Source organism: Eleginops maclovinus, chromosome 6, assembly GCF_036324505.1.
Source record: "Eleginops maclovinus isolate JMC-PN-2008 ecotype Puerto Natales chromosome 6, JC_Emac_rtc_rv5, whole genome shotgun sequence".
Taxonomy (NCBI): domain Eukaryota; kingdom Metazoa; phylum Chordata; class Actinopteri; order Perciformes; family Eleginopidae; genus Eleginops; species Eleginops maclovinus.
Window position 1 is genome coordinate 3,216,623 of NC_086354.1, and position 288,358 is coordinate 3,504,980.

Below are 288,358 nucleotides of genomic sequence, written 5' to 3' on the forward strand. Positions count from 1 at the left end.
AGAACCCTATATACACTGCCTGGCCAAAAAAAAGGTCACACACTCTAATATTCGTTGGACCGCCTTTAGCTTTGATTACGGCACGCATTCTCTGTGGCATCGTTTCCACAAGCTTCTGCAATGTCACAACATCTATTTCTGTCTTGCATTATTTATTTTTATCTTGTATTGATGACGGGAGATTCAGACCACTGCACAAAGTCTTCTCCAGCACATCCCAAAGATTCTCAATTGGGTTCAGGTCTGGACTCTGTGGGGGCCAATCCATGTGTGAAAATGATGTCTCATGCTCCCTGAACCACTCTTTCACAGTTTGAGCCCGATGGATCCTGCCATTGTCATCTTGGAACATGCCCGTGCCATCAGGGAAGAAAAAGTCCATTGATGGAATAACCTGGTCCTTCAGTATATTCAGGTAGTCAGCTGACCTCATTCTTTGAGCACGTTGCTGAACCTAGACCAGACCAACTGCAGCAACCCCAGATCATAGCACTGCCCCCACAGGCTGGTGACCTTTTTGTTGGCCGGGCAGTGTACATAGTCTATGTTAAGAACGAGAAAATGTTCTAACTTAAATTGTTTTTTGTAAATATATCACAAATGTGCGGGGTGATTTAACCCCTGATTATACCTGACATGTTGAAAATGTAAAGTAAAAAATGGTTTATTGTGAACAAAAACACATTTACCACTTTACCTTGTGCTTCTCTCCATCACAGCCGAATAGAAATTATGGGTGCTTCCTGAATGTATGGTCACGTGACAACAAATGTGCAAAGTTCCTTAGATAAAGGGGCTGGGTCAATTTACCCACTGGCTCATCTTACCCCACCCTCCCTTACGTTCTCTTTCTGTTCTTATTTTCCTTCTCTGAAAGCACTAAACTGACAACACAACATGTAATGTTCAATCAGAAAAGAAACTGTCAACACATTCTCCCTCTTTGTGTGTAGCTTCTGACTGCTCATTCATGGTTTCGGATTTTACTCTGAATGTGAGTTTTTCAGCTGTGTGTAGAAGAGTTTCCTCTAGTGGTATGAAAGGGACATTGCATATATAATTTATTTTTTAAACATGCCTTCATTCAACTATATAGTGCTTTTAAAGAAAGCCAACATCTCTACATGTGCCTTCATCAGGACCCAAATTAACCATTTATCATAAATAAATAACTTGGCTTCCTCTAGGATGATCACATCATTGATAGTCATATCATGTCTCTTTCAGACGCTTTGCCAAAAGTTGCCTTGCATATTATATTGGCGCCATCTTGTGGTTAAATCGAATTACATCGATCCTGCAAAAAAAATCAAATATAAACCAACAACAAATGTTAATATAAATAAAGGTGTAACAATGAATGTACACATACACAAATAAGGCCATGTGGCAATACTGATTTACGTTTATGTATTTAAAATGCTGTATGTTAAAGGGTCCCCTTGTTTATTGCAATGCACTTGCTAAATGTCTTGGAAGGGTAGAGTATAATGTGTTTGGCTGTGTTCCCGAAACTGAAATGTTTTGATACTGGTGAGGTCAGATCCTGTCTCCAAACAGCGTTTCTGTGTTCTCAAATGTTGTCATTGTGTCCTTCCAACATCCAATCACATGGTTTGGCTCAATGAATTCCTTAAACAAAATTCCAACTCATCAACCAGAGCTTCTACCAGAAGGGGCTGTGAAATACTCTATAGGAATAGTACCATTGGGCAGCACACACCTGGAACCCTGTAAACGTGTTAAGGTTCATATCATTATTTTATTTTTCTAGTTGTCTGTGCCTATTAACTCTTTTCTGTGCTTGTGTGTCTTTTGTGTGTTTTTGGCTCGTATTAATGTGTTTTCAATTGTGCATTTGTGCTTTTATATGTGCTGTAATTATGTTTAAAAAGGTGCTGTAACTGTGCTCATGTTTTTTAACATCATGGAGTCAAGTGCTAATGATAATTAAGATGCATAGTCCATTCTTAAATAATTTAAGATAAAGTACAAATAGACACTGAAATAAATACCACCCTACCTCACACCCTGACTAACTCATACAGGTTGTCTTGGTTCAATGAGCTCATCAGTGATAGAGAGAATGTACGTTGGCCAGGACTTTTAGAAAGAGCTTTCCAAATAGAAACTTGAATGTTTGTAATATTTCTTACTCTATAGTATGCAAACAAGCTGGTTTCCAAACAAATGTACATTGTTTTTCCATCTATAAAGTAGGTTAGAACTGAAATGTTGAAAGCCATGGTGAATGACATGAGAGACATTTATTACACAAAACAGAAGAGATGCTCAAAAATTGCAATCTCAGCTTAGTAATGTTTACCAAATGAATCTGTCATAAAAATCTGATTACAGAACTCAGAGGTAACTCCCTTATGATTTGAGATGACATTTTGATTTACTTTATCCATGTCAATAGATGACGTAACCTGGTCCTATGTTAGAGCCGGTGCTGTGCAGGACGTACTGTGCTGCTCTCTGTCTGCACAACAACTGCACTGCAGTGCCACCTTATGCAACCGTCTGTTCAATGTGTGTAGTGATGTGTGTTTGTCTGGTGAAGACTGGCATTGCACAACAGAGGTTATGCAATGGAATGAGTATTTGGCAGCAATATCCTATTACAATCATTACCTGTTGCTGACAATATATGCAATTTATTTTTTTGCCACTTTATTTAGACACTACTTTTGCAATCCAGCAGAGTACATTAAGTAAAAATAATTGACAAATAGAACATCTTTTTGCCCTTTAAGAGGTTGTGAGAATTCACGGCAACAAAAACTTGATTGTGTCAATTTGCCAAGCAGTCCTCAACATTTCATATCAGACATATTTAGAGAATCAGTGTAACTGGGGTTCTGGGAGGATTTGATTAAAAATGCAAGTACTTAAATGTATATTAAAGGCTTCAACAACATTCACTGAAGTTACCCATGAGCAAGGCACCAAATCCCTGAACCCCTCAGGACAAACAGTAGGTACAATCAAATCACTGTTGGAATGTAAACTAAGTACATTTACTCAAGTACTTTTTGAGTATTTTCACATAATGGAACTTTATACTGTTGCTCGACTACATTTAGGACATTAAAGTGATGAACTGATTAATGCATTCATAATTATAATAGGCCTACAACAATTAAAACATATGATTAAAGTGTGATGTGTATACTTGTTTTACTTTTATTAAAGTACAATTTTAAATGCATAACTTTTAATTGTAACTGAGTATTTGTACACACTTTTACTTAAGCAAAATACTTAAGTAAAAGATTACTTCTTTCACCTGACTGACTGAAGCAACTACCAGGCAGCTTCCCGGATGCATGGAGGTGGTTATATGGATGTAATATTTACACTAAATGAGCTCTCGCTATAATAAAGGCATTATTGATGCCATTTTTGTTTCCGTTTTATTCTGATTATTACGGTAGACCCCGGCCTGCAGACCACGCCCCCTCAAGTCAGTGCCCTGTCCATCAGGAGAACAGAGGTGTTGGTGTCTCCTCTCCTGCGAGTGCTCCTGTTGCTGTGACTCTCTAAAGACACATCTGTCAGGTGAGTGGGAATGCATTTCCAAACAGGTTTTTGCATTGTCTTGTTATATTGTGGATATTATCAAGCTCCCAAGAGTTGTTTCCCCAGCTAGTGGCTAGCAGGTTGAACGATAGACTGCTGGCTAAGTCACATTAGCTAGCTGACACAAGTTGAGCTAACTGTTATAACCTAAACTCTATATTTACCTCTTTTCACGTTGCGCTTCGTAATTTCACTTCCTTATATGGGAAAATAACGCTACACGCTCCGTTGTTTTGAGACGGCTGCTCATAACCATTCAACATTCAGTCCATTAATCTTCTTGTTTAACGTTACCGTGTGAAATAACTAATGTGTCTAATTTCAGCGCATGATTACCTTATATATTTATTCCCCTTTGCCATTCTCAAGTTTGAAATGAATATGAACAGCCCTGCATTACTTTCTTCATTAAAATGTCAACCTGAAGGCACCGCCCACCACAGTGCATTCTAGTTGGGGCCGACTGTATGAAGTGTCAAATGAAACAGTACTTAATTATGTTTCCTTATTAAATTAAAGAGCCTTTGGTTAATTTTACATTTGCCGAATTGTTGAGTGGTTAGTAGCAATATCATTAGGGCTTTGCAATATGTCATGTGGGGAATAAGGGTGTGTTAGCATATGGTGCAACATCAAATGGCATGTTTTTACATCGGACTTTGGAGGCCAGCCACAGACGGGACATTAGCTTTGCAGGATCCTGCATCACCAGGCAAATCATTTCTCTAGCGTTATCTTGACCTCTTTCGCGTTGTCACTGTGTGTCGGTATGAACTCTGTGTGCCAAGAAAGCTGGACAGTGTTTGGAGGTGTTTTAAAAATAGATAGTATGACATTAACGCCTGGATTCCTGACCTTGTCGTGTTTGGAGCAAGGCACTGCGCAGGCTCAGAGTTACTGGATGCATTACCATGCTCCCTCCAATAATAACACAAGTGAACCAAAGGTCTGACAGCATCATCTGGTCCTGTGTGCCAGTCTAGGCTACTGTAATGCTACTGAGCTATTGTTTAACTGCTAGCTTTTAGTGTCGACGAGTTCCAGGAAGTTCTGTGTCCAACGTGATTTTACTTAGTGTTTCATACGACGATATGCCTGTCTATGTCGATTCAGATAAGTGTCCCATTTTCTAAAAGCACATTGAATTACTAGTTTATGTTAGAGTAATCTGAAAATTCAACTGGTATCCTTGCACACTGTGTTATAAGTCCTGCAACAAAAGCAAGAGAACAGAAAATCAGCAACACTTGTTAATGCCTATATATACATTTGATAACATTTGTTATTGAAAGTGCAATTTAAGCCACTTTTAATTTTGCAGTTGTAGGTCAATGCACACCCATTTTTTACTTTTTATCTACTTTATACTTCTACTTGGACTTTTATGGTAAATTGACTGACATTATGTGGCTCCTTTCAACATTCACCCACCCACGGATCAAAAATGCTGTTACCTAATGAGATGGAATGCTTTTTATAATCAGATCTTCATGGAGTTACTGCTCATGCCAGATGTGTAACTAAAAAAGTTGCAATCTTTATCATTTTTTGTTAATTTGTGTATACTGAAATATTCATTTACAAAGGTGTTTACTTAACTTCCTGTGCTGTGTTGCAACAGTTTGCACAATGCATGTCTCAATCAATTGCCTAAACCTAACCTTTGTGAGTGATACTTGGCAAATATGCCAAAATGCAATTCATGTCAGTCATGTATTTGTTTTATTTTTTGACACAATTTCACAATATTTCCTCTTTGATTTGTTGAATGGTGAATCTGTTGATTTGTCACAGATGCTTTTGCCTCTTTGGAGCTCCTGTTTCAAAAAGCGTGCACCTATATCAAATTTCCGATTGACCTGTGATAGCTGACAAAAGCAGAAATGTAACCTGCTGCAGTGTGACACACTTTGTTACAGCCTACTGATTATTACTTCAGAGTTGAGTGCTTTTCTTTAGGCATTCCCATTTAGTCACTAGCACATTTGTCTCTCTAAAGTTCCTGGTTGTATTGTTGACAGGTTTAACTCAAAGCTCCACATAATAAAAAAGTATATAAGATGTACCTCTGCATACCTACAGCTACCATCTGAGTCAAACTAAAGAACAGCAGTCATCAAATTATTAACTTGGATGGCTGGCTAATTAAATGGAAAATATCAATCAAATAATATGTTTTTCTACTAAGAGCAAAGCATTACATTTCTGGACACTGCATGCTTGGATATAAAAGACCGGCGGTTAGCTATGACAGCATGTAACAATCTGACTTTTGCGTCGATGAAGTCAGCGCTGAAGAGGATTTTTGGAGGTAAGGACTTAATATCTCCAACAATGGGAATTAACCAGGAAATGGCACATATAACGGAGCAGAGAGGACAGCGACAGAGAGACAAGTCATGGCCCCAAAATGATCAACAAAAGTTGTCACTGCCTGGCACAAACCCGCTGGACAGGTACAGTCGCAGATGAAAGTGTGCTGTGTGTCAAAGCACATTGCACTGGGCTAAGGACTGTCCACACAGAGGTGAGCAAGTGAAACTGACTGAAGACAGTGCAACATCACTCTGTATGCAAAAGAGTCACCCACTGAAGCAGAAATCTTCAGAGTGTTTTGGCTCAGCTATAATAGACACTGCATGCACACGCACTGTGTGTGGTGAGGAGTGGCTAGATAGCTACATCACTGAACTAAACCAGAAATAGATAATGGATTTGAGGAAGACAGAAACACTCAGTCATAGACCCTTTAAGTTTGGAGATGGAAAAGTGGTCTACTCCACCAGGAAACTGAAAATACCCACAAAAATTGGACAGACTAAGTGTCATATTGAAACTGAAGTAGTACCAGCTAGCATTCCACTGCTTTTGAGCAAAGCCTCCATGAAAAGAGCAGGGACAGTGCTGAATATGGAAAATGACAAAGCGGTGATGTTTAACAAACCTGTACAACTTGACTTCACAAGCTCAGGACATTACTGTGTGAACATTTTGGACAATGAAAGGAAAAACATTCAGTGTGATGACCAGGTCTTGGCAACTGCTGAGGATGTCACTAAAAAGAACACCATGCAAAATGTCCATGGCTACAGCCCACATCAGTTAGTGTTTGGACAGAATCCTAACCTGCCCTCTGTACTAACCGATAAAAGCCCAGCTTTAGAGGGCACAACAAAAAGCAAATGGGTGGCAAAACACATCTCTGCTTTACATGCATCAAGGAAGGCATTTACAGAAGCAGAATGTTCAGAAAGGATACGGAAGGCACTATGGAAACAACTACGTCCCACAGATGAGAACTATGAAACGGGCGACAGAGTGTACTATAAGCGAGTGGATTGTCCAGAGTGGAAAGGACCAGGAGTTGTCATCAGTTAGGATGGTGCAGTGGTGTTTGTCAGACATGGAGGGACCTGCATTAGGGTGCATCATCTCAGACTGAGAAAAGTGAATACAGAAAACGAGGATCGAGATGTCCCGAAGGATGATACAGGAAATGACACAGACACTGAGCAAGGATAGGAGATTGCTGACAATAACATAAAGCACACAGAAGAAACTGAAAATGAAGCAGAGCAACACACAAATGACAATGCAGAGACACACAGTGGTACAGGGCAGGAAACTGCTGTCAGTCTAAAAACAGGACAGGTTGTGAAATACAGAAAAAGGGGCACAGGTATTTTGCACACGGCTAAAGTCTTAGGACGGGCAGGCAAAGCTACAGGTAAATACAAAAACTGGTACAATCTACTTCACATTAAGCCCACCACTGACGCAGGCACTACAGTCAACTAACATGTCAAACGTCGATAATCTTCAGATAGAAACTACTGTTACTGAGACTAATGGCACAAATGTGTGTGAGGATGTATTTGTAACAAAGATGTGTCATTTGACTCAGCAAAACAAGAGGAGATAAAGAACTGGAGTGATAGCAACGTTTATGAAGAAGTTAGGGATGAGGGACAAAAGTGCATTTCTACCAGATGGGTGTGTACACTCAAAGATACACTCGCTGGATCAGTGCCAAAAACACGGCTTGTGGCTAGAGGTTTCAGTTTCAGAGCTGCAAAAGGATTCACTCACATGTGCTTCAGAGTCACTTCGGCTACTTTTGGCAGTGATTTGTCAGAGACAGTGGGCACTTCATTCTATGGACATAAAATCGGCATTTCTACAGGGAGTGGAACTATCACGTGACGTTTACATCAAGCCTCCTCCCGAGGCTGACTGTGAAGGAACAATATGGAAGCTCAAAAAGTGTGTCTATGGTCTGGCAGATGCTTCACTATACTGGTACAACAGAGTCAAGGAAATAATGCTTAGAGCAGGAGGAAAGTATGTTGATCCAGCTGTTTTCTATTGGCTAGATCAAGACTGTACTGTAACTGGGGTACTTGCCTGCCATGTGGATGACTTTATGTGGGGTGGCACTCAAAGTTTCTCAAGAACAGTAATACCCCATCTCAGATCAGTGTTCAAAGTGGGACGTGAGGAGCATGACAACTTCTGTTATGTAGGAATAGACTTTGTGACTGTTGACAGGAAAGTGCAAGTCCAGCAGGAAAACTACATTCAGCATATGCAGCCCAAACAAATGGATCCTGCACGAGCCATGGAACAAGACTCACCTCTCTATGAGGAGGAAAAGGATCAACTCAGGTCAAACAAAAAAGGTGGAGCGAGTCCTGTGGTCCAGCACAAAAGAACAACTTGCGGACTGCCTTACTAAAAAGGGGGCATCCGCTCTCCAGTTACTCAAGGCACTTGCTGAAGGACAATGGAAATTTGCTTAAGATCAAATATATTCATTTGTGTCACATTTTTAAAAAAAGCGGACTCAATAATAGAGGCCGGTTAAAACATGCAATGTTATTGTTTTGTTGCATTGATGTTCAATTTTTTCTGTTTGTCTCTCAAGTCTCAATGTTTGAACTCAGTACTGGAAAAGGTGCATTTTTTTTTAAGAAGAGAGGGAGTTTGTTAACATGCTTATATTTACATACAGTTTTAATTATGTTCACGTAACTACATATAAATGCCTGTATAAGAGTTGACATAGTAGAAGGAAGAAGGGGCTCTTCTTGTGAAATAAACAGGAATTTAGTTGTTGGTTGTTGCGCTTGGAGCGTGGAGTGAACTATGGCTAGCGTCAATAAAGGAGTTGTTGTTTATCTACAAAAGTTGTCTTCTTGTCGAGTAACAATCAGGGTGTTTCGATTTCCACCTTTTCCTTTGAGCTGCCTGTAGGACGGTTCTGTCAGAGAGCCGGAGGGGACTGGCCGACCTGACAAATATTGAGGGGACAGAGAGAGTCCAGAGAGGAGAAAGGACAGTGGGTGGTAGAAAACGAGAATGAAAATGTGTATTTGCTACCTTATTGTTACAGCATGACATTCAGAAGACCATGGGGTAAAGTGTAGAAATATGTAGAACTCTGAGATCAGTAGGCAAGAAGGTCTGGGTGAGGTAATGGGTAAGGGGAGAGCAGCAGGGGTGGAGGTGTTGGTTGGTGTAATCCAAGTCTCAGTGATAGCAAGGAAATCCAGGGATTGCTGGGAGGCTTAGCCAGAGATGAACTCAGTCAGACAAACAGCTGACTGGCAGTTTCACAGGCCCCATGTTACAAGATGCTATGCGTGGGGGGGTTTTGGATTGATGAGAGCAGACAGGTTATGGAGATGAGTATATTTAGGAGACCTACAATATCTACCAAACACACATGAACAGGAACAAAGAGTATACACATATCTGGATGAGTGACAGAAAGAAAGCTGAAAAAGGTATTAGACAAAGTTGAATTCTCCTCCCACTAGACTCCTACCTGTCATTTTTCATTCATTTCATTTTTGATTTATTCACAAGTTTAAAGTACAATCATGGCCTAGTTGAATACTCGATTGTGATTGGTCAATTGGGGCATTTCAGAGGTTAATATGACAGTAGTACAGACCGCTGTTAAACACTACATTGGCCATTGCTAAGGAGGATCAAGAAAGAGAAAGCAACAGAGGTTAAAATACGGAGCGCCGCACGTCAGATAAATCACGAGAGAAGACATACAGGAAGTGAACACCAACAGGAACACGGTCTTGGCTCTGCAGGGTTTAAGGACTTGTTAGTGGATCAAACTTGGACCGTCACAGAAAACATCAATCAGAGCTGCCTTCAATTTAAATTAAGTCTTTGTTGTTGGAGTTCCAGCTGTTGGTGCGCCGTGGACCGAGTTTTATTTTCTTAGCTGAAGCAATACAATCATTTTAAAGTCAATAAAAGTCAAGTCGTTAGTTTGTTTAGTATGTGGCAAGGTAATAAGCAGGATAATGTGCAACTAGGCTGTCATTATTGAAAGAAAAACGAAGCCCAAAGTGAAGCAGAGGAATCCTGAACGGTACAATGCAGACATGTGAAATTGGACAACCCAATAACCTATAGGAAGCCTGAGTATAGGGGCCTAGACAATAAAGATAAAGTATTTAGATTATATATCATTAATAGATCTAGAATCGGAGACAGTTCAGAAACATTTCAACCAAAAAACATATGCTACACCACCCGAAAACCTTGGTTTGTTATTGGCTGATGGTTGCACAACCCAAAAGTACATTGTGACATCACAAAGTGGCCACAATCTGATCAGCTGATTTTCAGACAGGTTTTTGGATCTGGATAAAATGAGAAGGCATCTTTGTTCCTGAGACTTTCAGAGTCTCTTAACCCAGGGGGGACACATGTTTATGTATAAAGACATGAAAAAGAGGATTTTACATAATAGACCTTTAATCTCTGACAAATGTTTTTTTATAAAGTCTGTCTTCGTCAGCTTAAACTATCATTGAACCCTAACTTGTTTTAAAGTAATATTTCATTATAGTTACAGACACCAGAAAAATAATTTATGTATGTGAAGAAATGTGTGTAAACCCACTGAAAACAAGGGGGAAATATATCTCATCAATATGGCCGATCTGAAAAAGTGCTTCATGGAAGTTAATGTTTATAATGATGTAGTAGTTACCTTTGTTTCCTCCTTTACAGGTGGCCAGGGTTTGGAGATCTTCTGAAGATGTTGCCGCAACACCTGAAGCAGATTCGAGTCCTAATGCTCAACGAAAAGGAGAGTTTAGAGAGGACCCTGTTCAGACTGGAACAAGGTAATGCTCAAAGTCTGCTTCTCAGGCAAACCATTTACATGATGACTGTATGTTTCTCTGTACATAAACACATACTGGTGGTGGATTCTAAGGTGAGTTCAGGTTATGCACTGTAAGGTTCGAGAAATTCAATGGCCCCCAGCAAGTGTGCAGGGAGTTGGTAATGGACTTTTATCAGGAAGAAATGCAGGTAGAATATTCTTTGACAGAGTGAAAAAAAATACAGAAAAAGAGCCAAGAAAAAGAAAATATAGATGAGAAAACAGCGGGATTGGGACATATATATGTTAAAAAATGTTTGAGCTTTACAGAGGATATTGCAGGGATTTAGTGGAAGAATTTGGAAAGTGTGTTTTTTTATTTTATTTCAGTGTGTCTGTGCAGCAGGATTTTAACTTTCAGTTACTACATTATAGTTAGAGAATAAGATAACATGGCCTTCACATACTGTATGGAATCCAGGAGCACCATGCCTGGAGAGATGGCTTACTTTGTTCTATGTTGAAGAGTATATAGTTGGCCGCACTGTGAACCTGATAGGGATTTTAGGCTGGCCTTTATACTGGACTATAAATAGACAGAGCTGTGATGATCCAGACTCTGGAGGACCAGGACGTTTCTTTGTGTTTATGTCAGAGCGGCAGAGCAGTTTGAAGGAGGGATTGTCTTGCATGTTACATTACTCATGTTGAGACAAGAGAAGTCTTTTTTTTAATTCTATAGAATCCACATAAACCTTATTGGCACAGTCATAAGCACTTAAACATAGGAGTTTGTCTTTCATTAAAGAGGCCATATTGTACTTTTTGGGGCTTTCCCTTTCCCGTAGTATGCTATAGGTTTTTGTGCATGCAAATGGTCTGAATCACAGTGTTTTTGGCAAGGTATGTTTACACATTCATTTGTTTTGGTGTATGGGTGCAAACATAAATACAATAAAATGCAATAAGTTGTAAGACAAATATTTACACCAATTATACATTTACCCCCAAAAAAGAGTACAGTGAATATACAGAGCCCGCCAGCTAACCAATCAGAGCAGACTGAGCTGTGGTTCCAGACAGAGGGTGAAAAGAGCTGCTGCAGCACAGGCAGTATGAGAACAATAAAGAGCTTTTTGAACATTAAAGCATGGAGACATGTCCCAGTAGAGACTCTACATACTGATATACACCTGAGAATTCCTTCATAGGGCCCCTTTAATGTCGAGAATCTGTCCCGTACATTCTGGCTCCCCCTCTACTCTTAAATCTTGAAATTGCTAATCAGACTGTAAAGAATAAACAGCACAAAGAAGAGTCTGGGCCTGGATATCCGGGCTCCCAAAGTCCCCTGGCTTTCCCCTCTTAATCATCCTCAGACTGAGAGCCAGTGGGATCTGAGATTGGTATTTCATGAATTCCATGTGCTTAAATAAAGCAATAAATCCCAAAATGTTGTGTGTCCTCAGGGTTCGAGCTCCAGTTCCGCCTGGGTCCGAGCCTTCAGGGGAAGAGGGTGATGGTGCACACTAACTATCCTCTGGATGGACAGCTGTTTGAACGGAACCACTTCCGTGTTTTGGCGTGGAGCTACCCAACAGGAAGGGAGGATGACTCTGATAAGCTCTGCTCCCTGGACCTCAAGATTGCCGGGTCCTATCAGTACTACTTTGGATATGGGTAAGACCCGTACAGTTGTATTGTATTGATGAAAACTGTCGAATTGCAGGCTTTCTAGGCAGTTGTTGTTACAGCGTCTTTATTTTTTTCGACGCTCTGTGCTGAAAGAAGGGCTGTTGACAGTGAATGCATCATGGTGTAAAACAACATGACAATAAAATAACACCTAACATGATACTAGCAAAACATCCTCAAACTGCTCATCTTAGTTCTGCATCCACTTACTAGCTTTTTGATGACAGTGGTTTCCACATAAGGAGTACGCACGGTTGTCATGGAAAGATTTACAGCAGAAGAGCTGGTTCGGAAGCAGAAGAGCTCTAACACGGAGCTAGAGCTGGAGCTGGTTTGGTAGGTGAGGCATATAATGACCGTTGCTAAGGAGGTTTTGGACTTCCGTCCATTTGGTTTTAGAAGCTAAGCATTAAAGTTTATTCTTCACTTTGGAAAATGTAGTTGAACAAGACCATCCTTACCCTAGTTAAACTTTCTACCAAACCTCTTCAACTGGTTGGGATCGTTTTGTTAACAGATACCAGCGTTTATATACCGTAATTTCCGGACTATAAGCCGCTACTTTTTTCCCACGCTTTGAACCTCGCGGCTTATACAATGACGCGGCTAATTTATGGATTTTTCCCGCTTTCACAAGCTTCATGCTGCCAAAATGGGATTTTGAAAAAAAATAGACAAAAAACTGAGCACCGTCACATAATGTCACGTAAATCGAGCGTGCTCAAACTTCCCATCATTCTGTTTACGGTAGTCATTTTGTCACCCTCATCATGGCAAAGACACGGAGAAATGCATATGATGCAGCTTTCAAGTTGAAGGCGATCGATCTGGCAGTTGGAAATGGAAATACCGGTAGGCACCTGCAACTTATAGACATGTGCAGCTTATTTATGTACAAAATACATATTTTTTTTAAATTCAGTGGGTGCGGCTTATATTCAGGTGCGCTTAATAGTCCGGAAATTACGGTACTGTAATTTTGCTTCCAGTTAAGTCCCCCCTAACACCACCTGTTCACGTTGCTCCTGTCTGGCCGGAGATACATAAGTTCCTGCTGCTGTTACTCCAGTGTACTGAGCAGCTCCTTCCTTCCTGTGACACTCTTCAACTCATCCTACCACTAAACATGATTTAGTATTTTTCTGTTTAGCATAAAGGGAACTAAGCTTGCAGTCCGTTGTGCTTACCCTGTATGGTAGATTGACAATAAAATATCTGTGTCATTGTTTTTTGCTCTGATACTAGAAATGACGCTTGTTAGGTGGTAATGACAAGTGTTACTTCACCTCTACTTTGTCCAGTATTTTACTATAAAGTGTTTTTTAGTGACATTTCTCTTCCCACAGAGCCACAGAGCGGTGCGGAGGAGGATACATCGTGGTGGACCCGGTCCTTCGTGTTGGAGCTGACGATCACATCCTCCCTTTAGACTGCATCACCATCCAGACCTACCTGTCCAAATGTCTGGGACACTTAGACGACTGGCCGGACAGACTGAGAGTAGCCAAGGAGTCCGGTGTGTGTCTACTTTTTTCAATTTTTAGTGGGAATGCTAAACTGTGTAAGATGAACTGGCTGAATGAGGCTCCCTCTTTCAGGTGAAGGGTGCAAACAGAGTGGCATGTTTGGGAAAAGATAGTTCTAGATAGACGGATAGGATATTGATCCCAGATTGGGAAATGTATTTGGTTGCAGCAGCAAAGTCTACAGGCATTACAATCTTAAAATCTTTAAAGGTGAAAGAAAGTATAAATATAATAAAGTAAAATAAAATGAACTAAAATAACAATAAAATCAATAAAGAGCGGCAAGTCTATGTACATATTGACTGTAACTTCAACCACAAGAATACTCAGTAAAAAATGTTCCAGATAATTGAGACTGTTCCACAATACATTACAGGAGCAGGAAACTAACTTTTCATAACTATTGTTTAGAATCAGCTTCTCTTGGACAAACAATAATAAAGAACAATTTAAATAAAACTTCTTAAATGGCGCTTCTTTTTGTAACTCTTTTAGTTCTTAAATCTGATGTTTATGAGATGGTTGGTTTACAGTACCTTTTTAAAAATACACAACGTTACTATCAAATGTTTACAGTTTTCTAACCCAGACAAAGGTATAAGAAAGATAAATAAAAAAGCTTGAAGCTGTAAACATCAACATGACAATATTGAATGTCTCTTGTTTTGACAGTTTACTATTAAATATTTGGACTGAATTATTTGTACACAGCATGCAGACTTGCTTTTGGAGGGTTTAATCACTTATGTGGCGGATTGAGCTATAGTGTTTATGCAGGGAAGCCTTCATAGCACACACAGACACATGATCATTATTGTTGGGAGTTTTAATATCTGTGGGTTTCTCTCACAGGCTACAACATGATCCACTTCACGCCTCTGCAGACTCTGGGAAAGTCTCGGTCCTGTTACTCTCTGGCAGACCAGCTGAACCTGAACCCGGAGTTCAGCCCTGCCGGGCAGAGCTACAGCTGGGGGGAAGTGGGAGTGCTGGTGGAGAAGCTGAAGAATGAGTGGAACATGCTGTGTATTACAGATGTGGTCTATAATCACACTGGTGAGTGACTGTAAGCATCTATTCACGTGTATTGCCTTTATAAAGCCGCAAATAGACCACACTAGAACAGTGCTTCTGCCTAAATAGGGAAAGGCTATCGGATTTTTATCAGGACCAATCTATAAACCATCCCTTATATACAGTATATAAAGTGGTTTGTCCGTGATCTCACACATAATATATATTCCAGTTTAAACTTCTATTTGAAATGAGCACCTACACATTGGATATATTCCAGTTGTGGATCATGATATAGTTAAAGGGTTGAACAGGCTTTGAGATGCTCGGGGGCTGATGTTTAAGCAGGGTCAGTAGCCTTTAGTGTGTTAACCTTACTGTATATTGACAGTGTGTACATCAGATCAGATAAAAGGAATGTTTTCCAGTCCTGAAGCCATGTATCTGCAGTAAGGATACAGCAATATTTCACTATAAATGGGTCATTCTTGTCTTGATTTGATTTGTGAAAAAGAAAACATAAAACATATTTTTCAAAACTTCTCGAAACACCTTTCCAAAGAATACCAGGATAAAGAGATTTCTTATTTTATTTTATTAATAATAATACATACAATTTATATAGTGCTTTTCCTAATGTTCAAAGACGCTTTACATACAATCAAAACAGAAAACAACAGAAAAATATAGAAAACAACAGAAGTCCTAAATGCGGACTAAAATGGGGGGGGAGGGAATAAGTGAGTTTCGAGAGATCTTTTGAAGGATTCCAGAGTGTTGGCCTTTTGGATGTGACTGGGAATGGAGTTCCAGAGGGTGGGGGAGGCTGCAGCGAAGGCCCTGTCACCCCGGGTCCGGAGCTTTGTCCTGATGGGCTGCAGTAAGTCAGCGTCAGCAGACCTGGGGCGAAGGGTAGGGGTGTGTTGTTGGATGAGGTCCCTGAGGTAGGGGGTGGGCAAAGTTGTTGATGGCTTTGTAAGTGAGAAGTAATATTTTTAAGTCAATCCGGTGTTTGATGGGGATCCAGTGGAGGTCGTGGAGGATAGGGGTGATGTGATCAGAGCATCGGTGGAGGTGAGCAAGCGGGCAGCAGAGTTTTGGACATATTGCACTTTATTTAGGATGCTGCAGGTGAACCATATAGAGTGCTGTTGCAGTAATCGAGTCGGGATGTTATGAAGGCATGGATGAGAGTTTCAGCAGCGGTGGATGAGAGGGAGGGTCTGATGCGGGGGATGTTTTTGAGGTGGAAGAAGGCGGTTTTTGTGACCTGGTTGGTGTGAGGGAGGAAAGTGAGAGTAGGGTTGAGGATGATACCAAGGTTACGGACATGAGTTGAAGGGTTGAAAATGGAGCCGTCAATGTTCAGAGAGAAGTCCTGGGAGGAGCGGGTTAGTGAGTTAGGGCCAATAATGATTATTTCAGATTTGTCGCAGATTAGTTTCAGAAATTAGATCAGATTTTACACGTGTCAATGTATTTCAGCCACTCTCCTCTATCTGCTGACATACAGATAGCCTTTGGACACACAGGCCACAACTCAAATAACCCTATATTGTGTAAAAAATCACTGAACATTTCTATCCTTTTTAAAACCACAGCCATATCTCGGAGAAAATAACAAATGTTGATGGTGTAGGCCTATAGTAAATATTTATGTATATTATTGATATTCCTTATATCATTTGTCATTTGGGATGTATACACTATTAAATAAGACTGGATTATTCTGTATTGGTAAATAGTTTTTGTTAAAGCAGCATATTTACATGGCGTTACACACAAGTTAAATACAGTAAATAGTACAGCATACAATTTAATAAACAAACATTAAATATTCACAAACAACAATAGAAGATAGACACTTACAGGGTATCTATACAATATAAAATACCAAATACAGATCAATTTACAGTATTACGATTATTATTATTTATTTGTAGGTTTTTTACTATATACAGTGGTTCTCCCTATCATTTTCTCCACCTCACAGAAACAAAATACTTTATTTACCTATAAGGTATTAGCTGGTGTACGAGTACTTACCGCAATTTGCTGTTATAAGGGTTAACTGTGAACAAATATGTAGGATATTAAAAATGTATACCATCAAATAACAGAGCCCGACCCCCTTGACTGTGCAAATGAAATGTGCACAAATGTTCCGGCAATCCAATTTCATCAGCAAGAAGTGCAAGAAGCAAGTGATTTGTATTCTCTCTCTCTCTCTCTCTCACACACACACACACACACACACACACACACACACACACACACACACACACACACACACACACACACACACACACACACACACACACACACACACTGTGAAGCATGTGAAGTGTTTGAGCAGCATACTAAAACAGGAGCTAACGTCACTACTAAAGAGGCAAAGGGGGGTGTATAAAGCAGTGTTTGGAGCATTTAGGGAAATAAAGGGCTTCACAGTCTCTCTGCCTGCATCACTACTCCACATTGTTCGACCAAGTGTCCAAAGGTCCAAACAACAGCAAAAATAAGTTCAAGGCGTGAACTTATTTTAGACAAGTCAAAAGAAACTGAAAACATAGATTGACACCACTGTGATGTCATACCAGCTCATCCAATAAAGGTGAGGCATTTGACATGTGGTGAAAGGTGAACACACTAACACGTAGGTAACTTAAAGGACATATGTTAGCACTGTGTCCATGTTTACCCATGTACTCTTATCACCTCCTCCGTCCCCCCATCCCCAGTAAAGGTCAAACAGTAAACTGAGCCTGAGTAAAAGGTTAGAGTCTGACTGAGGCTGGATTTACTGCCTGACCAGGTTCCAGTCAATCTGTACAGCTGTACAGCTCTACTAAATCTTCCAAGACATCATCAGGGTGGAAGGGTTACTTAAAATGTAATCCCTTACAATTACTAGTTAAAAAAGTAATGAGTAACCTAATCTGAGTCTAAAAAAGATTAATTTCACATGATTACTTTCTGTTTCTTTTGGAGTACCTCAATGTAAAATGCTATCAAATACATTTAATTGTATTATGTAAGATAACAGAACAATGTAACCTTCGAAAAGAAGATACCAAGATATTTAGTATCAAAAATATATCTTCTGTTCAGAGACTTTATTTATAGGAAAACCTGCCTTTCATTAAAGAGGACCTCTTTAAGGTTTTCCCCCTCCTGTAGTGTGTTCTATAGGTTTTTGTGCATGTAAATGGTCTGCAAAGGCTAAAATCCTTGTGTTCTCTCAAGAGGAAGTGTCTCTCCTACACACTCTCCCCCCTCTGCCTAAAACGCCTTCATTGGACTCCTTTGTTTACTTCTAGCAAGCACTCCGACACAGTGTACGTGGTAAATTAAGCGGTGGGACGGACAGTGGGTTAAAGAGCTGCTGCAGCACAGGCAGTATAAGAAAAATAAAGAGCTTTTTGAACATTAAAGCATGGAGACATGTCCCAGTAGAGACACTAAATACAGATATGAACCTGAACATGAGCAGGATAGAGACCCTTAAAGCATATCCAGTCAGCAGCCTTTACACCAACACTGAAACACAGACCACATACTACAGTTTAAAAAGCAGGAATACAATCTGAGCTGACAGAGAATGCTCTGCTTTAGTTGAACACACACAGTTAAGCTCACACACACTATTTTATGAACATATAAGTTCACCTGCTGAATTAAAAACAGAACAAATGAACCAAAGAAAGTGGAACCATGAAGCAGATTCAGGCAGTAGGCGTATAGATTCACTCTGAAAGTATTAGCCTACAGAACAGAACAGCTGACAGAGGAGAGAGAACAGCTGATCCTTGACTACAAACACTAGATGCTCTTTTTAGGTTTTTACTGACACTGTCATATTGCTGGTAATCCCCAATTTTTAGAAGAGTGACAGTAATCTGATTACATCTTTCTTTTAGTTACTGTTAATGATCCCATTAAAAGTAATCCGTTACTCCCAAAGCCTGCCTATCATCTTTTTCATTGAAGTTTTTCCCAGCATGTTTTGTTTCTGGCTCATCCTCACCATTGTTGCTAACACGTTTCAAGCTCCCATCATTCCTGAGACAGACTGTTTCTCTGTTTCTCTGCAGCTTCCAACAGTGAGTGGATCAAAGAACACCCAGAGTGTGGGTACAACCTGGTGAACTCCCCCCACCTGCGCCCAGCCTGGGTCTTAGACAGAGCCATCTGGCACCTGACCACCAGGATAGCAGAGGGACGCTACGAGGCTAAAGGACTTCCTGCTGACATCACCAAGGAGAGCCATCTGAACGTGAGTACACTGTGTTCATGACAGTAGAGGTTTTACATCATTCAAGCATAAATAAGTCGTCACCACTTGCCTTGCCATGTAGATTTAACAAAAAACAAAGACTAAAAAGAACCTTTACATATTAAAGTTAAAATGTAATGCTCAAGTGTAAAAAAACATGTCCTCTGTGCTGTTTGTTGCATGATGCGCAGTGATGAGTAAAGCCTGATTGAGGGCAAAGCAAACACATCAGGCTCAAAGGGATAACACAGAGGAACTATACAAGTTGTGGTCGATTAGATGACAATCAGGTGCTATGCCTTTCTCTAAACTCTTTTCCTTAACCTCATTGAAAAATCTCATGGGGTTAAGGAAAGATGGAAAGGAGAATTCATCGGGAGTTAGGAAAAGAGACTGCACCGACACTGGGGGACGTCATTATGATGCGCCAGCAGATGAAATTGATTTTCGTCTGCTGTGGGAAAACTAGCTAGCTGTTTAAAAGGTGAACAACACAGAAACATATACAGCTCCAGAAAAAATGAAGAGACCCCTCCAAATGTTTCTTAAACCTTGTCTCTACATTTATGGCAGCCATTCCAGTGTATGTTGAATTCCAACACAGAAAAAGTGTCAGTGTTTTATAGAATACAATAAAAAAAAAACATTTAACTCAAAGAACAATCTATGAATAATAAATCAAGAGGAAATTATAATGTTGAAGTGATTTATTCCGGGGATGTATATACCTTTATTACCAATAGAAAAAGGAAATGGCGCTCACCCTCCTGTCCAATTGAATTGATCGATCCCAATTAGTATGACTTTATGAAGCTTTCTTGATAAATAGTACTTTATGAAAAATGTGCATCTTCACATCTAATACTGTTTAAATCATCATTCAAACATGTTGCATTAAAAAGAAGAATAGCTTCTTAAAGAAGCACCACCCACCGCAGTTCCATTAATTAATAATTGTACTATAATTAGCTCAATTTTAATAGTTCTGCTTCTGATTTAAGGTATTGTTGACATTTTAAAATGTATAAGCACTTTGGCAAGATTTGGTATGAGATGAGAAAACGGTTGTTTCCATGAACGGCCAAATGCTGCATCAGTTGTTGCTGCTGCAAGGTATTGTGGGACAGTGCTATCTCCTTTCCTTTGTGAAAGGATGGTCTGGTGTATCGATAGTTCAGGTTAAGTCTTTTTGCTGACCATGTTACTAGTACTGCATGTTTTCATTAGGATTCCACACTACTGATGCTGTAATGAAAGTAAAAAACACAGCTGCCATATTTCACGGTTACTGAACACATGATTGGAACAACTTGCTATTACTAATGTTGAAAGCACGAGCATGTTGCAGGTCTTTAAAGTAATTATGGCTGATCTAATCATATGTGTGTTTGCTCCTGTCTGTGTGTGTATCAGGCCATCCGCAGTGTGTTGTGGGAGGACTTGTTTCCTGAGGTCAAACTCTGGGAGTTCTTCCAGGTCAAAGTGGACCAGGCTGTGGAGCAATTCAGAACCCTGCTGCTCAACGGTCAGTGCTGTCAATCAGTGTTCATGCAGAGCTTTATGTTAGCACAGCAGCGTCAGCATGTACACAGGAGGGGTTCAGGCACATGGCTCTGTAAACACCTGTATTGACTTACATAGAAGTATATTTGATGTGCCAGATGACTGCACACAGACCTTTAATGTTAGCAGGACCGAACATACTGTAACACCATCGGGGCAAATATCTGAAATCTCTTACATACTCACATGTAAATGGACATGTAGCAAGGCTTTAGTTTAGACCAAGTTAGTATTAACTGCTAAGAATATCTACTTTTTTATTCTGATCTTAATTCATTTATTTAAATACACACTCAAATGATTAGAAATCACACAATTGTCTTTTATTTAGCTACTTGCTTTAGTAATGCTGCCATGTCATCATAGGCTGCTTAGGGATAGTGTAAGGAAGAACAGGTCTTAATTCCTGCCTGAAACGCCTCCATTGGACTCCTTTTTTTACTTCTGTATCATAATGACATCACTATGTAACAATCGCACTTCTATTGGTTAGCGCTCTAACACATTGTACGTGATAGGCTAAGGTGCGGGACATCTCTAATAATAATAATAATAATAGATTACATTTTTATAGCGGTTATTAGCAGTTTACCAAACGACAGAGCCGGCCAGCTAACCAATCAGAGCAGACTGGGCTCTGGTTTCAGACAGGGGGTGAAAAGAGGTGCTGCAGCACAGGCAGGATGAGAAACATAAAGAGCTGTTTGAACATTGAAGCATGGAGACATGTCGCTGTAAAGGAACAAAATACAAATGTGAACCTGAGAAAATGAATAGCTCTTTTTTTAAGTTTATTTAGTATTGCTGTAAAAACTACTTCAAAGAACTAGATCTATTCAAGTTTCTCATCAAACTAAATTTGCCAAGATAACATTTGAACACATCATTATATGGTTATAATTCACCATCAACCAATCTTCATTTTTACTGTATAGACCTTAAATGCATCATAATGTAACTCAATGGGACATCTAGAAACGTCAGCTGTTCGCTCAGTTATTTAGCAGGAGTGTGCTGCCAACGTTCAGTAGCTATCATCCTGTACAGTATGGGCTACATTGACTTTTAGATGTGAAAGTATGCTTGCTCTCATTCTGTTTCCGGTGTCTTTGTTCTATTCATAGCTAGCTAAACGAAAGTCTGGTGCTGAGTAGCAGCTCCCTTATCCTTACATGCAAACCATTAAATCAGCATTGTCAATTGTAGCTTTAATAAAGGCCACAGTGCTATTCTAACAGTGTTTTCATTGATATAAATTAAGATGTTGCCTCAATAATCTGTGTTTATTGATGAAGAGTAACCACTATGTACTACTTTTCTGATACCTTTCTGAATTGTTGTACTGCTTTTGTGTCAAAAGGACTCCAAAAATGAGCAGCAATGCTTACAAACTACATTTGATCTGGATGTTATCTAACCTACATGTGTGTGTCTTTAGGCACCAAGCCAGACCAGAGCAAGACTGGGGGGAAGAAGGGCCTGAAGATCATTCAGGACCTGAGTTACCGTCGTTATGGCAACACTTTGGACATGGACTCCGCTCTGGAGACCTTTGTGCCTCACAGGTCCGACTGAAAAATACAAACTTCTATTGTTATTGTTCAAAAGGGCTTTGTATGAAGATTTCTTCTTAACTGCTGAAAGAACATGATATTGTTGAACATAGAAACAAACCTGAGATTAATTCACTTCTTACAGCTTTGCTTTTGTTAAATGAAGCAGCTTCTCAATTATCCTTTGATCACATAACATTGGAGATACTATATACTGTTTACTATTAATATATTATAGGTACTTTTGTCACGTAATAAAAACAGTAACATTAATGTTGGGTTTTTGTCTCCTCTCTCTGTAGCTCCTCCCCTCAGCACATCGAGGAGTGCTGTGGTTGGCTGAAAAATAAATTGGACGCTCTGAATGAAGAGCAGCACCAGATCATGCACCAGCATCATGAACAGGTGATGGGGGGGCCTCCTGATGGCTCCTGCTGTATATTAATAATAATATAATGATAAGTATGAAGCAGTGATGGAGCATGATACAGCCAGGCGGTAGAGTCAGACATGTTTGTGCACATGGGAGCCAGCTGGAGCCCAGCCTGACTCGTGTTGGAAGGAGCTGCTGATAGAGATACTGGACGTGTCACCTGTATACTAATGACCCAAAACGTGCACTGTCAGCATGACATTCCTAAAATACATAATGTACAGAATGCTGCGGCTGCCCGTTAGAAGGTGATTATTATGCGCCCCCTTTTCTTTCCTCTAGGCGGCCAACTGCATTGTGGGAAACGTAGTGTACGAGCGTCTGGCAGACCATGGACCCAAACTCGGTCCTGTTAACACAAAAAACCCTCTGGTTACCAGGTAATGGTTAAAGAGATGAGTGTGAGGAGGGAGGAATGAATGTGATAGGTACTTTATTTAAAGGTATTATTTATTATAGATGTATAAATCAGTTCCAGCTGGGGAGAAAACACTGCCATTAGCTGAGTGTTTGGAGCTTGTGGGATACATGCATATATGTGTGTCCTACCAGTCTGAATTCATTTAAAGGATTGAGCATATAGCCACGTCCTCATCAACTCATCAAAACTCCTAACAAAACATTGATTATTTATATTTAAATGGCTGACTTTCTTGGTTTTAGACAATGGCCCCAAGTAACACTTTTCTTAGTTTAAATGTGATACATGTGGTGTGTAAATGTTGGGCCCTAATGAACCACTGAGTGACAGCAAAGCACAATAACTATATCAATTAACTAAAAATACAACTTTTAATGTGTGCCAAGGCCTTTGCATCGAGCTGACCAAATATGAAGGTGATGTGGTGAACCTGCTCTGGTTTCTCATGTTCTCGTCTATGGGCCTCAGGTATTTCACCTTCCCGTATGAGGACATGACTCTGAAGCAGGAGCTGCAGCTGCTGGACCAGCCCGACAAGACGTGTCACTTCCTGGCCCACAACGGTTGGGTGATGGCCGACGATCCGCTGCGGAACTTTGCTGAGCCAGGTTCATATGTTACACATTTATAGAATTTAAACACATGTAAACATACTGTAACTAGAGTTCCTGCTGCTGTCAATCATGATTATACATCATTTGTTAAAAGGGACAAAAGGAATTGCTGTGCCTATTGAATCTTAATGGAATCTGAGCTCATTTCAGGTATATATTGTAATGCTCTGTGTTCTTCTAGGCTCTAATGTTTACCTGCGCCGGGAGCTGGTGTGCTGGGGGGACAGTGTCAAACTGCGCTATGGCAACGGGCCCGAGGACTGCCCCTACCTGTGGGCTCACATGCAGAAATACACTGAGATCACAGCCAAGTACTTTAATGGAGTCAGACTGGACAACTGCCACTCTACACCTTTACATGTAGCCGAGGTATTCTCATACATTTTCATATTATCACCCAGGACAGAAGAGGAATTAGTAGTAGTCACTGCGTCAGAAAATTATTGATTCAATATTTTGCTTCCCTTCATACATAAATCCGGTGGGCACAATGCTTGCATTTACACAAGAAGCAATATCCCCATAATGATGGAGGTTTTAGACCATACTGCTGATGTGTTGTGTGTGTAAACATCATATCCAGCCCAAATTCTCATTCTGAATATGGTAGCTGTATTTCTCCAGTATATTGTGGCATGCTAACTCTGGTAGTGCAGAGCACACATTGTGCTTCTTGTTTTCTATAACTAGTGAGGAAGCAGAAGCTAAGTCTAGAGCAGTGAAGAGGGGTTATGAAGCTCAAACAATGAAGTACTGTTACTCAAGTACTGCAGTTTTGGTACAATGTTGAGTTACTTGTACTTAAAATGAGTATTTATTGTATGCTTCTTTAAAGCTGGCTTCCAAAGTGTAGTGGATTAGAAGTATAAAGTTCTCCACTACATGAATCTGACAGCTTTATTTACGCTACACATTATATTATTAGCTAATAAAAAATGTAAATCAACTAAGAAATAAACATTAACATATACTTACAGGTTAGTATATGCAGTTAATAAAGTAATTAAACATTAATGCATCAATAATCAAAATCCAGTCATTTCATATGCATTATTCTGAAATAGGCCATTACAATTAAATAGTATTTCTATAACTTAAGTATATTTGAATGCCCAAACTATGTATACAATGACAAACATAATCAGGCCTCTCATCTTCCATGTTCACATCCCAAACATAGTATAATGCTCAAAACCAAAATATAAGTGTGCATTTAAATGTTCTCAGTATTAAGAAAACATTACAATAACATGAAGTCCTACTCAACTCCACCAAAGTAACACTAGAACACATATTCAACTACAGTTCCAACAAAAATGTGAGAGTGTTGGTGTGTTCATTGTAGGCCAAGTACTGCCTTGCATTACATCATACAGGTATTACATTTTTCTTGGATCTCTGTTATAAACAGTGTTGGGAAGGATACTTTCAAAACGTATTCCGTTACAGAATATAGAATACATGCCCAAAAATGTAATCTGTAACGTATTCCGTTACATTACCCAATCTGAGTAACGTATTCTGAATACTTGGATTACTTCCACATTGAATTGCATTTTATATTGGATTACTTCCACATTGAATTGCATTTTATAAGTGTAGGAATGCGGCCATCAAATCCTGTTTACTAAACAGGCCTATTCTGGTGTGTTCTTCTGTTCCAACTGGCTGAATGTGTTCTGAAAAAATCTAACCGCAGTCTAAGCTAACACAAGCTCATTTTAGCTAACGTTTGCTAGCAGGTCAAACAGGACTAGTCAGAGTCTTTCAACAGCTCCGGGGCTAGTAAATCAGCACATAGGATTCTGGTACAACTATAAAACAGCAAGCTGACCAGTAAAACTACAGCAGATCACTACCCCTGGGTAATTAAAAAAAAAATACAGGTCGGAGGAGGAGTCTTTGGACGTGGACAGGGGGTTGGTTGCTGGCAAGCAGAGGTTTTACTGCACAGTTATATTTGGTTCTCTTTCTTTAATGTGAAATGCTGTTTGAATTTCCAAGATAGAAACGTATTCCTGCCCTGGCTCTGTTTTGCTGGCTCCGGCTCCAGCTCTACCTCTAGCTGCTCCTCTTCCGACTCCATTGTAGGCAACTGATCACGCAATTCAAATTGCTCATTTTCATTCGTTTTCATGTTGGGGCTTCTGGGAAATGCATCAAGTTGCCTCAATTTATTTAGAGAGTGAAAACAGAGAAGTACCGTCATGTACTCCATTGATTTCAACAGTGCAACTATTCTGAATACCATCTATTCAAACTGTACCTGTAACAGAATACAGTTACTCATAATTTGTGTTCTAAATACGTAACGCCTGTACATGTATTCCGTCACTCCCCAACACTGCTTATAAATAATAAAAGTAGTATAGTGTATTTGACCATAATAACAGTTGCACCCTCAAGCCTGTGTGTGTGTGTGTGTGTGTGTGTGTGTGTGTGTGTGTGTGTGTGTGTGTGTGTGTGTGTGTGTGTGTGTGTGTGTGTGTGTGTGTGTGTGTGTGTGTGTGTGTGTGTGTGTGTGTGTGTGTGTGTGTGTGTGTGTGTGTGTGTGTGTGTGTGTGTGTGTGTGTGAAGGTAAAGTGTAACTCTGCCTCTCTCCCTGTGTGTGTGTGGGGGGTGGGGCTGTGTGCAGGCCATGTTAGACGCAGCTCGGGGGGTCAGGCCCGACCTGTATGTGATCGCTGAGCTGTTCACAGGCAGCGAGCTCATTGACAATGTGTTTGTGAACCGGCTGGGAATAAGCAGCCTTGTGCGAGGTACCAATACTCACTGTGTTCTGTCTCTGTCTCCTCTCCTCCTTCAACCCAAACACCTCCTCTCCTCGTCTCTCACTCCTGCTCTGTGGCACTGCATGCTGTGCTCTCTCGGCCTGTCTTTACTAACCACTAACCCTTCACATATCTCGTTTCCTCGCTCTCTCTCATCCTCACATTTCTCTCCTCCTCACTTTCTATCCTCTTCACTTTCTCTCCTCCTCACTCTCTCTCCTACTCACTCTCTTTCCTCCTCTTCACATATCTCTCCTCCTCACTGTCTATCCTCCTCACTCTCTCTCCTCATCACTCTCTCCTCCTCGCTCTCTCTTCTCCTCACATATCTGTCTTCCTCACATATCTCTCTTCCTCACTCTCTCTCCTCCTCGCTCTTTCTCCTCCTCATATATCTCTCTTTCTCACTCTCTCTCCTCCTCACTCTCTCTCCTCATCCACTTTCACCTCTTCTTACAATATCCATCTTCTCCCTATCTCTCCTTCCTCTATCCTCCTCCTTTTCTCTCCTTCCTCTTGCCTCCTCCTTTTCTTTCCATGTCTTCCTTGTCTTCCTCCCAACCTCCTCCACATCCTCCTGACCCTTCCCCCTTTCTCCTCCTCATACTCTATCCATTTTCTCTCCACTATCACTCCTTTCTCCTCCTTCACCTTATTCTGTCCCACTCCTTCCTGTCTCTCCTCCTTTTCGATCCATCAACGTCCTTCTCTCTTTGCGTCCTCCCGATATCTCCCCCTCTCCCTCCTTTTCTACCCATCTCCGCCCTATTTCTCCTTCTTTATCTTGCGCCCTGTCTTTTTTCCCTCTCGTCCTCCATCTCTTCCCGTATCCTTCTCCCTATATTTGCTCCTCCTCCTCTTCTGTCCATCTCCGCCTTATCTCTTCAACCCCCCCCCCCCACCTGCTGTGTGCTGTGTGATCAGTTCCTGCTGGACGCTGCCAGAACAGTGTGTCCTAACCTGTATGTGGTGGCTGAGCTGTTCACTGGCAGTGAGGAGCTGGATAATGTCTTCGTCACCAAGCTAGGGATCTCCTCGCTCATACGAGGTATATATCCACATTCACTCACACTACATGCCCTTATATACAAAGTCTGTTAATAATATGGACAAAGATGACAGTTTGGGATGCTGGGACAGGTATTTATGCTGCTTTGTGTTAAATGCAGTACAGACAAAGTGAGACAAAGCCTGTTAAAAAGAAAGCGAATGTCAGGGCTGTTTTATCCATGTACCCCTGAAAGCACCATCATATCTCTCACTTACTCAGTTGTTTGTGTAAAAATGCAAACAAAGTGGTGCAGGACTCAGTCCTAAACCCTAGAAATGTGTTATTATTTAAGCACTTCCGGTTCCCTCGTCACAAGTCAACGTTGTTTTGAACCTGTTTTTGGACGTCTGCCAAAATGTCACAAGCTGAAGAGATGTTCATGTTTTGTTCTAAAACATAAAATGCGTCACTGGTGTATGCCTGAAGCTTCTACTCTAAGTGTCATAAAAACGGTGGTTACTGCCAACCATTAGCCACCATTAGCTTAGCAGTGGTGATTCACAGCCATGTGGCCGTGATGTCATTTGTTTACAGCCTAATGTTAGGTTTTTACTTCTGGCAATTACATTCACACTTTAAACATCTCAAAGTGGTGTAATGTATGTGTGGAGATTATTCTGCTGAACAACATGTGTCAGTGTCATAAATGTGTCAGATCGTATTTCCAGCAATATTCAGAAATCCAGTGGAAAGACCCAACTGGCTATAAGTTGAGGGAGCCCTTAGGATGCTAACTTCAGTGTTGCGCTACAACAAGATGTCATCACTGCTCCTCTCTGCACCAATAGTGTAGTGATGCCAGAAATAAAACAATTTAAAACAACATGAAAAAGGGATGCGTTTTGTCATGATTGTAAGCTTAGCGATGCTGAACATGCTAGCATCCCAAATGTGAGCTGGTGTTGACCTGCAGTGTGAACCTGTATGTTGCTGGTGGCATGGTGTCCTCTGTTGTGTTCTGTCCCTCCGTGTCTCACTGTGCTCCCTGTCCACAGAGGCCATGTCAGCTGGGGACAGCCATGAGCAGGGCCGGCTGGTCCACCGCTACGGGGGGGAACCGGTCGGGGCCTTTGTTCAGCCCAGCCTCCGTCCACTCATGCCCTCCATCGCACACGCCATGTTTCTGGATGTAACCCATGACAACGAGTGTCCCATACAGGTGGGTTTGGGTCTGATGAGAAGATTGGGTCTATTTGTGAGAAGATTTCTGTGTGTAAATGTGTGTGTGTGTGTGTGTGTGTGTGTGTGTGTGTGTGTGTGTGTGTGTGTGTGTGTGTGTGTGTGTGTGTGTGTGTGTGTGTGTGTGTGTGTGTGTGTGTGTGTGTGTGTGTGTGTCTGTGTTACAGCTGCGCTCAGCACTGGACTCCCTCCCCAGCTCAGCTATGGTGTCCATGGCCTGCTGTGCTATCGGCTCCACCAGAGGATACGATGAGTTAGTGCCACATCAGGTCAGTTGTTAGTAACCGTATTTCTAAGTATTTCTAACTAACCTCTTGTAACTTTGGTTTGAAATTCTCAATGTACAGTTAGAGTGAAATATGTCCGTCTTTCAATGATTACATCGTAAAAATCTGGATTGAAAGAGTCCCGAACTTCAATTCACACCCAAACTGAATCATGTAGAAAAAAAATGAGTTTGGGAGTCTGTATATTAGGCTACTCGTAAACACAACTATGACATTCTACTATCCATTCTTGTTGGGATTGTGTGGAAAAACTAAAATCTGCCAGATTTAGTTTGGATCGTAAAGCCCGGCTAATCAAGCTGCTAAGAAACCAACAATGAATAAAAAGCTAGCTAGAAAGAGTATTTTATTCAACTCTACAGTATTTTATTTTACATATTAATCTTATTTTATCTTTGGGAACATAGTTTTTACTCGCGCCACTGAATCACTCTTTCTTTGCAGACAACTATGGTGTAGATTTTGTGCATCAGACAATAAAACCTGATTCTTGAGATTGCTTATTGTACGTGTATAGCTGCGGATGCTCACACCATCTTTTAGCCTCACTCAAGCTTCACTCAAACCTAAATACATTTTAAACTCAGCTCTGATTCAGCTGTGGGCTGTACATAGCGCTGTATCATCACTAACATACTGGATATTACACACTCCTGCTCAACTTGCTACAGCGGAACAGAATTCATTCATTGTAAGAAGATTGTGTGTGTGTGTGTGTGTGTGTGTGTGTGTGTGTGTGTGTGTGTGTGTGTGTGTGTGTGTGTGTGTGTGTGTGTGTGTGTGTGTGTGTGTGTGTGTGTGTGTGTGTGTGTAGATCTCTGTGGTAAAGGAGGAGCGTTTTTACCCCAAGTGGAACCCCTCAGCAGCCCCCTCCTCTAGCGGTGAGGTTGGACCTCAGACAGGCATCATAGCTGGGAAACTGGCCATAAACAAGCTGCACCAGGAGCTGGCCTCACAGGGCTTCATCCAGGTAGGACCCACTCTTAGAGATCTGGGAAGAGAGGGGAGAGAAATATGGGATTTCATTTACACACATTATATACAATTTGAAGGAATTTAAATGGTAATAAAATAATTGTTAATTATATAAAATACAAACTAAAATTCTCTAGAGTCCAAGCACAAGCTATTGAACAAATAATGCTGAGTGCTCCTCCAACCAACAGCCACTGACTTCCTCTTCCAACTGCAGGAAGACATCTCTAACACATTGGGTTAGATTTAGGCGGTACTGGGTAGGTTCAGAACTGAAATCAATCTTAGGGGGTGTGGCTGTTAGACGTGACTAGTGGCACCATGAGGGGAACTAGTGTGGGACTTTCAGAACGGACCATTGACTAGGAGGATTATGGAGGTGAGACCTTTTTGAAGACTAAGGGTATTGTCTTCCACAATATCACAAACTGGATGTCCACCTTTCACCCTACGCCAAAGACCGGTTGACTGGATAGAGCAGCAGCAGAGAGGGGTCCAGAGGAGATCTGGTGGCAGAATGAACTTTCGGCCTGGCATGAAGGCAACCACACATTCTTCCAGATATGAGAGGCTGCCACACATAAGGAAAGGTTCAGTTACAAGCTTGTTAGGCATTCAGGATTTACGTAGAGCCTGGTACATCCTTAATGTGATGGAAATACAATGAGCAGAGAACTGGTTAACAACTGTCTAACTGATAATGAGACAAGTCATAAACATGTTGGTCTCTAATGAAAACATGTCTATACTCCACCAGCTGTGGCCTAAGGCTTCTTTAAATGATTCCTACTTGTTTCAAACAATAATACAGTACAATATATATATATGCTGTATCAATACAATCTTGAATAGATTTCAAGTATTAAACCAGTAACAGAGTACCACTCCAGGGCAAAAAAATAATAAAATAAAGATGGCCGACCTTAGAAAATAATAAATAATAATGATGTAAAGAGAATACAAGTGACAATTCTTACTGTATTATAGATGCATTACAGGTGCCCATCGTTTGATGAATCTATTTTTCTGTAAGCTTAATATATGTGAATCCAGCAGTTATAGGTGGGAGGTTCTGTTTCAACTATTTAATGGTGATGCACTTCAGGGCCGCTGTCAATGGAATTCTTAATAGAAACGTCTTAGACCTCTCTTCTAGGCCCTCAGTACTGCCAGTAGAGCCACCATCGGATTTAGAGCAATATTTTGGTGGAACACTTCTTTAAGAGCCTCAGATATCTATTTCCAAAATATATGTAATTTGGGGCATAACCAAAATATATGAGTACGATTCCCCACAGTCCCACAGTTCCTCCAACATAAGTTACTATGTGTTGGGCCCATTTTTGACACTATCTCTGGAGTTCGGAGTGATCTGGTAACTACTTTACATTTACATTTTCTCCATGTATATGAATTTGTCAGTAAATTTGCTTCAGTGAATATGTCCTTCCAGGTATCCTGGAAAGAGCGTCCTTTTATCAAAATATGTAACGTCTATCGTTGAATATCAGAATAAATACAGTATATACTTATATACATAGTAATGTATTATATATAATATACTAATGGATAAGAATATCCTAATAAAGACTTGCTGTGGTAGAAATCGGGTTCCAATCCGGCCTAGGACCATCTGCTGCCAGTCGTCCCCTTTACCTCCTCCTTACAACTCTGTCACTTCAATAAAGGAAGGAGTACCCCGAAAAAAAAGAGAATACTTAACACGTAATGCAGTCTGTGTTTTGATATATTAAGAGAAGGAAAAATAAAACGTTTATCATATCCATGGCTGCTGACTGCTTCTGCTTCTTAGAGGTCTCTCATCAGCGTGTCTCGTCTCCTCCTGCAGGTGTTTGTGGACCAGGTGGATGCAGATGTTGTTGCAGTGACTCGCCACTGTCCCAGCACACACCAGTCTGTGGTGGCTGTGTGCAGGACGGCCTTCTGGAACCCCAAAACACACAAATACGACACCAGCGTCCCACCCATGTGCATACCTGGTATGGAAATAACACGGATCACCTGATTACAAACACATCTGAAACATGTGGATGTTGCATCTTTATATGATTATCTATCTCCCTGTCTTTGTGTCTCTCTAGGAAAGATAGAGGAAGTGGTGCTGGAGGCGAGGACAGTGGAAAGGCATGCAGGGAGTTATAAGAAGGATGATAAATACATCAACGGCATGCCAGAGTACACTGTGGAAATAAAGGAGCATATCTCGGTAAATACTGTGATTCTGTGTATATTGATATAAATTAGATTTAATTAAAACTATAATAACATACTGTATATATGTAGTTACAGGAGAGTACAGTGGTGAAGCAAGTGACCTCTAAAGATCGATCAGAGTTTGTGCAGGAAATCTCCTTTCAGAATCTGACACCCGGCAGCGTCATCGCCTTCAGGTGAGCCTCAGCACTGAGGGAAACAAGGAGTGTGTGTTTGCATCATTTAAACATTACAAGGCACATTCATTATTATTTCATTGGTTTTTAAAACTTTAACATTAGTTCGTTAGCATTTAAATTTGTTTCTCCCTCTGTTCCTCACAGGGTCAGTTTGGACCCCAAGGCCCAGAAGCTGGTCGGAGTGCTGAGATTTTATCTGACGCAGTTCAGCCCAAAATACCGGAGAGGCAGTGTAGCTGATGAAAACCTCCCAGAGATACTGACCAAACCCCTGGCGCAGTGAGTTAAATTAGTTAAACCGCCTTAACTATGTTTATCTTTGCAGGACAGTTGAGAGTCAAACAGTGACTCAACTTCACACGTCTAAACTTTGTCTACAGATGTTATAGAGTAAAGCACACACACCAAAGTTTGCATAAAGTCTTCAGTGTCTCCAAAGGGATCATCAGATCTGATTTAATTTCCTCAAGTGATGTCACTGGATTAAAACTCTGGAGCTGTGGAGTTCAGTGGATTTATTGGAAATGTAGGCACCAAATTTTGACAAGGAGAAGAAAACAAAGAATTAGAGAAACCTCGTGTCTGCTTGTAATATCATTTTGGTTCTTATTACACTACTGTGATGCCTAATATGTATAAATGCATATTAAACAAGACACCTAGTACATTTCCATTTGAGGAAATGGGGACTTGAGTGTACATAAGAGGTGTGGAACAACAAAGATGATGACAGTCAGTGAACACTGGTGGATGTTAAGCTGTGTGTGTCCCACAGACTGATGTCCAGGCTGACTTTAGCCGACCTGAACATCCTGCTGTTCCGCTGTGACGCCGAGGAACAGGAAGACGGTGGAGGCTGTTACAGTATCCCAGGATGGGAGAGCTTCAAATATGCTGGACTACAAGGTAGTTACATACAGTCTCAGACACTATACACAGTGTACTATAATAAACTATAATATTTCCTAAAATGAATAAGGACAAAACATCTGAAATCCTTTAATCGTGTCACAGCGGGGAAATTGACATTTTTAATGTGCAAAATAAAGACAAAATAACATATTATATGAAAAGGCAAGCACATCTTTATAAAATAAAAACAACAACAAAAAAAAGAACTAAGCCTTTTGAGATGAAAATATTTGTAGCATCAGATATGCGCTGGTGAGGTCACAGTTGAAACTGGAGGAGAATCATCATCAAAGGTCCCTTGTTATGCAAAATACACTTTTTGTTGTCTTTCATACATAAATATGTGTCCCCGGTGTGTAAATACAACCCTCTTTGTTTTCCTCCTTACCCACATCTCTAAAAACGGGGGTACAAATGAGCTGATCCAGATTTGCCGTCCTTATGACGTAATGACCGAAATGTGGGCTGGCTTTACATTGAACTCATGGCAACGTCCCCCCCACGTCCCAACCTATCGTCCCCAATATATATATATATTGAATATCGTCTGTTTAGGAAGTAATATGGTCTGTGTTTAAATTAGCAAGCATTGCTAACACTCAGAGGTAACTCTGTTCTGGAGAGACTGTGTGTAATATAAAGGTCCTCTCCTTGTGGTAAACCGATAGAGAAACGTTTGAGCTCCAGACTGTTTCAGAAATAATGCTGGATGTAGTTTGGAACATAATATGGCGTTTAATCACGGCAGCGTTTAGCTGAGTTTCTCCCGGTAGAAAGCTCTCTTCAGAGGAGAGATCATGACGCTCCAAATGGGCGTGGCCAGCAACAGCTCCAAAGGGGCGTTGCCAGCAGCAGCTAGTTCATTTAAAGCTACAGTCACAGAATCAGCACTTCAGGAACAGGGCTGAGCTAGAGGGGGGTAAGGCATGCTACAATGGGGGATCTGTTTGGTATTTTGAGCAAAACACTTCACAGAGATGTTTAATATAGATATGGACCTACAATATATTGTTCAAATATAGCATAATAGGAGACCTCTAAGCCCCATCTGTCAGACATAATCTTAACAAAGACACAAAAGGCCAGGCAGACACTGACTGTTGAGTGAGTGTTGTACTTTAATCAGCGCAATAATCATTCTCGCTCTATGGATGTCTGGCTGAGCAGTGAAGCACATAGCTAGCATCTTCTGGTTGGTGTTTATGCTGAAAAACAATTTTGAACCAAAACCTAAAAGTAGCCTGAACATATAGATAAAAGGCGGTCTGCCCTATACAGTAAAAGTGTTGACAGGTTGTAATAGAAACAATAAAAAAAGTGCTGGAAGTGCAAATGACTTTCCTTTCTGCCAGAATCCTATGCCATGTGAACAGAGGGCCTCAGGTCGGTTGTTTTTGTGTTGCTTCAGGTCTGATATCAGTGCTGGCTGACATCCGGGCCAACAATGACCTGGGCCATCCTGTGTGTGGCAACCTCAGACAAGGGGACTGGCTCATAGACTTTGTCGCCAACAGACTGACACGCAGAGAGGAACCACTGCAACAGGTGAGCAGTCTGCAGGGCCACAAATCAAGAAGACACATGTAATGTGTCTCTTCTGGTGTTCAGCCCTTCAGAAAGATTTGGTTTTAATTGTTCAGGCTTTGATGTTTTGTGCTGAGATTTGAACACAGTGAAGGTGTAGGGAACAGTGTTAACACACAGTATATATTCACTATGTGAGTGAGAAAACATGTCTTTAGTTAATCAGATGAGCTGTGCCTTTTAAAACAACCTTTCCTGTATGGTAGTAGGTATGCAGGACAGGACAGTATGATTATAAACAGGATGCAAATAATCTGAGTTACCTACTTACTTACCTACATGTCTCTAGTTTAGGTCTTCTGATGTGTGTACATTGTGTGTGTCCAGATTGGTCAGTGGTTGGCAGCCATGTTTAACTACCTGAAACACATCCCACGCTACCTCATCCCCTGTTACTTTGATGCCATACTGGTGTCCACCTACACGACCGCTCTGGAGGCCTCCCAGAAACTCATGTCCAGGTATGAGACAGGAAATATGCATCGTTAGGGTCTGAAATGATGGTGGCTGACAGGTGCAAGCGCACCACAATTGGCCAAAACACTTCCATTAGGGGAAATGCGCTGAACTTTCAAAAACAATGCAAATATAAAAACACAAATGTGCCAAAACACATGCAAACAAAAAAACATTTTCACAAACCTGACGATCCATGCACAGCGTTTACTTGAAGCGCTGCAAGATGCTGATAACACAAAGGAAACGGGGACACTAAAATGTGGCGCACACAGCGGGGACCGGAGTGCTTGGTGACGTAAAGGGATTATAAAGTTGGCCAACTGTCTCTTTTGGCAGAGTTAGTCTGTTTCAACTGTAGGTGTTTTGTCAGTGTATTTAAATTGACTAGGTTAGCTACGTTAGCTAGCTAGCTTACAGCAGATCTGCAATAATATGGGTACGAATCATGTGATCACATTGTGAAATAAGCTGATAAGACTTACATTTTAGGTAAGTTTCCAACTACAATGAGGGTTTATAAACTTTATAATCCCCAAACATCACCCAGCGCTGCGGTCCCAGCTGTGTACGTCACTTTTTAGTGTCCCCATTTCGGTTGTGTTCTGAGCTTTTTGCAGCGATTGTATTTGGAGCTTTTAGTTTTAGTAAACGCTGTCCATGTTTCCTCAAGTTGGTGAAGATGTTTCTTCATTTGCATGTGTTTTGCCTTGTTTCTGTTTTATTAATTTGGATTATTTATTTTTTTTCAGCAGCACTTTTGGCACCATAGCAAATCAATTCTAAAACTATGAGTTTTAGGCACTGAGTTTTTGCTGTAAAGATTACATTTTGTACAACCACACTTCCTGTCTCGCTTCAGCTGCTTATATTCTGTGTCTTTGTTCAACCAGTTTCATCCAGAATGGCTCCAGCTTCGTGCGTTACCTGGCGCTGGGGTCCGTTCAGATGTGTGGCGTCGGACACTTGCCTGCCCTCCCTCCCCTTTCTACGAAACTTGACAACGTTCCCTACCGTGTCAGTCCAGCCACAGGCCAGAAGGAACAGTGCTGCGTCTCATTGGCTGCAGGTAGCCTAGCAACTAGTGATTTCTCTGTAGATAAAGTGACAATTATTAAGACTCAAACTGAAAATAAAAGTGATTATTGACTTTATATTTATAATTAACATGAAGTGGATGCTCATTGGCCAATTTGACTGATGTAATAATTGACATCCTTCAGGTCTTCCTCATTTCTCCTCTGGGATTTTCCGGTGCTGGGGCAGAGACACTTTCATCGCCCTCAGAGGACTGATGCTGCTCACTGGGAGAGAGATCGAGGCCCGGTGTGTGTGTGTGTGTGTGTGTGTGTGTGTGTGTGTGTGTGTGTGTGTGTGTGTGTGTGTGTGTGTGTGTGTGTGTGTGCGTGTGCGTGTGTGTGTGCGTGCGTTTCTGGGTTACAGTAACACACATGTTGGTCCTTTAAAGCTACTTCCTTGTGCCCTGTCCTTTGAAAAGGTAACTCTAAAATGAAACATTCTGTCTCCTCGTCTCCATAGCAACATCATCCTGGCATTCGCGGGCACGTTGCGTCACGGTTTGATCCCCAACCTGCTGGGCGAGGGTCGTTGCGCTCGCTTCAACTGCCGGGATGCTGTGTGGTGGTGGCTGCAGTGCATTCAGGTAGTAATGCGGTATAATATAATATACTGTACAGAGTTATGGGATGTAAAGAAGGGGGTCTAAATAAATTTCACCTTCAACAAGCAATCCCCTCTAAAGTTATTCCTAACTTTATTTAAAAACACTTTTTAAAAGTGTTTATTTACCTGCAATAAATAAATAAAAGTAATGTATTTCTATACACACACACAATCTAATGTTGTGTTTTAATAATGTACTTTATTTATAACTTTAACTTCCTTTGTGCTTGTGTTCAGGACTACACTTCCCACGTTTCTCAGGGGCATGAAATCCTTCAGTGCCCTGTCACGCGCATGTACCCTACTGATGACTGTGAACCGCTGACCCCCGGAGAGTTGGTATGTACAACTAACACACACACACACACACACACACACACACACACAACCACACACACACACACACACACACACACACACACACACACACACACACACACACACACACACACACACACACACACACACACACACACACACACACACACACACACACACACACACACACACACACACACACAGGTCAGCAGTATTCTCTGCTATGCGTCTCTGCCTGGGTAATAAGAGTTACCCAGTTTAGAGATGTTTAAAAAACACACACACACACATATTACTCAACCATTATCATTCTTATGTGCACTTCCATGTATATATAAAGGTGTTTGTGTGTGTGTGTGTGTGTGTGTAGGAGCAGCCTCTGTGTGATGTGATCCAGGAGGCTCTGCAGCGCCACCTACAGGGAATTTCCTTCAGAGAGAGAAACGCTGGACCCAAGATAGACATGCACATGAAAGACGAAGGTAGACGGGCTGTGTGTGTGTGTGTGTGTGTGTGTGTGTGTGTGTGTGTGTGTGTGTGTGTGTGTGTGTGTGTGTGTGTGTGTGCGTGTGCGTGCGCAGTAGCAGCAGAGTGTTTCCTCACATCACATTAAATACATGATTCTCTTTTCGAGGCTTCAACGTGGAGGCGAAGGTGGATCCAGACACCGGCTTTGTGACCGGCGGAAACCGCTTCAACTGCGGCACATGGATGGATAAAATGGGAGAAAGTGACAAGGCAAAAAACAAAGGCATGCCTGCTACTCCAAGGTAACACACACACACACATTCTAGCGTGACACATACACTGTGCAAGATAAGACATCAACAAAAAAACACACTGAAAGGTAGCACAGATATAAACACACACTCACAATCCAAGGTAACACATCACCCAAATACACACTCACTCTGAAATAAAACATGGACACACACTTCAAGATAATACTCACTGGCACAAGCCTACACACACTCCAAGATGTCACAAAATGGAATACACACACATACAAAACATAAATGCACACACACTCCAAGATAACTCCAAGGAACCATTTCACACTACCACACACGCAACAAGGTACCACACACACATTCCTAACACCCTTGTCCTCACATAACTTCTGTCACAAACCCCTCTCAGGGTTTTAGAGCCAGTTTGCATCAGATCTTCATCCTGGATCAGATTTAATCACATATGAAGAATTTATTTTTTCCTCAGTGTTACATCAGCATAAGTGTGTATGTTGTTCTCTATCCTCTGATGTTTGGCACTCTAAATAATCAATATAATAACAGTGGTGAGTGTGTTGGTGTGTGCAGGGATGGAGCAGCAGTGGAGATCGTTGGTCTCAGTAAGTCGGCTGTCCGCTGGGTGGTGGAGCTCCATGCCAAAGGACTGTTCCCTTATGACGGAGCCAAAGTACAGAGAGATGGTACACGCACACACTCCTTTTGACCAGAGGCATCAAACTTGTTTTAACACAAGGGCAACATAGAGCCAAATTTCATCTAAAGTGGGCCGGACCAGTAAAATCATAACCTCTAAATAACTCCAAATTGTTCCCTTTTGTTTTAGTGCAAAAAAGTATATTCTGATAGTGTTTATCATTTGCACAGGTTCATTACAGATCACCGAGTATCTACAAACGCACAAAACATTTAGTCACTGGTATATAGAAAAATATAGTATGAGGTGCTTAACGTCACTTCCAAAATTAAGCCCCGTCCACTTTCTGGTGAAAATCCTGCATTAGAGCAAAACAGAAAATAATAGTTTCTGAGTCATATATTGCACCTCAAACAACAAATAAATCCAGAGTTTCTTAACTTCTCTCCAGAGAAAAGGAGAGTAAAAGAAAGGATGTAATTCAGAAATCTCAGTTTCAGTGTCAGCCTGCTGCCTGCCACTCGTCCCCGGCAGACCGACCGGACATCCATCCATCCATCTTCTCCCGCTTTTCCGTCAGGGTCGCGGAGGTAACAGCTCCAGCAGAGAGCCCCAAACTTTCCTTTCCCTGGCCACATCAACCAGCTCTGACTGGGGGATTCCAAGGCGCTCCCAGGCCAGCGAAGAGATATAATCCCTCCACCTGGTCCTAGGTCTACCCCTCGGTCTCTTCCCAGCTGGACGTGCCTGGAACACCTCCCTAGGGAGGCGCCCAGGTGGCATCCTCACTAGGTGCCTGAACCACCTCAACTGGCTCCTTTCAACGCAAAGGTTCTACTCCGAGTCCCTCCCGGATGACTGAACTTCTCACCTTATCCCTAAGGGAGATGCCAGCCACCCTGAGGAGAAATCCAATTTCGGCCGCTTGTATCCGTGATCTCGTACTTTTGGTCATGACCCATCCTTCATGACCATAGGTGAGGGTAGGAATGAAGATGGCCCGGTAGACAGAGAGCTTTGCCTTCTGGCTCAGCTCTCTTTTCGTCACAACAGTGCGGTAAAGCGACTGCAGCACCGCTCCCGCTGCTCTGATTCTCCGGCCCATCTCACGCTCCATTGTTCCCTCACTCGAGAACAAGACCCCAAGATACTTGAACTCCTTCACTTGGGATCCAGAACCGATCCAGTGAGTGCTGAAGGTCACAGACCGATGAAGCCATTACGACCACATCATCTGCAAAAAGCAGAGGTGCAATCCTTAGCCCACCGAACTGCAGACCCCCTCCCCCACGACTACGCCTCGAAATCCTGTCCATGAATATCACAAACAGGATTGGTGACAAAGCGCAGCCCTGGCGGAGGCCAACCCTCACCGGAAATCGGCCCGACGTGCTGCCGAGGACCCGGACACAGCTCTTGCTTTGAGAGTACAGAGATTGGATGGCCCTGAGTAGAGACCCCTCACCCCATACTCCCGCAGCACCTCCCACAGTATTTCCCTGGGAACCCGGTCATACGCCTTCTCCAAATCCACAAAGCACATGTAGACCGGATGAGCGTACTCCCAGGCCCCCTCCAGGATCCTTGCGAGAGTGAAAAGCTGGTCCGTTGTTCCACGACCAGGACGCAAACCGCATTGTTCGACCGGACATCCTGTTAACTTGTATTTTCCCTCTTTGTAACCTTTTGACCCTGGGAACGCTTGTGCGCATGCGTTGTATGTTGGAGTTACTGGAGTAGACCGGTTACAGTGGAAATGGTGGCCACTGAGTTGTCCTGTTCTGAACTGGAATAAAGTCTCTAAAGTGATATAAACGTCGTGTTTATTGAGTCTAACATTGGTAGCAGAGGATGGCTGCTAGTTACAAAATTCCGCCGAAGTTTGACGAGACCAAGCCGTACGAGAGTTGGAAAAATGAAATTAACGTCTGGACGCGTGTTACAGAACTCGACAAAGAGAAACATGCACTTGCTGTCGCCTTGGGGCTTCAAGGAAGAGCCCGGGAAATCGCAATGGAAATACCTGCAGATGACTTGGACATTGATACCGGTATGGATACGTTGTTAGCTAAATTGGATAGTGTGTTTCTAAAGGAGGAAAAAGACCGTGCATATGAAGCGTATTCTCATTTTGATAGCATCACAAAAGAAAATTCTCTGTCCATATCGGACTACATAATTGACTTCGAGCAGAGATATAACCGGATGAAAAAGTACAATATGACGCTACCCGATGCTGTGTTAGCATTTAAGCTCTTGGACACGGCTTGTCTGGACGTGAAAAGCAGGCAACTTGCACTGACTGCGTGCACGGACTTGAAGTTCGTCGATATGAAATCGGCACTTAAGAGGATTTTCGGAGGCAAAGCGCCAGGCTCGTCAAGCGGAATACAAGTGAACCAGCAGGACGTGGCGTTCTTTACAGAGCAAAGACCGCAAGGACGAGGACAACGATACACGGTACAGACTGGACAACAGAGGCAGCCCTTACAAGGTACCAATCCACTGGATAAATTCGGTAGGAGATCAAGGTGTGCCATCTGTCAGAGCACGTTTCATTGGGCTAAAGATTGTCCTCATAAGAAGAGTGAACATGTCAAACTAACTGAAGAAGAAAATGTTGACGAATGTAACATCACACTGTTTACCAAAGCTTCAATGTCTGATTCAGAAATCTTCCTGGCTGAATCCCTGGGGTCAGCTATCATTGACACTGCTTGTACTCGTACTGTATGTGGGGAGAAATGGCTGGAAAGCTATGTGAAAGACCTCAGCCCAGACCAAGTGAACCAGGTGCTGCAAACAGAAATCCCCAGTAGCAGGCCATTTCGATTTGGAGATGGAAACTTAGTGTATTCCAGCAGAAAAGTAAAACTACCTGCTAAGATAGGACAGACAAAATGTCATGTTGAAGCTGAAGTGGTCAAAGCTGACATCCCACTGCTGCTGAGCAAAACATCTTTGAAGAAAGCAGGAACCATTTTGGACATGGAAAACGACCGAGCTGTGATGTTCAGACAACCTGTGCCTCTTGAATTCACTAGCTCTGGCCACTACTGTGTAGACATCAGAGACAAAGATACGGAAAAGAGTGAGCCTGAGGATGAAGTCCTTACTGTGACAGAAAACATGTCCACCAATGAGAAACACAAAGTTCTTCTGAAGCTTCACAAACAGTTTGGCCATGCCTCAGCAGATCGTCTACAAAGGCTCATTCAAAGCGCAGGAAATAAGGACAAAGACTGTGTCACTATTTTGCAACAAATAGTACATGACTGTGACATATGCAAGAGGTACAACAAGACCAAACCAAGGCCTGCTGCAGGTTTGCCCTTGGCCTCAGAGTACAATGAAACGGTAGCAGTGGACCTGCATGAGTTGGAACCAGGTGTATGGTATCTCCATATCATCGACCATTTTACACGTTTCAGTGCTGGAAACATTGTGAAAACAAAGAAATCCTGTGAAATCGTCAACTCCTTCATTCACACATGGATAAGCGTACATGGCCCCCCCCGGAGACTATACAGTGACAACGGTGGAGAATTCAATAATCAGGAAATCAGAGACATGGCAGAAAACTTCAACATTGAGACAAGAACAACAGCAGGATACAGTCCCTGGAGCAACGGCCTACTGGAAAGACACAATCAGACACTCACTGAAATCATCCAGAAAGTGAAACGGGAAAATGGATGTGACTGGCACACTGCTCTTGACTGGGCCCTCATGGCCAAGAACAGTATGCTCAGTGTTCATGGTTACAGCCCGCATCAATTAGTATTTGGACAGAATCCTAACCTCCCCTCTGTGTTAGTTGATAAGCTACCTGCCTTAGAGGGCACCACTGTAAGTGCTAGGGTAGGAGAACACATATCAGCTTTGCATGCTTCCAGGAAAGCATTCACTGAAGCCGAATGCTCAGAGAGAATTAGGAGGGCACTTCGCAAGCAGCTCAGACCTACAGATGACAAATATGTGACAGGAGACAGAGTATATTACAAACGAGCAGACTGCACTGAGTGGAAGGGACCAGGGGTGGTTATTGGTCAGGATGGGGCTGTTGTATTTGTAAGACATGGTGGGATTCTTGTTAGAGTGCATCATTCCAGGCTTTGTAAGGTGAACACAGAGGAACACGACAAGCAGATTGCTCAAGATGATGCTAACAGAAAAGCAGAAAGTGAGGTAGGCGTGTCAAACACTACAGAAGATAGCTCAGATAGTGACCATAATACTGACAATGAACAGGAGAACATCAGTGACATGGAGGTGAATACAGGAGAAGTGTTGCACCCACCCATCACACAACCTAATGTGACACAAACTGACACAGAGCACAGGGCCTGTGGTGACCCTGCCCCTTTTGCAGGTGTAAGGTTAAGAACAGGTCAGACTGTAACATTTGTGAGCAGAGATGATGGCATTCAACATACAGCCAGAGTTTTAGGCAGAGCAGGAAAAGCCACAGGACAGCATAAAAACTGGTTTAACTTACAACATCTTGAACCTGATGGCAGTGAGGGACAAAAGGAGTCAGTTGATATGTCATGTGTTGGTAGTCTTAACGTTGAGTCAGAAGACAGGGAGGCTGATGTACTCATAGCAAAAGACATTTCATTTGATGCAGCAAAACAAGAAGAGATACAAAATTGGCACAATAATCATGTGTTTGAGGAGGTTGATAATGCAGGCCAAAAATGTGTCTCCACTAGATGGGTCTGTAGTCTCAAAGACTCTCCCAAGGGTATTGTGCCTAAAGCACGACTCGTAGCCAGAGGGTTTGAAGAGCTTGATGTGCAAGAGTTACAGAAAGATTCTCCAACCTGTGCTTCAGAATCTCTTAGGCTGTTGTTATCAGTAATCTGTCAAAACCAGTGGCAAGTCCATTCTATGGACATCAAATCTGCATTCTTGCAGGGCATGGAGCTGTCTAGGGATATTTATATCCGGCCCCCTCCTGAGGCAGGCAGTGCAAATGTTATATGGAAACTGAAGAAATGTGTATATGGTCTTGCTGATGCATCTCTATATTGGTATAACAAAGTCAAAGAAACCATGCTGGGCACAGGTGGTCAAATGTCGCAGGTGGATCCAGCAGTCTTTTATTGGTTAGACGAGCAGTTTAAGGTTACTGGAGTACTTGCATGCCATGTAGATGATTTTCTTTGGGCAGGCTCGCAAGATTTTTCAACAGATGTGATTCCCCTACTGAAGTCTGCGTTCCATGTAGGGCGTGAGGAACATGAGCATTTCTCCTATGTAGGAATGGATTTTGCTACTGTTGATGGTGTAGTTCAGGTACATCAGCACAGTTACATTGAGAATTTACAACCTCTTCACATGCAACCAGCACGTGCTATACTTAGGGATGCGCCCCTTAATGACACTGAAAAAGAGCAGCTTAGGTCAAAAATAGGACAAGTCCTATGGGTTGCCAAGCAGACCAGACCAGATGTTATGTTTGACTCATGTAGTTTGGCATCTAATATAAAAAATGCTACGGTGCAGTCTATGCATGAGGTAAATAAACTTATCCGTAAGCTTAAGGCAGACAAGGTGACCCTCAAGTTCCAGCATTTAGGAAACGATGCTCTTCACTTGGTGGTTTTCAGTGATGCTTCTCTGGGTAATCTTCCTGATGGAGGTACACAGGGGGGGACATTGATTGTTCTTATGGGAGAAAGAGGAAAGTTTTCTCCTCTGTGTTGGCAGTCCAAAAGAATTCGACGTGTTGTACGAAGCACCCTTGCAGGAGAAACACTTGCTATGTCCGATGGTGTAGACAATGCTATTTTCCTTGCAACTCTTTTTTCTGAGCTCACCACTGGTAAGGCTGAACTGAATGCTCCTTCACTGGTCTGTGTAACCGACAATCGGTCCCTGTTCGATGCCCTCAAGTCAACTAAACAGGTCACAGAAAAGAGACTTAGGTTGGATATAAGTGGTATTAAGGAGCTTATACAAAGCAAGCAAATAAAAGAGATGCTCTGGTCAGACACAAAAGGCCAACTCGCTGACTGTCTCACCAAAAAGGGAGCTTCGGCTCTGGTGCTTTTGAAAGCTCTAAGTGAAGGACTGTGGAATCTGAGGTGAACACTTTATTGCACAGACAATTCAAAGCACTGAAAACTTCGTTTGCATTATTAATATGTTCATCTTTTGTCAAAATTCAATGTACCAGGATGTCACCGGGATGTCATTTTATTTTGTTTATGGTCATTGGATGACTTTGTATGTTTATTTGAAATCTTGTGACAAGTATTACTTGTACATTGTTTTATTATTATTTATTGTTTTTCATTTCACATAAAAAAAGATAGGGAGATTGTTAACTTGTATTTTCCCTCTTTGTAACCTTTTGACCCTGGGAACGCTTGTGCGCATGCGTTGTATGTTGGAGTTACTGGAGTAGACCGGTTACAGTGGAAATGGTGGCCACTGAGTTGTCCTGTTCTGAACTGGAATAAAGTCTCTAAAGTGATATAAACGTCGTGTTTATTGAGTCTAACAATCCATCCTCTATTTATTCTCCGTAAAAACAAAGCTATCTCTGACGTCTGACCAGACATTTGACACCATTTTTATATTTCTGGACTCACAGTTTGACCAACAGAAATATTGTTTTCTGGCATCACTTTAACATTTTACGGGGAAAATCTGCATTTAGGTATGAGGGCGCACGCCCACAGTAAGAGGGTGCAGCGCCCCTGTTAGCCTGTTTAGACAAAAACCTGATATAGTATTTTACTTTATGATCAACTTGTCAATATCTAGAAATTATTTTACATTTATAACCACATGTGTGTAGTAATCTTGATGACACACACCACCATACAGAATAAACTGTGAACTGTTAAAGAAGAAGGTTCCATTCCTCCTGCCTTTTTAAATGTCCAACATTTATACATAAAAAATACTTAAAAGTGTGTTGAAGTTGCAGTTCATGTCTCCTCTGAAATTTATAAACTTTGTAAAGTGTGTTTGACCCCCCTTGTATAAACCCTGTCCTTGTGTTGCAGGTAAGGAGGTGTTCATTTCGTACTCCCATTGGAACCAGCAGCTGCAGCAGGCCTTTGAGGCAGGATTCTGGGTGTCAGGTGACCCAAATGACCCCAATGAGAAGCACCCTAACCTGGTGCACAAGAAAGGCATATACAAGGACAGCTATGGGGCCTCCAGCGCCTGGTGTGACTACCAGCTGAGACCCAACTTCACTATAGCCATGGTGGTGGTGAGTAGAACACCTTGTATACGCTCACGGCGTGCTGAGCTGTGATTGGTTCCTGACAGGCTCTCTGTGTTTGAAGGCTCCAGAGCTGTTCAGCGTGGACAGGGCCTGGATGGCTCTTGAGATGGCAGAGAAGAAACTGCTGGGCCCGCTGGGAATGAAGACGCTGGACCCTGAGTAAATATATCCTCATTAGAGTCTTTGGGCAGATGTACTGTCACACCTCCTTCTTGTCTTTAAAGGAGACAGTGGGAATATTCCCTATACATTCAGTCTCATACTGATCATAGTATTTGTGTTGTCATAGTGACATGGTGTACTGCGGTGTCTATGACAACTCTCTGGACAACGACAACTACAACCTGGCTAAAGGCTTCAACTACCACCAAGGCCCAGTGAGTAAAATCTACTCCTTACAAACAGCTCAAACACCAGTACAATCTAACAGATATGTGAAACCCTGAAAAGCTATCTGAAGCTTCTTTATAGAGACCTAGACACTGAGCAGATAGTAATCTGATTACAACTTTATTTACAAGTACACAATTGGGAACCTACTATAACAGCTAACTCGGGTTTAGAGAGTGAGATTAAAACTGAAATCTCTTACATTTACTATATACCTGTGACTCATGTGATCAGTAACCTAATCTGAGTATTTCAAAATACAGGTAATGTAATCTGATTACTTTCCGTTACTTTTGGATTACCTCATTCTGAAATGCAATGCAAATAAATACATGAGAAAATAAATATCAATAAAAACTGCAACAATGACTTTAGTGAACCTGTATTGGTGTTGAAAGCAATCATATTAGGTTCACTTGAATATTATAGCTGTCAGCTAACCTAATACACTTATTAATTAAAGTCAACGTTTCAGTTTTTTCAGTTTGTATTCTGGCAACTGAACAATGTATACTTAGAAAAGAAGAAACCAGGATATTTAGTGTCAAAATGTGTCCTCTTAGATGATAGGCTAGGCCTACAGAATAGTAAAGTTTACTCATTTTAGTTGAATACATTAATTAAACGCAAACACACTATTTGGTTTAATAAATCAGGTGTCCTTTGTAAAAAAAAGAATGAAAGAACTCAGGTAGTAGGTCTCCCTACAATATATTGAGCTTTATTTAATAAATGTATTGTAACATTGTAATCCTGCTAGTAATCCCCATTTATTTTAAGTGTAATTTTTATCGTTATTAGATTTTTTTATCCTGATTACGTAATCCCATTACATGTAATCCATTACTTCCTAATTCCTGGGGAAATTTGACTACTCAAATCAATTTAAAAGCAGAAAAACATATCCTTAACAACTGCTGCCTAAAAATACAGATCATTTTCAGACGTTTAAATATTTTTAGAATTGTTTATTTCTACTCTTTTAATTTCTAACTATGTGCAAAAAGTCCCAGTTTGGGATTAATAAAGTACCTCTTATCTTATCTTATCTTATCTTATAAGCGGTGGTGGCAAAGTGGTGAGGGGCTTGGCCTGGGAACTGGAAGTTCAAGTCCCCGAAAGACCAAGTGCTACCATGGTGTCCTTGAGCAGTGGCACCGTTCCCTACACTGCTCCCCGGGCGCCGTACATATGGCAGCCCACTGCTCCTAACACTAGGATGGGTCAAATGCAGAATTCTCTCATTTCCCTACGGGGATTAATAAAAGTACATCTTTAATAAGGGCATTTTAAACAAGGAGGTATAGAACAGTTAGCTTAAACTGAACCAACAGCTGATTGAAAAACAGACAAACAGGAACAGGTTGCTTGAGTCAACTCTGTTCTAAAACCAGCTTTACATTTTCAACCTGAACCTGATAGAGCCAGCGGTGCAGCAGCATGTAATATCTTTATTTATTTTTTCAGGAGTGGCTGTGGCCTGTAGGCTACTTCCTGCGTGCTAAACTCTACTTTGCCAAGAAGCAGGGAGAAGAAAGCTACGCTAAAACAGTTACCATGGTGAAGAATGTTCTGTCACGGCATTACACCCACCTGGAGAGGTAGGAACGCTCTGCTCCCCTTTCACTTATAGAGACTTTTAAAAGGCATACTGAATGAATGGAAGGTATGCTTATGGCTAATGCTGAATACATTAAAGGTATGCTAACTGTTAGTGCTTAATGAGTGGAAGCTATGCTAACGGATAATGCTAAATGAATGGAAGGTATGCTAACTGGTAATGCTAAATGAATGGAAGGTATGCTAACTGGTAATGCTGAATGAATGGAAGGTATGCTAACTGGTAATGCTGAATGAATGGAAGGTATGCTAACTGGTAATGCTGAATGAATGGAAGGTATGCTAACTGGTAATGCTAAATGAATGGAAGGTATGCTAACTGGTAATGCTGAATGAATGGAAGGTATGCTAACTGGTAATGCTAAATGAATGGAAGGTATGCTAACTGGTAATGCTGAATGAATGGAAGGTATGCTAACGGGTAATGCTAAATGAATGGAAGGTATGCTAATGGGTAGTTGAATTAACGGTTGTGTTTTCATCTCTTAACCTCTCCCTCTCTCCTCAGGTCTCCATGGAAGGGTCTGCCTGAGCTGACTAATGAGAATGGTCAGTTCTGTCCCTTCAGCTGTGAGAGCCAGGCCTGGTCTCTGTCCACCGTGCTGGAGGTCCTCTTTGACCTCTGAAGCCCCCCCCCCCCCCCCAAACGTCAGGCAGCAGTCCTTCTTCCTGCAGCAGAATAGTTGTGCTGAAGAGGGACTGAAGGAGGAAGTCCCCTCTAACACAGAGCTTGCCTTGAGTAGAAACACAAACGCAGCAGCACTCTGTCCTCAGTGTGAGTCCACTGTTGTTAGGGTTACCAGTATGAAAGGTCATCTAGGAGCTACATCCTGTTTCAGCGTACCCCGCACTCCTATGGAGAGTGTGTAGTAGGGCCTGTGTCCACATAGCATCTTCTTCTGGGCCAAGCGTTGTCCCCACGTTTCATCAACAACCACAAAAAATGCTCCCAGCACTGATGTTTCTATGACAACGATATCTTGATAGTGTATCAGCACTGTTGTTTGACAAACTTGCTTTGCCTACTTGTTTTCAATTCACTGTTGAAGCTACTATATATTTGTTTGAAATCACTTTTTCACCATTACAGGCAGCCAGAAGGTGATGTTCTCACACTTAGTATTAGTGAGCCTCATTACTCAGCCTGACAGCCGTAGAGTGTGGAGGACGATCCATGTACAGAGACTAAGTACAACACTCACCGGCAGCAACAGTCGGAGTCGACCTGGCCAATCAAATCAGCTCTTTAGTCTTCATTATGATAGTTTCCTTCTTTTAGACATGGCCAAAACCGAGCTTCTACTCCAAACGTAGAAATATTTTGTGGCCTCATGCGACGGCATACACTCAAAGTAAATAAGACGCTGGCGCTCAGAATAAGGCTCCATGTGGACACAGGCCCTTAGTGTGTGATGGACCTCTGACATCATATCGTGTGATCAGGTTTTGTCAGTGGCTGCAGCTGATTTTGGAGATAGACTTTTACTTTGATGTTTGCACAATTACCACATTACATTTCACTCGGCTGCTTCTAACTCCCTGACTAAATCAAGTTTAGTTCAGGATCATGTTTACCACGATGACATACAAGCAGGAAATTCCTGGCTCAGCATCATTTCAAACAACAGTTTAGCACTTTAGTGTTGATATGTACTTAATATCATATCATTTTATACTCTGATGCACCTTGACCCATGGGAAGAATTCTCCTATGATAACCACAGTCAGCTCCACCTGTGAGAAGAGGCTACAGCTTTATCTCTGAAGCAGTTCCTTCAATAAAACCACTCAACCTGATGCCTTCAGTTTGGTTTCGGACTGGTGCAAATGAGCTTTAATGGCCCAAACGGAGAAATAAGCTGCAGCCTCAAACACAAAACAAATAAACATGCAGATGAAAAACCAACTTGACATCACATGCAGTATTTACAGAATGTTCACCAACTCGAGGAATCATGCGTAGCATTTACTAAAAGCGCTGCATTAACAAAACGTTTCAAGAAGCTCAAAACACAACGGAGGTGGTGCACACAGCTGGGACCGGAGGGCTTGGTGACGTGTTTTTATATTTGCATCATTCAAGTATTTTGGTATTTATTTCTGAAGCTGCAGCTCGTTTCTCGTAATGGACATGTTTTCGGCCGTTCTAAAGCGTTTGCCCCGTCAGCCAGTGTTCTTTAGAGCATCAAACAATGCTTTTTTTGCAAATGATTGTCCATCATTGCCCCATTTTGCCTCATTTTCCCTGCAAGCCTTAAGATATTATATTTAACTGTAGAAACAGTCAAACCGCTCTCTGTGCATGAACATCAGTGTCTCCCTGTGTAACACGCTGTAGCTCTCCCCTGTCTTCCTGCTGAGCCAACTCTCAAAGAGCAGAGACACATGAGGAGAGGCGGTATATGAGCTCCCCTGTGTGTGTTGACATCCTTGCATATCAGTGTCAATGTTTCTGTCTTTAAAGTGTAGCATATCTAGCCTGAACAGGCTGTTACAGTATGTTAGGTGAGTTAAAATGTACTAACGTCTCCTGAAGCTCTCATACCGTTTCTTTGTAAAACGTCTAAACCAAGGGATTATATTGTCTAAAAAAGGTTCACATCAAAGAGCTGTAAGCTGTTATTTAGAGTTGTGTTCCTGTTAACGAGCCATTAACAGTGCCATTTAGAACACACGTTAACCTGTGCCGTGGCTGATTTAATACAGAGGAATCAGAACACACATCACAATCACTTACAATCTGTACTGTACTGATGCTACTCTACTGCAATAAAGGATTCACTGGATCATTAACACCCCCTTTCCCCCCTCCCACTGAGTGTACCTGCTCTGTTACCAGTGTGTGTGTGTGTGTGTGTGTGTGTGTGTGTGTGTGTGTGTGTGTAATGTTGTAAAGCCTGTTTGCATAGTGTTACAGTAGCAATGCTGAATAAACTGTTACAGGACATGGCTCCTCTCTTTTTGTGTGTGTGTTTCAGCAGAAGGCAGACAGACTCAGCAGATTGATGAACAGCAGGGCTGATGAGTAAAACACCTGCCGAGAGAAAGAAACGTCAGTAGAGCTTTGAAGCACACACACACACACACACACACACACACCTGCCTCAGCACACCTGCAGCTGGCCCAGTGAGACTCACCCCCGCTGCAGAGTTACTCCCCCGCTCCAGAGTCACAGTGCTGCTGTTCAGCTGGACCCAGAACGTGGTGTAGTCCTGGACCAGAGTGGCACTGCCATGGGAACAACAGGAGCAGAGGTCATCAGCAGTGTTCCAGCCACATGACTTTACTGCAGCACCACTTAGCAAGGCGGCTAATGCTCGGTGCGATGACATTTAGAAACCACCACTTTTATGACACTTCAGGCATGCACTGACTGACCTATTTTGTCGTAGAACATCAATTCTAAGACTATGTTAACCATGAATCTTATTCCAAGCATCTTACCGTAATGACTTTTTAAAAAATAGTGATTTTGTCACGATGAACCAGAAGTGCTTAACTGCTAACTCATTTCTGGATATTAGGACTCATTCCTGCACTGCTCAATTAAGATCCATTTCTGCTGACAGATTTGAGGCTGCAGTACCACTAATGACCACATCTATGATAAAAGCTCGTGTGTGTGTGTGTGTGTGTGTGTGTTTCTACCTAAAGTAGATGTCTCCATAGTTACTGTTGCTAGGAGCCTCCCAGGTCAGTTGTACTTTCTTCTTCTTGACATTTGACGCCTGACTGACAGCCGAGTTCTGTACACACACACACACACACACACAAAACTTCTATTAAAACCCTCATTGTTTGATATCAAACTCAAAAAAAGTTATAGAAATCTTGTCAGTACATAAAGACAGAAGCCATCCTGAAATGACAATGAAAACTGAGCAATCATTGAACATTTAATGAATTATATGCAGCATTTTCCAGGAACAAAACATACCCCGTTGATTGACAGCGGTCTCACAGGAAGCTCAGCCCCAGAGAGGCTACTCATTAGCTGGTATTCATTGTCAGAATGAACTATTTATTTTGTTTAATTCTACATGTTTGATGGTGATATGCACAGTAATAGATGTGTAAGCCTAGTTATTTATATTGTTATCGGTTCAAATCATTTCATAAAATCATAGTAATTATTCATGTTGATCAATACATCCTTGGTAATGGCGTCATTTATTTTTTCAGTTCTGTTTCTTCATTCAGTCAGCATAGAAACATGGTCGTACCTGCAGGTTGCTGCAGGACAGTGAGGTGAACATGCTGCTGTTGATGTTGGTGAACCACCCCACAGGAACCAGCACTGCTGGAAGCACAAAGAAACATAAAACACTTCCTGATGTGTTGCACACTCACACCACAGTGCTATTGATACTCCTCAGTGAAAGTCAATTGAATCAATAGCTATACTTTAGTTCAGCTGTTTGACACAGCATGTTATTCTAAAGGACAAAGCAACATATTTGAGGTCTGAAGGGGTTTGTTCCTCCTCTCATGTTTACCATTGCTCCCCCTGCTGCGGGCCTGTAGCAGGAATCCCTCGAAGTATGTGGAGCTGTTCTTCACCTCCACCGTCACTGAGGGGGAAACGCGGAGAAGGGAAAAGGGGAAGGCAGTCAGGTTAGCAAGAGTGAACTGCTGAGAGGCTAGCTTAGGTAAGGGAGAGGAGGGTGGAGGAGAAAAGACCTGTACAAATTATTGAAAATTCAAATGAAGTGAAAACAAATGTCCCAAAATATTAATTAGGAATGTGTTCACTGAGAATAGGGGGACTGAGGACAAATGAAGTTCCTCTTAACATGACCTTTGACCTGTAAACTGTTACACAGTAAACAGAGGAAGAGTGTGTGGGGGGGGGCAGTAAAGAAATGATCACCAAGAATCCTGTAGTGTGTTCTATAGGTCTTTGCGCATGTAAATGGTCTGCAGAGGATGAAATCCCTGTGTTCCCTCCAGAGGGACAGAACAACAGAGCCGGCCAGCTAACCAATCAGAGCAGACTGGGCTCTGGTTTCAGACAGAGGGAGAAAAGAGGTGCTGCAGCACAGGCAGTATGAGAGAAATAAAGAGCTTTCTGAACATTAAAGCATGGAGACGTGTCCCAGGAGAGACACAAAATACTGATATGAACCTGAACATGAGCCTGATAGAGGACCTGTCACAGCTACGTCACGTGGTGCTGGAGGCTTCTCTAACGGCATGACCTGCTCACAACTCCGCTATCAGCATCACCGTGGAGATTGCACTTTAACCCACGTGTCAGCAGACCCATAATACATGGTTTCTATTAAAACATTTTTCTCATACAGTGTTAAACGCTTAGAGATCAGAAACTATAATGTAGTGCAATAATAAACTTCCAAAGAAACTCATAGAAAAAGATTCTAATTTCATTGTTTTTTATCAGTAAAATAACTATTCAACTTAAATGTAGTTTAAACTTAATTGACCATTTATTTATAATGCTTTTAAACTCACTTTATTTCAGTAAAAATGTGCTTATTTATTTAAAAAAATAAGTTTTATATAGATAACATAAAGTATAGTATAATTACATTTAAGAATGTACTAAAGGGGGCACTGTCTTGGGGGGGGGGGGGGGGGGGGGTTGTTGTGCATATAGAAAACATTGCTCTTCTTGATCATGATGAGTTAGCTCGATTATTATTTATCCACAGGGCCAAAGGGCCAAAGGGCCCCTGGCAGCATCACTCTGACTGTAGGAGAAAAGCAGAGAGCCAGGAGGAGATGGTGCAGAATATTCCTAAATGTTAAACATAATACACATGATGTAATATAATATATACAGTATCATATGAAATGGTAAAGTCCCCCCCTCCTCCTCCCTGCAGGGTGTACTCGGGCGTAGTACCTATGAGGAGACCTCCAGGTTTGTAGGCGGCACTGTCCACAGACACAGTGTAGGGGGGGCTGCTGGTGGCGGGGGTGAAGGGGGGGTGTTCAGGCAGCATGTTGCCACAGGCTGGCAGCACTGAGCCATCAGGGTAACACACACACTGCTGAACACACGCCACACACACCGCTGTTAAGAACCACAGCATGGCTCCCACCTGGAACACACACAGACATCTCATCTAGACTCCATCACTGCCACAGAATCCAAACACTCCTCAAGGAACAACTTCAAAAATCCATATCAAACTATATTCACAGAGGTCCTTCTCTTTCCTTCAACACTCACAAATCGCTGATGGTCATTGTATTAAATTTACACAGTTGATGGTTTTTGTTTTAAAACACATAAGGCTTGTACTAGTTTATATTTGGGTGATGGTTTGTATTATTATAAGATCTTATTGTGTGACCGCAATGGGTTGGTTTGTTTGTGTCACAGGGATATTGGCGGCACTCATAGGAAGTATAATCTCCTGTTTACCTGCGTGAGGTGTGTGTGTGTGTGTGTGTGTGTGTGTGTGTGTGTGTGTGTGTGTGTGTGTGTGTGTGTGTGTGTGTGTGTGTGTGTGTGCAGTGGCGGGCCGTGCATTTCACACCTAGGCCTTCAGTGATGTCCTACACAGTCCTACCTGAATTATTCCACCTCTTAATACCATCATTATGACGCCATGGCTCTAGAAACTATACATTTAGACAGAAACGCAGTATAACCGGGCGTTGCATCACATTAACATAGTCAAGTACAACAGAGTTATATGAATATTTCTGAAGCATTTATAATCAATACATCAGCATTTACAGTTAACTTAATTAATCAGATTATCTGACAAACCGCTCCTTGACACCTGTGTCTGTCACATAACGCAGAACAAGTGCCAGCTGTGCTACATTACCCACATCTGACGTCTCGTCCACCATAACAGCGACAAAGGGTGCTTTTTTAATCTTCATTTTGATCTCTTCTCCCATCACTTCAGCAATAGCATAAATCAGGTCGTTTTGTATTTTGCCTGACGTCCCAGTAAACATGTTGTTTGTGTACAGGTGGTAATGCAAATCTGTGTTGTTCTCAGCAAGAAAAGAAAGAAGCTCCACGTAGTTTCCTCTGTTTCTGGACTCGGCGCTTTCATCGTGTCCCATAAATGAAAGTTCCTGTTTACCGATCAGTTGCAAATACCAGGCATTCCCGGCAGTACAATTTGCAGTGCCTCTCGGAGGCTGTGAGCCAGGGGTACCGCTCGTAGTTTCCCTGCTGTGCTAGGCTCGCTAGCGTTGGAGTTGGTCGTTCCCTTTTCAAGATGTGTAGCTTTACTAGAAAAGTTCGTTTTGAAAATGGCGTTGTAATTATATCTTCGACCAAATTGATCTCTTCTCCTCCTTCAGCCATTGTGGGTTGAAAAAAATAGCTTGTAGAAATCTACACAAATTAGCTCGCTCAAGTTCTAGTTCTGTTTGCTAGCTTTGCCCATAGACTGTATGGCTCTGCCTACTGCCTAGCTCTGCCTCTCAATAGTGCATATCCAATCAGAAGATGTGCACGTGCTAACGTTAGCGTACGCCTGCTAGCTGGCCCGTTGTCGCCACCTCGAAATCTGATTGGTTAACGCCACAATTTTGTTTGCGTTCACTTTAAGCTACAGCCGCCCGCACTGTTGATTCTGAAGGCCTAAGGGCAGATTTCTTTGACCCTAGCAACACATTATGGCTGAAATATGATTGGATAAAAGCTCTAACATAAAGGCCAGCCCCCCAAATCTCGTTCTGAGGCTGGAAGCAGCGCAGCCAAGACGAACGCTATAAAATGAAGAGAATAGACTATGGGGAATAATTTAATACGTATTTGTGGAAAAAATATATCAAAATTTAATTTATATTCTGATGATGTTTAGGCCAGCAGAGAAGGCCTTGCTGGCCCTGACGGCCCACCACTGTGTGTGTGTGTGTGTGTGTGCAGGGGCGCAGGTGAGATTTTTGAAATGGGGGGGACGAAACTGAGAGAAATGATTGTCCCGATATTTAGCTACTATGTGTTTTACAATCATAAGTAACATTAAGCATAAGCTCAAATATTAACTGTTTCAAGATCAAATATAATACCATGTAAGTATGCATGATATATGTATAATATGATTTAATTACAACGATCATGTGAACAAATGATTTTTAAAAATTGAATATATTTTTAATATAAATGGGGGGGACAGATCAGTGTCCCTGTGTGTGTGCAAGAGAGGGTGACAGGGTCGTTGAATTTAACTTTGCGATTGCTTTGGTTATTATTATAATGTTTTGGTCTACGTTGTACAACCATCTAATTGGTCATTAAATGACATTATTTTTCACCGTATTTTTGATCTCAGCAATTCATATTTTGACAATTGCGACCTAAGCCTCTCAGCGACTTAATTTATTTCCGGAAGTCGCTATAGTCCTGTTTTATCGTGCTTCCATTGAGTCTGTCTGTCTCTTCAGTGTCAGGGTCTGGTAACTACAGAGCAGACACTCTCAGGCAGAGGAGAGAGGGCTCTGAGTCACAGCTAAACCTGGAGTCCCGCTGGTCCCGTTAGAGAGCTGCGGTTACCTGCCTCTATGTTGATGATGATATCACCTCTTCTGAAAGACTTGCCTGTTCAGGACGATTAATGAAGAAAGCAAAAGAACAATAGCTAAGGCAGGACGATGTGTGTAAGCTAAAACCCACACCACCCCGACATACAACAGGTGCGTTACATACCGTGAGCCACTCCCAGGTGAACATTACCGAAAATCTCAGATAAGAAATGAGAGCAGTGTTAACAAATAATGCAGAGAATAGAAATATAAACCCAAGCTAAAGAAGCGTTTTGGCTCCTACACAGATTATGACTGATTTGAGTGTTTGAAGACTTAAAGACACTTTATAAATAAAGTCCATTTAACATTTATTTGGACATCACCGTGCTACTTTGCCTTTCATTAACAGTGCGCTGACTCGTGTTCTGCAGCAGACTCTGGTACACACACCAGTGCCGCCGCTCCCATAACGCGCATTACGCGCTGTGCGTAGGGCACCAAGTGTCGAGGGGGCACCACCAAAAATAGCCTAATGAAAAATCGTCATAATAATTATAAGGCCGAAATTATTTCAGTAGACTACAGAAATATGAGGCACTTTTTAGGCATACTACTCAAAGGTACCGATGGTGCCCCCCTCTCCCCTCCCCCCCTCCCCTCCCCACTCACTCATCACAACTCATAATGTTTTTTTATTGGGGGGGGGGGGGGGGAGGGCATCATGAAGGAATTATGCTTAGGGCACCAAAATGGCTAGCAGCGGCACTGACACACACTATGCTGACATGCAGTGTTGGTTTGGTCATTTAGAGTGTTTAAAGTAATACAGAATATTGTTGGTGTGTAAGTGGTTTCAAATAATATTTAAACATCAAATAGCTCTAAACACCCTCTAAAGAGCCCTTTTCCTCTTGTCCCTATACTTCTTGGTGACCAACTTGCATTTCTAATACAACATTTAAATAGGATTTGTACTTGTACTTTTTTTTGCTATTTTTGTGTTAATACATGACTTTTGTAATTGTAATAGCAGTTTGTTAAATCATCAATTTTAAAGTTTTTAAAATGTCTGATAGCAATTGTCATACAGGTTCAGGGTTAACCTGTAGTTGGATAAAACCTGAGATAAACGTATAGGAGTCATAGTTCATAACATTCTTGCTTTTAATTCCTGTGATGTGTAAATATTAGCAAAATGTCATTGTCAAACCTATAATGGGTTCACTTCACGTGAACTTGGACAGTTTATATTAAAATTAATAAAAGTGTTGACACACGTATGCTGCTAACACGCTGTTAGCATCCTCTGAATATACATTGTACTCAGGAAATATAAATCAAACTTTCTCTAACATCTCATATCATAGTGGTACGATTTATCCCTGCAAACGTCTCAACATCTGTACTCACCTGGTCTCTGGAGCTGGAAGTCTTACCCTGCAGACACGCACACAGCTGCACACACCTCCAGTAGAGTTTTGTGATGCCGGTCACAGTGCGATGCTGGAGCTCAGATCCCTGAGAGTCTGTGGAGCTCTTCGGAGGAGGACCTGTCGAGCAGGTTTGTAATCGTTTCTCACCTCAGAGACTTCCCGCGGGATCTCTTGTAACCGTGACAAAATTCACAGGGCACGGTAAACATCACCGGGGTAAATTATGAATCTCACACACGCACACACACACACGCACACACACACACACACACACACACACACACACACACACACACACACACACACACACACACACACACACACACACACACACACACACACACACACACACACACACACACACACACACACACAGAGGATTACCGATCATGTTCCACATCAATGCTCTTCTGTTACAGACTCGTCAAATAACATCTTACATATCTTCCTTTTATCGGTAAGATGTTATGTTATGAGTCTGTAACAGAAGAGCATTGAGAGCATTGGTTTTAGCATCAAAAATTGGCTCATGACTTAGTTAAAATGTGATTTAGTTACTTATTTTTTGTTGCCCAGGTTACAGCTCAGTCTTTGTGGCCCCTACGGTGGCCGACCCATGCAGGCATTACAGTGGCCCTAACATCTTCAAAAGTAACAAAACTGAGATGTACCAAAACACAATTAAAGAAACATCTTCACCAACTTCACAACTCAGCCTTTACTGAAAGCTGCATAAATTAAACGCTGTAGATACAAAACGGTATATATATATATATATATATATACTGTATATCAATATATCAATATATATATATATTGATATATTGATATATTGATATATTGATATACAGTATATGTATATATATATATATACATATACTGTATATATATATATATATATATACAGTATATGTATATATATATATATTGATATATTGATATACAGTAGCCTATATCAGTATATTTGAAATGACTAGGTTAGCTATGTTAGCTAGCTAGCTTACAGCAGATCTGCACTAATAATGGAATCATGCGATGGCAATAAAAGCTACATTGAGGTAAGTTTCCAACAACAGTGAAAGTTGGTCAACTTTGTAATTCCCAAACATCAATAAGCGCTCTGCTCCCAGCTGTCTGCTCCCCATCTCCGTTGTTTTGAGCTTCTTGGAAGATTTTGTTTAAGCTGCGCATGTTTCGTCAAATTGGTAGAAATGTTACTTTATCTGCATGTGTTTGGTAGATTTGTGTTTCTAAATCCACATTGTTTCTGAAGCTGCATGGCGTTTCTCCTAATGTTAATGTTGGGCCGTGCTAGGGCATTTGCACGGGTTGATTTACTGTTTTTGCATGATTTATGCAGCCAGACTTAGTTTTAATTGTATTTCTTAATATTAGCTTTTGTTTGACTGACAGAATTTGTTTCACTAACTTAATTTAAATAATATGATAAAAAAACAAACACGCCTGTTAACTTCGGCCCTGGTTACAGCAGTCTTTGCTATCACAATTTGTATTCTTATAGATTTTTCTTTTGAACGGGGGTCCAGATCAGTGTTATAAGGGCACTGGCCCCTGTTGGCCTCCCCCCTAGAACCGCCTATGGCCCTCCATATTCTTTAAATGACTGCCTGAAGATTTCTTTGCTATGTTTTTTACATCACCAAGAAGAGCAGCAAGCAGGAGTCCACACAGAACACAGCTCAAGGTTTATTCTTTATGTGATACAGTGAGCCTCATGAGCGGCTCTGAGACAACATCAAGCACAGAGATCAGATCACAAAGCGCTCTGCAGCTCTCTGTTTCTTCTTCTACTCGTCTCCAGTGACGTGCTTTCATTTCATTCTGGAGAGGTCTACAGGAGGAGAGCAGGTGTTGCTGCACCGGCTGCTTTTCACAGCAACTTTCATTTTTTGCACTGCAAACTGTATCACTTTTCCCACATCCAAGAGTATTCCTACGGTGGCCGACAGATGCAAATGTGCTACAACGGCCCAAACCACTTCCATTAAAAGAAACGCGCTACAGTTCAAACAAACATGCAAAACCCCTACAATTGTGCCAAAAAATTGTTGGAACAAAGCCAATTTTTAAAAGAAGTTCAAAACACAACGGAAAAAAGGGGATACTAAAAAGTGATGCACACACCTCTGACTGGAGTGCTTGGTGATGTTCAGAGATTATAACGTTTACCAACTGTCACTGTTGTTGACTAACTAAAATGAAAGTTTTATTGGCTTATTTTAACAATGTGGTCACATGAGTCCTTCTGATATTATTGCAGATCTGCTGTAAGCTAGCTAGCAAAAATAACTAACTTACTCATTTCAAATACACTGGCAAAACACTCTGATAACAGACAGTTGGCCAACTTTATTATTCCTGAACGTCAACTTGTGCACAGTTGCATTGTTTCTAATGTTGCACCACGTTTCTCATAAGTCAAGTGTTTTGGGATGTTGTAGCGTGTTTGCACCTGCTGCACCGTAGAGCTCTGCTGCGTATGTGGAAAGAATAGTGTGAAGATTTAGGCACTGACACATGGATCAGCTGGTACAAAAAAATAACATCTAAAAGGAGCTACAGTAAAGTTAGAGTAACACCGGGGCATTAGGCTGTGCTGTTTCTCACAAAACAAGGTGTGTCCCGGTCCAGTCTGTGCCTCATGGCTCTCGGGGGGACAGAGCACCTGAAGGAGTGGCTACATTTACTACACAGCACCCCGTTGAAGTGGGATGGGGGCTACTTGCGGTGATGGAGAAAGTGTGGAGATGTTTTTAGTCCGTAAGATGTAGAGAGTGACAGCGAGACGAACAGGGGTGAAGAAGAAATGGAAGGATGTGGTTTGCTCTTTCTGTTTCAGATTAAAGTCAATGAGTGTATCAGTTTCCACATTCTCTGGACAGGAGGAACAGATTTAGTATCACACTGCCTCTGTCAGGCTGAGCAGGAACCTTTTTCAGTTACTGCACGTGTTCTGTAGTAGTGATGATACAGAAGCAGGAAACAGGATGAAGAGTAACAGGTGTGACATTGACAGGAGATACACGGGTAAATGCGTGTGGGAGGGCCTTTCCTTGCTAGCAGCAGGCTTTTGTGTAGCACCAGTGTGAGTGTAATGGGATATCTGGCCTCAGGGTCGGGGGCCCCTGCAGGACTGGCAGCAGGCCTTTCTGTAGTACCAGTGGGAGCACAGCTTCACCTTCAGGACCAGGGCACAGTTGGCTGTCGGCTTGTCTTGGCAGGAGTCTTCTACCACTGCTGCGGGGGCCGCCACTGCACAAACACACAGGAGACACAACACGTCTGGTGAAAAGGAAACAGTGTAACTCACCAGGCTGTGCAGGAAAACACTTTCCCCCTGTGACGCGTCTGGGAGTTGATTTGGAATGGAAAGCTTGTTGCATTACTAAATGTGTGTGTGTGTGTGTGTGTGTGTGTGTGTGTGTGTGTGTACCTGGAGCCTCCGTCAGACAGCTCTGGATCTCACAGCTCTGCCTGGCTTCTGGCCTGAGGGCCGAATCGCAGCTGTGGCCCCTGGTTACAAGCTCCTCCCCCTGGTAACACTTTACCTCCCGAACCTGGACGCCACTCCCACAGGTCTTACTGCACTGAGGGGCGGAGGGGACAGGACTCTGGATTTACCTCCACATTTGATTCATGATTAAACTTCACTTTAATACAGATGGACCTACTTTAATAATAATACTAAGCATGGTCTGCAAAGTTTAGGAACTGGGGGTCCAGTGCCTTGCTCAAAGACACCTCTGCAGCTGTGGACAGCTGAACACACATCTTTTTAGATTTGCTTCTTATTAGCGACAAACCCCTTTTAAATGGTCTTTGGATCATTATTATGTTTATATAGTTTTATTTATTTTATAAGTTTTATGGGATTTTATTATTAATATTTGTTTTATAGTTTTATTAGCGACATTACCTTTAAATCTTCATTTCTCTTATTATGTATTTAGTTTTTATTTATTTATTTGGTTTCTTTATTGTTTTATTTATTTTATAGGTTTTTATATTTTATTGTATTTATTCATTTTGTCTTCCTTATTTTCCTGAGAGGGATCATTATTTATTTTATAGTATTTCATTTTTATTATGGTACTTTTTTACCTCCTTGAATCCTTAAAATATGGGCATAAAGGTTTGACCTGAAGTGAATTTCTTGTTCTCTGTTTTAATTTGAGATGTATGAAGGAACAGGAATCTGGTCTGGGCCAGCTGGACAGTTACCTGGGACCAGGACGTGGTGAACCACTTGGAGCAGGGTCTCTGGAAGCAGGAGGAGCTGCTCTCCGGTCTGCTGCTCTGCTCACAGCTGCTGTCTGGAGACTCTTTGAACACACCAGCCTCCAGCCCGGCACACACCACCTGCCGCTGCCGCACCCCACGACCACATGTAGCATTACACTGACGTACACACACACACACACACACACACACACACACACACACACACACACACACACACACACACACACACAATGTTTTGCTGATTAAATACATTTCGTTTAGCTGTCACTTTTATCCAAAGTGACTTACGCTAATGTGATGAGTTTCATATGACTTTAATCTTTTGAAAACAACAACTTTTTTTTGCTGAAGCTGCAGGTGTACAGAATGTTGTACCTGTTGCCATTCCTGTTCCACCCAGTGGGGGGCGCAGTCTCTGTCTCCACAGGGATATATGGCCAGGGGGCGCAGTGATTGGTCACACTGCTCCTCTGACATCACCACCCCCTCCGACGATCGACACGTCACCGCGCGCGCCATCCTCCCCTCTCCACACACACCGGAGCACTGGCACACACACACACACACACACACACACACACACACACACACACACACACACACACACACACACACACACACACACACACACACACACACACACACACACACACACTCTTTTTTATTAAAATGCAAACATTTGGGAAGTGAACTAAATATTAAGGGGAGTGTGTGGCGTGTTAGTGTTCAGCATGTGCGTGTTGTTAAATTCACAGGCCCCCAGTCGGAGAAGGTCCATCTTCTGTCGCAGGGTGGGGCTTCACATTCCTCACTTTCTATTGGCTGAGAGGACTTGTTACACAGTCTCATCTCCATGGAGCAGCGCACCTCCCGAGTGCGAACGGCCCGTGAGCCACAGCGCGCTGAGCACTGACACACACACACACACACACACACACACACACACACACACACACACACACACACACACACACACACACACACACACACACACACACACACACACACACACACACACACACACACACACAGGTGCAAAGATCAATACTCTAAGTCCCTCAGCTGTCTGCATTATGTTACCACAGTCTAAACTCAGCGCTAAATCTCCAGCAGCTGTCTGGTAATTATAGCACCGTCTCTCTCTGTCAGAGCCGCAGGATGCTAACAGGAGATCCCACTGACTGAAGAACACAGTCAGACATGCAGAATACTGCTGCAAAAATATTTTAGTTTAGTGAAAGTTTGAAAGCAGCAAAGGGTGAGGCTGCCTCCCTCTGTGTGGAGATCCTGAAGAGCCAGCACCACGTTTGAAAGATTACAGATCCTGTGTGTGCAAACCTTTGAGCTGTATTTGGCTCTCCCAGTGATTTAAGATTAATAAATGGATGGATGCCATGATTATAATGTTGTTCTTTTAGTTGTAGTTCTTAGATTTCATTCCATGCAGCTTCAGCTTCAGGAGAAAGTTTTCAGCTGCAGCAAAGTTATCAGTCATATTTTCAGTTAGTTATTACTTTTTGTGTTATACACTTTTTTGATACTATTGTGAAAGTCTTTGAAGCTACATGTTCAATGCAGCGCACACTGGTAGTTCTTCCGTGGTTGCTGCTTGATGTTGTTTGCTGCTTTCACCACAATAATATAAGATTGTTTTGGAGCTATCAGTGGCTTTCTTTGAGAGACACAGTTGGAAGGGAGAGACAGAGGGGGAGACATGTGTCCCAGGCAGTAGCTCAGATTGTAGACTGAATCCGATCCAGCTACAGTATATGGGCTGCCTCCTCTACAAAATGAGTTAAACAATATCACATTTTGTGTCAGGCACTCTGAGCTAACAAGCTGGCAAATGATGTCCTATGTTTATCTAATATTATGTTCATTTATTATGATTTATTGAACATTTGACTTTACTTTGTTAACGTTTGTATCTTATTTTGTCTTATATTTTTATTTGTTATTCTAATTTTTCCTTGTGTGAACACCAACCTGTCCTATACTGTGTATCTTTTTTCCTGGTGCTGATTAAACACCTGAAGTTTCCTATAGGGATCAATAAAGGTTTATCTTATCTTAAGTTATATTCATTAATACACTTGATTTTATTTATATATTTTTTAATTCAATCTAAAATGGAACAACTGTCACATAAAAATATTTCACACTGGGATTTGTAAGGTCTTTCTGACATCGTAATTCCTGACGGTATCAATGGCTGGGAGTGTTACCTCTGTCCACTCGGACACCTCCCACTGGGGGCCGCAGCTCTGGCCGTGGCAGACCTTCCTATTGGCCGGTTTGTGGAGGTCATGTGACAAACACAGGGAGTCGTAGACGGACGAGTCGAGTCCAGGCGACAGCATCTTCCAGCAGCGCACCGTCCGATACTGAACGCCCTCGCCACACGTCCGGGAGCACTCACTCCACCCACTGGTCTCCCACCTGGGGGGTGTTTAACACAGTGAATAAAATCACATCAAGAGAGGTCATTCCTAATTCTACTGTCTTGATTTAGTGTAGAATGCCAGATAAACTACTGCTCTACAGTAGGTTGTATATGTTAATGTCTATGGTCAGATCCTAATCCAGATATTAACCGTCCTGTATTTGAGCTGATTGTACAATGTTCTGTGCCCCCAAAACATGTATTCTCTGCCACTGACTTTTCTGCCATCAAAACTTTAAATGACACTGACATAATTTACACAAATACTGTCAATTAAAGATTCATTTTCAACATTTTACTCAAAAACTAAAACATCAAAATAGGCTTGTTGTATGAAAATAAAGGATGCCTGTCCTCTTTCAAGCGTCAAACTGTTTCCCAGTGATCCTCCATGTCTGTGAACTGTCAGGGTGAACACTGTGAGTCATGGAGCGTTACACTTTATAAATGATGATATATTGTGGACCCATCATCGTCCTCTGTATTCAAACTTATTACAGACAAGGAGTCATTTGGGGTCATATAGGGCGACAGTGGCTGCGAGATATTGCGGATCGTCTTTCAACCAGAAGTGGGTTGTGGGTTCGATCCCAGCCCGAGCAGTCAACATGTCGATGTATCCTTGGGCAAGATACTTAACTCCGATTTGATCTCGATGGCATGACCAACGGTGTATGAATGTGTGTGAAAGGTAGTTCCCTAGAGCAGAAGTGTACTGCTCTGTATGAATGGGGTGAATGACATGTAGTATGTAAAGCGCTTTGAGGGGTCAGAAAGACTGGATAAAGCGCTATATAAGTACAGTCCATTTACCATTTGTTGCTATATTTTGAATCTAGTGGTAAGTGGTAAGTAACACATGAACACGATCTAAAGTTTTTTACTTGCTTTTGTTAGTTATGGTGTATAAATGTTGTTTCTGTTATTACAAGTGTTTCTTGTTCTCAGGTTTCTCCTGCTAAATAGAGTTGTTATCTCAATCAGACTACTTGAATAAATCAAGATTAAATAATAATAGTGCATAATGTATCCAGGTCTGTGATCTCTCCTGAGCAAACTATGTTTTTATTCCCATTTTGGAAATAAAACTTTCCCAAGGTCTTAGGACAAACAGCAAGACGGACGGACGGACGGACAGACGGACAAACAGACAGACAGACGGTACCTTGGAGGACACTCCTTCCCGGTGCAGAACTCATGTGTGGGCTCAGGTCTGGTCAGAGAGTCACAGTAACTGTCGTCCACCTCACTGCCGTCATACCGCACACACAGGGCATAGCTGGTGGTGATACCTGGGAATACACACACACAATAGTATGAACCTTTAGCAGGATCTGTGCCCGTTAACATTAGTCATCCCTCACTGCAGAGAGTAATGCATTGTGAAGTATTGCCGTGGTTACCTGCATTAAATGACATGTCTCTGGTTCTCTGAGGTGCAATATGAAACCTCCAGCACCATCCAATCACATACGTATATTTTCTTTAACTAGGGTGCACAAGCTTTCAACAGCTACATTGTCAAAACAAAGAATGAGTGTGTGTAGTTGCATGTTGTGAGTGTGTGTACCTGTTGTACAGGTGGAGCTGCAGGGAGCATAAGCAGAAACCTTCCAGCGGTACATGTCAGCCAGACTGATGTCAGGCTCCAGACCCACATCAAAGTCATTACTGCAGAGACACAGACACATCATCGTACTTCCTTTATATACGATACAACTGATCATGCTGTGAGTTCATTCAGTTATCTAACAGTGAGTGAAACTACTGGAGTACAGGGTAGTAGGGTCACACTATTTGGAAAAAATAACAAATGGCAATTATTTTGACTGATATTGCAGTATGATTAATATTGAATGGATAGATCATCATTTTTGCATCATTATTCTCATGATCATTGAAAAATATATCAAAGGGGCCCTTTAATGCTCATCTTCAGGTTCATACATCAACTGTATTTAATGTCTCTCCTGGGACATGTCTCCATGCTTTAATGTTCAGAAAGCTCTTTATGTTTCTCACACTGCCTGTGCTGCAGCACCTCTTTTCACCCTCTGTCTGAAACCAGAGCCCAGTCTGCTCTGATTGGTTAGCTGGCCGACTCTGTTGGGATTGTTCAACCACTTAGAGATGACCCGCCCCTAGCCTATCACGTAAAATTTGTTGGAGCGCTAGCCAATAGAAGCGCAAGTGTTACATATTGATGTCACTATTAAACGGAAGTAAACAAAGGAGTCTTATGGAGGCGATTCAGATATTTTAGCCACTGCAGACCATTTACATGCACTAAAACCTAAATAAAGGGAAAACCCCCCAAAAGGCCTCTTTAAAGTATCATGATCTGAATATTTAAAGAAAATCTGTACCAAACAATTATGATTTCTTTACACCATAGAATAGGATTTGTGGGCCAGTATATTTAAATAAAAATAGTATGTACACATATAAAGTCTTAAAAACATATTGTGTGTCCTGCAATTTGAATATTGCACCAGGCCATATAACAATTAATGTAAAATGTCAATTAATTGTGAAGCCCTTAAAATGCAGGCAAGCCTGTACACAGCCATTAAGATACCAGGTCTTGGACAGGACTGCTCCTAATGACTTACAAAATGATATATCATGTATTTTCTTATCTTATATTGATCTATTATTGCTATAACATGTTATATTTGCTCCTATAGCACGGATACCTATTAGCTCGTACCTCTCAGTGTTGGCAGCCTGGACGGCGGGCCCCTGCTGCAGCTGCACCAGGAGGCCAGTGTGTGTGCCACTTTCTCTCTCTGTGTGTGTGACAGAGTGTGTGTCTGTGAGCATGTCTGAATGTGTGTCTGTTTGTGCTAGTGAGAGTGGATCAGTGAGTGTGTGATCAACAGAGTGTGTGTTTGACTGAGTGAGGGAGTGTGTGTGTAAGTGTGTCTGGTTGTAGTGCAAGTCCTCCAGCAGCAGAAAGGGGGCGTCTTCTGGCAGCGCTGCAGAGGACACGCAGAAGGAGGAGATTATTGCAAAAGAAATCCAGGATATTATTCAGATACATCTTTTTTTAAATGCTTTTATTTTATTTTTCTTCTACATTTGTGTTTCTACATTTTGGAATGTTTGCTTCGTTCTTTAATGACTATTTATTATTTTTTTCATTTTTGCTTTACTTGGCTGAACTCTACATCTTTCAATAAAAAAGTGGCAAAGGTATAAATGAAAATATGCAAATATTTCCAGTAGAAATGTCCCTTTGTATCATAACATGACATTGTATTTCTAACCCTTAACAAAGTTTTTATTTTGACTGTTGGGGCTCAGTCTCTCAAAAGTAATCTTATAATATATACATACAACCCCGGAAATTAAGAGACCACTTCAGCATTTTCATTTTCTCTTGTTTTATTATTTATAGATATGTCTTTGAGTTTTTTTATTGTATTTTATAAACTATCTGTGTTGGAATTCAACAAACACTGGAATGGCTGCCATACATGTAGAGATAAAGATTTAAGAAGAAATTTGAGTGCTCTCTTCATTTTTTCCGGAGCTGTATGTATATATACAGCGGGTAAATAAGTATTGAACACGTCAGTATTTTTCTCAGTAAATATATTTCTAAAGGTGCTATTGAAATGAAATGTTCATCGGATGTCGGTAACAACCCATGCAATCCACACCTGCAAAGAAATTAAACCATAGATGTCCATAAATTAAGTTATGTGTATTAAAATGGAATGACACAGGGAAAAGTATTGAACACGCTTACTGAAATGTATTTAATACTTCGCACAAAAGCCACCGTTGGTAATGACAGCTTCAAGACGCCTCCTGTATGGAGAAAGTAGTCTCATGCTCAGGTGTGATTTTGGCCCATTCATCCACACAAACCGTCTTCAAGTCTTGAAGGACCGTGGGCCTCTTCTATGAACTCTGATCTTTACTTCTTTCCATAGATTTTCTATTGGATTCAAGTCAGGTGATTGGCTGGGCCATTCTAGCAGCTTTATTTTCTTCCTCTGAAACCGATTGAGAGTTTCCTTGGCTGTGTGTTTGGGATCATTGTCTTACTGAAATGTCCACCCTCGTTTCATCTTCATCATCCTGGTAGATGGCAGCAGATTTTTATCAAGAATGTCTCTGTACATTTTTCCATTCATCCTTCCTTCAATGATATGAAGTGTGCCAGTGCTGTATGCTGAAAAACAGCCCCACACCATGATGTTCCCCCCTCAAAACTTCCCCGTTGGTTTGGTGTTTCTGGGGTGATGTGCAGTGCCATTTGACCTCCAAACATGGTGTGTATTATGGCATCCAAAGAGTTCAATTGTGTTCAATCTGAGCAGACTATATTCTCCCAGTATTTCACAGGCTTGTCTAAATGTTGTGCAGCAAACTTTGAACGGGCTTCAACATGCTCTTTCTTTAGCAATGGAGTGTTGCGTGATATTAACTTGCACTGAGAGGCAGGATTGCTTTCTAACTACTGATGGATTTCAGCTGGTGTCTTGGCTTTCCATGCCTTTTTTGCACCTCCCTTTCTTCATGTGTTCAATACTTTTTCCCTGTGTCATTCCATTTTAATACAAATAACTTAATTTATGGACATCTATGGTTTGATTTCTTTGCGTGTGTGGATTGCATGAGTTGTTACCGACATCTGATGAAAATGTCACGTCAACAGCACCTTTAGAAATATATTTACTGAGAAAAAATAGTGACGTGTTCCATACTTATTTTACCCGCTGTATATGTATATATATATATATATCCACATTTTTTGTTAAATCTTTATCTCTACATGTATGGCAGCCATTCCAGTGTCTGTTGAATTCCAACACAGAGAAATGTTGTCAGTAGTTTACAGAATACAATAAAATCAAAATAAAATGAATTTAACTCAAAGACATGTCTATAAAAAGTAAAACCGGAGAAACTGATAACGCGGAAGTGGTCTCTTAATTTTTTTCTGAGCTTTATATAGAAAAACCTTCATCAGTGTCTCCTACCAGGGAAAGGCAGCACCAGAGTGTTGTCATCTGCAGCGGAGGGCTCGTCAATCGAGTTGGAGGAACTTCCTTAATGTACAAAAAAATCAACAGAGAGAAATATATCAAATACATACAGAACAATAATGTCAGACGGACAGACAGCCACGTGTAAAGGGATTTGTTTCTTAAAGCATGAGGGAGGATAACTATGTTTCCAAATCTGTCAGAAATCGTGCTCTCCTCTGTCATTGGCAAGGACTTATTCTTTATTAGGATCCCCATTAGCACGAGCATAAGCGTTGGCTATTCTTCCTGGGGTCCTCACACACACAACAAACATTAAACAAAACTAAAAGCAAAATAGAACAGCTCATTTCAACATATGAACAATGGTATACGAAGTGAAACAAAAATGGTCATCACATTTTAGCCATCATCACAAGGCCAAACCACAGGCACAGTTACATTGTACTCTGTAATGCTCATATAATGTTTTAGCAACCTTTTCAAATGTACTTGAGAATTTTCCTGAATTGTAGACTGACTGTAGTAGCCATATTTCCTTATCATCATTTTGGCTTTTATGTCAACCAAGAGATATCAAGAGCAAGCAGCACACAGAAGGAAACATAGTTTGTCCACCAAAGAGTTTTATTTGAATTATATAATCATTAAAAAAAACACATGGTCACAACTATATCAAAAAAGTGTTTTTTTAAAAGAAAAATAATATGAATCCAAAGCCACGTTCAATTGTGGAACTCCTTCAATCCGACCCTGACAAAGCTGGTTTTCTGATTACCATCCTGCATATTTTATTTGAATAGATAAGCATGTTATGACAATACATCAATGTTCACATTTTCACTCTAACGTGATATGTTTATATAATGTTGTTTTTTGGTTTCATTATATCTTTTATAGCAGATGTTTTACTTTTGACTTCTTATATTATAAATAAAACTAATTTATATTTTATTCTATTGTTTTTTGTTTAACCTTTAAACAAAGGTTTATACAAATATCAGACTTTTTTTCCCCCAGGGACAATTCAAGTATTCCAAATAAATAAATAAAGGGTTAAACTATTAGAACACAATGTGTGTGTGTGTGTGTGTGTGTGTGTGTGTGTGTGTGTGTGTGTGTGTGTGTGTGTGTGTGTGTGTGACTCACGGTATCCAGAGGGTGCTGGGGGTCCTGGCTCCTCCACATCATTATGCCTGAACACATGACTGGTGACATCAGCAGCTCTGTACAGCAGGATGGCAGCAGGAGGAGGGGGGCTGGGGGTCCTGATCTCCCACACTTCCTCCTCCTCTTCCTGTTCCTGCAGCTGAACATCTGATTGGTGATTGACAGATGTCCCGCTCCCTCTGCTGTGATTGGTCGCTATCACATCCCCGTTCACCCCACTATAAGTGAGGTTCACATTTCCTGTAGTGAGGATTTCTGCAGCGGTGATGTCATCAGGTGTGCGGGGGATGGTATATTCAAAGGTGATGTGGGGGAGCTTCCCATTCAGGTTGTAGTACTTTGTGACCAGAGAGAAAATCAAGAGTTAAAATCCTTCATTCCTTCATGTGTGTGCGTGCGTGTGTGTTTACCATAACATTGAGGCCCTGCAGCGTGGGTCCCTGGGCGATGATGTATTCCAGCCCATCAGAGAACACGTTGCCTGGACGACGGTATTTAATCACTGTTCCTGCCACATGGAAGTTTTGTGGGTTGTCAAACACTGTGTTTCCGTTGAAGAAGAAATGACCAGCTTCATCTGACAGGGCTGGATAGAAAGGGAAAACAATGGTAGGGCGGGGGGGACTCAATCAGTGCTTTCTAGAACTGGGTTAGAACCCACATGAAATGATGCGACTTTCAAGAATTTGCAATAAAGCTACTGGTTATTGTTTTGGAAAGACCCTTACGAGTTAGTGTTAGTGAACTCTACAGTCAATGTTTATCTAGCTAACCTCATACAAACCATTGTTAACATCGTAAAAGAACTCCATTTATTCTCAGTTTAATGACCTTAAACGTCCCCTATTATGCAAAATGCACTATTTGATGTCTTTCATACATAAATATGTGTCCCTGGTGTGTAAGGAGACTCACAAAGTGTCAGAGAATACAACCCTCTCTCTTTTTTTCCTTACCCACATCTCTAAAACGGGGGTACAAACGAGCTGATCCAGATTTGCCATCCTTATGACGTAATAAGGAAAATGTGGGCTGGCTTTACATTAAACTCCTGGCAACGTCCCACCCACGTCACAACCTATCGTCCCCAATATACAGTTGAATACCCTCTGTTTAGGAAGTAATATGGTCTGTGTTTACACTAGCAAGCATCGCTAACACTCAGAGCTAACTCTGTTCTGGGGAGACTGTGTGTAATATAAAGGTCCTCTCCTTGTGGTAAACCGAGAGAGAAACGTTTGAGCTCCATACTGCTTCAGAAATAATGCTGGATGTGGTTTGGAACATAATAAGGCGTTTAATCACAGCAGCGTTTAGCTGAGTTTCTCCCAGTAGAAAACTCTCTTCAGAGGAGAGATCGTGACGCTCCAAAGGGGCGTGGCCAGCAGCAGCTCCAAAGGGGCGGGGTCAGCAGCAGCTCTAAAGGGGCGTGGTCAGCAGCAGCTAGTTCATTTAAAGCTACAGTCACAGAATCAGCACTTCAGGAACAGGGCTGAGATAGAGGGGGGTGAGGCATGCTACAATGGAGGATCTGTTTGCTATTTTGAGCAAAACACTTCACAGACATGTTTTGTAGAGATATGGACCTACAATATATTGTTCAAATATAGCATAATAGGAGACCTCTAAAGAAGTGGGCTCTTACCGAGGATGTTCTCGGTCTTGTGTCTCTCGATGATCTGAATGTCTGAAGCTCCAGCAGGGATGTTGGTGATGAACACATAGCCTGATGAGAGAAACACCTTTACACACAGGCACCACTCTCAGGTTATGAGCTTATCGTCAGGGAACAGCGTACACTCATTGTGTACTAAACAAGAGACGGACAAATGGCTAAAACGTCTCAAACCCGTTGCTTCTGTTGGGTCACAACCAGGATACAGAAATCTACAGAACCTCCAGGGTCAGTTCAACTAGTCTCCACTCATAAGTGGTATATCACCACGCAGAAATGTTAGTTTTTATACAGTGTGTTCAGGTTTTACAGGCTTTGAATGACTACCCAATAGGAGGAAAGCTGTATTATGGGTTATCTGTGGTTAGAGCATTATAAAAAAAACATGTTCTATAAAATGTCAATTGTGTCAGAAACTGGACAAATAACACTTAAACAGTTTGCATGGATAGATACTACAACACTCCAGTGGGGAAAAATGTGTTTCTGTGATTTAAACATAGTGTTAATTACATTATTGAAAATTGTGACAAATTAATTAAGATAAGATAAAGATAAGTATTACTTTATTATCCCAAACTGGGATATCTTTGATTTTTTAAATAAACATATTTTTAATTAAATAAATACAAAATATTTAACAATAAAGAGATAAAAAGGATTTCCTTCAAAAATAACTGTGACAATGTGTGCATAGAATACTGTTGACACAACAGGGGAGTCTAAAATGTACCTTTAATATAATAACGTCTGACACCTCTCTATACCTTCATTGAGAAAATATAAAATGAAATGACTTAGATGTAATCCTAATCTCTTTTTAGGTTATATGTTCTTGTTTGTATTCACACTGTGGGACTGCCAGAAACGGTATTTCAATTTTCTGTATGTATAACACATGTGGAGACTTTGACAATAAAGTGGACTTTGACTAATCTGTGTACAGTGTTGTCATTGACTGGAGGCCCTTATCTTCAGTAAACATGACTAATGTAATGGTGTCTTCGCAGGTTTTACCAAAAAATGCTCCATATATCTGGAATAAACTCCCAGAGAAATGCAGGTACGCTGCAACTCTCATTCTTTGCTTGGATCTTTTCTGGTTGCTTCTGCCTTTTATTAAATCAAATAAGTATTAATATCTGCATATCTGTCTGCATGTGTGTTTGTGTGTGTGTTACCTAACTGTGTGAGTGCCTTCCTGTATGATCCAGAGATGCGCTGGCAGGATGTCCCGTTGCCTCCACACACTCCACACCTGTCTACTGCCCTACTGCTGTACAGCTCCCCATCACAGCCCACAGCCTGGGGGAGAAGAATGACAACACTTCAAACCAGAGGTGGGACCAAATCATTGTTTGGTAAGTCACAAGTCAGTCCTAAGTCTTAGCAGTCAAGTCCAAGTCAAGTCCCAAGTAAAGACAGAGAAGGGCAAGTCGAGTCCAAGTCCCAATCTTTTTCAAGTCCTGAACAAGTCATCATGTACTCTTCACTCGATATTGCAATTATTAGACTATCGATCATCATTTTAACATCAATCTAATCTACAGTCTAATTTTATAAATACAGTTTGAAATATGTTCAATGTTTCTGTATTGAAATCTTTTAGGATATACACATGCGCCCTAAGACCTTCAAAGTATCTCAGAGAAGAAGTGAGAGTGAATATTGGGTTTGAATTGTATTAGCACGGAAGGCACCAATGTGACCATAAAGTTAGTAAAGCGCCTTGACCAGTGAGGCATATGAGCTGAGTGGATGTCTGAAAGCAGTGCTTGAGCATGTTACAGTACGTAAACATGTTCCTTTAATTACAGTGAGAACTAACCTGTGCCACAGTAATGTGGCAATGAGAAGGTTGTTTTTCTCTCAGGTGTTGCCTCTGTGAGTGTGTGTGTGTGTGTGTGTGTGTGTGTGTGTGTGTGTGTGTGTGTGTGTGTGTGTGTGTGTGTGTGTGTGTGTGTGTGTGTGAAAATAAGAAGATGTCTGATGAACTTAAGATGAATAGCATTTGTAAAGTCAACTTTGACAACAGTGTGTTCGACATCTGTGCACAACTACAACATCTGTGCAACAGAAATCAGTACAGTTGAGAGAAAAATACGGGTACAGTCATCAGGAACATTTATTTTTCTCTGGTTGTGCCTCCAAATGTAAGGGTGTGAGAGAGAGAGAGAGAGAGAGAGAGAGAGAGAGAGAGAGAGAGAGAGAGAGAGAGAGAGAGAGAGAGACAGAGAGAGACAGAGAGAGACAGAGAGAGACAGAGAGAGACAGAGAGAGACAGAGAGAGAGACGCAGACCAGACGGACAGCTCTCGACTAGGCTTCCCTTCCGCGGCGCAATTGCATCTTTTCCGTAGATGAAATCCGGGAAAATCGTGAATATTAATGAGGGGAAAACCGGGGATTATCCAATCACGTTGGTTAACTCCCTGATCCAATCCAAAAAGGCCAAAATCCGCCACATGATTGCATCACTCGCGCTTGCCTGCCGGCTCTCGCACTTTACGGTCTTTGGGGCTTCGCAGGTTCGCATTGCAGGGAAGGATGTCCATGATCAGGAAATTTAGTGTTTGACTCGAGACATGTCAAGTCATTACAATTAAAAGAGGCAAAGTCCGAGTCAAGTCTCGAGTTAATAGTATTCAAGTCGAGTCGCAAGTCATGCCGAATTTGATCAAGTCAAGTCTGAAGTCCTTAAAATCATGACTCGAGTCTGACTCGAGTCCACATGTCTGCTTCAAACCATTGGGCTCATTATCTAGAGGATTCATGCAGCCAAGAATCGAGGGTAAAAATGGGATAAACCAGAAAAATAAAATCTGATCTTCTCCATGTTGGGTTACCTGGCATTTCCCCTCTATGCAGACTCCGTGGTATTTGGTATCGCGGCAGAATGTACCATCATGGGCCGGAACCAGCAGCTGCCGCTCCCCACTCATGGTGGTACACTGCAGGTCACATGGCTTGTTGGAGATGCTGATGTAGTCAGCTACACAGGAAATGAAACAATTAAAAATATATTTATTGGATGGAAATCACAATTCAAGATTCTTGTAATCAAGCCGACACAATTCAGAGACTAAAAGATTGAAAGGTACCCGGGTAAAGAGGGATCCACTGGTAGTATCTTCTTCCAAAGGCTTTAGAATTGAATTGGGAACACTGGTGCTGTTTGAAGCTTACACTGGGGCTGGGACAGGGCTGGAAACACACAAAAACACACAGAAAATACACCTGCAGATTAATGTCTGTTCTACAGCGAGTCTTAATGAAGAATGAATCTCTTGAGTATCGGAATCAGTGCAGCGTCGTACCTGGAGAGGACAGAGCTGATACTGTTTGGGAGATCCGACACAGTAGGAACTGTTTATGTTCTGGGTGGTGGACAGCCTGAGGCAGAGACACAATGTCATTAACATACTGCATTACATGCACAAGAGTAGAGGCAATGGACGTCCAACACTGTTATTGGCTTATCAATCTAGTGTAGCCGGAGCATGCAAGAGCAACTTCAGTTACTGCTTAGTGTTTATTCCTTTCTAATCGGAAACGGAAGCATTTAAGAAATATTTTTCGAATTGTGTCTTTGTTCTTTTGTAGGATGAATTAAAGGGTATGTTCATGTTCAGGGTTCATATTTGTATGTTTTGCCTCTATTGTAACATGTCTCCATGCTTTAATGTTCAAAAAGCTCTTTATGTTTCTCATACTGCCTGTGCTGCATCACCTCTTTTCACCCTCTGTCTGAAACCAGAGCCCAGTCTGCTCTGATTGGTTAACTGGCAGGCTCTGTTGTGATTGGTCAACTGCTTAAAGATGTGTCAGATATGTCCAACCTACTACCTCAGGTTTTTTTTTGTGTATAAGATATATCAATCCTCGCGAATATACAAGATGGCATCGCGGAAGTAAACAACAACGCGACATCGAAGCTGTGGAAAAACAAAGCTGTCTCTGCCGTCTGATGATCTTTACGACACGATTTCCTATTTTCTGAGTAATTATATTGTTTTTAACAAACAGAAATACTGATTTCGGGCATCACTTTAAAATATTATGGGGAAAATCTGCAACATTTTACGGAAATAATTGACATTGTGGTACGGTTCGCATCACCAGACACCAAATCAAATTCCTTGTTTGTTTAAACGTATCTAGCAATAACCTTGATTCTGATTCTGCTGTAACCCGGTTTAGGCAAAACCCTGCTAGCCTTTAGTTACAACGTGTTGGAGCACGAGCCAATACAAGCGCCAGTGTTACATAGTGATGTCACTATGTTCCTGAAGTAAACAAAGGAGTCCAATGGAGATGTTTCAGGCGTGTGTGGGAGAACATTTTTTAATGCATGCTTCTTGGGTAATATACCGCTGTCTGTGGCTCTTTTCTGGCTGTAACAAAAGCACATTTCCCCTCTGTGGGACGAATGAAGGTATTCTGATTCTGATTCTGAAACTCCCTCTGAGGGAACAGAGGGATGTTAGCCTTTTAAGACCATTTACATGCACACAAACCTTTATAACACACTACAGGGAAGGGAACATAAGCAGAATAGGGCCTCTTTAAATTACTTGGGTAAATGTCATTGGAGCTATTACTAATGTGGTTCCTCTTTATTGGTAGTAGTTAGTCAGAGGAAACATGACACATGATCAACATCAGCTGACTCTGAAGAACAGTAACAACCTGAATGTGTTTTTGATGGTTAGGGAGTTACGATACATTATTCACTTTATACCAGCTGAAGGGAACACATCCCAAGGGTCTCTGGACTTTCAAAATATTTCAGAATTCCCCACCTTGTAACATGTGTTTGCAAAAGCTGAACCAAGAAAAATTCTGTCTGACAGTGGTTTAGTTTATAGTGAACATGAAGGACAGATAGGAGCCCATTGCATCTGTGTGCCATTACCATGCACCCCCCACACACCTCCTCTGTCCATCTATCCAGGTCTTTCTTTCTCCAGCCCATCCTCCTACGCTGTTTAGGCAGTAAAGAAGGAGAGACTGCAGGGAGAGGTGAGCTGGAGGTCACTATGTGAGAGTGTCACATCTAATTGGTAGAAGGTGATGAGGGTAAGAGGAAGAGGAGGGAGAGAAAAAGGCGTGAAGGGGAGGAAATGACCAACAAAGAGTGTGGGAAAAAGAGGTGAAGAGGAAAGAAAAAAAGAGTAGAAAATAAGAGGGAGAAGAAAGAGGGGCAGACATGAGGGGAAGGAGAAGAACAAAGACAGGAGGAAGAAAGGGGGAGGAAGGCCAGCAGTGAGGGCAGGGTGGCGTTAATCTTGGTTGACAGACATTTCCGCAAGTCTGACAGGGAGAGGTCAAAGGTAACAAGATGGCTGCAAACACACATTCTATCAACGCTCTCCCTCACTTCCCTCTGCCATGTCTCTCTCTCTCTCTCTCTCGCTCTCTCCCCCCCATGTGTTATGCATTTCTTTACATATCTGTCCTTTGGGTCTGTACATACATTATGTGTACAAGACATGAATTAAACAGTCAATTTAGCATCAAATCCTTCTAAGATTTCCTAAACTCCCTTGCAATACAAACGAGTGGTTGTCCACTTTTGTTGTTTGGTACTCTCGCTCAAACAAACCCACTCTTGCTCTGGAGGGGGATTGGTGCAGCTTAGGGTGTGTTTATTCAAAAGTGACATTGTTGTGTTATTTGTACATTTGTATTTTCCATCTGCTTAGCTGGCGTTAGATGTGCAAAAACAGACCTCTCAGAAATCACAAAGTAATGACCCTATAAATATGTTGAGTTGGTCTCTTCCAGTTGGCTAACAACCTTTCTTATGCTAAAAACAAGCACATTTAAAAGTAGAGTCTGAAACAGGCTGATTCGGATTAATTATATCATGTAAATGGTCTGCAAAGGCTAAAATCTAAGGGAGTTTCTCTTCCACACACTCCCCCCTGCCTGAAACACCTCCATCACACTCCTTTGTTTACTTCTGTAGCACAGTGGCATCACTATGTAGAACTCATGCTTCTTTTGGCTAGCGCTCCAACACATTAGCCCTTTCTAATTTCTCAAATGTTCCCCTCCTCGACTCCTCGGTCCTCCGGTAGTGACCCGGAAATCGATTTCAGCGCGCCTTTTTGAAGGACATCTAATTTCAATATGAGGACGGCGCATCGAGGAGGCTCTCTGGAGGAGCTATAACCGAGGATACACTGATGTATCCTCCGGGGATTGTATTTCCGGCAACAGTGATGTTTAACAGAGGTGTGATGCACGCTGGACTTATCTGAACCAATGACAGCTCTGCAAACTGTTCAGTTGTGATTACAAGTTATTTCAGAGGATCAAATGCGCATCAAACTTTCTGCCTTTTACCGTTTGTCACTAATCACACCCCCCCTGGATATTAGCCTACTAATGTTTTTAATACTGTGAGAACAGCTGCTGAGGTCCGTGCAGAAAGCAGAGCAGTGTGTGTACTATATACAGTATCACTGAGTTTATATAACAAACATTAATCTCTTTTAAAAGTAGATATTTTTCATAAAACCATGTAGTGCTTCACATAATGACATACACAGTGGCTGTAGCCTGATGTATTACATGCTTTAGGAGCTGTAGGTGTGTGTCGTACAGTGTGCGTGTGTGTGCATGTGTGTGCGTATATGGGGCGGACAGACAGGACAGCTCTCAGCTGGTCTGGTTACCCCTGCTTACTTTAATAGTTGTAAATAAAACCGTTTGGCCAGTAATTTAATTTCCCCATTGTAGCGACCAGAGAGAGGAGACGGAAATATATCCAGTCTCTGATGGTGTTACGTTATTACGAGTGCTCTGATACTTGTTTGATCCTGAAATCGTATAAATATATATAAATACACATATATATTTTTTAGCATGTCAACAGGATATTCCATAGTTAAATCCATTAGTTTCATGTTATGACAAATATTTCCCTCTTAGTCAAATCATCCCGGCGGCTGTCTGCACCTGTAGCCTGTTAGTGTCTCATTATACACATTGTGAACGAATTAAAGTACAGATGTAAATTGTCATGAACACAGTTATCATCAGACAGAGAGCTCCTGTGCCTCCTGTCATCATTAATGGACGTTGCTTCAGAATGACGCTCAGAGGAGAGGATTTCTCATTTCTCTAAACGCCTGTTGCTTCCAGTCCTCTCTCCTCGGTTCCCCTCCACGACTCCTCCGCTCGCATCTCCTGTGGGCGGGACTAAGACGCAAGGCAAGGAGTCGAGGAGGGGAAACTGAGAAATGAGAAAGGGATATTGTACATGTTAGGCTAAAGGACGGGACAGCTATTAGCAGTAGACCAATCACAAAAGAGCTGGCCAGCTAACCAATCAGAGCAGACTAGGCTGGTTTCAGACAGAGGGTGAAAAGAGGTGCTGCAGCACAGGCAGTATGAGAAACATAAAGAGCTTTTTGAACATTGAAGCATGGAGACATGTCCCAGGAGAGACAAAATAATTATATGAAAAGTAAATCAAATATAAACTCAACATAAACTCAGCAAATATAAATATTGTCTACAGCTGACAATATGGGCTGATATTTTATCTAGCTTGATGTACATTATCACTTCAGTGTTTCAGTCTTTCATTTCTCTTCAGCAAAACAGATTCTGGTCTGTTTGCGACTTTTGATAGGAATGACTGAAACTTTATATTTATTTTATTTATTTATTATATTTATTTGAGCAGTTCAGCCCATCTCCACCTGTTACTTCATGCTTACTTCTTATATTTCCTCCAAGCTGTGCCTGGTTTGCACTTCCACAGGTGCTTGAATAACATTCACATGCGTTTGCCCCCTGAGACTGTGCTGGTTTCTGAGCTTGCATTTAGTTTGGCTCTCAACATTTTCATAAAATATAGTAACATAGATAGAAGTAATATTCCCTCTATACAAGTGTGTATTCAACAATATCGTTTTTTGGACATACTACCTCTGTATGAGACAGTGTCTCTCCTGACTCCTCACTCCTCCTCCACAGCTCCTGGAACAAGAGGACCAACTGGACCACTCTCCCCACCACTGAAACACCTCCTCCTGCCAGAAAAGATACACAACAGTCAGAAACTACAGTTACCCTCTGATGGTTGTATGCCTCCGCCAGCCTGTAATGTTGCAGTTCACATACAGGTCTGTCCAAACAGTCCATTTATCCTATTAAACCTCAGTGTTAAACTTCAAAATAAGTGTTATCAGCCGATGAGCACTTTGTGGAAGAAATCCCCTGCTTTCATTAGAACATTAGCATTAGATCAGCAGTCCAAATGATGCTGAAGCTAGAACGATCCTCTAATCCTATGGGAAGCTGTGTAAACAAAAGATGGCTGATTTGTCTAAAGAAAGACTTGGGTTGCAGTGGAATTGTCAGTTTAGCTTAGGAAGGTTCCTAACGGAGTGAAATGACCCGGAAGTACCTCAGTGATAAGAGCTGTTGGAATTCTCTAGATCAGACCTGGGCATTCTACGGCCCCGGGCCACAAACGGCCCTTTGGTTGACTCTGACCGGCAGTGTGAGGTTCATTGGAAATTACAAAATAAACATATTTTTTTCGATTTGTACCTCATGCATGGACTAAAGCTGCATTGCTTTTATTTTGAAGATGTTTTTTATTCAGGTACATAATGACGCAATACCAGGGGTGTAGTGGGCGTTGGACGCGGGGGTACGCCGTCCACCCACTTCTCCCGACGTGATATATAAAAAAATAATAAATATAAAATAGCTTACAACTCAAATGTCAATCCGGAGATATTGGTAATGGTGAGAACAACCTACATAGGCTACATAAGACATCCCCAGTATCTGTCCGTGACCTATATTGGCTACGACATGAACATAACATGAACATTCGATAATCGTCATCAACCTGAGACTTAAAACAAGACAAAAAAACAACAACGAGAACGTGGATGTGATGTGTAGCCTATTTTGATTTCAGTGTGGTTAGTGTAGTTATTAAAATGTCAAATCGACAGAAAAGTATTGATTTTTATTTTCGGAAAGATGTCAGCAATGAAATTCAGGAGCCAGAGACGTTGACTGAGCCACAAGCCAGCACCACCACCGAAGTTCCCACATCTTCTGCTAATGCTAGCGCGGAGGTGGTGGGGAGCTCCCATATTTCTATGGGGAGCTCCGACAGCTCACCGTTCGCGATCTGGACTGAGGAGATGTGGAAGAGAAAAAAGGAGGTCTATCCCTGGATCGATGCAAAGGACGGGAAACTGGGCTACAAACAAACAATAATCTATATGACACCTGTGTGTATTTCTGCATGTTAAGCTGAATATATGTATGGCTTTTTGGGTGTGTGTGTGTGTGTGTGTGTGTGTGTGTGTGTGTGTGTGTGTGTGTGTGTGTGTGTGTGTGTGTGTGTGTTTGGGGGGTGACGTCACAAATAGCGTACCCTCACTTAAAAAATCCCCACTACACCACTGCGCAATACGTATATCAAGTATTTATTTACTTAAGTAAAGTTAAGTAAGTCGGAGGTAAAACTGTGTGTTTAGTTTGCAGGGAGCATATCGCGCTGTTTAAGGACTACGATTTGAGTCGGCATTACGAGACGAAACACGCGGAGAAATACAAAAACTTGACTGATGCTGAAAGGGCGCGGGCATCAGAAGCTTTGCTAGCTAAGCTGCTGTGGTGTATTAAATCTGTTCAGTTAGTCACTCTCTGAGGTCATACAGAGTGCAGGGAAGATGTCGTTCAGGGGCCATATGGTGGGCAATCGGATGTCGCAAAACAACGTCCGAAATACGTTAGGGGGCCCCTATGAACGGATACATGTCACTTCAGTGAGGCATACATTGTCATTGATTACCTCCTGTGAGCACACACACTTTGGACACGCACACACATTTTATTCTATACATTGAATGCACAGTTCGGGGGGACTTCCACAATTGGCTCTGGGAACCTCGTATTGCCCGTGTTGGTGTCTGATACTATGCTGTTGTAATAAACCTTATTATATACAAGCTGGTGTCTCCGGAGACTTCATCATCTTAACAAACATCGCTACAAGATATACCTCACTGCAAAAGCAGCAAGGCTTTTTTGCCAAGCTTCACACATCCAGGGATGCAGCAACCAAGACCAGATTTGTGATATCCCACAAAATCGCTAAAAACAGTAAGCCATTCTCAGAGGGGGAGTTTGCCAAATAGTTCTTGGTGGACTCTGCAGCACTAATATGCCCTGAAAAAAAAGAAGCATTTGAGCAAGTCCCGCTGTCCAGGCGAACTGTGACGAGAAGGATCGAGGACATTGCGGGGAATCTGGAGCTTCAGCTGCAACATGAAGTGGCACGTTTTGACTTTATCTCCTTGGCTTTGGACGACAGCTGTGATGTCCGCGACACAGCCCAGTTACTCCTATTTGTCCATGGGATAACGCCGGACTTCAAGATTATGGAGGAGCTGGCAGCAATGCGGCCGATGAAAGGGACAGCGACAGGGAGCGATCTGTTCACGCAGGTAAATGCGTGCATGGACACGCTAGGACTGAAATGGGACAGACTGGCAAGTGTCACAACAGACGGCTGTCCAACTCTTACAGAGGTAAAAATGTTGGACTTTTGAAACGTATGCAAAATACAGTGACTGAAATCGATACCGATCAGAAATGGTTTTTTTGCATTGTATTATACACCAACATGTGTTGTGGAAGTCAGTGCTAAAAATGGACCATGTTATTGATGTTGTTACTAATATAGTAAACTTCATCAGGGCACGGGCATTGAATCACAGACAGTTTTGTCGCACTTTTGGAGGAGCATGAGACTGAGCATAGTGACATTGGCTACCACACAGCTGTCAGATGGCTCAGCCTGGGCAAAGTGCTAAAAAGAGTTTCGGACCTGAAGGCAGAGATTCGAGAGTGTTGTGAGAAGAAAGGCAAAGACATCCCAGAGCTCTCAGATGAGGACTGGGTGGCAGATTTTGCATTTGCTGTTGATGTGACTGCACTGATGAATGAACTGAACACCAAACTGCAAGGCAAGGACCTTTTTGTTCATGAATGCACAGCCTGGTGAAGGCTTTCATGAGAAAGATGCGGTTTCTTTCAAGCCAACTGGAGAGCAACACTCTCACTCACATGCAAACCCTGAAAGAAGTCACACCATCAGCTGATCACCACCGCAGGTACTCATCCATGTTAGGAGCATTGCATGGTGAGTTTTCAAGGCTATTTGAAGATCTCCCAACAATCGAGGATGAAATGCTCATTCGATGTACTCGTTAAAGCCCAGCAGAGACTACAGTTCTCTCACTGAACAAGAGAAAAGAACTTAAACACACCAAATGAGGTGGTTAGACTACAAGTGTATGCATGTAAAGGTACCAACTAGCAGTGAACTGGGGCACTTTCTTTGGAAGCCTTTTTCTCAAAGTCACAGTTCAGTGATGTTCAGTGACAGTTCAATAATCTCGCTGAATGTTTGGAGCACAGAGACGATGTTGTGATGTCTTTAGAATGCTAAGAACCTTTACACAATTTTCCAACAGTATATGAAACTCAAAATGTGTTTTGTAGTGAATGTGACTGAAAATGTTCACTAATATGAGTCACAGATGGAGAACAACGTTCACATTTTGTTTACCATTGTTTTGGGAATTTTGATTGAATAAATGACATGTTTTGTAAGACAACCTCACTATTTCATTGCTTAACTATAACATGTACTCTTACCAACCTGTCAAAACAATGCTATTTACTGCTTTAAAAATATATAAAAGCAGTAAATATAAAGAAATACAATTAATATTATGCAGACTTGAGTTCAGCCTTTTGGCCCGGGCCCTCCACAATATTTTTTGTTTCTCATGTGACCCCATGGAAAAAAATAATTGCCCACCCGTGCTGTAGATGATAGGAAAGGAGCTTTGAAACTTCCTTCATAACCTCCTTTAGCTTCGGAAACACTGGATCTTCCTTTACGAAAGGAAAGGAGAAAATGCTGTCCCACAATGCATTGCAGCCGCAACATTTACCACGACACAACATCTGCCGTTCACGGAAACAAACGATCGTGACGGAGAAATGTGTATCATGAAAGTTACGGTGCTCATTAAGCAGTTTAAAATGTATGCTGTTACTTAATAAAGGGCTCTGTTTTCAACGTTCAGCACTGTACTAATCAAAAGGAACGTTACTTTTTAAATGAAATGATCAAATCAAGTCCACATTTCTCAGTGTTTGTCACAAGCATAGGTTTTACTTTGCTTTTTTATTTCTGTACAATTCCAACCTGATGAAGAATATATGTCTCTCTGTTGTCCTCGTTCATAAAGCATAAGCAGCCCCATCAGAGCACGGTGCAGAGTAGATGCACTTTCAGTAGTCCGCTTTATAGAAGCTGTAGTTCCCCACAGCAGACGCACATTAACAACGTGCTTCGTCATAAATACGTGGGATAGTGTAAGTTGGATTCTCAAAGCACCACAGTCTCTTTTCATAAGTCCTTTTGAATTCTCCTTTCCACTATTCCTTAACCCCGTGACGTTTCACGCAAAGGTCAAGGAATAGTGGACAGGAATAGACGATAGGAGCTGATTTAGGAGCCGACCGTACCCCTGTTGTCGAACCACTCACTTAGTGAATGTTGACGATATTTTGAGTCAGCGGCGCAGTCTATTTGGGTAGTGTTCACCAGCATGGCCAGTCAGCAGAGGATTAAGGGGTGGTTTACTCTTTTTCCCTTAGAAAGGTTTCTAATGGAGAAAAATGAAAATACCTAAAAGGTAGCCATGATTAGTTCTGTTTGGATCATCTAGATCAGGGGTATTTCACCGAGGGCCACATACAGAAAAACATACAGAAAGGTCTGGGCCCCTCACCAGACGTGAGGTATATTGCCTCATAAGTTAAGTTATAAGTTAGCAAAATCAATCAAATTTAAGTAAATTATGCCTGATACTTGAATATGCTTTAAGAAACAAACAGCCTCCATCGCAGCTCTCTGCAGGGTTTCATTCATTGAGTTGGCAGCTCATCCCTTACAACAGAAGCCTCAGATTGCTTATAATAAGAGGACATATTAAGGGTCTATTTCAAGCTTTTTAGGCAAATAGTTTTTTTTTTATCAACTCAAATTTGTTAGAAAATGTTTTCATCTTTAATTGATTTGAAAAGAGGGATTTTTAAAGCATGAATCCTACTGTGTAATAAGCATTAACATATATATTTAAACAGTACAATATAAGAAATGCACTAGTTTGGTGGGCCATACTGCATTATGTTTTAGCATTTACTGAGGGCCGATTGAAAATGGATAACGGCTGCATTTAGCCCCCCGGGCCACAGTTTGCACACCCCTGCTCTAGATGATAGGAAAGGAGCATCCATGCTTCCTCCATAATCTCTTTATCTAAGGATACACTGGACCACCTTTTGACAAGGGAAAGGAGATAATGCTGTCCCACAATACCTTGCAGCGGCAACATTTAAGGTGTCGCACCATTCCACCATGAAAACAACCATAAAACCATACTGTAGGTTCTATATGTATTCAACTCAAACCATACTGTAGCTTCTATATGTATTCAACTCAAACCATACTGTAGCTTCTATATTTATTCAACTTAAACCATACTGTAGCTTCTATATGTATTCAACTCAAACCATACTGTAGGTTCTTTATGTATTCAACTTAAACCATACTGTAGGTTCTATATTTATTCAACTCAAACCATACTGTAGCTTCTATATGTATTCATCTTAAACCATACTGTAGCTTCTATATGTATTCAACTCAAACCATACTGTAGCTTCTATATGTATTCATCTCAAACCATACTGTAGCTTCTATATTTATTCAACTCAAACCATACTGTAGCTTCTATATGTATTCAACTCAAACCATACTGTAGCTTCTATATGTATTCATCTTAAACCATACTGTAGCTTCTATATTTATTCATCTCAAACCATACTGTAGCTTCTATATGTATTCATCTTAAACCATACTGTAGCTTCTATATGTATTCATCTCAAACCATACTGTAGCTTCTATATTTATTCATCTCAAACCATACTGTAGCTTCTATATGTATTCAACTCAAACCATACTGTAGCTTCTATATGTATTCATCTCAAACCATACTGTAGCTTCTATATTTATTCAACTCAAACCATACTGTAGCTTCTATATTTATTCAACTCAAACCATACTGTAGCTTCTATATGTATTCATCTTAAACCATACTGTAGCTTCTATATTTATTCAATTTAAACCATACTGTAGCTTCTATATTTATTCATCTCAAACCATACTGTAGCTTCTATATTTATTCATCTCAAACCATACTGTAGCTTCTATATTTATTCAATTTAAACCATACTGTAGCTTCTATATTTATTCAACTTAAACCATACTGTAGCTTCTATATTTATTCAACTCAAACCATACTGTAGGCTCTATATTTATTCTATTTAATATTTCACACTGATTGTACATATTATATTCTGCTTTATATTTTGTTTTTGTTTATATTTTCTGTACATTTTTTGGCCATGCTATTTTATTTCATTTGCTATTTTTATTTTATTTATTGTAATTACATAGATTTTTATTTTTCTCTGCAACAAAAACATTTCCCAAATTGGGATCAATAAAGTAATTGTATTCTATTCTATTCAATCGTCATCAGCATAATCCATTTCATGCCGTATCTTGCCAAAGTGCATATCTTTTTTGAATTTTTGACAATATGTTAAACCAAGGCAGAATAATCAAATGAAGTCTCAGCTGTGACTGCGTTGTGTTTGTGAGGTTTATTTTCAACGTTTAATGGTGATGTGCACAATAGTAGATGTGTAGGCCTAAAAAGACGTGTATATATTGGATTAAGTATTATTTATTTAAATCATTTTGTACAATCGTACTTTTTATTCATTAGGATTAATGTTGATTGATAGGTCAGGACAGCAGGATGAGAGCGAGCGATTTCCTTTCACTTCTTTTATTCAAAGCCTGGTAAAGAAAGGATCTACAGTATGTTTCTCTGTTGTCCATTTTTAAATTAAACAACATAATAAGAAAACACACGGCAAAGTCTCCAGGTGTGCTATTTGTAGTCCATCTAAGGACAAATATTGTTTCACCACGTCATTTCAATAACACCAGCTTGCGCATCATTCTTAAGTTTCCCAGTGTCAGTGCAGCCTAAATCTGGTTTAATTCTCCCTCATATCTTTCTTTAACCCTGTGATGTGTTTCACAGAGCTTTAGGAAAAGAGAAAGAGTCAGAGAATCTCACATCAGAAATGTGTGTGAGCAGAATGTGGTTTGAGAGAAGTTCTATCTGCTTTGAACCGGACTCAGCCCGTAGTGACATGGAGCTTCACCACGCTGCATCACATCATGGGAGAGAATCATTCCCAACTCAGGAAGGGGCTGAACTTCATCGCCAGACTGCGGATGATGAAAGATTGTAAACTCATGTGGGAAGAGGAAGCCTTGTGGAGGGAGATTCCCAAAACAAGAACACCAGCAGGACAGGAGACGCGTAGCCACAGAGGGATCCTGGGGTATGGGCTGTATGCAGTGTGTTTTAAGTTACAGGGATGTAAATATTGCTGTTACTACGTCACCTGTGCACCCCTGGGTAATCCCAGCGGTCACATTACGTAGCTTACATGGAGTGAGTGAACAGCTGGGGGGAATTAGGAACATGGATGTGTGTGTGCATCTGTGGTGATTATTGGTTGTACAGCTTCATTTTTACAAGCTTTTTATCGCATATCGTTTTGTATATTATTCAGACTAAATGGCCTCACGTTACAGTCACACACACCTTTCTGAGCAGACTTCCTAGAGTGTGTGAGTGTTGTTACCTTGTTGCCTGTCTGTTTGACATGCTGAATCCCAGAGCAGTGTGACTGTAGATGGGTGCTACGTTGCTCCACCCTCCCTTCCCTTCTGTCCTGGCAGACACACACCACACACCATATACATGATCATAGAACGTATTTACCCCACATGTATCAGACCACTAAATCTTAATTGAGTTCAACTGAACCTTTAGTGAGCTTGCGGCAGTGATTGGACCTGTTTTCCTTTTCATGTAAGCACGGGGCCAAATCTAACTTTATTGTTAAAATGTTCAGGGTTTGACAAGAACCCTTCATTTTCCACACGGTGAGACGAAGAAATTGAACGTTTCATGCGATAAACTCATCAAAAAATAGCACAGTCCTCCTTTTCCATCTACTTTACGTACAAAAATGTGACAGTGAAGACACAGACGTGGCTCATCAATATGACTGAATTTAGTAAGGTGTAGTTTGTTCAGAATCAGAACCAGAATCGGTTTTATGTGTACATGTATTTTGGTATTTTGTATGTGGTGCTTACAAAGACCTGCAGAAGAAGAATATATCATTTGATAACAGCTATTTAGATCATTATTTTTAGACACTGATAACAAATTAACAATATTTCCAAATGACAAATACTATATTCTGTGTGGAGAGCTGTGATGATTTAAAAGACGTAGTGTGTAGAACAACACATCTCTTCTACACACTACGTCTTTTAAATGTATAATATACATATATGTATATCAACATATGCAGGATTTTAAAAAGAACAAGATATTGTCGGTCATCGACATGAATTGACTATTCCTTTTAACCCTTTTCACCTTGTTAAATGTTGAATAATTAATAGTTATTAAATATTTAGCTATTTACAAAGATTGGAACAGATAATAGACAACATCAAAACCTTTCATTAAGACAACTTTCTTTTTTCTTTGAATGCAGTACGTAAACATCTGATTTATTCAACACAAATACAGTGTGAAACTTACATTTAATCTGAACATTTTGGAATTTTTTTGGTTTTTCTACATCGTTCTGTTGTCTTACATATTACCCTTAATTAAAAACATCTTATTGATATTTATTGTCTCTCAGATTTACTTCACAATGCATTTGATGTTGAGGTAACCCCAAATGAACGTAAAGTAATTACAGGTTACATTACTTTCATATTTTGATACTCAGAGGAGGTTACTGATTAAACATTTTTTCCAGGAAACTAGTTATTCTAACAAAATAAAGTAACGCTTCCAACCCTTCACAGAAGTTAAAGGTCCGCTCTTCACCCCTATCTGTAAACCCAGGGTTAAATAAAGTACCATAGTGTTTGGAAAATGAGTGCTCATGGTAAATTCTCAATTGAGCAAGTATTGATTTGGTTTGCTGTGTATCAGAAGGACGTAACACATTCCAAGTCTCAGTACACACACACACACACACACACACACAAACACACACAAAGGGTGAAAATCCGACTACTGTGTGGTCTAAACAGGGTCCTAAACAATTCCACACAGGCTCCTCTCTAACCCTCTGGCCAATTCAACACACATGTAGCATTTTGGAGATAAATACACAGTAATAGTTGCTTACTATGGAGGGAATGGCAATAAGACACATCTTAATGTTTGGTAGGATGACATCGTTGCTTATGAGTACTTCTACTTTTACTTAGGAACAATAACTGAGTACTTCTACTTTTACTTAGTAAAAATAACTGAGTACTTCTACTTTTACTTAGTAAAAATAACTGAGTACTTCTACTTTTACTTAAGAACAACAAGAACTGAGTACTTCTACTTAAGAACCAGATCTGAGTACTTTACTTAAGAACCAGATCTGAGTACTTCTACTTTACTTAAGAACCAGATCTGAGTACTTCTACTTTACTTAAGAACCAGGTCTGAGTACTTCTACTTTACTTAAGAACAAGATCTGAGTACTTCTACTTTACTTAAGAACAAGATCTGAGTACTTATGCTTTTACTTAAGAACCAGACCTGAGTACTTTACTTAAGAACCAGACCTGAGTACTTTACTTAAGAACCAGTCCTGAGTACTTTACTTAAGAACCAGACCTGAGTACTTTACTTAAGAACCAGACCTGAGTACTTTACTTAAGAACCAGATCTGAGTACTTTACTTAAGAACCAGATCTGAGTACTTTACTTAAGAACCAGACCTGAGTATTTTACTTAAGAACCAGATCTGAGTACTTTAATTAAGAACCAGATCTGAGTACTTTACTTAAGAACCAGACCTGAGTACTTCTACTTTACTTAAGAACAAGGTCTGAGTACTTCTACTTTACTTAAGAACAAGATCTGAGTACTTCTACTTTACATAAGAACCAGGTCTGAGTACTTCTACTTTACTTAAGAACAAGATCTGAGTACTTCTACTTTACTTAAGAACCAGATCTGAGTACTTTACTTAAGAACCAGATCTGAGTACTTTACTTAAGAACCAGACCTGAGTACTTTACTTAAGAGCCAGACCTGAGTACTTTACTTGAGAGAAAGATCTGAGTACTTCTACTTTACTTAAGAACAAGACCTGAGTACTTCTACTTTACTTAAGAACCAGATCTGAGTACTTTACTTAAGAGCCAGACCTGAGTACTTTACTTAAGAGCCAGACCTGAGTACTTTACTTAAGAACCAGACCTGAGTACTTTACTTAAGAACCAGATCTGAGTACTTTACTTGAGAGAAATATCTGAGTACTTCTACTTTACTTAAGAACAAGATCTGAGTACTTCTACTTTACTTAAGAACCAGACCTGAGTATTTTACTTAAGAACCAGATCTGAGTACTTTACTTAGGAACCAGATCTGAGTACTTTACTTAAGAGAAAGATCTGAGTACTTCTACTTTACTTAAGAACAAGATCTGAGTACTTCTACTTTACTTAAGAACCAGACCTGAGTACTTCTACTTTACTTAAGAACCAGATCTGAGTACTTCTACTTTACTTAAGAACCAGATCTGAGAACTTTACTTAAGAACCAGACCTGAGTACTTTACTTAAGAACCAGATCTGAGTACTTTAATTAAGAACCAGACCTGAGTACTTTACTTAAGAACCAGATCTGAGTACTTTAATTAAGAACCAGACCTGAGTACTTTACTTAAGAACCAGATCTGAGTACTTTAATTAAGAACCAGATCTGAGTACTTTAATTAAGAACCAGACCTGAGTACTTTACTTAAGAACCAGATCTGAGTACTTTAATTAAGAACCAGATCTGAGTACTTTACTTAAGAACCAGACCTGAGTACTTTACTTAAGAACCAGATCTGAGTACTTTACTTAAGAACCAGACCTGAGTACTTTACTTAAGAACCAGACCTGAGTACTTCTACTTTACTTAAGAACCAGATCTGAGTACTTCTACTTTACTTAAGAACCAGATCTGAGTACTTCTACTTTACTTAAGAACCAGATCTGAGAACTTTACTTAAGAACCAGACCTGAGTACTTTACTTAAGAACCAGACCTGAGTACTTTACTTAAGAACCAGATCTGAGTACTTTACTTGAGAGAAATATCTGAGTACTTCTACTTTACTTAAGAACAAGATCTGAGTACTTCTACTTTACTTAAGAACCAGACCTGAGTATTTTACTTAAGAACCAGATCTGAGTACTTTACTTAGGAACCAGATCTGAGTACTTTACTTAAGAGAAAGATCTGAGTACTTCTACTTTACTTAAGAACAAGATCTGAGTACTTCTACTTTACTTAAGAACCAGACCTGAGTACTTCTACTTTACTTAAGAACCAGATCTGAGTACTTCTACTTTACTTAAGAACCAGATCTGAGAACTTTACTTAAGAACCAGACCTGAGTACTTTACTTAAGAACCAGATCTGAGTACTTTAATTAAGAACCAGATCTGAGTACTTTAATTAAGAACCAGATCTGAGTACTTTAATTAAGAACCAGACCTGAGTACTTTACTTAAGAACCAGATCTGAGTACTTTAATTAAGAACCAGATCTGAGTACTTTACTTAAGAACCAGACCTGAGTACTTTACTTAAGAACCAGATCTGAGTACTTTACTTAAGAACCAGACCTGAGTACTTTACTTAAGAACCAGATCTGAGTACTTTACTTAAGAACCAGACCTGAGTACTTCTACTTTACTTAAGAACCAGATCTGAGTACTTCTACTTTACTTAAGAACCAGATCTGAGTACTTCTACTTTACTTAAGAACCAGATCTGAGTACTTCTACTTTACTTAAGAACCAGATCTGAGAACTTTACTTAAGAACCAGACCTGAGTACTTTACTTAAGAACCAGACCTGAGTACTTTAATTAAGAACCAGATCTGAGTACTTTAATTAAGAACCAGACCTGAGTACTTTACTTAAGAACCAGATCTGAGTACTTTAATTAAGAACCAGATCTGAGTACTTTAATTAAGAACCAGATCTGAGTACTTTAATTAAGAACCAGACCTGAGTACTTTACTTAAGAACCAGATCTGAGTACTTTAATTAAGAACCAGACCTGAGTACTTTACTTAAGAACCAGATCTGAGTACTTTACTTAAGAACCAGATCTGAGTACTTTACTTAAGAACCAGATCTGAGTACTTTAATTAAGAACCAGATCTGAGTACTTTAATTAAGAACCAGATCTGAGTACTTTAATTAAGAACCAGACCTGAGTACTTTACTTAAGAACCAGATCTGAGTACTTTAATTAAGAACCAGATCTGAGTACTTTACTTAAGAACCAGACCTGAGTACTTTACTTAAGAACCAGATCTGAGTACTTTACTTAAGAACCAGATCTGAGTACTTTACTTAAGAACCAGATCTGAGTACTTTACTTAAGAGAAAGATCTGAGTACTTCTACTTTACTTAAGAACCAGGTCTGAGTACTTCTACTTTACTTAAGAACAAGATCTGAGTACTTCTACTTTACTTAAGAACAAGATCTGAGTACTTTACTTAAGAACCAGATCTGAGTACTTCTACTTTACTTAAGAACCAGACCTGAGTACTTCTACTTTACTTAAGAACCAGATCTGAGTACTTTACTTAAGAACCGGATCTGAGTACTTTACTTAAGAACCAGACCTGAGTACTTTAATTAAGAACCAGATCTGAGTACTTTACTTAAGAACCAGACCTGAGTACTTTACTTAAGAACCAGATCTGAGTACTTTACTTAAGAACCGGATCTGAGTACTTTACTTAAGAACCGGATCTGAGTACTTTACTTAAGAACCAGATCTGAGTACTTTACTTAAGAACCAGATCTGAGTACTTTACTTAAGAACCAGATCTGAGTACTTTACTTAAGAACCGGATCTGAGTACTTTACTTAAGAACCAGATCTGAGTACTTTAATTAAGAACCAGACCTGAGTACTTCTACTTTACTTAAGAACCAGATCTGAGTACTTTACTTAAGAACCGGATCTGAGTACTTTACTTAAGAACCAGACCTGAGTACTTTACTTAAGAACCAGATCTGAGTACTTTACTTAAGAACCAGATCTGAGTACTTTACTTAAGAACCAGATCTGAGTACTTTACTTAAGAACCAGACCTGAGTACTTTACTTAATAACCAGACCTGAGTTCTTTACTTAAGAACCAGACCTGAGTACTTTACTTAAGAACCAGACCTGAGTACTTTACTTAAGAACCAGACCTGAGTACTTTACTTAAGAACCAGACCTGAGTACTTTACTTAAGAACCAGATCTGAGTACTTTACTTAAGAACCAGATCTGAGTACTTTACTTAAGAACCAGACCTGAGTACTTTACTTAAGAACCAGATCTGAGTACTTTACTTAAGAACCAGACCTGAGTACTTTACTTAAGAACCAGATCTGAGTACTTTACTTAAGAACCAGACCTGAGTACTTTACTTAAGAACCAGACCTGAGTACTTTACTTAAGAACCAGACCTGAGTACTTTACTTAAGAACCAGATCTGAGTACTTTACTTAAGAACCAGATCTGAGTACTTTACTTAAGAACCAGATCTGAGTACTTTACTTAAGAACCAGACCTGAGTACTTTACTTAAGAACCAGATCTGAGTACTTTACTTAAGAACCAGACCTGAGTACTTTACTTAAGAACCAGACCTGAGTACTTTACTTAAGAACCAGACCTGAGTACTTTACTTAAGAACCAGACCTGAGTACTTTACTTAAGAACCAGATCTGAGTACTTTACTTAAGAACCAGATCTGAGTACTTTACTTAAGAACCAGATCTGAGTACTTTACTTAAGAACCAGACCTGAGTACTTTACTTAAGAACCAGATCTGAGTACTTTACTTAAGAACCAGACCTGAGTACTTTACTTAAGAACCAGACCTGAGTACTTTACTTAAGAACCAGACCTGAGTACTTTACTTAAGAACCAGACCTGAGTACTTCTCCCCCTCTGCCTGTACTGAAACTGTATTCCTTATACAGTTTCAGTGCAGCTCTCTCCTGCTGGAATGAGTTACAGTGCTGAGCTACACTGTTGGACAGGCTGTCATGCATGTTAACGTTTATGATAGAAATCGACTCAGAAATGGCCATTTAAAGCATGGTTTAAGGTTGCAAAGTTCAAACTGAAAATGTTAATTCCGAGGGCTGGGTTTTTAACAGGTTGAAAATATGAGTATACATTATTATTTAGCACGTTGGCCAATAAACCTTTGACTGCACACAGCCGTTACCTGCAGAGTGAGGAGGCGGTTGAATCGAGCAAATCCTCTTCACTCGAGACATTCATACCGTTAAATAATAGTGTTACCTCACTGATGCGATGGTGCATTATGTTTGAGTGGAAGTATTTGCAAAGAAGTTGGATCATATGTCTTTTTCTTTGCCAACAATGAGATTTTAGATGTCCTGCCAGTTGTTGTAAGCTTTACTTTTCAACTGTTGCCATCCAGTGGGTGTGTAGCCAATTATGTGTTTACACCCAGACCTCTTTTAACTCACACTACAGTATGTTTTTTTGTCTTTCATTGGCATGTTTTGAAAGACCGGATGACAAACGCGGTGCTTAACAGACAAACGATAAATTAGTGCTGGGTTCCTTCATGTGCACAAGTCGAGTGTGAGAAGGAAAATCGTCTGCAAACAATTGTTGTCTCCTTGACTCTCATGCAGTCAAACTGTGGGAGCCTTTTGGTCAGGCACAGGATCAATGGTGCTTATTTAGTAAAGTGTTGTAAAGTGCTGCCAAATGGTAAGTCAGGGATGTATGTTTATTCAGAGTCTATCCTGCTGTCTATGAGTAATGATTCAACTCTTTGCTTCTTATAGGAACTGTTCATATCACTAGATACTATTCTAATAAGACATTATCAGATTACTGTTCATTGAAAAAAGAAAAAAAACTAGATTAAAAAAAAGAGACATGGATGAAAAATGTCCCATACCAATCTTACTGTTAGGTTCAGGCTGTTGGAAGTAATGGATTACATGTAACAAGATTACGTAATGAGGATACAAATGAAAAACATAAATGTATTCCTTTACAGTTACTTTAAAAAAAGACGTTTTTATAGATGACTGTTACATTTCTAGGATCAGATGTTGTCTCTCCTCTGTCAGCTGTTCTGTTCTGTAGGCTAATACTTTACTTTTACACCTACTGCCTGAATCTGCTTCATGGTTTTCTCTTTCTTTGGTTCATTTGTTCTGTTTTTAATTCAGCAGGTGAACCTATATGTTCATAAAATAGTGTGAGAATTGTTTTATCCTATCAATAAAACAACTCCTGATCCTAAATATCTTGGTTTCTTCTTTTCTACGGTCACGTTGTTCTGTTGTCTTACATAACACACTGAAGTAAAAACATCTTATTGATTTTAGTTTTTATTGAATTTCCTGAAATTTGATATTAAGGTAATCCAAAAGTAACAGAAAGTAATCAGGTTACATTACTTTTATTATTTGATAATCAGATTGATTAATGATTGTTTGTTTTTACAGGTTACTAGTAATTGAATTCATTTTTAAAGTAACCCACCTAATCATGTTTAGAAGTGAACTTAGTAACCATATGTTCGTGTTTGCTGATTAAAAGATAAGAGATAAGATAAGATTTACTGACAATAAGACACAAATGACACGTCTTACAATGAACCTGTTATTAACATGACTTACATAAGTCACCATCTTCCTGAAACATGCACAGTTGCATGCATTGTTTCTGCCACATGGATGAAGTGGTATTGTGAACAAAGCTTCTGTTTTTAGCTAAGCACCATAAACAGACAGCCCGGTTCAATTGGGGGAAGAATGGCAGACAAAACACACACCTCAGAAAGTATTCATACACAGTATCAGGTCATGTTAAAACCCCCATTTATAAGCCTTGAATAGGCAATCAAATATAAATATTTTGGAAAATTCATTGATTGCTATTTTCTGTGTCATGTCACAGCTATATTACAATGTTATTAGAACCCTATTACAGCCATATTGCACATTAAAACAGCCCTATCACACCCATATATCCGTTATCACAACCGTATTACAGCCATATTATACCCTTGTTACAATGGTATTACATCTATATTACACACATATTGTGCTGAGATTACAATGTTATTGCACCTTTTTTACACATGAATGCCTGTCAAATGACTATATCCCCAGAATACCATTTAAGGGATTATTTAAATAATTTACCTCATGTTTTACCTTTAACCAGTGGTGAAAAGTAACTAAGTACATTAACTCAAGTACTGTAATTAAATACAATTTTGAGCGACTTTATACTTCTACTCCACTACATTTAACAGCTTTAGCTACTTTAAACTAAATGTATCTCTAAAAAATAAACTAGTGGACAAACGCAAGTCATAAAAGACTCCAATTATTTAAATATTTTACAAAAAGTAAATCAGAACTTTTGTCTACAACAGTTAAATGCTACTTGATGCAACAATATTATCTAGAAATATATAAATATAATTATATATATATTTTTGAATGATTACTTTTACTTTTATACTTAAAGTACATTAGCTGATAATGCTTTTACTTAGGTAAGAAGTAAGATTTACTAAGATTTTGAATGCAGGATTTTTACTTGTAATGATATATTTTGACAATAATGTAATTGTACTTTTTCTCAAGTAAAGTATCTGAATACTTCTTCCACCTCTGCCTTTGAACATGTAATGTAAACACAGCTCACACAGTCAGTGCCGCCGCTCCCATAACGCGCATTACGCGCTGTGCGTAGGGCACCAAGTGTCGAGGGGGCACCACCAAAAATAGCCTAATGAAAAATCGTCATAATAATTATAAGGCCGAAATTATTTCAGTAGACTATAGAAATATGAGGCACTTTTTAGGCATACTACTCAAAGGTACCGATGGTGCCCCCCTCTCCCCTCCCCCCTCCCCTCCCCACTCACACAAACACAAACGAAAACACAATCTGCACAATCTGCGTCCCAAGCGCCCTGTGGGTGCCCTTGCTGTCAGTGGTCTTTTGGATTACTCGACATTTTTGGAAATGAAAAGGCAACAGGAGTCAGGAGCAGAAAAAAGAAAAAAGAGGAAACAGCGAGATGATGATGCCCGTGCATCACTTGCAGGTAAGTGTCCACGTTTAATCTTTCTTAAATACGGGAAATATGTGCAGCTAGTGTAAAGCTTAGCCTATGCATACACCTTGAACTAGCTGACGTTATTGCTAATGTTAGCAAACTCAAATAGCCTATGTGTTATAACTTAGGGGCAAGCTAAATTGAGATTTTGCTGTTAAAAATTATAACTGCATTTTGCAAGTAACTGATGCCAGTTAGCCGTTACTTTACTTTAGATATTGAATAGTAGACAGTTTATGGTTTATTTTGACGTGACGGTGGCCAATACTTTCTCAGTAACAGTTAGCAGTCATTGCACTAGGTAGGCTAACAATTCTGGCTTCAGACCATTTATCACTGTGTGGCGTGAAATTAATAGTGTTTAGCCAGGCATTTAGAAAAGTTTACATAGCATTTGAGAAAGTATATTTTATTTTGGAGTTTGCAATGCCAATGCATAATAAACCCACGGCCATCTTTAGGATTGTCATTCGGTAGAATTCAGCAAAATAGGCTACAGTCTCACATAAATAAGGTTAGGTGTTCTATGTGCAATGGGACAGAAAAGGGTTCGTGATAATGTGAAGCCTGTAGCTACTGCTACAGCTAGCTTAGCTATATCTGAGAGTGACAGAAGATACATGACTAAATTAACTGGCGTTTTGATTGCATTTATATCATGCAAAGGCATGGACGACATCTGTCGGTGAAATAGAAAAACGTTTTGTAGTAAACAAAATGCCCTCCTAACCATATTGTATTCAATTAAATGTAGAGTTTAATAGTCTTGTGTAAGGTGTATCATTTTGCTTTTATTCCTTTTATTCCTGTTGTTAAGATATACATATAAAATATCCATTATGAATGATATAAAGCAAACATTATTATTAAATTGTGTACAATATTGCAACTCATTCTATAATGTTTTTATATTAGATTAGATAAGATTGATCAAATAGTTGATATATAAGTAATAAAGGGGGAGAGCTCCTTGGTTGCATGCTTTCAGTTTTAAATCTTTATTTTCTTTTTTGGTATAAGATTCTTTATTTGAATATTTTGTCTCTTTCTATACTGATCTTTTTTCTTCGTATTTCTAAATTAATGCAGGGTCAATGCTGAAATAGCCTACGTTCAAGCGGGAGCACGAGGCCAAGAAGAGGTGCATTGGTTTCAAATGTCAAAAGTTTGTTGTTTTGCTGTGTGTTTGCTGCTGCTATTGTTTTATATGTTTGGTAATAAAAAAGTTAAACTTTTCCGCGAATGTTTTTTTATTGGGGGGGGGGGGGGGGAGGGCATCATGAAGGAATTATGCTTAGGGCACCAAAATGGCTAGCAGCGGCACTGCACACAGTCCTTCATTCCCCGCTGCTGCATGCCTACAGCATCCCAGCAGCGTTCATACTAGAAACTTTTCTAGGAGCTTCGCCGAAGGGAACAGTGACATTCCCGCATTTGGGAACAGTTAGCCTGCCTTCACATACACAATTACACTTATAGGTTTTTTTCGAAGTTTATCTTAGGCCTTATTGTTGCTGTGTTAATTATATATGAGTTGACTGGAATTACTTCACAGTGAAAACTACACAGTGCCCTTGACAATAAGCAAGACAGAATCCAAGTGACAGACTGAGAGTAACTAGCAAACTCCCCAGTCCCCCTTTTGCAAATGGACACCGCTTCAAAGGGGGGAACAAACAGCTCTTATTTACCTTAACGGGCCAGTTGCTGGTGAGCGGGAGAACCGGGAGGTGTAGCAGGAGAAAGGAACAGACCAGGAGAGCTAAGCCTCCGTTACCGAACATGGTTCATTCATGTCATGAAGCGACTACACTTCCCCTCCCCTTACCTCCTCTCCCCTCCTCACTCCTCTCCTTCTCCGCTCCTTCCTCCTCCCCCTTTGATGTAGCCACGCCCTCGGGTCGCGCTCGCGCGCGTCTTTGATACGCACGCGCCACACAACACCCCTACTTCGGCTTCACTATGACATCCATATGGTGTGTGGACGGTTTGGGAGCTGTATTATGAGTTTGTGTTCTCAATTTATTACGTTTTTCAAGTTTTGTTACAGATTAAGGACTAATATGACATGATATGCTGTATGCCAACATTGTTCAGCACAAATGAATTCACTCTTAAAGAAGAATCGGAGGATGAAACCCTCTTTATTGGTCACACATGCACACAGCAGGGAAATGTGCCCTCTGCATTTAATCCATCCTATCACTAGAGCAGTGGGCTATACATAAAGAGATATACAAAAATGTAATGTGACGTTTAGACTATTGCAAAGCTTTAATATGTGAGCTTAATTATACACAGTGGCATGTTTTCCAAAGCGTTGATTGATTATTTTATTTATTATAAAATCCACCATAATATTTAGTGACTACTGACTATGTTTGAGGATGAACGTCAACTGAAGATCTGTCTGACAGCACACTGTCTACACAGTTAAATCAGTTTTAAAAATCGATATGTTCTAAAGATGTAGCCTATTTGCAATAATTTTCTTATAATTTAATTCTTGTTAGCTTTCCTCCTACTTAACGAGAGCCCAATTTTATCAACTTGTTACCTTATAATGCAAAAAAGGAATACAATGTTTACATTTTGTTAATGGTGGGCTGGCCAATCAAAGTACATTGGCTTTTTCTACAATTCTACATGTTAATCTGTATATTAATATTGTATATTCATACATTTAATTTGTACATAATATACTGTTCTGTTTTGTTAAGTTGTTCATTTTGTACTGTTTATACATATTTTTTTAACGTTTATTTTTAATAAAATTGTATTTCACGTGCAATGCTTATCTACATGCTGTTTGAAAAAAATAATTTCCCAAACTTGGTTTAATAAAATTATCCTATCTTATGATCTTACAACTTCTTTGTATCTGTTTTTTAATAACTAATTCATTCAATGTATTTGTCATTATCATTTGAACAGCTTTGCAGAACTCATGCATTTAAAATGAAAATGGTTGAGTTTATTTATCCTTCCAAAAAGCTTACAAACAATCAATATTATACATAGTTTGACTAACAAATCACAAATGAATACTTATTAAGTAACCAACTTGCAGCAGCCATCATATTTAATATGCTCCAACAGAGTGTTAAAATATTCCAATGGTAACAAGATGACAAGCGTGAGTACTGAATAAATAAATAAATGAAGTCTCTGATATGCAAATCTGAAGGGGTGGTATGAAAGAGAAGAGAGGCAAAAGTGACTCAAAAGAAAGCTTCCATTTTTCCTATCCCTTAATTATGAACAAATAATTTCATTTAAAATAAAACAGCTTTATATTTGAGCCAAAAGATCAGGATATGTCGGCTGGGATTTTTTTCTTTTTGCCAGTGTATTTAAGGGTTGTCATGGTTGAATTATTTCAGACATTGATTTATTATTGGGTGGCTCTGATACAGTGCGCGCATGTATGGTGTGTTTTCCCAAAATACGGTTATTTTAAATGAAAGGATGAAATAGCCTGCCTGTTTTCTTCAACACCCACCCACAATTTGATTAGGGACCCTGGGGCGCGTTGGCAAAGCGCCTCAATTTCCCAGACTACATTTCTTCTTCTACAGCCGCCATATTGCTGCCTAAACGCGCAGGCTGGATCGGCTCGTATCCACAACTGAAAATTGTAAGTATAGAAACAATCATATGTTATACAATGTGGGATTATATCGTTTGTCTGTCTGAATGTATGTGTCAGAGACCGTTTGAATACGAGTTTGCAGATGTTTAAAATATGGAGAAACGTTTAAATAAGCGTATAGTGCAAGCGAGAGGCTGGTGCGGCGGCTCTTTCTCTGTTGTTGTTTTTCCCTCGGTGTCACAGCTACAAATTACATTCACAACCCCCTCGCCATATTTTAAACATTTAGTATCATAAGCTGTAATGTTACTCAAAGCGATAGTTGAACACACAAGCTGCATTTGTTTTCTCTCGGATACGTACAGGCTGTACCAGAATGCGCTTCTAATGTTAGCATTACGGAGAACAGCTAGCTTCTCTGTTAGCCACTTAGCATTAGCCGAACCCCACAAATTGTACGTGGAATCTGTGCGCGGGGTCTGTTTTTTGATCTGTAAATGATTCGGTAGTACTAAAAACATAAACTGAATCAAATGTCAATGTATAACTAAATGCTGCTTGTCTTGTGCAAGCTATCAAAGTTAGCTATTACCACTAACATACGCAGTACATGTTGTTGGAGTCAGTTTAATAGCACATTGGGTTTTGTTTATTGACATCAGTCACTGGTTTCTGTAAGGTTACCATGACGGCACAAGGTTCATGTCCCCGTGGTAATGTTTTGTTTAATTTGATATTGTATGGACCAGACCATATTGTCTGTAGGATGACCACATCTATAGCAAACTAAGAGTAGATACCACGTTTACAATCTATGTTTCTAGGCCTACCTATTTGTCTTTTCTAACGCTAAGTAGGACTATTACTCATGGACCACCAAGCTTAACACTATTGTGGGATACCCCTGGTTGACTAGAATAGAATTCCAGCTATGCAACACACAAAGGTCTCAGGTTGCATGGACAGAGGCAAAAGCAATTCTTTAAATTGTCAATGGAACTAAATATGTAAGTACGGATGTTTGGGTTATTCATGACATATGTTAGTCCTGTTGTCCTAATGGTGCGTTCACACTGGACGCGATGCGATTTTTGGGTGCGTCGCGATTACATGTAAAGACGGTGAGAGGCGCGAATTCGCTCCAGCGGCGCGCATGAAGCGGGTGACGCGGCGCGAGTCGCGATTGCAGCGATTGAAGGGGTCCGCATCAATCGCGAGTGTTCTCGCGTTAACCAATCATCGGTACGGATCTCAGCCTGGCGTCTCTGACGTTCAATCAGAAAACCAAAACATATGTGTGCTTAACGTTAGCCGTTATGACACAGAGCCCCCAGCTCCTCATATCTGTTCAGAAACGGGAGAAAAGTTATACATGTACAAACCACAGACTGTCAATGGCATGGTGAATTCAGTCGATGCTTTATTTATGTCTGCATGATTTTGTTCTGTGTGGACGGAGCAGCTACAACGTGAGCTTAGCCGCATCAATCCGATCTCCATTCAGAAAACACACATTTCAAAGGGATTTTCGTCTGCCGTCTTGTGATGAGACGTGTTAAAGCATTAATTCATGGATTTTACCAACCGGTATCAGTGTGGTTTTAGTTCGGCATTATTATTAAACGTGTAGAACAATTAAATCACGGTCAAATATGTTCATGTTGTTGTAGTTGGTGTCTACCTTAGTATTTGAATGACGCGAGTAAACAGAAATGACAGCGGCGGTGAAACTCGAGTGATAAAGCCATGCGAATATTTGCATCGCGTCCGGTGTGAACGCACCACTATTCTAGCTCTTTCATTTGGAAAATGTTTTTCTCTAGTTCTACCTTTGTTGATTGGAAAACAAAAAGGTCTACGCAAGGGGGGGGAATATGAAATATTAAGATGTATACCACTGTCAATTGTTAAGAAACCATAAAAATGCATACACATACACACTTTGATATGATAATGACCTTTTGTGTCTTATAAAGACCAGCGCTGTCAAATTCAGGTGTTTCCTAAACTTCTTGAGTGTCTTCACTTTCACTGCGTGCGGTATCCACCTGTAAAATAAGATCTGGGCATTAATCTCATCCATTGGTGCTTCTAAATTCATCCTCATATAAATGTGTTTCGTATATTTACTAATCTTGTCCCTTTATATATGTTATTGAGTTCCAGTTTCTCACAAATGGAGTTTAACTGACATGCACATTTTAAGCATACTGCACTGTGTACAACTATTAAATCAAAGCTTAATGTAAATGGAAACAACAACGTTTTGAACATGTGTTCTTTAGAAAAGTCTATTTGTTTTAATTGAAACTTGATTAATTTCCCAAGTTGTCCATTTCGCTTCGTAATTTATAGACATTTTTTTTTAAATGGATAAGATTGTGTTTTGCTAACTGCGTGCAAACCTATTCCTATAGGTGTGTGTAATGACAAAGCTGTGGGCCTGCGGATAACTAACGCACAAACATATATAATAATGGGAATGTTCTTTTGCTGATGTATTGTACAGATCTGTTTCCTAAGCGTTTTGCTCTACGAAATGCACAAGATAAAGCAAATTAGTTAGTATTATTGTCATTGCCATCTGTAATAAACATCATGAAATTACAAAAAAATAAACATTTGTGTTTCAGTGTTGCAGTGATGACACAGACGGTTCAAACCAACGGGGTTCAGCCCCTCAGTAAGACCTGGGAGCTGAGTCTGTACGAGCTGCAGAGAACTCCACAGGTAACAATTCATAGTATTTTATTTCATTCAAGTGTTTTTATCAAAAATCTCTTATTGACATGTTTTCCTCATTTATAAATTAATTTGCTTATTTTTAACACATGGAGGGCCACCCAGGTATTCCTAAAAAAACAAGCAGAGCATTGTCAACCCCTCCAGAGAGAGATGTATCTTTGTGCGTACTAACCTTCATCTGGATCTGTTTCGTACTGGCACAGGAGGCGATAACAGATGGACTGGAAATAGCAGTGTCGCCCCGGTCCTTGCACAGCGAACTCATGTGTCCTATCTGCCTGGACATGCTGAAGAACACAATGACAACCAAAGAATGTCTGCACCGCTTCTGCGCTGATTGTATCATCACAGCTTTAAGATCTGGGTACGTTTCCCCCTGCAGGAGAGCTTTCTCCTACCCCTTGTCCATCAAAGCTGTTCCAGGCCTGGTTCAGAGCCGATGCCTGATTGCAAACCATTTTTGTGCTGTGTTGCCGACCCTCAAAACGGGTTACCATTTGGAACGAACACTCTGCTGGGCTGGAACCACATTAGAAACAGTTATGCTGGTGGCTGGAGGATGATTAACCCGAGTAATAGCAGTCTTTACAAGCAGTAGTGCTGATTTGCAAAGTGACTCTAACGTGATCACACATGTATACAAAGTCACACAACACTAACCAGGCATGAGTGTTTTTTTTACCATACTTTTAATGACGAAACCTGTTTGCTATCCTTGACCGGTTTGAAGAGCAGTACAATGCTTCTGTGGCAAAAGCTGCCTTTCTTTCGTTGTTTTTTTTTTGCAGCCATCGGGTGTTGGCATGTCATACTCACCAAGTGAGATCATAGTGACAAATGCCACAATGATAACAAATACACGAATATCTTTAGCCTAACAGAACAGCTTTAGAAATCCTCACAGCCACTGGAACACAAAGAGCAACCATGAGCTATTTCTATGTTTGTAAACAATGTGAACCTTTTCTTTACATATTATATATTCAGGTCTACTCACCTCTGCAGATATTGGCCCTGAAGTTAAATCCAAATGTGTTGCATCACAATTAAGAGTTGTCATGGTTTGATAGACCATTGGTTTCTTTTGTCCTCCCTGCAGTAATAAAGAGTGTCCTACATGTCGTAAGAAGCTGGTTTCCAAGAGGTCGCTGCGTCCAGACCCCAACTTTGATGCTCTGATAAGTAAGTTACCACAGCAGGTAAAAGGAGGTTTAATTACTCTGCAAAAAACTAATTTTTTATTCATTTAATTTTTCCCATTTCAGGCAAGATTTATCCCAGCCGTGACGAGTATGAAGCCCACCAAGAGAGGGTGTTGGCTCGCATCAGCAAACACAACAACCAGCAAGCCCTGTCCCACAGCATAGAGGAGGGGCTGAAGATCCAGGCCATGACCAGGTACACACTCACCTCTACACACACACAATGACAATGCAAACATAAGAGTGTGTCCTCTCATGGTTGGACTTTTGTTTCCTTCAGACTGCAGCGTGGTAAGAGACATACAGTGGAGAATGGGAGCGGGGCCGAGGACAACGGAGACTCCTCCCACTGTAGCAATGCCTCTGTCCATAGCAACCAGGTATGTTATCATATGTAACCTTATGCTGGCTGTAATAATTATGGTATACAGTAGTTGCTAGGCTGAACTTGTGATGATTGGACTGAAGAGATGTGGTTACTGTTGAGATGCACTCACAGGGAAGCATGAAACGTTCAGGATGTGAATACTGTTATAGATTAGTGCAGGAGTGAGTTCTAAAACCTGGATTGAGTTCACGTTTTAGCACTTCCAGTTCATCGCCTCAAAGGTTTTTAGAACGTGGTTTTTCTGTGGTTAACACAAGATGAAACGATTTCTCATTTGGGTGCAGAAGTAAATACACCACTAGTGTGAAGTTTCTATGTATCATCCACTATTAAACGTCATCACGCGGAGCATTAGCTGCCTTGAGCTTAGTGGTGGTGATGCACAGCCATGCATGTATACTTCAAAAGTCATCAGAATCGGGTTTATTGCCAGGTGCATTTACGCATACAAGGAATTTGATTTGGTGTCTGCTGGTGGGTACATAAACAACTTAAGAAAATCATTTGTAAAAAATATAAAGATAATAAAGATAAGTATTTATAAAGTGGTGTTGGGATCATCCTGCTGAACAAAGTGTGTATTATAATGGTGTGTTTGCCAAACTTTATGCAATATAGCAAAATCAAATGTAAAGATCCGTCATTCATCACTGCTTTTTTATTGGGGAGGGGAATATGTTTTGTCCTCGTAGGAATGCTATGTTCTAAAATTAAAATAAAAAAAATCTTTCCCCCAGGAGGCAGGTCCCAGCATTAAGCGCACCAAGACCAGCGACGACAGCGGGCTGGACATGGACAACGCCGCAGAGAACGGGGGCGTGGACTCTGTGATTGACGGTGGAGCCAGCGAGATAGAGCTGGTGTTCAGGCCACACCCCACCCTGATGGAGAAGGACGACGCCCAGAACAGGTAGAGTCCCCCTCACTTAAGCTGCATTTATAGAGAGTCTTTGAATCCCACCAAAGAGCTTTACAGCAGTCAGCATTTAATATTAGCCAGAATACACTGTGCAGTTGTGGCGTGGCATGTTGTGTTTTGCTAAAAAGTAAAGTAAAACACCGTAAAACTGCTCTCATTAAATCAGTCCTGTTTGGTTACAATGTGCCTGCCTGCTTATTTCTGTATGTGTGAATGATCGTGTGTCCGCAGCGTGGAGTTTGTCCCTCGCTACATCAAGACGTCCGGTAACGCCACAGTGGATCACCTCTCCAAATACCTGGCTGTCCGACTCGCTCTGGAGGAGCTGAGGAGAAACGCAGAGGCCAGTCCTGTCAACGTGGAGGCAGCTTCAGAGAAACAGTACACCATCTACATACCTACCGCTGCAAACCAGTTCACTGTGAGTACACACGCGCTATATATTTATTCCAATCTCAACTATTGCACATGAATGCACCGTTATGGTTCCTATAAACCATCTCTATTTTCTTCCTGCAACACTAGAAATTACCTTCTTTTTTTTGAGACATTTTTTATTACATCCTACAAAGAAATCTGAGAAATATCTGTGGCTCTGCGACCCATGCTGGATAATATGCAGCGAGCAGTTCATTGAAACCAAACGCACCCCAGCAGGGTGATCAGGGCCCTGCTTAATACACAGTTACTCGCTAAGTCAATAATTCACAACTTGTTGATTTCAAAATGATTGTATTGCTTCCACTAATAAAAAATACTCCATGTGTAGTATAACTTAAACAAAACTTAAAATGACGGCAGCACTGATTAAGGTTTACTGTAACTGTCCAAGTCCGTGAAAAATAAAATAATTCTCCATGAACCAGTCCTTAAACACTGCCAGAGCCCATACCGTGTTCCCTTTAGTGTTTACTTCCTGTGTGCGGTCGAATAGTCAAAAAATCAGCTCCTATCGTCTATTCCTGTCCACTATTCCTTGACCTTTGCGAGAAACGTCACTGGGTAAAGGAATAGTGGATAGGAGAATTCAAAAGGACTATGGAAAAGAGACTGTGGTGCTTTGAGAATCCAACTTACACTATCCCACGTATTTATGATGAAGCACGTTATTAATGTGCGTCTGCTGTGGGGAACTACAGCTTCTATAAAGCGGACTACTGAAAGTGCATCTACTCTGCACCGTGCTCTGATGGGGCTGCTTATGCTTTATGAACGAGGACAATAGAGAGACATATATTCTTCATTACAAAGGCTGGAATTGAAATAAAAAAGGAAACTTGTGCTGTCCCCCTCACCCCCCGGTCCACATGTATTAACCCACATGAATCCCAATACGTATGATTATATTTTAAAATAAATACAAACGTGTTTATTATAAACTAGTTATGCCTTAACCTATCACTTTGAATATCACAATTCAAACATGTTCCTTTTGATTAGTACAGTGCTGAACGTTGAAAACAGAGCACTTTAGTAACATACGGCATACATTTTAAACTGCTTAATAAGGACCGTAACTTTCATGATACACATTTCTCCGTCACGATCGTTTGTTTCTGTGAACGGCAGAATGTTGTGTGACGGTAAATGTTGCCGCCGCAATGCATTGTGGGACAGCATTTTCTCCTTTCCTTTCTTAAAGGAAGATCCAGTGTTTCCTAAACTCATTATATAATAAAGGTTATAAAGGAAGTTTCAAAGCTCCTTTCCTATCATCTAGAGAATTCAAACAGCTCTTATCATGGCTGCCACTGAGGTACTTCCGGGTCATTTTGCTCCGTTAGGAACCTTCCTAAGATATACTGACTATTCCACCGTACCCCCTGTCTGTCTCCTGCTGTTCCCTTTAGTGTTGTCTGTCTGTCTGTCTGTATTCCTTCTCTCGTTTTCTTTTGTTCTTTTTCTCTTTTCAACGTAGCCGTGTAACATTTAAATGTATATCAGGGAAGTATTCTAGAGTAGTGGAGGGTTAAGGCTAAGTTTGTATACATAGGCACTGGACATGATGTATTAGATGAGCTGTGTTAGTGCAGACTGGAGGATATGACACAGGTCTGGGGGTCAGGGGGTCAGGACAGAGATGCTGGGGGCCCTCACGGATCTTTCATGTGTCAACCTCTGTCCCCAGGTTCTGAACGGGTCCTTCTCTCTGGAGCTGGTCAGCGAAAAGTACTGGAAGGTGAACAAACCCATGGAGCTGTACTTTGCTCCTACTAAAGAACACAAGTAGACTCACACACATAAAACACACACACACACACACACACTCGGCAGTAGGAAGTAAACACATGGACTCGGCTACACATGCACACACACTAACGAGGAGAGGAGTGTGTGTCTCTGAAGGAGATGAGAGGGGGCTGAAACCCCTCCAAAGGACTCTTGTAAAAAGAAAAACAATTCTGTTTTATATTCTCTGTATCTTTCTCCGTGTCTCTTTCTATCCTCTGTAGACTGCAGCAGATCAGCACAGCTGCACATCGCTTCAGTATTTCTTAGTCTCCTCCAGTATTTTGCTCCCCATGTGGTTTCAGTCCAACATAAGCTAGCTGAAAGAAACGGAGGAAAATATTTGCTCGCAGATTCCTCTGAAACCCACCGTCAGTATCTGAAATATTGTCAAAATAGGGCATACATCTAATCTGATTCATAAGGGCCTGTGCTTCTCCACTGAGCACAGACATCCAACATGAATCCCACATGTATGGAAGCAAAGAAAGGCCAAAATTAAGTAAATGTAATGCTTACTGAAAGTGTAAAATGTAATTGCTACTGAATAGAGGGTTAATATTCAATTATCGGTGAAAAGTATTTAACTATCTGCATTCATGTGGGTTGGATTCCCTCTTATAAAGTCATTTCAGGTATTAAAAAAATAAGTTGAGGATTCCTATTGGCTCCCTACTTTGATCACATGACTTCCTCAGGCTGAAGTGATTATCCCTCAGTACTTTTAGTTAATTTAGTTACTTTTAGTCAAAAGAAACCTGGTGTTCTGAATTTTCAACGTTTTCCCCACAAAGCAGACAGGTTTCAAAGTAAAATATTTTAATTTTCAACATAGTGGTTACATTTTATAAATAGGTGCTTATTAATTTCAAAAGACGGGGCCTTCCTTTGCTTCCTTAGAGAATCCTCTCTCACCTCTGTTCCCATCACACTGTAGCACAGAGCTCTGACCAGCAGGGGGCGTTACAAGCATATCCAAATTCCTCTCTGGTGAATAAAGCGCCACACATTGCCTCGGGCATTTAGTTGTTTTTCTTTGAGGGGGCTCCCCGAATATGTTTTGTGTTTTCTCAACAGTTGTTTCTCCTAAATAAAACTAGTGGCTGGTGAAGCTTTGAATGTCTGCAATGTTTTTGTCAGAGAAGACTGTTCCCGGGATCGAGGAGGAAACACTTCCTCTTTTTTAGTTTGTATAAAATAACTCCTCTCAGCTGTTGTGCTGATCTGTTGCCTGTAGAAACTGTCCTAATATCTGTGGCTTGTTCTTTTATAAATGTCTTTTGTAACATGGAGAGGAAGGACGGTGGTTGATGTGGAGGCGGGCGGGTTGGCGTTGGGTCGGGGTTTTTTTTCAGTGCCATCGACAGTCAGACCATTCACATGCTCCCTGTGCTGCTGACCAGCGGAGCGCCATCACTTCCTGTATGTAGGCACCAGCACACACAATACATCAGGGTGCGCTTGATTTAGTTGTTAATGTTATGTTTCCATGTAGCTAACTGAAGGGTCGTGTGTATCGTGGTGTGTAGGTACATGACTCATGGATAGGGATGGGTTAAGATTTCCAAGGTACTACTACTCTTACCGATACTGCTTATCGATCCAGTACTTTAACAGTATTCTTATTGGTTGTTTTTGTTATTTTGAAGGGAAAAACTAAACAAATTGGAATTAACATTGCCTTTATTTAATGTATAGTGTGGATTCTGGGCTGCTAGCACACATAACATGCCTGCAGTAAGTAACTAAGTACCTTTACTAAAGTACTGTACTTAAGTATAATTTTGAGGGACATGTTCTTGAATATTTCCATTTTATGCTACCACTTCTACTCCACTACATGTATGTAATCCCTTTAGTTACTTTACAGATCTGGATTAATGATGGTAAATATAATCAGCCCTTAAATCAGACTTTAGTTCACCTGCAGTAAATCCAGCAGCTACCCTGCAGTATACAAAGCCATTCAAACTAGCTGCACCTTTACCAGCTCTGAGAACACTTTAGTGATCAATCATTATAAAACATATCAGAGATATTATTCTGAAATGGACCAATCTGCATAATGACCGCTTTTACTGGGATCGGTACCCATCCCTACTCATGGAGGCCTGGACCTGGGATTCATACATCATTTTTCCTCCATTTTCCTGCTAATGTGCCAATCAAACCGAGCCTGATGACGACGGAGCAAGGGCCCCACATTTGAAAGGATTGCATCTGATATTCAGCTTTAGGAAACAAAGCTCTGTCAAAGGTCAACTCATCTGGTTTCTGTGTGTCTGAGTAACTGTCTGTGTGTGTTGGGCAGGGGTGGGGTTGGGGGGGTGGGGGACCTGTATACTGCATCTTTCTGTTTGGAAAATAAACCTGAATCTGTGTTGCTCAACATGGAATTCTGAGTGCCTGAGTTTTTATTGTCTCCGTTGAGAATCTGGATTTTCAGTGGGATCATAGACTGTCACATTAGTATAATGGTTCCTTTTTAACACGCCGCACACATGTGAGAAAGGCTGGCGTCAAGTAGCTTTTGAATCCTATAATGGCTCTAGTTGAATGTGGCAAAATAAGCGAAAATTATCCAATGCAAATATACAAAACAAAGTGTTTCCTGAGTTGATTCTGACTCAATTCTTGCTATATAATTTGAGGATATACTCCATTTCTAAATAGGAAATTGGGAAATAAAATGAGCATTAATTAGGTTTGGACAAACTTAAGGTCTCCATTAATAAGAATACATATTTAAATTGCTTCTCAATCTGGTGTGGTGCATCTGTAAACTGTAAAGTGCATTAATCTATTGCAATTCATTTGAATTATTCTTCAAAGATATCAATCACAGATTGTGCCTTGTAACACATGGTCCTGGTTTATTTATAATTGGCATTGTTGTATTTATTGTCCTCATCATTACTCATTTATGCAGCGTTTACCTTTCTGATAAATAAGTATTCTGTTTCTGATCGTCTGCTGTACCCTCACAGGTGACTAAATCTGTTCTAAGGAACATTTCATTTAACTAGATTTAGTTTCATCCCAAAAACTGTTGGATATAGCTACAAGATTATCTGGCAAGGATTCAATAATATTATTGATATTTCATCTGCATTCCTCAACTATGCTCACTACAGGGCAGAAAAACACAGTCAGATAAATACACTCTACCTTCCATCACTACTGAACCATGGCTTTCTAATGAGGCCATGGTTCAGGAAAGTTAAGCACTGATAGCAAATGGAAACTAAAAACTGAAGTAATAAGGAAGGAAAGCTTTCCAGACGTGTTTTTAATATAATGAATGTTGTCTTTACTTTGATCCCTTTTTTCCTTGGTGAGGAAACATACAATGTGCTGATCAGACAATGACTTTAACAGACTTTCAGGAAATCAAACGGCACAAGATTGAATAGAGGCAGCTTTATTGGCAAATAGGTATGAACTCAACAACACTTTTAAAGTTCAAATGTAACTGTATGAAAGGCAGAGTATATTGTCACTGAATGGATGCACAATAAAATGATCCATTCGTGCAACGGCTTCAAAATAGCAATGTAAAACATAATAACCACATGTATGAAAAGTACTTCATATGGACAGTGCTGATGGTAGTAGTGGTAAACAGACGTATCAGTATTTATAAGAAAGTGCAGTATTGTCTGAGTTGCAGTGAGAGCGAAGAGGGAAAGACTCTTTTAAAGAAGTGCCTCCCCATCAGCAGCTACACGCCTTCATAAGTGTAGCCCCCTGTGGAGTGTTGCAGGGGTGCAGGACAGAGGGACGTAGAGGCACAGGAGTTACTCAGCAGGCTCCTGGGGATTAGGTCAAGACCTTGAACGCTCCGCCATCGAGGGGTGACACCATGAGTCGGGCCGAGCCGGGGGAGTGGAGGGGCAGCCACATGTTCCTCCAGATGACGGTGATGAGGCGGGAAATCAGCAGCACGCAGGCCAACACCAGCAGGACCACTGAGGGACACACAAGGGGACAACAGTCAGTGATTGTCTCAGAGCTTCAGAGGGTTAAAGAGGCCGCATGCCGATACAAGTTACATTTTATGTTGCCCGCTCTATTAAAATCAGCCCGATGTAACAGCGATGCATTCTGGGATTTGGGGTTTTGGTCAATTTTTGCAAACAAATTCTTGGCAATGAGAATACAAAACTCTTATCGCCATGCTCAGACCATAAATCATTGTTGTTTGTAAAGACGACTCCAGAGGTCATCGTCTCCACTCCCCCTCCCTCCCTACGCCTCCCTGAGATAATGCATGACAGGCTGATAGTAACATGGCAGGGTCCCAGACAGATGTTTTTGTCTGATTATAAATAAAACCAAAGTATTTCAGAACATTGAAATATTATTGCCAAATTTAGATAATAAATACAGCGATGAAGCTTGGGAGATGACTAGCACAGAATGGAGCGATGTGTTTCTATGCAACCACACACTCACACACAAACACAGTCGCCAGGACCTCATCCTGGATACTAATAATAATAATTATTATATTGTTATAGCGCTTTTCCGGGACTCGATGCGCTTTACAGTATAAGGGAGGGTTGGGATGGAAGGAGTTCAAACAAATAAAGACAAACAAAGACGATCAACGGACATAGATTAATGCATGTCTATGCGTAGACGGAGGAGAACAGATGAGTTTTAAGGCGGGACTGGAGGAGCGTGTAGGAGTCGGATTCATGGAGATCTTGGGGGAGGGAATTCACGAGCCTGGGAGCTGCCATAGAAAAAGTTCTGTCTCCAAAGCTGCAGAGTTTAGATTTTGGGATGGATACGAGAGCGGCTGAGGTGGATCCGAGGGACCTTTGGGGTTGGTAGGGGGTGAGAAGGTCAGTGAGCTAGGAGGAGACCAGATTGTGGGGGGCTTTGTAGGAGAGGATCAGTATTTTCTAGTTGATGCAGTGGGAGACGGAAGCCAATGAACTGCTAGCCCTCAGAATCGTGTCTAGTCATGACCTTATTTGTAAATATCTGGCCAATAGGACCGTAAGGATATCATTACAAGGCTCCCTCTGTCTTACCTTGAATCTACCTCAAAGTGTGTTTCAGATTCGATGTGTGTTTTTGATAGAGCAGGTCACATCATGTTATCTGACACTCTTCATACAGCTGCAGAACAATACTTTGAAACAGTGTGTGAGGATTTGCACTTCTGTTCAGTTCAGTATCTTCACAGCAGCCGGGGCACAGGGTACAGAGGTCAGCTACCAATCAGAAGGTCATGTTGATGTGGCGGGAGTGTAAGGCAGTCTCTACCTCTGTGTGAATGTGTGTGAATGCTGACTTGTGTGTACAGTTGTGTGTGGCTTTTTTTCCATACAGACTGCACATTCGATTCCAAATCAAAACATGAAGAACAAAATGATCAAATTACTTTTTACTTTACAGAAAGTGAAGAAAAGGGAATATTGGGCCGTTCAAAAAAATAGCAGTGTCTGCCTTTTACTTTACTAACTCAAATATTTACTGTATGAACTGAAAAATGCAAAATATGAAGATTTAGATGTCCTGGGAATCACTGAACTAATATCTAGTGGTATAACCACTGTTTCTGAGAACTGCTTCACATCTGTGTTGCATGGAGGCACCTGTGAACAGGTATTCCAGCCCAGGACGATTGGACTACACTCCACAATTCCTCTGCATTTCTTGGTTTTGCCTCAGAAACAGTATTTTTGATGTCACCCCACAAGTTTTCTATTAGATTAAGGTCTGGGGTTTGGGCTGGCCACTCCATAACATTAATCTTGTTGGTCTGGAAGCAAGATTTTGCTCGCTTACTGGTGTGTTTGGGGTGGTTGTCTTGTTGAAACACCCATTTCAAGGGCTTTTCCTCTTTGGCATAAGGCAACATGACTTCTTCGAGTACTCAAACTGATCCATGATCCTGGTATGTGATAAATAGGCCCGACACCATAGTATGAGAAACATCCCATATCATGATTCTTGCATCACCATGCTTCACGGTCTTCACAGTGTACCGTGGCTTGGACTCAGCATTTGGGGGTCTTCTGACAAACTGTCTGTGGCCCCTAGATCCAAAAAGAACAATCTGGCTTCATCAGTCCACAAAATGTTGCGCCATTTCTCTTTAGGCCAGTCGATGTGTTCTTTGGCAAATTGTAACCTCCTCAGTACATGTCGTTTTTTCCCCAATGGGACTTTGCGAGGGCTTCTTGCCGGTAGATTGGCTTCACATAGGCCACTTCTAATAGTTACAGTACTCACAGGTAACTTTAGACACCTGGTTAAAGAAGGTGATCATTGGCTGAGTCTTCGCCACTCTGGCTATTCTTGGATCCATTGGAATGGTAGTTTTCTGTTTTCTTCCACGTCTTTTTGGTTTTGGTTGCCATTTTAAAGCTTTGAGATCATTTGAGCTGAGCAGCTGATCAGTTTCTGCACTTCGTTGTATGTTTTCCCATCTTTAATCAACTTTTTAATCAAAAGTACACTGTTCTTCTTCTTCTACCATGTCTGGAAGGACCCATTTTACTCAGATTTTCAGAGAGAAATGCACTCTACCATGTGCTGCCTTTCATCCTTAAATAATCCGTAAACCTGTTTGACCCCTGTTCTTTCACAGAATTAATGATTTCACTAATTGAACTCCACACTGCTATTATTTTGAACACGCCCCTTTCAATGTATGATTCAATTACACAGAATCAGCAGCATGCTTGTCATGACAGTTGGGTCTGTTGGTTTTCTATGACTCTACTACACCTACTAGTAAATGATTTGCCATGTAGAAATATCATTTCGACCAAAAACAGTTGTTGATCTGGTTAGTGACGTTGGACTGCTATTATTTTGAACACAACTGTAAAAGCACTGTATACATGCAGTCCATTTCCATCCACAGATGTGTTTATAAATATCCTGAGAGAGAAGGTTATTATGGGAGACTCACCCATGAACACAGAGTTTGGAGTGGGATCATCGGGGTTAAAATGTTTGAAGACGTTTCCGAGCAGAGCCACGATCACCACCGGGTAAACCGTCAGGATGTTGCGCACCCAGCGGTCCAGCAGCCAGTTCTCCATCAGGAACCTACATACACACACACACACACACACACACACACACACACACACACACACACACACACACACACACACACACACACACACACACACACACACACACACACACACACACACACACACAGAATGTGATCACACCTTCCAGAGCCACAAGCTAATACCCTGCTGGTGTTACATCTGTCTGTCCATCTCAGCCCTGCATTTATCACTGTTGAAATAACGTGGTCCAATCAGAGCCTACCATGCCACCACCTCTGCGAATAGGATGCAGAGAGACGCTGTCGCCGCGGTGCTCTTGGCCACACCCCACAGGTGGAGAACCAATGAGAAGTTGATCAGAGAGGCAATGGAAGTCCATGTGGTGTAGAGAGCCAAACCATTCTGGACCTGCAGATAGGAGCGTTTATGAGCACAGAGATGACATCGTTCTCACGGGACGTTCGTAAAACGTGGAGAGCAGCACTCACCAGGGCCCTTAGGCAGAACAGGTCTTTGCGATGGTATGTCTGTAACCACAGCCCATAGTAATCTGTGGCGAAGCAGCAGCAGAACAGAGCGGTGTAGCTGGTGATCACCATCAGGATCAAGACCACCAGAGCCACCAGCATTAACCTGGGGGGGGGGGGGGTCAATACAGGGTACCATTCAGAGCTTTGACTCCCCTAAAACTTTCATATTGACCCAAAATTCATCAATTTCAGCCAACCGAGAATACAAATATGGCCACTTTCTGGTTCAAACTTCCATATTTGATCCTGAAAATGTTTCTGTGCAAATCCAAAAGTAAGAGATATAAGTGTCAGACATACTCTCTGTCCCACAGCAGCAGCCAGATCATGTTCAGCATCAAGTTAGCCATCCAGCAGAAGTAGAAGGTGTAGGGCAGCAGGCTCTGAGCCCAGGATCTATTAAGAGGATGGGGGGGTCAGTTTCATCTGCACACAGCTCTCCTCTGCAGAATTCATATGATGATGAGGGCTTACCCTCTGAAGACATATGAAGTGGTGTATATGACCAGGAGGGCGAGCCAGGTGTAGATGACGCCCCAGATGGAGAAGGTCCAGCCAGCGGGGGTGATCTCCGTCTCATAAAGGGCGGAGACATTCCCTGTGGAGGAGTGGAAAGGACCTGGAGGACAGAGACATCATGAGAGGCTCCTGAGGGCCACAGGGATGTCATATCAACGTATCTGCAGTGCAGGCCAGTCAAAAACGTTTCTCTTTCTCCATGGGGGCATCGCGTGTAGAAAGAGGAAAGGGACAGTAACCAACTGCTGCTTCCACGCGTCATGAACTGTTGTTTAAAATGACTCAATGCTATAGGGTATAATTTTCAGTATTCTCATCTAAATGTACTTAAAGTAGCGACAGTAAAAGTCCTGCATTCTAAATGTTCCTCCAGTGAAAGTAGAAAGTATTCTCATCTAAATGTACTTAAAGTAGCGACAGTAAAAGTAGTGATTGTTTGATTGGTCCATTTCAGAATAATATCTCTGATATGTTTTATAATGATTGATCATTAAAGTGTTCTCAGAGCTGGTAAAGGTGCAGCTAGTTTGAATGGCTTTGTATACTGCAGGGTAGCTGCTGGATTTACTGCAGGTGAACTAAAGTCTGATTTAAGGGCTGATTATATTTACCATCATTAATCCAAATCTGTAAAGTCAATAAAGTTATGTAGAGGAGTAAAAGTACACCATTTATCTCTGAATTCTAGTGGAGTAAACGTACAAAGTAGCATAAAATGGAAATACTCAAGTTAAGTACAAATATCTCAAAATTGTTCTACAGTACTTACACCACTGATAATCACAGACCTTATTTCAGACCTCTAAGCAAAACAATGCTCAAAAACATGATGAAACTACACATTGCACCCTTACTGTGTAAGTACAATGTTACTGATGTAGCTTACATGTGAGTCCCATTTGACCTTCTTTTTATAGGGTTACATAGTTAGGTGACTCCCAGCCCCTCCTAAATCTTAATTGTGAGATGATTAAGAGAAAAGAGGACTAGACAAACTGGTATTGTTTTGGAGACTTTTATGAAGTCTTTTAGCAATTTAGCACTTTGGGCATTAAAGAGATATTTATGAAACCATGTGTGAAAATTAAAGGGAAAAAGTCTTTTGAATGGGCAAATAATAACTCTATAGGCTACACATGACAAAGGGTTAGTTACTGTGGCTTTGTAAGAGGAAACAAGACAAAGTGTATAATACGTATCTGAAAAGTAACTACAGGGTTACTGTTAATAGTTCAACAATGCAAAGGTTGTGGTATAAAAATACAGTTTTATAATATAATATCAAAACTAAAATGTTAAACTTCAAGCCGAGAAAAACAGCAGTAGGTTACATACCAAAACTTGAGCCACTGGTGATTTGAGAGGAAGGAATTTGATGTTTATGCCAACCTACATGGGTGTGCCCCCTCCCCCCAGATGGGCACCGGTGGGTTTTAGGACCAGGCGTGAGAAGCGCTCTTGCCTTCGTTCATTTGGACTGTTTATTTTGTAAACAGTGATTTCAAAGTGAAATGTTGTAAAATGATTTGAATGCAGCGTGTAATACCACTGACGTTACATTTAGAGGAAAGTAAGAAAACTTGCTTTTTCGTTTTGTAATTTAGGTGGAAGGACCCTTTAACGCGGCGCGAGACCATCCTTTCATCTCTGTAATCTATCCTTTCTTCTCGAAACAAATGCCAGCTCTTGAAATACACATACAGAGTAGCGTATTTTAAATATGTATACAACTACTATACTTTGCTTCTAATTAGTAGTTGGTTAAGCTAAAATAACGTCAAACTTACACAAGCACTGTCATGGAAATAGGTGCTCATGTTTTAGTGTAACGACAGCAACGACGCAACACAAAATTAACTGGGAGTCTCCCTCCCAGTGAAAAATGGTTTCGTAACCAGTTAAACCACAGTTGGTGAGGAGAAAAGTCATTATTCCAATTTAAACATGTTCAAGTAAACGTTACGGTAAACGAGTTTCCGAAGTGTTAGGGAACTTAACTTTAACTTAGCGCAATAAAAAACGTTTAAGTGTCAGAATAAGGTTATTCAACTTACCCTTTCCCGCTCCAGCCAACGCGTTGACAATTAGAACTGCAATGAACACCACCGTGCATACTGTAATGACTACAATTCGGGGCAAACTGTTGGCCCTCATGTTGAGCGAGTGCTGTTTGTGCTCTGTTTGCTGCTGGCTGCTAAGCTGCTAGCTGTCACTGACCGTCAGAGAGCAACACAAACCGTGACAAACTGATGCCTTCACGTACAGTACGTAAACGCCCACACCCTTTGTGCGCCTTGGAGCAAACAGCACACGTTTGTGAAAAACTAAAGTGCTACGTTTTCGTTAATTTATTTATATGTATGTATTTGGCAGAAATTATCCTGGCTGTGCCCTCATATGGCAGAGGGAAAGGCAAAAGAAGAACATATTTAAAAAAGAACTCGGAGTGGATTCAATTCACCGGGTTACACATTAACCTGGAGTAGCTAGATCAGATTTACGGGGCAGACATTACTTTGCACTTGTGTTTACACTTTTAGCCTATTGTTAATAGTGGGACAGGGACAGGGTCCTTAAAAACCAGCACATTTGCCTTTGAAGATAAGGTTCCGAGGTCCCGTTACTTGAAGCTGACAGATGGACACACCCTCCAACACCAGCACCCCCCCTACTTTCTCTCAAATACTGACAAACTTCTGGAGTCAATACATCAGTGTCTCCATGTCAGGAAAATGGCTTGATCCAGATATTACATTATTTATATGAGCATTGTTGATCCTATTTTCTAAAAGCTGCTCAACAAGACCCCAAACATATCTTTGTAATCACATTTCTTACAGGCTGCTGAATACCATATTACCCATATATTGGCATTAGGATAATATCTATTTTACACGTTTGGAATTATATCGATACATATTTGTTTAAGAGAAGTGTATCGTATTTAATACAATAATCAGAGAGAAAATGCTTACATCCCTGAGCTAAAAAATGCCCCTTTGTATCAGTGTTCAAAAGTAAGTTATGTCTCATCTGGTGAGTCGTTTTTCTTATACCATATGAAAAAAAGAAGTGACCTGGACAAATGTGTGGAGATTTTTCTCTCGAGACAAATGATCTTTGTTCTCAGTACTGAGTCCCTTGCAGAGGGGCGGGATAATCTGTGTTGCAACCGCACGTTGTGGTTTGTGATATTAGAGACAGATGAGGAATTCTCTTAAATGAAACTCAGCCTTCAGCATTGCATCCAGCTGCAGACAGTCTAGAGAAAGTCAATCATGTCAGTAGATATGTGGACATACACCAGTTGTCTTTTTATACCAAAATGTATTTATTAATTCTTTAACGAACAGATCATGTTAAGAAACATCAGGCTACATTACTGCTGGGCTGGCTCTAAAGCCTTGAATAGAAACTCCCTGAAAAGGGCTTTAATATTTATTCAGTGCTGGCTTGACACATGGGATTTGTTGACAATGAAAAAGCATAGAACATAACCAGATTTCACATGTTAACATATGACATGCATAAATCATGAAGTCTTTTTTCAAGTGCTTGTCTATTACAAACTGTACATCCATTTAATCCAAAAGTTAGTGGGTGTGTGTGTGCATGTGTGTGTGTGTGTGTGTGTGTGTGTGTGTGTGTGTGTGTGTGTGTGTGTGTGTGTTAGTGTTAGTGTTAGGAGGCCTGTGGTTGGCCATCCTGAGTCTCTGTACTGCTGTTCTCATAGTCTCTGTGTAAGTCCAGCAGTCCGTACAGGCACTCCAGCACGGCCAGTACTCTGCTCTGCACCGAGTCCACCTGCTCTACGGGGCAGTACTCATCCAGACTGGACCTGGAACGCACGTTCAGAAACACATTTACATTATCTTTTAACTCTGATTCTTATTGAGGTTCATCTGTAACTCCCATGAGGCTCTTATTTACCTGGACATGGTGACCAGTGTGGGTTTGGGCAAAGCCTTGAGGAACAGCTGCACGGCGGAGATGAGTCTGTCGATCTCCTCGTCAGAGCTGATGTGGTGTGGCAGTTCCCCCGAGTCACAGGTCAACCCGGCCTGATGGACCTGAGGGAACCCAAGGAGAGAGCAAAGAAATTAGAAAAACACTCATCAGTGGGAGAGGGAATAAAACAACGCTCCAGTATGAGCCTTGATGTATTTCATTGTATTTATGCCTTCTTTGCAAGTCCCTGTACGATATTTATTATCACCACTTCACTGCTGAGTGTGTTATTCCCAACACACTGACAGCTGAATGAGCAGCTGTCATTCTGAGTAAACAGTTCCATCCCAATGTAGCAACCTCTGAGGTTTTCATGTGTAAAACATTTAGAATTCCACTATCTGACATGGTGTGTGTGTATCTGGGTCTAGATTATCTCACCAACCTTCGTACTGATCTAATTCCTGTTTGGCGTGTGTTTGTTGCTGAGGAAACAAGGAAGTGTCGTGTGAGGTTATTTGGATCAGCATTTCTGTACGAAACAGGGGAAGCCCTGTCCACACGGCTGGACTTTAGTGTCTTTTCTTAGATGTAAAAATGTAAATACAAGCACATCAAAAAACATGCATGGCCACGCCAGGGTTTCCGTTAGAAAAAAAATCTGCCGGTCGATTTTTCACCTTCCGGACATTTTGATAACACCACGGTCAAATATTCCATCGTTCCTAATTAGGCTAGTGTAGAAACATTTGAAGTAGACTAGTAGCTTACAAAATGACAATTTGACACACAAAAATAATTTAACACATTTATTGGCCTTACTTTCAAATAATTACGTGAACACTTATTGCGCAAACGACCCCGTGCGTTATTTGCACGAGGTTAGTCGATCCTTTTGTAAATCCATTGCGTCGTCCGGCCTTTTCGCAATGTGAACAGAACATTGTTTCTTTACCGCTAACAACCTCACACCTCAGCCATGTGAACTTTTCACCCCAATCGGAACGAAACACCCGAGACTTTTGCCTTTTCTCTGGAGGCGGAATCGGCACATCTGGCACAGGCACAGACCGGTCATCATCAGCAGCAGCAGCAGCAGCAGCACCTCTCTTGTGAGTCGCATCTGGAGTCGTCGCATCTTTCAGAAAAAAACTTTTAAGGCTACTCTGCCTGGGACCGGCCATATTTTAACAATAGCCGACGTAGCCTATTTGTTTGTTAGCAGAAGACGCTAGCCGCATTCAATAAACAAAGTGGTTGTCATGTTTACGCTTTTCGCGGTAGAATCTTTGCTGCACGCAAACGCTCGTGGGCCAATCACACGCCATACACCTTCCGATGTATTTGTAGGCCTGTTAGGTTAAATGATTTTATTCTAATAGGCTACTGTGTTACTACATTAGACTTAGCCTAAATGGTAGTATTATTCTGAAAATCAAATTGAGTTAGATAGAGGGATTATTAGTCAATTTCAAACGGACACTTTGACCGGTGAGATTTCATTTTCTCGGACATTTATTTTTTTTCCCGGCCAATGTCCGGTAATTACCGGACAACGGAATGTCTGGGCCACGCCCCTTACGGCTACTATTTGTTTTTGTTTATATATGTGGTTTTTGTTTTCTCTGAGGTGCTGGAGCTTTTGCAATTATGATGCGTACAATTTACTGCTGCTACCTACACTCACAGTAAATAAGGGTATTCTTACCATTTCATAGTCAGGGCTCAGATTCTTGGACTTTAAACTGGAAACCAGGCGGGTTAACGAAGCCATCCTGGAAGAAAAAACAACAGGAAGATAATACCCTTTAGGTGTGCCTTATAGGGGTGGAACAATGGACAGAATAAAGTAATGTGCATGGAATTAACAGTAACACAATGAAGGATAGTTACTGTCCTGCTACACTTCATACATCGGTGCTGGTGCTCAATGATCATGATCAATAATGATCATATAGGCAGTGAAGTCACTACATAATCGTCCCATCACACACATGCTTTCAACTGGTCCGACATGTTGGGCCTGTTCTCACTGTGTGGGTGTGTACATGTGCCTGCATGACACCTGTATGACTCTGTTTATGTAGTTTTGCTAGTTCCAGAGCCCTGCTGCACGGGTTAGCACTCACAGCATGATGCTTCTGAATATCTCCCGTAAACAGTCTAAAGGCCTGAATGCTCGTCTGTTCCTCTTACATTCAAATGAGTTACGTTGAAGTTCCGTGCTGGGGCTAGAGTGGTTCACACTTGGTTCAAATTGCAAACCAATGACAACGGTCTGAGAGGAGCTGGGTTTTAACACCAGCGTGAGCCTGGTAACTGTTCCATAACGTCTATCTGCACAATGTAATCGCGTTCTAGACACCTTGCGTTCTCCTGCAACATCTTTCTGCTCTCGCCATGACCTGATGTTGCTCCCCACTAGCCTCTTGTGTATGTCTTATGGCAGTTCAACCAATTTTCAGGGCTGACAGCCGGCCTTGCTGCAGTGGAAACACTAAAAACTTGTTCTCAATTGTGCACCAGTTCCAAACCAGAAGTGAAACCAGGGAAAACACGGTAACTGTACCATTGACCCGCTACCTGTGTATGTTATACATGCTATCACTTTTTTCATTCCGCCGAGGAAACTGTAGAGCATTAACTCCACTCACAAAAAACAGCAGAGAATAAACATTGAGCACTATAAAAAACAACAACAACACTGTGCCACTTAAAAAAATTCCATTAGCTTTAATGCTAAGGGTCAGTTACCCGGGGTTCCTGGCCCAGCGCGTCACTGTGTCCTCCCCATCATCCTCCAGCAGGTCAGCAAACGCAGCCTCCAGGTCCTCCAGCTGACGGACACGCTGATCCACACACTCATCCAGCTCCTCCTGCAAACACACACATACTAAATGTTAGGTATATCTCTAAAAAGGACCAACATAAGCTTCAGATAAAACAACCTGTACTCCGGTCGTAAATGTAAGTAAAGAAGCTTTAATAACAATTAGCAACGCCAGGATGCTCTCTCCTGCATTATACCAGCAATGGGTTGGGAATTAATGTGCAAAAACATTTATAACACAACTAACAGGGGCAGATCCAAGGGGGGGGCCAACTGGGGCCCGTGCCCCCGTAACGCTGACCTGGGACCCCCCTGTGGCCCCCCCTCTAAAAGAGAAGTTTATCATTTTATATAACTCTGCATTCTAGTCTCAGCCAAGCCCCCAGGAAGTGTTCCAGGCTTTGAGAAAATATTCTTAGTGGCCAAACAGCGGGTACTACTACTTCCGTATCAGTCTGTGACGTCACCCGGCCCAGAAAGACTTTTTCCCATTGACTTATATTTGGAAAGACACGTCTGTAAATCAGTGGATCATTTTTTAAAACTAAATAAACCAACCAGTATGAATGCACTAAAAGCTGAATCCAGGTTTATTTTCTCTCTCCATTCAATCTAGTGAGCCGGATCAGGGGCGGGGCTTAAGGGGAAACTCAACTGCGCATGTATGCTCTCGACAGCCTGGCATGATGGGTAATTTGTGGCGTTCTGCACTCGAGAATCTCAGGCCATTTCGCCTTCATGTGCCGATGAGCAGCTCTCATAGGAATGAACGAGGTCCCGCCTCCAACGCTGCATCCAGTTCTTAATATATCCACGGTCTCAGCAAACAACAACAGGTGTCATCTCCGACCAGAGGCTGTTCCCTTTTTAGTTCAAGTAAGACTCAAGTCTAGACGTTGAGAGACTAAAAATCCCCAAAAACTGCAGGATATTGTTTCAGTAATGTGAAAGAAGAGAAAACCTCAGCCTGGGATGCAGAGACCCTGATAAACAGCAGAGATTGAACTGTTCATTACATTCAGTGTTGAAGCAAATACTGATTTTTTTATTTGATAAAACAGACGAAAAAAAAAGTTACAAAAACAAATACCAATTACCAGCGTTTAATGTGCCCGTCTCGTAAAATAACTGGCCCCAGCTTGGCCCCCCCAGTAAAATTATTGTAGTTCTCACTCAGTCACTGACTCACCTCAGCAGCATGGGGGCGCGGCCCTCTGAAGCTGTAGAGCTCCTTCAGGATGGTGTACTCTTCCTTCACACACACACACACACACACACACACACACACACACACACACACACACACACACACACACACACACACACACACACACACACACACACACACACACACACACACACACACACACACACACACACACACACACACACACACACACACACACACACACACACACACACACACACAAAGGCAATTCATATTGATAGAAAATTAGAACAAAAGCTGCAATAAAAGCTACAGCACTTCCTGGAATGAGATGGAAGGCCCTATTAATGGCACTTCTCAAACTGTCTCTGCTGTTAAAGGGAAAAATCATCAAAATACAAACACACCGGCTGAATTAAGGAGATAGGAACATCTCAGATTCTTCAGGCTTTATTTGCTCTTTTTAATCTCAAAGGGATGAACAGGTGAAGGACTGCATCTTTGCCTGTGTAAACAATCTTTTGTCCATAGTTTGTTATGATCTTTAACTTGTATTAAAATTCCTTTAGCTATAATCAAATCCTGTCACTTAATAACAAACAATTAAATCACTTTTTTTCAGCCTTTACACAATCATTTCTGATCCTAAATATCTTGGATTCTTCTTTACTAAGGTCACATTGTTCTGTTGCCTCACATAAAACACTTGAGTTTTGTTTGTATTTGGATAAAGGATAGTAACTCTGAAAGCCCCATGGAGTCGTTACTTTCTGGAGACTTCCTGTCTAGCCCAGGCATAATTCCAAACTCTATTTCAAATTCTTACTTCCTGTTTTTCTGGAAGGCGACATCTCTGGTAGATAGAAAGTGGTCCCCATCAAGCATGGTACTGCATTGGTAGACGTTTGTTTATAATACTTGATAATGCTTAGTTTATATCATGTAAAAATGGGACGTACCTCTGTGTATAACTCCTTGAAGGGATTCTTACACGAGAAGAAATCTAAATCAATGTCCAGGATGTACGGCTCGGTCTCGCTGAGTAACGAAGATATTCTCTTCACAACATAACTGGTGGATCCTTCATCATCATCTTCATTCGAGCTGCTGCTGCTGCCCTCTGCAGGTCGCAGCGGGTCAGTACATGTGAGGGAGGGCTCCGAGCAGCTGGACCCTCCTGCCCTGCACTCTGTCCGGCCTCTCTTAGCACAACCTCTCTCTGCACTCTGCGCTTCTGAAATGTCACACAGAAGAGGAGAGGAATAGAGTCAAATAGAAATATGTCTCATTAGTAAAAGAAGAGAACATCTTCAATTTAATATAAAAAATAAATGGATGGAAAGGAGGAAATAAATTATTAGAAAATAATACATTTCAGAGGGAATTTCAGTCTGGCAATGTGATAAAAAAATGATTGAAAATATAACACACATTTCTAATTATGACATGATTTAGGGGTGAGTACTAGTAATAACACCTGTGGACATCAGAAAGGGGGAAAAAAACACATAACATTAGTAACTTTAGCAGAACTTTAAAATGCATTTTTTCCCAGACTGATGACTTGAAGAAATGTGGTTCAGGCATAGACAGAGGGTATTGTTTCATGGAACAATAATTCTTCCAATGTCTGTACGGCTGCAAATAACCTTATCAAGAGGGGAAGAACCCTGCAAACTGATGAAGCATTCAAATATTTTATAAAGGAAAAGTGTTTCTGAGTTGGAAAAAGGATTGTGCAAGCTAAAAAAGTGCTATTATTTAGTTTACTCCCATGCTGAGTAAGTAGCCAGGTAATTTACAAGCATGTTTATTTCACACTGAGGCCTGGATCCCCTGAGGAGAGTCATAAATCACCAAAATCAACCTTAAAGTATGCTTTCAAAGCAAGGCATATTACAGTTTAGAGGCTCAGCTCTGTCAATCCCTTCAGATCTGGAATTAGTGATCAATATTTCAGAAAAACACATCTAAAAAAGGGCTGTTGGTTTGACTAACCTCACTGGAAACAGAAGAGTGTTGGACTGTGGGACTCAGGAAAAGGTTTGTGTTGCCATGCAATTGTCTAAATCATAGGTCAATTCATACTAGTGCATGCACAAGATACAAAATCCTTTTAAAACATGAATATCTCATGAGGCAACACCACACATTTCTGTTTCGATATCATCATATTACACCCTCAGTGTTAGCACTCACCCGTCAGTGAGCTGGGACTCTGTTTCACAGGATTGACTTTGACCACGTTCAGCCTCAGAGCTTTGGAGTTCTCCAGCTGCTTCTCGGAGACATACAGACCGTCACTGAGGAAGTAGTTGTCTCTGCTGGTCACCCTGCACACAAAGGAGGGAGACAGATACAGGAAGTGAAGTTCAGGACACACCAAAGGGAAAAATATGATATTAAAGCGCCTAGAGACATTTGTTTCAGGCTATTAGTCTTTTTAGGAGGGCTCCTAACAGAGTGAAATGACCCGTAAGAACTGAAGTGGCAGCCAGGATAAGAGCTGTTTGAATTCTCTAATGATAGGAAAGGAGCTTCAATCGTTCCTTTGGTAGCTCTCAGGATGCACTGGAGAATGCTTTACGAAAGAGAGGAGATAATGCTGTCCCACAATTCCTTATTGTCACACCAGTCTGACTTTCACTGAAACAACATCTCATGACTGACAAATGCAGATCATTTAAGTTGACACTGCTTTATAAGCATTTTCAGTCCTATTACATACATCTTAAGATAAGATAAGAGGTACTTTATTAATCCCAAACTGGGAATTTTTTTGCGTAGCAGCAGCAGAAAACAAATAAAAGGCATTGCACATGATTAGAAATGAAAATAGTAGAAATAAACAATTCTAAAAAATATAGAAACATCTCAAAATAGAAATAGGAATAAAGGAGCATTGGAGGGTAATAAATAATATATACAGTTGAGTGCTTGCTACAGTGCTCATATGTTTCCAACTTTTAACACAAAATGTAGCCACATGGCAAACTACGAAAGTTACACCAATGTAAAACAATCAAATGAAGATCCACTGTGTTTACGTTTAAGCTATTCTTTTTTGAATTCTACATATTTGAATGCTGATATGCACAGTAATAGATGTATTGCATATATTTCTATTCAAATAGTTTCATACATCTATAATCATTGAGATGTATGCCATTAAAAGGAATGGATGCAGGGGAAATGCCATTTTTATTTCAATTTGAAACCTTGGTAATGAAGATACATTTTTCATTTTTTCCCACGCTTATAGAAGCCGAAATGAAACAACATGACAACAACAAGCGGGCTAAAATTATTGTTTGGGAGGTAGTTTTGACACCTATCATGTGGACATGTTTATGCTTTTTGGCCAAGACACTTAACCGGGAGTTTGTCCCGATGGCCAACAGTGTGTGAGTGTTAGTCTCCGGAGCATATGGCACCTTGAATAGCAGCCTCTGCACACAAAGACTGGAAAAGCTCAATATAAATGCGCATTATTTACCATAATTTAACCAAAGCAGACACACGTCAATAAAATAGCTGTTGCATCATGATGACGTCACTGAGTGTATAGACTGTCCTTTTTCCCAAGTCCTCTTGAATTCTCTTTCACATCATTCTTGAACCCTTTAGTTTCTCTGAGGTTAAGGAATCTGATTTAGAAAAAGACATTGGACGTGATTTTTTTAGAAAAACTCCACGTGTATTCCTACCTGATGGTGGTGGTGGAGGGGTCTCTGCCTACAGCCATCCTGTGCTCCCCCTCTGTGATCTGCTGGGCCCAGTATGGATGCAGCCAGGCCACACAGGACACATGGCCCGCATACACCATGGGCATGATCCAGTTCTCTATACTCAACTCACTGGAAAACACACAGATATCAGAGAAGTCAACCAATTATAACGGCCCGGCGAACCCACAGATAACCTGAAATGATCAAAGTTATTATTAATAATAATTTGAATAGCAACGCAAAAAAATTTAACATGTATTTTTTACCCCTCATATAAATCTTTTGTGAGTTTTCTGCTAGGTACCAGCAAAATAATGAGCCTGTTGCTGCCTCACAACTAACGGCATAGAACAAAAGAACATATTTTCCATTAACCCTTTGAGATATGTAGCCTAGCAGATTGGTTTTAGTACTCCGGGTTTTAGAAATCTGGAATCCGCGCTTTGCATCTTGACCCCTTGGGAACTTGAGGGTTGCCAGTTCAAGTAACCAAACAGACGGACGGTATGTAGTGTAGACAGGGGCTTTGCTGCCATAATGAAAGTTGCCTGTATAGTTGTTGCCCACTGCTCCAGGTACGAGGATGGGTTGTGTACACTTGTAACGCACTGAAGCATGCCAAACAGAGAGCAGGTTATGGTGGATGTTTCAATGAAAGGGAGAACGTGGACAGAGGAGAACAATATGATGAAGTTGGTAGGAAAGAGAATGTGGGCGCTATGACGGTGGAAAGAGAGCTGCAGTAACATCTTTGGGTAAGGCTGGGCAGGCAAGGGAAGCTTCTTCCCATTGTGACTGAAGTTGTTGACATACAGGCATTTTCTGTTCCATCCACTGAGCAGCAGTAGATGCATTTCCTGGGGTAAGGCTGTAACAATTGTAGGTTTTGTGCAAATTTCAGTAGTCACCTCATGCACCTTTTTAACAGTGTCTTTTGTTAAGCCTAGTATCACTTTTTTAAATGAATCATGTGTGGTCTCATTGTTTTGTCCGTCCTTGAGCCAGGGCGTGACACACGTGTGAAAAATGAAGACATTTTTTAAAAATAATTAATTTTTGGGAGAAGGGGTGGGATTAAATACGTGTAAACTTCTTCCCACCCCTTTTCGGATGTGTAATCAGGTAGACCATTTGTTTATGTATCATTCGTAAGTCAATAGTATTTTTTTGTGTATCAATTTGATACTGCTTCAGTTTGTACAGTTTCATAATTCTCTTGTTTCATTTCATTCTTACTTTCTTTTATTATTATTTTACACGTTCAAAGTAAATCAAATCAAAATGAAATTCAAATGTTTTTAAAAACAAACTGGCAAGACCGTTATGTGTCCGAATGATTAAACGAGGATGTTGTAAACTGCTTCAAAGGGAACGGTCTGCTGAGAATAGTTCAAATTTGAGTAAAGCAAGCAACCCTTTAAAGGTAATATGGCTCTGTTGTAGTGTAGGTCTTATGGGTTAGGGTTAGGGTGGAATATAGACAGAGGATTATCTTATATAGCCAGCAGTAAAAGTGATATGCTTCAACACAAAGACACAGAGGGAAAGCCCAGTGACCTAGCTACTGATGTAGCAAAAGAAAAACAATAATCAAACAATTTGTTTTCAACATAAAATGTCTGTATTTTTAAGCTCAAATAATATTCAGCATATCAAACAAACACATCATGTCACAGACCTATTGCCAGAGAAACTCAAATCCAATACATGCAAAAAAACAAAACAAATAAAGGCAACTTAAAATCACAAAACATCAATTCATGATTTGACTTTGAGAGTGATAAAGTTGTTCGATCATGGGGAGTGACTGAATGAGTGTGGGGGGAGGGGAGAAGTCCTTTTTGTCCTTTGTCACTCTGGAAACAGTCCAGAATGTAATGCAGGGAATAGGGATGTTTGAAAGTAAAGTCAGTGCCGCCACAGCACAGCTAAGCTCATATTTGGATATTAAAGATGAATTCTGTTGCATTATTGTCCCTCCCCTGTTCTAAACCCTCAGCTCGGACAGATACCAGGCCCGGCTCCACACTGAAGGAACGTACCTGAGGAGTTTCTCCTTGTCGAAGACGGTGTCAGCTGGCATGTTGACGGGGATGAGCAGATCAGGGTGGGAGTCGAGATGAACCATCTTTATGTTCTGCACGGGGAGGTGTCTCGACGCAATGGCACGGTAAATATGACGCACCACCTAGTACAGAACCAAGATAGAGAAATGGAGTGATTTGAAGATATGTGACTCATTAGAATATCATGACCAAACTGGCATCTTACCGAAGATATTTGGTTGATATTTAATAGAACAACGAGCACAATTGAACATGCAGTCTAGGGAGAAGGAACTCTGAAAACACAACAAGCTTATGTACTGGTAATTTTTATCTATCTACTGTAGGTTTGATTGACAGTCAAGTGACCATCAGGCTGACAATAACAGAAGGGTTTAGAGACAAGTGGCAGTATTTTTTTAAATAGACATTTGATCATGACTGGGCCGACTCTATGATGTGTGTGGTTCTATTACACCTCCTATTTTCATCTATAATAATATTGTGTTTGACATTTGTTTGAACACCTGAAACTGCCATTGCAAATGAATGGGTAAATCTAGATTATGTTTATCCATCAGATAGTACGCAAGCAAAATCGATAACCATGTTGATTTTGGGATACATTTTCAGTGTCTATTCTTTGTATATTCAGGTATTCACATAAACCTGTAGTGTTTGACATTGTTTACAACCTAAAAAGGGAGTTAGATGAAATGTGGAGATGATGAATGATTTTTGTGTTATTGTAAGAGCAGTTAAACGAACATGATAGGAGGGTAAATCTAATGTATTCCAGAGAGGTAGGTGTGTGTGTATGTGTGTGTGTGTGTGTGTGTGTGTGTGTGTGTGTGTGTGTGTGTGTGTGTGTGTGTGTGTGTGTGTGCACGTGTCAGTAGGCCGATATGTGACCAGTGTGCAGGCTATCTTTGGTACACTGACTGCACAGCCTGCTTCTAGGCAGAGTTGGGGAAAACAACACTTACATGACAGTGACACAAACAAAATCAGTGTGAACGCTGCCAATATGAAGGGAAACCACACAGAAAACACACATTTGAATACATTTTTCTGATTACAAAATCTTACTTAAGTAAAAGTAAAAAAGTATTGGCATTAAAACACACTTAAAGTACCAAAAGTATAAGAACTTTGTGCGTAATTACCCATTTACAAATCATATATATAAATGTAGTGGATTATGATTATTGATGCATAATGTGTTCAAAGGAAGGTACAGCTCATTTAATTACTTTATATACTACTGCTGAATATCTTAACCTATAATCATACATCATAGTTTATGTATTACTTTATATATTTTTTGCCAAATAATCTGAATATGTTAACTTAGTAGTAAATGATTTTGTAACATGAATGTAGTAGGGCAAAAAGCAAAATATTGGCGTAGAAGAATAAAGTAGCATTAAATGGAAATATTTAAGTAAGGCACAAGTAACCTACAAAAGTACAGTACCTGAGTAAATGTACTTCAATACATTACACCACTTGCTGTCAGTAATAAACCAATAGGTGTTGAATGAGGCAACTACAGCTAGCTAACGTTAGCAGCACATACACGCCATTATGTTCTGTTGTGGAAGTCTCCAGAGACTCCGCAGTGTGTGTCAGTATAAAGGCGGCCGGCTTACATCGTGGTGGTCCTCCACTACCCACACCGGCAGCTCAGTGTAGAGCCTCTTCAGCGGGACACGGCTCATCTTCTCCGCTCAGTCAGGTAACGGTTCACAAGCACTTCACCAGCCTTAAGCTCACTAGCCGCACCGTCTCACACACCCCCTCCCACGCGCAGTCTCAGCACGTTCCTTTAGTCAGAAATAGCTGAAGACTTCACTTGTGCTGTTTATACATCCACGAGCTTTTTAAACTGGCTGCTGGTATGAGTGAACCACCGGAAATTGCAATAAGCGTTGTTTTTATGTCCGTGTGGAAACAAAGATCATGATAAAACAAAGGTTCCTAGTGTCGGGTATTAGAATATAATGAAAAGTGGGAAGATATAATTGTCAGTGAAGAATTAAAAGCATACCTAAAATATGAATATGTACCGGAGCTTAAATTAAGAAATATGTACTAAATAATGAAATCAATAATAATGTAGTAGCACATTATACCTGAGTTAATACTTTCTCAAATTTAAAAATGTATGAACTGAAGACATATCTGATCATAAATTGTAACTTTATATTTCCACTTGGTGACTAATTTCAATTGATGTTGATGAATGGCCATCACAGAAAGTCACTCCAAAAATAACATGACATTCTGATTTATGATTCCCAAATGAAAAGACAATTGCCATCTCATACATGAGCTATCGTCCATCTGTTTTTAGATAAGAATACACAAAAAAAACTGTCCATAATCAAAGACTCATTTCACTTCAGTCCCCATAAAATATAGTCCCCATATAGGGGCCATATTAAAATGATAAGAACATATACTTTATCTTAGCCGAAAGGCTGAGAAGCGATGGCCCCTGCCGTTTACACACACACACACACACACACACACACACACACACACACACACACACACACACACACACACACACACACACACACACACACACACACACACACACACACACACACACACACACACACACACACACACACACACACACACACACACAAATTTACACTTTTTCCTCTATCGTCTCACACATTGTTCATGTATAGATGTGTGATAGGATGTATGCAGAGTCTATGAGAGGCACCCTGCCTATATGCCCCCTTTGATCCTGGGGGCTTCTGAGAGCCACGGCAGGCTTTCATCTCTTTGGTTTGGGTCTGAGCCCACAGGAGAGGACAGCAGGATGATGGGAGGAGGAAGCAACACAGGCAGAGGAGTGGAGCAAGAAAGAAAGAAAGATAAAGAAAAGAGTATTGGAAAAAATATAGCAGAATACTTGGTGTAGGTAGGGGGACCTGAAAACAGATGAGGGAAATGGGAGAAAAAGGAGACAATGAACCGCTAACTATCTCAGTTTACCTTTGAAAGCTCAGTTCAGCATTTCTGCATCTAACGTGTAATCTCTATTCATGAAAAATGTGTATTGATTCAGTCTTTTTGAGCAATTTGAGAAAATTATACCTCAAAAATAACTTGTTTGTTAAAATAATTAGTTTAATTGCATTGTTCAATTGGTTTTATTTATCAAGTGCTTTATAAGGTGCTCAAGGTAAGGCAAGGTAAAACAACAAATACATAAAATAAAAAGTTAAACTAAATTCAATCTTATACAACAACACAAAGCACATGGCCACAACATCAATCACACATTAATAGCCGGTCTGAATAGCTGGGTTTTGGTTAGTGTCTTAAAGGGGGGGTCAGTGCAGTTTCTGATGTGTTGTGCGAGTGAGTTCCAGAGGGAGGGGGCAGCGATGGAAAAGGCTCTGTCTCCCAAGGTTAAGTAAGAGTACAAATGTATAAGCGTCAAAATATAAAGCTTTAGTAGCCAACAATCAAAAAGCAAGCAGCCCTGCGACAACCACAGATAGCCTATCTTTGTTTTATTTCTTTGATTGGGCATCTGATTAGGTTTATCTTTATAACATCTAGAAAACTATAGTGTAGATTATGAATGAAACACTTAGATCACAGGTTCCTCAACAGTGGAATTTACAATTACATTACCCACCTAAGTTTTAATGTTGCAGCTGGTAAAGGAAGAGCTAAGTCAGAATTGTTACGAAACAAAAGAACTACATCAAATGTGTACTGAAGTAAAGTACTTGAGTAAATGTACTTAGATACTTTCCACCACTGGTATCTAAGATGAGGAACAAAGAAGTTCTAAGTAATGTGATGGACATTACAAGGAGCAACAGCGTCATCTGGTGGACCACTTTAAGAAATACAAATACAAATCTGTACCCATCTAATATATTAGAAACTTATATTTAAAGTTCTCTGTGTGCCGTTTTATACTTAGTAACCATTATTTATTGCGAATTGGTGAATGAATTGTAAATGAGACGTCACCAACCTTTGCATCTCACAGCTTGGAGACTGTCTTCTTTGTAACAGACTTGACACAGATTTTTCGACCAAATCCAAAGGATGAGACATAATGTACAGCTACTCTACTGGATATGTGAACAACAGTAGCTCCTGAACAGGAGGAATGGAATCCTATAAAGGCAGGGGCAGGGGGCAACAAACCAACATAGGCCTATACTACCTTTGAGGATTTACACAACACTTTTGTTGTCCGAGACACTGGCCAGGCAGCAGGATGAGTCACTGAGGAGGCTGTTCAAATTACAAGGTGGAAATATTCTTCATTAAAATAAATGAATGGGTTTAATCATGTAATGGCCTGAGAAAAGCCACTGTAATAACAACATCAGCACAATTCATCAGAGCACTCACAAGCACATTGACATGATGCTTTAAGAGTAAAATATAAACAATATCACATACTAATAATAATTTATATTATATCATCTTCGTATATTTGTTTTATCATCATATCACTTTGACATATGAATAATATACATTACTAATTTGTTTCATGTTTGGTACAAGTCTGCTTGGCTTTGGTGTCTGAATCTGATTCTATCATGTTGTTGAAACATTCAATTGCTTTTTAAACTAGATTTAAGAGTAGAGATGAGCTTAGTTTTTCTCTGCTCCCAAGGTTTGGACATTATGTTTTTTAAGCACTCTTGATTTTTTTTTTTCAACAGGCTCTCATTGAACGACTATAAACTTATACCATATGAAATGATTGCCTCAATAGCAGTGAACATTTTAAGGAAAATCTGCTTAGCCATGTATACCCCATTATATGACTGAAAATATTATACTGTATATATATTATCATTTTGAGTTTTATCTAGATTTAGCATTCAGTTAGCATAACATCAGCTGCCTCACCTTTGTCCGGATGATCACATAGTTGTTATTGGGTCAGTACATCTGAAGGTCCTGAATCCACCTGCGCTTAAACTTGACCTGATAAAAAAGATGTAAAAAACGACAGGCACTAACTTTATGTTTTTATATTTTTGCTTTTTAAATAGAACAGTGTTTTTTTTATTTAGGTTTACACGATTTAAACTAATAAGCCAAAAAATACAGCTTTGTTTTAATACTTATAACATAAGAAAACGGGGGTTGGGAGTGGGTTCTCCTGAAGTCAACAACAATCTCCTTTGTTTCCCCCACATTGAGGATATTGATTAAACAACAATGGTTTTAATTTTTGTGTCCTTCTCACTACGGCCACTCCGCTTGACTCTAGATCAGGGGTGTCCAAACTATGGCCCATATATTCAGTTATCAAGCATAATTGACCTACATTTGATTAATTTAGTTAATTTATAACTAAGCTTATGAGGCAACATACCTCACCTCTAGTGAGGGCCCCAGCCCTTCTTATGTTTTTCTGTATCTTTTTCCAATGGCCCCTGGTGCTTGGACCAAAATCGTCTTGACCTTCATCTAAATTGCATGACACTTCCGGAAAGTTCAGAGCTTGCATCTAATTGGAAGTTATTTGGTTTTAATTGTTTAAGCTTTAACTTTCACTCTTCTCCTTGCAAACAGGCAACTGAGCTTTGGAGAGTTGTTTCTCCCGGTATGATGAGGCGAGAATCATGTTCCGACCTCCCTGCTCTAGGTGATGCAAGGGTTATATATTATGTATGGTGATACCTACATGTACTTTCTAGGTTTGAGGTGTGTATTATATCTTTGGACTAAATTCAATTGTACTAGTCTTTGAGGCATCTGTGAAATTGGAGGAGTGTGTGTGTGTGTGTGTGTGTGTGTGTGTGTGTGTGTGTGTGTGTGTGTGTGTGTGTGTGTGTGTGTGTGTGTGTGTGTGTGGTGTGTGCGGGTCATGATGGATCACTCTAATGAAATTTGCTCCGTGCTTTTCATCCATTTGCTAACACCCCACCGTTTCCCATCTCTCTCTGTCTTTTGCTCTTTCTACCCACTCCGTTATTCCGCTTTCATTTCACACTGCCTCTGAAATGAAAAAGTGTAAATTGTTTTTCCTTCTGATCAAAAGGATGAAAGCAGGGATATGCTTGGCTTTGCTGATTGCATTAGATGGGAAGTGAATGGAGCGACATACATTTGGAAATTCCTGAATCATTTTCCCCCCCTTGCAAAATAACATCAGGCGCCCGAGTTCAAAGGGACTGATTCAATGGAGTCCTTGGCTGAAACACTTTCTGTACGCTGGTGCAATGTTTGTGCTGTCACCTCTGGTTAGAGAGACGTACCAGGATATTGTGTTTCAAATAAAAAGAGGATCGGGTCCGGTACGTGTCACACATCTCACATATCGTTGGTGCATGTTTATGGAATTCAGTCAAATAAAACAAACAAAGGTGAAAGTCTTTGTAGCACAGAATATTTTAATAAAACATTCATATCCATGGTGGATAGCGGGGGAATACTAAAAAGGGATATACTCTGGTGAGAATTTATAGATGAGGCTTAATGGCTTGGGCAAAGCTAGTGCAATGATTCTTCACAACATCTGTAAGTAATGCCGTTTTGTGTTGAAGTCACAAGGTAGCGGGGTGGTGAATTGATTGATTGCTGTATGTTGTCCCGCCCACTAAAAGGCTTTTTGATCAGTCTCAAATATGAATCCCAAGACGGTATTATTTGATTAAGTAAATTCAGTCATATGTGGCTGCCGTGGAATTGTGAATATGAATAAAAAACATCTGTTGTGTGTTGTTCCGAACGTTTTTACTCAAGTGTATTATGTAAGACAACCAGAGCTGGGAGGTAACTAAGTACATTTACTTAAGTACAATTTTTCGATACATTTTCTGCTCCTTTGTACTTCTACTCCACTACACTTCAGAGGTAAATGGTGTACTTTTAGTCCATTACATTTATTGATTCCCTTTAGTTTCTTTACAGATCTGGATTAATGATGGTAAATATAATCAGCCCTTAAATCAGACTTTAGTTCACCTGGAGTAAATCCAGCAGCTACCCTGCAGTATACAAAGCCATTCAAACTAGCTGCACCTTTACCAGCTCTGAGAACACTTTAATGATCAATCATTATAAAACATATCAGAGATATTATTCTGAAATGGACCAATCAAACAATGACTACTTTTACTGTCGCTACTTTAAGTACATTTAGATGAGAGTACTTTCTACTTTCACTGGAGGAACATTTTGAATGCAGGACTTTTACTGTGACAGAGTATTTCTACACTCTGGGACTTGTACTTTACTCAAGTACAAGACCTGAGTACTTCTACTTTTACTAAAGTAAAGAACTGAGTACCTCTACTTTTACTCAGGTACAAGATCTTCTTCCACCTCTGAAGACAACAGAACCATTTACCCTTAGAAAAGAGGAAACCAAGATATTTTGTATCAATAATGTGTCCTCAGAGAAGTATAGTTTACAAATGTTGTTTTAATTTAATACATTAATTAAAAGCAAATTAACAGCATTTTTGTTTAATAAATCCAGTGACAATATACTGCATTCAAAAAAATAAAAAATAAAAATTCAGAACAATGACAGTTAAACCAAAATGAAAATTAAGGTATTACATCTACCTATAATAAATTGATCTTTATTTAAAAATGTATTGTAACATTATAATACCGCTAGTTATCCCCCTTTTTATAAATGTAACTGTAATTGTAGCCTGCTTGTATCTTAAACTAAAGGAGATCTCTGACACTGCGTCCACGTTGCCATGTTACCTTCTAAAGAACAGAGTGTTTCAATCACGAGAGCCTTCATTTCTTATTTAAAGAACATTTATTGACTCATGTGCCATATGATAGCAATGTCAATATTCTTTGGTGGTTAGTCCCCGATTCTGATGGCTCTTATTTGTGTTTTAGGTATTCCATTCTTCAACCTGATGAGCCACTCCTGGGTGGCTGGAAATAAAAGGCCAACCCCATCCCATACTGCCGGTGCTCACTCTTCTGTTGGACATGGCCGCTTCTTTGTTTTCTATCAAATAAACACAATGAAGGGCCAAATTACAGCCAACAACATTACATTTCTTTGTGGCTGTCTGTGTGGGAAAGTAGGATAGATAGATAGATGAAAAGTTCCAAAATGTTTGTACCATTGACCCGGACCCATGGTTTGTCGGGTTGAGGTAGGATTTAAAGAAAATCAGCTGGGAAAATAGAGTTTTGTGGCAAAAGGACAACTGGTTAGATGCCCGGGTTTTGTCTAAACCGGATTTGACTGGTCACGTGATCTGGTCAAGTGACTTGCGAGCGAGCCGAGCGGAGCCGAGCGAAGTTTGGTACCAAAGAGGGGCGGCACGTCAGTTGTGTGGAATTATTTTGGCTTTAAAAAGGAAGATGCTGCGCAACGTCAGGTATTGTGCAGAACGTGCCTCGCTACGGTTGCTACCTCACGAGGTTCACGATTGATTTATTGCTTGTGTTTGTTGAAAAATACATGAGAAGAGGACTTTGAAAAAATAATCGCATATTAAATCGCAATTGCAATATTGAGGAAAAAAATCGCAATTAGATTATTTTCCAAAATCGTTCAGCCCTAGTGATGACAAAAAACAGTATTTCTATTCGTCCAAAACGGTATAATTACTCCAGAAATATGAAAATTGTGTCAAATGTCTGGTCAGGCGGCAGAGACAGCTTTGTGTTTAAGGAGAATAACTAGGGGATGGATGTCTGGTGGGTCTGCCGGCGGGAAGAGTGGAAGGCAGCAGGCGGACACTGAAACTGAGATTTCTGGATTACATCCTTTCTTGTACTCTCCTTTTGTCTGTAGAGGAAGTAAAGACTTCATTAACTTCATTTGTTGTTTAAGGTGCAATATATGACTTCTCAGCATTAAGATCTGAAGAAACTATTATTTTCTGCTTTGCTTTAATCAGTGGCGGCGCCAAATTATTTTTTCTGGTTCAACTACGGTGGGGCTAACCCATACAGCGGTGGGGCTCAAATCAATGCCATAATTTCAATGTGAATACATATTCAATAAAACAACACCCTCCCACAGCTAGAAACACGCGTGCACACAGACAGACAGACAGACAGACAGACAGACAGACAGACAGAGACGGTATAGTTAATAGTTACGTTGTCCTAAAGCCATATATAGTCTACCACACAACAGCCAAGAGTCAAAACACATCTCCAACAAATTAAGTATGCTAATTAGGCAACAAGACCACAGCAAGGAAGAGCACCACCACTACCCAAAAAATGTCGGCAGGCGAAGCAAAAACTTGCATCCATCTCAACAGAATATTCAAGCCAGCTTTATGTGCCAAACCAGGCAGCATTGAAAGATCTCTGCTGGTTACCTATTAGCCTTGAAGGGTACATTTTCCTGAAGGGGCGCCGTGGTCCATCCCCAGATCGTTGGCTAATGTCAGTGGTAGCATTAGCATCATGGCCAGAGTCCTGCCCGCAGTGGTTGGCTGTGGCTGGCCACGCCAGCCCCTTTCCTCGTCCTCTTCCTCCTGCTCTATCCCCTGCTCCATCTCCTCTTCTTTTTGCTCACCTTCGTCCGGCCGAGCCTGGCACATGGAAGATGCGGGACCGGAGAGGTCGTCTTCGCCTGCAGGTGTCAAAGGTGTCTCCTTATCCAACACGCCCGCCACCACCATCTGTTGTTCCGTCCGACGACGTTTAAAAACAAATGTATCCATGATAAAGTTTGACCTGAGCTTAATAGGCTACGAGCACAATAGAACTTCCGGTTAACTTCCGTGTGTTGAGTGTACGCTCGATTATTTCCGGTAGGTTGTGTTGTTGAGATTGGAGACGCTAGTTTAGAGTAGCTGCTAATAATTGGATTGACAAAGTTTAAATATGAGTGGATTTCGGGTGAAAGAGAGGCGGTTGGCGTATCAACGCATGAAAAAGACCGCACCCTATTGTCGTGTACCACTTTGTACGAATTCCTCGAGGTACAATAGTACTATAAGCTTCCATAGCTTTCCAGTGGATGTGTCGGTGAGAGCCGAATGGATGGTAAGAGTACGGCGGGACGACTTCACCCCAAGCAAGACGAGTCGTGTTCGCAACAGGCAAACATCTACTGACTTGTATTTTAATTAAGTGATTGTTTATTTGAAATGTATATCAACTTGGTCTTCCTTCGTGTTGTTTAATTTCCCTCAAGTGGGCCTGACTCATTGAATATTAGTTGGTTTTATGGTAGGGCTAACGGTAGGGCTAACAATTCAAGCCGTACCCTGGCCCCGCCTATGGCTTTAATGCAGTAGGCTGCTTTCACCAGAAAGTGGGCGGGGCCGTAATTTTGTCCGGAAGTGACGTCAGCGCCCTCATGTTATATTTTTCTAGAAAAACACATGGACGCTCTTGACCAAATGTCTTTCATGTTGATTACAAAACAATTTTAAGTCTTTTAGTTATCCAGGTATTTCTGGACTCTTTTGAAATCCCTTTGCAGTTAACTGTCGTTGTTGTTATTGTAGGTCTGACAGAAAGCCATTATAAATTCTGCTTATCTTCTTGCAGCTTCACAAATCATCATGACAATATACCAGCATTAAATACTCAACTAAATATAGCTTATATTGTCCATCATCTTTTTTCCTCACAAAGACCACATTAGTGATTAGTCAGCCGAAATAATCTTAATAAAACAATGTGCCGTCAGTCATGCTGGTTCAGTGTTTCCCCTTGACATACTGCATTATTAAAAACACTGCTAATTGTAAAACTAGACATACAAATAAGTGCCTGGCCCATAAGAAAAAGGCCCAATTTAGCAGATCAGACATCTCTGTGGGTGTTTTAATGAAGAGGTTTACACTGGAACATTTGTACAGGGAGATTATCATTAATATCTGCTGTACCAAATGTCAAAATTAACATCCTACGAAACAAAAATAACTTTATAGGAAATAAATTGCCAGGTCCTGAGTCATTGTGTGTGCTATAATAAGCAAACAAAACGGCCACATGATGATTGGTTTCTCCATCACTGCTGTCAATGAAAAGTTAATGAGAAACAGTGCAGTTAATTTATTATTGAGTGTTTCCACCTCTCAACTGAGGGTCTGTGAATGCCTACATTTAATTTCTACACGTAAATAACTCCAGCAACTAAAAGTGATTACATTCATAAGCATTTTATATAAAACTGTATATAAAATGGTAATGATGCAGGGTAATTCAAATAGAAAAAACAGCCAGTTATCTCAATCCATGATTGTACATCGTCATTTATTGGTTGATGTATAGTTTGTATTGATAATATTAAACTGCACCAGTACCCAGTAATGTCAAATAAATGTTTTGTGTAAAAAGTACTACATTTGACTGTTTGTGCCTCTCCTGGGACATGTCTCCATGCATTAATGTTCAGAAAGCTCTTTATGTTTCTCATACTGCCTGCGCTGCAACACCTCTTTTCACCCTCTGTCTGAAACCAGAGCCAAGTCTGCTCTGATTGGTTAGCTGGCCAACTCTGTTGTGATTGCTTAGAGATTATATTCAATCACAGTAAACATAATAAAAATGAATATGTATTGTTCTTGTATAATGCCTTATTTTAGTACAGTAGGTCATACCATGTAATGCCTCCCCTGCAAAATGAGACCAACATGTCAGTTTTTGCGCCAAGACAAAGGCAACATTTGGCAACTAACTCCAAAAAGTCCTGTTCTTTGGTTTGACAAAAATTGAGAATCATTTCAAAGTAGGCCTTAATCAAACCTTAGTAAATTAGCAGAAAAAAATGCCAACACACACACACACACACACACACACACACACACACACACACACACACACACACACACACACACACACACACACACACACACACACACACACACACACACACCTTAAATGTGTTGATCTGTTAAAAATGTTACCTCTTGTCCTCTGGATGAAATTTCAGCTTTCACCACCAAAACATGATGGTCAATGGTGATGTTCCTCCACCGGCAGCAGATTAGATTGCATATAGTGTAAAGATAGCTTTTAGAGCTCCAGCAAGCTAAAAGCAGTGCCCCGCGGGCTAGCTAACATATCCCCTAGTTCCTTGTGAGTCAGTTTGAGGAGCATTTTTCCATTTTGCAATTAATATACTTAGAACTGCCAATTTTCAAAGTCTACACTAAAGATTTGTTGCCTGAAATATTCCCAGCAGTGAATTTAATGCTGTAATTTCACACACAAATTGTAAGAAACATTGTTAGTCTGTTTTCGGCTACTTTGGTGCTAGCCCTCTGGTAGCCTTTACTTGGACTACAGTGTTCAAAACTCCCAGGCCTGTGTGGTGTGTAGGGCCCCAGGTTAGCATGATGGTAAATGCAACTATAGCATTATGAGACATAGGGAAAGCTAGGCACCATCCAAGGAATATTACTGTAGGATCGTGTCCTAGTTTCTCCGTTGTCTAGTCAAGACAATTCCAGAAAGATTCCATACAAAAATCCCACTCGTTTTAGTTTTTTAAAACGCCATTTTTTCCACGAGACAACAAACTAATTCATTTTCAGTAACTTTTACAACAATGGCCCGGTCATATGACCTGTGTACTATCTGTTTCACTCCTCCAGGATCGATTCTAGTTTATATTTAAAATATATGTAGTTTTCCCCATTGCCAGGGTTAAGGCAGTGTAGGCGAAGTATTACTGTACCATTTGTAAAGCTCATTTCTAAGAATGCCTTAAAGCTAGAGGAGGCTTTTTATTTTTAGCATGATTGTTCAAAATCATCATACCAATTAAAGTTGTTAAAGTGGAAAGGGCAAAAAATGGCTAGCAAAAGGCTAACAGTAGTTTGTGGTAGCTGCCCCTGCCTTCAGGCTAGCTCTCAGTGCTAGCTGCGGTGGTTAGCAGAAGACTAAACTGTTAGAAACATTTTATTTCCATCTCTCTAACACTTTGCTAATACCCACTTTATAAAGTGACCTTTCAAAGGCAAGTCCCATTTCACTGGCAGAATTGTAGTTTTCCCCTAGATCACTTATACAGTATAAGTTATACTGTATTACATTATACTCAACGGTTATAATGGGATTTCTGCCCAATTATGCTGGCAATGCACTGCCTACTTCAAGCATCACTGAACCCCAGGCTCTTTCTGCCCAATGGGCCACCGTAGAGAACTGAGTGCCTGAGCAGCTGGATGAATATAACACACAGGGCTTTGTCCAAAAGACTTAATCTAAATTAAAGGGGCCCTATTATGCTTATTTTCAGGTTTATATTTGTATGTTGTGATGTCAGGGATGTACACAAAGGAGTGGGGGTGATAGAAACTCCCTAGGGAGGGAACACAGGGATTTTATATTTTTATATTATGAATGTAATCACTCTTATTTCATTTTTTTACATGCACAACAACCTATATAAGACAGGAAAGGGAAAATCCCCAAAAGCATAAGAGGGGATCTTTAAATACGACCCCCCCACCCTGTAGAAATTGAAGGGGTATTTTTGACTTTTGAATTTGTGAAACATCTCCAAATGTCTTTGAAGTTGGTGGTTTGTGTAATTAGTGACTTGGATGGATGCATCAGTCAGAGGGAAGGCTGGGGATTGGACTGCGGAGCCCAAGGATGCACTAACAGCTTGAGGCTCCACAGCCCACACAAGGCTGGCACCCTGTGAAAGTGTGAGTGGGTGGTTTAGTCACATTTTTGAGCGTGCATGTTTATTGTATGTATATATGGAGGTTTATTTTGTGATTAAATGTGGACATTTGTTCTCTGTATTGCCGATAATAATTTTCATTTGTGTGCTGCAGTATCTCACATGAGATGAGAGCATGTGAGGACAGAAGCTTATCTTGTGTGTTGAGTTCTTTTGGAGCATGAAAAGAAAGGATGAGGGCGCGCAGCGTCTTTAAGTCTTAGTGTACTTGTGTGTGTCCAAATGTCTATCTGTCTGGTTTCTGTGTTTAACACTCGACCACGCCTCACAAATGTCAAGTGAAGCATGTGAGATAATGCCGCAAATCAATAAAGCTTGGCTAGGATGGTGACAGACAGCCTCAAGGAGACCTGTGTTTTCTGGACACATCTCTACCTCTGAAAACTTTTCAGGCTTGGCTGATCTAAGCCAATTTTCTATGTGGCTTCACCGGAGCAGCTGTGAACACAACACATTGGATGTGTGAACGTGTTTAGCCAGTGGATGAGAGGGCAGCAGTCTCTGCCACACAACAGGCTGTCACAGATCTTAGGGGACCAAGGACTGGAGAAAAACCCATTCAGCGCGTGCAAACACAAAGATATTCCCTATTTGCCAGTGGTTAGGTAAATATTTCAATGCGGACAACAGTGGTCGAGGAACTACTCAGATCTCAGATAACTCAGATACTAAAGTAAAAGTAGTACACTGAAAAAAACTGAAATGTTGACTTTAATTAAATGTCACATTTTAGATTGAAAGCAATCATTTCAAGTAGAAACTAATATTTAAACGTAATACGATTGCTTTCAGCTAACCTAATACAAATATGTGAAATCTGTCACATTAATACATTTAATTAAAGTCACCGTTTCAGTGTAGATATAATGTACTCTGAAGTAAACATCCTGCATTCAAAATGTTACCCAGGTAGAAGTACAAAAGTATAAGCAGCACAAAATGTTATTTTATTTTATATATATTTTGATTGGTCTATAACTAGTAGTGCATTTTTGTGTTATCATGAGATCTTATTCTAATCGCAATGCATTCTGAGATATTTTCAAATGGCATTAACATGTGTTCATTCTTCATGTTTAATTATAGTGTACATGTAGTCTAAGGGTTTCAGTTTCTATTAGAATATCTGGTAATCATTTTGTTTCAACATTCTGACAAAGTGTCTCAGTCTGTAGGGACCTGGCTAAGGGTTGCCACTTCAAGTCCCGATCGTACCAAAAATACTGAATATGGACTGGTAGCTGGAGAGGTGACAGTTCACACTGCTGAGTTGTCAAGACCAATACACAGAAACCCCAAACGCTAGATTGTGTCAGAACACCTCTGACACCTCTCCATCAAAAAACTGTCAGCTACTGTGTGAATATATACTTTAAATATTAATAGAGTGAGAAAATGAATTGAATGATAAAGTGTCTTCTTAACAGCGTCTTCATTTTGATATCAGGCCTAAAACACAAGATTAAAAGCTTAGCAACACCTTGTCTCAGTTATTGCATCATGATTGTTTCTTTAGCTGTTGTGTTCTTTCAGCAAGCGTTTATCCACAAAGTAACATACCCACAGCTGACCTCATATTGGGGTCCTCTAAAAAGAACTCCAATGCCAAATGTGACTAATTCAGTCTTTAACATTGTTAGTGTGATGGAAACTTCTGGAGCAATGGAGACAAAAGTCAGAGAGACACGGTTAGAGCTGGAACTTTGATGGCAGACACTGAACGTTTATTATGAAGTTAACGATCGAAGAATTGACAAGACATGTGCCGCAGCCACGAGTTGAAAGAGCGGTTGCCCGACCAATTCTGAAGAATCCTACTGCAGTCTGGTTTTAACCAGTTCAGAATGAATAATCAACATTCTTCATCTGCGAGACTAAACAAATATGGACCCTGAATCTAACTAGAGCTGTCGTACATGGAAAAGAATGTGCAACAGGGAACCTAATATAATTAACTGTGTCAAAGTTTAACTAGCTAAGCCAAAAATTCCCTAACAATCAGTCAAATTGAGGATATATATAATTAACCTCAACCTCATTAACCCTATAAATACAAAGAGCAGATATGGTTCTGTGGAGAAATTCTTGTCGTCAATCAAATCAAAAGCAGGAAATGAAAAACATTAGATGGAGAGGACATTGCGTTGTTTTGTCAGATGCAAATTGCAATATTTCTACTCTTTCAGCACCTGCTACTCCTCTCCCTAGCAAATAGCACTTGTAGTATTGTAAAAGAAGGGAGAGTCAGTGTTGTCCACAGGTATAGTCCAAAGGCCAGTCAAAGGAAAACACATTAACATGGGGACATGAACCCTGCAAGTCATCTTTCTCAGTCAGACAAAACCATGTTATGACCATAAACCTTTGAATCTTGAATGTTAAAAATCCTACTCACAGGACAGGGGGTTTGTTGAAGAGGTTGAATCTCTGATCTAGCTGGAACATAAAAAAGCTTTTACAAAATTTGAAACACTAAAGCAGCCTACAAAGTTCAGAGGCTGCTCAGTGGCATACGTGTCCAACAAGAACCAGGGTACCATCATGCTTTTGTTCTTGGGCTGATTACCTGTTTGTCTCCAGGTCTCTGAACTCTAGCTTCCTTCTCTCCACCTGCAGCTGGTGCCGTTACCACACCATTTGTCCACATACCCGCACTACCTGAATCAGGTCTGGACCAGCCAAATGCAAGCTTACTCCCCAACCATTCATGGAGCAAGAGGAAGTTAGCCACGACCATCTGGTTACCCGGCTTTGGATCAGCTTGAAGTTGAAAGGCTCTTAAACCAGATACCAACAAGTTATCTGGGCATTGACTCCCTTCATGTGCTGGAGCCAATGGAGCGGGGAATGAATTACCCAGGGAGAAAAAGCAAGCCCAGGAGGTAGCCCCATAAAACCCCTGACATTACTTATCTTTGGCGGGTGGAAATGGTGGTCTTTTCACCTGTGACCTTCCCTTTATGCTACCAAAGTGGTACCCCAAATACTGTTGTTGGAGATAAAGTTCAAACTGGAGCCACAAACCAGCAGGATTCCCTTGCTTTATTCATCAGGATTATTCAGTAGAGATGTTTGCTGTTGCCAATGGTTCTAGCAAAAAGGTGAAAAAAAAACTATTACAGCATTTGTACGATTAAATAATACTTCTAGCCTTTGCACATTAAAGTTAACAAAACATGTCTGCCACAATTAATAATAATTTGGAATACCATTGAGGTTACTTTAGTGTAGATCAAAATACAAAGAAGATTCTACTTCCATTGGTTAAATCAAAAGACACATGGCAAACACATTCAATCCTGGTGTGGGTGGACAAAGAGGAGGAAGTCCTCATCCAGGCCTCTAATTATAGCCTGAGGAACTTCAACATGCTTCCCTGTCACAAACTTTAAACACAAGGTAGTAGGACTCAAATGCACGACCCCAGGAGACCGAGTTAAAGTATTAAAAAATACTTTATTTCCAAAAAATGCAAAAACAAGAACTCAAGACGCTCACATGGAGGATTAATAAACACAATGCTGGTACGCTGGTTACTGACTCACAGACAGGACAAGACGAACTGGCACAAGACAGGGGGAGACAGGACTATTTAAACATGAGGTATCAGGGAACAGGTGGAAACAATCAGGGGCGGGGCTGACGCTGACGAGGGCAGTGACAGGGAGTCAAGAGACCTGGAACGAGACGCAGAAGGTGAGTACCAAAATAATACAGGAAGTGGGAGACAAGAAAAAAATGACTAAACAAAACATAAAACATAACCAAACATAAACCTGGGGCATGATGACCCAAACAAGACACTTGACACGACTAAAATTTTTGACGAGACACAACATTCCCTACACAGTGCCTCTTGTGGACAGGAAGGTTATACACATGATGTTTCTAACAACCGTACCTCCCACCAGCCAACTTTGCAGTTTTGTAGAAGAAGGTTCTCTTTATAGACACTGCCGTAATCTGCTGCACACGCTTCAAAATGATGTCATCCAAATAGTCAGCAGCAGCTGGAAAAGCCAGTCAATGAACCACTTGAAGTTGCAGGGGCTCCAAACTGCCCAAACAAATTGGTACAACGCATGGAAGTCAAGTTTTCCTTGGTTTCATGAGACAAGGGAATCTGCCAGTATAGCGTCGTTAAATCCAGTGTCTTATAGAAACGAACTGTGCCTACCTGATCCCGGAGTTTGTTGACCCCAGGCATTGGATAAGCATCAAACTTCACCTCTCATTTACCCAGCGATAGTCCACACAGGACCGTGTTGACCTGTTGGGCTTGTATACACCATTGGGCTCTTCTTTCTAGCATACCCTGAAGGTCTGTCCGGACATTCTTATGGCAGCCGATAGAACCGGGAACACTTCAGCACGCCCAGAAATGTTTCTACGAGCTAGTGACTGAGATTGGTGCCCTCACAGGGGTGAGAATATCGGGGAACCGTCTTTCCAACAAGGCAACATCTGCTTTCTGGCACGATGTGACATCAACAGACAGACTGGTTTGTCAGTTACCGTTTGCTTCGGCTCAAACTCATCTTCGTCGATTGCAGACTTGATACATGATCAGGACACAACCTCTCCAACAACATGTCTCATTCAGTGCTTCCCCAGCTGAATGTGGCACTGCTTTATGTCAAGTGATCCTCTGCTTGTCAGGACTCCTGGGCCCCATGAGGGTGAATGTACAACGGTTGTGTTGCTCCGGGAGATAGAATGAGACCAGTCAGTTCAGCAGCTAGTATCTATAATTTAACAGTAGCACAGGGATTGTAAGGAGCTATGAAGAATTCAGAGAGGTGCATGAAGAGGGGAAGCCACTAGCCTGTAACACACATGCACAAGTACAGCAGAAAACAGTGTGTCCTCCGCTCCGCTCAGGAATCTAAAAGAAGATACCATTAGTTGTCTCCCAAGACTTGGTGGACTAGAATCAGGGATTTATTTTTCTGTTTCAACTTCCTGCTCAGAGACATGTATTTCCTCACCAAAGTCCTCAATGTAATGCCCAGAACATTTTGATATCTTTGTAAAACAGAATGTAAATTTGAATAAATCCTATTAACCATTTGAATTTTTACAGGGAATAAGTGAGTACATTTTCAAAAGAGCCTTAGGGCTAGAGTGTGGCTTCTCTAATGAATCCAGGCTAAGGAAACGTTGATGTTCTTTGTGTCACAGGTTGCAGTCCAAAAATCAGCTCCTATCGTCTTCTCCTAACCACTAATCCTTGACCTCTGTGTGAAATGTCACAGGGTTAAGGAATCGTGGATATGAGAATTCAATAGGACTTAGGAAAAGAGACTGCAGTGCTTTGAGAATCCGACTGCATTTACACTGTCCAACGTATTTTCTTTGGGGGAACTTTTTCTTTATTGTCTAAATGTCTCTTAAAAATGTTTGGGTTGTAAATCGTACAAATGTCATCACATTTTCCATCACCATTCTTTTTTTCTGCTCATCGCTTCATTAAATACAAATGATTTTTTATTTAAATTGAGAGAGCCTGTCTTATAATACCAAAATAAATGGATCAACCCCCTCACCTTCCGATTGCAAGAATCTGCATGAGCCACACTTACGAATGCCCTGTTTGAAAGACACCTGCATTTTTCTGTGCCTAATTTCAGTACAATTTCAATATATTAACACAAAAAAACAACAACTGTGTACTCTTACTGGCACATGCATTGGCAAAGATTATATGTTGTGTTCGTAACAGATGAGAATAATTGTTCCTCTCAACAGTTTTCCATTTGAATGTCATGATTTTGTGACACATAATGTTGGTTTTTGTTTTGACGAAGACTTGTGTCACAGATTATCAGGGTCTTTTCTCATGAATGCACTTTTGGCCCATATGATATTTCAGGGTTTATAGAAACAGAAGAAATATACAGTACATCACAAATCCAATTCAGCATCAGTGTGAAAGGCTGTGTGTAGTGAGAAATGAAGTGTTCACATGTTGTTGTGGCTTTTAGGCATAAATAGATCATTTTATCCCATTATGGAGCTCAGATCTTGGTGCACTGTATCAGAATCAGATTGCGGGCTTAAACATGAGCACAGAACACAAAGAGGGCTGATCTGCTGTGCATCACTGCAGCTCTACATATGCTTTGTGTGCATTCATCTTTCATTTAAACAATGAGGGCACAGAAATAATCACATTAGTTCGTTTATACAGTGTCAAGGACTTGTCTTTGATGTTGCATGAGAAGAAAATTACGTAGGTTTAGCCGGCTGCTTTTTACTTAAAGTTAGGTATTGATCAAGTTAGAGTGCTGCCTTTTCGCCAGGCAGAGAACGATCTATTTTTAGCCACGGCAACACTTTGATGCCTTTACCGGGTCTCAATCGATGGTACGACTGAAGCAGAGCGTAAAGGTGTGTTTTAGCTGCGAGGTGGATGTGATGAGATGTTATCACTGCATTCAAAAAAGCAATGGCAGCATCGTTAAAATCCACCCGTCCTGCGGAGCCACAGCAATGCTGTCCTAACACCAGGGTTGGGAGCAGTGGCGGCTGGCCAATAGAGGGCGCTAGGGCGCCGCCCCACCACTCACCTCTCACCACATTTCCTTGAATAAGACATAAAAAAAATGAAATAATAAAATAAAAATATTTCGAAATATATGTATATATTCTTTTAGATGTGCAAGATAAATATTTCATAGTTAATGATGAGTAAAGTTGTTTCGTTCGTTGACGTCTGATTGGTGACGTATTTCCGCCCTGGGGCGCAGGAATCTTTGCCCATAGACTCTCGTTAAAAGTTGTACATGTGCAGTAGCTCCTCTTCAATACAAGAGATAGGACGATGTTGGGGCGCACCTCTCCTGCGCCCCGAGCTGAATGCAGCTGGATTTGGCGGCGGGGCTGACGTCACAGCCTTCTGTCATAAAGTATGTGTATTGTCCATGTTATATATGATATATATTATTTAAATATATAGATATAGAGATATATCTAGAGATAGATAGCAGTGTTGTGCGTGAACGAGTTCAAAAGAACGCATTCATTGAACACGCTCATTTTTTCGTGAACGTTGAACTGAACGCAACACATTTTTCAATAAAGAACTTGAACGTGAATTAGTTCACATTATGTGTCATGAACGGCAGACATCACTGTAAATGAACGTTGGCATTTGTTTTCCATTGAAAACTGAGTGACATCTGTTTTCTCTTTTGAAACGCAACGAGAGAGAAAGTTCCTCCCTCCTGTAGGTGCTGCTTAAATCATGTATCAACGCAGAAATAGTTTTGGCACTGTATGCGCAATGCATTGCGGGCAACGTAGTGTCCGGCTGAGAATAGTTGAGTTGAATAGTTGAAACGTACTGGCTTCCGCACGACGTTACCCATTATGAATTGCAGCAGAGCGGCTTAGGCATAGCAACGCCGAGAGCGCGGAGGGCTGGAGGCTCGAGAGAGAGAGAGAGATACAGAGACCAATGACGAGAGTGAGAGAAAGCGCTGCGATTTAAAAAAAAACAAACAAGATGGCTAGTGGAAGTGATGGCACGGAGACGGACTCCGATTCTCCTCACGAACATTTAAAACAATTTTACACTCTTGCAAACCAAGACCCCGACGGCAAAAATCTTTCCTTCCTGTGTAAGATGTGTCCACCTGCGCAGCAAAAACAAGTTAGGACATCGACAACGTCCTTCTCGAATTTGAAACGGCACATTGAATTAAAACATCCATCCAGTGTGAATGCAATTCAAGAGTTTTGCTCATTTCATACACAGACATAGGTATATATAATATCATATATATCAAATAATATATTCATATTTCATATTATATATTCTTTATTTAATTGAATGCTAGTAGATTTCATTGCACTAAGTATAGAACTGGTCTATCTTGTCTGTATTGCTACAAGTTTCAGCACCTGTTAAGAAACCCACAATAGCAGTGTTATGAGCAAATGTCTACAATGAACAGTTTCAAAGAACGTATAGTGATTTCTAGCTCGTAGTGTGAAAAAAAGTATTTATTTGAATATCTCACGAAAAAAGTGAAATGAACTGAACTTTGAACTAGTTCAGAATTAAAATTGTGAACTTTGAACGTGAACTGTTCACTTTGAGCATGTATGAACTGAACTTGAACTAGTTCAGAAAAGCTGTGAACTGGCACAACACTGATAGATAGAGAGATAGATATAGAGAGATAGAGAGATATTTATTATATATGTATATTGGCCCTCTGTATAGTAATAAAGCACATCTGTATATTTGTTCATACTACATCTGTTTATACTATGCCCATTATTCCCACCTCTTTATACTGCCCTTATCTTTACATAATCACTCTTAACTGCATATACTGTACATACTCTATATATCGCACTTGTTTCTCTTTGCACTTCTATCTATAATGTTTTTTTTGTTGTTTTCATTTATGTAAATACACTCGTTTGATACCTTAGTACATGTATGCATGCTTTTTAAAAAATGTTTAATACATTTTGGAGTTATAGCCCCCCCTGGAGAAAACTCCACCAGCCGCCACTGGTTGGGAGGGTTACTTTGAAAAGTAATCAGTCACAATTACTAGTTTCATGTAAAAAAACAAAACAAGTAATCAGTAACCTGTGAGTATCTCAATATAAAACAAATGTAACCTAATTCTTTTCTGTTACTTTTGGATTACCTCAATAAGAAATGCAATGCAAATGAAAACAACAGAAAATAAATATCAATAATGTTTTTTTTTTACTTAAGTGTATTATGCAGTAAAACCAAGAAATGTGACCTTAAAAACGAGGTAACCAAGATACTAAGGATAAAAAATGTACTAATTATAGGATAGGTCTACAGAATAGTATAAGAAATGCTGATTTAGTTAAATACATGATTGATAAATTGAGTATTCACCAACAGCAAACCATTTATTGAAATAAAGAATATTGATAGTAGCCTTGATGAAAACCAAAAAGAATAATCAAGCAGTATGTCTCTCTATAATATTCAGCTCCAGAAAAATGAACAGACCACTCCAATTGTTTCTTAAATCTTTATCTCTACATGTATGGCAACCATTCCAGTGTCTATTGAATTCCAACACAGAAAAATGTTGTCAGTAGTTTATAGAATACAAAAAAAATAATAATAATTTAACTCAAAGACATGTCTATAAATACTATATAAAGTGGTCTCTGAATTTTTTCCGTGGCTGTATATACTTAAAAAAAAAGGTATTGTAACTTTGTAATCCTGCTTGTCTTCCCAATTTCTTTAAAAATATAACAGTAATCTAATTACATCCCTTTTTTAATGTAAGGAAATACAGAAAGCATCCCCATTCATGACTGTCACCACCTCCGCAGTGCTGTTCGCTCTGTTGCTCATTTGAACTTTGAACAACCAAACACAAGGGAATGCCTCAGCAACACCAACCCTTGTCCACACTGCGATCACAATGCAATTGTGTTGAGGAGTCTTCTTCTTCTCTTTTTTGTTTATTGCATATCTGCTGGCCTATGCGAAACTTCAAAATTATAGGTTCGTTTTGACCCCCCCAAAAAAATCCAATTAAAAAAATGTTTAAAATGATGAACCATTTTAAGTTCTCTGATTGCCTGTGTTAAACGCCATGGTTTTGAAGTTTCCTTTTCATACTTATCAATCTTGTTTAGTTTGCTTGTTCGTGTTGTCATTTCACTTTCCTGCTGATACAGTCTACTTGCCTGATCCCCATTCACTTATCAGCTCTGTAGTGTATACATAAGGTCCACTTCCACTTGTTTGATGCCTGGTCCTCCTGCCATGTGCCTTAACTTGCCCAAGTTTGAATAAAAGCCAGACAGAACTTCAACACGTTTTGACCTTTGGCCAAGCCCTTTACTTTCTTTACCTCGCTTTATTTTTGTGTTTTTATGACGTTATATGAACCAGCTTTTGTTGAGTCCCACTTTTGGGTTTTTATCCTTGAGTTGGGACTGTGCGGCCACAGCACCTGAATCTCAACAAACGCAGAGAAGGTGGAAGGACTCTTGTGTGGGTGTATTATTGTGTGTATATTATTTGATATATTTTTCTTTAATTCCTCAGGGTTGTGAGAAACAGCATTTCGATCTCCTTGTCTGTATCACACAAACAGAAGATTGACAATACAGTTCACTTTGACAGTGACCTTGAACCAAGAGGTCAAAAGTGACCCTATAAAGTCATTTGAGCCCCCAGGAAGTGAGTCTGGCGGTATTTCCGTTATAATTATTAGGGCCTAAATGTTGTAAAATGCGCTAAATTTATATAAAGAGTTATTTTCCCTATATTTGACTTTGACGAGACCCGACATGACCTTAACAAATTAGAGGCGGGGCTTAAAGAAAACTCAAGTCTGCATGCTGTATGGGCCTCATGGATTTGGAAGGTTAACAGAAGTTCCGGGGAGCATGGAGGGATGGAACTGGGCCCAACCTCCAACGCTGTATCCAGTTCTCTTTACACATCCATGCCTTTAATATTAACCCTGGCATTGGATAGCAATTTACAGCATGGCATAAAAACATTTTACTTCTGTATGGGAGAAATCAAAAACCCTGAGAATCATAGAAACAATCACACACTGAATAAAGTTTTGGCAGTATGGCCTACTCCAGCCAATCACAGAGGCAACAATGTTAAGTTTGGAACATATACATTTTTTGTGGACAGTGTGCACTCACCTGCTGCAGCGCTTGATATTCAGCGTTCTTTAGAGAAGGGTAGAATGCGTCACTAAAGCGTTTTCCCCCCAATAGGGCCACACGGCACAAAAACATGATGGACTCTTCCGTCGACTCAAATCTTCTCTGTATCTGCCATTAATGGTGACAAATATTCAAGCAGTCACTGTTTCCTTGAGAACGCTGATCAGTCGCTCCTGAAAAGTTTTAGCTTTTCCTGTCGGGATATTCAGGTGTTCCTCCCAGCCCTCCTGCCTCAATCACCTGCTTTTTCTATTTTTTTCGAAATGGCCCAAAAAAAGGAAAGATTTGGCATTTTGATGTCAGGCTTTGCCAAATCAAAATCCAGCTAGTACAAGTCTTCAAAAAAGACTGATTATCTTGCCAATACAGCTTAACTTTAAAATAGCATATGCTAAAGACAAATCCCAAGTCAAATTAATTCTAAAATGTTGTGATAATAATCCATAAAGATAACATTTTAAGGTGTTAAAGTTACATGTAGTTGTGTTTCAGTAACTGATGCATTCAGGCTAATAAGCCACTTTGTGTTTCTATTGTATAAAGTGCATTCAAACAGGATTCTCACTTTTTCAAAGTCTGATCTGAGCTGGCAAATTAGATTTTTTTCTGGATTGATGTGACAGATGCTTCTTCATTCTGTCTCCCTGACACTCTCTCCTTTGATCTTCTCTTCACAATTTCACACTCTTTAAACAGGCCTCCCTTCAAGTCTTGGCATCTTTACCAGAATCCATTTAGAATTTCAGGAACCCTCCACCATACCTGAAAACACCACTTCTCCATCTTTCAAAAAGCACTTAAGAGCATGTGACACCCCCACTTTGTTCTCCTTTCCTCTTCACTCACCGACTTCTCAGAGACCTCAGATGGGAAGATGGAGCCTTCTGCCTGATACAATGCTTCGTTACACCGTTTGATTCTGACGGTGGATTGGAGGATATTCTGTGTCCTTATGTGTCATCGCTGCCCCCAAATAGTCCACTAAACGATAATTGGCTAAAAAAGTTTTTATCAAGTTATTTTTCATTAGTCTATTAGTCTCAGAAAAAATCAACTCCAGCTGGGCCCTGCATGTGCTTTGTGGCGTCAGCGGTACACCCCTTTAATCTGGAGCAGTGCCTGATCAATAAGTAACTTGTCGGTTTTGAGATCCAAAGTGTGGGATCGATATGAGCTCGTAAAAGATGCCCCGGAGAAGGGGACATGCAGCCAAAAAGTAGTCCTCCACATCCATCGTCCGTCGGAGTGCATCTTCTCAAAAGCCGGTTGCAAAACACAGAGTTCACTTATCCAGACAACGTGTGTGAGTGACAGTGAGTCAGGCAGCAGCGCAGCTTTAGAAATCTATATATACATATAGACCTATAATTGATAAATGAATATAATAAATACAAAAATAAATCAGAGTTTTTAATCCATGTTCAAGACATAATGCGTGGAGATGTCTTTGACGAAGCCCACATTTTTGAGTGTACCATTTGCGATAATTAGAGTTTCACTTATCTATTCATCTATTTATTTTGTATGTAATGATATACTGTGTTGAGAGAATAAATTAACTAAATGTTCAGTGTGTGAGCTCCTGTTTGTTCCGACACATTAAGAATCCTTTCCGGAGTTCTGGAAGAGGGCGTTGCCAGATGTAAAAATGTATTTATAGTGCAAAGGCTCAATATTACAGTTTTCTATGATCTTTTATATGCATAACAATGTTAATAACAATGTTCTCTGTCAGTGCTGGAACTGAAAGCATTTTGTGAATAATAATAATACATAAATGATATTAATTATCATAATATATCATGAGCGTGCAACGGCTCGTCACTAGCCACTTTTGAACCGACTGATCACCATAGCAACTCATTTCACTAACCTAACCTGGCCTGGAGCAGGCTAAGATTGTTAAATTTTGTTTATAAACTTATCACAAAAAGTAAGGAAATGTGTGTTTGGTAGCTTATTTCTTTGATGAAACAATGCTTCCTGGCAATAAATCTTATACTGTTGGAAAGGTTGTTTTCTTCTTTCAAATGGTGCCACATTTGTGAGGAACATGCATTTGTGGGAGGAGCAGCAGAGCTGAGTGTGTGTGTTGCGCCCAGGAAGAATGTGACAAATCGCCTCTGCCAATACCAGACAGCCTTTTTTTGCTGTTGACTCTTTTGGTGTTGTTTGGTGGATTGGATGATTGAAGTCTGAAGAAACAAGACATATTGGCAACAATTTATTTATTAACAATTTATTAATTTAACAAGCAGCCTGAGTAGCATGTGGAAGAACCATACACAGTCACAACAGCCTCTCCTCCTCATGCTGGTCACCAGCCTGCTCACACACTGCTGTGGGACGGCATCCCATTTTTCAACCAGTATTTGGCCCAAGTCAGCCAACGTGGTTGTGTTGGTCACTCTGGCACGGACAGTGCGCCCCAGCTGATCCCCAGATTCTGCTCAAGTTCCGTAAGCAGAATCTGGACTCATCACTGAAGATAATGTTCCTCCACATGTTGAGGTTCCAGTGTAAGTGGGCCTGACAGTGAAGGGGAGTCAAGGCAGGCCTCCTGGCAGCTGTACGAGACCAGTGATTGGCTGCAGTTTGGCTGTCCGTGCCAGATTGACCAACACAACCATGTTGGCTGACTTGGGACAAATACTGGTTGAAAAATGGGATGCTGTCGCACAGCAGTGTGTGCCCAGGCTGGTGACCAGCATGAGGAGGAGAGGCTGTTGAGGCTGTGTATGGTTCTTCCACACGTTACTCAGGCTGCTTGTTAAATTAATAAATTGTTATTTTTTTGGTCCTCCCACAAATGCATGTTCCTCACAAATGTGGCACCTAAGAAAACAGGCTTTCCAACGGTACACAATTTATTTATTGCTACAACAAAGAAATAAGCTACCAAACACACATTTTGTTCCTTTTTGTGTTAAGTTTATTTGTGGTGTTTGGTAAAGAAATGGATTAAAAAAGCTCTTAGAAAAATACATTCTTTTGACTTCATCATTACATCTCAGCTTAGTTTGGATGATTTATGAAATGCAATTAATTAGCCGAAAAACCCATAGACTGTATATATAGATGGAAAAACCACATAAGGAGCAGTTACAAAGTAACATCTGCTACAAGATTGTAAACAGCTTGCCTGTAAAGTGCACACAACTTTTTTTTAATCAAAAGTTCCATCTGGAGGTTTTCCTCAAATTGAATTTTTTTGTCCAACACACCAGAGGATAACTCCGCAGACATCATGTTATTTGGGTCTTGCATTGTGTAATCACACAGGTAAAATTTGGTGCTGGAAATAAGGGAGGAAGTCAGGTTAAAAAAACGCATTTGTGTTTCCAGATTAATTGTTGAAATAAGAAGACCGGTCAGAAAAGAAGGAACCCTTAATGGACCCACAGAGGGGAAATGTACATTCTGCATTTGGTCCATCCTACTGTGGGTCAAATGCAGAGTGCCATATGTACGGCAGCCTGGGAGCAGTGTAGGGAAGAGTGCCTTGCTCAGGGGCAACTCAGTAGAACTTGGTCTTTCCAGGTCTTGAACCGATGATCTTCCGGTTCCCAATGGACTTTGCCGCCACCTCCCGTTAAACAGTGCATCTTTCAGCCTACACAGACCACCTTTACCAATACATTCCACTCTCCACCACAGCCCAGTCTGCTCTGATTGGTTTGCTGGCTGGCTCTGTTGTGATTGGTCAACTGCTTAGAGATGTCCCGCCCCTTAGCCAATTACATACAGTATAATGTGTTGGAGTACTAACCAATAGAAGCGCAAGGGTTACATAGTGATGTCAATATTTTACAGAAGTAAACAATGGAGTACAATGGAAGCTCTTCAGGTTGGGGTGGGGGGAGTGTGTGGGAAAGAGACTCCCCCTGGAGGGAACACAGGGATTTTGGCCTTTGCAGACCATTTGCATGCACAAAGACCTATAGAACACAGTACAGGAAAGGGAAAACCCAAAAATCATATTAGGGCCTCTTTAAACTTAACTTTGATAAGTCTGACAGGATCATCATCGGGCCATAATCCCTCACAAAAACCACTCACAACATCTTCCTCACTATCAATAAGTCATTTCTGACCTCTACTTTGAACTTCAATCAGATCACCAGAACCGCCTTTTTCCACACAGCCAATCTCCACCCTTCACTCTCCCTCTCTGCTGCCAAAGCTTTGATCCATGCCTTCCTCACATCCAGAATCCACATCATACAAAGTCCTTAATATTCTCCAATACACCCAGAACTCTTCTTGTTGCCCGCTCACTGCAGGCCGCTGAGGCTCCGCTCCTCTGATGCCAACCTCCTGTCTCCATCTCTCAGAACCAAGCACTGGACCTGGGGGGGACAAAGTCTCTTCCACAGCTGGAACCATCTCTCTTAACAGAGACTGCACCCCTCTGCTCCTGCTATAATCCCAGATCAAAACTCACCTTTTCAGAACGGCTTTGATTGTGTACATACTGAATACTTTATTCACCCAAAGACGGGAAATTGTTTTATCACAGCAGCATTGGTAAAAACATTCAAAATATAAGAAAATATTAAAAAAAATAAAAATAAACATAGACAGCTGATGCACATCCACAGTAGAAAACACATATATCAATAGAGTATATAAAAGATACACAATATAACATATAGTGAATAAGAATACTCTAAAATAGGCCAATCCACTACAGGAAAAGAAACATGTGAACATAGGGTACTTTATACGTTATATAATTGTGCAACGTAGCTGTTTGTTTTGTTTTTTATAAAAAAAGACATTAAGAGGTGTGTATTCTATATTTTAAGTTTGTGGTTGTTCCTGATCATTTTAAACTACTGATTATAATTTGTCTTTGAGTATTATGAAAGTTGAGTATTATTAATTTCTTATTATCGGGGTCCGAGCACAGACACATTAGGGTTGACATCACATTATTGAGGGCTTAAACATGTTCCTAAATGCAATTCAATGTGGCACAACATTCAAACAAGGTGAAATTGTATGTAAAATATGGGTTTTGCGCATAACTGTGGCAAAATGGATCTAAAATGCAGCGGCCATCTGTGTGTGTATGTCCTGCATGTATGATATTTGGTGGGTAAATATAACATGTAGATATGACCAACAAAGTTTATGGAGTCATACTGTAAACCCAAAAGGAATTTTGTATTTGACATAGTTTTTCGACCATCTAAGTTGCTGTATGTTTCATTATAATTCCTTTAAATGGTGAGTTCCAAACAGTCAGAAGTAAATGCTGTTATTGACTAACATTAAAATCTGCTGCTTCATATTTAAAGCCGTAGAATATGTTGGCATTATGAGTGCAGTCCACTTTCGTATGTACCGGTACACTATTATTCATTTCCTGACAGGATTCCTCTCTGGCCCTACTGCAGCACATATTTTTATATATATTTTTTTTTAATGTCCTTTTTACACACAAGAGGAAGGCAGACAATCGTTTTAGGATTTTAATGGGAGCTTGCACAGGGCCTGATAAAACCAGTTACTGAATACAGTTGATAACCCCTCCGCAGCACACGTTATCTCAGACTGGGGCTTGTCGAGCCAGAGGAGGCAAAGCAAGCATGGCTCTGTCCAACTTGCCCTGTGGTACAGGCCCCAGGCAGCTGTTATCAATAAAACGCTCTGATAACACTACAGTACACTACCTGCTGAGTAGCAAGCAGCAGACAGACTGAGACTAGCGGGTGAACATAGTGAAGCATTTAGCAGCTAAACAGATAGATACTTAGGAGTTACTGGAAGTCACATCTGAAGAAGATTCATCATGTGGACACAAACACAAAATGTTGCTTTGGGTCTGCAGGATGTAATAAATGAGATGTAAGCAAACACATTTAGAAAATATATATAATATATATTTTGCGTTTGTTTGCTGTGTTTTGAGCCTCTTCTTGCTGCCAAAAAACACAAGTTGAACTTTTACAATCATCAGAACACTTACTCATGAATTGCATTGTGGCTGTTAATTTGTGACTTGATCAAGAAATACATATTACAGTTAGGTTACGGGCCGACCAGGAAGTTAGCATCCCAAGGTGTCTCTCTCCACAAAAGCAATGGGATTTTTCTATTGGATTTCGGCTGAAAATAAGCTTTGTGGAAAACACACAATTGTGATACTTAAAAATGTGTGGTACATGTATCATCTCCACATATTAACACTACCACAACGCTAGGCTAATCACATACTACATCCAGGTCGCAGGGCAGCGCGTCACCACCACCAAACTAAAGGTTGGGCTTGATGAAGTTTATCAGTCTCATCTAGTCACTTGTGAGCAACAGCCATTTTAAATTCACAAGCTAGGATTTTACTGATGTATTTATGTCATAGAACAAAACGTGAACATCTAAAGAACTTACTTCAGGCATCCAACCATAAACACTTTAAAAGACTGAAGAGACTGAAATGTCTTAAGAGACTACATTTCTTGAGTGCTAAATCAATTCTGGGTTTTAGGACTCTTCCTCCACCACTCTATGTAGCTAACGCTTTTATCCAAAGTGACATATACTGGAGCAATTTTGGTAATATTTTGCCCAAGGACACTACGACATGTTGACTGCAATGGCTGGGGATCAAACCAATGGAAGGACAAAAGAGTAACATGGTAAGCTGAGAGACAGTGACAACATCATTTCAAGTTGTTAATAGAAAGTGAAAGTGTCTGATGTGAACACTGAACGAGAGGATCCACTGGCCTCATACACTACCTGCACACTTGATCTGTGCGTACACGTTTTCACACACATACACACTTTATCAGATTGCCTCAGATATTGTCATGCATCAGTTGGAGGACCAAGACTTACGGTTCTTTGTCAGGATCTAAAAGTGAAAGAAGGATATGCTTCGTTGAGAAAGCTCAAATTAAGTAATCATTTACAAATCGAGTATATGTATGGAGGTTTAATAATCAAATCAGAGGATAATCCTTGAATCATGGGGCTATATTAATTAAAATGCAATGAATTAAAAGGTATCTTATTAAATGGTGAGCATTAAACATGAGGAATGTGATAAGCTCTATTTCTCTGTCATCTCTCATCTAAGCTGATATTTGATTTAAAATTGACTGCCTTTTCCCCCTTTATTTAGCTTTACTTAGTTCTGATAATATTTTCATCTATTCCAAGCGGTCCATCAACAATTAACAGTAATGTTTCATATCTCGGTCAATTCCATTGATTGAAATGAACTCATAGCTAAAGAATGTATTATTAATGTCCTAAAATGAACCCATTGATGTGCCAAACATAAAAACATTAAGTGATGTTGGATGTTTACTTGAAATTAACTGATAAATCCTTATTTCTGAATAATATCAATATATTACGTTTTTTAACAAACAAAATGCATTTAAATGTTTTATTATTTCATCAAACTTAAAATGTTTAATTTATTAGTCTTCTGAGTTGTACATTCTTATACATAAATATATATATATATATATTCAAGTAAATATTTCCCTTTTCTGTTTTTCCTTTTTGGTAACATGCAGCTCACTTGTCCATTCCAACAAAAAACTTTAATAAACATTTTGAGTAAAAGCTCAAAATCTTTCATGGAAAAAGACAAAGGCCACAGAATCCTTGCCAAGAGCATCGACCAATTCCAGCACTGAATGTTTAAGGGATGATCTCCCTTAACATCATTGCTCAAAGTATGACAACTTTCTGGCAACAGAACAACTTGATTGGCATGCTGGAGCAGAAGCTCAGGCTTATAAGAAGCTAAGACCACATAAGCATAACATGGTATCAGATTCACGGCACAAGAGGGAAGACTTAGCCAATGCTTTGGAATCTTTCCCAAATACTCTCCTTTGCACAGGCTTTGATGTGCCAAGTACCATTGCAAATCTGGTCCGAAACTCCTTCCAAGATCTGCAGTTCTGCTTACAACCTCAGAGTATATTACATCAGGGCAATCTCTGGAAGTACGAACGGTGGCATGTTGGAGACATCGTTGGTCAGGTGGAGCAGAGGTGCTTTTGGATCCAGTCAAGTCAACCTACACTGTAACAAGGCAACATTAAGCCAGAGAATGAAACCATTGGTAGGCGAGGTAGAGCAGCAAGAGGACACATAAGCATTGTCACAAGCCAAGCAGGGCCAGTTAAACTCACCTGGAGGGACCTTTGGGATATGCAAGAAGGCTGACTTACCTTCATTGTCAGAGCCACTTACAATGTGCTTCACCTCAGTGGGTCAAATGAAGAACTTCTTACTCCCAAGAACCTAAACCAACGTTATGGAGAAGAACCATCATGTCCTCTCTGCCGAACACCGATATCTCGTCAGCATATTATCCCTGGTTGCAAAACAAGTCTGTCCCAAGGACGCTACACCTCTTTAAGAACACAGTTCTATTCCGATTGGCAATTATTCTGGAAGATCTCCAATGCCCTCTCTCCATCAACATCCAGGTATTCAATCAACATAACCTTTGTTTCAGAAGGACATCTCAAAGAATCCCTCTGTAAGAAGGGAATCAAAACTACTGGACACTCTGGACTGGAAAATGCAGGTTGACCTGGAAAGTCATCTTTTCATTGAAGATCATCACAACCAATCTCATGCCAGATCCAACCATGTGGCCAACAACAGTCCCTGTACATCGTGATACTGACTGTACCCTTGCAGTTAAATGAAGCATACAAGCACAAATGGCTGAAGGACTAAGAGATAGCAAGCAAGGCAGTACAGTGGGGCTGAAAATGCGGGCGTTCCCGGTGGAGGTTGGCTGAGGCTTTGTAGCCACATCAACAAGCAGGCTACTGAAAGAGAGGGGTGTCCGGGGAACGCTAAGTTCCTGGCAGAGGCTGCCAAAAGCATTTATGACGGTTTCTTATGGGGTCAGATCAGTCTCATAATTCACTAATGCACACAGAAGGATTCACACTTACATTATTGATCCGCAAAAACATTCACACTTGTATTTTCAATGCACACACGTGTTCCGTTCAGAGTCGGCGCCAGAGCAGATCTACTGGAGGGGCATTGGGTCATTGGCGGGGGTGGGGGGGCTTGCTTGCTTTTGTGACATTAAAAACTCTTTAGCAACTTCGAACTCAGCGTCAATTATAGTCGATTGTGACAGATCGAGAATATGCTTCACAGCTGGTAGGAGGGGCATCAATGACCGCTAGGGGGGGCACGGCCCTCGAATGCCCCCCCTTAGCGCCAGCACTGGTTCCGTTTCACACACATGTAAAAAAAAAAGTTTTACATGTGTGTTTCTGATCCACACATATCTGTTTTCTACGACGGAGTATTAGGGCCACATATGAAGAAAAAAAATATTTTTGCCGTGACGAGATTAAAGTCGACACGGCGACTTTAATCTCGACATGTTGACTTTAAAGTCGACACGGCGACTTTAAAGTCGACATGTTGACTTTAAAGTCGACACGGCGACTTTAAAGTCGACACGGCGACTTTAAAGTCAACATGTCGACATTAAACTCGAAATGTCGAGAATAAAGTTGAAATGTCATGTCGAGTTTAATCTCGACATGTCGAGTTTAATCTCGACATGTCGAGTTTAATCTCGACATGTCGAGATTAAACTCGAAATATCGAGAATAAAGTTGAAATATTATGTCGACTTTAATCTCGACGTGTCGAGATAAAACTCGAAATGTCGAGAATAAAGTTGAAATTAGTTGGGAGACATAGCAACCGCTCCCACAGGTCCTGCACTGAATCCGAAATGGCTTGTGTAGATCATTTGGTCAAATTATACTTCCGAATTGGATTTAACAATAAAGAGATCCTCGCTGTTTTAGCGCAGAACCACATTGTGGTGATTAGTGTAAGAACCATGCGTGACTCAAACTGCACCTGTGGAGCGGTTGCTTTCTCTCTGAATAGTTTTCAGTGTCAATTGACATAAAATCGAGATTATTCTCGACATGTCGAGATTAAACTCGACATAATATTTCAACTTTATTCTCGACATTTCGAGTTTAATGTCGACATGTTGACTTTAAAGTCGCCGTGTCGACTTTAATCTCGTCACGGCAAAAATATTTTTTGTGGCCCTAATACTCCGTCGTAGTTTTCCGTGTCAATCCACTGAACCTGCAAACACAAACCACTCTCTGTGCATGGATCGCTGTGCATTCGTGTGTGGGTTTTCTGAGACTCCCCTGACGCTCACCGAATTCGTACTTGTCATTTTTTCCATCTATAGCCAATCAGATGTCTCCTCAATTCAAAGTCAATCACATGAGCGCGCCCCCACGAGGGTATTGTTTCTTGCGTTCGTGACGTAACGCTACATGTAAGCATTTAGTGCTGTCTGGAGCTGACAGGTCAACTTCAACATGGCTTCTAGTACAAGTGTGATGAGTGTCTCTGAGTCAGACCTGGCGCCAGGATAAAATGACTGAGGGGTATTATTTATTTTTTTCTTCAGAAATTAAAGTAATTAATGTACCCATGCAAAAAGGCTGCACAATTAGAACATACTGTTTCAACATTTAAAACATTTATTAACCAAATCACAAATACATAAATGACAGAAACATAGAACAGCACAGCTAAATACAGTATTGAATATTGAGTATCAACGTCAATGTGTCAAAGCGTCAGAAAGCAGAATTCCTACAGTTAAGTGGGACAGTGAAGTGCTCTCAGGTATGTGTGTGGGCGATCAAGAAAAAGAGAGCAAGCGGTGCTTGCGAGTTTACCGAGCAGATGAATAGAAACAGAACGACACAAGTAAAAGAACAAGTAAATATATATTTATTTGTCCTTTTACTTTGTAAGTTAACGACAGTTTCAAGAAAAATTAAGGCCCCTTAGAATTGGGGGAAGTAATTATTTATAGTTATTTAATAAATGTGACATATTTTCTACTTTTTCATGGATGTATGAGGATCAAGCTGAGGGGGCAAACAATTATTTGAATTTGAATTTAATCATTCACGCAGAGACACTTATCACTTACACTAGACGCCATGTGGAAGTTGACCTGTCAGCTCCGGACAGCGCAAAATGCGTACAGGGCCTATGACGCGCTATGTCGCGAACAAGAAATCATACCCCTCGTGGGGGCGCGCTCATGTGATTGGAGACATCTGATTGGCTATAGATGGAAAAACTTACCAGTACGAATCGGGTAAGCGTCAGGGGAGTCTCAAAAAACCCACACACGAATGCATAGCGATCCATGCACAGAGCGGTTTGTGTTTGCAGGTTCAGCGGATTGACACGGAAAACAGATATGTGTGGATCAGAAATACACATGTAAAAGTTTTTTTTGTTTTTGGATGTTATTTACATGTATGTGAAACGGAACACATTTGTGTGTGCATTGAAAATAAAAGTGTGAATGCTTTTGCAGATCATGAAGTGCAAGTGTGAATCCTTCTGTGTGTATTCGTGAATTATGAGACTGATCCGACCCCATAGTTTCTAACCCCTACATCCACTCAACACATTAAGGAAATGCTGATTACTATGAAGGGTTGTATAATCAAGTCCTATGAACTCAACTAAGGAAAGAATCATCTCATGGTAACTTCGAATGCAGTTTAAACAATGTATGTTAAGGTTAGGATTAATAGATTTGACATGTGCCTTGCACTTCCTTCTAATGCAGGGGCGTCAAACTGACTTTAGTTCAGGGGCCACATGAAGCCAAATTTGATCTCAAGTTGGCGGGACCAGTAAAATCATAGCATAATAACTTATTGGTGAGATTGATATATGCTGACATATGACAGATGAGTTCTGGTGATTAGTTGCAGTTTAGTTGATGATATTCCAGAGATATACATTACCACGGTTGAATGATTCATGAATGTTTTAGATTGTGAGCGTCTGCCGCGTCTGGTTGAATCAGTATGCTCTCGCTCTTCCTGTGTCCTCTCCTGTTTCCGGTCACCTATGACCCCTTTTATACACCCGGTGCAGCTAACCCCTGCCACAAAGTGTTCAAAAGTATATTGCACCATAAATATGAATTAAATAAACTGACATGATAACAACAAACAAAAATGGCTACTACACTCCTGAAATTTCTTTAAATAAACAAGTGCAATTTCAACAATATTATGCCTCAGTTTGTCATTTACATGTGCATTACAACTCATAGATCACAGTGATTCCACAAAGGCACAAAACATTTAGTCACCGGTATCTGGAATTGAACAAGAAAGTAATTTACTTTTTGATCAAAACAACTTATCATTTTCCACATCTGTGCGGTCCGGTAACCCTGACCTTCTGAACTGACACACCACACCATACAAACAAAAGCGGGCACTATTAAGAAAGAGGTCATCCCCCTACCTTGTAAATGTACAAAATATATTAAAGTTGTGAATACTACATTAATGTTGTCTCTGTCATTTTTTCAATCTGTGCCGAGAAGGTTATCTGTGTATGTATTTGTTAATGTACAGTGTCAGAACGAGTGTGTGCTACTCATTGCGCGGGGGTGGGGCTTGTGAGTTTGACAGACATGTTTTATCTCCTTACATGACAGCCCCATCAAAGATTAACAGTGAGGAAAAACACGAAACACTAATGGAGGCACGCAGTGTACTTGTGGTATGCTGGCAGCTGTAGAGGTACATCTGGCATCACTAATTCTGCCACTGGGTGACCACAAACACACACACACACACACACACACACACACACACACACACACACACACACACACACACACACACACACACACACACACACACACACACACACACACACACAGGAAGTTGGACTGAAGTGACTGATGTACCTCCCACAATCTCCTGCCCATCAGCTGTTGACAGATGGTGAATCAGAACAATGAGCCGTGGTGGTTCACAGCGGAGCAGGGTTGAATGTTTTAAATATGTCCATGCCCCGATGAACCTGGGGGCTGTGTTGTCTGGAACCTTGTGGTCTCCCATGGCAAATTGGTCTCAGGTAAGGGGCCAGACTAAGATTGGTTCAAAAAGACTCCATGAATAACACAATTGGAAGCGAGGATACCCGGCCCGGAGGAAGCCCGGGGTCCCCTTCTGGAGCCAGGCCCAGAAGGAGGACTCGTCAGCGAGCGTCTGGTGGCCGGGCTTGCCACGGAGCCCGGCTGGGCACAGCCCGAAAAAGCAACGTGGGCAACACCTCCGCTTCTCCGTCCCGCGGGCCCACCACCTACGGGAAACAATGATGGGGTCGGGTGCGCTGCCAGAAGGGTGGCAGTGAAAGCAGAGGGTCTCGACGGACCAGACTCAGTTCAGAGTATTCGGCCTTCTTGGAGACCCTGAAAGAAGTCCTGTATGGGGCTCCTGCAGGGGACTCCTTAGTCCTGCTGGGAGACTTCAACGCACACGTGGGCAATGATGGAGACACTTGGAGGGGCGTGATTGGGAGGAACGGCCCCCCTGATCTGAACCGGAGTGGTGGTTTGTTACTGGACTTCTGTGCTAGTCATGGATTGGCCATAACAAACACCATGTTCGAACATAAGGATGCTCATAAGTGTACGTGGTACCAGAGGACCCTAGGCAGAAGGTCCATGATCGATTTTGTTTTCGTATCATCGGACCTGAGGCCGCATGTTTTTGACACTCAGGTGAAGAGAGGGGCGGAGTTGTCAACTGATCACCATCTGGTGGTGAGTTGGGTCGAGTGGCGGGGGAAGCCTCTGGACAGACCTGGTAAGCCCAAACGTGTAGTGCGGGTGAACTGGGAACGTCTGGAGGAATCCCATGTCCAGGAGGCCTTCAACTCACACCTCTTTCGGTCGGCACCAAAGTTGTTCTGGAAAACCGTCCGACACCTCAGGAGGGGGAAGCAGGGTACCATCCAAGCTGTGTACAGTAAGGATGGGGCGCTGTTGACCTCAACTGATAGTGTGTTAGGGCGGTGGAAGGAACACTTTGAGGAACTCCTGAACCCGACAACTCCGCCCTCTATGTTAGAGGCGGAGCTGGAGTATGAAGGGGGATCAATTCCAATCTCACGGGGGGAAGTCACTGAGGTAGTTAAACAGCTCCACAGTGGCAAAGCCCCGGGGGTGGATGAGATCTGCCCAGAAATGCTGAAGGCTCTGGGTGTTGAGGGACTGTCATGGTTGACACGTTTCATCAACATTGGGTGGAAGTCGGAAACAGTACCGAAGGAGTGGCAGACCGGGGTGGTGGTTCCTCTCTTTAAAAAGGGGGATCAGAGGGTGTGTGCCAATTACAGAGGCATCACATTACTCAGCCTCCCCGGGAAAGTTTACTCTAAGGTGCTGGAAAGGAGGTTCCGGCCGATTGTCGAACCTCAGATTGAGGTGGAACAATTCGGTTTGCGTCCTGGTCGTGGAACGACGGACCAGCTTTTCACTCTCGCAAGGATCCTGGGGGGCCTGGGAGTACGCTCATCCGGTCTACATGTGCTTTGTGGATTTGGAGAAGGCGTATGACCGGGTTCCCAGGGAGATACTGTGGGAGGTGCTGCGGGAGTATGGGGTGAGGGGGTCTCTGCTCAGGGCCATCCAATCTCTGTACTCTCAAAGCGAGAGCTGTGTCCGGGTCCTCGGCAGCACGTCAGACCGATTTCCGGTGAGGGTTGGCCTCCGCCAGGGCTGCGCTTTGTCACCAATCCTGTTTGTGATATTCATGGACAGGATTTCGAGGCGTAGTCGTGGGGGAGGGGGTCTGCAGTTCGGTGGGCTAAGGATTGCACCACTGCTTTTTGCAGATGATGTGGTCCTAATGGCTTCATCGGTCCGAGTGTGAAGCGGCTGGGATGAGGATCAGCACCTCCAAATCTGAGGCCATGGTTCTCAGCAGGAAACCGACGGATTGTCCACTCCAGGTAGGGAATGAAGCCTTACCCCAAGTGAAGGAGTTCAAGTATCTCGGGGTCTTGTTCTCGAGTGAGGGAACAATGGAGCGTGAGATGGGCCGGAGAAGCGGAGAAGCGGGAGCGGTACTGCAGTCGCTTTACCGCACCGTTGTGACGAAAAGAGAGCTGAGCCAGAAGGCAAAGCTCTCTATCTACCGGGCCATCTTCGTTCCTACCCTCACCTATGGTCATGAAGGATAGGTCCAGACCGAAAGAACGACCTGCGGATACAAGCGGCCGAAATGGGATTTCTCCGCAGGGTGGCTGGCATCTCCCTTAGGGATAAGGTGAGAAGTTCAGTCATCCGGGAGGGACTCGGAGTAGAACCGCTGCTCCTTCGCGTTGAAAGGAGCCAGTTGAGGTGGTTTGGGCCCCTAGTGAGGATGCCACCTGGGCGCTTCCCTAGGGAGGTGTTCCTGGCACGTCCAGCTGGGAAGAGACCGAGGGGTAGACCTAGGACCAGGTGGAGGGATTACATCTCTTTGCTGGCCTGGGAGTGCCTTGGAATACCCCAGTCAGAGCTGGTTGATGTGGCCAGGGAAAGGAAAGTTTGGGGCTCTCTGCTGGAGCTGTTACCTCCATAACCCTGATGGAAAAGCGGGAGAAGATGGATGGATGTCCATTCCCTACAAAAGAAAATGTCACTGCTCTCCATTCAAACAATCCAAAACAAAGCCAAATTGAGTCATTCAGCAGCCTGAACACACGCCTGCTGGCAGACTTCGGACCAGAATAAAAATGTGTGAATCTTTTATTGAAATCAGTTTTGTCTAGTTTATCTTTCATTTCTGTTTCATTGTCTGACAAAAACATGGTCAGTTCGACATAATATCAACTGCTAATCTTTAGAAGGGTTCTGTTGCTATCCCACCGTAAATACGATGCAGTCATTAATGAAAAAAAAAACCCACCGACGTGGTGATCAGGATCTTACATCAACATGAAGGCTTTCTTATTTATTTTTTTCATGACCTCATCACTGCACATGATCTCGCTTATTACAAGTAGGTAAACCTGATTCTTCATTTTTTTTTTAATGATTGTATTCCGCTAAGAAGATGATCCGTAACAACATCTGGAACTGCAGCGACAGCAACATAACTTAAAATGACGGCAGCACTGATCAAGGTTTTCTGTAACTGTCCAAGTCTGTTCACAATTTATTTTCCATTAACCAGTCCTTAAACACTGCCAGAGCCCATACTGTGTTCTCTTTAGTGTTTACTTCCTGTCTGTCTCCTTCTGCTGTTCCCTTTAGGGTTTACTTCTGTTCTCTGACATCCAGCGCTATGTCTTATAACCTTTTTCCTTCGCGTGCGCCTTGATCCTCCTTAGCAACGGTCTGTTCTCCTGTTAGCCAAATTGAGCAGACCTATGTAATGTCCACATAGACTAATCAGAATCAGGTATTCAATTAAGCTGTGTAATAAAACATGATAATGTGCAGCAAGCCAGTCAGTTTGAGCTGTACATTATCCCTTAAATAACACGTAATGTTAGTCAGATTATAAAATCTAATGGTAGACACTTTTCTAGCAAAGATATAATTTGACGTTAACCAACATTTATAAAAAACAAAACAAAACAGAAGATTAGAAGAACACTGCATAAACAAAATAATTCACATTCAAAATCATCATAATATTTCCCTCTGATGGAATAGAAGTTGAAGTATGTAAGTAAGTAACAACTTTAAGGAGCTGGCGCATGGTTCAGCAAAATGCTTTGTTTGTTTTCACCCCATCTAAAGAAAGAGTGCAGAACATTTGTAATGGGGTGTGCCCATTCCTCTGCTTTCTTTGCCTTTTCACTGTCAAGCAATTCATGGTAAACATCCGTGCTGTTAGTACGGGAGGAAGATTGGGTCAATCTTTGCAATGTGATTAATTTGCGTACATTTTTTGTTACTCGTGAAGGTTTCCAGAATAATCGTGTATGTTGAAGTTAACCGTTCTTATTTTAACGTTTGAAAGTGTTGTAGATTCACTTTTACTGTGTTGTTTTTATTATTCAATGTCATGGGGTTGAAGCCTGCAGTGGGTCAAATTAACCCTCAGGGCAACCCCGGGGATAGTCAGGCTGTGGGCAGTGGAAATACTTTTTACTGAGCATTCTTTCTTCCCTTGGAGTTGTAAAAAGAAAACTGGAGCAGCAGCAGGAAGGGTTTTTTTTGTACATTGTCTACCAGGGAGTAACTTTTAACAACATAAACTTTTAAAAATAGGCAGACAGATGAGGATCAACATAGTTTCCCGTGGATGTTTCTTTCACTGTAAAACTTTATTTTGATAAAATTAAACAACCTGGTAATACATCATATACGGACGTTAGACTGTCACAGCGAGTTTCACACCTCCAAAATGACATTAAAAAACAGTGAAGCTGGACAGTATATAGATTTTTTCCCCTCCAAGAATATCATCATTGTGTCCTATAAATATTTGGTAAAAAAAGAATGAATTACATTATAAAGAAAAAAATGTGGACACTTTTGTTTTAAGCCTTTAAAGCAGACCACAGTCACAAAACACAACTGGAACAAACTGCTGATTTCACTGGAAATGCCAAAATACACAATACAAACTCCTGAAATCAACTCAGGATAGCAACAAGTCTGAATCAGTACTTTCACCCCTGGCTTGAAATATGTTATTTTAGCACAGCACCGAGGTTGACTGTTGTGATTTTTACCTTTTGGCTTCAGTGGTACTTTGACATCAATGCAAATGCTAAATCTGCAGCCTTCCAGTGTCATTTATTACAACATTTAACAACAAAACCTCATGTGTCAAAGCTGGAACAAGAGTGGTCTGAATAAAACTGAGAATATAAATTAGCACATGAGGGAAGCAGTTGGTTTTTTTCTTTTCTCAGACACAGCGAGTGAAAACATTGGAGAAAGCAGGTTTGAGCAGGACATAATATTATCAAGTTGAACATAAGGTGACCAGTCATTGAAGGACATTCAAGTTGCAATGCTGGCTGTGAAGTAGAGCTGTCCCTTTGTCAATTTGTTCAAATGACTTTGAATGGAGCCATAGAGGATTAGTTCTATGTCTCGATAATGTAAGTACAAGGCAGTTCCATCAAACCTGCTTGAGCATATTATCTATCACAGGGGTTGGTTTCATGCTTATCTGCTTAGCACATTTTTTTAGTTACCTATTGTCTGTGTTTGACCTTCATTTATTGCTTTTTTGGTAAATTAGAGTGATTGAGATCTTTAGAGAAGCTGGAAGGTGTTGCCTTTGGACAGCGCTGTTTTCCCTTTTTGAGTTTCAATGCTAAGCTGATTCAAGCTAAGCTAAATTAAGCTGAGCCAAGTTAAGCTAAGCTAAGTGATGGCTTGTGAGACATGAGTATCTTCCCATTTAACTCTTTGTAAGGGGCAATTAAGCCTTATTCTCAAAATGTTTCAGATTGAATACAACTAAATATGTCAATCTCTTGGACTTAATGTCCAGTGAAAATAATTCCTTCTAAAGCAAGGGAAGGTCTAATTAAAATTATGACGAGGAGTCTTACAGTCCAAAGCGACCAACAAAGCTGTATTTTAGCATCTCTTTTACATAGCCTGCCTATCAATTGTCTTACAAATAATACTTGACTGGAATTTCTTTCATTTATCCAGGCCACACGGATGGAAACCCTGAGCATAGTATGGTAAAGTCACATAGTATTGCTATGGCTTATGCGTTAGCTAAGAGTTGTTTAAGTGTAGAAGGTAGGAATCAATTTAGTTTTAATTCTCCGCCAACGCCCGCTCAAATGTTTGGTCTCGTCGAAAGCCAAAAGCTCCAAAGAAGGTTAATGAGAGCCAAGAGACTCAATCAAAACAGTAATACTGCGGGCCCTTAACCCTAAAGGTAGTCTGAATTCTAAATATTAAAGTGACAGCTCTACTGTGTAGGCAGTGATCCCCAAGTCCTTTCTCTCAATATTAAACAAATTCTTAATGAAAATATATATATTTTTTAACATTGATCAACAGACTTTCTGTAGCTATCTGAAGTTGCATTCCGTTATAGAAAAAAATGACTGCTGTAAAATGTTTAAATGTATAGAACTTCAGTTCAACCACATTTCTGACACACTGAACACATACTCAAGAAAAATCTAGAAATGATGCCAGGAACATTTACCTTCTTTATGTGCAGCACAGAAAGAAAACCAAAAGAAACATCTTAAGAAATCAGTGCATTTAGTCATGAGTTTGTCCTCTTTTTACTCTGTGTCCCGAAGAAGGCGATTAGAGGAGAAGAGAGAACGTCTCCTCTGGAATGGTCCTTTTTTACAAGACAGTAAAAAAGAAAGAAAGCAATCATCAAGAGTCATTAGCCCCCTCCAGTCTCAGCCAACCTGCAGGCATCCAGCTTGAAGGGCAGCAGAAGGGCACTTAGTAAAAAAAAAAGAGAAAAAAACACCTAATAACCATAACTTGTCTTCCAAACACTTTTCACTTTACACCCGCAGAGGTAAGTGTGTGTGGTCCGTCCTGAAATAACTACACAGGGGTTATGTTGACTGACTTGGTTACCAACACTTTCCTCGATCTAGATTCCCTTGTATGGTTCACCACAAAAAACACTCAGGAGCCTGAAGGTATTTGAAATCCAATTCTCTATACAAAATACAGTCCAATTTTGATTCAAAACTCTATCAGGGCTGAACTGAGTGTCCGAAGTTTAATTTACATTTCGATATCAATTAGTCCATCTCTCTAAAATCAGATATAGGACTTTAGTTCCTTGTCGACTTGGTTAGCTCCATTTTTGGATCCATGAGCAGTTAAGATAGGTAAGGATCCGGTGGCATTCTTCGATATCCCATTAAATGAAATTAACATCTGCCAGCACATCTGCTCCTTCAACATATGGATTGTGTCCTTTGTATGTTTAAAGCTCATTAATAATGTTCATGATCTCTAATATTGAGTTTGTAGTAGTGTGACATTGCTGTCCTCGCACTTCAATGGTCAAAAATCTTTCCTGAAGCAGGGAAGTGAGTGTGTGTTCGTGGTGTGTTGGTTATGAGAAGTCACTGTCGTCGGCCCCGTACAGGTCTGCTAGTTTCCTGAACCGGGGCCCCCAATCACTCAGGTAGTGGTAGTCCTGCTCCCCCTCAGAAGATGCCGAGCCCAGTGAGCTCAGGGACTCAGCCACAGAGCCTGCACCCTCGTAGGCGTAGGTGGCCAGCGAATCGTAGGGCGGTGCTGTCAGGTTACAGTCGTTCTCCAGCACCCGCTGATTGATGAATTCCCGAACGTCCCCGTTGTCCCGTGACGCCATGCTGACTGGCGGCATGATGAAGCCGGCTGTGGCGGGGGCAGGTCGTCGGTGAGATGGGTACAGCAGGGTGTCAGTGGGGATGATGTCCCGCCGTTGTTTGGCCGACTCCTCTAAGGCAGCGGCTGCATCTGGGTGTCGCAGTGCTCCGATGTCAAAGGCCTGGGTGTCCTCCTCTCCGCCTCCCTCGTCGTTGTAGCTCACCACGTTGTCCCGGACGTCCTCCTTTGAGATGATGAGGGGCTCCTGCTTTCTTTGGCGCTTCAATGCCGTGAACAGAACCACGATCACTAAAAAGACAAAAGCAGAAATATAAGGGATTAGATCACGGATGTCAAACATATCGCTTTCTTACACTTTGCAAAGTCATCCCGCGGGCCGAATTGGAACCGTTGGTGCCGTTTTTTGCGGGATGACTTTGCAAAGTGTCAAAATGTCAGTCAGTAGCTCCAGTACAAACTTTGGTTTGGTGGAACTCTATTTGTCATGCACTGCCACAATTTTATGTATACATTTTATTCACAAGACATGGGGATGAGTGGACCTTCTTCCTTAATAGTTCCCACTAGTTTGTATGGTGGTGTGTCAGTACAGGTGGTCAGGATTACTACACAGAAAAGAATGTACGTTTAAAATAATTTCTAGATCTGGAAGTTGTTTTGATCATACAGAAAAATATTATATTGCTCAGTTCCAGATAGCGATATACTTTTGTAGATAAAGGGTAAACTGAGGCAGATTACTGTTGAAATTGCAATTATTATTCTTAAGAAATTTCAGGTTGTTCACAATGTTTTGTAAAAAGATAGTTCATTAAATGAACATTTTCAGAATTTACCTTTTTGCAGTAAATGAAAGGGAAGGAGTTGGAGGTTGTTATTTTACTGGTCTGGCCCATTTGAGATCAAATTGCGCAAACTAGCTGTATTGCGCTTGCGGCCCCTGAACTTAAATGAGCTTGAAGTCCCTGGATGAGATCCTCTTACAGTGATGGGAACATGCACAATTAAAGACAGGTGTTAAATCAAAAGATTACTTCATTTTTTCATCTTTTATGTAGCTCTGTTTGTATTGACTACAACAAAATTGAACTCGAGTTACTGGCTCAGGTCTGGAATCGTTATCATGGCTTTAGTCACTTTTATACACTGCCCTTAGATTCTTCTGTTTTGTCACGTTGTGCCAAACATTGTTTGTTTTTATCACAGATACAGAACCTTTTTAAATCAGCTTTTGGTTCACTTTGTTTGTAGTAATTTTACGAAGGTTAGTATATTAAAATGAGCTTCCAATTCAGAGGAGTGTGATTAGAGGTCGTCTGGTTGCCTCTCCCTTGCATCAATGGTCATTTACATAATGTGGAACCTTTTTCATCTTCCCATGTAACACCACGGAGTCTTCATGTGGCCGTTTATGAGTTTTTTTAATAATGAAAATCCAGGCTTGGAAAGAAATGGATAACATGTTACACGATATGTGATCAGGATTCAAAAATGTATTCCCTTATAGTTACATAAAAATAGACGTGATCAGAGTACTGGTAAAATGTCTTAAAGTGGAAATTACTTGAAATGTTACAATACAATTAATAATAAAGATATATTATAGGGAGACATACTGTCTGAATTTTCATTTGGTTTTAATTTAGGCTACTTTCATTCTTCTTTATTTAAAATATACTGTATATTGTATATGCACTAGGTGAACAACCGACTGATAGCATTTGTGAACTATACGGTTCTGTAGACCTAGCTTATAATTATAAAAATGACACATTGTTGGTCCTAAATATCTTGGTTTCGTCTTTTATAAGGTCACATTGTTGAAGTGAAAAACATCTCAGTGATAAATGTTTCACTCTTTTTTAATTGATATTGTTGTTATCCAAAAGTAACATTAAGTAATGAGGTTACATTACTTTTATATTCTGATACTCAGATGAGGTTACTGATTAACGTTACAATAACATTTCTCACAAATTGCTACAACAGATTATATTTTTAAAGTAAGCCTACCAACCCTGCTTTCCACCGTATGTGAATGGGGCTGCCTTAGTGAATAGAAGCTAAGTGTGAAGATAAGTTGACTATTTACTATTCCGTCGGCCACACCTAGTGATACTTAATGCCTTAGTTTCTTTTTTTATCAAGGTTACCTTAATACACTTAAGTAAAAAACATGTTATTGATGTTTCGTTTGTCTTTTATTTATTAATATTGCATTTGATATTAAGCTAATCCAAAAGTAACGGAAAGTTATCAGGTAACATTACTTTTATATTGTGATACTTGGATTTGGCTACTCATTAAATACAGGTAACTAGTAATTGTGACAAAATACATTTTTTAAGTAACCCTCCCAACCCTGTGAATGTCATCCTGTCGAATATACATAAACCAAACAAAAATAGACTGTGCGGTTAAAAATGTCACTACGCATTCTCTTCTAAAAACGATTTGTTTTTAGCCAGTGATTGTGTGACTGCTGGTTTTGAATTTCCTTTTTGGAGATGTCGCCAGATTCCAAAATCAAAGCAATTATCTTGGTGAGGACTATCTTGTGAGTGCAGATGGGCTGCACAGGCCAGCTACAGGCAGGCAGGACGGCAGTCTTTGATTTCAGAGAAGGCTCAGCCATAAATAATCATGCAGAACATTTGATTGGCTAAGCTCATGCAGGCCAGTTTGAATTTAAATCAAGCCGGAGCACAGAGCCAGCAAGAAAGAGCAGAGGCGGAGTTAAGGTCAGGGAACTAAAATATCCAATAATGCATACACAGAAGCACAGCAGGAAGTATCTGCACAGGGGCACAGAGTGTGAGAAGAGAGAACATCACACACTGAAAGAACGACAGTAAGTGATTATAAAAATAGAGAGCACAATAAAGAACATGTACAGTATGTACAGAGAGGATAAACAGAGAAGACTAAATGCTATCCTGATTGAGGTTATGATGAATACATTCATATGCATATCAGCACTAAAAATACTACAGCTTAAGGCTCTATTTTGATTACCATGTTAAATATAATTCCACAAGGTTATTTCTCTAAGGAACCACACTGAAAACTGGCTTCAGCATTTGCTGTTCTTTATACATCTGGATACACTTATTATTTTTGGTACATTTTCATGCCTCATCACGCGTTCTTCAGCGTAATAACGCGTGTAAACGTTGTTTTTTTTCAAGTGTTCACACATAAAAATGAACAAAGCAGTTGATAGGTTGGGGATTTTTTGTGGAAGCAGGGTTGGGAGGAATACTTAAAAAATGGAATTAAAAATAGCATTTGCTATCAACGTAATCCATCGCTTTATGTGGGATATAGTGCTGAGTCTCTAATTTGTGAGCTATCCCTGAAATACTGTACAATAGATCAGCTAACTACAGGTTGTTCCTAATATTTCAGGTGTGTCACATTATTCATTTACATTTTAAATGTCATCCAGTGACTCCCTGAAGTTCCTGCTGATAGGGACTTACAGAGTGTGTGTATTGAGCTTGTGTCCTGTGTGAAATGTGTGTATTTGTATGACCATGAACTCCTGTATAGTAAAGTGGTCATGCTGTCGTTTCACCCCTCCCCCCACCCCGGCCCCCATGCGCTGCCTCGCTCCCTGCAGTTTTAATGACTTCCTGTGTTTGCTTTGACATATAGTGTGTGTTCAAGTCTGTAGAACATTCTGAAATTGGTGTGAAATGTTGTTGATAACTTTTAGATATATGAGTAATCCTGGCCATTCAAATGAGTCAAAAAAAAGGGGAAAAAGAAATGAATGGAACAAGACTTTTTCTCCCAAACTCTGATTGACTTCCAGCGTCCCTGGTGTGTGTCCACTAAGCCTGCAATGACTGCACTTTCAGAAGCATAAATATGTATTCATTTTCCCAGCTGCCCGCTGGACTGTGACCACTGCATGAATAAGAGGATAAGTGGGGATGCGGTGGCAGATGAGATGCATTCATTTCCATGTGAAGTTTGATTCTGATGCAGCGGCACACTCTGAAGCAACACTGTTTTCCATCACAGCAAATGAGAATGCCCGGCGGCTGCTTGTGTTTTCATTCTGTACGGATGGAACACAGCAATGGGCCTACAGCACTGTGATTACACACGCTGCATATTGTGCGAGCATACACTTCACCTGATCTCTTTTTTGCTGCTATTTTTAAGATACTTAGCTTCCCCATCTTTAATATTATCCTGTATCATCTTACAAACTCCATACAGTACTGGAGAGGATCAGACATGTCCCCAGTGACCTATGATTATGTAAACATTATTTCTGCATTTGGAAATGATGGTTGAAATAGTATTTGTGATTTATTGGACTTTAACTGCGGGATAGAAAGAAATATAGTGGGGAGGGGGACAATTGTTCATCTTTACTATTGGACGTTTAGGAAAGTGTATTTTAGGATTCTGTTCCATTAGTTTTTCATTTCCTTTATGACTGTATATACACTGCCCGGCCAAAAAAAAGGTCACCAGCCTGTGGGGGCAGTGCTATGATGTGGGGTTGCTGCAGTTGGTCTGGTCTAGGTTCAGCAACGTGCTCAAAGAATGAGGTCAGCTGACTACCTGAATATACTGAAGGACCAGGTTATTCCATCAATGGACTTTTTCTTCCCTGATGGCACGGGCATGTTCCAAGATGACAATGCCAGGATCCATCGGGATCAGACTGTGAAAGAGTGGTTCAGGGAGCATGAGACATCATTTTCACACATGGATTGGTCCCCACAGAGTCCAGACCTGAACCCGATTGAGAATCTTTGGGATGTGCTGGAGAAGACTTTGCGCAGTGGTCCGAATCTCCCGTCATCAATATAAGATCTTGGTGAAAAATTAATTCAAGACAGAAATAAATGTTGTGACATTGCAGAAGCTCGTGTAAACGATGCCACAGATAATGCGTGCCGTAATCAAAGTGTGGGACCTTTTTTTGACCAGGCAGTGTATTTAGCATGTGCTTCAATTGAAAAAGAGGTGGTGTTTTACATTGCTATAAGCTAACGGTCATTTGCTATTAAACAATATGTATGTACGGCAACTTTGCTTTGTGGCTCATAAAAGGGGAGGGTAGTGTATCACAAACAAGTCATAACAGAATCCTCACAAACTGGAGGAGGCATCAATGCTGATACCAAATCATATCTGGAGTGTTATTGTATTAAAGAGGCCCTATTTCACTCATTTTCAGGTTCATATCAGTATGTAGTGTCTCTACTAGGACATGTCTCCATGCTTTAATGTTCAGAAAGCTCTTTATGTTTCTCATACTGCCTGTTCTGCAGCACCTCTTTTCACCCTCTGTCTGAAACCAGAGCCCAGTCTGCTCTGATTGGTTAACTGGCCAGTTCTGTTGTGATTGGTAACTGCTTAGAGATGTCCCGCCCCTTAGCCTATCTCGTACAATGTATTGGAGCACCAGTCAATAAAAGTGCGACTGTTACATAGTGATGTCACTTTATTCAGGAAGTAAACAAAGGAGTCCAAACGAGGCGTTTCAGGCAGGGGGGGGAGTGTGTGGGAGGGAAACTCTGGAGGGAACACAGGGGTTTTAGCCTTTGCACACCATTGATGTGCACAAAAAGTTATATAACACATTACAGTAAAGGGAAACCCCAAAGAGCATAATGGGGCCTATTTAACATTATCCCTGACCCCAACCAGGTTCTGAAGAGGACAATTTAAAGTTAGACTAAATCATTTTTTGGTGCTCCAGTCAATCCCTAATTAAAATACAGCATTAAATCAAATACTTTAAAGGGTATTGCACATGTTGTGCTTGTAACCTGATATCAAATGTCTGTTAACTTGTTTCTTGTCCTGTGCTTATGTCAGTCATGTGGAGTGGAGCTATTTCAGGATAGAAAGTGTTGGATCCCTAGAATAACACAACATGCCACTGACACCTCCACTAACATCCCCTCGCCCTCCCTGCGGAGAATGTCCGCTGTATTTCCCGTACTCACTCAGCAGTATGATGGCGCACAGGAGGATGGCGATGAGCGCTCCGGTACTGAGGCCCGGGGAGCTGCTCAGGGCCTCGGCGTTACACAGCTCCATGTTGCCTTCACGGTCGCAGGTGCACACCCTTACAGTGAGGGTGCCCGTGCTGCTCTGCATGGGGTAGTCGCCGTCGGTGATCACCACGGGGACCAGGTAGACACTCTGGTGGAGGCGACTGTAGCTGGCTCTACGTGTCAGGATGCCAGCAGTGTTGTCTGAGCAGGAGAGAGAAATCACTGTAGCTCACACGCAGTGCACAGCAGCCGGTCAATGAAAAAACAGGTGGTAAAAAATGCAGGTCCAACAAGGCAAGAGTCCGTTATTATATCTTAGTGAGCAGAAAGCATGTGGATGCATCTGTTTCACAATTTCAGGCAAAAAAAACTAACAAGCAGGGCCGGTTCACAGAAACAATGTGTATAAATGCACCACGGGATACTCTGAGGTCTTATTTTCATTCTTTTCCGAGTAAAATAAAGTTTTATAATATCAAATCTACTTTTGATATCGTTGCTTGATAACACTCAACAACCGCATTGCAGGATATGAGCAATTTCTTTGTAATATTGAGTAAAAGAGTCACTGTTAGAGCCATATTGAAGAAATTGAAAGAGAAAATCAAGAGCATATGAGGGAAAATTAATAGCACCTAATAAAGAGTTGAAATTAAAACAACACATTTAAAAGTGCAAATAAAGAGCACAGAATGAATAGTGCAAGTTAAAAGCGCAAATAAAAACAATTTATAGTTAGTGTTGTTTCTATGTAATTTTGAGAGTGTTCTGAAGGCGAGATTTTGCGTTAATACAAATATATTTATGACTGAAGACCTGGGGCTGCTTTTATTTTGGATTGCGTGTAGTTGACCCTGCTCCATAGTGGATTTTTTGAAAGTTTGGAAGTCATGACAGTCACTTTCAAACTGCATTGTCATTTAAATTCATTCAAATTTCAAAAAATTGACCCCAATTTATCTATGCTGAGACGATTTTATTTAGTTAGTTTATTGAAATATATGTTCTGTTAGTCATGTGTTTATCCAATAATCCTCTTCAAGACTAGTTCAAACTTTTGGGAGATACTTTTGTTTTTAATTTGTTTCACTTTTTTGCAGAGCCCTCAGCGCGTCTGTCTGTGGAACTACTGCTGGTCGATTGATGTGACTTCACAGGGACAACAAGACTCACTGAACTAATAATAGTCCCCCACATCTCCATAGTAACTCAGCAGATGCAAGCTGTTGTTGGTGGGCTTTAGAGGGGCTGCTAGGTGCATTCTGTTACATTTGGACAGAGCCAGGCTAGCTGTTTCCAGTCTTTATGCAAAGCTTAGCTAAGCTAACCTGCTGCTGGTGGGACCTGCATATCTAATGAACATTAAAGTTGTATCCATCTGTTTATTTAATTCTTAGCTAGAAAGCGAATATGCTTTTCAAACTTCATCTTTTGTCACGATCTGTCCCCGTTCCTGTTTTACTCTGAAAAGCGTTCACCCTGTGTGTTATGTCTGTTTTTACTTCTCGTGATTATATTTTCCCGCATTTTCTGGTACTGCCATTGTATTTTTGCCTGCCCTCCTCAGCTGTGCCTTGTGGTTAGTTCTACATGTGTAACATGTAATGCTTGTTGATCCTTTAATTACTTGAGGCACTTGTATGAAATGTGTGTAATGAATAAGCCTGTATCAGTTGCTGCCTACCTCCATTGTCTCGGACGGTGAAGTTGCTGCGGTGCGTCCCCTCAGGAGCCAGACTGAAGAAAAACTTGTGTCCCGTCGATGGTTCATCTGCATCGATTGCACTCACTGTCTGGATCCGCTGTCGGACACACAAGACATTTTCATGAACATCCCAATAATGTGTGTTAAGAGCAGTCAAAGAGTGTAAATCACTGAGGACCTGACATGGACCCATCACACAAACACCATCACCAAAACAGCTCGACTGCGGCTCTTCTTACTCTGTAGGCTATGGAAGTTAGACACGGACTCCAGGATACTCCGCAACTTGTACAGGTGAACCATAGAGAGTATCCTGACCACCAAAGAGAGCATCCTGACCCTTTACAGGTGCACCATCCAGAATATTGGGACACTGAATCCCAGCCTTGTATGGCAGTGGCTGGACTCTACAGAGGGTGGTGAAAACTGGAGGATGGAGCTGCCATCCATGGAGGACCTCTACTGTACACCCAGCGTTGCAGTAAGAAGACCAAAAGCACTATTTTATGTATTCATTTAAGTGTTAAGTAGATGGTACGTTGCATTGTTGGAGCTTACAGCTAACACCTGAGCTGTAGCTATAGTGCACGTGAGAAATCAAGCTTTGAATCTTTGTTATATATTACATTTGATTTAGCTTTTATCCAAAGTGACTTGCAATCGGTGCAAATAACCATAAAGACAGAACATTAGTGTATTAGCTTCAAATGAACTGACCTCCTTAAGTGCTATCTTTTTAAATTTAATGGCGTAATTAAATAAATTGGAAATGGTTGTATTTTTTCATTTCTTTGCTCAGATATTGAATCTTTGGATATAGTTGATGGTTGGAGTGTTTGGATTGAGTGAAGTGGATTGTGCAGCAGTAGTTTTTAAACTTTCCTCTTTTCCCAAAGTGTAAACTTGTCACCATTGGGATCCATCATGGCTGACTGAGCACAGCTGCTGTTCTCTGTGAAGACGCGTGAAACATTCTTTTTACAGTCAGCTTTCAAATCTACAGGGGGCTTCATACTCCAAACATAGAAGATGGGTGCAAGATCACAGCCAACATAACCTGACCAAAGATCTGAACAGAAGGTCTATGAGTTTGATGTCAGGATGAACACCTTCATTTACCAGCTTTAATAAAGAATTTTGCTGAATGAAATAGAAGTTAGAAATGTTAACTGTCTTTGAGATCAGCTTTGATACAGAAATAAGAACATGAGTGCACGGCATCATGGGAGCTGTGTCTCACAGCTAGTGACGCAGCGTGTATTTCTGACTTTATAACTCAAGTCTTATTTAATTGAACGGGAGACAGTATCTGAGAGATTAACGGCTTTAACAAAGACGTGTGGCTACAACACACACATGCACACGCACACATGCAGCAAACAAATCCAGCGAAACAAACACTGATGATTAACACTGATGAACGGATGAAAGGGTGGAGGAATTAAAGGATGACAGGGACCAATTGCTGCATGCCACCATTCAACACACTGTCACCATGATACTGTGTGTGTGTGTGTGTGTGTGTGTGTGTGTGTGTGTGTGTGTGTGTGTGTGTGTGTGTGTGTGTGTGTGATTACTAATACAGTATTTTTATCCAATTAATTGTTGCATGATGTACAGTATATGATATATCTGTATATGTGTGTGTGTGTCTGTGTGTGTGTGTGTGTTTGAAACCTTATTTATATGTGTTAAAGCTCCTGTCAGATTAGTGCGTCAAGCACCATAAAAGAAGAAAGCAAGTGGCATAGCTGCATGAGTGTGTGTGTGTGTGTGTGTGTGTGTGTGCGCTTTAATCAAATTAAATGCATCCATACATGCAGTATGTGATGACTCATATCAAGTGGAATTACAGCAGAGTACAATTACATTAAGTACTGTGTAATTCTACTTCAACATGTTGACTGATGAATGTATGAAATATTCCAGAGGTCTGGCAAAGTAAAAGTTGTTTGACTGCGTTTGTTTATCGACTGTAGGACACAAAAAAACATCTGAAATTCAAAGCATCACTGAGAAAAAACACATCATCTTTCAGATTGTGGGGATGAAAAACACAAATCGAGGCATCGTGAGAGATGTTGGCCTATATTCATGAGACCCAGTAAAAGGGTCAGTGTGGTAATAATGACTTCCATGCAAATGCTGTTATTTTTCTGTTCATAAAAGGGGATTAGCAGCTCACTTTAGCCTCTTGCTCTTGACATGTCCCATTAGTGATTGATAAAAGCACATCCTGCGCAATAAACACACAGCCACCTGCTCCAGCTCTGCAGCTGTGTTTCACGCTGAAATCCTGTCACAGGCAGTGGCCCCATTGTGAATCCTCAGGAAACAGCAGTTAACATGATGCGTTTTGTCCGTGTGTGTTTTGTTTTTGTGTTTAATTGTGTGTGAGTTATCCAGTTACCCATTGTGGAAGGTGTTTTTGTTTGTGTTTCATGTGTCCTTGAATTCAATAACTTAAACATGAAAAGTGTAAGTGTGTATGAGCCCCTTATAGTGATGTCATAAGGCAAGGGCGGCAGCAGCTGAGTCCCAGAGCGACCAAGCGTAGGCAAGACAACATTTCACTGACTGCGGTGCTGTGGACACTGAAGACAAACTCAATCAAATCCTCAATCTTCAATTGGAAAAATGATTATGATTAAAGGGGCCCTTTTATGCTCATTTTCAGGTGTATATCAGTGTGTAGCATTTCTACTTTTAAGAGTCCTCTCCTGCTGATGTTCAGGTGTATATCAGTATGTAGCATCTCTACTTTAAAGAGTCCTCTCCTGCTGATGTTCAGGTGTATATCAGTATGTAGCATCTCTACTTTTAAGAGTCCTCTCCTGCTGATGTTCAGGTGTATATCAGTATGTAGCATCTCTACTTTAAAGAGTCCTCTCCTGCTGATGTTCAGGTGTACATCAGTATGTAGCATCTCTACTTTAAAGAGTCCTCTCCTGCTGATGTTCAGGTGTACATCAGTATGTAGCATCTCTACTTTAAAAAGTCCTCTCCTGCTGATGTTCAGGTGTATATCAGTATGTAGCATCTCTACTTTAAAGAGTCCTCTCCTGCTGATGTTTAGGTGTATATCAGTATGTAGCGTCTCTACTTTAAAGAGTCCTCTCCTGCTGATGTTCAGGTGTATATCAGTATGTAGCGTCTCTACTTTAAAGAGTCCTCTCCTGCTGATGTTCAGGTGTATATCAGTATGTAGCATCTCTACTTTAAAGAGTCCTCTCCTGCTGATGTTCAGGTGTATATCAGTATGCAGTGTCTCTACTTTAAAGAGTCCTCTCCTGCTGATGTTCAGGTGTATATCAGTATGTAGCGTCTCTACTTTAAAGAGTCCTCTCCTGCTGATGTTCAGGTGTATATCAGTATGTAGAGTCTCTACTTTAAAGAGTCCTCTCCTGCTGATGTTCAGGTGTATATCAGTATGTAGCATCTCTACTTTAAAGAGTCCTCTCCCGCTGATGTTCAGGTGTATATCAGTGTGTAGTGTCTGTACTTTAAAGAGTCCTCTCCTGCTGATGTTCAGGTGTACATCAGTATGTAGCATCTCTACTTTAAAAAGTCCTCTCCTGCTGATGTTCAGGTGTATATCAGTATGTAGAGTCTCTCCTTTAAAGAGTCCTCTCCTGCTGATGTTCAGGTGTATATCAGTATGTAGTGTCTCTACTTTAAAGAGTCCTCTCCTGCTGATGTTCAGGTGTATATCAGTATGTAGAGTCTCTACTTTAAAGAGTCCTCTCCTGCTGATGTTCAGGTGTATAACAGTATGTAGAGTCTCTACTTTAAAGAGTCCTCTCCTGCTGATGTTCAGGTGTATATCAGTATGTAGCGTCTCTACTTTAAAGAGTCCTCTCCTGCTGATGTTCAGGTGTATATCAGTATGTAGTGTCTCTCCTTTAAAGAGTCCTCTCCTGCTGATGTTCAGGTGTATATCAGTATGTAGCGTCTCTACTTTAAAGAGTCCTCTCCTGCTGATGTTCAGGTGTATATCAGTATGTAGAGTCTCTACTTTAAAGAATCCTCTGTGCTGCAGCACCTCTTTTCACCCTCTGTGTGAAACCAGAGCCCAGTCTGTTCTGATTGGTTAGCTGGCTCGGCTCTGTTGGAATTGGTCAACCGCTTAGAGATGACCTGCCCCTTACCCTACATTGCAGAATGTGTTGGAGCGCTAGCCAATAGTGTGTTACATAGTGATGCAAGTATGTTCTGGAAGTTAACAAAGGAGTACAATGGAGATGTTTGAGACAGTGGGGAGGGGGGATTTGTGGGAGAGAAGTAACACACCGATTTGAGCCTTTGTAGACCATTTACATGCACCAAAACCTATATAACACACTACAAGAAGGGAAAACCACAAAAGCAGAATAGGGCCTCTTTAGGTTTAGTTGCCTAGCTGCTGTATCCCTATATAAATGGAGTTAATCAGAACATAAACTCAATGCTCTCTGAGCTGTAGAAGTGATAGAGCATCAGTACCTGGCCAGCCTTGGTCCTCTCACAGACGAAGGTTTCGTAAATGGTGGCGAATGTGGGGGCGTTGTCGTTGATGTCCAGCAGGCGGATGTAAACGGGAACATGGCTGTTCTGACGGGGGTTATCTGAAGGGCAAACATAGGGAGAATGAACACACTGCTCCAATTTCACCCTCTGGTACAACCTCAGCTTCTACCGATAGATATTATTAGCCGCTCATTGCCTTGCTCATGGGCCTCTGGTCACAGGCTGATAGTTATAAGCGCTTGTCTCATTTCATCAGCCACAGATTCCCTCTGGTTCACATGCTGTGTCTGTACCATTTGGTTATGCATACACAATGAAATGTGAAAAGCAAACAGCCAAATAAGTTTTCAACACGTAAAGAAAAACATGTTTTCAGAGCCAACTTGTTATCGTCCTGTAATTTTCCCAGCATGTGTCAGTTCTAGCCAGGAAACCAATCAGGCTTCCATTGCACACTGTGTCTGAGTCCAGCTGTTTGTGGAGCTCTAGCCCTATAACTAGGAACAGGAATTATTAGTTCAACAAAAACTTAACGATATTGAAGGGATTCTGTTTTCATGGCCAGAAAATCATCAGCGTCCAGCAGAGTGTCGGCACTTAGCGGCGCAGCGTGAGCAGAAACAGACTCCAAACAGAATGCTACTAATACTACGTGTTCATATATGACATATTAATGGTTCTCTTTCTTCACAGTGGCTGCACAGGGAAACTATGATGAAGAAAACTTGAATGCTAGTTGTATGCCTTGTTTTAGCTGTCTCCTAAAGCACAATGGGCACAATTAGCCCATGTTGAATCAAAGTGTGCCTATGGCTTGTTTTTCTTCCTGTTCTCTCTTTCATAGAGATGTGGAGTATTGCATTGAAGGGTGTTTCTGTTGACAGATGATATTTTAGATAGTTCGAAAGTTTGAAAGCGTTGGAGTTCTTCAGTGCTCAGATTCCCTCTGTAGTGGAAATTCTGAGCAAGAAACTGGAAAGCACAGAGAAGCTGCTGGAAACTAGGATTGATGTCATACAATCCTGAAGTTTTAATTAAACCCTAAGCCAAGGGAACAAACAATATCATTAAAAACTGAAGTTTTCACAATATATGCTACAGTCAGTTCTGCTCAATTTTCCTTTCGTAAGCATATTTATCCAACTTTGACGGGTCACAACAAACAAATTTGCTTCAACACAGTTAGACTCCAAGAATACAGACACTATCTAAAGATTGAGAAGGACCTCACAAAGGTGAGAGAAGTATACTCAGATCTTGTACTTGAGTAAAGTAGAAGTACCAGAGTGTAGGAATACTCTGTCACAGTAAAAGTCCTGCATTCTAAATGTTCCTCCAGTGAAAGTAGAAAGTACTCTCATCTAAATGTACTTAAAGTAGCGACAGTAAAAGTAGTCATTGTTTGATTGGTCCATTTCAGAATAATATCTCTGATATGTTTTATAATGATTGATCATTAAAGTGTTCTCAGAGCTGGTAAAGGTGCAGCTAGTTTGAATGGCTTTGTATACTGCAGGGTAGCTGCTGGATTTACTGCAGGTGAACTAAAGTCTGATTTAAGGGCTGGTTATATTTACCATCATTAATCCAGATCTGTAAAGTAACTAAAGTGAAAGTACAAAGTAGCTTAAAATGGAAATACCCAAGTAAAGTACAAGTATCTCCAAAATGGTACTTGAGTAAATGTACTTAGTTACTTTACACCTGCTGACAGCTTGTCCTCTAGCCTGAGGGAGATACATTAAAGTGATTTTTCTGAGTGTCTGGTTACAAGATAAAGAGACATGAAATTATTCTGAATATTGGCTAAAACAGAGATCGTGATTGGTACTGCAGTAGATCTCTGTATGACTCTTTGATGATTTAACCTCACCACAGATAAGATATAACTGTGGTTATACATTTTACAAAATCAAAGGTGTGTCGTTTATTTCCTTTGATATGACGCTCCTATGATAAAATGATATAACCTCTCCTCTTCTTGTCTCTTCAGTTCTTTTTCTTTTATCACCTGTGCTTATGTTTGTTGTAAAGACTTTTTTGTTTTGGTATCCGCTGCCTAAAAAATGATAATATGAAAAAAGAGATAGTGCCTCCTCCACCCCAGTTTAATGTTTCATGACGTTTGTGAAACACTGTCCCTGCCATTCAGACCACCTGCACAGCTTTTGACACACGTCTAGATAGGCGGTCAAACCTTTTCACTTTTAGGTCTGCAGATTACACATGGTTTTTAAAATGACATTTGTAGGAGCATTAAAGAACTTTAATATGTATGCAACCCCCCCCCCCCCCCCCCCCCACACACACACACATATAATAACTTAGACTAAAACATTCCTGTTGTGAATACTCCTTATGTGCAAAATATATATACTGTATATACCTTAAATAACTGTGCAATTTATTCTACCACCTTTTAAACTTTCACCTGGCTGCTATATCGCTAAACTGTTATTGGTAATAGATGTGTATATTGTATATTTTGATATTTCTAGTTGTTCATCTTTAAAATCTATTTCTTTTCGTGCTTCTTAAGTAATGTTTAGCTGTCTTTGGTTCTTTGCTGTAACTTTGTAAATGTCCCCTCTGTGGGAACAATAAAGGTATTCTGATTCTGAAACAAGAACAATTTTGTCTTTATTTCAATGCTATTTACGAATATTCAAATAAACCCGTAGAAAAAAAGCCACTTTGCTTGGACAGAGTTGCTGCTGGACTTACTGAACTCAGTGGCGATGATGGAGATGTTGTGCCAGGCGCTCTCCTCTCTGTCCAGGGTTCTGAGCAGGAACACGGAGCCATTCCCCGGGTGGACGTTGAACAGGCGGTCCATGTCAGTGCGCCGGTCGATGGAGTACCTGTGAGAGGAGACACAGCGAGGTGAGAGGTGACTCAGGGCTAAGTGAAGCCCACGGTGGGATGACCTACAGCAACCCTTGTGTTCCCACGGTTACTGACTTAACCTGTGATACAGTGCTGACACACTGTACATGCAAGACCATAAAGTGGTGTTGAATGTTTCACTAGCCCTCTGGCCAGCACAATGTTTTTCATCGTCCAAATGTAACCATGTGTATTACATGTACGTGTGTAAATAACAAACATCCTGCTGTTTCTCCCAGTGTTTTTTTAACCACCATTTCTGTACAACCAGAATCTGCCACTGCAAGATATTCTATTGTACATAATTATATTTGAAACAACACATTTCAAAAAACAGCTAAACATTTTGGGATCTTGGATCTTGTTTATTTGTTTTCCTAGATTGAGTTAAGAAGATCACTATCACCCTCATATTGGTCTTTAAGAGCAGAGTTGTCCGGAAGTGGTCATCCCTCTTTAGTTTAAATATGCATACCAATCCCATAATATTAACTTATAAATAAACAGCAGTGTGTAGAAACAGCAGTGTGTGGTTTCAGGAAGAATTCAGGTTGTTATGTTTTTCTAATTCATGTGTATTTAAGAGTCGTTATTATTTAGTCTCTATGCTAAGCTAGTAGGCTAACTTTGTTCTGATTTCGGCTTCACACATATTATACAAAGGCTGATCACAGTGGCTCTCCGTGACACCAGCTTTGTCGACGTTTTAGCTAAGGGATTGGAAAATGATCAGAACTTCATCCCGATAATTCAGAAAACATATCAGATTGAAGTAAATATGCCCTCTGATTTCTCTTACTGGCATTTCTTTATGCATTTGCTATATCATCCACACCAATACAAGTAAAGACTGGTAGCCTATTTAAACTTGTCATAAATCCTGATTAATCACAGATTTGATTGTGATGAACAAGATTACACTTTTTAATTATAACCTTTTCTCACCCTCATTAATTCTTAACAACAAGGCAAGGCGTACAGACTTTAATGTAAGGGTGGACGGAAAGACCCGCCTTGATATACCGACAGCCGGAATCACAGAGATGTCGGCGCGGTGCTCACCGAGAGTCTCTATTTTTGATTTAGTTGCTGAATGCAGCTATTCACAGCCTCACAGCTCTGCATACATTAGAGACGTGTCATGCCTTTGCTTCTGCCTGTCAAAGTGGAGGCTTTTTGAACAGGAAGTGCATAACGTGGCTGTGCTGTATGAACACCACCAAAATATATAACTGCTATCAGCTGTTAATGGTGTACCGTCCAATAAATGAGTGTTTTCCATAAAGAGATATATGAGTGTGAAATAAATTGTTGTCTCAGTACGCCCATGCTCTATCATAATTAGAAAGCACTCAACAGTAAAATAATAGTTCACTGACACAATGTGAACGGATGATTGTCACACACAAAGGCACAAACGCAAAAATAATTGGAATTGTGTGTGTGTGTGTGCCCCTTGTGACACATCATTTTAAGAGCACTCCATGGTTCTGTGCTTGCCTTAATTGGAGTACGTTCCTCATCAGCTGGCTTGATTTAAATGTAGGAGAATAAGAGCTCAGTCTGCTGTCACACTGTAACACACACTGCTGTCATTCACACGTCCACGCATCATCAGTGTTTCCTCTATTTGTTATACAGCTCTGTGTGTGTGTGTGTGTGTGTGTGTGTGTGTGTGTGTGTGTGTGTGTGTGTGTGTGTGTGCACCTTTTTCTTCTCAATTCCTAAGACATGTATATGGAGTCCTTCTTTGTCCTATTGTGTTTTTAATTCACTTAAATCAGACCCAACACGTTTTTAATTTAAACACTACATCAATTGCACGTCTGTCCATCCTGGGAGAGGGACCTCTTCTCTGCCGCTCTCCCCGGGGTTTCTTCCATTTCCCCCGTTACCTGGGGGGTTTCTTTTGGAGGTTTTTCTTGTCCAATGTGAGGGTCCAAGGACAAAGGGTGTCATATTCATGTTCTGTAAAACTGTGAATTCCACTGAGACAAATGTAAAATATGTGATATAGAGTGGTGCAGGAACGAGTCCTAAAACCCGGAAGTTAGTCAGCATTTGACCACTTCCTGTTCCCTCGTCTCAGTCAGTGGGATTTCTCTGTAGGATTTTGGAAAATAGCTCGAAATAGGGTCTGTGGTAGACACAAATTTAAGAGATAGACCCCCCGAAAATTCTAAAAGTAGGGTAGACATGTGGAGATTATCCGGCTGAACAAAACGTGCATTTATCAAACGGGTTTGTTTTCCACAGATCTTATTTTTACAATATTCCAAGATCCTCTGGAGAAATCACATTGCTTTTTTGTCGAGGGAACCCATGCACAGATAACTTCCGGGTCGGCCTACAAAAATTTGTCATCCCTGCACCACTCTATAGAGCTATATAAATAAACTTTGATTGAATGAATGATTGAAGGGCCACCCTTTTGGGCCAGGCCTGCCCATCCAGGATTTTGGACCATCCCAGGAGAAATCAACGTTATTATTGTCAACATATAGGCCATGGATGTATGTTAAGAGAACATGTAAAAAACTGCTTCAAAAAGCTTTTTATCAAAGAAATTCCTGAGGGTGAATCCCCCCCTGGACCCCAAACAGAGGTCCAGCTAGTCTGAATGTTGTTCCTGCCGAGTCACCATATTGGCACAGCCCCAGAAAGAAGTGGTTTCTGTAGGCTGCAGCTGTAGGGATGCTTATTATATTAAAAGCGTATAGGCTCTGCGACTATGGTACCCTCTGATGTAGGAGATTTAATTTTTGACGAGCAAACTCAACTAACTGAAATCAAAGGCCCACACACAGATTTAGGTGTCCTCCAGGATCAGAAAAATGAGTGGATGCAACAGATGAGAGCATCCGAAGAATACCAGGAGGTTTTTAGGGTTAGCATTAGGGTTAGAGTGCCTGCTGTTTGTGTGGCTCACTGGGCTTTACATATAGCCTGTAGATGAAGTTTCTCACACAACTCTATAGTCTAAAGTCCTATCTTTTTACTATCTTCATTCGCCTCGTCTTTCCCTTCTTATCACATCTCCTCACAAGCCTTTAGAGAATACAGTTCCATTTGAAGTCGGGCTTTATCGAACTCCAATGCAGCGTTGCAGAGATTTTTAAAACAGATATACAAACTTTCTGCTGAGCCACGCTTCATGTTTTTCAGTGTCATGTAAGGGAGGAAAGTCTATTTAAAATCTAAATATATCAAAAACTAAGGTGAAAGTGACTGCGATTGTATACATTTTTTTTCAGAAATAAGCATAAATCCTCCAGAAAAAAAAGAGCTTGTAGTGAAAAAGCTGTAGAACTTAATACAATTAGCCAGAATCCTTCCTCACTTTGACACAGAGGAAATGTCTCATAATCGAATTCCAAAAACTCTGATGGTCACGACATCACAATTTATTTATTTTTTGTTTGACTTAAACTCAATTTGAAGATCTCTAAGAAATGCTAATCGGACAAAGTCTCTTCCTTACTTGACCATGTTGCGCCCTCCGTCTGGGTCCATGGCGCTGACAGAGCCCACGGCCACGGCCACTGCAGCGTCCTCCTTCACCTCCATCAGATAGCTGGCTTTGTCGAACAGCGGCGGCTCGTCCACGTCGTCCACGCCGATCCGGACCGTGGCCATGTCTCTGGAGCCCGCCGACAGGAAGCGGGGGTCCACCTGCGTGTTCTGGACCTGGATCTCCACCGTGTACCACGGCTTCTTCTCGAAGTCCAGAGGCTGCAGAGGAAAAGACGACAGGACGTTGGTCAGTGACTACACTTCGGTAAAAATAAAGCACATTTTAAAATTGCTTACATTTCTGCTGAGGAAACCAATAAAACACTCTTTATTTATTACATATACAGTAGAGACAGAACATATAACTGCATTATTAAGTACAGAACTCATTTATGAAATAAAATAAACAATAAAAAAGTCTTAATATTATGTTCAGCAGGTTGGCTGAACGTCATTTTTTTACTGTTTTGTTTAGAGTAATTGGATGAGTTTTGGAGTCGTTATTAAAGTAAATTTGAGTCGTTGTTTATTCTTTTATTTTGAAGGCATCTCCAGGCACTGGGTTATTTGGTATTTACTGGCAATGCGGGAGTGATTGGGCATGAAGTTGGGCAGTTTATCCACTCTGTTTAAGCACGTTGTAGGTAAGAAAAAAGGTACGAAAAAATTGTTCAGCATCTAAATGCTTTTCAGCGTGTTGGTGGATTTGTCAGTGCAACTCATTTCCTGCTCCTCCTGGAAAAGAGCTGGATCGGATTTATGGAGCCCAATAGTCTTTTCAAAGAAGCTCGAAGCTCTGCAGTGTTGGTGTTGATTCTTTTTGTAATATGCAGGCTTGGGGAGCAACTGAACACATGTAATGGGATTAAGTAATCAGGACACAAAAAATATAAATGCATTCTGTTAAAAAATGTGTCATCAGATTTCTAAATTTCTACAAATTGTGGATACCAGTGAATTAATAGCAGGGTACAATGTTAATGAAAACTAAAAAGAGCATTGTTGCTTTATGGTTTTCACTTCCTTTGTTGTTGTTCAATTCAACAGGCGAACCTATATGTTCATAAAATAGTGTGTGTGAGCTTAACTGTTTGTATTCAACTAAAGCAGAGTATATTCTGTCAGCTCAGATTTTATTCCTGCTTTTTAAATTGTAGTATGTGCTCATGTGTTTCAGAGTTTGATGATATTTTTAAATTGATCCAGGAAGACCACAGACTGCTCCAAATTGGAATAAGACCAGGAACTTAATGAAACTGATAATGATTTTTTTCTTGTTAATTATATAGCGCACTACAAACAAACCTACATGTCATTTTTTCTGGCATTAAAACATTTGGAAATGGGTCAAATTTGACCCAAGGACAACAGGAAGGATAACAGATGATTTGAACACTATGGGATATGTAGAAGACAGTAGAATCCGAATTGTTCTAGTGAAAAGGCAAAATGCTGAATAAAGGACCTGACTAGCCTGTTATTCAGAGTGAATTACTCATTATTTAGCCACGTATAGCTGAGCCGCACAAACACAAAGAGCGTTTCTAGACTCCACATTGTCAGTAGCTGTGAAAGCATGCAGAACATCACATTTTCTTGTAAAACAGCAAGAAAATACCTTTGATATTTCTTTTTTATTTGAAAGCTGAGGAGTCGAGCTTCAAAGGCAGGATGTATGGAATGTAAAAACACATCTCTTTTCTTGTATCATGACTGTCAGAATGATAAAATAATGAAAAGAAGAGGCGCATGCTGCTACAGAGAAAACTCTAACATTAATAAAAAACTGTGATATAAAGCTGCTGACAGATTCAATCTGATGACAAATGATAATAGTTTCTCAAAAGTGCAAATACTGTTGATGGAATGTGTTTCTCGACATTAGCGAGACAGTGCTGCCTGGTTGTATGAAATCAGAACAAAGGCTCAGATTTAGTTGAACAGCTCTACATGAGCTGCCTCTGCTTCCTTTAAGGAATCCTGGAAATTGTCTTCATCTCGTATCCTGCTGACACAGTATCATTACTTCTTTGGGGGAGCAGGCATACTTTCTTAAGGTTGTGTCAGCAGGAGGAACAAAAGAATTTCTATATATCAAATTTGATTGTACGTCAGTAAACAGGCACTCGGTGAGGACACTGTGATATTAAAAAAAGCCCCAGTCCTGCTGCTGCAAAGGCTTGGATTTGGAGGGGGGGGGGGGGGGGGGGGGGGGGGGGGAGAGATGAATACGTTTAATTTGGTTTCTTTCATCTGTCAAGCATGCAGAGGCTTTGCATATTTAACAGTACGTGTAAAACAGACTACGTGGGCAGGATCCTTATGAGTGGAAACTGTGGGATCTGCTGAATCACTGCTTTCAAATGTATTGTATTTAACAGGGCCAGTTCTAGCCCATTGGCTGCCCTAGGCGATATTCTGATTTTGCCCCCCCCCCCCCCCCCCCCCCCCCCCGCGCAAGCTGACCGAAAAATATATATATTTTTAGATGGATCACCCAAACGATTTGTGAGGGATCAGTTTCTACAATCATATTCGTTAATCAATGTTGTTAAAACAAAGATGTGTGCCAATTTGGCGCCCTAGGCGGTCGCCTTGATGGCCTGTAGGAAGAACCGGCCCTGGTATTTAATGCTGTGAGAAAAATATCAAGGTAATTAAAAGTTAGTCCATTTGAACAAGGGCATCAGGAAAGCCACATATTTCACTTTTTTTTTTTTTTACAAAAGATGCCCTTTGACTTTAGCATTTCATTCTGTGATGTTTACTCTGCTGTTTTTCATTTGAGGAGCTTTTGATGGCTTATATAAAGCAGATTTGGACGTATTTCCTCCTCATTATCCTTCACTAACAGTTTATAAATGTGAGTTGTGCCTCTTACTTTGCTGACGCTGATGACCCCCTCCTGGGTGTCCTTGTCAGTGAAGATGTCGAACATGTCCATGCCGTCCCCACTGACGATGGTGAAATACATCTCAGCGTTCTTCCCGATGTCTCTGTCGGTGGCTAAGATTCTCCCTACTGAAGTACCGGACTTTGCCGACTCAGGAACTCTGAACGTGTAAACACCTGAAGAAGAAAAAAACACCTAGGCGTCAGCTGCGTGAAATAAGACTGCTGCTGCTTCAAAATGATTCTACGATAATTGTTGCTACTATTAGCCACCATATAAAATAACTTATTTCTGACTTCAACACCCCCTGTGGAAGTTTAAAACAGACAAAGTGCTGGGCAGAGATGAACCCCTACGTAAGTTTTGACAAAATAAATAAAAACGTGTCAGTAAATACCTCTAGTGAATGTTTTCTATGTGCCGTAAAAACTGTTTGCTAACAAGTAACCAAAAAGACTACGAAACGTTGCGACGCAGAACATTAGCCGCCTTTAGCTTAGCGGTTGTGACGTGAAGTCATGTTACCATGATGTAGTTAGTTTACAGCCTGAAGTTAGATTTTTTTTGCATTTATGCTTCTAAAAATCATTAAATGGGGTTAATAAGTGGAGATTACCCTGCTGAAAAAACGTGTAACTCTCATAGACGTGTATTTCTCAATGGAAAAATCTCATTGCTGTTTGTTGAGGGAGATAACTTCAGGGTTGGCCTACAAAACTACCTCATCACTAATGGCGTATATTCCACTTTTTCTAGTTGAGAAAACATCTGGGACAGGCCTGTGGTATTGGTTCAAAGATAAGGCCATGTTTAGAAGGACATGAGGCCTGCCTAAAAAACGACTCTCATTCATTTCAATGCAGCCAGTGGGTCAGTGCAGAGGGCTGATCTGAGGACAAAAAGTTGAACTTTTCTTAACTTTTGCTAAAGTACCTCAACATAAGCACATTTTCCTGCTTAGGGTACTGTAACACAAGTGCTGTGTTTCCACTGATAAAGTTATTGGCACTGTGTCAAATGTTTTGGTGGAGTCATTTTTGATTCTATCACCAGATAAATAAAGTGAAGCATTTTCTAATCCTACACATCGTGACTTTAATGATTTCCATAAAACTCTGGATTGTTGTGATGGCTGATAACAAGTTGCACTAACATGAAAAGTGCACGCTAAAGGGGCTGTTTTGGATTGTTTGCAGTAGGGTTGGATGAGAAAGTTCTCAGGAGTCGGTGTATTACCTACAGTAGATGGACGTTTGTTGAAACAAAAATGTAATATCAGTTAAGGTGTAAGCTATATTTATAATATTTTCACTGCTCTACCCCGCTCTCAGTGAAATGAACAGTCATTTTACCTCACAGAATACAAGAGCTGCTGGTTAACTGCTGCCTCGATCACTCATAGGGTGTATCAAGACTTGGGTGAATAGGAAGTTACACTTTAAAACAGCCAAAACTTTAAAAATCCTCTATATTATGATGATTTATTCTGATAAGAAATATACCTAGATAAAGGTGATGACATAAAACATCAGTCCACAGTCCCAGATCGTTGAATGCTTCTCTCTTGCTGGTTTTGCCCCCCTAAAGGCTGTTAGAATTAGAATCGGAGGATGAAACCCTCTTTATTGTCACATACATGCACACAGCAGAGCTAGGAGCAGTGGGCAGCTATTGTGGGAGGGGGGGATTGGAGGTGTCCGGTGCCTTGCTCAAGGGCACCACAGCAGGGCCTAGGAGGTGAACTGGGACCTCTCCAAGTAGCAGTCCACTTTCCATATTTCAAGTCTATTCGGGGACTTGAACCGGCGACCCTACGATTCCCAGTCCAAGCCCTTACTTACTTACTGAGCCACTGCTGCTTCATTTGTAATTGTCCATTTGAAACTAATATTTGGCCCCTTTTATTCCATCGTGTAAATAAAACACTTCCTTGTCATGTGCTCATTGCTGATTTGTAACCTGAGGAAGGTTTTAGACACATGTAATACTTCTTGTCTAATGTGGTCCTCTGAGCAGCACAAATAAACCTGACTTTACATAGAAGCCAGAACATAACTCAGTGAGGAGAGCCCAATTGGTATTGATCAAGAACCCTATCAACCCACCCTTTCAGTTCTAATAGAGAAAAAACAAATAAAAAGGCCGACAGTAGGTCAGTCTGTTGGGACTTGGCTTGGGAACCAAAAAGTCACTGGTTCAACTCCTGATCAGACCAAAAAAAAATTATAAGTATGGCCTGGCTGTTGGAGAGGTGCCTGTTCGCCCAACAGGCACTGACAGGGTGTGCTTGAGCAAGGCACCAAACCCACACATGCTAACTGGTAACCTGGTAACCTGGCAGCCTCTTAGTTTCGGCATCCTCCCAAAGAAGGTGTGTGTTGGTGTATATATGTTTTCAGATATGTTTATAAGTGCTACGCATGTGAGTAGAATTACAGAGTGAAACACTGAATATCAATAAAGGGTCACCTTCCTCTTCTCTTCCTTTATAAACTGTAGCGATGTGACATACATGTTATTTTTACTAACACTCGTGGACTAATGGCAGGGCTGCTATACAGGTGACCAACTGCCGTTATACAATGTAATGTTCACTATCTTGAGGATGGATGCAAACACGTAAACTCAAATAACATGGAGAAAGTTTGTTCTACCTTGAAAAATACATGACTGAATGCTGAGTGAAGAAACTACATCTTACTGAACTCTTGAAATGAGGTGAGACAGGTAGACAGCAAGAACAAAAGAAGCATTCTTGTTAATGCTGATGGGAGCCGGTCTCTGGAACAATGTCTCTCCAACAGACTGCTGACTTCATCATCATTTAAAAATGCATTTCAAATTTGTTTTTGTGTGTGATGAATCTCTTTGTTCTCTGGAATAAGACGCTAACATTGTGTTCTGCCATCAGTTTGTTATGGCAGTTTGAGATGGCTGCGGCTAAGAGTGTTCCTCGTCGTCGTGAAAAGCTCGGTTCTGAAGGAAAAAAGCATCTGAATGGATTCGAAGCACACAAACACGCTAAATGAATGCAAATGAGATGTACTCTGCTGTACGAACCTGGGGCAGTTTCATATCAGCACACTTTCCTTTAGTCACAATGTGTGTGTGTGTGTGTGTGTGTGTGTGTGTGTGTGTGTGTGTGTGTGTGTGTGTGTGTGTGTGTGTGTGTGTGTGTGTGTGTACACTCCATCTAGTGGTGTGTATAAAACACTTGAGTGAGTAATTATATGCTGCTGTGACACAGCAGGCGTCACACACCCTGGCAGCCAAACAGTACTCAACTTTCCACTGTTTTGGTGTACTTATGTGTGTGTTTAGTCACAGACAGAGAGAGTGAGATATAGGACGTGCTAATGTGTGTGTACACATATTATCACACTGTAACAGCTGTAGCTGCCATCACACACTAAAAAGAAGCATTTCACTTGCTTCATGGCACATACGTGTGTACATATGTTTCTCTGTATATTTCTCTGCTAGCTTGCCAGCTGTCCACTGAATTGAGTTCCGTTCTGGTTCTGTGCTGGAGATGGTTGGGTTTACAATTGGTTCAACTTCCAAACTATTTAAGAACCAGTTTGCTTTTCACCGTTCACAGTGAAAGAGGTGATGCGACTGAACTACCTGCAACATGGCTTAAGTATCGCTCACAATAACAACAATGGTGGTGTGCTCATGTTGCTCTTTTACTTATGGAGTCCATTGAATTACAATGCTAAAATGCTAACTAATTTCTGGGTTGTGCAAATTATTCCTGCACAAATCTATAGTTCAACGGCATGTGTCAACCGCTGTTACTCAGCTTTTGCTAAAATACCATTTCCTACCAGCAGCTGCCACTGGAAAGCAGTAATGGATCAGAATCGTATTTCCTGCCTGTTTTAACAGATAAAGCTTAGCAACTTGTCGCAATAAGCAAAGGATTGTACAATCTGAAGACTTTCTGGTGTTACAGTCCAGCTAATCAATAAACAATAGAATCAATAAACAAAATAATATTTGTATTAATTTGGTGTATTTGATGAAAGAATGCGACCACACAAAACAAACAGGCTGATGTATGGCAGGATAATTGTTCACCATAACGGCTGTGAATGAGTATGTACTTGTTGTTGACTTTGTCGCATACATTTGTCAGCAGCGCAGCTAATTTACAAAGAGAAAGTAAACCATAATAATCCACAAATGCAATACCATTGTAGTCTTTCTCTTTGAGCTGCAACCCTGTGTGAAAGGGACAGAGAAATATACAACAACATACAAAAACATAATTCAAAGTGGTATTAAGCTAACTTTTATCTCCCAATAATTGCCCAAACTCAGTGGTTATTTTAACCCGGCAAACATTTATGATCAAGCTCAGCAAATGTGGCCACAAAAAGGATTTTTCTACTCTACTATTCCAATATTATCAGTAATCTTTTTTATGCTTTTAAGCACAACAATCAAACCAAAGAGAAAGCCTGGAGGAGAAACACATTTCATCTTCACTCAGTTTTCTCTCTTGGCTCAGACCCTGACAGCGCTGATTGGAGACGCGGTGTGAAGTGAAATGAATACCACGTGAGGATGAAGGTGTGTGTGTGTGTGTGTTCTCCACTTGTATAAGAGGCAATTCAATGTGAAGGACAGGGGTTAAGGGACAGGAAACATACATAGGATATAGATAATGATGTGTCCTCATACTGGTAGAAGTACATACGTGTGTGTGTGTGTGTGTGTGTGTGTGTGTGTGTGTGTGTGTGTGTGTGTGTGTGTGTGTGTGTGTGTGTGTGTGTGTGTGTGTGTGTGTGTTTGTTAAGTGTGGTGACCTAAACAGAACGATGGTGCCACTTGCAATCTGTTCAGCAGATCCACAGCTGATCTTATTTTGCTCCCTGAACTGGAGACACAAACTGTAAGTGAATGGGTACTAATGCTGGGTGGAGAGGAGGAGGGAGAAAGTGACACTGATACAGAGAGCATGATTGAACCAGGCAGAGATGGAGAAGGAGAGGGAAAAACAATTAGAAGATGAAGAGATGGATAATAGAGCTGGAGAACAAGGTTCTGCCTTCATGTCAATTTATAGGGATTAGACAAGAGAATGACGGATGTGATCGAGGCTGACGGAGAAGTAATCTACTCTTTTACACTGAAACACACACACTCACACTATAGGCAAATACAGCTTCTTGATGAAAAGCTGCCACATTTCTGCCAGCTGTTGCTATATTCAAACTTCCAGTGTACAGCTGCACACTAACTTCCTACAGATGCTGCTGAGTGACGGTACTAGCAAAAGGAATGGTCTGAGATAAGAACATGAAAATGCAACATATTGAGGATCATTTCCTTTAAATACATCTTATCCATGTTTCACCGGGAAGGTTTTTTTTTTTTGCTAGCAGAACAGAGCAAAGATAATTCAAATAGCGACAAGGCAAACGCAGCATTTGACACCAAGTGGGTCCAACAATTACTTCAGTATTGGCTAGCAGCTCATGCTAGTTAGCACCCTTAGCAAACACAAATGCTACCTCCATTCATATTTCTGCCCACAGTTGTGATAGTAATCACATCATTGTCCAACTAGTACGTGTTATGGAGCGTTCACCATCAGTACACCACCCGATCGAACTTCGAGCATCACGCTTTCAGACATTAAATGAATACGAGCAATTCATGATAAACTGCGCAAACTCCATCCGCTGAAAAATAGTAAAAGTACCCTGATATATCTTCCCACAGATTCCACCACTGAGCCCATTTTCTTCACAATCTGTGTTTTTGTGTAGTGTTGCTTTTAAAAGAAAAAAAAAATCAGGTATAGAGCAAAATAAAAACTACTTAGGTTTATTATAACTTAGGCAAGTGGTGGAGATTCCTTCCTTCTGGAATTATAATCTTCCTGATATTTGCTGTGTCAGTGGCACACACATTCTGATAATTATATTTATTTAGGATTGAAAAAACTTGAATCTAAATGTAACAAGGAACTTTATTGTTGGTTAGTTCATCCAAATCAAGCTGCCAATATGAAGAATTACAATAATTTGATGATTACATTATTATGGAGATAGTGTGTTAATGTGGTTTCCACAAATGCAAAAAAAATGCGTTAACCTAATACAAATGTGTACAACACAAACAGAATCAATAATATAAAAGTAAACTGTGAATACATTAGAAATCATTTACAAGTATGTTAAAAACTTTTGTGGATATCTTTCTAAATTATAAATACACTTTAAAATAAAGATGTATTCACACATTGTCACTTTGTTCACACAAATCATATTGAGACACATCGATAATATGCTGCAATTTTTGAGTTAAATAAGAAAAGTCATTAAATTTAAGAGGCCCCTAAAGATAAGTTAAAATGCAGAAGCAACTTTAGGGTTCCTGTCACTTGAGGTTAAATCGTGCATTGGAAATGCATATTCCCAAACCCATTTTAATGACATCACGTTACCAGAAACTCATTTCCACATAGTACATCTTTGGGACCCCGGAGGAACGAGGCCCTCCGATAGTTTCCTGTTTTACCCTGAGTCTGTCTTGCTCACAGCACTAAAATAGTGACTTTTGAAAAATTCAATAGCATCATTTTTTTCCGGAGACAGTCCTCAGTAACTCTGGACAATCCTAAGAGCAGACTGTCAGTTTTTATAGGGACCATTTTCTTCAATCAGAGTACTTCCACTGAAACCTTCTGGATTATTCAGAGCAACCCAAACTGTCAGCATGGCTACACATCACCACAGCTGCTGTAAGTAAATAAATAAGTTTGAGGGGTAAAATGACCAGATAGTGTCATGATACTGGTATCATTTTGCTTCCAGTTTCATTTTGAAGTGTATTTTCTCCTGTCTTTTCTTGTTTTACTTATTGTCTGTGTTGTTCCCGCCTGTGTTATTGTCTGGTCCTTTTCACCTGTTGTAATTGTGTTTTTGCCTGCTCTCCCCAGCTGCGTCTTGGTCTGTGTCTGATTCTCCGTGTTCCTGCCCGTGATCCTCGTGCCCTCTCTGATCTGTACTCTTTCAGTTTTTCTTTATTTGTTTTACCTTGCTCGGTTTTATGTTAGATATATCTGTCCCTCTCCTTTTTTGCACTGTGGTTCAACTTCAGATTGACTATTTGAAGAATATGATGTCAACTAGTTTGACATAACTAAGCCTGCATATTATTAGCATAATAGTGGTTCTGCTAATAATATTTGTGTTGCATTTTTGACTTGGCTGTAGCTCACTCAACAATCAGCTTGTTTCATTAACCCACATTACAGATTGGATTAGTTCCAATCATGAACATTAGATGGCAAAATTGGACAGGCTTATTTACTCTTACTCTGAACATCTGTTAGAAATATTTGTTTATGTACTAGCACAGACCATCTGTTTGCATGGAAATCAGTACAAGATGATAGTTATAGTGTACGCAGGAAATGTCAATCTGACAAAAGTGAGCAGTTTATGAATTGCTGTTTCTACCTCTCTGATTTTGACATCACCAAACGTGAAATGAATGACGAGAATGCAGTATACAATGCTTGATTACCCCTAAGAGCATACAGGGTCCGAGGCAGCCATGTAGACTAATTGGGTCTCGATTAACCGTGCTTGAGTTTGCTGTACTTGTGATTTATTTATGGCTTGATATTCCTCTAACTTTCACCAGTGGCGGATAACAAATGCCAGTGTTCAATTTGCTGAACCTCTGGAATACAGAAGTAATTAGTTCATTCATCAAAAACAAGTCTTTGAACAATAAGAAATTCTACATTGGTGTGCTCCAGCTTCTCAAATGTGAGTATGTGCTGCTTCCGTTTTCACTGTATATTGCATAGCTTTTAATGTTGGACTGTTGGCTGAAAAAAACAGCAGTTTGATGTTGTCATCTTAAGCTTTGCAACATTTTGGAACCATTCTTCCGTGACATCATGTTGACGAAATAAATAATCAGAAAAAAGACTAACAATATTTAAAAGAAACATTAGTTGCAACATTGCATCATTAACTGTTCTGAAACTGTTACTAACACTACAGCTGGGGTCTTGCGGGAGTCCCAAAGCCCACATGTTTACAGTAAGAATGTTTCTGTGACTAACGATTCATTATGTTTAATTAAGAAGGCTTTCAGAAAGAATAAATGTAAGTTGATGTAATCCCCCCGGAAGGGCACACTCAAATGCTTAACAGAATTTCCTTTCTCCAGCAGAAATGTCTGTATTTTTAATAAATGATCCTGCTATGTGGAAACGGTGGTCCTGCTGTGATGGACAGGATGAGTTACAGAATAGTTACAAACTTGATTGTCTTCTGTTTCAGCAGAAGTACAGAACTCCACTGCCCCTGACATCTGAGATATCTAGTGTCTGATCACCATGATTAACTGGTCCATCACAGTCAGTTCACAAGGAATTGTGAGCAGTTGCAATTGCTGGCAAGTCAACACTTAGGCAAATACAGTTTCACCATCACCTTTCGACTGGTTGGCGCTCTGCAAAGCGATACATTTGTTATGGTTTTGTGCTGAAATTACACCCGTGTTTCCTATTGTCCGTTCCTTTTTTAAAAAATGATTAAGCGGAGACAGTCCTTATGGCGGCCCAATCCCCATTTAAATTTGGCTTGCCAAGAGCCTAAACCAAGCTTTGTGCTGTGACGTGTTTTGATAAAAATGTCCTTATAGTTTTGTCTGTTTTGATCATGTTTAATATATCAACTCGAAAATAACTTAAGCAGGACAAAAAAAAGGTCAACAGAAAAAATGTCGGCTCTAGCTCACCCTCTATCATTAAGCCCCACCAATGAACCACGTGACCTATATATACAGCCACACCCTGTGACAATAACTGGACGTGCCCAACAAATAGATATAAAAGTGATATAAACAAATAATATTAACATAAATAATGATCTCAGGTTAAAAAGCATTTTAGCTCCTACAGTCCTCAAATTGCCAATAGATGGCAAAAGCCATAAAGTCTTGCAGCGGCTCTTGTCTTATATCACTGGTTATGTGTAATGGATGTGGCTCAGGGGATAAACATGGGTCTACCAATCAGAGCCCTTACACTCAACATGCAAAGTGTTCTTGGCAAGATACTTTACCCCAGATTCCTCCTGTTGGCATGTTTACTGTATTGAATTTATGTAAGTCGCTTTGGCTAAATTACATGTAATGAAATATACTTCTGTACACTTTAGGACCTCATATTACTAGGACCATTATACAGAAATGACAATATACAGGAACTCACAGACTACACACTGCTGACTATCCAGGTAGCAATTTGGCCTCGATTAGTAACTTGTACATACACAGCCTGCCATATACCAGCTTTCCACCTAGTCTCATTGACTCGATCACTGATCCATCATTAAACAGAGACGAACAAACAGGGATGAAACCGTCCCCAAGCCCTAACTCTAACCCTGGACCTTGACCACCTCTTCTATTGACAACTGGACAACTCTCCAGGACAACTCTTTCATTTTGGAACATCCATGCATCTTCGGATCTTGTCTTTTGGCCTTTGAATCCCTCTATCACCAGCCTTTCCTAACCACAACCACAATACCTGCAGTGAGGGGCCTTCTGACTGTGCGTCCAGAAGATATGTAGAGTCTTGAGTATCATGTGTTATCCTGTGACATGCCTTTGGCTCCATTTCCAAATGTTTAGTGGACGTAACTTTTAATCATTGTTGTATTGGCAGCTGATGCTGTGTACCATACATCACAGGCTGCTGCTACAATCTCAACTAAAGGTAGCTAAATCTTGAATAATAGTAGGATCGCCAAAATTAATGAATATTGTACATTTTTTCTAACTGTATTTGACCTGAATCATATTTTGTAGATGTTTCTCCACTTCCAGCTCTAGTGACTGGGTGATTCAGTGTGAAATGGCATGGAAACAACTATGCTTTCTGCTGCTTCATGACCTGTATAGCTAATGAGAGTGTGTGACTCCGTGTTTCATCATATGTATGCTGTCTTACTCTGATTGAAGCGGGGAGGGTTGTCGTTGACATCAATGAGGGTGATGTTAACCACAGTGGTTCCAGAGAGACCCCCCCTTTGTCCGGCCATGTCCTTAGCCTCGATCACCACCTGGTAATGCTCCCTCTGCTCACGGTCCATGTCACCAGGACCGAGCGCTGTTTGGATTACACCTGGACAAAAATAACATGCTGCTGATAACATGCTAACACAATCCTACATCATGCTAAACCTTATAAAACAATCAAAATAATCAGATCAAATTGTATTTTTAAAGGTAAGAATTCAAATTAGTTTACACTGCATGGTATGAATTGACTTGACTGCATCAGCACACTAACCCACTGCGCCACAGCCTCCCCCATGTTCATGTTGTTACCAGCTGAGATGTGTTCATAGCTATGAGTCTCAAAAAAAACATTGGCTGTATTCTATTTTTTATAACATTTGATATTTGATACTTTTTTAAATGAGAAATGGTCTTTAAAGCAGGGAGCAGTAGGAGGCACATGACTATCTGCTTTAGTGGGGCTGACAATGACACATTTCCACAATACTAGTTCTTGCTGTCACTCTCACCACTCTACTGCTCTCACTCTCAGAAACACTGCTTTCATGGACTAATTATTTTTCTAATTTACTTTCTTATTTTAAATCATAACGAGGCTACTGTCACAAAAACTTCCAATAAATGGTCCACCCAACCAACGCAAAAAAAAGAAAAGGTATTTAAAATAAAGAAGGATCATAATAAACTTAACCAAAAAGAACATTCAGGTAGTACGTCTGTAGCGTTGTAATCATGCCAGAAATTCCTTCTTTTTTTTTTTTTAAAGATGTATCAGTCATCTGATTAATCCTTTTTTTTCATGTACCTTTGTTATACTATCCTTACTATCTAATCCCCTGACATGTAATCTGTTAATTTTTAAGTGTGATGCTGAAATATGTGGAGTATGTAGGGAAGTGTGAGAGCAAAAGGGGTGTGTATGACTTTGTTATTTATGTGGCCAAGATATACCTGTTTTGGGGTCCACAGAGAAGTACGGGTGTCCCTGGCTGATGCTGTACACCAGCCTGGCGCTGCTCCCATACATACTGTCATCAGCATCTGTGGCTGTCACCTGGATGACTGATGTCCCTGAGAGATGCAAGTAGACATGTCATGACAAATCTCCCCAGATCTGGGTCATCCCTGTGATTATTATTGAAAATCATTGAACTAACAAATGAAAGTCCAGTCAGTCGTGCTTACCGATATCAGACCTCTCAGGCACACTGCCGACGTAAACCTCCTTGCTGAACTGAGGCTCATTGTCGTTGATGTCGTGCAGTTTGACGATGAACTCGGTCTCAGGCTCCAGCTTCAGACCGGTCCGTTTGTTCACCACGGTGGCTTTGAGGATGTAGGAACCCTTCTCCTCGCGATCCAGGCGGCGAGTGGCGTGCAGGTCCCCGTTGTTCTCATCGATGACAAAGATGGTGCCCGCCCCTTCACCCGACAGGATGTATTTGACCAACCCATTTCCGTTGTCCTGGTCCGACTGGAGCTGCAAATGGACACAGAGAGAGGAGCGAGTTGAATGATCATCTGAATGCTTAAATGGTTCAGAAACATACACACTTGAGTCCAAACCTGATCCATCAACTTAGATTCTTTGTTATTTTGTGTTTGTCTAGAACAGTTATACAGCGCACTGTCTACTACAGTATATCCGTCTGCTACTGGCCTGATTAACAAGACTCTAGGAAGGAAGTTTAAGAAACCCCACACCGCTTCAGTAAACACTGAGAGATGTTGACTTTATTTGATCTTTTCAGTAAAAAAGTAATTTTCGTCGGGATCATGATCACACTGTCTGTGTTCTTTTCATTAATGACTGCCTTGCTGCACAATATCGCTTACTCATCATATACCTTATCCACTTCTACCCTCAGTAGTTTGATAGCATTCAAATTCCTCAGTGTACTGAAATCAATCAATGCTACATGTGCAGCAACTCAGAACATTTCCCATTTCCTGTGCCAACCAGGCACATAACTATATAGAAGACACGGTGTTTTAGAGTCATTAGCATCCCTTTTGTTTTTTAAATATTAACTCTCTAACAGGCAGTAGTTTCTTATGCATACGCACAGAGTTGGTGGTACATGGACGGAGGGGAAAAGGCGAAAGGATGAAGGTGACATGTTTATATAAGACAGAAGCAAAGAAGATGCAAACACAAAAGAAAGACAAAGAGTCAGCTCAAGACTGAGCAACAAAACAGAAATCTTCTGAAGGCAAAAAGCTGCAAATGAAGAGAGAAGCAGAGAGTGTGTGTTGTGCCTGGAGGAGTAAACATCTATGGGATGTGCGCTGAGATCTCTCGCTGTGATACCTGCAGCAAGAAGCCGGCTGCTTCTCTCTGCCTCTGTCTTTGTCTGCATCTCTCCACCTCAAGTGGCTCGCTGTTCACCTTTCATCCCTTCATCCCTGCTTCACTCCTCCAGGCCAGGTGTTGGGGTGAAGCCTTTGATTATATGTGTGTATGTGTGTGTGTGTGTGTGTGTGTGTGTGTGTGTGTGTGTGTGTGTGTGTGTGTGTGTGTGTGTGTGTGTGTGTGTGTGTGTGTGTGTGTGTGTGTGTGTGTGTGTGTGTGTGCGTGCATGTGTGTGTGTGTGTGAGAGCCAATTTTAGCTGCTATTTTTTTCCAACTACCTGTGGAAGGTGTGAGCCACTTAAAAACACTGGCTCTGGAAAGATTTATAAGCCTGTTTGTTTTAAAAAGCATCTGAACATACAGACTCATACAGCATGTTCTACCTTTAAAAAATGTTTTTCCTTCAGGAAACCGTTAACCTGAAAACATTTTAATTCAAAGCCACTCAACATACGGTTATTTTAGGTCCTTTTTGTGTGAATCATGTACAAACCTTATTAATATTGTCGTATTTTTTGTCAGATATTCTACCAGACTAGACTTACACCCATTTCCTGTCAAATTTGTGTGAAGACTGCTATTTGTATATATATATTTTTCTGCCTTCTTTCTTTTATTTTTCCTATGTATTTGTGTATGTATGTTTATACAGTATACATATATGTATTTATTTGTATCAGTTGTTATTGTTTGGGACAGTGAGAATTTGCATTTCTGTCTCCCTGTTTATATGTCACACAGAAAAATTGATAATAACGTTCACTATGACGCTCCTACTAGAAGATTATGAAGCGAGAGAGTGTGTGTGTAATATAACTGTATGAATACTGTCCCTTTGTTGCTGTATGGTGGACACCATTATTGGCATTCCAAACTTTATTAGCTTCCTTTTTTACTGTAGTACAATGTATGATGGATATTATTTTTGGTGCATTGGAACAAAATTAAGATGCTGGAACACTGGAAGTGATATCTTATGATACTGAAAGGTTTTAATTGAAGGAACAAACAATGTCATTAGAAACAGAACACAATGAAAACTAAATATTAAGATAGATGTCAGAACTGTTCCTATTTGCTGTGACCCAGCAGGAACTACTTAAATTCAATTCAAACATCAAAAAATGCATACAATTATTTGTGTAAACTATTGAGCCCAACCATCGTTGCTTTTGGTCTTTGCATTGGATTTGTTGGCAATCGCATGTTGGAATATTATCCTCTCACCGATAAGGACTGCGAAACGCTCATATGGGTTTGGAAAGCAATAACTACTGAAGAATAAAATCGCTCAGTATGCAGGACTGTGTGAAATGATTACTGCCATATACTGTGTGTTATATTTAGCCTATAAGAACAAAAAAAAAGTAAAATAGCATACAAATGAACGCTAAAGTGATGGTGCCCGCTGTTATTGAGCAGCAGCCTGAACACCAGAGACTTCCATTACCAACCAGCAGCTACATGTTTCCAACTGTGCCTCCATCAGCCAGCCACAGTGCTTCAGATCTGACACCAGCCGCTTGCTAGGGCTGGCTTATTATCATTTCAGATCACTTGATTCTAATTGTTGTTAGTAGAAATGACTGGAGGGCTAAATACTGTCTGTTTCTTTTGTTAGCGTGCAATTAAAGGTAGGACTTTCAGTAATATAAAACAAGACTAAGAGTGATAATTCATGATACTGTAGCTGCTCTAACGTATCATTCGTAAAGACTAACCAATTTAAACAAAGGAACCCATGCTCAATTGTTTATTACAGGGAGAAGCTATTCGTGCTAAAGCCGGCTAACATAGTGGTCAGAACAATGGCTATCCCATTTGAAATCTGGAGAAGGACACAGGGGATGCTGCGTAAGCCAAAGAAATGAAGGACAGCTGGGTCCAGATTTATGGCAGAAAGGTGATTTAAGCCATGTCTAACCCCTCCCATCATGGGCAACGTTAGATCAGTGGCTAATAAAATTGACGAGTTAACCATGTTAGCTAGGAGTTAGATGGAATATCTGGAGTGTAGTTTAATGTGCTTTATGGATAAATGTCTGTAACAGGATATATCTGATGACATCGTTTCCATCCATGCCTTCCGGACTGTTTGGGTCATCAAGGATTGCATTAAGATGCAATGAAACCTGATTGATTACCTGCCATTACTTTGCAGCAGGGACTAGCTGTAGCAGGGGCTCATCCAGTGTGGAATCACTTCCATTTTACATGAGAGGATTATGCTAAAAACAGCAAAAAGGGAGCTCTGCCCACTCCGTATAGGGTGTTATCATAACCACTATCTCAATGACGGGCTCACTTTCTCACACTTCCTGCCAATACCGATGAGCCTTGGTGGGAAACAAGACTGCTGACACACAGCCTCTTTTTCTTCCTCCTCAGAAAAATCCAAATCTGCAGACTCGCCTGTTGGAGTTTTGCTGGGTTGTCAATGAGAGGATTTTCCTTTCAACTTAATATCTCTGTTCCCACAGAAGTACTCTTCCATTTAACTAAAAGGAGGTCTGCTGAACGACAGATTTTTTTTCAACAATGCAGAAACCTTTCTGAATCTGACCAAACAGGTGAATATTTTGCTCTTCTTCACTTCTCTGGACATTGTACTTTAATGCATGGGACTGAACATGGTGCCCTGTCTATCTGGAATTGACTTAGGTTGACATTCATTTAAGTTGCTTTATCCCCTAAAGTACCCGTTCCACTAGGTACCAATGGCTGGAACTGTCGCAACAGCAAGGTAACTTAAAATGACGACAACACTGATCGAGGTTTTCTGTAGCTGTCCAAGTCTGTTCACAGTTCCTTTCCATTGACCAGTCTTTAAACACTGCCATAGTCCATGCCGTGGCTCAATTCCAAACTGACCTCTACACACTACCCCTCCCTTTGCGCAATCAGGCGGAGGGTCTGCCACATTAGGTGCCGTTCCGAACCAACGAGTGTGCAGGGGGAGCGGGTTATCAAGCCCTCCAATAGCGAGTCTGCATCGCTCCTGAGTTCACCTGCTGCACTACCTGACCGGACTCACCGCTGTGTGTGTCCCTCAGGAAACCAGTGTGGATAAACAGTTCCTGCAAACATTTACTGATAAACTGCAGGACAAGATATCATTTAATATCTTCATTCAGATGTTAACAACTTCATGTTATCTCGTGTTCTTTTAACATAGGATCATAAACCCGTTTCAGTCTAGAAAATAGTAAATGTGCACATTTTACTATAAAGTTCTGTTTAAACATCAGATGTTCATTTTTAAAAAGACGTTTACGAAAAAGTAACGCAATTCAAGATTTTTGGAGTTTTACTTTTGTTATTATTTTTTGTCCAAAAAATGCTGATTTGAAACAGTTGTGAAAAAAAAGTTACAGCATTTCTGGTTCCTGCCAGAGAGGGGAGTTTGTTCCAAAGCTTGCCGCTGTATTAACACACTCCAAAGGGAAGAAGAGAGCCTCGTTCAGCTGCGATTGTGACTACAGACGGAGTTCCCTCCGTCACGGAGTGGCAGTGGGTAGGGTGTGGTTTGGAATTGAGTCAGTGTGCCTTGCCTTCATGAAGTATCTTGAATCCTAAGTTCCGTGCTCTCCACAAATATGAAAATGTATATTAAAGTATATGGTATTTACTGATAGGGAGAACTAATGTTCGTTGTCCACAGCTGACATTAAATTGACTGGAGTAGGGATTGGTATGACTACACAGTCCCCTGATACTCCTTGGCGGCAGCAGTTTGCTAGCGCAAAATAACAACCTCTTGAATGTTCAAATTGATCAATCAGAATCGAGTATTCAACCAAGCCATGTAAAAATAGTAAAAGATTAAAAAGAGAAACCAAATTTGTTGTATTCCTTTATATAAAAGAGAGAAGTGGACAACAGAATGACCCCACACTTAGCAGCAATGGCTTAAAAACCTTGTAAATGGAGTAAAATTGTTTGAGCACTGGAATGCTATGAACAACTGAATTAAAATAATTCTTCTCGCAAAGAATAATGATTTTAATAAAACTTTAACCTCTGCCTGTGCTGGACATGCCACTGCGGTGGATGATGGATGATTGTGGGAAAAACTAAAGTGAATTTTGTAGAACTCTGATGAGACTGTAGGGATCATTAGACTCTTCCACACTTGCACCACATTTCAAAGGCTGCAAAAAGCTATTCCTTCCCTCAGGGTCTTCCTGGCTCAGTGCTGATAACCCCCCACCACACACACACACACACACACACACACCCCACACACACACACACACACACACACACACACACACACACACACACACACACACACACACACACACACACACACACACACACACACACACACACACACACACACACACACACACACACACACACACTGAACAGGAAAATATGTGTCAAACATATAAAGGATGTTTTATGTCTTCGATAGCAGCGATGAGCTGTGAAAACATTTGGAGCCATTATATTATATATATTTCAGAATGTCACATTTTTTTCATCTGTTACACATTTTTGGGGATATTGTAGCAAGAATGTGTCGCAATGAAAGTGTAAGATTAATGATCATTTTCAGGAGCAGCAATGTAGTAATGAAGTATTTTAATCAGGTTAATGGGTCAGTTAATGAGAGTGGTGTAAGGTAACACAAAATGTGTTATTTAATTTTACAATTTTAACATAATGCAATTATATACTTTTATTCCACTACATTTTGCTGGCACATTTATTTCACATATTTAGTTACTTTGCAGATTAAGATTACTGTATGAAAGGTCATACAATGTAAATCAACTCATTAATTATTATATATTTGTATAGGTTAATCTACCTGGTAGTATATATAGTAATTCATATTTAATGTGTGATGAACACATTAATCCATCAATAAGTACAGTACAATCATTTACAACATCTGGTGTTTACCATGGCAATTTTGCATAATGAGCGGTTTTATTTTGGAACCTGAAGTATTTCTTGATTCTATTACTTTTTTAATCCCACCTTAGTTCCACTTTGTCCTTTGATGCAGGACTTTTACAGCATTTTACACTGTACTATTGCTGCTTTTACTTAAGGAGTACTTCTTCCACCTTGGGTGCAGATGCGTGTTTGTGTCCTTTTCTTTCACATTTTTTGTTATTTCAATTCACTGTCTGCTGGTTCTCTGTCTGATCACCAGAAATGGAAGACAAGTGTGGCTTTAAAAGTATTTTTGCTGCAAAATACCTTGGAGACATACACAGAATCGAGAGTACATACAATGAGCATCAAAGCTCATGCCTGACCTTGGCAATAACTTGCCATACCAAATCAAGGTCGTCTTTTGAGCTTTTCAACAGCTTGTGTAGGGTGTTCGTAGCCATTCAGCTTTAATGTTAGGCCAACACGTACGTCATTGGTCATATATATATATTTATATATATAAATATGAATAAAAGTTGCCGACCCGTCATGTGTAATAATAGCCAATGGATAACATAGAAAGCAAATCTTGATCTGGGATTGTGTTCCACACAAATATCTAATTGAAACAAAAATGGCCAGATGAAGATTATAGGACGCAAAATACCAGATACTTTAATCACCCACTGACAGCTCATAACTCATACAGATAACATACATTATCTATCAGTCCTTCATTTTTGTATATATTGCAGGAAATATCCCTTGAGATCATATAAATATGTATGATGCTCTGCCATGCTGTTAATACTGAGGTAGCCAGTCCTTTACTGCAATATATGTGAATGTATTACACCTTTTTGGGAAATGTAACCATGTGATAATTACATCATGTTGGCATCACTGTGATAAAGCTCTGTGATTTATCAGGTATTTCAAAACAAAGAGTGTCCTCTATGGTTATTTAATTCATCAAAAAGTTCATATAGCTGTATAAAGAGTTGGAATAACCCTACATGTTATTTTCTGTGTGCTCATTGGGTGGGGCTGTCAGGTATCTGAGGCCAGAAATCCCTATTATTGGAGTGTTGTCTTCGGAAGGCCAGAGGGGTTTTGGCAGCTAAATCACGTTTTGCTATCACATACTTTTGTATTGTTATCAGTAAAGTAAACTATGTCTACAACCTAAGGATGTGTCTGCTTAACTTAACGGACAGCAAATGGCGGCATGTGCTAGCTTAACAACGAGCATAGCACACCAACAAGCTAACAGGACTAGCTTGAGCTCTTTCAACAGCTTGTCATGACCACCACGGATCATTTCACTCAGCAAATCACATCTCCATCAAATATTGTGCTTCAGGAGCTAACAGCGAGGAAATCTTGCAGTATGTGTTTTGAATCTCAGCTGGTCTTTACTTTCCTTCCTCGTGTGGACCAGCAGGGTTTCACCTCTTCTCTTTCTACCTGTCAATATACTTTCTGCTGCCCTCACCTCTCTGTCTTCTTTGGCTGACTTTCTGTCCTGTTGTTCTTTTATCCTACCTGTCCTCCTCTTCTCAACTCTCTCAATTTAACAACATCTTCTCTGTCAATCTTTTCCACATTACAAAAGCTACTTTCCCTGTGCTTCCTCTGTTCTTCACCCTTTCCCCTCCACCCCTCCCTCCTTGTGATCCTTGCCGTCTTTCCTCTCCAGCAGAGTTCAGTCTGATGTGATCTGTCAGTCTGCAGGGTTGCAGCACCTCCGCTCTTTCGCCTAACACAAGGTGACGAAGCCCGCAGACATTTCACCACAGCGCATATTTATTGGAGCAAAGAGTGCTTTCTGGTGTACTAATGTGTCCCAGATCGCTGTCTCTGCTATCATATATCCACCATATTACCACCTTCATGATGACAATGATACCACAAAAAGACTTTTCCTGCTCATAGCTGTTTCTAGCTTTTATTGGAAAAACCCTGAAGCAATGGTGATACGATTCAGAGACCCAGGCTTACACACACTCGGAATTCAGGCTGTAATTGGACCTTATTACACAGTTTATTTCAATACCGGATTCTGATTGGTCATTTTGGACATTCCAGAGGTCTATTATTTCAGCTAGCAGACCACAGAAATATAGAACTTGCCACATGCACATATTCTGGCAAAAATACTTGATCAATGCAACACAAGGAGAAAAGGGACGCAATTGCTCAGTGTGTTGATCAATCAGAGGGTCAGTGTTTGACCCCCTAAAGTCAACATCACAAAATGTGACACCTTACCTTAGCTTGCTCCAGTAGGCATGTCTATGCTTTCAAAAGTTTGTGTAAGTCAGTTTGATTAAAGTTTAATCATTTGTAATGTAATGTTGTAAGAAAGTTAGTATGAACCAGTGAGAAGGTGCCGGAGGGAAGTCTCAGGTGGTCACAGCTTGCTCAGGTCATGTTGTAGAAAAAGGCTATTTGGGTGAACACTGAAAATGACGCAGCGTTTTAACCATAGCCTGTATACAGGAAGTGGATGTAGTCACCATGCGTCACCCACTGGATTGTGGACTACCATTTGAAGCTTTGAGTTTGGGGTTTCGGACGTCAACATCCCAGTATTTTGGAACCAGAGGTAACACAAGAGGGTGGAGCCAAATACAATTGAACAACACCTTTTTAGGGTACAAAAGGTTGACTTGGTTTATGTTGTGAAAACACAGAAAGCACCCAAACAGGACTTAGTGATGACCTGTCAGTCACAAAGTATCCAACCCTGTTTGATCGTCTATTTTAAATGGGAACACCATGGTCCAATTGAAGACTTGAAACTAGAGATTGAGACATCTTAAAAAGTTTGTTCTAATAGTTTACTTTGAAAGTGGCATGCGCCTTTTTCCAGATTGTGCAAACGCAGTGATTATTAAAGAGGCTCCTGGTGAGGTCAAACTAGCCGGTTTTTAATCGCTTTTATCGTCAGTTTAACTTTTCATTTGTATAAGAAAGCTAACTGTGGTTTTCCCGGGTAAATCTGCATATGAAGACTCTATTAATGGGGTTGATGATATTTGATCACACTGTAGCAGGGTATGATCAGCAGTAACTCATTATCCTCGAACTCATGAGCAAAATGGGTGAGAAGTGATTAACCGGTATATATTAATATTTTTAAAACTTGCAATTCGGGAAAGAAGAGCAAACATCCCGGGTGTTTCTCACTAATAAGGGGAATTTATTTGATGCCATGTGAGACAATGACAACATTCAGTCCTTGTTAGTAATAATAACAAAAGCTCTTACTTTGCCGATGTACTGGTAGTCGCTGCCTGTGTACTCCTCCTGCAGGAAAAACTGGTTCCACATCCAGCCTCGTCTCACTCTCTTGAGCGGCTTCTCTCCTCTGACGCTGGCTTCAGTCCCCTCTCCATCTGCTGTCTCTGTCCTCCGTCCCCGCAGAGACAAAGCATCCAAGGACAGGCCGAGGCAGAGCCATACAACGGCCAGCGAGATAGTCCTCATTTCTCTGGAGGGGGTGTAGGATGTGACAGGTCACAAATGTTTTATCTTCCCAGCTGTATCACTGTGAATTGGGAGATGGCTCCTTCAGTCATAGTCCTTCAGTTTGTACTGGCGTATGTAGAAGCTGTAAAAGAAGAGATAGAAATGAGTACATGGCTCTGCTAAACATCTGAGGAGCACTTTTAATATCATTGGCTTGTGAGGGTCGTTTATGAATGTCTTTACACCTGAACTAATTGTTTTGTGGATTTGGAAATGTAAATCAAGTAGCGGTAAACAGATAGAACAACAGAAAACATTGCATCAAGCCTTTGATTTGAGAATAAACATCAAATGCAGCCTTGGAGGAATCCACCAAAAACAGGTGGTGATGTGATAAGTAGCTGATGCACATTCTGTCGAAATATGACTCACCCAAAACGAAACAGTTACAGCTACTATAAACAGATCCCAACGCATTTGCACTTTTGTATACAATATCTGTATTGAAAATGCTTATAATACAACTAATTGGAATAATTGATTCTGAATGGTCAATTTGGACCTGCCGGAGGTTGTTAATTTTCGCTAACAGACCGCTGCTAAGGAGGATCAAGGGTATGTGTAATCATATCAATTTGCAGAAAGAAGTCGGGTCAATTTAACGACAACATATTTCTTTTTCTCCATTAGAAAACAACATGGAATACTTTTTTAATATTTATATTTGTGGACAGCACTAAAATGTATTCATGATGGCTAAACTGTTTCCGAAAACAAAAACAGCGCAAGAGAAGGAAAGAGTTTAAAGAGTTAGCGGTGGACTTCAGAGAAATCAACAGAAGAAGGCAGACAGGAAGTAAACAGTAAAGGGAACAGCAGAAGAAGACAGACAGGAAGTAAACAATAACAGGCTCTTGCAGTTTTTAAAAACGGGTTAATAGAAAAGAAATTGTGAACAGACTTGGACAGTTACAGAAAACATTGATCAGTGCTGCCGTCATTTTAAGTTGCTGTTGCGACAGTTCCAGCTGTTGGTACGCAGTGGAACAGACTATTTGGTTTTCTTAACGGAAGAAAAACGATCACTTTTACATCAATAAAATCCTTTTTTAAATTGTTTTTTTTGTAGGTAGCTGCACATTATCCCTTACATGTAGCATGGGTGTCATTAAGAAACTGGATATTCATCTGCCCTGTCAAGCTACTGTCCATGAAACACTTCCTGCTCATGCTTCAAATTAAAAGACCCTTAACAAAGTATGAATGATACTTGTTTTTTTTATGTTGATCTGTTTCCAGGTATCCAACAGCTAAGGTAAATCAGAACCTTGGAGGAACCATCTTATTACACATCTATTTACACACTCACATGGCCTTGATTTCCCCCTGACATGGTTATATTCCCATGTTTTACTGAGGTACATGGGAATATTAGTTGCCTGGCATAAAGAGCACGACACACCAACGACCAGCCGTGCATTCATTTGTGACATGCGGGGAGAGATGTTTGACAAAAGCAGAAGAGTCACACTATCATTTCACATTAACACAACAAAGGCAGGATGCATTGAAAGGGCCACGGAGAGGCAGTTACAGCAGCAGAGTCAGAGCAGCACTGACACCAGACACAAGATACTGAAGAAATATGAAAGGCAAGTGTAATCTGCACTACTACGGTTTTAAAAGGCCTTTTATCAAGATCTGTGTTTACAAAATGAGAGTCGTGAATTATTCATGACTGAATGTACTTTTACATGTAATGATAAAGGCAGTATGAATACCTCCTTTTTGCACAATCTCTATTTCTGTCTCGAGAACTAAACCTTTCGAAAGCTGCACTTATTCATGCTTTCCATATTGAAAAAGGATCAGATGACAATGGCGTAATGTGAAAAGGTTTGCGTGGACCCTCTGTGAATTATCACCAACTCTGCAGTCCTCAATGTAAAATCTGCTCTCATCAGCCTGGATTCCAGCCGCGGCAGCAGCTGTTTTCAGCTGACACGCTCTGATGAGAGCAGCGTGCGTTACCTGCTCTGAAGCAAACACACTCAGACTCAGCTAGAGACAAGTGGTGAACGTGGTGGAGCATCGGTAGTCTTTATTTGTGGTTTAATCAATGTTAGTAAGAAAAGTAAAATCAATAGGTAGGTGTGTAGGTAGGTAGGTAGGTGTGTAGGTAGGTAGGTAGGTAGGTAGGTAGGTGTGTAGGTAGGTACTACCTACCTACCTGCACACCTACCTACCTACCAACCTACACACCTACCTACCTAGGTAGGTGTGTAGGTGTGTAGGTAGGTAGGTAGGGTGTAGGTGTGTAGGTAGGTAGGTAGGTAGGTAGGTAGGTAGGTAGGTAGGTAGGTAGGTAGGTATGTAGGTGGGTTAAAAAAAAGCAATGGGTAGGTAGGAAGTAAGGAAGAAGGTAGGTAGGTAGATTAAGCATTAAATAAATACATATCCGCAGGATAAAACACATAAATCAATAGAGTATCTAAAGAATATACAATATAAAATATCCAGAATAAATTAGAATACTCTATAATACGCCAATCTGTTACAGAACATATAGAGGTAATATAGGTAATATATGCATTACACATTGTGCAAAGAAGCTGTTTTAAAACATTTTTTATAGATTCAGTGAGGTAGTGTGAGTACAATATGTAAGAAAAATGTGTGCAAAGTGTTCAGGGTGTATTGAAAGGGATAAATGATTTCCTGTATCTCACAAAGGAGGTGGGGATTGGTTGACTAACCTTTTGAACGTTGATACTTTCACAAAAATATCCCGAAATCAAACCTCCAGGTTCCAACGTTTAATTATCAGGTTTAGCAGTCCAATCTTTATTTCATTTTTTAACGAGCTAATCCTTAAAAACTGTGCAGAAGATTTTAAACTTCATTAATGAGTTCCCCTCTCTCTGCTTCACAGAATAACTCGGCAGTGTTGTGAAACAGTTGTATGCAATGTGTAGGTGTAAGGATTACAGAATGGCCTTACACCTGTGATCAAAGTGTGTGTTAATATTCTCTCCTCTGAATGCCTCATTTTCAGGGATACAAAAAAATCTGATTGACCACTGACTTAGTAGGGGAACAAAAACACTTCCTTAAAACTGCCTTTGTGCACTTAAAAACTGCACCGGATCAATAAATCCATACACATTCACAGCGAAGGATGTGGAAGGAACGCTTACGCAGCAATTATGCGAGTGAAAGGAAATGTGCTTTTATCTTCCCACACGCAGCTCTGTCTCTCTGCAACACGCTAAATAATGTTCCCTTCCATCTAAGCCCCTTCCACACAAATGTGGCCCGCTTGCATTCAGTTGACACAGCACAGCAACACATTGTTCACTCCAGATCAATGTCGCTTGTTCAGGATTCAGAAGGACTTTGTGAGGGAACACAGAGAAGAGGAAGTGCTTCGTTGAGGCTGCTCGTCGGGCAGAAACAGACAGGATCATGAGGCGGCTGATTAAAGTGACTAATCAACTGACTGTGCTCACTGTGCACTGACCTTCAGAGCTCAATCTGAGGGATAATCCAACACATGAGTTCACACTTCCAGCACCAGGGTGCAGCCCTGATATGCAACAGTCGGGCTTGGGGAGGAAGGGATGTGAGAATAAATCAATATACTGCCAGGAACATTAAAGGACATAATTCACTGTTGCCAAATGGACCGGTTGGTGGGCGACATCTTGGAGTTCCGGGTACCGGATGTTATTGTTTGTAGCTTCACCGTAGCATGTAGCTAATAGGATATTGTGTTTGTGACTATATGGAGAATGGCGCGTGGAGTTACATACTAAACACACCGTCTCCAACTCCCACTCACAGAGGCTGCAATATCAACTATCATTATGTGTTTAATTATCTAATTTGCCTAATGTATATCAGATGAATTGTGTAACAAAGATATTATAACAGAAGTGTTATGGTTAGGTCATAAGAGAGCGACAGAAGAGATGACGAAATCGGATTCGCCAAAGACCCACACCGTCGCCACTAACCAATGAGAGACGCGAGACTGGAAGGAAAACAGAAAAAGAAAACAACATGAAAAGTTTTAGAACGGCTCTTCTTCCTACACCGCTGTAGACAGATAACCACTCTAAAGTGGACTGTGGACCAATTAAATAGGAGAAGACCTCGGCCGAGAAGTGCTATTAAATTTGAACGAGAAGCTTCTTGGATTCTTTTTGCCTTTTCCTACTATAGTATTTAGAACCTACAGGGATAATATTTAACATTATCAGGATACAAAAAATGGTAACTGTATCCCCTTACAGTAACATAAAAAGATTATTAACAGGATTACCATATTACTGAAAAATTACAAAAAGAGCATATTGTGTTTTTTAAACTAGTATGTGCTCATGTGCTTAAAAAGGCCCTATTCTACTTATCGGGGGTTTCTCTTTCCTGTTGTGTGTTGTATAGATTTGTGTTGGTCTGCAAAGGCTAACATTTCTCTCCCACACTCCCCCCACCACCTCTGCCTGAAATGCCTTCATTGGACTCCTTTGTTTAATTCTGTAACATAGTGACATCTCTATGGAGCACTTACGCTTCTATTGGCTAGCGCTCCAACACATTGTACATGATAGGCTAAGGGGCGGGACATCTCGAAGCAATGGATCAATCAGAGTCGGCTAGCTAACCAATCAGAGCAGACTGGGCTCTGGTTTCAGACAGAGGGTCAAAAGAGGTGCTGCAGCACAGGCAGTATGAGAAACATAAAGAGCTGTTTGAACATTAAAGCATGGAGACATGTCCCAGGAGAGACACTAATTAAAATGTGAACCTGAGCATTTCCATAATATGTCCTCTTTCATGGCAGGTTTACCTATAAATAAGATCTTTGAGCAGAGGACAGGATTTCGATATCTTGGTTTCTCATCTCCTAAGGTTACATTGTTCGGTTGTCTTATATAATACATTTAAGTAGAAAAATCGTATTGATATTACTTTTTCATGTTATTTATTTCATATTAAGATTCAAAAGTAACAGAAGTAATCATATCTTTAATATTTTGATATTCAGATTAGGTTACTGATTACACCTTTAAAAAAAAAAAATCGTATCATGAATTGTAAAGACATTGATGTCTTTGAAGCCGTATCAAGAGGATCCTCTCTCCTTCCCTGTCTCCCCCCCTGCTCTCTGCCTGTGCTGCATTAGTCCCATTACGTTGCTGCTATATGAAAAGGCTTTAATTTAATCAGGTGAAGAGCACACAGGAGACTGATTGATTCTGGCTGGACGCCTTCACTCAGGTTTTTAACAAGCTGCAGCGCTCCGTTATAGTGTAGTGAAAGAGGATGCTGCCTTCAAGTTTCCCCGTTTTTAATGGATTTCCCCCATCGCCTTGTTACTGCGGATCTGAATGTGTGTGAAGTCACCAAAATGCTCTTCAAGTACTGATGTGCCGGCCAGCCCTCGCGAAGCTAACGTCGCAATTCCAGCAGAATAACTCTCCCGTCTGCTCATAATTCTGTTTCATCAGAGGAACTCTCACTCTGTACCTTTATCTGTGGCTGCTGAAAGGACAGCCTTGACTTGTAAAGTACTTCATATCACAAAACTGTCAAAGAAAATAAAACATATTGATGATTGTAAAGGACCTCCCTACTGTTTTTGGCACATAAGGTCATGCTAAAAAAGAAAATCCCATCAATTTTACATTACTGCAAAAAGTGTTTTAGAATTCAGAATGTGTCCGTCTTTCCAGGCAAGGGTTTCAAATCATTAAGGTAGTACAGATTAATCGCACACTTCTCACTTTTTACATCATTTTTGTTACAAAGCTGACATCTTTACTGTGCAGGCTTTGGAAGAAATGGATACATAAAAGCGGTATTACTGTATATCCTCACAGTTAGAAATAAAAGACATAATCAGATTACTGTTACATTTCTAAACGATTACTAGCAGGATTACAATGTTACTAAAAACCTAAAAAGAGCATCTAGTGTTTGTAGTAAAGGATCAGATGTTCTCTCTCCTCTGTCAGCTGTTCTGTTCTGTAGGCTAATACTTTCAGAGTGAATCTATACGCCTACTGCCTGAATCTGCTTCATGGTTCCACTTTCTTTGGTTCATTTCTTCTGTTTTTAATTCAGCAGGTGAACCTATATGTTCATAAAATAGTGTGTGTGAGTTTAACTGTGTGTGTTCAACTAAAGCAGAGCATTCTCTGTCAGCTCAGATTGTATTCCTGCTTTTTAAACTGTAGTATGTGGTCTGTGTTTCAGTGTTGGTGTAAAGGCTGCTGACTGGATATGCTTCATGAAAGGCAAGTTTTCCTATCAATAAAATCATTTATGATCCTAAATTTCTTCTTTTCTAAGTTGTTCTGTAGTCCAAATGTACAAAAACATCTTAATAATATTTATTTTCTATTGTATGTTATTGCATTTAATATTGATGTGACCCAAAGTAACGGGAAGTAATCAGGTTAAGTAATTTATGTTGATTCTCAGATTAGGTTACTGATTATGTATTTTTCAGATAATTAATAATTGTAACATATTTTTAAAGTAACCTCCCAACTCTGTTACTGACTATATAAAGCACTGCGGACAGGCTGTGGGCAGAATGTGGGAGCAGCTACTGCAGAATATCTGACGCTATCCTGCAACACTGTTCATCCCCGACAGGCTAATTATGTGTGATACTCCGACTGGTTACTGGACTGGAAACTCTCCAAATACTCGGCTGATGATTCCCCTTTTATCCACAGGAGCTTTTAAACATGTTGACAGAGTGTCGCTGTACAAATATCAGTGGAGCTCTTGACACTAACAAAAATCTATCAGCGGTTGATCTAGTGCACCATCTGCTCAAAAGGCTTAACAGCACAAGTGCAGCCGTTGCGGTACCGAATGCAAACAAAGCTGACTAATTCTACTGTGATTAGTCACGCTAACGTTAGTGGAGGAATGTGTGGGACACGTGCGATACCTCATGCAGAGAGGCAGGGAAGCCGGGATGGAGTTTAATACAAGTAAGGTCCATTTAAAAGTTAGAAATGACAGAAGTGTGTATTTTCATTATGTGGAATGTACATTAATTGACCATTGAAAGGAGCATGTGGACAGCTGATTGAGCTATGCTAATGAATGTACCCCATTTCGAACAAGGTGGTTTCAGGGCCTTTTTGAAACCGAGGCCCCATGGCAAACCTGTTTTTCATGTTTCCACAGCAGTGGTGCCATCTCTTGTTCAAAAACACTGGTTCAACTGAGGCACCAAGGATTTACCCGGTTAGCTCCAAGAAGCAAGAACCACAAAGAAGGGCCGGAGCAACAACAGTTGCAAGCAAGATTAGAAAGATGTTACAGTAGAAGTAGCGCCCAGACTGAAAAAGGACTAGAACCGGTGACGTGTAGTCATAGGAGGCAGGGGATTACAACAAAAAAGATATTTTATGTACGATTTTTCCACTGATCTGTGTTATAAAAGTATGATTCCCAGGCAACGACAAGCTGAGCCTCCCCTCGGAATGAAACTGAATACTGACCTCCAAAGGTCCATCTGAGGGATAATCCAACACGTGAGTTCACACTTCCAGCACCAGGGTGCAGCCCTGATATGCAGCAGTCAGGCTTTACTGCTGCATTGTGTGGGTTTTCCCTTTCCTTTAGTGTATTTAATAGGTTTTGGTGCATGTAAATGATCTGCAAGGGCTAAAATGCTGAATTCCCCCTGCCTGAAATGCGTGCTTCTATTGGCTAGTACTCAAACACATTGTACGTGATAGGCTAAAGAGCAGGGCAACTCTAGGCTGTTGATCAATCAGAGGACAGCCGGCCAGCTATCCAATCAGAGCAGACTGGGCTCTGGTTTCAGACAGAGGAGACATGTATAGTAGTGTCACTAAATACTGCTATGGACCTGAAAATGAGCATTATATGTCCTCTTTAAATATCAAAAGACCTGATGAGTTCAAATAAACGGCGACATTCAGCCCAAGTATAACACACAAATACAGTTCTGACAATTCTGTTATCTTGAGACTCTTCAATCAGACTTGCAGCCGTGCACATCCACACTCTACAGGCTGTAACCAGCGCAGCAACACTTCCCCGGCTGTGCTGATAACTAGGTGGCCTGTATCAGCTGATATGCTCAAACAGTAGTGAGACTGTTATTAAAGCAGTCAGGATTCATACGAGAGTCACAGCCGCTTCCCAACAGCAGCCCAGTCCGGCGTGATATTTCCTCTCCAATCTCCTTTGTCTCCAAACACCGTGATAAATGCTCATGACCTTCAGGTGACAATCACAGCACCTCTCTTCTGTCGCCTCCGTCTTTACCCCCTGATGCATAGCTGCGTATAAGTGTGTGTGCCCGTGCATGTGTGTGTGTTGCCACCTTGCAGACAGCCACTGAGACCTCTGACAACTCCCAGAAGACCAATTAGAGGTGAAAAAAGGAGAATGTCAGCCACCGAGCAGCTTTTGTGTGTGTGTGTGTGTGTGTGTGTGTGTGTGTGTGTGTGTGTGTGTGTGTGTGTGTGTGTGTGTGCGTGCGTGTGTGCGTGCGTGCGTGTGTGTGTGTGAGTCTGAGTGTGTGTGTGTGTGTTTGAGAGACAAGTACAAACCCAGCCACCCCTTTCCATCAGAATACAGCAGCCATCTGAAGGCAGCCAACAGCATCCACAAGGCCTGTCCAGTTTTACCTCACACACTCTTGCTGTCTCTCCCACAGAAAATTCACAAACACACACACACACACACACACACACACACACACACACACACACACACACACACACACACACACACACACACACACACACACACACACACACACACACACACAGAGCCGTCAGATAGTCCAGTCCCTGGTCCTTGGGAGTGCGAAGTCTCATTATGAATAAACCATAAACGAGGTGCAGTTGCTGCACCTTGACTTTAGACACTTGACTACAAGTTTTTAAAGAGTGAACTTTTTCTGCAACTTTTTTATGATCCGCATGACATCGCCATGAATCATTCTCTTTTATATAGACCAGACGTTGGAAACGGGGAGACACAATGTCAGTTAAGCACTTGGTCAGTTAGGAATGTGAAGTTAATACATGTATATCTTCCTAATCCACTGAGTCTGAGGGAAACGCGCAGAGAAATCAGCCAGTGTGTAACCCAGTTTCTGCCTCAGTGGGTGTAAAAATCATAACTAGGTTATGATAACGAGGAACCCAGATAACTCTCATTTAAAATAAGCCATATTGGCATGGAAATGTCTTTCCCTTTTAAAATTAGATTTTTCATATCTGTCAATTCAGACGTTTGATGTCAACTCTATGACTGCTGCTATTACTACAGTGAGGATCGTGCTTCTCCTCTCTAGAGACTTATAAGATGGCATTAGTAATTTTCTACATAAAATATCAATTGATATCATGATATAGTATATTTTCTGCGTATTCAGTACAGTGTCGAAAGTGTGTTTCCCAATACTTATGCTTCTGTGGCAGTCTACCCTAAGCCCATTGGTTCCCACCGAAGGAGTACATCTATTTACATTAAGCATATATTTACGCAGCTGGGATTTTGGATATCAGCACATATACTCACACAGAAAAAATACTATTTTCAACAGCGGTTTAACACATATTTCTGTCACCAGGAGGATGGGATTGAGTCAAATTATATCCTAAATACCAAACTGCTCATTTAAAATTCCTAAAGAAGTCTTTCTGGCCTCACTATGACAGCTAAGCTTTAAATGCTCTTGGTGAATGGCGTCTGTCACGCTAGATTTGGAGTTGGTATTAGTTGGTTCTTCTCTTTAGTGTTTTGGTTGTTTGAGCATGTTGAATATACTGGCGTGCCTCAGTCAATGAGATAAACCTCTCTGATTGGCTGTTCAACTGAATCACAAGAGTGCCCACAAATGGAAATGAGATTAAGGAATGCAAGCAAAATGCTATTTAAGAGAGCAGATAATGAAGACTCTTCGCATTTTTATTATTCGTCTCATGTCATCATTCCAATACACATATGTAAGTGATGAGCAAGAGTGGTGTGAAAAAAGTAGCTGCTTTGTTTCAAGTACTATGTTAACAGCTCATATATATGTCTCGAGTCTAAGGTTATCCTTTTCCATTTTGACTGAGAAATAGGCTGACTACAGTGCGAGTTTGTCACTTCCTGTAGTCTTCATGCCTGGTTCAAGTGCCATGTTTTGGCCCAGACACAGAAAGTCTTGTTTAACTATTCAAATGTTGTATATTTGCCCTGTAAATGGATATTATAAATCTCTATCCTGCAACATGATAAAAGCACAAGGTTCATAAGTAACAACACAATCCGTTTGTATATGATCGCCACCCAGATCAAAACAAGAAATGTACTTAGGCTGAGGAAGCAAGGTAAACTGAAATGCTTCACACTGTTGTGATTTCTCCTAGCATATTAACCGATGAGCTCTAATGGTTTCCAAAGGGCACATGACACATCAACACCATTTTGAAGTGAGTCACCACTGAACAGGGAAAGTAAAAGGGAGACGCTACATGTTATGTATCTTCATGATGAATTAATGGGATATTGATTGTTAATGAGTGTTTCTCTCAAACGGAGCTCTTTTCAGAAACTGATATCATTGAGGCGTGATATTCATGTTTGCTGTCCTGGCTACAAAATGCTGGAATAGGCTCCACATTGATAGGACAGCAGAAAGTATGTAGATGATGCAGTACTTACAAGGTTTAGCTCAATTGGAACCAACTTACAAAGCTTTGTTTTATCTTACAAATGTACCTGCAGGTTCATTGCTCTTCTGGGTGTGTATGCTTTATCATAAGGATAAAACTGTCAGCTAAATTAGTTTTATGACTTATAGAATACTGAAAACAATACAAAACTACAGACCATCTTGTGATGACATCATACTGGCTGCGATGCAATCTGAATGGACCAAAGTCGTAAATTGATGGTGCCAACGACCCCTTCCCATCCAACTTTTTAGAGCCTTTGCTCAGACCAGACCTATCTTCAAACACAATTTCAAGTCATCTCAACCACACATATTGAGTTTTATGAAGTAAAATGTCCCCCCCCCCTTGCTTGGCCCAAGTCCATCTTTGAACATGACCTTCATTTTTATGTAAACTGCATACATTTTTTTAAATTACGTGACTGCATCTTTCTCGGCTGCAATGGTGAGTCACAGAAAGCTGTAGACACACACACAGACTCCCAAAGGAAAAACAATACATGTGTTGCTCTCGGGCTGGTAATCATACAACACCCAATGTGGTAAATATGGGACAGTGAGTGATTTAACACTACAACATAAATGTCAGTATTTTAGCATTCAGTGCGCCAGGTAGTTATCCAACCCGACAGGCTTTACAATTTCAGACATCACGAATCAGACATCACTAACCCCATCACATCAACACATTGCCCACGTTTTGTGTGTATGGAGGGCAGTGTGTGGTCTGCGGGCCATCACACAGCATCCTGACTCTGCTGTCAACACTCCTGCTGTGATCAAGACTCCCATTACCATCATGCAGCTCTCAGAATGCTTTAAAACACAACGAAAAACACAACATCAACAATCAGTTCTGTCTCCAAAAAATACCAGTTTCATAAGCTATGGAGGGGTCGTGCAAAAGTCCAAAAGCAAAGACTCATGGATTAGTTTTAGGAGCGGTATCTCACGGTGTTATGTGAGAGGACAAATAACACAACAAATAACACAAAACTGACAGAAACACATTTTCCATCCAGATTGTGTTGACTTCACAGTGTTCTTCCAAAGAGGCACAGCAAGAGGAATGCAGGAACTTGCCAAAGGTTTGAGTCGGGATACTCAAATACTTATTGCACCATTGGAAATTACTTTTGACACATTAGGAGTACACTAAAAAGAAACTCCCTTGCCTACCTAAAAGTAATATTAAAAAGGTGCAGAAATGTCATTTGCATTGTTCTTTTTACCTGATGATATTTTCTAGTTGTAGTTTTAATCGGATGGATGCACCACTGTTGCATCAACTGTCGTTTTCCAGACATTGGAAACTTTCATAAATGACTCAAACTGATATTGTAGAAGCAGTCACTCCCACAGAGAATTATCAGCTTAGCTTTTGCATCTCTCTGGATCCTCTTTGAGCTCTTAATTTGATTTGGAGGACCCAAAATCTGCTGAACAACCTGGTTTCCAGCAGCAGGAGGGGTGGCAGCAGCTCCAATAAACCCTCTGTACACATCCCGGCAAGCCTTGAACAATACACACTCCAAACCTTGACTGACTGGTCCAGCCCAACAGCCAGATTTTGATCTCAGGGGGTGGGGGAGACCAAAAACAGAGCTTAAAGTGAGAGGATATTCGAAGACTATCCTTCAGGTGGACAGAAAGACAACTCCAAATTGATGCTCATGTTGATCAGCTTCTGCGTGATGTTTAAATACGCAATGTTCAAAACGGAAATGGAAAAGCGAATGAAACCATTTTTATTTATCACACACATGTTTTGCTGCATTCAACCTATCCAAATACCTGGAACACTGGGGAGCTAATGTACAGCTCCCGGGGGAGCAGAGGGAGTATCGGGTGCCTTTCTCAAGGACACCACGAGAGTGCTATGGAGCTGAACTGGGACATCTTCAAGTTCCAGTCCACGGTCCTTACTTTAGTCTGTTTGGGGACTTGAGCCGGCGACTATCTGGTTCCCAAGCCAAATACAGACTGAGCTAGTGCTAACAACTCTGCCATATCAACTTTATAACAGATTATGTGTAAAAAGTTTTGTTTTCAAACTGTTCCGCTAAACGGAATGGCCCAAAAGAACTATGAAAGAACTTTCAAACTCAAGTAATTCTCTGTGATGATTACTCAATCATTCAAACACAACCTGTAGGTATATCTAGAAACCATGAAGAGTTCAGGCCGGGGTTTTGAGGTCACTCAGTGTTTTGGGAAATCAATGACCTTGTTGATGGTGTAGCTCACACTGTGACACTGGGGAGGGGTTAGTGACTGGAATCAGTCAATTGGCACTGATACCTTGTTGGGAGGGCCATTACGATAATCTCTTTTTGTGTTTGCTTTCAATGTCCCTGATCAAAGCAAATAGCATGTCATTATTAGACTCATCTGAACATCTGATGAGCTGCCCTGTGGCCTGTCCCCTATGGTGTGTGTGAGGGAGTACATGCCAAGCCCAGCTCTTGACCGCGTGTGTGCATTAAATGACCCACATACTGTATATGTTATTAAGTGAGTGAGTTTTGTACAATACAGAGTGAATGAACATCAGGTGCTTCATTGCTGCAGAGTGAATGACATGCAGGCTTTGATGTGAAAGGACATAAACACATGATCTAAAGCTCTGAGCTCTTCCATTATACTGACACCATTTACAAGCTTTCAGTCCAGTGTAGCTCTCAGGCATCGACAAAGCACAAAACAGGACATGTACGTTGTGGGTCATGTAATCCCTGCCCCCTCTGCTTGACCCCGACAAACACACACAAATATACACGCTGCACAGGCACACACACTCTTTGGGTGACCCATTCCCAGCAATTACACATTCCCATCCAGCCTAATCCCCCATGCAACCTGAGCTGCTTTAATCTCAACAAAGGGGAGATAATAGATGTAGAAATCTATGTGTGTGTGTGTGCGTGTGTGCGTGCATGCATGTGTGTGTGTGTGCGTGTTGCCTCTGCAATCCATCACAGACCAGGTTCAAGTTGTACACTTTTGCAAATTTTAAAGTGTTCTCATTTGGTCTGTAAGCAGGAAAGTCTGCATGAGGACACATTACATTGTGTGTGTGTGTGTGTGTGTGTGTGTGTGTGTGTGTGTGTGTGTGTGTGTGTGTGTGTGTGTGTGTGTGTGTGTGTGTGTGTGTGTGTGTGTGTGTGTGTGTGTGTGTGTGTGTGTGTGTAAGTCGAAGTGTGTTTGAGAAAAAGCCCTGTGATTGTTGCCTTGTGCATCACCAACAATTAGTGATGGATAGTGTTGTTGCCACCAGATGGTACTTTAGGATTTACACTGTTATATAAGCGGAGGGGAGCGTGGGGTGGGGGAGCAGGCTAGGGTGGAGTGGGGTGGGGTGGGGGGTCAGCAAGCCTGAGGAAGATGAAAAACCTGACACATCATGAGCAGCTTTTATCACACACCAGCAGACCCAAGACACAGCAGGACACACTTTGGGAAGTCATTGACCTGGGAAGGAAAGGGAATGTCTCAACGTGATCTACTTTCTCTGGACAAACTACTGTCAAACATTAGCAAATCTGTCCTTCTTTACATCTGCTATATTGAAATGTTGGGACTATAATAGTCAAATTAAAGAAATTGATATACCAATTTGTGTTAGAAAAAAGGTCTAATTCTTTGGTTATTGTAGAATTTACTTTTCACCTCATGCTCGTCAAAACCCCCACATTCCCCGAAATGTAATCTCGGTGGGGAACTTTGGCGCCCTAAATAGTTTCTCGGGCTCCGAGACACATCTTTATCTTGTTTGTTTTTGACGACCAGCCACTTAAAACCCAAAGATACTCAATTTACAACGAGATAAAATAGCTATAGCAAGAAGGAAAGTCGAAATATCCAGTTTTTTTCTCTAACATCGACGCAAACATTTGAACTGAATGAAAGATAAGCTAAGTATTCCAGCCCTTTCTGCTGCTCATAGTGTTAAGGACCAGAGGTCAGATTGTTGTAAGCTAAATTGTCTCAAATAGTGACTGAAACTAGAGATTACATATGAAAGGAAAATACCTGTAGACACCAAATAGCATTGATAACAACAACTTCGTAACAACATTTCTCAATTTGATCCAAAAATGATATTGAAATGTGGATAATATCATGGACATATTAAAAAAATCGATAAAATCTTTCGCAATCAGAATGCTTCAGTTTTGGTTCTTAGAGAATCGTTACCTTATTAAATGAGCAGGTTGTTTGAAGTATAAAGATGAACTCTCTGGTGGTCCAACTCTGTAGACACTTTTTCCAAATGAATGTATTCATATGTGATATAGACAAACATGTGTACTCAATATATCTAGAATAAGTTCATATCTCCGGGACAAGCGCTGCATTCTGCGTAATGCACCTCTTTAAATTGTTGCAGGACGCTGCTTTTAAAGTAAAAATTATTTCAACTTTGACATACCGCCGACCTTTCAACGCGCAATCAATCAGATGACAGCTACATGAAGCGGCGCAAACTAGCAGGGTACATATTCATAGAAATTAAACATAGCTAGTTTTCCCCACACAGGTCTGTGCCAGATCTTGCTGTGAGCATCTTATTATATACAGCTTAAATAAAAAAATCCTGAATTTACCTGTGGGGCTTTCAAGTCTTAGACCAAGGTAGACCAAGGAATCTTCTAAGAAAGCATCACTAGAAGTAACATTTACTTAAGTTGTTACAGCTCAATTGTGTGCTGAACATGCTTTAGTCTGCCAGTGTCAGAGAGTATTTTAAAGCACTGTGTCTTCACAGTGTTTACGAGGGTTTGTAGTGGCCCTCTGTTTGCAGTGCTTTCATTCACAAGGACATTTTATCATGAGAACTCCTGTTTTATGGCTGCCACAGAGACGACAGCAGGAACACACACACACACACACACACACACACACACACACACACACACACACACACACACACACACACACACACACACACACACACACACACACACACACACACACACACACACACACACACACACACACTGACAGTGCTTTTGTCTTTCTCCTCTGGAATGTAGCGGGCCATTACTATGCAAATGAGCAAACATCTACCCAGCTTGTAAACTACTGTGTGTGTTTAGATGAGTGAGTAAGGAGCGTGGATCTGGTTAAGAGAGTGTGAAAACATACTGACAGGACAAGAAAGCTTTTGTTTGAGATGAACATGGAAGATGTGGTCCAGTTATCCACTTTCATTTATTTAGTAGGAACATGGGGAGACTTTTCCCACACATTACAGCTTCTTCACCGTGGGAGCTCCCTTTCAACTTAATCTGAATCCAATTTGGAAGTAGTTTATCAGGACTCTGGTGAGGAACATCAACTTGTTCCAGAAAACACAATCAAATATTTATGTTGAGCCAGCTCCCGCTTCCAGGCCACTCGTTTCTATGTCACATCCCAAAGTGACCAACATCAAGCTCTCTGGTGACCATTCAGGCTGAAGACTAGCTGATAAAAAGTGAACTTTTAAAAACAACCACTTCTACAAAGCTCCCAATAAATATACTACTCTCAGTTGCCTTTTTATTTTGAAGATTTGCTCAGGACATATTAAGACACACCCTATCTGTTTGGTATGTGACAAATCTTTGTTCAAATTGGTGGACACCGAAGTTAAGTAAGTCTATCTCTTCATGGATTTTTTTTTAACTGATTCCACTGTTTTCAGTTAAAGTGAGTATTATCCGATGGTACATTTTAACATTTTCATGATCTGTTCAAGTGTAGTCATGTAAAATGTTGTTTTTTGTTTTTCACAGCAATATAAAACATAGATATTACAACGTAATGCAGAGATATTTAATTATACTAAATATTTAAATAAAAAGGAAATCATTTAATTGGTATCTCACTGGTTTTAGTTTGGAAAAATACTTTTCGGCTCTGGTGACATCCTTCAATGCAGTACTCTAATTTTGAATAGTTGATTGATTTCCAAAAATATAGATACATAGCAAGGATACTTCTTAACTTCATGTTAAATAGATGGAGTATTACATGCTTGAATAATTTTCCATTACGGTACATTTTTACCACATTAATATGTGATTAAATTCGGACTATTTGCTATCGACACAATGAAATACTTTCATCAACTGACAGCTTGTCTTATCTCAACATTTCTCTTAACTGGTAGTATTTATAAAAATCTGGTGCTCTTTTCTTTTGAAAGACATTTATAATGAAAAAAAATCATAGTATTTGCATCACAGATGAGCTGACTTGGGGAGTAATGGATTATATATAACAGGTTTACGTAATTAAGATTTAAAAAAAAGTTAATGATTAGCTTACAGTTATAATAAAGATCAAATCAGATTATTGTTACATTTAACAAATAAATGGAGTTTACCAGCAGGATTACAATGTTTCAATACACTTCAAATTAAGATCAATATCTTACAGGTAGACTGAATGTTATTTTTGGTTTTCATTTAGGCTACTTGCAATATTTTCTCTTCTAAATATATATATTTTAAGTGCAACACACAGAGTGCTGCTTAGCTCCTTTATATTTGACTTAACTGGAGACGCCACACACAGGGAACTAGTGAAGGTGCCGATGGTGAATGCGATTCTTGCTGAGGAGTTGACATTGTGTCAATGCTCAGAAACAGAAGCGGGGTGAATGCTGATGTGGCCACACCGAGTCACTCGCTCTTTTCAGAATGGATCAGTAGCCACTAGTGTCGCAGATGTGACCTTTAAGAAATGTACTGCTCCCTGGCACCCCCATGCTGGGACAGCCTATAGAAAGTGGTTGGAGGGATTGGAGATCATTCCCTGAGCTGCCCACAGGCTTGGTAGTGGGTGGTGGCTAAAAGAGGAGAACCCTACAGTTTATTATCTAACTGAAGAGTATCATCTGTACAGGGCCAGGGTGAGTGGAGAGCACTTGGCTTTATGTGCTCGTATTGTCCTCGGGATAAAAACTTGTTATTAACTCTGCCTGACTCACAGGCCTCAATAAACTGTCAGACACCTTCTTTCTATTCGGGTTAAAGCTCCAAACAACACAACATGAAGGAGAATTTCACCTGAACTAAAGAAAAATGGGATCAAACATGACCAAACCCCTAACCCCAACCCTAATAGTCTACTTGCCAGCATTGAGAACTCTGAAATGTTAAGTGTTATGCTAGAAATGTATAGTTAGGGTCCCCAGCACACAGACTGGATGCTAACTTCCAGGTGTTGGGCAATTTGCTCAAATAGCATAAGTTTCATTATTTAGACAATAGCTAAAAAATCGCATGTTTCAAGGTTTCAAGGTTTCAAGGTTTTATTTGTCATATGCACAGCAGATACAGCGTATATGTTGGCAATGAAAATCTTATGTCGCGTGCTCCTCCAACAACTCAACATACATGGTGCAAATAAGATAAATAAAATAGTGCAAAAGAGAGAAAAATATTTACAATAACAACAATAAAGATTTGAGGATGTGAAATATACATATGTGGAATACATTGAAAGTATTTAAATACTTTACTCTGTTGAATGAGGAGGTATGGACAGATGCATGTCCAATTTTAGTCTAGTTTTGTGGGTAAATGAGGATGTTGAATGAGGTATGTTCTGACATTTTTTGGATACACAATTGGAATCTCCTAAAACTTTAAAATTCAGGCAAAATGTCACAAAGAATAAGCCCAACAAGAATTCAACTATGGCCACTTTCTGGTTAGAACTGCCATTTTTCTTTGAAAAAAAGCGCTCTCTTTGAATTACCGCCTCTTTAATTGCACTGTGTTATCAAAGCATCATGTCCTGTCCGATCCAATAAAAGTGAGACATAATCAAAAAAGGAATACAATTGAACAACATAACCTTTGACTTTGTACTCTTTTACTGTCCAGCTGTTCTCCACAGCCCCTAAAGGCAGACACTGGGAAAAACAATGAACCACAGCCACGGTTAAGTTGCAACCGAGTCCATTAACTTTTTCTACTTTTAGCCAGCCTTTACATTTTTTCTCGCCTGCTCCTGCTTTCACCAGAATTTGACCAATTCACACCAAGAAAATACAACTCATATGTAGAAAGTCTACTTGTGTTTGCCTTTCTACTTTCAACAGCCTAACAATGTTCCTCCTGTTTAGTCGCTTCCTGCATGGTGTGCTGTTACTGTGTTTGCCACTCTGTGAATTATCACATGTCTGGAAAATGTTTTCTATCTGTGTGAATCATCATGAATACTTCTCATTCTACTTGCCGTTATTATCCAGTACTTATCTACAGTTTTTCTCCAACACAGTGCAATAAAACCCTTCAAAATATAGACTTTTGAAAATTCAAACCAATTTTTTCTCCTCTGAGACGGTCGATGAAGCGTTAGTCCTGATGCTTGTTATTTCATTTACAGCTCTAGTGTGAATTTAAAGTGTGGAGGATTTTGACAGTGACTGATCACATCCACCTGAAGGAACACATCGCAGACAGTATATATGTTTTGAGTAACACGTTCTCACCACTTGAGGCTTGAAAGGTGGTTGTACAAGTGTCAGTCCTCTGTGAAGGGTGTGACAGGCACAACCGTTCAAATTGATTCCAAAGGAGACTTGCTGTCACACAGACTCGCTAAAAACACTTTTATGAACTATTTCCCCTCGCTCTATATATCAAGCATTTTTCTCTTCTTCTGGGTTGTGCTATTACCTCGTCATGGCCCACTACTGTTGCCCCCCGCTTATCAGAGGAGAAGTGAGGGTCAAGTGAAATATTTTCTATGAACATAATAACCCAAAAGGTTCCCTTGAGCCTACAGGACACGCCTTTTGATTCTTGAAAGATATATTTTTGGGTATGGGCAAAGTATTTCTAATAGTAATGGATATTTTTCTAAGAACTGAAGAAGGACTTGTAATGTCAGATAAATCACCCAAAGAGAATGAAGATCAAGCCATTTTTATTATTTGGTTTTTCCTCTCTTCAATTCACACACACACACACACACACACACACACACACACACACACACACACACACACACACACACACACACACACACACACACACACACACACACACACACACACACACACACACACACACACACACACACACACACACACACACACACTATGAGAATATCTGGTGAACACAGAGGAGCATATACAGTGTCTGCTTATTAACTGGATATTTAGAATCAAGAGTGCATTATTAAAAGTTAGAAAAGGCTATTTAGGGAACCATCAGAAACGTTCCTTTGCTCTCAGCAGGTGCAGGGTCTGTCAGTGTTTGATTGACAGCAGAGTGCCGAGATACACCGTAGGAGTCGCAGTACACAGACCTGCGCCGCAGCCTCCATGTTGTGGGCGGACAGAGTGTTGTTGCTGCTATTAAAGAGTAAGAACCCCGTCTTGCCTTCTGACTTAAACTTGTAGATGCTGTTTAATGTGCTGCAGCCTGCTAAAGGGCGTTAACGCTGTGAGTGTTGGTCTTGGGTAACAAGCTAACGGCTAACGACCAGGACAAGATACCATGTGTGAGTCTGATTAATAGTGTTGCAGGAATAAATCCTTAAACCTATAAAAGCTTACAAGATATGATTCCCACCTTTTGTTCTACCACACAAAGTAGGTCAGTTAATGAATGATTCATAAATATGGCAGTTGCGAACAAGTGACTAAATAAGACAAGTAGGCTAAACACATAAACTAAACACACCAAACATTAACCGCCTTTAGCTTAGCAGTGGGGATGGGCAGCAATGCTAACCCAATGTAGTTCTTTTGAAATAACAATAATAGAAATTCATAAAAGTTGTGTTAATGTGTAGTGAAATTACATGTGTTTACCACACATTTAGTTTTCTGTAATGTTTCTCAAATTCAACGTACAATTCCCATTGCTTTTTGTCAAAGGTTGGATTGCGATGTGAAGGATATTATTGAATTAATATTGCTTGCTCATAAAGATATGTTTATGTACAAAAGCTACCAGAGAGGGTTTCAAACTATGAAGAGAAGTGAGCTTCATAACAGAGATTATGGTGGGATAAAAACATAAGAAAGGAACTGCATTCTGCTTTCTATTCACAGTGAACACTAACTTTACACTCCATAAGTGTAGGAGCAGGAAGAAGAGGCCTGAGAGGGGAATAGAAAGAGACAATGGTGCCAGGCACCTGGGTGCTGCACGTGTCAGGTAATAAAAGTGTAGAGAAGGATTAGATGATAGGCTGCAGACCTGGAAATCGTGGATCCAAGACGCGAGGACTCTGCCTGTAGTCCAACAAGAAACCAACATGCAGCACACTCAAAAATATACATTTAACATGTCATAAGGGACCGCCCCTTTTTTCTTTCACAAAATATAAATATTGTGTGATGTCACATGTCGAGGCTCTGGGTGGAAATGAAAGTCAGTACCTGCTTGCAGTCTGTGGGTCACTAAACCCAGAAACCTCAATATTGAGTATGTTTATCTCCATCATAACAGAAAATAAATCAGCTTTATTATAACCTTACTACTTCGTCTGGACTCCTTGCTTCGTAGAGAAATGTTTAACACAACAGAGGCTAACTCCTGGGTAAGCATACAAGCATATGTCATCACTGTATCACCCAATAAAGAGGAGACTTTATCAGTAAGCTGCTGTCTGGCTCAGTGTAACCACAAAACTCTGATTCCACAACTTTAGGAAACATTTGACTGTATCTAAAGATCGATCTACGTAAACAAATACTGGAACATTCTGCTACATCAATGCTAAACCTTTGCTTTATGATTCCTCATGAGGACTTGACACAAATAATACAATTTCCTATTTAATTCACATGTCTCCACTTCAGTAGTCTGGTATTTTGTCACTGTGGAAATAACATGTAAACCATGGACTAGCTTAGCAAAGTTACATTGTGTACTCCCCTTTCACTGCTTATTTTCCCTACTCCACTTTCATTTTTTAACAAAGTTCTCCCCTTTGTTACCTCGGGTTTGCTATCAGACACTAATTAGATAGCTTGCATGTAGGATCAAAAAAAGCCTCTTATTTGATTTCCGTCAAAACGGTAAAGCTGCCTGCAGAGTTTCGACGTTCTTTCTGACCCGGCTTTGATGAACAGCGATCTACTGTATTTGCACAACACAACATAGTGGGCAGAGAGCTGTAATTGGAGGAGCTGTCAAGCCAGAAGAGAGGAACGCTGAAGTTGTCTTCCAACAACAATTTAGCAGCCCCCTTCCAGACAGATGCAGCTGAACACCTGTCAGAGGAAAACTGTTCATTTGATGTGAAAGCTTTTCTGCACTGTGGTAAAAGCTGCTGCTATTCACATGCACACCAATTTGGTATCTGCCGTTGCCTCCAGTCATGGACATGAGGTGATAGTTAACTGTTAAGGTTGTCTCGTATCACAACCATGCACACAGTGTATTAAAAGTTCCCATGCTATTATACACAGACGTGCTGATCAAGGTCTACTGGTCAAGAAAACACACCTGTCCAATCAGCAAATATTCTGGGAAAGTGTCGACAGGAAATGTGCTTTCCATGGAAAAATGAGGATGAGGAAAGAATAATGGAAATGAAGATCAAAGGTCTACACACACACACACACATACACACACACACACACACACACACACACACACACACACACACACACACACACACACACACACACACACACACACACACACACACACACACACACACACACACACACACACACAAACACACACACAGCCACACTTCCACTAATCCACTTAAAGTACCTGATGATGCACCTGGACTGAATCAGTGTTATCAGCCTGTATACACACTCAGTCACGCACACGCACACGCACACACACACACACACACACACACACACACACACACACACACACACACACACACACACACACACACACACATACACCACACACACACACACACACACACACACACACACACACACACACACACACACACACACACACACACACACACACACACACACACGCATACAGAGCACAGAGCCTATTGTTAGGGCAGTTGTGGGTTGTCAACCCAAATTAGCACACAGAGCCAAGTGTGTGTGTGTGTGTGTGTGTGTGTGTGTGTGTGTGTGTGTGGCTTCTGAGACCACATCAGGTAGTGGTTTTATTAAACATTGCTTTTATAACACTCTTCAATAACTACTGATATCTGATAACAGTATTTGAAACGACTACATTTTCCTGTGTCTTGCAGAGAGAGACAGCACACAGTAACTAATCATGGTCAACTGGCAGAGTTCCAAGAAACTTTGCTATACTACATTTTAAAACATACACTAAGCCTTGTGGGAAGAAGCGTTTTATCTGTTCTACTAATATTCTAAAAAGCCTTACAGTACACTAGTCCTTTAAAATTTGTTCTGAGTGGTAATCATTTCTCAAATTTCTTTTTATTGCTAAATATGGCTTGATCAAGCTGGTTGAGAAATAGTTATATCTCATTATTAACTGTGTTCACTGCAGCACTACGACAAGTTACTTCAACATGTATTGCATGTTTCTATTAGGGCTGCCACAACTATTTTCAATATCAATCAATCAGAGGGTAGTCTCTGTTTAATTATTCAGTCTATGGTATGACAAGAGAAAAGAAAATTAACCATGACATCTATTAGGGTCAAAGACAACTTACATGGAACTATAATCCATTTCCAATCATGACAGTGAAAAGAAGCCTTTTGGAAGTTCAAACTAAAAAATATTTGTCATTTTTCACAATCATTGCTTTAGAAATGTTCTGATTATTTAAAAAGTTGCATCTCTTCCTTCTGTCGGCCAATCTCTAAACTTTAAATTGAGGTTGTCATAGTGTTTTTAAAAAGTAGGCTACACCCCATCTTAAAAACAATCCATACACAATGCAAGGCAAGAGAGAGTAAACAAGTGAAATTATTTTTAGTTTTATGTGGAACAAACCAAGAGGGGTGGGTGTTGAACACAAAGAGAGAACCCTGAAGAAATGTAGCCACAGTTTCAACATCTCTTGCCTCACGATCTCAACAACAGCTTCTCTCCGTCTCACTGAAAACAAGAAGCCATCTGCACAGCGAGGATGAAAGTAGTGATTCAGAGCTGAAAGAAAGCTACAAGTACAATCTTCGGGTAAACACCAGCTAATGAAAGACACACTATGATCACACACTTAAAAGATGGAAGATGAAAGCCCTAATTAAATCTTCTGACCAAGACAAAATAATCCAAGGTTTGTATTAAGTACTTATCAGTTGAAGACTGCTTGTACATCTAATTAATTAAAAGGGCAGACATATCCCATTTCTTCAACATCATTTTTAAGATTTTGGTCGGTTAGAGCAATTTCAAAAAGATGGCAACAACTGTTGAATCATCAGCGAAGGGATGAGTCTTAATACCCAGAATAAGACAGCAATTTGCACTTCTGGTTCCTTCGTCTAGAAGTCAACTGTTTTTTGGCTGAGGCTTTGGATAAAATCCTGAAATGAACTGAAGTTCTTTTGTTCTACGACACAAACGACGGTAAATACTCCACTGGTTAATGTCCGAATCTTTTATGTGTCATAAAAACAAGTGGCTAAATGAAACCACTAGATTTCATCACGCTACACATTAGCCGCCTAGCTTAGCAGTGATGAAACCTTGCTGTAATTTGTTTATATCCTAATGTTAGATTTTAACTAACACAAGACAAAAAGCCCTAGTTTTGAAAGACAAACAGAAGAAGAAAAGCCAATTATTATTACATTTAAGTAATAGGGCAATTGTAGAGAAGCAAACATTAAAGTATTTCCAGTAAAATTGAAGTTGCCTTCAGCATCTTCAAAAACACTAAGGCTTGTTCCAACCCTTAAATTGGACAGTTCCACTAAAATACTTCGTTCAGGCTTCTCTGGTCATCTCTGGAGACTTGCTATACATAGGTCCATCCTGAGTTCAGCGATACGGAGGATTATATGCTTTTATCTCGTCTCGCCTTGACTGCTGCAGTGCCCTGTTTGTTTTCCTTCCCCAAAAAGAGAAGGCCTCCAGAGGGTGAGAGTGCTGGAGCAAGGCTTTTACCTACAACCAATATCTCCTTCTCCTCACTGATGGCTCCGCGGATTTCTGCAGTGATTATGTGCAAATGTTTTTCTGGCCTGGCTGAGGGTTATCTCTCTGGACCTTTGACTGCTGAACACAGGACGTGCTGCGTGACTGAGCTCCTTGTGTCCAGGCTAAAGACTAAAGGTGACTGAGCTTTTGCCATCAGGTCTCTGCGGCAAGAATAAGAGGCCTGCAGCGTCTCTATCTTCTTCGGAAAATATCTTCCAGACACTCATCTGTATGTATCTTTTTGACTGTTATTCGAGTAGCCCTACGTGCTGATTTATTGTATCTTCCTACTCTGTTCATGCACTATGTTTTCTAACTATATCTTGTATCATTTCCAACAGAATCAGAATTCCTTTTTTTCCCTCAATGGGGAAATGTATGATAATACAAGCGCAGATTAAAAAGAGTAGATTTACACAATATATAAAATAATCCTTGACCAAGTGTGCATCTCACAGAGTTCAAGATGAAATGTTGGTGTGGTTGTAAGTAATGGACATTATACAAAAGTACATAAAATCGGTCATAAATTAATATTTTTGCTCACTAAAAAATGTGATAATGTATGTTTAAACTGATTAAATTTGCCACAAACATGAATGAAAAGCAAAACCACCATATCAAATTCCAGTTTGGTATAGGCAGTTTGCCATACATTGTTGAACTTTGTCTCATATTTTCCAAAATGTATGTGTGCTTTAGCTTTTAAAAAGGTTTCTACTTTTTCTACTGTTTTAAACTTGTTTTTGGTCAATTGTTTGGACCTTTAAACAGGAACAGCTCTCAGGATTTCGGAGAGTATGGTGAAGCCAATTGTTCATGTCCACCCTCTAGTAGCTCATTTGCTAAGTCAGTTTTATACAACCGTATTGTCGCCATGTTTCTAACAAGTACCACTATTGACAAGTAATGCTTAGCTTGAGATTAAAGACACTTGAGGTTAGGGTCGGTGTCAGGACCACCCTGGGAATTGTTTGAAAAGTAGTGTTGCCTTACAGGCTAAACTTTGGGAAACAAAGTCCCCTATTGTAGTTTTGAGAGCTGATCACACAAACAATACATGGTGTTACATGCAGGCACGGGGGAGGGGGTGGGGGGGTGGGGGTGGCAGGCTTTCTGAGTCTCTGTCAGTGTCAATGTCAGCCAAGTGCTTGTACTTTTAATAGACTTCAAAGTACAACGGCATGAAGTAGATTTCCATACCATTAGCAGCAAATCCATCTATTAATGTGCCTGTTTTTGGGCTAGAATATCTAAAAGAACCAGACTCAAGACTTTTCACATAATGGCTTCTGTATGGAAGTAGATTGGAAAACTATTTGTGCAAACAAACACCTTCCACAAACATTCAGGTTGGCAGTAGCCAGACTGCATCTCCTTACGTTGAATGTAATGCCATCACATTTGAAAATGGCCGAGTGATAGAATTAGATTTCGGGTCAGAGGAATGTTTGTTCAAAATTCTGTTTGGGTAAAACCAAAGTCTCAACGTCTTTTTGATCCATAAGTAACAACTGAATTCCCAAACGATCCAGATCTAAAGTTGTACATGTGAGAAAGCGTATTCACAAATGTTTTTCATTTACTTGATGATAGACCTGATGTATTTTTTTTTGTTGGTTGAAGTTTTACTATTTTTTTCCCCAAATTTGTGGAAGTTGTATTACATTTGAGATTGTCGATATGTTTGCAAAAAAATATTGAGAAAAATCTACCTCCATACGTAACATTTAGCATATTTACAAAAAGGAACATTTGTCAAAATGAATTAAGATTCAGATCAAATGTAATACTATTTGAATTTAAATGAATATATGTATGAATGACCTCTTTGCTAATTTAATCCAACATGTACACTTTGTTTCATTTGTAATAATTGCTCAATTTCTAGGAAGTTTGAGAAAATGATAAAATACCAGCTGCAGATTTAATTTCTGAGAATATAAGGCGACACACTGCCTAAGCAATCAATAACAGGAAGTGATGTAAGTTGAAGCATCTGTGACTCCATAAGGTATTTCAAACATGTCCAATGTTCGTTTTCTTGCAAGTAAACACGTCACTTTCAAAGGTCTTGTCTCCAGTCTGTTTTTTAAAGTTATCCATAATGTCATAATTGTCAATGTCAATTATATATTTTTTCAGCCTCAGAGGTTTCCTTGTACAGCACAGTGGATTGGATGCATAGTTACTAAAGAGTTACAATCAACTAATTTCATTTCTACAGGTCAGCAGCATACCTCAACTCCTGCTCTTTAAAAGCTGTAAGTCAGGGGCGTAGAGCTGCACAGAGGTCACATCTGAGGTAACGAGGAATGTTTGTGAGCACTGACTCACGACACGTAATCGGGATGATGGATACCAGTGCTAAGTACATTTCTAAGGCACTACTATGCATGCTCGGAAACCCCAGAATCCTACACAGTTTAAATCAATGGATCCCAGCATGAGGTCTGAATTAACAAGCAGGACTTGGGATTCCAACGGTCCGTGAAGGAGTTCGACCAGTTGCATCTTTTGGTGGAAGGAGTTCAATTTCAGCACCGTGCATTTCCTTATTTTTTTTTCAGAATTAATGAGAATATTGACTTGTTTGATTTCTAAATGCTTCCCATCGATTTGTGGGCCAATGTTGGTTTCCTGTTCAAAACCAAATCACAAAATATTTTCCTCCTTTAAAATGTTTCCACCTAAACTTCAATTAGCATTTTTCAGTTGAGGGATTTATGAATTAAATCAGTTTTTAATAGGTTTTTACAACAAATTAAAGGCAAAATGACATGGTACTCTGAATCCTGAATACACTGGATACTGAAATGACTTTAATTAAATGTTTTAAGTCAACAAAAGTCACATCACTCTATTAGGTTGAAAGCAATAACATTAGGTTGAACCTTATTTATTTTATTCAAACGTATTATAATTACTTTCAACTAACCTAATCTAGCTATGTGAAATCTGTTGAAATTACACATTTAATTAAAGTCAACATTTCAGTTTTTTAGTACATTAGAAGCTGATACAACGTATAGAAACATGTCTACACAAAATCTGCTTCTCTTAAAACTAGTTTGAACGTTTTTGTAGTCCAGTCTGAGAAAAACAGTGTTTAAAAAACTGACTCAATCCGACACACACTCTCATTACAGCAAGCCCAAAAGTCAACAGAAAATTACAAAACAAAAAAGAGCGATGGTCGGAAAGCTCCTCCATCAAAATAAGGTTTGCATAAAAAAACGGGGTTGATATTTTATTCTGCTGCTACAGGAGATGTGAGGACATGGATGCCGAATTTGGAAAAAATAAAATCTTAGCTTATGTATCCTTTAATGACATGCTACCTCAGGACCAAGGTGGGGTCGAAGGGAGAGAGGGAGAAATAGAGGGTGAGTCTGAATAGATCAGCATCATTCTGCTTCAGCCTCCCTGCCTCTCCACAGAAACCACAATGTATTAACTTTGACATCATGCCATAAAAGCTTTTCTCATTAATGGAGAATATTATAGTGACTTAACCCCGATAACAAAAATGTGTTTTAGTTGCATAACATCCATGTACTTTGATATTACCACGCAAAATCACATTTCAAACTAGAAAAATCACCAAACAGAAAACTTCGCATAGAACACACAGAGCCGTCAGTTCCAACACTCAGGCACGCGTTTTCTTCTCTCACTCGGTTACAATCAGACACCCAAAATGCCGATGGATCCATCACCATTCACACAAGTTCATAAAAAAGTGAATATGTTTTTATAATACACCTATCATGACAACTTCCATACGCGTTACAGATTTCCCTGTCAACATTAAAGCACGAAATGATGTAGGACTATAACTTTAATATACTATACGCAATAAATGGAAAATGAGGAAATATATTGTCTGATTTTCAAATGTTCTTACAGGTCCACAAAAATGTCCCGGAAAGACAATTATGAAATAAAGTTCCTTAGTAGTTTAAACCATAATTTCCCCCAATTTCTACCATAAATAACCTCACTCAGTGCCCTCCGTCCACACCGCGTACAGTGACCGGCTGCGCAATAAAACATGAAATTACGCATCTCCTACAAGAAGAGCTTCTAATAACCAAGACTCCCAGCACAGCAGCAACAACATAAAAACACATGTAGAATAATCTCTATAGATATTTTAACCATGTAGGCAGAGTTAGTGCCACTTACCTCTGTTCCGAGGATGGAGCTTTAACCAGCAGCAGCGCATCCACCCGAGACCGACTGCTCTCTGCCTGTCCCCCTCTCCCCTCACTCTGCATCTGCCTCTCTCTCTCTCCCCTCCTCCCTCTCTCTCTCCCGTGTAGCCCCTCCCTCTCTTTTCCTACCCCCTATCCTATAGCCCCCCCCCCCCCCCCACACCCCCACACCAAATCAACAAATTGAGGAGTTGAAATGGCTGCTGATTGGTGATTACTATGCCGTCGGCGATTAAAGGGACATACGCATGCACAGGGAAGCGCGCACTGGAACCCACACCATGTGCTCAAAAAAATCATCCCAACTCTAACCAACAGACTGTTCACTCAGGCATATTTATCAGAACTGAGTGCTTCCTAAAAGGAGTTATTTGAAGACCTTTCAGCAACAAGTAGCTCCATATGAAATGGCATGTGTTGCTTCTGATGGGCTTTAATGATCTGGCAGCATGGTGACAACAGGCTATTGGTTAAAGATGTCGCTACCTGATTTGAAGTCCCCAAATGAAATCAAATCTCACATTTTTGACCTGAAACTACATAACCCAATATTAAACAACATGAATTTTAAAACTTTTTCTCCAAATAAGTGCAACCAAACATAAAGACACAAACTCCACGAAGAAAGAAACCAGCAGCTTTCAATCAACCAAACCATTGTAATGACTGGTGCATTAGCTTTAAATGTGCAAAACCTTGTAGGTGCAATCTCTTTTTACTTTCCTAATTATTTATTTTGTTTGTTTAATTAGTAGACTGTTCATCCATTCAATCGTCAATCGCTTCTTCCGAGCCGGGTAGCGGAGGAAATAGTTACAGGAGAAGGGTCAAACTTCACTTTCCCTGGCCAAATCAACCAGCTCTGGATTCTAAGGTGCTCCCAGGTCAGCGTGGAGATCTGATCTCTCCACATGGTCCTGGGTCTGCCTTACAGTAAGCGTTACTTGGGCACTGAAAAAAGTGAAACGTTGATTTGATCAAATGTTATCAGATTTCACAAAACTGTATTAGGTTAGTGAAAGCAATAATATTAGTCAAAATGTGTGGACATAATACATTTAATTAAAGTCAACGTTTCAGGTTTTTTCAGTCTAATAAGGTACAGATGAAGTGTCTTTTATTCATGTCAGGTTTATGTAAACATCAACAAACAAATAAGGCATTTTTGCTACAATTAAGCACATTTTATTTTTTGAAGATGAAAAATTGAATTGCGTAATTTTCAAGCAATTGTGAGTTTTTGTCTTCATCACATGGCACCATGCTGTCCTGCGCCACCATCATCTTACAACAAACTTAACAATTATTATTCCTTATGATCAAACGGCGACTGGCCAAAAATGTTATCAATGGGAAAATGATGATAAATAACCTGATAACTTCAGGTCAAGAGAAAAACAATAGTCTACGTGGAAAAGCTGTCATGTGGTCCCAAAATCTGGTTCTGGGTCTGTGTTATATCTCCTATCTGACGGGGAAGGAACCACAGCTAGCAATACTTATACCAACAACACGATGTATAGTGGAGCTTACCCTTTATGCATGCCGTTGCTCCTGGAACCAAAATACTGGAGAGGGGCTGGACTCTAAACCTAACCCTAACCCATCTTTTACTGGTGGAGCCCACGCTGAGGGACAGTGGGTGAACATGTGAATACGAGCCTCAGGTTTAAAATCAACGTGATGGAGTTCCCCCTGTTGAATGAAAGAGTTGCCTCTGACAATTCAACAGTCATGTCAGACATGCTAAAATGCATGATCTGTTTGGTATTTTGAGCAAAACACGCCAGAGACATGTTTTTTTTAAATATTTGAGACCTATAATATATGCCATAAAAGAGCATATTAGGAGACCTTTAAATTACAATTGCTGCAAATTAAAAGACAAATTAATAAGCTAGGTCTTTAATTGAATCACAACATTTTGAATAGAGGTTGCTGTTCTAAGATCCAATGGGAGGCTGTTCCACAGTGTGGGGCCATAAAAACAGAAAGCAGTCTCCCCTGTTTTCTTGTAATGGACTCTAGGTACCTCTTAAAGTAAATCATTGGAGGATCTGAGAGTCCTTGCAGGTTGATAAAATCAGAGACAGTCACTTACATATGTTGGGGCAAGGTTAGCCTTGCATAAGAGTTCTTGGTACAAGAACACCTTGGACCAAAGATTGATGACCGTCTTGGTGGCAGTATCATCACATCTGGGGTCCTATTATTTTATTTTTGAATTTGTTTTATGTCTTATATAACTATTTTGCCTTGTTGGAGGAGCTCGTGAGTTAAGATGGTCATTGCCATTTATACATTGTAGCTTATTTGCATATTACATTAAAACCTTTGAATGTTGAATCTATGTTTTGGATGCTCAGGTTAAACCAGCTGAACAGATATTGCAAAACCAAACAAGCAGTGAGGGTGAACTGGGAACATCTGGCTAAGGCCCCTGTCTGTGAGGTCATTTTCTCCAACATCCTTTAGAATTTCCTGTGCATTTTGTGGGAATTGGGGACATGAAATCCAAGTGAAAGAAAGTCAAATTGGGAAATATTCTCCATTGTGGAAGCAGCTGTGACGAGCTGTGGTCAGAAGGTGAAGTTATGAGCTGTAAAAATGATCTGTACTTGGTGTGTCCTATAAGGAGGGCAGTTCCTATAGGGAGGGCAGTTCCTATAGGGAGGGCAGTTCCTATAGGGAGGGCAGTGCCACCACTCAAAATTGCTGCTGAGCACTGCACTAAAAGTTGAAATTACGCTTATTGTCAGCCACATTTAAATTAACTTTTTAGGCTGCAAATAATAGGAAGGGAATTCTGAGTTTTAAGGACCAGGAAAAGAACAATATCGACAATAAAGCTAACCCCACTCAAAGGTTTTTTACAAAACTGTGCAATAATCACTTTTATGTAAAACATTCAAAGTAAGAAATGTCCCGACATTTTTATAATGTCTCAACACTTCAATATGTTATTTGTGTCACTTAGTTCTTTACATTTTCTGCTGTAGTTTTTAGCCATGGATTTGTCTTTTAATATTTAATATTCCATTTATTGCGTGTATATAATATCCTGCTTTTTTGTTAATTTCAATAGTGTTTACTTGTCTGACAGTTTATAGATTATTTATCTTCATAGTCGACTGTATGCATATCTTTTCTCTAATGCCAGTTTATTTTTATTTCTATTTCTTCTTTGAGATGTCTATACATTAGCATTGTTTATTTCTTCTTTTATTTCTAATTATTTTCTATGCCTTGTATTGTAGTATGCTGCTGCAACACAACATTTTCCCAGTTTGGGATTAATAAAGTAATTCTTATCTTGTCTTATCTTTTATTCTATTACTAATGTGTGTTTTTTCTCTATATTAAATGAACTGCTTACTCTTTATTATTGTATGCCTGCTCTACCACTTTTGCTGTAACACTGTATTTGTATCTGATAAAGGAATTCTGATTCTGATACGAGCAAACTATTGTGACTGCATGAAATCACACCTCATTATTTGAAGAGATGGCCCACTGATATATATTTCACCCTATGGTCTAAAAGCTTTGTAGAAGAGGACAGAAATCTCTGCCACAGTCACAACCTTGATCCTGTCTCTGCTCGCTGTGTAGTGCCACTCAACACTGCACAACGGAAAGCACAAGCTCTCCAGGTATGGATCCACCGTTGTCATCTCCTCCAGCCCTTTACCCATCAGCCCTCAGATGATGCTTGTAGATGTTTTCACTGCACGAAATGTGCCGTTGACTGGATTCATACTGTGGTGGCCTTCTACAGGTATTTCCACAATACTCTTATAAAGGATTATTCTAACCCAAAATGACATTTCAACTACAAAGTGCTTTTAATTTAAGGACACTCATTCAGAACATTTACGAGGCAAATCAGAGGTGTACACATACAACACACAGCGTAACCACTTCAATTCAATTCTGTCGGGATATACTTGGAAGAAATCCTTGAAATTAAATACTTGCCCTCAAGTAAGAATAACATCATATTTTTTGGAGAAAAGTTTCTAGTCTTTTTAAGCATGGAAGTTATTTCCTGATCTTCTAAAAATGATGATAATGATTTGCAGAGGTGAAAGTCACCGTAAAAGTCTTACATTCTAAATGTTCCTCCAGTGAAAGTAGAAAGTACTCTCATCTAAATGAACTTAAAGTAGAGACAGTAAAAGTAGTCATTGTTGATTGGTCCATTTCAGAATAATATCTCTGATATGTTTCATAATGATTGATCATTAAAGTGTTCTCAGAGCTGGTAAAGGTGCAGCTAGTTTGAATGGCTTTGTATACTGCAGGGTAGCTGCTGGATTTACTGCAGGTGAACTAAAGTCTGATTTAAGGGCTGATTATATTTACCATGTAATGTACTTAGTTACTTCCCATTCTTTATTTAGGTCTTTCAGGCACGTTTCAGTATTTTCATTTAGCTTTAACACACAAGTTTGCAATGTAAGATCTCTTTTACCGCTCTTTTTGAGAATGCAGCAAAAAGCTTTTTTTGATACTGTGGAAGCACTACGCCCTCCAGTCTTCCGGGGAATTATGTTTCAGAAGGTATGCATCAACCAATAAATCAGTCAATATACTTCATTAATTAGGTTTTGAATCAGTACTAGGCGCATGGTGCTTGCTGAAGACATGACGAAGCTCTCGGTGCAATCCGAACCGATTAAAAAAAAAAGTCGGAAACGTTGTTGATGACTCCTAGCTAGCATCATCTGTGTCGTTCATTAGGGATTGCCATTCTTCTGACCAGCATGCTAGCCAGTTTTAGCGTGATTATCTTTGCCCTGGTGTAAACAAAGCGGCCATCCTATAACAAGTAAGATCTAATAAGAAAGCTTAAAGTTCAAAGTAGTACAAATCTAGCAGGAGCAACACACTAGAATGAAGGTTCTAAAGAGAACCATTGAGTGCCTGTTGCTATGTATGTGTTGAACTGTACCTGTATGTTCGTGACCTGATCAGCTGAAGGTAGAGCAGCCAGTCATTATATTCTACACTCTTCCTCTTCCTGGGGATACTGTCTAACACATTAGAAAAAAACAAACAATATTGTGGCTTATCATTTTTGTAAGTGTAAATTATATTTTGAAAGTCTTATGTATACCATCCAAGTTTGCCAGTTGGCTCACTCTGATTAAGTGATGGACTCAACATTACTTCTGCCTCCTGAGCAGCTCTGCCTCTGAGAAACACTCAACACACCAACACAACACCGAATCAAAGCAGTGCCTTCAGCTCTTTTTGGATTATTTTTTAGCTATTGTCGCGCTTTCGAGGTGGATTCTGTGAAGCATTCCAATTCAATGCGTGTCTTTTCAGGTGTACAGTTAAAGGCTTTGATTAAAAACACAAAGTAAGAATCGTACATTTACCTTCCTGCCATTGACATGGCTCAGCTGTGAATTGTGGCCATGAAAGCCTTTTCATTTAAAGAAAAGCCCAAACTCCCTTATGCTTTCATTCAACAACATGGTTCCATCCATATGCTGGTGTTTGATATGCTGCAGGTTAACATTCTACATTTATATAAAAACTATTTAACAATCAAATAAATCAATACTCAGGCTCTATTCAACTGCAGGTGATACACAATAATGCTTCATGCTGCAGTACATTAGCGCTTACAGTATCTCTCATTGCTGATTATCAATCGGTTAAAATGAATGTTGTTGACATTTGTAACAATCCCAATGCCAGAACAAGTAAGCAAAGTAAGTGACCATGATATAATCATGACAATACACCCTGAGGTGTTCTGATAAACAATCGGTCATGAATTTCAAAGTGATATTCAAAATGACTGTTAGTGCGATACTGTATGTTCAGTGGTTAAGTGTTAAGATGGTGTCCCTCTCATTAAAGAGGCCCTATTATGCTTTTTGTGTTTTCTCTTTCCTGTAGTGTGTTCTATAGGTGGGTGCATGGAAATGGTCTGCAAAGGCTAAAATCCTTGTGTTCCCTACAGAGTGAGGGGAGCTTTGTCATTTTTTGTTTGTTTTGAAAATTTGAGTGGGGATGAAAGATAACTTAATGACGACCATTTCTTTATCACTTTCAAATGTTTCACAGTCATTGGAACGATCTCATTTAAGTACTTGTTGGTGTTAATTATTTATCGGTGTCGTGAAATCCTGATTGTAATGTCATTTTCCCACAAAAAATTAAATAATAAAAAATAAAGAAATAAAGAAACTTCTCCATTGGAGCATAAGGAACATGGTGACATCACTATGTAAAACTTGCGCTTCTATTGGGTAGCGCTCCAACATGTTTTACGTGATAGGCTAAGGCGCGGGACATTTCCAACACATCTCTGAACTGTTAATCAATCACAACAGAGCTGGCCAGTTACCGAGGGTGAAAAGAGGTGCTGCAGCACAGGCAGTATGAGAAAAATAAAGAGCTTTTTGAACATTAAAGCACGGAGACATGTCCCAGTGGAGACACTACATGCTAATATCAATCTCAAAATGTGAAAATATGTCCTTTTTAACTCGTAGTGTTGAATATGTTAAAGGGCTAAGTGAATGGAAGATAAACTCAATGTAGTAACGCTATAGCATATTTCATCAACATAATATACATAAGTTTCTATACACTACTTTCAGAGCTGACTAGCATAAGAATAAAACAATGAGAGTTCTGGCACGTCTCAACGGTGGTTTAAGGAGGAAACAAGAACATCAGGCTTGAGGAAAACAGTTGCAATATTTTTTTGGTAAAGCCAACCATGCCTATTTATAAAATGAACTCTTTTTCAAATATCATAAGGACATGTCAGGCTTTGAGTGGCTTTAAAACATAATCATGTCACATGTTCTTGAGTCTTAAAGCCAGCCACCTACAGTGGATGCAAGTGTCACAGGACACAAACATTTTACATAAGATGCATTGAAAAAGGCCATTGTTTCTTTCACTAATTCAGTCCGTCTGGGAATATTTGAGAGGATTCTCTCAGGCTTAGCACAGGAATCTGTAATCCGCCTTAAATCAGTTACACCATATTGGCTGACTGGCTCTGGCAGAGCTGTTTACTCTGCCTTGCCAAGACAAAGGGAAAAACCGGAGCCCTGACTGAATGAGGATGCTGGGATAGAAGAAGGAAATTTAGCTTTTCATTCGCCTCTTTCTGTGGCTATATAAAGAACAGACATTGTCCACAGCATGATGGCACCATTTCAGTAAATATTCTTTTCGATAATGGAATGGAGAACTGTTGATATCCATTCAAATACATTTGACAAATTCAGAAGTTTAACATTCTCTCGCTGAAAAGGTCCCTATTTGTTATGTTAGGGATAATGTGCAGCAAGGCAGTAATCAGGATCCCGACGCGATGCAATATCCCTCCACTTGGCGTTGGGATCCTGATCACCCTGTCGGTGTTTTCTTTTCATTAATGACCGTCTTGCTGAACAATATCCTGTTGTTTCCATGGCTACCTACTTAATAAACCAACCAACTGACTCACGATATTGATTTTAAAATGATTTCATTGATTTTAAAATGATCCTATTGCTTAACCCCCCAAAATAAAATGTATTATCATTATGTTTTATTTATTTTCTCCAGGGTTACACAGCTAATAGCATGTCACTATGGTTTAGCGTTATTTGCCAGTTGCTGGAGTGTTATGCCACTTGGTTCACGGCTCTTGGAGCTGAACAGGCTGATTGTTGGCTCGCAAGGGAAACCAGTTTTTTTATAAGAAATGGAGGTCCAATAGCTTATTCGCCACAGCGCGGTTTTGTAGATAATATCTGGCTCTTACAGTTTATCTTTGTAGTTGATGTGTATTTGCTCGTCATTATGAGTGACATATGTAAGGATTGTTTATTGGTTTTAAGATTGTCTTGAAGAATTTCATTTGTTATTTATTCATTTATTTTACAGGGACATTGCACATTAGAGTTAGCTACTTTTCATCTGTAGTCCCTGGACAGATTTTGTTAGTCACCCTAAAGACACATTTCATTTTATACAAGTAAATACAATCAATAAAAACATGCAACATACAGTACTGGATTGTTGTCACACCTGATCCCACCTGCTTAAGATCCATGCAAGCCAGACCACATACAAATATGGGGCTCACCAACCAAATGTCACATGCAAATTATATGCTTACGTTGTGCTCAATTCAAACATATGGATGGAATATGTTAAAATGCAGACTACTCAATCAATATGTAACTGTAAAACATGTTCTGTGTGTAAAACATTGTTGTAAATATAATGAGGCCATCTTTATTCATCTTGGCTGCCCATTCTGTTTATGGGCAGGAGTCCATTCAGTCATCCATCTTAGTTTTTAATTGTGAGCACACAGCCTTGTCATCTACGGTGACTGCTCTAAAATCCTGAACAACAAGAATATCAGAAAGGCTGCACAAACCAAACTACATAATTTGCACAGCATTAGCTTGTAAGCCAATATCTCACACACATTGTATTTCAGGGCTAATATTGCAGAATGGACTTCCTCTCATGCCCACCTATGGCTTAATTGTTAAATAGATATGCTGCTGTTAGCTTGTCTCCATCACTCGGATGGTTTGAGTCCACGGGCTCATTTGGGCGCAGTATCTGTCAAAAACAAGAGAGAAGTTATTCCAAAGACGAACAGAATGACAATACACGCCATATACATGCATAACTCAGCGGTCCTTTAAGGCATGTGAGAGGAAATCGAGCAATCATACAGACAAGGTCAGGCCTTTCAAACAAGGAAAGACGAAGAAACAGTAAGAAATTGTGACTGGATAGAAGGTTCAGCCATTGTAAAATAATTGTTTTGCTTCCAACCCAAAGAGTTCCTGGTGATACTGCCTCAGGATTTGATAATACAAGTTGTTAGGTTAAGTAAAAAAGTGTTTAAGTATACAATTTTCTCTAAAGTATTTTCCAAAACCTGCAAGTATACAGTGCGCAAAAGTGTTTATGGAGTTTTTGACACGGTTCCACTTTTTAAATGGTATGCCAGAATTGTGGATGTCTTTATTATGCAGGTCAGAATAAATCCAAGAACAAAAAGAAAGAGTTGTTTAGAAGGTTGTTTTCAGGATAAGTTGTGTCATATTTGAGACTAATGATATGAATCTCAGAATAAACCAATTGTTGTATTGCTTGGCATAATTTGTAGGTTAGTATCACTGAAAACAGGTCATTCATTTTAAGACAAATTAGAGATAATAAATATTGTGCCCAAGACGGAAAACTCATGTATTTTCTGCTCAGTAAAAGTCTCAAAGGGCTTTACAGACAGTATGCGTAAAGATTGGGCTGATTATTAACATCTATATGGATGTCCTTGTTAATTGTGCCCTTAAAGTAATGTTCAGCTTTCTACTCCATTGGTAAAGGGCTGTTTGTGTCTCAACCCTCCTAAGGAAAGAATACAAGTTCTCATTGTATGGCTAACCCTATGCATCAGCAACTATTATGCTCACACTAAGTAGAGAAAAAGGGAGCAAATGATGCATTACATTAACTCACAACAGATTGTTGGAGTAGTTTTTCTGTTTTGGATGAAGATAAAAGTCTGGTTTATTGGCAGCAGGTAACTTTTTTCCAACCAAGTGTGTTCCCTGCTGCTCAGACTTAAATCCCCATAGGCTCTCTGTGTTTCTTCTCAAAATCATTTCAGCGTCTGTCTCCTTTCTTATTTAACTTCTTCCTTTTCTTCCTTTGGATTTTTGGCCGGTAATAACCATGACTTATAAAGTGCGTACCGCCAGCAGAGTATATAGTATGAGATATAGCCCCTGGGTAACTGTATATCATGGGGTAAATCATGTGTGATATCTTCTTCCTCTTCCCGGTCCGTCTCTTCCAACCACTTCACAATAGAAGACTTAGGGCTCAAAGGCAGCACCGCCAACAATAAGTTGCACTATCCCTATTGTTGGGACCTTTGGAGCAAAATCCTGGTGTTAGCCTCAGAAAGACTGTTTAAAAATAAGGATGTATATTTTAAAGCAGATAACTTACATAAAGAAGGTTTTATATATCACCAGCAGTTTTTGTTTTTTTTATATTTAAAGTCAGAGCATCAACAAAGTCATCCGAATGCATCCTCTGGGGACCATGACCGAGTCAAATGAAATGGTATTCATACAGCTCATATGACACAACACATGTGTCTGAAGCGCTTTACAGATTACAGATCAACAAATGTGAATGACACTGTATAAGATATATTTTATTGTGTACTGTCTGTAAAGCACTTTGTACATTTGTGTTGAGAAAGGTGCTATATTTACAAAAACCAAGAATATAATTAATGTATTTATATGTAAAATACAAATAGAGTAAAGTAAAATGAAAAAATAAATAATAACATAATAACAATACAATGAATTAAAACAAAACTCAAAGCCTTAAAAACTGGATAAAACAATAACCATAATAATGTCATTATGTGAAAAGATCAATCCTGCATAACGAGTGCTTTTACTAACACTTGAAATCCGGACTTTACTTGCAGTAGAGTATTTAAGACTATAGTATTTGAGTATTTCTTCCAACTCTGGTCTTTAGCATTCTGTTGAACCTGAGATTTGGTTCCAAAGAATAGGAGCTTGGTAATTTAACGCCCTGGCTCCTGATCTAGTTCTGCAGACTTTTAGAACCACTAAAGAACCTGTATGCTAGCATCGCAATGCCGTAGTGGGACGATAGGGGATTATGATGTATAGAACTACTGTTGAACCAACTGACCCAGGAGTCATGCTTCTTCGAGGAGATCAAGAAAGCCAGAGGGATGTCCTCCAGAGCTAATTGTGCCTTCCATACTGGGAAGTGGAACTATCTGAGCTCTCAGTCGGAAATTTCAACTTCAACGCACCCTGATGTCATACTTCCCCATTCCCGCTTGGGGATACCTTGCCATACCTGAGATCATCATTCAAGTCTCAGATTAAGTACACTTAAATAATATTACATGCTTAGCTCTTCTGTATTATTTGTGTCACATTAAATCAACTGTACATATGGTAATGCTCATCTTCTAACTGTGGATATGTTGCTACGATGTTAGAATTCACAAAAGCTATCAACCGGTATTGCAAACATTGACTAATCCGAGGTGACTGCTAAAGCTGTAAACAAGGCAAACAACTTTCCTGCGGACGTCCATCTCTTTCTGACGTGTATTACTGGAATGCAGTCAACTCAGATGAGGAGTGATTCCCAATTCTGACCTCCAACATGGAACGCAGCCTAACACTCACGAAAATGAACTGGGCAAATGCCAAGATGTTACATCAATAAGACAGTTGTGTTCTTATAAAACACAAGCAGAAGTTGAGCCTCGCAGGTCTGACAGCTTGGTGCGAGCGTTTGAAATACCTGCTTCCTTTGGATCAAGTGGTGTATTAGCCGCATGTAGTTGGTGATTTGGCCTAATTCATGGCATAGCTGAGTGTCTTGGTACATTTAATATCCTCTTGTAGGGATTAATGACGGCCTTGCAAAAGAGAGCTGTCAACATAAAGACTGATTTGATGTCAAATCGAGTCAGTTCCTTTGATGTAGCTCATGTGCTGAAAGTACAGAAATTACAGCAGCAAGGTGTTTGATGACGACTGCAACAAGAGACGGATTCACACAGCTCATGAAAGCATGTTACTGTATTTATGCGAGCGGGGGAGCAGGCTAACAAAATCCTGCTTAACACCAAAAAAGCTTGTATGACAGTGTATTTATGTAGGAGATGTTGGACTGGGACATCGGTCTGTCAGCTTCAGTCTCCACACCAAGGCTTTGGCTTAGTGAACGCCGCGCTCTGAACAAGTAGAGCAGACCCCTGCTGCTCATACCAGACAGGGAATATGTACACATAGAATAAAACATACAGTATAAAGAGAGACAAAATGCATCCACACACACACACACACACACACACACACACACACATATACAGTTGGTGGCAGACTGGCAGGTCCACATAGAGGGAGCTGGGCTGCCTGAGGCCATGGGAGAGGAAGACCATCCTCCCTCATATATTTCTCCTGAGCAAAAGCAGATTGAATGAAGTGTTTATATGCAGAAGTTTCCCCGATAGAACAGGATTCATTTAATATCTTAGGGCACACAGGGATTTCAGCCTTTGCAGACCTGCACAAAAACCAAAACCTACAACCCACTACAGGAAAGGGAAAACCCCAAAAAATATTTTTCTGCCTTTGAAATCTCAGAATTAAGTTTACCCATTATGAATGCCTCTTGTTTCAGGGTGGTAAACATCACAGGTTGGTTGATTCCCTCTCAGCCTGCAGTGCAGTGACCCAGGATAAAGCTATGTTTGCTGTCGGCCTGTCCCCCAGCACCTGACCAGGGTTTAACACGGCTCTGAGACTGCTGCCGTACCAAAGGGCGAACACAGGCTTCTGTAATAACTATAAGTTCATCAAAGGATTGTAGAATTACTGTAATAAATCACACAAGATATTAATGTTTACCAGTAGTAACCCTAACCCTCAAAACACAAACTCATCTTGAGTCAAAGCAATGCTGTTTAACATTGAACGATGGAATTACATAAACCCTTTTATGTAAATTGAAATGGTGGTGAACTCATCTGAAGTAAAATATAGAGAAGGAAAAAAGGGAGGCAGAACTGATTTGACCTAAAAGAAAAGTGCTTATTACTCATTAAAGTTCACTATTTACACAATTCAATCAAGGCTATATGAAAAAACCCTGTAATATCAGGAAGCAGGTGGATAAAATAATAATGTATGTGCTGAAAACTGACACACAAAGGAGACCAGCACAGGCAGTATCAGAAAAATAAAGCACTTTTTGAACATTAAAGCATGTAAACATGTCACAGTAGTGGCACAAAACACCCATATGAACCTGAAAATGAGCAGGATATGTCCTTTAAAAAAATGTTAGGTGTAAAATATACAGTATATATTCGGAGAGTTATTTAAATTCATCTAAAACCTTAATTTCATAATGTCTGCACTTCATAATTTGACAGTTAGACAGCCCTTGAACCTCACAGATTTTACAGGTACATGCATTAAAGTCTGTGCGCCTGTGATTGTGAACATTACACTCTCAATACATAATGCCGGTTGGTATAGGTTAATGCTAGCTAGCTAGTTAGCTAGCACAGCTACTAGTTTTGTATTTGCTGCCTAGGACGGACTAAAGGAGCACTTCAATGGCTACAATTTTACAAATAGCATCTCAATATGGCTCCTCTACACAATTATTTAGTTGTCAATGGTCATATCATAGAAAAGTAAAAAAACAGGAAGTACCACACCTGCTTTTTGTTTCCTGCTTATAGTCCCATTCCAATGCCGTCAGTCAGGCCGCAAAGGAGTTATTTTAAAATGAAACTGAGAAAACCCAGATCTAAATAAAATATATGGATTATTGCTGCCATTAGGCTGCTTCAGATTCAGGGTTCTGATATTGTTTATGGTGGCTTACATAGAGCACTATTATATATCTTTGCAAAACACAACCTTCTTATTTATATTAAGGCTTGAAGTTGTGCATTATAGGGGCATGACATGTTTTGAATGACCGGCGGGTCCCATCTCAAGATTTTGGCCACAAGCTTTTCTCTGCTGCAAATCGGGCCCGCCTGTACTCCACTGACAATGCTCATTTTTAGTTTGTTGGTAGCATCAATCCCAAAATGACATCACCGTGAACTGGCCACTATGACCCTCACACTTTCTCTTCATAAACCTCTGGTTGGCGTCAGAAAGGCCATGTCCATATTTTATACAGTCTCTGTGCAAAACAAATAAAGCAATCTGCTGAGGCCCTGGAGGTGTAGTAACATATCAAGCACAATATAGGCATGCTCCATATACAGTCAATAACAAACATTCAAGGCTGCAGCTTTCTGTCACGGAAACACAACCTCCCTTATAATTAAGCCCTCGTAAAAAACATCAAAACATGCTCTGTGCTACAGCATAATAGCCCCCTCTCTTCTTCCTATCTTACTCTGTGGCTTGGAGGGTCAGCGACAGAGATTAAAGACCCCCCTCTGACTCCACAGATGGACACTGCCCTCCCCCTGCTGCTAAATTCCTCTCAGATCACACTACTACAACAGTAGGGCTGGGCGGTTGGCAGGGTCAGGAAAAATACCTGCTTATAAATACATTCATTTAAAGGTATAAAATGCAGCTTTCTCCCTATAAGAAATAATAGATATTGTCATACAAAAAATAATTCCTCTCAATCACCACTTATGACACGAGTATGTGGAGTGTCAGTCTTTATCCTCATCCTGGGAATAATTGAAAGGGCAGTGCCAGAGAATGTGTTGGATCTAGAGGCAGGTACTCAGATGCTAGTCCCTGCATTCATTGAAACACTAAGAAACTCTTTATATCTAAATGATGAATACATTGACAGACAACCAATAAAGAACCTTTATGTCAGGTATTGGTAAGAACAGATGCTGCTGAATCCTGCACCAGCTTCAGCCTCTAAAAAGCTTTTTTAGGAGGAAAAAGAAAGTAGCAAATTGCAGCAATCAAGCCTGGGAGAGAAACAGTTGCAATTTTATCAATTTAATAAAGTGCTAAGAAGCCTATGTGAGATCCAAATTCTAATCAAGGTCTAGAGGCATGCCAAGACTTATAGATAAGGAATTTGGAGTTGGATGTTGGTGCCCAGCAATTCTCTCTGGACCTTTGTTCCAAAAACAAGAACCATGGTATTGTCTTTTGTCAATTGCAAGAAAAAGATGTGACACCAATAGGTTGATATGATCATTGAATTAAACCAGTTAGTTACTGTTGATGTCATTTGGTCATAAGGTGGTGTACAGATGATGGTATTTCCCAATGGCAGCATATAGAAACTGAACAACACAGGTCTCATTATGGAGCCTTGAGGAACACCAAGTAGCACTTGAAACCTCTAGAAAATGTAACATAGTCTTAAAATAGTTAGTGGGATCAAGTAAACATGGCCACATTCCAGAGCATTTCTTAATCAACAGCAGTAGAAATTATTAATAACTGTCTTTGGCAGAGGGAAAGTATCCAACAACAGGTGCTCACCTACATTTCACATAGCTTGGGTTAGATCCAACCTGATGTTGCAGACTCATAAAGATGAGGTGATGAAGAGGAGGCTTTTTGGAGTTCTCCATGGTGGCTTCTGTTTGGATGTAATCTTCTAGACTTTAGCTGGTGTCATAGGCATATATGAACATTGGTATTGTTTTTTCTTTGATCTTTTCATATTCTTTACTTACACCATAACTGTTCTGATGAAGAAAGGGGTTTGAATTGTGAATATCAAGATTGAAATACAGAGTCACAATTAATGTAATGATCCTCTGTTCTTCTTTTCCAATAAGACATCTTTGCTTACAAAGACAAACTCAAGAGAGACAATTTTTTGGGGGAAAGATTTGAATATATAGATAATTATTTGCAATTAATTGTTAATATCAAAGTTGTGTACATTATTGCTTCAATTGACTTTCTTTGTTCTGTTATTGTCATGTATCTGTGTGGTTTTGTCAAGGAACAAAACTGTAAACATGTAGTAGATATACATTCTTACAGTCAGTTTGTACAGTAATATCAAAAACTAATCTAGCATTAGCTTCCAATGAGTATGATATGTCCATCCCCTTTTAACAACATGACAGTAATGAAAAAAAAGGTCCTGATTTTTCTCGGTGTTCAATTGCATCATAGGGTAATCCCATTACATGCTATGGTTATTACAGTTGCTTACATGTTGACCAATAATTAAATTACTGGGTCTTTAATATTTTTGGTATTGGATTGACTGGCTAATGTTTGGACTGACTCCACTCATCTTTGGGCACACTGCCAAGGACAGATTATCTCAGACAACATTTTCCAAAAGAAGATGTTATTTTGGCACCTCCAGCCAGCCAAGGGGCAGGAAGAACGACATAAATAAAGAAAATAATGAAAATCCAATCATGCTTGTCACCAAACACACGGCTGTCTGCCACCATTTCCATGACTGCCAAGTGATTTTATTCACAAGTTGATGAGGAATGTCCACAGTGGAACTGTGGAGAATCCTCTCGCTTTGTCTTCCTTGTCCATCTTTGGAAAATCCTCTTATTCAGACAAGCGTGACACGGGATTAGATTTATGACATGGAATATAAATTCAATAGATTCCTGTAAACTACCTATAGAGGAAGCATGAGAATGTGTACGACAGACTGGTGGCTGCTGTGTGTCGTTAAGAGTTTGTCTAACGTGGGCCCTTTCATGAGTACAGCCTTAATCCAGTGTGCATGTGTTTGTGAGTCTGCAGGGGGGTTAAGCTCCTATTCAGACCCCACTATTAACTTTTAACCCCCTACCTTCCTTTCTCTTTCCCCTCCAGCCATCACTTCCTCTCTTCTTCCATCCCTGGAGCTTTCCCCTCTTCTTCATCCTCCCGGTGACGCCCTCCAGTCGTACCTCTCCCCAGTTACCTTGCCCCCCTACTGACTCAGTCCCTCCTTTTACCCCATTCTTCTTTGGTGACAGTTTAACTAGGCAGACAGGAGAGAGACAGTCATTTAGTAATGGGAATGGTTCTTAAAAACCATGACACAGCAGAGATCAGCACACAAGAGAAACAATGAAGTTAATTGAAAGGTTAAAGAGTAGTAATGATTTTAGTGATTTTAGCCCATGTCAAACCATGATATACTTCCTTAAAAAACCAGACCCAACGCGTGGGTGGAAAAACGCATTTGAAATGATTCACTTTAACTCCCTTACTGGTTGTTGTGACAAAGCTTCGCCATGTTAACATTCTCAGACATGATGATAAGGGGGAAAAAAGGGAAAACCCCTGCCATTCTATACTCATATAATCTGGGGAAGTCCAGTGATTAATCATCTTTTCATTCCAGCCAGTTCAACCCCCTGTGAATTTCTATAATCCATTAGATTAAAGGCCTGGGTTAGCCGCTAGAAGCTTTGACACCGTTTCATTAGTGACTCAGTCTGAACGGCCCTGTGTAAAGCACCAGGGGAGTATGAAGAGAACCAAATACAGTTTTGAAGGGAGGCCCTGTTTTTACCAAAGTGGCTCATTGGTGCATTTTTGTACATTCAAAAAGTACCCAGTTTTTCATGAGAATTGTTGCCATAGAATAGATAAAAAAAGTGCATTTTCCTTAAGCCCCGCCTCCAATTTCTAGGTCTATGCTCTGTCAGAGATAGAAAAAACCTCTGGATCCAGCTTTAAGCACATTTTAAAACTTTTTAGATACTAATGATTTGAATAAGGGTTATAAAGTTGGCGCCAATGAAACCACGGACTGATACGGAAATTGTATAAGATCGGTTTGGCCGCCAGTAAAAATGTGCTTCAACAGCCTGCTCACTTCATGCGGACTGGAAATCAACCTGAGCGATTCTGACCGAGTGTATGTAGTCTCCCAATATTCAGGTATGGCTTCCAATTCATAGCCAGCATTTATATTATATTTCATTTGAATCCACACTTGTTTTTATTTAATTGATTTTGATCTTGCTTGCTTTTAACCTAATTTCATTCATACCGTATTTATATTTATTTGTTGATTTAATTTGATGAAAGGCAAAGGTTTCACCCATTATTTTAGTTTCATCTTCTTAGTGTGTTGTGTAGCTCTTAAGCAATTAATCTTTGTAAATAAAGTAAATTATTTATGGTTAATAATAATAATGCAGAAGTAGCATCTTTTTAAGTGCTGTAGTTCCTATACTGTAACAAAGGACAGAAAATAATGAATGATTCTTAGTCAGGGTTTTAAACAACTGTTATTCTTTCATTCTAACTGTTTTGTCTATCCAAACAATGTGTATAACAAATATACAGGTCAGTTCCTCTTTAATTCAGCTCTTGGTGATGGCTTATTTTGCACCAAATATATATTATTTTCTTTTGGGTGATATATGCATATTAGCATTCCTGCCAAAAGATGAACACTGTATACTATCTGCTGGTAACATCTCCTTTGTAGTTTGATTTACATGTACTGATGGTGATGATTATTCTTGTTATTTAAAATCCTGTGGGACTCTTTTATCAGTCCGAAACATGTGCCTCTGTCCCTCAGTCACCTTGAACATTACCATTTCCCTTTCCTGCCGCTTCATCCTGTCTGCTTCTCTTTATTACCACACCCTGTCACTCATCCTTCCTGATCACATACAATGTGTTCTCACAAAACAACACACCACTGATTGTATTGGTAATAATGTGAGAGATTATACATATGAGCAGGTTTCAGGTTGTTTTCGGGCCGAGGCTGTAATGAATGAGAGTCATTGCTTTTGCCTTTATCACCTGAAAGTGAATCAGTGTACAGACTACAGACTTGGGGGGAGCTAAGACTTCCAAAAATTGGCATTACAATGTTATGCTGAATATTATTAGGCTTTTCTTATAAATTACTTGACTTACTGATATTTCTTTTGTATGCAGTGCCTAATATATCTCCATGGTGAATGTTCAGTGTCTCCTTTCATTTAAGTGTCTTTCTGTAACGTTTGAAATGTCTTGTTTCTATTGTCAACTAATGTACAGATCTTACAGAGACCGTAACATACTTTTGGGGGTTTCCCTTTCCTGTAGTGTGTTCTTTAGGTTTTTGTGCATGTAAATGGTCTGCAAAGGCAATTATTTAGTTCCCTACAGAGAGAGTTTGTCTCCCACATATTCCCCCCGCCCTGCCTGAAAGACCACCATTGGACTGCTTTGTTTACTTTTATAACATAGTGACATCACTATGTGACACTATGTAGTGCTTCTATTTGCCAGAAATCCAACACAATTTAGGTGATAAACTAAGGGGCGGGACATCTCTAGGTGATTGACCAATCACAACACCACCTGAGCTGTAGTTATCAGAGCCTCTCTGTTGTTGTTAGCACAAGATGCTAACAACAACAATCCCCGTAACCTGTGCGCTCTGTCCCACTTTCAGCTCGAGCTGCCGCAGCACTTTGACTGTGAGCTGCGGGCGCCTGATAAGTCACTATCCCCCACATTAATCACTGACAGCGCCCAGCGTACAGGGCAAAAGAAAAATGTAAAAAGGGTGAAAAGGGTGTTTCCTCTACTCAATTAGCATTTTTCTTTCATCAAGGCAGAACATTTGGATGAGCGCCAACAGTCAAAAATGAGAGCTACCAGTGCAGCGCCCCAACAGCTCTGGCGCCCTAGGCAACCGCTCATGTTGCATATGTCAAAAACCGGCCCTGCGTCCAGCTAACCAATCAGGGCAGACTGGGCTTTGGTTTAGCATGTAAAGCACATTTTATTAACATTACAACATGGAAACACTTCACAATAGAGTCACAAAATACAATTATTAACTTGAAAATGAACATAGTATGTCCTCTTTAACGAAACTTTAAAAAAAATAGCTAATTTAAGCTTAAAAAATAAAGTCCCCAGTCCACAAACAACTGATACCCACCACAACACCGAGTCTAACATGCTGTGTCCATTTCAGAGTTTCAGAATTTTGCATCTGCGGCCTCAGACTGACCTTCAGTACCTCAGTTCAGTAGGGTCTGATCCCGGACACCACTGACTTCCTGTCTGCTCAGCAATCATTTTGTTGCTGCCGTTACACAGGTTAGACCAAGCAGGCCACCAGCCGGCTGTGACCCCCAGTGATAGGGCAGTGAAATCACTCTGCACTTACTGTGTTGTTGTTCTCCTATGAAGAGTGTGGTGCCACCCTAGCACTCACATTATTTCAACCTTTTCGGATCTTTCAAGGTGCAACCAGAGATAGATTAGCTCTATTAAGCAAGCAAGGGAAGTAACACTGTTGACAGCGAGTCAACCCTGCACAAAGATACAAAAATAGGAAAAAACTGTTAGGCTACTAAATACCATATACTTTTACATTAAAGGTCTCTTATTATGCTATATTTGAACAATATATTGTAGGGCAATATATATATGCAAAGCATGTCTGTGTTTTTCTCAAAATACCAAACAGATCCTCCATTGTAGCATGCCTCATCCCCCTCTCTTTCAGCCCTGTTCCTGAAGCGCTGATTCTGTGACTGTAGCTTTAAATGTGAGCTGACCTGAACCTGGCCACGCCCCTTTGGAGCGTCATGCAGCTCCATGGGTGTATAATAAGAACTGGATGCAGCGTTGGAGGCGGGTCCTCGTTCATTCCTATGAGAGCTGCTCATTAGCGCATGAAGACAAAATTGTCGAGAGCATTGAGCATGCGCAGTTGAGTTTCCCCTAAAGCCCCGCCCCCGACCTCCCGCTCTCGGCTCAGTAGAATGAATGGAGAGAGAAAATAAACCTGGATTCAGCTTTTAGTGCATTTCACAACTTTAAGGACCTAATGTTTTCCATAAGGGCTATAAAAGGGTTCATACTGGGTAGTTTAAAAAAAATTATCCACCGATTTACAGACGTCTCTTTTCCAATGTAAGTCAATGGGAAAAAGTCTTTCTTGGCCGGGTGACGTCACGGACTGATACGGAAGTTGTAATACCTGCTGTTTGGCCACTACGAATATTTTCTCAAAGTCCGGAGCACTTCCTGGGGGCTTGTGCAGCTCTTTGTGCAAAGAGAAACATTTCTAACAGAGAAACTCAACTAAACGCTGCCGTGATTAACCCCATATTATGTTCAAAACCACATCAAGCATTATTTCTGAAACACTTAATTTCTCAGTGATCACCACTAGAACAGTGACATTATTGTATATAACAAGAGAGAGGGTTGTATTTTCTGACACTTTGTGAGTCTCCTTACACACCAGGGACACATATTTATGTATAAAAGACATCAAAAAGGGCATTTTGCATAATAGGGAATCTATAAGGGGATAGTGTTTGTGAGTCTCTCAGGCTGTGGCAGGCAGATTCATATTTAGCTGACTTTATTAGGGATTTCGTATTTGGGGAAAACAGCCAAGAAAATTAGAAAGTGAGGGAGAATGTGATGGTATTGGTCAATTGATGGCAGTTATGAAGCTTTTTTTCAGACTTTGCAACACCTCAAAACTCCTTTAAGTGTAAAGTCAGCATTCACACACTTACATACAGAGGCAGATGCTGCCATACAAGGTGCACCTGCTCGGGAGCAATTTGGGGTTAGGTATCCTGCCCAATGACACATGGACATGTTGGCTGCAAAGCATGGGGATTGAACCACTGACTACCAGATTGGTGGACGATCATCTACCTCCTGACCCACAGCCACCCTGCAGCTGTATCTCCCTCATTCGCAATTCTCCCAGGGAAGCCATATTTTCTGTGTCTTCCTGTTTCCACTGGCAGTCAATGGTCCCTGACACGGTATTGTTCAGAAATCACTCTCTGTCTAAAGTGGTATAGTATGGTATTATTTTTATCATGCAGTGTTAGAGAGCATCATCAGATATGACATCACAGCCTGGTATGGTGACCTGACAGTCAAACGGTAATCAAAGATCTGTTACAGACTAATATGAAAAATATGGGGGTTAAAAATCATCCATCCCACCAAAACATCTATGATCAGTCCATCATTAGGCAGGCAAAATAAAATGGTGTCTTATTTCATTGCACATTCTTCACCCAGACTTCCAGCTCTGATCTTGTGGTTGGGCATTCTGACTGAACTGATACACACACTCTCAACAAACACATGTAATGTCAATTGGATGTAAATGTTGGCCTTGAAGGTTGTGCAATAGGCCACCATTGTCTGTAGGTGTATATTTGTACGTATGTGCAAACTGTGTATATGTAGAATATAGGTAATTTGTTAATATGGCAATGCAGGGTTTTGTCTAAACCCCTGACACCAAAATGCAGATTTTGTGTGATGCCAGAAAACAATATTTCTGTTTGTCAAAAACTGTATAATTACCAAAACATATGAAAATCACAATAAAAATGGTTTCATTGGTATGACAGTTTCTCAAACTAAGTGCCAAAGCAAGTTATCATCTCGTTGTCCCACAGCACTGTTCATGTTTCTAGCATGTTCATTATCAAATGCACTGTTGAAACTGACCAGCTTTGTTGAAATATTGTGAACAAATGTATCCGTCACCTAAGACAAATTCATCTGTTACCATGTCATGAGAAGTGTCCACACCTGCATGTAGCATTAACTTTGTCCTCCTGCTGTTTTCTACTTGGTGGAATGATGACATTTTAATTGGCTTTACCCATCTGTTTTGTATCCTGGTGCCCGGTGCACAGGTGGGAAGAGAGAAATAAACAGGTGGGAGGTTCGTTCAAATGAGGCAGTGCAGAGGCAATGAGCTGTTGTTATTTTAGTGGAAACTGGGTCCAACAATGTGCTATGAACATACATGTCCCCAAACAATGTTGTTCTGTTATGGATTGTATCAATAAATGAGAACTTGACTTACTTTAGTTTAAACAATGGCTTAACATTACTTTAGAATATTATTATACTGTTTTTATCACCATCAAATACATGTCAAATATTCTTTAATGTCTGATGTTAGTTGTAAGAGATGAAATACTGGCTAGGTTAGTTGTACAGTACTGCATCATGTCATGTAAACATATCGGGTGTTTTTAATTCAAAAGTAGCTAGTAACTATGAGAGTTAAACAAATGTAATGGAGCAAAAACGTATAATATTTGACTCCAAAACGTACAAGAGTACAGTACAAATATGTCTAAAAAGATCTTTATTTTTCTCATACTGCCTGTGCTGCAGCACCTCTTTTCCCCCTCTGTCTGAAACCAGAGCCCAGTCTGCTCTGATTGGTTAACTGGAAGGCTCTGTTTGGATTAGTCAACTGCTTAGAGATGTCCCGCCCCTTAGCCTATCACGTACAATGTGTTGGAGCTCTAGCCAATAGAAGGGTGAGTGTTACATAGTGATGTCATTATGTTACAGAAGTCAACAAAGGGGTCCAATGGAGGCGTTTCGGGCAGGGGGGGAGTGTGTGGGAGAGAAACTCCTTCTGGAGGGAACACAGAGATTTTAGCCTTTGCAGACCATAAACCTATAGAACACACTACAGGAAAGGAAAACAGGGCCTCTTTAAGTATATTCCTTTAGAAAATGTTACATTCCATCCATCCATCTTCTCCCGCTTTTCCGTCAGGGTCGCGGAGGTAACAGCTCCAGCAGAGAGCCCCAAACTTTCCTTTCCCTGGCCACATCAACCCCAGGCGAGCAAAGAGATATAATCCCTCCACCTGGTCCTAGGTCTATCCTTCGGTCTCTTCGCAGGTGGACGTGCCTGGAACACCTTCCAGGGAGGCGCCCAGGCGGCATCCTCACTAGGTGCCCGAACCACCTCAACTGGCTCCTTTCAACGTGAAGGAGCAGCGGTTCTACTCCGAGTCCCTCCCGGATGACTGAACTTCTCACCTTATCCCTAAGGGAGATGCCAGCCACCCTGAGGAGAAATCCCATTTCGGCCGCTTGTATCCGCAATCTCGTACTTTCGGTCATGACCCATCCTTCATGACAATAGTTGAGGGTAGGAACGAAGATGGCCCGGTAGACAGAGAGCTTTGCCTTCTGGATCAGCTCCCTTTTCGTCACAACGGTGCGGTAAAGTGACTGTAGTACCGCTCCCGCTGCTCTGATTCTCCGGCCCATCTCACGCTCCATTGTTTCCTCACTCAAGAACAAGACCCCGAGATACTTGAACTCCTTCACTTGGGGTAAGGCCTCATTCACTACCTGGAGTGGACATTCCATCGGTTTCCTGCTGAGAGCCATGGCCTCAGATTTGGAGGTGCTGATCCTCATCCCAGTCGCTTCACACTCGGCCACGAACCGATCCAGTGAGTGCTGAAGGTCACAGACCGATGAAGCCATTAGGACCACATCATCTGCAAAAAGCAGTGGTGCAATCCTTAGCCCACCGAACTGCAGACCCCCTCCCCCACGACTACGCCTCGAAATCCTGTCCATGAATATCACAAACAGGATTGGTGACAAAGCGCAGCCCTAGCGGAGGCCAACCCTCACCGGAAATCGGTCCGACGTGCTACCGAGGACCCGGACACAGCTCTCGCTTATGTTACATTCCACACCGGCTAATATGAAATAAACATTTGATAAAGCAACTTTTCTCATAAAATATGGAGAAACCAAATGTATCATTAAACAGTACCATGGTTGCAGCTTCAGGATAAACAGCAGGACTCCCTGCTCTGTATGTTGGCTCGTTTATGATGCCCTTTTACCCTGTTTCTGACAGAATACATAAACAAAATTCTGTTTGGCTGATTACATGCAAATGCCTTGGACAGAGATAAACTGAGAGCAATGTAACTCCAGGCAGAACAAAGTGAGGTGTGGAGGAGCGTTCCTCAGCATGAAGTTTGTCCACCACAGCTTTCACTGCTCACATGCTCATTGTGGGTTTGCTCGGACCAGTGATATATGACCCACACTCTGCTAAAAGCTAAGTGCACAATGCTGCTGCAGCCAAGCTATAAAGTACAGTTTATTTTAATAACATCTCTCGCCCTCAATCGGTTAGAGAAGTTTTTATATTAAACAGAAGTTCTCGGGCTCCAATATGAAGCTTCATTTGAAAACTATTAAAAAGCAGCACATTAGCACAAGCTAACAGATAACATTACAAGAAAGAGGTGATAACCACTGCTGCGATTTGGATACATCAGCTGGTTACTGTTTTTGGTGCACTACAGACTCGTCATTACACAAGTGGTTGAAACTTGCTTCGCATCGGCATCTTGAAGTGCATTGCTAATGCTAGGCCAGATTCAGAATTTCTCAATGAGGAAGAAAGAGTGCTTTTTTTTTAATGAAGGGGAAACCCATGTTCATCATGTTTTACATAGGTTCCTTTAAAACGTTTCTTAAGAATGGCTTTAATATTTCAGCCCTGGTTGATTTAATGAAACCAACGGTTACTGTTCCCATGGTAATCTCGGAACAATAGCTAGTTGCTAGTAGCAGCAGTATGACAAATACATTGCGTTTTGTGTGGCTGCTTCATAATTAAGGCCTGACCTGTGTTTTTGTCATTTAAACTTTTGTTGTGAAGCAGCATAGTGTTGGATTAGCTTTTGGTAAACAAAAGCATCAATAATACATAATTAACACAAGTATAGAAGAGTAAACTGCAAGATCATAAAAACGTTTACACGTAACGTTTGATTATATAATGCATTCTTTGTGAGTCCTCCAATCTTAGGCAATTTGACCCAGCATGGGTATTGTGGAACTTGTGGCCTTTCCTTCAAGCTATCAATCAGAATCCACATTCAAAATCACATTTTTATTGTGGTCATTTTATATTTCTACTCATATCTACTTCTTTTTATCCGACCACTCAGTGTCTTCACTCTTTGTCCAAGCAACTTTACTTTATAAGAAAAGTTATAATTGTATTATTCATATAATCAATATAAAATGAGCAATGCTGCCATTTTTAGCTTAAGCAGTCAATGTTCATTTGAAAGCAAAATAAATACAGTTTTTCGGTGTATCGGAATAATCTCACTTCCTCAACCACAACAATGGTGCTGAACAATCCACATTCATTCGAACGCACTCCGGTGGGTGGCTGGAGGGTGAGTGAGGTCACAGATAAGAAGTTTGAAAGATGTGTCGCCAGACTGAGGTGGGTGGGCAGGGAGAAGAGTGAGAGAGCATGAGGAGGAAGAAAGAGAGGTATGTTTTCATCGTTCTCTTTCTATAACTCTTTACACAGTTTTTCTTCGGTAAAGTCGGTAAACGTATAGAGTTCAGTCTTCCTTTACACTGTCAGTACTTCCTCTTCTCTTTTCTTGATTTGCTAAACTCTTGTCAAACATGTCAACGTGGCAGGAGCTTATCCGTTAGTCTGAAAAATGACACTACACATACAACACGTAGAACACTTACACACGTAGAAATGTTGAGTGGTCTGATCCTCCATAGGTCAATGATATCCATTAATGTATTACATAAAATAAATGTGGCTGAAGATAAAGCATGTTACAGCACACAATCAGATAAATAACAGTGAAATAGAATAGCATCAAGGTTATACTGTATAAATGTAGCAACAATGGAAGAACAAATAGCAAAAACAGCAAAGTAACTTAAAATGACGGCAGCACTGATCAAGGTTTTCGGTTAGTGTCCAAGTCTGTTCACAGTTTTGCTCCATTCACACTGTCTTTAAACACTGCCAAAGCCCATACCGTGGTCCTGTTAGTGTTTACTTCCTGTCTTCTTCAGGGATGCAGTCGAAATGTCCAAAAATCAGCTCCTATCGTCTTCTGCTATGCTAGAAATAGAAAGCCATATCTCACTACAGGATGTGTATTTTGTAAATTGTGTGTTTCTTTATCGTCAGGTTTTTTAATTACATATTTTCTTTTGTAAAGCTGTCTTTGGCTCTGTTGCTGCTATAGCAAATTAAAATGTCCCCTCTGTGGGACGAATCAACGGATTCTGATTCTGATTCCTTGACCTCTATGTGAAACGTCACGGGGTTAAGGAAAAGTGGATAGGAGAATTCAAAAGGACTTAGGAAAAGAGACTGTGGTGCTTTGAGAATCCGAATACACTTCCACTATCCAACGTGTTTATGATGCTTCAGCGGAAGTTTTAAATGTGCATCTGCTGTGGGGGACTACCGTTTTCTTAACATTTATATTTCTCCTTTTGATTAATATATAGCTGAACATTCAAAACAAAGCACGTTGGCAAGTTATGGTTCTTTTCTTCACTGGGGACAGTTTAGCCATCAAGAATTAAAAGTGTTGTGTTCTCCACAAATAGAAAAATGAATACTTAAAAAGTATGCAATGGTACTCTCTGATGAATGAGAACTAATGTTTGTTGTCCACAGCTGACGTTAAAATGACTAGTCCCTTGACCAGTGTCCTCCTTAGCCACGGTCTGCTCTACTTAAAAAAGAGCAGACCTCTGAAATGTCGATATTGACGACCAATAAGAATTGATTATTCATATAAGCCATGTAATAAAACTACTAATGTACTTTCTATACAATTGACTATGGTTAGATGCGATTCTACATTAAAGGTCAGACAGAACATATCTCATCAGGTAAACGTAAGACATTTTAGGTCCCTTTTTAAATGTGCGACTTTAAACTCATGCTTGTGAGGCTGCATCCCACCAGCTGACATCTGACCCCACACCTGCTTAAGGCAGAGGCTCCATCCTGCCCTTCGTCATGGCTCAGGTTCACAGTGCACGGTCACGCAAAGTTCATGTTTCATTTTGTAGTTGTTTAATTAATCATTTATACTTGACATTTCCGTTTACAGAGGTTGAGTTTCTTTATGTCCTCAGTGTGTTTCAATGCCTCACAGCAAGTTCTACTGAAGAGATATTAAAGGAGTAACTCCTATAGCTAGAGTTCATGCATACTGGAATGTTATGCACTGTATGTGTTTTCATCAAACTGTTTATCTTAAAGAGGCCCTATTCTGCTTTTTGGGGTTTTACATGTCCTGTGTTATACAGACTTTTTTGCATTTAAAAGGTCTTGCTAAGGTTAAATGCCTCCGTTGAACGCCTTTGTTTACTTTTGTTACATTATGACATCACAATGTAACACTCACGCTTCGATTGGCTAGCACACGGAGGCGGGACTTCCTTTAAGCAGTTTACCAATCACAACAAAGCTGTCCAGCTAAGCAACCTGAAAGAAATAAAGCACTTTTGAACATAAAAGCATGTAAACATGTCCCAATAGAGACCAACATGCAACCATGAAGCCAAAACATTTGCATGATAGGTACTACTACTACTACTGTATTTTTGTAGTGTTGACTCCAATAATTGATGTGAATTCATGCTGCTTGCCATTTTGCAAAAGCATGACTCCATAATATGCACTCCTTTCAGATGTTGCCTTCAAGGACACACCAACACCTGAGCTCTCAGAGGAGGCTGACAAATGTCTTTCCTGCACAAAGCTGAGACATTGACATACTGTCCTTTTCATTAGAGTTTTCCTTTTGTTCATCTTCTGGCTTAGATTTTCTGACATAATACATCAATGAATGTAATATTTATATGTCTTGAATCTTGGATGTGAGATCTGGTGGTGCTGTTTTTTCTGTTAGTGCGGATCACAGCTTAAGCAAGTTGACTGGTTCCCACTGAGAGCATGGCAAATGACCCTGAGCCTTTCATGGCAACTTCAGAGGTTGTTCAATAAATGGATTTCTTCCTACTAGACTTGTAGTCATAGCCGCACAGATTACACACCCGAAGGAAGCCAGTGTGAGTTATGAGAGGTTTGGTGTCGCTGGCTTCAACTTTTACAAAGAGGTAAGAATCAACTTAAGAGAGTTGTCACTGTCAAAGGAAAGGTTTTGATGAGATGTTGGAACATTTGTCAGTGGTATTCAATGTATATATATATATATATATATATATATGTTGTGCTTCACTACTGATATTGAAGATGATTTTTGGTCAACAATCAAGTCAAAACTATTTTAATAATCCATTCCAAATATGTCTCTGTTTTAGGGAAACATTTATGTTAAATTATATTAAATGGTCACAAAAGTATTCAGCGTTTTGATATTTTGTAGGACCTTTGTCAGTGTTTCTGCTTCGATTAGGTTTTCCAGTATATTTTGCCTCGAGAGCAGCAATTGCAGCTAGGAACTTATTATCTTATTGATAACACCATTTATGTTTTTAGTCCTTTACGTGGACGGCCATCTTCTTCCTGGGGCTTTTAAGAAGGTACATGGGTATGTTCTCCATTACAGTGGTGCAAGAATGAGTCCTAAAACACAGAAATGATTTGATGCAGTGAATTGTGATGCATTTTAACACTTTCGTTTCCATTGTCTAGAAGTCAAAGTTTTTGTTAACCATGTTTTTCATCAGATGCCTGAAATAAAGTCTGTGGTTAACAATTAAAGAGACTTCCACATTTTGATTACCAACATAAAATACCAGTCAGTAAATACCCAACTCATGAATGTCCAAAGATTCGATGTGTCATAAATGGGGCGAAGCCTGCAAGCTAGTTCAGGCAGTCAACTCGAGCACCAATGATACATTCGCACATAACGCCCCTCGTGACTCTTGCAACCAACCAAACATGGTCTCCTAAACTGGCGCTCTATTTAAACTGTCGGATCTGCCTACCTCTGCCTCGCTAATGCTGCTGCTGCCACTGCTGTTTCCACGCTGCTAATGAGTTCACCTCACTGCTGCTGCTGCTGCGTTCACGTTGGCGATGCTCGCCTGCCCAACCACCACCCCAGCTTCCTCCCCAGCTTCCACCTGTAGGCTCGGGGGATAGTTATCTAATCATCACTCAACGTTCTATGTTAATATGTGGAGTGATGAGGCCCTGGACACCAAACTCAAACTATATACCTCTTCTAATAAACATATTAATGAACATGTGAGTTGTCTGACTGAAAAACAGCGATTAACCAATGACAAAATAAACTACTCATCGTCTTCATAAAAACACAGATCTGCCTTTAGCTTAGCGGCGGTGATACGCAGCCATGTGACCGTGATGTTGTTTGTTGAAAGCACGACATACGATTTTTACTTGTGCCGATTGCATTTATCCTTTGAAAATCAGGAAATGGTGTTAACATATGGAGATTATCCTGAGGGAGCCCTTGTGGCCTGCATCAGTCATAACTACACCATTCCTTTGGAAGCTGGGTGGTTTGACCGCCAGCAGTCAACATGTCGATGTGTCCTTGGCCAAAATACTTAACCCCAACGGCCAGAGTGTGTGAATGTTGTGTGAAATTCTCCTGAGCAATTGAAATCTTGTGTGGCAGCCTCTGCCTCTGTATGAATGGGGTGGGAATGGGTGATTGCTGACATGTATAAGTAATAGCGCTTTGAGGGGTTTCAAGACGGGAAAGGCGCTATATAAATGTCCTTTTTCCTTTCTTTTTTTAACTTTAATTGGCTATCTTTTGTATCTGTTGGTGCAAGCCTCGAATCCACACACAGACAGAAGAGGAAATGAAAGGAGAGAGAAAAATGCTACAAGTAGTGCTGGAGAATCAATTCTATCTTTAATTAACTATTTCAATCATTACAAATAGATAATATGGAAGATTAATTATGTTTTCCCCAACGCTCTGTTTAATTAATTCAATGCCGCATACCGAACAGCTTGACTCTGTGCTGAACCCTAATTTGTTGGAGTGTTTGCGCGGATTTATAGACGGACCTAAAAATTGCTTTTACATTGCATCAGATCAATTGCAAAGGCATTCTTCGGTGCATTGCTGACTGATTTCGACTGAATTACAATTGACAAGGGGCCAATGTGAATGTTTATTCTTATTCTATGTTGAATCTGGATGTCAGGCAAAACATGACATATAAAGACTTGGCCTTTAAACCTTTTCTATCACTGCTTCCTGACTTTTCTTTGAACTGGACGATTGATTGACTTTTTGCGTTGATGTTAACAAAGCCAAAGAATCAATCACTTTAAACATATAATAGAGATTTGTTGACTGTTTTAGTGTTTTATGAAATATTGTGGGGGTTGTTAAATGTTATTATGCACTGATATGATTAGCTTCTTTGTATATATTCAGACATTTCAGCAAATGGTATGATTATGGAATGTAAATGTGAATAATTGGGGCTTGGACTGGTTTGAAATCCGGCGTGGGGCAATTTGCCGCATGTAGTCACTTCTGTCTCCCCATTTCCACACTGGCTCTACAATATAGGCAATAGTGGCCCATAAAAATATTTCCAAAAATATGTAATTAACCGATAGTCACTTCTTCCATCATGACATTTCACTGCAAGTATTTTTGATTAAAAAATTCAAAACCGGCAACATTCCTTTTAAGTAGTATCACTTAAAGCCAAGTGCAGTACCTCTTATTAACCATAAAAAAACCAATAATAATAATAATAATAAATAATACAAAAAATATATATACATGTATATATACATATATACATGTATATATATATATACTGTATATATACATGTATATATGTATATATATTCATGTATATATATATATATATATATATATATATATATGTATATATACATGTATATATATATATATATATACATGAATATATATACATATATACATGTATATATACAGTATATATATATATATATACAGTATATATACATATATATACTGTATATATATATATATATATGTATTCATATATGTATATATAAAGGGCCATAATTCAGCCTTAAATTGGCATGACACATTTTCTGAGGTTGTAAGGGCTTTGTGCGTTAGTGTGAAGATCAATCAGTCAATCAATCAATCGTTCAAGTTTCAGAATAGTATGAATACTTGAATTATGTTTTATTGATTGGTTCCATTGGACTTGACTGATAGATACAATTGAACATCATGTGCATGACAATAACAGTTAATGAAGTGATTCCTTATTAAATTGTGGAAGCATACATAAGGTAAACACAGTAGGTCCAAGTAGGTCCAGAACCTTGCGGGACTCCATAACTAACTTTCGTCCTTGGGAGGATTCATAGATTAGTGGTTTCCAAATCTTTTAACAGATTCCCTGTTTAGTCTTTTATTTGGATTTGCATACACATATATTTTTTATCAACATTGTTGATGGAAAAGTTTGGAAGCCATTGATTGAAATGTTGCCAATTGGTGCATGTGCACTACAATGATATACCACAGGCATATTGAGTGTTACATTTTGTAATAATTCATTCATTTTTTTTCAAGTTTGTTTCCTGATAGAGGCATTGTGATGGTTCCGCAAGTGCTCATTAAGTCCAGGCTGAGTTCATGTGTTGCAGCATGATTGTATGAGACAGCGGGCCGGTGCAGAATGAGGCGCTGCTGACGGCTGCAGCCAACTGACAGGATGGAAGACGTCAGCAGAGATGACAACAGCAAATGATCCTTCACACAGAGGGACAACAGAGCAGAGGTGAACCGTGATCTATCTATTTCTCTCCATTTTGCGCTTCTATTCATGCTCTGCATCCACAATCTGGGTCAGTGTGAGTGACGCACACATACGTACATACAAACACACATACTGCAGAGAAACACAACACCCACTGCTGCTGTCAATCACACACTTATTGGTTTGGCTCATAATTGCCCCTGTCAATTACATGCCAGCATCTTCTTTCCTGTCTTTTATGGGTGGTACAGTCTGTGAAAAGTAAGACACATCAGATGTTGATTTATTGAACCCGCAAACTCAGGTTCAGTAGGTCTCTAAATCCATGAGAGGAATATCAGATCAATCATTTTCAATGTTGCCAGATCTAACGGACAGCCAGTGGGTCAATATACGCCTTGATCTTTTCGACAAAAAGGAAGCCTGAATTAAGGTCGGATACAGTTATGTTTTATTCCAATTACACACAATTACTTTTTTATAAGTTAATTCAGGGTTAGTAGAGTTATTTTAAAATGTATTCTGTAACAATTTCAGCTACCTTTAGGCAATACAGTTAACTTTTTTCATTTCCTGATAACATAATCCCGTCATGTATTCTCTCCAAGCCGGAGTTTAAGATCAGGTCAATCTAATACCACGGTTGTTTTGATATATGAATACACTTAAGCTTTCAAGGCATTTGTTTCATAGTTTGACAGAATATCATTTCAGTTCTCAGAATACTTGAGGAATTAATAAATTAATTTGAAATGGCATATGATCCTATTTATACTTGTAAATGCAATATACACAGATATGTTTATCGCACCATTTCATTACATTTGATTAATTTCCAATACCTTTTTGTCACTTACAATAACTGCACTCAGTAGCTGTCTAACCAGGGAAGACACTGCATGCACATGATGGCTGAAACAACTGAATGCCCAACCTTTGAACTTTGAAACCCATTATATTCATGTCCATACTTCTTAAAACAAGCCTGAAGGGCACGATGGGCACTATGTCTGCTGTAAAGAGTTCATTCCCCTAATGTGGGTGGCAGAGAAAAGAGCTTTGAATGAGATGCAAATGGTTGCACATGACCACAAGGTAACTACTACCTTATAGTTAGCAGTGCAGGTGGGAGGGGAGAGGCGCTGGATGAGTCCCTAGGCCGCCTCTATACAGAATCATAAGAATCTTCCTGATGTTTACTTCAATTTATCCAGGGCTGTACATGATGCTTCCAGGGTTCTTCACATACAGGGAAGCTCAGCCTTCTCCAGGATGGGCTTATGCTTTTGCACAACCAAATAGAAATTTGGAGGGGTTTATTGCTGGTTTACAAACCAGTAGTATCTAAAGACGTTCCACATAAATTAGCTCTCAATAAAGTGTGTGTGTGTGTGTGTGTGTGTGTGTGTGTGTGTGTGTGTGTGTGTGTGTGTGTGTGTGTGTGTGTGTGTGTGTGTGTGTGTTTGTGTGTGTGTGTGTGTAGCCTTGACTTATTTTGGCTGGTGTCGGAAAATCTGTGTTGCCTATTGCTCATCAGGAACCATCTGTGGTGACAACAGATTTACTGTGGACCAGGGTCACACACACACACACACACACACACACACACACACACACACACACACACACACACACACACACACACACACACACACACACACACACACACACACACACACACAAATGCTTCAACACGGAAATTCGTATAGATAAAAACTATTCCATGTTCAGCTCTCTTTTGTTTTTATAGAGAGTTTTCCCAATGTGGCAGCAGGTAACACTAGGCCGGTGAGCAGGGGCAGACTGAATGCATTGGTTTAAGGGTATAAGGCAACTGTGCTTATTTTTCGCCAAATAATAAAAACCTATGACAAACACAGAGTCTACCGACACGCTAGGGGCCGTCCTTTGATTGCAATGTTCTGAGTCCCTGTATGGGCTGCAGGCTAATATTGTAGGCCAGATGTCCCTCTGCCCAGCCACGTTCTCCAGCTCCTCCTTTGCCATCACAATGTCCCAAGGGCCATATGGGATATGGAATGGCTCATGAGTATCCTGTGTTTGCCAAAGAGTCTACACCCAGTTGCTCAGTCTAAAGGGCGGCGTCCTTATCAGACGCCCAGACTTACTCATCCCCGTAAAGCGTCAAGAAGTAATGGATATCCTCCAACTTCCTCAACTTAAATCAGGCACTGAAGGATGGCTGACGCTACAATGTTTTCAGTGAGGATGTATTGCTTTGCAAAATTGAGACAAAGAATGCCATGAAGGAGTAAAAGGAAATTCAAACAAAAAAGTGAAAAGGCATTTCCATAACTAGTCAACTAGTCATGGCTAAATATTAGGAAGATATGTGCTGAAAGCTCTGCATGATAAAAATGACTGCAATTTGACTAAAAAATGTTGTCCATAGAGTAGGACGAGGACAAAGTCGAAACTAGCGACCAAAATAACATTGTCTTCAGCTTATAAAAAAATTAATCTAGCCTATAAGACGTGCATTTCTCAGCAAAACAGACAATTAAATGATGTGTTGACAAGCAGCAAACATAACAGTGAGGTAGAAACACACAGGTTAAGGTTTTGGCAGCCGCGGCATAACACCAAAATGAATGTATATTTAAAACGATAATGACTGTATTTTCAAATTCAACAGTGGTGACAAAACCAGTGTCCTGCCCACTCCTAAATGTCCTGCAGTCCCTTTGATAGGAACAATACTTGATCTCCTTTGCCTCGACTGGAAAGTAGCTGGTGTTATTTTTATGTATGAATATATATAGCAAAATGCTGTATAACCAAAAAACAAGTCCTGACAACACAGCAGAGTGAGGCTACACAGGATTTCAGCTTTTGTGTAGAGGAAGAGAGAAAGAAGTACAGCTGGGGAGAAATGAGCATTCATGCCCCACAAATCATCTTTTCTAGACCTCACGCAGTCAAACAGTCACAGGTAATAATGGAAATATGCTTTTCCCCGGATTCTCCACAACCCTCTCCACTTAATATTTTTCTTTTGCAAACAATTCTCATCCTCTGTGAAAAGCCAAGCCTCTCCAAATGTGTGGATGCCAGTTAGTTCAGACTCAGCACAGCACAAGAATGGGAAAAGTGCTGATGCAGTCTAAGGCTTCCGCTCAGGAGACTAAAATTAGAATGAGTTTTAAAGCTTGCATATTATACAAAATGCACTTTCTCATGGCTTTTAAACCTGTGTCCCTGGTGTGTTTAAACAATCGCAAAGTTTTCGGAAGAAGCTATTGTCTGTCTTTTTCTTCCGCTCCAATTCTTGGTGAAAATTGTGAACTAGATATGTCTCCCTACCGGAAGACATAAGGCAATTATATTCCGTATTCAGATTCAAGGGTTCAGTAGAACCGCGTCGCCAGGGCTCCCTCAAGAAAAACCAATGGGATATTTCCATTGGGTTTTGATTTATTGCAGAAAATAAGCTCTGTGGCAAACACACGTTTATGATACTGAACCCAGATCTCCTCCTTCGTCTTCAGTTTACCCTGCTCCATCTGTGCTTCTTTAGATTTCAGTGGGGATAGACATTTTTCTGACCGTCATGCTAGGTAGCTTTAGCAACTAAGCAGAACATACACGTTTTGTTCAGCAGCGCAAACACAATCGGCAGAGGTAAAAAGCTAACATTAGGCTATAATCAAACTACATCACAGTCGCTTGGCTACGCATCAACACTGCCAAGCTCAAGGTGGCTAATGTTCGGCGTGATGACATTAAGTAGTTTATTTAGTCAACAGCTGTTTTTTTGTGACACACAGTTGCTTCAAACATTCACAAGTTGGGTATTTCCTGACATAAATTGAGTTGTCGAACAAAATCTAACTATTATGGACCAACTCACTGACCCCCAGCAAAGCAGGAATCTTGTTCTGTTGTTGTTTTCAAGAACCAACAGAAAAGCATTTACTCCCATCATCTGAGAATGTGAAGTGGATTCCCTTTTGTTCAGGTGTTTCAGATTTAAAAATACTCCAGGATTGTCCACAGCTCTGCCACTTGGTGTTAGTTTGCAGAGGGTTAACCTTAGCTTCTTTACAGAAGGAAGATGCTTCATGCATCAGGAAGGCGCTGAGCAGATCACAACAGTAAACATTAAGGCCATTAAATCAAAACAATGAGCTATAAAAGTCTCTGGAAGGGACCCCAAGGGATAACATACACATTTAATTAAAAAGCAAACACACTCAAACAGTGTGGTTGTTAACGTTTATCTTGGATGGAGAATAAAAACACACCTGATAATAGAACACTCTGGATGTATGTGTTTGTTCAAGCACTGTAGATTTACAACACATAACATTAGTCAAATAGACAAATCCAACACACCTGTTTTTAATTGCTTGCCTATAGCTAAATAACAGTTCTAAGTGTTGGGTGCTAACCTTTTGTGCTTACTTATAAAGTGGCAAACTGCGTACTGCGCTAATGCTATTGTAACCACTGGAGCACTTCAGGGACAATGCGGCTCCGCCACCATCGGTCAGGGATTTGTCGTTGTGGAAGTGTAACACTCGCCTTCCAGTCCTCCCCCAGGGAAACTACGTTAGCTTTGTCAGCACTGTTGCCCTTGTTTGTACTGTTCGTACTCCAAGCATGATTAGCTGCTATAGGACGGCTCAGCTAGCATGTGGAGAGCTGTGTGTAGGCAATCCCATCCCAGACTATGAATCATAGATTATCTCTGAATGTTGTATATTGCTTCTTGAATCAGCAAACTAGAATTGCTGTCTCAAAGTAGTAGGCCAATTCTCTGAATTGTTGATTTACAAAGTCACAGTGACATTGACATTTAACCACCAAATTCTGTTTGGTTCATTTTTGAGTCAGAGTGGATTTACATGTCACCTACATTTAACAGATCTTTGTGGCACAAGAAGAAGATATCACATGCTGCAGGGACACACACAGATGCAAACATGCACATGCATACACAATCACACACACTTGCTACCATACATTAATTGCTGGTTTGTTTGTTCTCACTAATAGCTTTAACAGTGAACAGATTATTGCATCATGTAAAACAAGAAATTACAAGTCTCAAAACCAATAATGCAATTTCATATATGTACATTATACAATTCCTATAACTAAACAGCCTTGCATATTTCAAAGTGTCATTGGTGCTGTAAATAAAATAAATACCTTGTTATGGTATTTGATTGTGGGTAGCATGATGTATAGCAGTTAAAGAAATATATAACTAGCAACATAAATTAAGTGGGAGGGCGAAATATGACTTGACAACAAGACAAGATACAATGTTCATTGAGGTGAGGCTGGTGTAATGAATTGAAGGGAGGGCAATCGGGTTAGACAGGGACAAAAAGCTCTGCTTTAATTATCGAGTCACTTCATAACAGCTTATCTGGTCTCATTAACCAGAGCACCGTGTCAGTGACACTGTGTGTATGATGTCTGCTCAATTTCTCTTTCTAATTCTCCTCTCATCCTTTACTGTCTGTGATGCAACATGAGTCTGGCCTTCAGCTAGCTTGGCCTTATTTTGCAAGCCTGTGTCACTAATGGGGAAACACCAAGTATTCATAGAGGGCTTAAAGTGATGGATGGTAGAGGTCTGAGCCAGCAGATCAGCACATACAGTTTTAGACCTGAGAGAGATAAGAGCCTGATTAGCCAAATGAGATTTATGCTGCGACAGCTAATGTTAGCCATCGGGCTAGCCAGTAGGACACTAATTATTATCTTTAGAACATCATACTATGTTAATAAGAGAGTTTATTGTTATGCTGTCACTTCAGCTAGCTAATCAGGAAGTTAGTAGAAATGCAGATATTGCTAACTATCCTTTCAAGCATTCAATCTGTCACTTTACACTGCTGGATGACACTTTAGCAGGGAGTGGTACTTTAAGCCAAGTCAGTGACCCCGCTTGCAGTGTTGTCCAAATCAAACATAATGCTAACTGCAAGTTAAAGTGGAAATGTGCTGCTTTCTAGTTGTGATAACCCACATTCAATTTTGAACAACCAAATCAAAATTGTCCCATAACCAAACCCCGTCAACACGTCAATTTTCCCACAATGTTTTCAATCACATTTTGTTATATGACAATACAATGAACATGCTTCATCTGTATAATAAAAGGCAGTCATTTGAATTATTTATGCAGAAAGAAAAGACACAATTACGCAATCTCGGGAACTGCACCGGCAATACATTTGTTCATCCTCTTGACCATTAGATTCATTCAGATCCTTAACATAATCAATGGAGGGCCTCGAAACAGTCTCTAATAAGTGCCTTCTTGCTCTTAATACAGTGGGGCAAAAAAGTATTTAGTCAGCCACCAATTGTGCAAGTTCTCCCATTTAGAAAGATGAGAGAGGCCTGTAATTTTTATCATAGGTATACTCAACTATGAGAGACAGAATGAGAAAAAAAATCCAGGAAATCACATTGTAGGATTTTTAATGAATTCATTTTCTAATGATTGTGGAAAATAAGTATTTGGTCAATAACAAAAGTTCATCTCAATACTTTGTTATATACCCTTTGTTGGCAATGACAGAGGTCAAATGTTTTCTGTAAGTCTTCACAAGGTTTTCACACTGTTGCTGGTATTTTGGCCCATTCCTCCATGCAGATCTCCTCTAAAGCAGTGATGTTTTGGGGCTGTCGCTGGGCAACACGGACTTTCAACTCCCTCCAAAGATTTTCTATGGGGTTGAGATCTGGAGACTGGCTAGGCCACTCCAGGACCTTGAAATGCTTCTTACGAAGCCACTCCTTCGTTGCCCTGGCGGTGTGTTTGGGATCATTGTCATGCTGAAAGACCCAGCCACGCTTCATCTTCAGTGCCCTTGCTGATGGAAGGAGGTTTTCACTCAAAATCTCACGATACATGGCCCCATTCATTCTTTCCTTTACACGGATCAGTCGTCCTGGTCCCTTTGCAGAAAAACAGCCCCAAAGCATGATGTTTCCACCCCCATGCTTCACAGTAGGTATGGTGTTCTTTGGATGCAACTCTGCATTCTTTCTCCTCCAAACACGACGAGTTGAGTTTTTACCAAAAAGTTCTATTTTGGTTTCATCTGACCATATGACATTCTCCCAATCCTCTTCTGGATCATCCAAATGCCCTCTAGCAAACTTCAGACGGGCCTGGACATGTACTGGCTTAAGCAGGGGGACACGTTTGCTCACCGTTCTTGTGATCATTTTGACCCCACGGGGTGAGATGTTGCGTGGAGCCCCAGATCGAGGGAGATTAGCAGTGGTCTTGTTTGTCTTCCATTTTCTAATAATTGCTCCCACAGTTGATTTCTTCACACCAAGCTGCTTACCTATTGCAGATTCAGTTTTCCCAGCCTGGTGCAGGTCTACAATTTTGTCTCTGGTCTCCTTTGACAGCTCTTTGGTCTTGGCCATCGTGGAGTTTGGAGTATGACTGTTTGAGGTTGTGGACAGGTGTCTTTTATACTGATAACGAGTTCAAAAAGGTGCCATTAATACAGGTAACGAGTGGAGGACAGAGGAGCCTCTTAAAGAAGAAGTTACAGGTCTGTGAGAGCCAGAAATCTTGCTTGTTTATAGGTGACCAAATACTTATTTTACCGAGGAATTTACCAATAAATTCTTTAAAAATCCTACAATGTGATTTCCTGGATTTTTTTTTCTCATTCTGTCTCTCATAGTTGAGGTATACCTATGATAAAAATCACAGGCCTCTCTCATCTTTTTAAATGGGAGAACTTGCACAATTGGTGGCTGACTAAATACTTTTTTGCCCCACTGTATATAGGATATCTTCTCCAATGGGAGGCATGACTGCATCCGTCCTAACCAATGAGTGATGCTTTGGCTGTGAGCCTTTTTTCAAAACAATGCAATGCAGGTTTTGGAGTACAGCAAGCTGAGATCTTTAAGTGCTCATGATAATATTCATGCTAACACATTAATATTCATTGAAAATTCATGAAACAAAGCAAGAGAGAGAGAGAGCTGTTTCCCTCAAATAATGAGATGTAGCTCAACATGTGTCCAGATGTGACTGTTCCTTCACACGGAATGAGAGCAGATTTGCAAGAACCAACAGAAAAAATGATAATGCAAGGAGCATTGTGGAAGTCAGTAGGAGCAGTATCGGCTGTTCTCAGTTCAACAGAAGTTGAGGGTCATACTGTTGATGCACAACGCGAGTAACAACATCTCAACAAATATATTATTAATAAGGACTTTATCCAAGCTTAGAAAAGCTGTGAAAGTCAGTAAATATAGATAACGTTAGCAAGACTCACACAATGATATTATTAAAGCCAGTAAGTGAGCAAAGTACTTCTCTGCTACTGTTTTCAGTGACAGTATAAGATTATATCAGTCCTGTCTGATATTTGCATAAAGAGACTACACTTTATTAACACTCATGACTTGATCATCATGATATGTACTATGCTCAGATTTGCTCAGGCACTACACACAGGATAAAAACAGTTGTGTTAAGGTTCAGTAAACAGCTTCCAAAATCACTGCTCCTCCTGCTGGGTAGTTTGCTTTTTAAAACCCTTAAAATGTGCTGACTTGAAAACAGGCTATTAAGTATTCAGCCTAATTAGCATCAGCTAAAGTCGGTCAGTATTGTTGGCACACTTGGCTTTGTATAGGGCTAGTTAGTCAAGTCCCTGAAAGCCAATAAACACAGAGCCCATCTCATCCTCCTGTCTTCCCCTCTGCCCCCATTTGCCTTTCTTTTTTTTGTTGCCCCCCTTAATCCGTCTCCCTTCGCCCCACTCCCCACTGAACATTCAGCTCACACAGGCTGGCTGCAAGGGTGAAAATTGGAGTGAGGTAAATGGGGGGAGTGCAGAGGTCAGTGGTGCTTGAGGAGCTGCTGAGGAGGAATTCGAAGACTCCCACTGCTTCACTCTATTCTGCCAACAGTCAGAGAGCAATGCAAATGGCTCTTACGTACCGAATGCTTTAATTCCCTCTGGTTTCTGGACAGAGACACACATGAACTCCAGGCTTATGAAGAAAACTTTGTGAGAAAGACAGAGAACAGCGGAAATTGGTCTACAAATGTATATGATCTCATACTCCTTTTGAGTTCAGCATGAAGACATTTGAAACAAGAGAATAGTTTGGATTAGGACCTGGATCCGGTGTTTCAGTGAGATTTAGCACAGGTGAATGCTCTTCCACTAGGATTGCAGGATTCACTTTCCTTGACTGTGGCTGCATACAGGTCAAGGTCACAAAACATGTTTTACAGCATAAATGTATACAGTACACTCACTATGACTCACTATTATCTATTAGGATATAAAGATGCAGAGACGTTTTTTTGGACTTGCAAAGTAAGACTAAAAGATGCCCTATTGTTATTGTTTTTGTGCATTTAAATGGTCTGCAAAGGCTAAAATCCCTATGTTCCATCCAGAGGGAGTTTCTCTCCCTCCCCCCACCCCCCCCTGTCTGACATGCCTCCATTGGACTCCTTTGTTTATTACTTCCATAACATAGTGACATCACTATGTAGCACTCATGCTACTTTGGGCTAGTGCTCCAACACATTGTACCTGATGGCGGGATATCTCTAAATGTAAGCTAAGTGCTTATCATGGCTAGTTTCTGAACAAACCATTATATTAAACTGCCAGATAAACAGCATTGCCAACTTAAAACAAATATTCTTCAAATAAAATCTGCATCACCATCAACAAGGAAAAGAACTGAGCTAT

The 288,358-nt window shown here is 40.5% G+C and overlaps 7 protein-coding genes across 9 annotated transcripts; 2 read left to right on the top strand and 5 right to left on the bottom strand.

The window, feature by feature from the left end:
* Nucleotides 1-3,463: 3,463 nt before the first annotated feature.
* Nucleotides 3,464-50,893, top strand: agla (amylo-alpha-1, 6-glucosidase, 4-alpha-glucanotransferase a). 2 transcript variants are annotated; one of them, XM_063885651.1, is made up of 35 exons: nt 3,464-3,564; nt 10,627-10,742; nt 12,193-12,403; nt 13,765-13,934; nt 14,797-15,000; nt 19,053-19,234; nt 20,648-20,759; nt 22,236-22,362; nt 22,653-22,755; nt 23,066-23,163; nt 23,673-23,812; nt 24,000-24,187; nt 26,454-26,577; nt 28,636-28,799; nt 28,987-29,088; nt 29,921-30,076; nt 31,931-32,081; nt 32,184-32,308; nt 32,386-32,492; nt 32,640-32,774; nt 33,271-33,401; nt 34,816-34,952; nt 35,319-35,452; nt 36,341-36,516; nt 36,671-36,773; nt 36,987-37,110; nt 37,368-37,469; nt 37,819-37,930; nt 38,083-38,218; nt 38,768-38,880; nt 45,857-46,068; nt 46,145-46,242; nt 46,373-46,460; nt 47,941-48,074; nt 48,602-50,893. In XM_063885651.1, the coding sequence occupies exons 2-35, from the start codon at nt 10,655-10,657 to the stop codon at nt 48,717-48,719; spliced, it is 4,605 nt and encodes a 1,534-aa protein (XP_063741721.1). In that variant the 5' UTR covers nt 3,464-3,564; nt 10,627-10,654; the 3' UTR covers nt 48,720-50,893. The 2 variants fall into 2 exon arrangements, with proteins under 2 accessions (XP_063741721.1, XP_063741720.1); XM_063885650.1 differs by lacking the exon at nt 26,454-26,577 and adding an exon at nt 27,514-27,637.
* Nucleotides 50,894-50,978: 85 nt separating this feature from the next.
* LOC134865972 (putative ferric-chelate reductase 1) lies at nt 50,979-58,381 on the bottom strand. The gene is made up of 8 exons (XM_063885844.1): nt 58,375-58,381; nt 57,968-58,107; nt 53,961-54,159; nt 52,591-52,665; nt 52,318-52,394; nt 51,743-51,840; nt 51,232-51,322; nt 50,979-51,127 (listed from the first exon to the last, which is right to left on the bottom strand). Exons 1-8 carry the CDS (start codon nt 58,379-58,381, stop codon nt 51,068-51,070), a joined length of 747 nt encoding a protein of 248 aa, XP_063741914.1. The 3' UTR covers nt 50,979-51,067.
* A 1,406-nt stretch (nt 58,382-59,787) lies between these two features.
* On the bottom strand, nt 59,788-99,770 carry si:ch211-267e7.3 (ADAMTS-like protein 2). Its single transcript, XM_063886517.1, has 20 exons — nt 99,678-99,770; nt 88,396-88,485; nt 80,485-80,588; nt 75,858-75,933; nt 75,642-75,744; nt 75,387-75,532; nt 73,723-73,846; nt 72,512-72,592; nt 71,277-71,452; nt 70,846-71,203; nt 69,702-69,759; nt 67,407-67,697; nt 66,267-66,367; nt 65,862-65,988; nt 64,479-64,692; nt 63,007-63,162; nt 62,629-62,799; nt 62,233-62,409; nt 61,445-61,598; nt 59,788-61,263 (listed from the first exon to the last, which is right to left on the bottom strand). The coding sequence occupies exons 1-20, from the start codon at nt 99,768-99,770 to the stop codon at nt 61,121-61,123; spliced, it is 2,943 nt and encodes a 980-aa protein (XP_063742587.1). The 3' UTR covers nt 59,788-61,120.
* Nucleotides 99,771-101,507: 1,737 nt separating this feature from the next.
* On the top strand, nt 101,508-110,180 carry rnf2 (ring finger protein 2). 2 transcript variants are annotated; one of them, XM_063886441.1, is made up of 9 exons: nt 101,508-101,623; nt 104,212-104,308; nt 104,527-104,687; nt 105,423-105,505; nt 105,589-105,721; nt 105,806-105,905; nt 106,651-106,823; nt 107,064-107,253; nt 108,961-110,180. In XM_063886441.1, exons 2-9 carry the CDS (start codon nt 104,222-104,224, stop codon nt 109,060-109,062), a joined length of 1,029 nt encoding a protein of 342 aa, XP_063742511.1. In that variant the 5' UTR covers nt 101,508-101,623; nt 104,212-104,221; the 3' UTR covers nt 109,063-110,180. The 2 variants fall into 2 exon arrangements, with proteins under 2 accessions (XP_063742511.1, XP_063742510.1); XM_063886440.1 differs by having other exon boundaries at nt 104,212-104,307; nt 104,520-104,687.
* Nucleotides 110,181-112,466: 2,286 nt separating this feature from the next.
* On the bottom strand, nt 112,467-119,430 carry LOC134866610 (uncharacterized). Its single transcript, XM_063886847.1, has 7 exons — nt 119,211-119,430; nt 117,112-117,256; nt 116,938-117,033; nt 116,596-116,740; nt 116,370-116,515; nt 115,996-116,135; nt 112,467-113,029 (listed from the first exon to the last, which is right to left on the bottom strand). The coding sequence occupies exons 1-7, from the start codon at nt 119,308-119,310 to the stop codon at nt 112,881-112,883; spliced, it is 921 nt and encodes a 306-aa protein (XP_063742917.1). The 5' UTR covers nt 119,311-119,430; the 3' UTR covers nt 112,467-112,880.
* A 1,033-nt stretch (nt 119,431-120,463) lies between these two features.
* On the bottom strand, nt 120,464-132,798 carry c6h5orf22 (chromosome 6 C5orf22 homolog). Its single transcript, XM_063885011.1, has 10 exons — nt 132,528-132,798; nt 130,873-131,018; nt 128,810-128,959; nt 127,302-127,435; nt 126,062-126,336; nt 125,124-125,186; nt 123,859-123,980; nt 122,813-122,879; nt 121,087-121,226; nt 120,464-120,994 (listed from the first exon to the last, which is right to left on the bottom strand). Exons 1-10 carry the CDS (start codon nt 132,594-132,596, stop codon nt 120,838-120,840), a joined length of 1,323 nt encoding a protein of 440 aa, XP_063741081.1. The 5' UTR covers nt 132,597-132,798; the 3' UTR covers nt 120,464-120,837.
* Nucleotides 132,799-172,375: 39,577 nt separating this feature from the next.
* Nucleotides 172,376-246,789, bottom strand: cdh6 (cadherin 6). Its single transcript, XM_063886563.1, has 12 exons — nt 246,716-246,789; nt 217,517-217,859; nt 208,186-208,480; nt 207,952-208,071; nt 206,930-207,103; nt 196,924-197,111; nt 194,011-194,261; nt 190,368-190,504; nt 187,620-187,741; nt 183,117-183,234; nt 181,382-181,633; nt 172,376-175,691 (listed from the first exon to the last, which is right to left on the bottom strand). The coding sequence occupies exons 2-12, from the start codon at nt 217,733-217,735 to the stop codon at nt 175,144-175,146; spliced, it is 2,424 nt and encodes an 807-aa protein (XP_063742633.1). The 5' UTR covers nt 217,736-217,859; nt 246,716-246,789; the 3' UTR covers nt 172,376-175,143.
* Between the last annotated feature and the right edge of the window lie 41,569 nt (nt 246,790-288,358).

Excerpts from the sequence above, each read along its gene's own strand:
- agla (XM_063885651.1), top strand. The coding sequence starts at position 10,655 with ATGTTGCCGCAACACCTGAAGCAGATTCGAGTCCTAATGCTCAACGAA. Across the intron at positions 29,089-29,920 it reads ATGAGTTAGTGCCACATCAG|ATCTCTGTGGTAAAGGAGGA; the intron begins GTCAGTTGTTAG and ends GTGTGTGTGTAG. Across the intron at positions 36,774-36,986 it reads GGGAGAGAGATCGAGGCCCG|CAACATCATCCTGGCATTCG; the intron begins GTGTGTGTGTGT and ends TCGTCTCCATAG.
- LOC134865972 (XM_063885844.1), bottom strand. Across the intron at positions 52,395-52,590 it reads CCGCAGCAGGGGGAGCAATG|CAGTGCTGGTTCCTGTGGGG; the intron begins GTAAACATGAGA and ends TTGTGCTTCCAG. Across the intron at positions 51,128-51,231 it reads GGAGTAACTCTGCAGCGGGG|GTGTTTTACTCATCAGCCCT; the intron begins GTGAGTCTCACT and ends TTCTCTCGGCAG.
- si:ch211-267e7.3 (XM_063886517.1), bottom strand. The coding sequence starts at position 99,770 with ATGTTCGGTAACGGAGGCTTAGCTCTCCTGGTCTGTTCCTTTCTCCTG. Across the intron at positions 80,589-88,395 it reads TCAAACAGACAGGCAACAAG|GAGGAGGTGTTTCAGTGGTG; the intron begins GTAACAACACTC and ends CTTTTCTGGCAG. Across the intron at positions 71,453-72,511 it reads CAAGACCGAGAACATCCTCG|CCCTGTCAGATGAAGCTGGT; the intron begins GTAAGAGCCCAC and ends CTTTCTATCCAG.
- rnf2 (XM_063886440.1), top strand. The coding sequence starts at position 104,222 with ATGACACAGACGGTTCAAACCAACGGGGTTCAGCCCCTCAGTAAGACC. Across the intron at positions 105,722-105,805 it reads AAGATCCAGGCCATGACCAG|ACTGCAGCGTGGTAAGAGAC; the intron begins GTACACACTCAC and ends TGTTTCCTTCAG. Across the intron at positions 106,824-107,063 it reads AAGGACGACGCCCAGAACAG|CGTGGAGTTTGTCCCTCGCT; the intron begins GTAGAGTCCCCC and ends GTGTGTCCGCAG.
- LOC134866610 (XM_063886847.1), bottom strand. The coding sequence starts at position 119,310 with ATGAGGGCCAACAGTTTGCCCCGAATTGTAGTCATTACAGTATGCACG. Across the intron at positions 116,516-116,595 it reads TGTTCTGCCTAAGGGCCCTG|GTCCAGAATGGTTTGGCTCT; the intron begins GTGAGTGCTGCT and ends TCCTATCTGCAG. Across the intron at positions 113,030-115,995 it reads TCCAAACTCTGTGTTCATGG|TGGTCCTGCTGGTGTTGGCC; the intron begins GTGAGTCTCCCA and ends TGTGTCCCTCAG.
- c6h5orf22 (XM_063885011.1), bottom strand. The coding sequence starts at position 132,596 with ATGAGCCGTGTCCCGCTGAAGAGGCTCTACACTGAGCTGCCGGTGTGG. Across the intron at positions 131,019-132,527 it reads TAGTGGAGGACCACCACGAT|GTGGTGCGTCATATTTACCG; the intron begins GTAAGCCGGCCG and ends GTTCTGTACTAG. Across the intron at positions 128,960-130,872 it reads GACAAGGAGAAACTCCTCAG|TGAGTTGAGTATAGAGAACT; the intron begins GTACGTTCCTTC and ends TGTGTTTTCCAG.
- cdh6 (XM_063886563.1), bottom strand. The coding sequence starts at position 217,735 with ATGAGGACTATCTCGCTGGCCGTTGTATGGCTCTGCCTCGGCCTGTCC. Across the intron at positions 208,481-217,516 it reads ACTACCAGTACATCGGCAAA|CTCCAGTCGGACCAGGACAA; the intron begins GTAAGAGCTTTT and ends GTCCATTTGCAG. Across the intron at positions 197,112-206,929 it reads CCCTCCCCGCTTCAATCAGA|GTGTTTACACGTTCAGAGTT; the intron begins GTAAGACAGCAT and ends TTTCTTCTTCAG.